This window comes from Micropterus salmoides, unplaced genomic scaffold (assembly GCF_014851395.1).
Source record: "Micropterus salmoides isolate LMB-PRFRI ecotype aquatic unplaced genomic scaffold, ASM1485139v1 Ms_hic_scaffold_4, whole genome shotgun sequence".
NCBI lineage: Eukaryota > Metazoa > Chordata > Actinopteri > Centrarchiformes > Centrarchidae > Micropterus > Micropterus salmoides.
The window spans coordinates 16,483,004-16,728,625 of NW_024043372.1; the positions used below are offsets into that span (position 1 = coordinate 16,483,004).

General features: G+C 39.9%; 8 protein-coding genes across 24 annotated transcripts; 4 read left to right on the forward strand and 4 right to left on the reverse strand.

Moving 5' to 3' along the window:
- Positions 1-2,293: 2,293 nt before the first annotated feature.
- On the forward strand, positions 2,294-30,298 carry LOC119885891 (zinc finger E-box-binding homeobox 2-like). Of its 3 annotated transcripts, none has more exons than XM_038696206.1 (8): positions 2,294-2,890; positions 21,523-21,810; positions 23,818-24,027; positions 24,752-24,933; positions 25,404-25,515; positions 25,784-27,303; positions 27,482-27,665; positions 28,158-30,298. In XM_038696206.1, exons 1-8 carry the CDS (start codon positions 2,830-2,832, stop codon positions 28,775-28,777), a joined length of 3,177 nt encoding a protein of 1,058 aa, XP_038552134.1. In that variant the 5' UTR covers positions 2,294-2,829; the 3' UTR covers positions 28,778-30,298. The 3 variants fall into 3 exon arrangements, with proteins under 3 accessions (XP_038552134.1, XP_038552133.1, XP_038552135.1); XM_038696205.1 differs by having other exon boundaries at positions 2,295-2,890; positions 24,752-24,945; XM_038696207.1 differs by lacking the exon at positions 2,294-2,890 and adding an exon at positions 17,082-17,223 and having other exon boundaries at positions 24,752-24,945.
- Positions 30,299-33,082: 2,784 nt separating this feature from the next.
- Positions 33,083-80,492, reverse strand: arhgap9 (Rho GTPase activating protein 9). Of its 8 annotated transcripts, XM_038697512.1 has the most exons (22): positions 80,265-80,490; positions 73,255-73,329; positions 68,326-68,666; positions 67,293-67,491; positions 66,725-67,116; positions 60,630-60,881; positions 59,014-59,100; positions 50,161-50,226; positions 48,048-48,194; positions 47,785-47,883; positions 46,867-46,928; positions 46,625-46,712; positions 45,925-46,020; positions 45,241-45,339; positions 43,605-43,710; positions 43,111-43,230; positions 41,298-41,396; positions 39,512-39,589; positions 39,143-39,196; positions 38,179-38,313; positions 36,249-36,354; positions 33,083-34,305 (listed from the first exon to the last, which is right to left on the reverse strand). In XM_038697512.1, exons 3-22 carry the CDS (start codon positions 68,545-68,547, stop codon positions 34,119-34,121), a joined length of 2,694 nt encoding a protein of 897 aa, XP_038553440.1. In that variant the 5' UTR covers positions 68,548-68,666; positions 73,255-73,329; positions 80,265-80,490; the 3' UTR covers positions 33,083-34,118. The 8 variants fall into 8 exon arrangements, with proteins under 8 accessions (XP_038553440.1, XP_038553444.1, XP_038553439.1 ...); XM_038697516.1 differs by lacking the exon at positions 73,255-73,329 and having other exon boundaries at positions 66,824-67,116; XM_038697511.1 differs by lacking the exon at positions 73,255-73,329.
- A 335-nt stretch (positions 80,493-80,827) lies between these two features.
- On the forward strand, positions 80,828-97,702 carry mars1 (methionyl-tRNA synthetase 1). 3 transcript variants are annotated; one of them, XM_038697508.1, is made up of 22 exons: positions 80,975-81,077; positions 83,026-83,116; positions 83,764-83,842; positions 84,180-84,311; positions 85,088-85,163; positions 85,394-85,566; positions 86,605-86,714; positions 86,884-87,000; positions 87,296-87,499; positions 88,937-89,138; positions 89,531-89,605; positions 89,841-90,011; positions 90,528-90,623; positions 91,386-91,503; positions 91,733-91,946; positions 93,359-93,490; positions 93,860-93,964; positions 94,328-94,523; positions 95,199-95,270; positions 95,552-95,578; positions 95,874-95,996; positions 96,616-97,702. In XM_038697508.1, the coding sequence occupies exons 1-22, from the start codon at positions 80,975-80,977 to the stop codon at positions 96,763-96,765; spliced, it is 2,766 nt and encodes a 921-aa protein (XP_038553436.1). In that variant the 3' UTR covers positions 96,766-97,702. The 3 variants fall into 3 exon arrangements, with proteins under 3 accessions (XP_038553437.1, XP_038553436.1, XP_038553438.1); XM_038697510.1 differs by lacking the exon at positions 96,616-97,702 and adding an exon at positions 96,178-96,204; XM_038697509.1 differs by lacking the exon at positions 95,552-95,578 and having other exon boundaries at positions 80,828-81,077; positions 96,616-96,765.
- On the reverse strand, positions 97,321-101,536 carry ddit3 (DNA-damage-inducible transcript 3). The gene is made up of 4 exons (XM_038697521.1): positions 101,385-101,536; positions 99,847-99,908; positions 99,337-99,545; positions 97,321-99,125 (listed from the first exon to the last, which is right to left on the reverse strand). Exons 3-4 carry the CDS (start codon positions 99,490-99,492, stop codon positions 98,343-98,345), a joined length of 939 nt encoding a protein of 312 aa, XP_038553449.1. The 5' UTR covers positions 99,493-99,545; positions 99,847-99,908; positions 101,385-101,536; the 3' UTR covers positions 97,321-98,342.
- Positions 101,537-107,872: 6,336 nt separating this feature from the next.
- dctn2 (dynactin 2 (p50)) lies at positions 107,873-122,191 on the reverse strand. 4 transcript variants are annotated; one of them, XM_038696963.1, is made up of 16 exons: positions 121,992-122,191; positions 121,609-121,677; positions 120,734-120,742; positions 118,379-118,384; positions 117,431-117,527; positions 116,580-116,641; positions 116,259-116,357; positions 114,766-114,926; positions 113,962-114,115; positions 113,667-113,732; positions 113,404-113,442; positions 113,091-113,168; positions 112,386-112,457; positions 111,091-111,193; positions 109,594-109,685; positions 107,873-108,688 (listed from the first exon to the last, which is right to left on the reverse strand). In XM_038696963.1, the coding sequence occupies exons 1-16, from the start codon at positions 122,025-122,027 to the stop codon at positions 108,602-108,604; spliced, it is 1,230 nt and encodes a 409-aa protein (XP_038552891.1). In that variant the 5' UTR covers positions 122,028-122,191; the 3' UTR covers positions 107,873-108,601. The 4 variants fall into 4 exon arrangements, with proteins under 4 accessions (XP_038552891.1, XP_038552893.1, XP_038552892.1 ...); XM_038696965.1 differs by lacking the exon at positions 120,734-120,742; XM_038696964.1 differs by lacking the exon at positions 118,379-118,384.
- A 1,788-nt stretch (positions 122,192-123,979) lies between these two features.
- Positions 123,980-191,158, forward strand: kif5ab (kinesin family member 5A, b). 2 transcript variants are annotated; one of them, XM_038697812.1, is made up of 29 exons: positions 123,980-124,539; positions 146,449-146,536; positions 148,091-148,164; positions 148,536-148,640; positions 149,048-149,096; positions 150,727-150,782; positions 152,072-152,159; positions 152,368-152,492; positions 153,994-154,098; positions 154,759-154,907; positions 156,312-156,460; positions 159,707-159,915; positions 161,472-161,540; positions 162,923-163,129; positions 166,469-166,615; positions 168,078-168,266; positions 168,879-168,996; positions 171,622-171,686; positions 173,233-173,342; positions 174,373-174,474; positions 175,016-175,076; positions 175,198-175,269; positions 175,500-175,604; positions 178,609-178,825; positions 180,771-181,032; positions 181,579-181,643; positions 183,999-184,026; positions 184,431-184,543; positions 186,281-191,158. In XM_038697812.1, exons 1-28 carry the CDS (start codon positions 124,411-124,413, stop codon positions 184,528-184,530), a joined length of 3,243 nt encoding a protein of 1,080 aa, XP_038553740.1. In that variant the 5' UTR covers positions 123,980-124,410; the 3' UTR covers positions 184,531-184,543; positions 186,281-191,158. The 2 variants fall into 2 exon arrangements, with proteins under 2 accessions (XP_038553740.1, XP_038553741.1); XM_038697813.1 differs by having other exon boundaries at positions 184,461-184,543.
- Positions 191,159-192,329: 1,171 nt separating this feature from the next.
- soat2 (sterol O-acyltransferase 2) lies at positions 192,330-206,995 on the forward strand. 2 transcript variants are annotated; one of them, XM_038695616.1, is made up of 17 exons: positions 192,330-192,498; positions 193,949-194,146; positions 194,622-194,680; positions 194,932-195,068; positions 195,200-195,253; positions 195,889-195,996; positions 196,767-197,049; positions 199,430-199,505; positions 200,365-200,449; positions 200,813-200,858; positions 201,203-201,323; positions 201,770-201,867; positions 202,522-202,620; positions 202,839-202,974; positions 203,579-203,724; positions 204,980-205,062; positions 206,300-206,995. In XM_038695616.1, the coding sequence occupies exons 2-16, from the start codon at positions 194,056-194,058 to the stop codon at positions 205,028-205,030; spliced, it is 1,590 nt and encodes a 529-aa protein (XP_038551544.1). In that variant the 5' UTR covers positions 192,330-192,498; positions 193,949-194,055; the 3' UTR covers positions 205,031-205,062; positions 206,300-206,995. The 2 variants fall into 2 exon arrangements, with proteins under 2 accessions (XP_038551544.1, XP_038551543.1); XM_038695615.1 differs by lacking the exon at positions 206,300-206,995 and having other exon boundaries at positions 192,331-192,498; positions 204,980-206,185.
- A 554-nt stretch (positions 206,996-207,549) lies between these two features.
- igsf8 (immunoglobulin superfamily, member 8) lies at positions 207,550-221,060 on the reverse strand. The gene is made up of 8 exons (XM_038695614.1): positions 220,910-221,060; positions 220,561-220,723; positions 216,292-216,672; positions 214,968-215,426; positions 213,012-213,190; positions 212,037-212,289; positions 211,072-211,530; positions 207,550-210,188 (listed from the first exon to the last, which is right to left on the reverse strand). The coding sequence occupies exons 2-8, from the start codon at positions 220,613-220,615 to the stop codon at positions 210,061-210,063; spliced, it is 1,914 nt and encodes a 637-aa protein (XP_038551542.1). The 5' UTR covers positions 220,616-220,723; positions 220,910-221,060; the 3' UTR covers positions 207,550-210,060.
- Between the last annotated feature and the right edge of the window lie 24,562 nt (positions 221,061-245,622).

The window sequence follows — 245,622 nt, forward strand, 5'->3', positions numbered from 1 at the left end:
AGGTAGGCTACATCACAAATGTGAACAACATAACAAAAATCAGGTTCACTCATTTGAAACTATATAAAAACTGTCACCCTTGCAAAGAGGTGCACAAACTAAAATAAATCACTAGGTGTATGCTATTTAAAAGAAGTTATATTATTATTCTTATAGCCTACATACATTTCAGATCTAAAGTGACTCTACAATGTGATCTCTTTTCTGTAGAGTTACAAATGGAAATGCCAAAATAAGAACTGAGTTTTTCAAATGCAAAGAAGAGGGCAGCATAATGACTTTTCTCTTTTCTTGTCTTGCCATTCACAGGGAGGCTTTTCTTTTCCTTTGTCACTTAGGTTGGCATATAATTAACTCCTGCTTAATATGCTGTTTAAGGGCTCTCCTCCCCATGCAAGAAGCTTTGAACCTATAGACCACAGTCAGGGACAAAACCCCAGTGGGACTGCTTCCTCCATGCTATGTGTGTGTTGAAGAAGTAGTTTTAACAAGACAGTAGAAAGCTCAAACTATGCTGCCATGGCATTTCTGTTTCCTTATTTAACACCTCACTCCTTTTTTTAACCAAACTAAGACTGTGCACAAACATTCATAATACCAATATTATGTTATACCAGAGTTATAATCTATCAGTTAATCAAATGCTGCAGTTGATTTATTAGATTTTTTGATTGGTTTAACCCATCAAAATAAGAGCAGTATGGCATTTTTTTTTTATTAACATACAGGTAGCAAGTAAAAAGCTAAAATTAAAAACTATACATTTAAACAAATCATCTCTAACCCTAAAATTTTAAATTTGAGTGAAATCACTTTTAAATGAAAAACATTTCCACCTAACCTGAAGCATTGGTGTACTACGTGGGCATATATGATAATTACTTAAAAAACAGCTCCCAGGACCTCTGCAGCACCTCTGCACCTCTGTGACCCTCATCTGTAGCAAAGTTTATTGCCCCCTCCTCTTCCACCTCTTTTTCCCCTCCCTCTCCTCCATCCATCCCACCACAAAGAGCCGTGATGACCCTTCTGTCCCTCCCTTTCTTCAGCCCTCTGCTCCCTCCCCACCTTCAGGATGCTTTCTCTTCCAAAATCCATTAAGAGGCGACCCCCAGCAGTCACGATGGGTGAAGGAATGAAGGGATGTATTTTGTTTTGCACCATGAGCTGATAATTTATGGGGGAAAAATGTGACCTTGGGCTCATGCAGTGGAGTTGTAGAGTTTGAATCATTGTTGGCTTCACAGAAAGGATAAATTTCATAATTTGGCCTAAATTATAAATTAGTTAGTAAATTGGTTTATTACATAAAACATATGCTACTATGTGTTAAGTCTGTCGCATATGCGATGGCATTATTGTGTGGACTCTTCGGGGATACTAAGCAATGGTTTTGTTGTGACTTTTTATACTAATCTGGCATGACAGTGTTATAATAGGACTATTGTTGTGATAATGCTTACTGGTTTATATGCTTTGATAACACCTAAAATCATTGTTTGATGAGAATTTACTTGCTAAGGGGGATTTAGGTTTTCTTTTGAATCGTCTGTCTCTAAAGTTTCATGCAGGTAATCTGTCTTTTACTTCTCTAATCTGTTTCACTGTGTCACATCCCAGTTTGTTTGCTCTGTAGCGGGACACATAGCCTATGCGCCCTGAAAAGATACCCTGCTCGTTTGTATTATCTCGCTGAGTTACTAAGAGGTGGGGGGCTCGAGAAAGCCAAGGTGGGGGTCCTGAACGCTGCGTTACAGTTTTATGTCGGATGTTTTTTTCAGTTGCAAAACAGATTACGGTCCAGGTTGCAACACAAAGGACTGTCAATGCACCACTTCCTACAGCCATCCAGGGGTGAATGGGGCGCAGGACGGGGTCCACTCCAGGGTACTTGAGCGCAGGTGCGACGTGCATAACAGTCAAGCCATAAAACATGACGGGGAGGGGAGTGGAGGGGGCGCGCGCATACCTGTTGTCATTAACCTGCAGTTAGTAGGCCTATAATCTCTTCTGGGGAAAATGTAGCAAGATGAGCCGCTGGAGTCAACAGCTTAATTTGCACCTCGTCGAACAGCCTGCTGATTCAAGTTTAGGACGCTGTGCCTACTGGCTCTGTGTGTGTGTGTGTGTGTGTGTGTGTGTGTGTGTGTTTGCAGCGCAGATGAGATTCAGATTCACAAGTTAGCAGTGAGCTTTTCTGATAAATTATAACAACTAAAACATGGGGAAGCATCCAGTAGATGATCAGCTAGCCTGCTGATCGAAGCCCCCGTTCTTTTAATTAAGACTATTCTAAATAACCATTCAACTGTAGTCTAATTATCCAATTATCCAGGAGCATACGTATTCATAAACAAAATAATTCGGCTTCACGTGATACATGGAGGAAAAGTAGCCTATATTCCCACGTTCAGATGGAGAAAGCCAGAACATGCTAATCGACCGACAGAATTCCCTCTCTGAAGAGGAGGTGCGATGTAACGAATTCGGGACAATATACTGTCAAAGTTTATCGAGTGTTATGACTGTTTGTGCTGTATGGTCTACAGGTCTTACCTACATAGATTACTTTGAAAATAAGTGAGGAAGGTGCACGTTCACGATGCCAAGAGTGACCTCAGGGCCAACCTCTGCTGCTGACATCACTCCTCCTCACGGCTCGTCGCCTCCGCTTGGAGTCCCATCAAGGTCTGAGTCTCCCGCTGTGACCGAAGGCGATGCCTCATCACCATTCATTCTCAGGCAGGCACTCGGGACAAACACATAACACACACACACACACTCCGCACTGCTACCCTGGACAACTTTTTTTGAACGAAATAAAGCGTGATGATGGCAGAAGAAAGTAGGGGCAAACGAAGGAAACAAGCCAACCCCAGGAGAAACCGAGGTAAGAAACGCGCCGCGCTGGAAAGTTTGAATAAGTTGGTGAAATGATGCAGGCAGATGTTGCTGCAGCGGACAGAGGCTCTCGTGCGAACCGCGTTCTTCTGTCTGATGAAGAACAACGCATTAAAACTGTGTAGCAATTTGTTGGAAATCACTTTGATTACATATTTCAGACACATGTTTTAGCGTACATGCGTGTGATTGCATTGATGAGCAACCTTTTTCAACTTTATTCAGTTTGGCAGACAGCGGTTACTTTACCTGTAGCCTACATACCTGGGCAAAACCGTGAAAGGTGCGAGGTAATAAGCCCACAGACATGTGGCCCTCAGGACCTTTTTATAAACCTGAAACCTGAAAAACGGTGTTTTTCACTGATCGCCACCGACTTAGAAGTATCCACACTTAAACCTTTGAGTGATGTCAGACTTTAATTTTGTTATTTTAACTTAGTTATATTTTAACTAAAAATATGTTTTCTCAAAGTTTGTACTTAAGTGTGACTTTCTCTTACATGTAGGCTACAGTTTTGTTGCTGTTCACGCTGAAAGCTTAACCTGCTTTGAGAATGAAACTTTCTAGGATCTTGTTCTCTTATTGTCTGCATTATATGCCCTGCTATGTAACGTGCTTTGACATTTTGTTTGATAATGTTTTATATATATTTTTTAGATATAGGTCTAATGTCTGCATCAGGAGTCATAAAAGAAAAATAGCTTAGATAGGATTTTCAACTGATTTTCTAAAGTTAAGACTTTTGTTGAAGTACAGTGCCTTACTTTATAAAAACTTTTTTGTCAAATTGTAAATCACTTGCACATGCATACATTAATAATATATTAAAAACATATGTAAGAACTGATAACTCATTTTGGAGATCTGTGTGTGTGTGTGGGGGGGGGGGGGTCCTTCAAATTTAAAGGTTTTAAAATATGTTGCATTTATTTAAAGTAGCCTACCTTGTGCATGTGGAATTCATCCTGCTGCACATTTTGAATTTAATCTCATGTCATTAATCTTGTTGCAATTCTTATCAAGATTTAGTGGAAAACTGCAGTTGACCTTAAATCTTTAGATTATCAGCTTCTGTGAATGCACTCCCTGCTAAAGTGCTGAGAGGAACTTCTAGACAGTATGCTGAATGTAGAGACTTTGTTGAGACTTTGTTTTGCATGCACCAGGAAGTGCCTTGTTTGTGTGTGGTTCTGAACTCACAAACAGAAGTAAGGATACACGCACCTGTGCATGGATACACATGTAAACAGTTATTCTTCTATCCTGCTGCTGATGAGGACTGAACATGTATCAAACCCTACTTCCCTAATGCTAACCAAAACAAACAAAAATGATCCACAACAGTGAAGGCTTCTAACCCGGATATCACATGCAACCCCTTTCTAAATAACCGGTGTGTTAACCTAGCCTTAAACTTTAAACCTCAATAAACCTCCTTCTAAATTAGTCTTAATACTACAGGGGTTTATGGGCGATGCGTGGCAGCCAGTGTCTTGCTGCTGGCTCTGTATTTAATGCAAGGTTGTTGGGGGATGCAGGGAGAGCCATTTGATATCCTAACAAACCTAACAATTACCCAAAATGCAAACATAGCAGCAAAACCAGAAAAAAAACAACCCAGAATTAAGTTGGTCACTTTTGTCATATTACTATCACTGAGAGGATATCTTGTCTTCAAAAACATACACACACACACACACAAACATTGCTGGCTTTATTCTGAACTCTCTCGAGGTTCACAAAAGCCCTTGCAAACCAGGCAGCACGCTTGTTTGTCTCTGATCTGACACACAACTGTCCTAAACCTATTTGCTGTAGAAGTCTGTTTACTTATATAGTTTATTAGTTTGCTGTAAGTGTTTCCTCATTTTATTCAGAGAGGTGCGAAGCTCTACAGAGTGTCACCAGGGTGAGATCCCCTCCGACTGCTTAGCGATAACGGGTATTTGTGTGTGCCATATGTACACACACACACACTCTCACCTTTGACTGTCACGTAGCACTTTGTCGACCGACTGCACTCCATTTCACAAATCAGCACCATCACACTACCGTGAAAGCTATCAACAAAAAGACACACACTTACTGACAAGGACTTGTCACTTATCAGACTACCAGCAAAAACAGTCCAGTTCCTTTAATTCCTGCAGTGACCTCAGAGGAGAGATAAACATCACCTCTGGTCAATTTCCAGTAAGTTTTACCAGTGAAGGCGTTGATTGGAAAGAAAGATGAAAGTGATAATACATTGATATTTAGAATCTGAAAACTCTAAATTTGATGTTGAACACTTTTATCTTTATTATCTGTTAGGACATGTTTGGGCCCCACCCCAACTTGCACTAAGAATTGTTAGCGAATAGGCATGCATGCCTGTGCTGATGGCACACTTATACATAGCATATGTGTATGTCACACATGTGTCAGTATATATGAAAAGTCAGCGTAAGTGAGTGCTTGCTGCGCGTACATCCTCATGTCCGCGTAGAAATGTGTGTATTGAAGCTCTGTGTAGGATTTGGAATTTGCTGGGCTGGAGGCGGCTGTGTGAGCAGGGAGTTAAAGGTCCTTGATAAAACCAAATGAATTTGGCAGGCCTGACTTATAAGACAGCAATTTGGAGATGTTTTCCAAACCAGAAGAAAGAGAAAAAAACATAGGCTGACTTTTCTTCCCTCTCCAAGGCGCCCATTGATTATGTCTCTGTCTCCCCCAATAAAACTGTCAATGTTCACCAATGTGCTGAAATTACTGCTCTTCATTCCTGGCAGATTGATAACAGTCCCAAGACAAAGGAAGGAAAGAGATCCATTTGAAATGATGACCTGTATTTAATGACAATGAGTGAGAGATTTGAGTTTGAAAGACTGTGTATAGATCAATGATTTCTGACACCATGGGGTCATTTGCCCTTTTCCTTATTGAGGGAGATAATAGTGAAATTCATCCCATATTTTTTAGTCTTTAAAAGTTTTTTTACTACACTGTTTTGTATATAAGCCAGAAATCTCTAAATTTACTAGATGATGTTTAAAGAATAACAATAATAAAAGAATGTCATGATTATTGTTTAGTTTTACTGTAAAATACATTAATAAAGAAACTGAAGAAAATAACCGGCGGTTTAGTTCAGTTTTTGGAAGACAACTTGAAAACTTTAATACCTATTCTCTATCTAAAATAATTTTGCTAAAAGCCACCTTGGTGGCACTGCTGTTTGGCTTTCATCAGAGGCAACACTACAACAGTAATTTATTTTCAAGTCTTCTGGCTGTGTTATGTTTGGGCTTTCCCCTGCCCTCAAACTCAGCGGGCGTCTTCACCATACCGCACAACAGATCAGACTCACTTAAACCCTCACTCTTCAATCAAATGTAGGATTGCATTTCATGGGCACACTCACAAACATATTAAGTCCTGTTGCTTTGCGCGTTATGTTTTGTTAGTCCACGAAAAACCTCACTCTGTTGTTAAGTTGATGTGCCTTTTTAAGAGAGCGCTTTCTCTCTCCCTGTTTCCCTCTCTCCCGCTTTCTCGTTTTTCTTCTTTTTTCAAGTGCCAATTTATTTAAACTCCTTTCCCCTTTTCTTCTTTCTCCTTCATTGATTTCCAAACCCCAGTCTTTGTATGCAGCTGGGGCCCAGCTGTGTGTCTGTGACTGTGTACGTGTGTGCATACGTGTGTGTGTGTGTTTGTGTGGCTTTTTCTGGCACAGTGCTGCCACAGTGAGCATAGCACACTGTACACAAAGGATTCGACCAGCAAAAAAGAGAGGGAAAAAGAGAAAGAATAGGGGGAAAACATTTGAATGTTAAAGACTGAGGCGCTTGTACTGTACAGAGTGGAGGGGCCGGGCCTTTTGGACTCGGGCTACTTTAACGGCAGATGTATCGGCGCTCAGGGATGAGGGGTGGGGAGAACGAGACAGCAATGAAGAGCCCAGGCACCACAGTTTATTACCAGGACTCTTCAAGGGGCTCAGCTCAGGCGTCAGAACCAGCGGGTGGGAGGGACCAAGGAGGAAGAAAGGAGAGGAGGATGACAGAGGTTGGGAACTGATGGGGTTGACAGGGCTGGAGACAGTGAAAACAGTACTTCGGCGTCAGAAGACAAGAGATGGAAAGGGCTGAGGGGCGTGAGGGGTAGAGACAGAAGAGACGAGACGGGCGACAGAATGTGGGAAAATCTAAGTGTTTCCTCATTTGTTCCTCAACGTTCCCACAGCTCCAAGTGTCAACGCTTTCTCCCATCCTAGCTCTATGTGTTTGATGCCAGATCTGCACAACAGTAATGGGGAATCCCTTGATTGAGTCTCTCTGGTATTTTTCACATGTTTATTCGATTATTGCTCATTCTGATGTTTTCAGATGGAGCCAAAGCAGTTCTGTGTCTGTTCTGTGTACATTCCTGCCGCATGGCTGCCACGCTGTTGATCCACTCCAAGAGGAATTATTTGAAAAAGTTTTGCTGTGCCATTGCAGGATTAAAACACCCAGAGGGTTTTTCTGCCATATTAGCTCCTGCATGTGACTGTTGTGAGTTGTAGGATCTCTTTTGTCGAGATGTTACAGCAAAATGTTCTTTTCTGCAACAAAATATACAGCTTATTTTTTAAATCCACTTGGATCGCTCACAGAAATGAAGCTTTTATTTAGACAATCACGATTTAATCCCTTAGTAGATGACGGTCCAATCCAGCATAGCAGACTATAGACGAATGGTGAACACATGACTTCGTTAAAAACTTGAGAGCTGAAAGTATGTCTAAGGATCACACTTTTTAAAACTGTAAGATAACACTAATGGTCACAGAGTCCATGAGGTGTGTGCGCATGTGTGTATATAGGTGCTTGAGTATGCACTTTTCACACAAACAACACCAACTGTATTTCTCGCGGCTTCTCACTCATATAGAAGCATTTCTGTTTTCACATCAAAGGCGTATTATCTGATAGAGAAGTTTTACATACTGTTTAATTTGAAATTGCAAATAGATTCCTTTTCATTCTTAACATATTCCATTTGCAGGATTATTATTACAGTCTTTGTCATTGCTTTGGCAAGACTTCTCACCAAGTCTATTTGTGGATCTGCCTTTTGTGCAGACAGCCTGGGTATTATGTGTTTGATATGCTGCACATGTTTGACAGAAGAAAGAGGTTAAAACTATCCACATAGGCATGCTCTCTGCACTGCAATTTATAGATATGTGCAGTTTTATCACACCTCAAATTAAATTTGGAAACCCTGCTTCAGCTGTCATGTATTACAAGGCCCAGATGGGTGGCAGAGAGAGAGAGAGAGAGAGGAGAGCAGGCAGGCAGACCTACTTGATATGTGGTGTGTATCAGCAACAGACAGGAGTGGGGTGGCATGTGTTTAGGATCTGCCTTGATCACCTCTGAAGCCAGAAAACCTCACACCTACTGGTTCAAGAAAGGAAGCAGTGTTTTTGGTTTCATCAGTTTAACACTTTTGTCTCTCATGTCTCTCTCAGAGATTCAAAGTCCATTTTCTTATTGTTTTAATGTTTTTAAGCCAAATATTAGTCTGTGTGACACTTTGTCTCATGTGCGTCTGTCCTTCCACTTACTATTAGCACCATATATACAATAACCACCGCAGCTCATTCTAAATATTATGAAACTTAATAGATGTCTCCCAAGAGAACTAATCAATTAAAATGTTTAGCTGTGCTTTGCATTTACTTTTTGATGACTGTCTTGTTTCTCAAGACCAGAGCATGACAGTTGATTACATTATTGTTGTTATCCATTAATCTATCTATAATTTTCATTTGATTAATTGATTCATTATTTAGTCTATAAAATAAACTTCCAGTAAGTTTCCAGAGCAGAGAGCAATGACTTCCAACTGCTAGTTTTGTCCAATTTGACAGTCCAAAGCCCAAAGTTGTTTACTTTGCTGTAAAACAGAAAAAAGCTGCAAATCTTCACACTTGAGAAGCTGGAACCAGAAAGTGTTTAGCACTTTTGCCTGAGAAATGACTTTGAGGATTAATCATTTATCCAGATTGTTGAATATCCATTTTCTGTTGATCAAGTCATGAGCTCCAAACCAGACCGCAATGTCTCTCTTTGATTAATCCAACGAATAAAATGCTTGTCAAACAACAATTGTCAACTTAATGCAAAAATCATAAAAATGTAACTTTGCAGTGATCCAAGGGCAACCAGACTTGGTTGAAGATATTGCAGTGATGCTCTTTGTCCACAGCAGCCTAACAAAATCAGGGAAATGAAAGGGTTTGGATAGTTAACAAATGTATATCTTATTGTATATAATGTAACCCCGTCACACCCAATCCTACCCCAGAGTATTTCTATATAAATTGTCATCTCCCTGATCATTTAAAAAGACAGATTGTCCTGCCAAGCCCACCATCTTACATTCTATTTGCAAACAAGGGTTTGTACTTATATCAGCCTAGGAGAAGGAAAAAAGAAAAAGAAAAACTTGGACTTGGACAACAAGAACAGCATGGGAACTCCCTCTTTCTTCTTCCCCTATGTCTCTCCGTACCTGTGATCACCTGGCACCACCACCTTCATCTGACCTGCACAGCCCACTTTCTGTCCTGCACACGCACCCAGAAACTATACACATAGTTACCTGGGAGGGATTAAACACATTCCATCGTGAAGCGAACATGCTTCACTGATTTGTAGGCCCACCTGTAACAGTCATGGCTTTAGGTCTCACATTTTACACACATCTCTATCTGTCTGACTCCCTCTCTCTCACTCCCTCGCAATTAGCACATTGCTACGTTGTCTCTTTTAGACACTTTTTGAGGCAGTGAAGGCGTCACAGCTGCAGGTGCTACAGAAATTTCATTAATTCAGTCATACATGCAGTACAAAAAAAGTGCCTGGAAAAACACATTTACAGAAACATCACAGATCAAGGTCATAATTAGAAGTTATGAGAATGCTATTTGTGTAAGGTTTTATGCCTTTAAAAGTAGTCTCATAAACACAAAACACATTGGTCAAACATCAACTTTTACCTCAGACAAAGCAGCAATGTTGATTTTTTGCTAGCAGTGTGCAACATTAGATCATTCAAATTAATCTTTGGTGGCTCAGGTATGATAAAGAACAGGATCCATACACCGGAAGTATTTTGTGCTAGAAGGAAGGAAGCAACGCTAATGAACTATCAGTATGTACTGGTCCACTCTGTCATTTATCACCATGTAACGATCTAGTAGATAGTCTTATCTCATCTTCTTTAAAGAATTTCTCATGGAACGTGACAGGTTATCATGTTTTTGATGGTGTTGCAAAATCACAAAACCGGGGGAGGGTTTTAAATTAAAAAGGTCAGTCACCGATAAAAGGAGAGGAACTGAATAAAAACAACAAAACATTAAAAGTTGTTTTCCTCGTTGGCTGTGCAGTCGACTTTGGTACCTTAGGGAAACATTGTGATTATATGGTGCATGTGTCCAGCATTGCAGCAGAGATGGAAGTGGAAGTAAGTCATAAGGCAGCTTGGCAGCATATCAGAGGGAGGTAACGTCATCTAAATGATACAAGTAATAGGTAGGTGTGAATGTGTCCAGGCCTGATATTGGGACAGGGCTCTGGATTTCAGACACAGATCTGGAAGGTTGACTTCATTGACTTCGTTGTCTCTTTTTTTTTTTCTCCCCTCCTCAGATTTGCAGCTTTTTCTGGCTATCATCTGGTGCCTTTCTTTCTTCTCTTTCTCTTTGTGTGAGTTTCTCTTTCTTTTAACTGTTTCAGTCTTCTGTCTTCTCTCTTTCTCCTCTTTTTTTATCATCATTTTGATTCCTTGTCATCTCCTCATCCATGCACCTCAACTCTTCCACCTCCTGTCCCTTTGACACATTTTTCCAGTTGTAGCCATTCCATCTCCTGCTTTCTTCCCCTCTCCTTCCTATCCATCTATCCATCCTCCACTCCTCCCAGCCTAGCTTCCCCAAGCCCTGTACAGTCGCCACCATGCCCCCCACCCTCCCTGAGCACCTCCCCTGTCCCACTGACACCACACGCTGCTCCCTTCCCCCGAAAACCACTTCAAACAGCCAGCGCCATCAAAGCCCACAGTCAGTCAGCCAGGCAGCCAGTCAGCCAGCCAGCCAGCCTTCTGCTTCGACTTAAAATTACTGTCGTCCCAGTCGCAAAGCTGCTTTCCTCTTCTGATACACATCAAAGATCCTCTTAAACTCCCAAAGTTTGCTTTTTAAACCTTTCTTCGTGTTGAGTCTTTTTTATATACATTATTTCACTGGTTGCGGTTTTTATTCTCTCTCTCTCTCTCTCTCTCTCTCTCTCTCCTTGCCATCATTTTGTTCTCCAACTGGGCCAGGTCAGTAATGACATGCACACACTCTCTTGTGCGGTTCTGCTGCCTTTGCATTTCTCTCCATGACTTTAATTAGTTTCTTTTTCAAGGCGTTGGTTCAGGCTTCACATGCACACAGCACACAGTCTCTCTCTCTCTCTTTCTCTCTCTCTCTCTCGCTCTCTCTCTCTCTCTCTCTCTCTGTCTGTCTTTCTCTCTCTCTCTCTCACACACAAACCAAACACACACACACACACACACTCATCAAGCTGCAACTAATGACAAACATGTAAATTAAAGTAATATGCAATATGAGTCCCGACATCTCACTAATCAGAACTGCATTACCACAAAAGAAAAATTTAAGTGTGTGTGTTCCTCTTTTTGCTGCCTGCTTTTCTTTATGCTTAAAGAGCAGGAAAAAAATTGACAAAAGTAAGCAGAGAGGCAGAGACAGACAGACGGAGAGAGAGAGAGAAAGAGAGTAGATGGTGTTTGCAGTCATGTAAGGAACGATTGAGAGACGAAGAAAATTAAAGCAGAGTGACACATTAGAAAGGCATCTTTTCTCTATTTCAAAGCCATGGAGGTCAAATGTGGTCACTCGAAATGTTTTGGTGTAAAATGTAATGTCGATATACGCCAGAGGATGGCGCCCAGTCTGTATGTTAACCAGGCAGGAATCGACTGCCAGGTCTCACGTACAGGCTGTGACTATTAGAACATGTCTCATTATGAAATATTATAAAGCGTATTTACGTATGGTTACATCCAATACTTACCTTTGTTTTTACTGAATGACTTGCAGCAGTTGATGATGGTGATTGTCTTTGTGATTGTCATGTTCTTTGCTGACTAACAGGAGATCCCTACTTGTAGGTCTTTATTTTTAGTCTTTTAGTGGTTGAAAGTGTAGAAGATGTGCTGTAACTACATGTGTAGTGAAGTGAATAATTTCACGTGGTCTGCTCTGATTTTTTTTATATCTTTATGTGGGCTCCTCAGAATTCTTATTTTTATAGTTTTATTATTATTTGTATAGTTTAAAATCTGATTTGAGTGGTTAGATGAAGACATTTTGGACTTTAATGCAATAAATTGTTCTTTTCCAGAACACCACATCTCGCAAAACACCTCTCACAGACTTTATATACAGATGTTTGAAGTAGACAAAGTCAGTGGGATACCAGGCATATTTGTTTCACCCTCAAAACAAATCTCCCGTAGTGAGTAACTGAAAGTTGCAGCTACAGTTGAACTAACCATATCCCACATTGTATAGCTGTTAAGCTCAAAGAGAAGTTTTATTTAGCGTGCGCCCCTATTAAAAAACTTCAGAACCTTTGTGCTCCGTCAGAGAATGTTTTAATATTCAAAAGGAGCCACTATTGTGTGGTTTCTTGCGCCAACGTACAAAATAAAGAGCCACATCAGAAAGCTGGAACAGTCCCTGAGCATTTTCATGTGTAAAGAAAAAAGAGGGAAAACAAATTTGGAGGGGGGAGACAGGGGTATTTATAGAGTGGTGTGAGAGTCTTTGCAATGACAGGAGCCTAATGAAGTGGAGTTTGGGTTTTGATTCACAGTGTGGTGAGTGCGTGGGTCCCTCTGTGACCATCACTGCATTCCAGCACCGATCCCTCACTACACGGAAACCAGCGAGGGCCACAGGAGGAGGGCCAACTCGAAATAACGTGTTCCTCAAACCGAGCTAACCTTTCTCACCGACTTCAGTCCCACTTCCAGTGCAGAAGAGGCATACAGGGCACGCTGGCACTGACACTGAGCTTAAACATGGTGACAGGGCTTTATGTGCTCCTACACACAGTATAGATATGAACGTTAAATTTGTCACTGCCGGTGAGTCATTGACACAATTGGGCATGACATAGCAGGGAAGTCCAGAATGATATCAACAGTGTTTCTTTATTTAGCTTTGATAGGTCAGTAGAAACTGCATTAACTCTTTGTGGTAGAGTATATTACAGATGTGTCATGGGGGAAGCGAGAAAGAGACGATGAATGAGAGTACAGGCTGTACTCAGTAAAATGTGTGAATGTTCTGGATGTTAAATTGCTGAGAGAACAACTGTAGAAAATTCATAAACTGTCTAAAAGCTTGTATTTTGCTTTGGTTTAAAGAACTCAACTAGTTATTTATGATTTTTCTTTGGTAATATAAAATCACTCCACCCTTGCCAATTCTGACAGCAAACCAGGTAAATAAATAAATAATCTCATTAAATAATCCAATTATCTTCTCCGACAATAGGGTGTTACTTTTGCAAAGGCCACAAAGTTGAAAAAAAGTCACTTTAGCAGAAAGCCACGTGTAACTGCTTTGAAGGGAAAGGCCAGTGTCAAACAAGGTAAAAAAGATTTATATAAATGTCACTGTGGTGGTCTACAGGACAGGTAAACATGGTGGCAAACATGCAGGCAGCAGCATACAGGAAACCTCCAAAGGAAGAACAGGCAACCACAAAGAGTCTTTGCACACCTCTTTACTCACACCTTGTCTCATTTCTGCAGATAAAAACTGATTGCTGCATGTTTTGCATTAATAGTTATGTTTGGCAAACAGCTAACAGTATCTGGTCGGTATCAGAGCAGGAAGTCTTTTTTTGTTTGTTTTAGTAGTTTTTAGTGCTCATTGTTGTCTCTTAATGGGAAAACCACAATGTAACACACAGCAGAGAGGTAAAGGGAAAAAGTGAGGCAGCACTTGCGTGTTATAGACAAAACATTTTGTCAAACTCATTCAAATTGAAATGTGAACTGCGATCTCTATTCTTTTTCATTTCCCTGCTACTCATTTCTGCTTTTTCAGCAGTTTTCAAAAACAAACAGGTCCGATAGAAAATGAGACTGGGTTGCTCATCCATTTTTAACGCCCTATGGTTTGTTTTGGGTGATCTATATACGACAGAGGCGACATTAGATAACAGTCATTATAATGATACTGAATGATCAGCTAATTATCTTGCAGCGGTAACACTGGCTCTTTGAACCCTACCTGTGAGAAATGTAAATCTATACATTTTAAAGTTCCTGTGGAGGCAGCTGTCACCCCTGTGAAAGTGATGTCTTGTATTTACTCACCACAATCTAAGAATGCATATGGCTCGGGTAGGAATCTACAAGACGGGATAAAAGTGTACCGTATGAGTGTGATTCTCCTTTTTCACACCACCTCTCCATGCGTGTCTGCAATTCAGCGTACTGGACCTGAGTCACAGTTTTCTCACCATTTCACCAGCACATATACACACCTTTGTGGTGTGATTACTGGTGTTTTGAACACTCACTCTGCGTTTTCAATCTCAGTGCAATGCACGCGGTAAGAATTCCCATGATACCATTAGAAAAAGGAGATTTGTGTAATCTAAACATCATGTAAAATTCACACATACTCTGCTGTGTTTAGAGAGCGCCAAAGCTAAGCAAAAATGTTCAGTACGCATGGGTAAAGTGAAAATACAAGTAGGAGGAGATTAGACCTATCAGATGTTTAAAAAAACTTTGTCTAGGATTAAAGGTGAAACATGAAGACAATAGCAGAGAAGTCATTATGCTCTCAGTTTCACCATGAGGTAAATTAGCGTACCCTGCAGCATATGGGCTATACAGTAAGTTACAGCTTTGTGAACTATTTGTTTAGTGGTTTTGCTGTACAGTATTTCATCTTGTTTGCTGTTGGTTAAATTTGTTGGTTTCTTGAAGTCACACAAGAGCAGGTTTCCACTGAGCACATGTGGTTCACTGTTTGGTGCAGTGATGTGACATGTAGATAGAGAATTACAGATCAGTACTTCTGATCTCAATCGATTTTCAGATGCCTGGGCCCTTTCAAAGTATCCATAGCAGCTGTACACAGCACTACAGTATGTTACAGTTGTTGTCTTGGGGGTTATGCTTTGATTCGCAGAGGCTCCTCTGAAATCGTACTAAGAACTCATGTGTGAATAATGAAACTAACACCAGCGCACAGTCACACTAAAAGCGCAACTCGTTGACAAATCAACTTTGAGAGTGGAATCAGTGGCTTTGAAGCTAATAAAATGCCAAAAGGGATTCTGCTTTTGTGTCACAAGGGCCCTAATTGGACAGAATCATTAAAAGCCACACTGAACAAAGGCTAAATAGTTTCAATATGGTGTTTGTTGTCAGTTTAAAGATCCCTGCTTAGTGTGCAGAATTGCACGGCTGGTGTGTGTGCTTCTGTCTTTGCAGAGCCTTAATCAATATGAGGAAAGTAGCTTGGTGTTTATTTCTTGAGCTGATTGTTCGGTGCGCCTCTGCGTCTTTCAGAGTGCAGATGTTGCCCCTCGGCTGCATATTCTGTGGTGGTTTAAATGCTCTGACAGGGTGGTGTCTCCTAATGAGCGGGACATCTAGGGCACAGAGTCGTGGCTTTTCTGCTGTGGCACTGCATGGGTTTTAACTTTTCTATCTCTGGCTGAAAATTCAGATATGCATGGAGTGTCGTGTACACACACAAATACACACACAGTTATTGTCATGTATTTCTTTGCTGTGTTTGATCATGCTGTAGTCCTCTGCAGTAGCAGGCTGGCCTTGCTCCCCATTTGTGCCCACAATGCAAGTTTGTTTGTTTTTCTGTATTTCTCTATACCCTAGTTTGTGTGTGTGTGTGTGTGCGTGTTTATGTGTGTGTTTGTGTGTGCGCGTTGAGGGAATTTCCCTCTGTAGTATGTTTTTCACAGTTTGACATCAGTTAGAGGATTTGTGTCAGGGACAGTTTGACACTGCTTTCTCTCTCTGTCTCTCTCTTTTTTTCTCTAATTCCTCACTCCACTGTCTTTTTATTATCTCTTTCCTTCTCCATCATCTTCTTTCTTTCTCACTCTCAGTACAGTTTATGCTCTGTGCAGCCTTCTTCATGCGCTGGTGTCTGCAACTCAGTCTCACTCTTGTCAACCCCTTTCTCTTACATACATACCACAGCATAGCACTGTATACCAAACACATTGCAAGAATGCAAAATCACATACTGCACCACACATCACCTTTTAGCATCTCTTCCGCCACACTAATATGACCTTTCCAATCCTCATTACAGTGTCACAGTTTCAGTCTTTTTTTCCCCCGGCAGCCATTTGCAAATCTTTTTTTGTGGCTCCCTGCCAACCAGCTAAGAAATGAACTTGACTGTTTGACTTAGACTTTCATATCAATGTGTTTGTGGTTATTTTCACCATCATTAGAGAAGAATGTTTGCACTTCCTCCTCTCTGGCCACAGAAATGCCATAAAAGTGCAGCAAAACATCACATTACCACCATTCCTATTGGTTAACATGTAATTTAGAGCATTTAATCCTCAATTTGCTGTCAACATTCAAGTTATAATCTGTAAAACATTTGGATAAATTGAAATTAAGAGTTGCATTCCAAAATGAGGCAACCACCAAGAGGAAACTTCAACACTGATATTATTGGTGTCATACACCCTCCTATGATCTTATAGAATGACAACATTTTGAATCAGTTTTCATTGAAAGAAAGAGAGTTTGTTCATTTTGTAATTGGTGCATGTGCAATAGCAGAGGCAGATAAAACACAATTGGCACGTGGTCATGAAGGTGTGTTTTTCTCATCGTTCTTAGGACAGGTCAAACCAAACCAAAGCAGTGCAGACCAAAGAGCCAAAGTCAGAAGAAACTATCACCCCGTGTGTGTGTGTGTGTGTGAGAGAGAGAGACAGAGAAAGAGAGAGAGAAAGAGAGAGAGAGTTGCTAAGATGAAGGAGATCAGGTGGGAGGTGTTTGTTCTTGGTTGCGGTCCTCCCCTGACTCATTGTACAAAAGTCAGCCAGCAGGTATGAATACGAAAGCTGCCACATTGAGAATTTTGAATGACATGTTTGGTTAATGCCATATATTTTAAGAGAGGCCATCGTTGTCAACATGAGTGCGCTCTGCAGATGAATATGGATTTACCTCTTCTCTGAACTGCTCTCATAGGTACTGTAAAATGACAATACACACATCTTCCTGCGCTTGCTTTTTGTTTAGCGTGTGGGCGTCCATGACCGTCATGTGGTAATTTATTGAGTTCAAAATAGCAAGTTTCTTTTGACACCCGTGACACCATCACAATTTTAGTAACATGGAAGAAGCATTATTTCATACAGTCACTAAAATTGAATAACTTAAAAATAATGTTTAAAATGTATTTTTGATATCAAAAGGAGTTCTGTTCCAAAAATATAATGGATCAGTACGTTTTAATCAATGCCTCTGTATCCCAGTTTAACCTGCTATGTTTTGTACTGCAAGAAATGTACCAGATGTTACTGTGTTGTGGCATGAGCACCATTATGTCCTATGAAGTGCAACATGTATTTAATTTCTTCTAACTCCTGATTGGTATCAGTTAAAAAACGTGATTTGCTATAAAAAGTGAACAAAATGAAAAGTGCCAACCTAAAAAACAGAACATTTATTTAAATTCTAAAACTAAGGTGAGGACTTGAAAATATGTACTGTCCTTGATTTTATTTCCTATGAATATTTGAAGGTAATTTCAAGAGTATGCATATGGTGTGTGTTTAATGGTTCTAATTTGGGGGACTTAACAAAATCTGTGCTTTTATGACAATTTCAGAAATACCTATATTGGTGCTCAGTTTGCCTGTTGCTCAAAATTTATTTTTTCCTGGTTACCAAAATGTCTTGAACTTATATTTGCATCAAAATGTATTCATTGTGTCAGAGAGAACACCATAGATTATGAGAGATAAAATGCTATTAAATAGTGAAACCGTTAAAAACGTTTTTCTGGCTTTTATGTAACAATCTTGAATTGTAAAATTCAACAGAACGGTAACGATTACATTGCGCTGTAAATTGGGCCTGGCCTTGTTTGTTGCCGTTTAAAACCAAAAGAAACAAACAAGGTAATTTCTAGGTAATTATTGCATGCTTACCATTTAGCCACATAATTACTAAGTCAATACTAGATCACATGTGTGCATCGTAAAATAAACTGCTGCTTAGCGTGTAGCTGTACAGTAGATGCCCTCTGGGATATAAACAGTGCAAAAGTAGAGCGGCACTGAAACTCTCTGTAGCGCTGTGAGCCAGAGACATGTTAAGAGGATTTTTTCTTTCCTTTATCTTATGTGAGTTTTTGTGTGTGGTGTGGTTTGCATTTGAGTTTGGCTGTGTAAAAATTCTGTGTTTCTGTGTCCCACACATATGTGCTTATGAATCTATTCAGGCGTTATCGGTCTCCGTCTGGCTTTGGAAAACTGACTAAACTATGGTGATAGTAAAAGAACTACTGTAGGTCATCATTTTTTATGCTTCTGATGGCAGGCAAGACTGTCAATCTCTCACATGTTCATTCAGACAGGGAAAGCAACTGACAGATTTAAACATATTAGTGCTGCAGCGTTTGATCTGAACACATTGTTGTTGTCAAACTATCAGAAACAATCCTCAGAGGGCCGAGTGATCGACATTGTCAAGCATGATGCAGCACAGTTCAGTTAGCACTCTCTGGATATGAGTCACAGTCTTCCCACACACACTAAAGTGCACGCACAATAGCAGTGGACTATTTTCTACTGTGCTGTGCCGTGTGTTATTTTGTGTTCAGCATATTCCAACAAATAACACATTCTCAGGACTCTTGCACACTGCATGAATTCCCTACTCTTAAACTCCTTTGTACCTTGACATATAATCTCTGCTTGCAGGCATTCCCAAACCTCCTGCGCTGTTCAAAGATTTAGCTGCCCTGCTCCAACACAAAAAAAACACAAGACCTATTTGAAGGATGCAATCGCTATCCAAATAAATAAATCAACGGGCCCGATAATGAAAGCCATCCCAGCGCGGTGCCGCTGTAATGACAGCACATACAGGCTCAGTGTCACTCACTGTCATGGGAGAGAAAATTAGAGCCAATTTGATGTTAATCCGGACCAGATTTAGCTCTTTTTGGGACCAGCAGTATGTCCCATCATCCCAGAAAACTCCTGCAGGGCTGATAGGTCGACCTCAACTGCATCATATAACTTCATAGCTGTCTGCTGTAGGGAAGCACATTTGATGACCAATTTCACCCCCAATAAGAGCAAGTCATTCCTCCCCATGTCAGTAGAGCAGCTCTGCATGGAGCTGAGGCTTGGGTGACTACCCTCGGGTGAATCACAGTTTTGCATGAGCTCACTTTTAACAGAGTTGTAATGGAGCTGGGGCAGGGCATTCAACTTGCTGATACAAACAGATACATATGTAGGTGTATGAGATGAGTGAATATACTCATCAGAAGAATGTTTGTAAATTGTACAGGCGCCCTCACAAGTGTTTTAAGTGTCTGTTTGTGTTTGTGGGCCGCCCCCTCAGCAGCACCCGGCCCCCCCGTTGCTCTTTCAGTAACAGAGTGAGTGTGTGTGCTATCTCTGTGTTTGTGTCTTCTAGATGTAAAGCTGATGAGGTAGATTTGCAAAAATGTCTCCCCAGTGTACAGTCTCTGGCCTTTGTCCCTGTTGAGCTGTGTGGCAAAACTGAATGTGTTGAGCAGTTGAAAGCAAAATGCTCATGAATTATCGTGTCCACCAGCCAGTAAGGGTGTATTTGGAACAGCTCAAACAAAAATGACAATCTTTCATGAGTGACTTAGAGTTGTTTTGACAGTTTAATGAATAAACTTTGTTTGTGTTTTGTGAAATTTAATGAGCTGTGAAACCTTATTTTTACTCTGATCTGATGAAAAGAGGCACAAGACTCACAAGGCCAAAGATTTAAAATGTATTTAAAACTAATAAGAAGCATGACAATGTTGCACTGCGACCTTCATCAGATACTGCTCAGAAACTGTATTTTCACAAAAAGAAGAATTAGCTCTCTGTGTGTTGGCACAGTCCATGCTCTCCCCTCGACAATGGTTAGGCTTTCTCTGATGATATATTTCAAAGGCACTGGCAAGGAGTCTGTTTGTGTTCTTAAATGGTCATTACTTGGTTGTGATTAGATATTGCCAATCAGTGAGAGGGAAACAGAGAGTCCTCAAAAAAAAGTCTTGGAAATGAGAGCCTACAGCTGAAATCCCTGGCATGTGTTTGTGATTGTCATTTATTGTCTTGCCATGGGAAAAAGTAATGCGCCTTTCCAGTTTTGCATCAGTCTGGGTACACTTTTAAATTACAGTATGTTATTTATCTTTTCTTCTATCGCTGCCACATTACAAGTCGCATACCGTACATGTGCTGAAACTTTGAATTTAGACATAAAGATACATGTTCTTTCAGAGCAATTACACATACAAAATGTTTTACTTCAAAATAACATTTTACTATTTGATTTAAAAAAAAACTTTGAAGAAATTAATTCTAAATATGACAAATCCTCTATTTGACAGACAGTAAATGTTGAAATTACAATGATTAATATTGACATTAAAACAAGCTGTCATTTATTGGATTGAAGTTTGATCACCAAGATTAACACTTTTACAAACTGGTGTCTCTTTTTTTAGTCGTGGCCTTAATTGAGTAAATTTAGATTTATTTAATTTATCTGTTTTTTTGATTTAATGTAATTTTGGTTTGAATTAATTAAAGCCACATTTCACTCTCAGTACCATCAGAGTAAAACCACCCCTTCAGAAATTACACTGAAATTGATCAGAAATGACTATTTATACTTTCTTTGTCTGAAGTTTTATATTGTGGCGACAGTTCGTGTCAGAAAAATCATGATTTCTAATTGGGACCCTTCTTTTACAGTTCTGGATCTGCTTTGCACAAATGTCTAAGTTGTATGCTGCTCTCTGCTTATTGATCATAATCCGCACATCAAACCCCACAAAGCCATATAAAATATCCCATCATAAGAAACACATTGAACAAATTCACATGAAGACAGTTTCATTCCTCTCTCTCACAGAGGAACAACACAGAAATACAAATTACAGTTTATTTCTTACTTCAAAAAGAAGAAGATAGCTTTTAAAATTTACAAAACATTTTTGAATTTCTGGTTGTTTTTTTTCTGCTGTTCAGTTTCAGTTCCTGGCATATGCTTTAAAATGATGCAGCATTGTGTCTGGTTTGTGTTGATCACTATCTCCAGCTCAACCAACAAAATGCCATCTGAAATGATAAGAAACTCATGTCTATTGCATTTTGAATCATGTTTAAAAATAAAAAAAGGAAATCACAAAATAACTCATTCAACACTGTTCATGATTTATTTTTAATGAGCATACTGTCTGTTTACTGTATGGCATTTCTTCTTCTCTCCCTCTCACAGTGGATGCTGAGCAAGTGAGTTCACTGGGGTCTGAGGGGGAGGATGAAGTTGGCCTGTGGAGCCTGGAGCCACAGGACTGTCAGGAGAGCCTGGACAAGACAAGCCTGACGCCAAGTGACGGGACGGAGGAGACGGGCAGCCCTGCTCGCTCCACGCGGCCGCACAGCCTCAGCCCCGGCTGCAGGAACTACTGGGGGCAGGTTGAGCCGGAGGCCGAGGCCATGGAGGACGGCACCACCACATCTGCCACTGACAGGGAGGCAGACCAGGAACCACTGCAGATGTACTGTAAGTCATAAACTGAAGTAAAGCGTTGTCTTTGCTGTACACTTTTTGCTATTTTAAGTTAAGCTTCTTTCCAGAACAATAAATATCCCTGCATTTGTTTCTGAAGAATTAAGGCCTGACCAAGAAAGGACCAAAGCTATGTAAATAAATACTGTATCAGACTGCTGTGTCGGACACTACTGTATGTGTAAACAAGTTTACAATGTTTTTCTGATGCAAGACGCCTCCAGTCTCATGATGCTTCTCAAAGCCCTCTACACACACCTTTATATCAGCTCATGAAACCATGCCTTCCCTACAAGCTGTTCCTTTTTTCACTCTTCTCTTTGAAAAGGCTGCCTTCTGAAAGCATGACAAAAGAACTCATCCCACACAATGTCACAATATTTCCATGCATCAAAGAGGTGACGTTACGGTACTGAAATCAGCACCGCGCGACGTGAGGCTTTCCCTTTTATTTAGGAGAGATCAAAGGCTCACGCGGCTTGCCTACTAACAATCACTTAGCTCCCTCGCCTCGTGTGATTTGGCCTTGCCTGATGAAGGCAAAGCTGAGTTTTTACAACACTCGACCGCACAGGCTCTTCCCTTCACCACATAAAAAACAGCTCAAAATATGCCAACATCTGCAAGCATTTGAAAAATCTTCCTCAAAGTCGCTACAAGCTGACTTGATTCATGATAGGAGGCGCCCTCTCTTCTTCTCGTGGCTTTCTCTCTCTCTGCCTGCCTGTCACTGTACTCAAGGGTACGAATGAGAAAGAATTCTTAAAATCTAGTTTCATATCTAGCCAACTTGTTCCCTGAATATATTGCTTTAGTTGTCAGTCTTCAAGTAAACAATTCAGTTTCATTAAATTCACTGTGTCACTTTACAATTTATCCCCACTCCCTCTGCACACACGCACACATTTACATAATTACATAAACACGGAGTGTACATTCACACAAAGTCAGAGAGCAAACTCTTTCTCAATAATTTCATTTACACTTGGAATGCCATATATTAATGTGCATAATAACTGGATATTGTTTATGCTACTTTGTGCAGTGTTTGACACTTTTTTTGACATATTTTTGTTGTCTGTATTGTACTTATTGTCTCAACGTGGCTTTTATATTGTCGTCTCAGCCAAGAGATTTACGCCAATAAAGGAAGGAAAAAAGTATCTCGTAACGATAATATGTTCTTGCAAATTTCACTAATAAGGCTGTGTGTGTGTGCATGTAGCAGAATTATGTAGGGGAGAGCGGGGTGAGTTGAGCCAGTTTTTACTTAAGGTCTCTTTAAAATGAGGACATGACAGTAATGTCTCCAACTAAAATATGTACATATATTTTAGGATGTGGTGCATCACTGGGAATAATCAATTTGGATCTAAAATATGGCTTTCCAAAAAAAAGTGGACTCTTGGCTCAACTTGCCCCATATGAGGGGTAAGTCGAGCCACATGGGGGTCTGGGACATCAATGTAATTTCATTGTGCCAACTCGAACGCCAGGTCCCAGCATTTAATTGCACTTAAATAGTGAAACATTGGAGCTATGTCTCCTAGTTTTTTCATATCAATGTATTGCTTTAAAGTCATCCTGTTTCTCATCATGTCCCGTGCCACCTGATGAATGGACTTTCCATTTTTGTATCTCTCCCACCACTCTGTCCAAACCAAGGACTCCTTGAACATAGAAATATCACTTTGAAAGGCAAAAAACATTTTTTTAATCTTAAATGTGCTTATCACTTATTCCATGGGCCTCGCTCCATCACAGGGTGAGTAAAATGGATGAATTCAATAATGTGTATTCACATGACCAATTTGGTCTATGGTTCCCGAGAAACAAGAGGTGGCTCAACTTCCCCACAGGCTCAAATCACCCCGCTCTCCTCTATAAAGTTTTACAAAACGCTAGACACTGCTTGCTAATTTCATGTAAGAACTAACCTCTGGTTGAAAATAAACACAATTCTTTTTATAGATATTTCATTTACTATTTCTCTGTTACCAGGTAAGAGTTCAGACTCCCAGAATTCCTTGGAGGACTTGGCCCACTTTGAATTTCTGGCCCAGTTGAGGAAGGTCTCTCCCTCAGCCAGTTTCTTGGACCATCTGAACCACAATGGCACGTCAGCTGTGTACCACCCGAGCAGCAGGCACGATGAGCTGCCCCCTGCCATCTGGTCACCAGGAGCTCAGCACCGCTCACCTGAGGGAGCAGGTAAGCTAATTGGGGAACCGCTGCAATGTCTGTAAATAGAAAATAAAGATGCAGGCTGACAGTAAATAGCAGTGATGCGGCACATATCAGATTGTATATGCTAATGGCATTCTGAGAAAATGGAATGGAAAATAAGGGCTTTTTATCAGTTTATCAGCTGCTACTGGTTTAATAAAGAGCCTTATGCCGGGTTTGACAAAGGCATTCATACATCCATGTTCAAGCAATGCATGCCCCACAATTTTAACATTTTACATGTTCAAATAATTTTTACTTGTAACGAATATTTTAAGTTTATGTAAAAGGTTGTGTCATAGTTTAATAGTTCATCGAGTTAAATATCACAATACATCTGATCTGTGAGTCTGAGGACACAATAGTGCATGTCTTTTATTTTGTTTAAGAATTGTTACATGAACACATGGCATTGTACAGGTGGTGTATGAATCTGTCCATCATGTCCAATACACAACCTCTGCAATAATCTTGTACATAATAATAATAATTTTCAAGACATTATAGTGTCTCTTATGGTTATAGTTTACAGTAGCTATATGTGTTGTGGTCCTGTGATATACTTGTGACCTGCTGGGATAGACTCCAGCCCACCACAACCTTCAACAGGACAGTCGGTATATAAAATGGATGGATGGATGCATTTTTTTAATGAATGTGTGAGAATGTCCGCGGTCCATTTAAAATGTTGCCTCTTTCCGGACTCCAGAAGCAGGGAGGACGCAGCAGGCCTGTCCATTCTGCCACAGGATGTATCAGCGAGGAGCTTCTTTGAGGGACCACGTCAAGTACTGCCAGGAGAGGGAGGGGGGCCACATGGTCTGTCCGCTCTGTGGATACACTGCCACCCTTAGGGCACAGATGGAGCGGCACCTGGCACATCACAACCAGGTTCAGGACAATGTGAGATACACACAGATGTGCTAATGTTATTCTAACTAAATGGAAAGGAAAACAGAGGCTTTATAAAAGTTTATCAGCTGCTACTGGTTCAACAAAGAATCTTTTGCAGGGTTTTACAAAGGCCAAAGCATTTATACATTGATGTTCAAGCAATTCATGCATGTAATGTAGTATGTTCCCGTACAATTTAAACATTTTGCCTGTTGTTCAAAATTTTATATAAAATATTTTAAATCTATGTTAAAGGTTGTATCATAGTTTAATAGTGAACACATATACTGACAGAAAGCAGGAGAAACCTCTAACTACATTGCATAGTGTGCTTATTTAGTGTTTCAAGGTTAGCCTACTTATTTTTAACTTAAAAGTGATATATTCTTCATACTTCCTTACAATCTGAAATCTGACATTAAATGCGTTGTATTACAAAACTAATTAACAATGTCCTATCATCCTAGAGTGCCATCCCTTTGGATCAAGGCATGGAGACCAGGAAGTTCAAATGTCTGCAGTGTGGGAAAGCGTTCAAGTACAAACACCACCTCAAAGAGCATCTCCGCATCCATAGCGGTGAGACAAAATAACATCAAAAACAGTTGTACTAACCCATCAATTTGCTATTGTTTCCACCGAATCACTAACCCGTACTTACAGTGCCAGTTATATGGTATGAAATTATACCTTGTTTGATGTGCTGACAGAAAACAAGTTAACATAATTCATGACAGGACATGGGAATTATGATAAATGTGAAAAGATCCCGCCCAAGTTGAAGTAAGTTTCAACCTACTCTCTGCATCTGTTGACTAATATATTCTCCCTGTGGCTCATCCTTTAGGTGAGAAACCTTACGAGTGTTCCAACTGCAAGAAACGTTTCTCTCACTCTGGCTCCTACAGCTCCCACTTAAGCAGCAAGAAGTGCCTGGGTGGTGGGGCAAATGGAGGAGGAAACACAGGAGGAGCCAGCGGTGCATTCAATGGACATAGCCAAGGCTCCTACCACCACTCATTTCCAACGTCTCCCTCTGCAGGCGGGAGGAGAAACAGTAATGACAAGGGCTCTCCCTTAGCTTCACAGATCCAAGATAATACCAGGCCCCTTCGAATACCAGAGGATCCTCACCAGCTTTCACTGGAGGACCCCAACCACAGCCCCACAGGTTTCCACCGAGCTTCAGACCTGGCTCGGCTGTGGGACCCCTCGGCAGAGCTTTCTCTGAGGACAAATATACTAAAAGGAACCACCCTGCTGCCTTATCTGCACTCTGGGATGAAGTTTGAGCAGATGCTGCAGGAGATGCTTCACAGGGAGGTGAAGAAAGACGAGGAAATGGACAGAGGGGGAAGTTCTGCAGTGGAGGAAAGGAGGGGAATTCACAACGGCGGAGGGTCTGACACAAAGGTATCGTCCGACAGTAAAAGAGAGACAGTGAGGTCAGGTGAAGGGGAGAAAGGTGTGCTTGGGATGACGTGTCGCTGGTGCTCCCAGCTCTTCCCCAATGTAGCGGTGCTCCTGCAGCATGAGCGCTACCTCTGTAAGATGAACCGAGAGGCAGTGGAAGTGCCTGAGGGTCTTCGCGGCAAAGACCACCCCACGTCACCTTTATTCTTCCCCAGATCTGCTCTACAACTGGAGCACAGCAAACCGAGTGAAGTCACCAACGGCCTCTCCGGAAACAAATCACCATCGCAGAAGCCCAGCTGGCACTCCGTTCCACAACAGCTTTTGGTCGCGATGCACTCTCCTCCACGGCCCCACCATGATGCCCTGTCCTCACGTGCGTACTGGCCCTGCCAGGAAAAAGGAAGTCCAAGCCAACCAATCAACCGCTCCCCGAAGCTGTCATCACCTCGAGCCAGAAGGAGAGTTCCCTCTTCTGGATTTGGTTCGCCGGTATGCCTCGACCTCACCAGCTGTCCTCCTGAACTCTCTTCCCCTCAGAACCAGACAGACAGCCCTTGGTCACAGAACGAACCTTTGGACCTCTCCCTGCCCAAGCAGTTCTCAGACCAAGAGGGGAGAAACAAAACTGTAAACGGTAACTCAGCCAGAGGAGAGAGGAGAGAGCTTGGGACGCAGCGACTCAGGAGACAGAGTTCAACTTCACATATAGCCCTTCACCACCACCCGGTCTACAGCGGGGCTGGAGCTCCTGTGTTTCCAGGCTCCCTATACAACGGATTTCCTATGTTCAATCAATCTGGTTTAGGGCTTTCAGGCCATGATGGCATCACTGCGATTCCGTTTAGCCAGCCAGCTAATAGTCCCGGGTTTCTCTCTCCTATGGCTTACATGATGGAAGCAGACCCAGAGGCGGTGCTGAAAAAGATCTACCGGGACAGACAAGCTCTCATGGTGAGTGAGGCTTCATTTAAAGAATTATGTGTAATTACTAAAGAACAGCCTCACATTTACTGCAGAAACAGCAAAACCAAAATCAAAATCTCTGATTGTATTGTAAAGCATTGCTGTAAGAATGTGTAGAATTATAATTATAATTACAGTGATACAAATTTTCATGTTTTCTCCACAGGGTGACGCGTTAAGCCATGGAGCTCTGGACTACCTCTCTCTCATAGATGAAGGACTGGAGGGAGAAGGCGGGCCAGGGAGGAAGAGACTGAAGAAGACAGACGAGGGGCTTTACGCTTGTGACATTTGTGAGAAAACCTTTCAGAAGAGCAGCTCTCTGCTCCGACACAAATATGAGCACACAGGTCTGTTGCTTGCTTCTTATGTGCCATTTCCCACACCTTTACAAATTACTACAACATTTGTTAAAAATATTTCATGGAATAGTTTGACATTTTGGTAAATATGCTTTTTTGATTTACTACCGCGAGTTAGGTGAGAAGATACAACTGTCATGTCTGCACAGCTAGCTATCTGTTAGCTTAGCTTAGCATAAAGACTGGAAACAAGGGGAAAAAGCTTGAATGGCTCTTTTTCTAAAGGTGACACAATACCTCTACAGCTCACTAGTTCCCACAAACTATCTTGTTGATCACAAAAAGTGTAAGAACCGGCAAATAACTTTTTATTTTCCTTACAGATCATATTTCCAAAAATGTCACTATATCTTTAAAAATGACAAATAAAAATACCTACATAACTTTAAAGAGGTCCCACAGTCTTAAATAGCCTTTCTATTTAAAAAAAGACTGGTACTTTTTACGATATTAGAAATAATTTTGCTGTTTTCCCCACAGGCAAGCGTCCTCATGAGTGCAAGATCTGCAACAAGGCCTTCAAGCATAAGCACCATCTGATTGAGCACAGCCGGCTGCACTCCGGAGAGAAACCCTACCAATGTGACAAGTGTGGCAAACGCTTCTCTCACTCCGGCTCGTACTCCCAGCACATGAACCACCGCTACGCTTACTGCAGCAAAGACCAGGATCCAGACCAAGACCCCGACGAGATGCCTCTCACCCCAGGGGCAGGCAACAACCTCGGGGGCCACCTTGCTGACGGGACCCCTCTGTCCATGGAGGATACTCAAACACCCCACTCGTTCCTCAGTGATTCAAGTCTGGATGGAGCTGCAGAGGCCCTCAAGGAGGAAGAGGCAGGAGTCAGTGATGGTCATGTGGAAGAGGCACGTGTGAGCTCAGGGGCAGCAGAGGATCTGGGAGGTAGCCCCATCCGAGAATTACCTACAGGGGAGAATGGAGAACAAAATGAGAGAAATATTTACAATGTGGGAAACCACATTCACAATTCTGAGAGACAATTCTGGGACAGAGATACTAAGGAGATGAATGGAGACTTGGACAAATGTGAACCGAGTCTGGATACAGATTTACCCAGAATAAAAAACTTTAGGTGACTTTAACAAGGCAATACAATGCATATGCTATATATATATAATAAGACTTTTGATAACCTTTTTCTCTCATAACAGCTCCACTGATTTTTGTACTCATTTTACAACATGAAAAAATGCACAGAACTGCCAAAGTTAAATGGCCTTAAAGTGGATGAAGCCATACAAACAAAATATATGTGACAATGCAAATGACAGTATTTTATTATGCAACATAGACTTGATGTACCTACAGTGTTTGATTTGTTATGTTTAGATTTTTTTATTGTTTTTTGTTTTTGTTTGTTTGTTTGTTTGTTTGCCAGGACAGCTAAAATATTTGGGTTGACTCATCTGAGGTCATGTCACATATACAGATGTGACACTGCAGAAATCTCACTTATATGCTTGCTGCTGCTGACTATTGCACAACCCATAAAGCAGAGGCTTTTGTATTTTCTACCAATGAGTGAATTTAGAAAGCAGGTCCCAAAGGAAATGTTTGTATGATCGATTGCAGGATGGAAAGACATCCACTGTTACTTTAACATGCCATCAGTGTTAAAAGTTACACACGCAGCCATATCAATCAGAATCGCTTGATGCTTAGTTAGTATATTTATTCTTCTTAATAAGCCAAAGTAACTTTCCCTCAACAGTATCCTGTGGTATTATTTGATGAACATCTTTACCTCTATTTTAAGAGATGAACAATAACTTGTAAATGAAAATACACACATGCAGCTATTACTTTGTCCCAAAGCCAGTGAGGACTTGAAAATGTATAAATAAAAGTTTATTATTCATGCTGTGAAATCACAAGGTACAACCAGCTCAACTCTTCAGGTTAATTATGGTGCTCAGTGGCTTTAACAAATAGGCAATCTATAAAGTAGTTTAGAGCAAGCTGTTAAAAGAAGAAGAACCGGAAGGTGGTTGTTTATTTATTTTTTTAAAACAAAAAGCAGTGGACTGCACCTTTTTAACTGTATGCCTGACTAGGGGACAGTCATTTCTTTATTTGTGTAGTGGAAGTTATAAGGGGCAAAAGATGAAGTCAGTCTTTGGGTTTTTTCCTTTTAGGGAGCAAATAAAACTTTCTCACTGTTTGTGTAATAATCACTCGGAGCTGCTTTATTTCATTTAATGCTAAAATATCTCCCATTTCTCGTAATAATTTACATGTGTTACATGTACACCCCCAGAACAATAATGTGTCACTCACGTGGGCTGTCTGTTGAAGCGTGGCAAAAGGGTCAAGACTCAAGACACATACATCAGCTTTTTAATTCCTCTTTTTGAGTGCAGTGTAGTCAACGTGAAAAGTGTCTCAGATGTACTGTGAGTAATCTGACAAAGCCTTGGTATGACAAGATAAGACAGTGGTGCATGAGGTGTGACTAAGCTTGTAGCATTCATGCATACCGTGCGCCAAAGATGCTTCTGGTCAAAATGTATGTGTGTGTGTGTGTGTGTGTGTGTGTGTGTGTGTGTGTGTGTGTGTGTGTGTGTGTGTGTGTGTGTGTGCTTTATCACCAAAGATATGCATATGACACGCTAACTGCCACTCTACTCTTGCATAGTTCCTTACCTGTTATTTCTGGGTCAAAAAATAGGCAAAGAAATTGTTTACTATCACTCAATGTCTACATCGAGCTGTGTTTTTTTTATCTTTTACCTGCACCCAGCAACTCTTCTATTAACCTTTTATACATATATTTTTTTGCATGTTTGTGGATATTTGTATAAATAAAATTGTACATACCTTGTCACCAGAATCTTGTATTTTGTTGATTTTTCCTAATTAAAAATAATCAACAATCAGTATATTCTTGTCAGTTAATGTGAAATTGCTGTACAAAATTTAAGTGTAATAATTTCAAGCCAATGTTCCTCATCTGGCTATGAAACAGGCTAAATTATTACGTTATTTCAAACAAGGGCAATTCAGTTATCAGTCTTAAACTATCAAATGCTATGCTTTGTTTTTTTTATTTAGGTAAAAAGCACAGGCCCTGCCACTGAGTTTCCCATCACAGTAAACAGTTTCCATCACCACTCAAGATCTGCAGACTGCTTTGTTACACTAGCTTCTTTGTGGCTCTGCCTGTTTGCATGATGATTCATCAGAGGTGGGTGCTTTGTGCCTGTGAACCAGTGTATGTGGCGGTGGCAGGCAGGGGCTGAGCAGCTCTTCTGGTATTTGATATAGTGAGCTTTAGATTAACAGTAGGTTGAGTAAACAATTGGCCGTAATATTAACAAAGCAGGATGGTTGACATATGTTGGATACTTGGACAGTGGCACCAACATTTTGTGATGTTGTGTTTTTCTGATCGCTCTGAGAGTTTTGGGAGCTCGACAGTGAGTAAGATGACATTTAATTGACACCTGCCTTGACTTACATTTGTGGTGTAAGAAAAATCACCCCAGTCTGACAGCAACCTCAGCACCAGCATCACTTGCAACATGCTGCAAGTCCCATCCATGAGCAACAGGTTGTAAGTTTGGGTGTTGAGCATATTTAAGTTTCGATTTCCCGCTACCAACAGTGCAACAGAGCAAGCAGGCCTGTCTATAAAGAATGAACACAGCTACAGAGGTATTTTGTTCTTCAACCAGAGCAACAAGGTCAAGGCACCTTTGTTAGTCATTATACTGCAGAAGTGGTCTTTCAGTGTCTAATTCCCACCCAGTTTGAGAGTAATTCTCCATAGACAAACATCTCTGTCCTCTCCTCTTCTCCAACGAAACGAATTGTGAACAACTTAACAAAAGACCAAGGCGTCCTATACAGTAACAAAAAGGGCAGTTGTTTGTCATATGTCGTGGTTGTAGCTCTTCCTTCGAGAATAAATCATACAGATGCATTAACATGGAGCTGGCAAGCAAATTACTATAAAATACACTTTCTAAAGTGGTTCATTTAAATTTTGGACTTTGAAAACTAAATCAGTTTTGAGAGTTTCTTGGATGAAAAACATGTAACAGATGAAAACATTTCACAACCTTCTCATTGTCTTACTTCCAGATTTTTTTAATAAATACTTATTCATACTCAAAAACATTTTTCTGTAGTGTTGCAGCAAACAAAATAACTACCTACAGATGCAAAATGGTTTTGAGCTAATGTCAGGCTGTTACATTTCATCAATCCATGCACCAAAAATCCAAAAGCACTTCTGCTCTTTGTTCCACATTTGAAGTAATGGCTGCACATTTGACTATAATACTTTTTATACAGAAGCACAATGATATTTTGCATTGTTTTAAATGTATTAAGGAATATTCAGAGTGCCAAGTCAAACAAAAAAGAAAGAAAGAAAAGAAACTGAAGAAAGAAAAAACAGCAGCATTAAAAGATGAAGTAATAGCGTTTGAGTTTCACTGCCAACGCACTGCTGATTAAGAGGGAGGGCTGTTTGATTGTGTCTCTGATGGACTGATTCTATTTTAGGCAGTCATTAGCGCCATCACACCAAGTGAAATAAAACACATCACAGAGCAAGAGTCTACAGCAGTTTAAAACCACTTGGTTTTTATTGACAGAAAAATCCCTTCAATTTCAGAATTTGGAGAGAGAACAAAACATACAGTAAAATACTTTATGAAATACTCAATGAAGTTTTCAGGGTGTTATAATATTTCTCTGCTTAACATAATTAATGGAAACATTCAACTTAATGTAAGACTCTGGGACACATGGGTGTCAAAAGAGCAGAAAGAAATTGAGAAGCAACAACACTGACCGAGGGACAAAAACTGTGATGACTATGTGCATACATGCATTTGGATCAAATAAACAAGTGTGGTTGTCTATTTAAGAAGAAAATATTTCTCTGTCAATTTAATATAAGGACGACCTTGGAAATGCAGAGAGTGATCAAAATTTCAGATGACTCTCCATCAATCAGCTACAACTCATTTTAGTCCCTCCCCACACACTCGCAGGACTTGAAATAATACGAACATAAAAATGAATAAATACATCTAATAAAACTTTGCAAAATCTCTGAGCTATGAGCCCCCACCCGTGCCTCTTTTCTGCTCTTTTTTGTCTTTTGCCAAACCCACAGACAATATAAAATTACCAAAGCCACAGAGTGAGAGGGTTTTGGGGAAAATCCACATTTTTTAAACATATGCATTTCCAGTTCCTCTTTTGTTCTGTTATTAAAAGCAGCATTTGCACCAATCACAGGGGATGCCTCCGCCCGCTTCGTCTCTGTGGCCCACATACCTCCACACACTTCTACTATCTCTCACGCAACCCATCGCTCAGTACAAACAACCTGACAGACACATCATGACCAAATATCACAAAACAAATCAGTTTGTTCACTCTTTTTTAATTATTGCAGGGGTGTTAGCAATCAGGTCAAAGCAATATATTAATGACACTGTCCATTTCAAAGCAAATGTATCATTTTGAATTTGGCTAATATATGATGTTTAGGTTACACACTGTATGCAAAGTGCTACTAGTTGACAAAGACAGTATTTCACATATTTACAATGTAATATTTTTAACTTAATCTGAGGAGTCTGCATTAATAAAAATAGAAGACAGATCCAAATTTGTACAATAAGGGAAGAAGGTCCACACATGACAAAGTACTATTTGGTACAAAGGAACATTTGCTGCCCTGGTGGCTCATCCATCCCATCACTGAAATCATGCTTTTATCTTTGAAGAGTTCCCCGTTAAACCCTGTTTGAAGTCTTCAACCTATAAAGCTCTTCATCTAAACACTGTTCAGCGGAGATGTGGGCACATTCACACGCCCAACAACAGCTTGCTTCCTGCTTGTTTGCATATTTTAACAGTATATCTATGCTGTTCATTGCAGGTGGAATCTGTCCATCCTTGCTGCAAGAGGTGCTGGTGCATGTGTTTTCACAGTGAGATGGTTCTGCTAAGTTTGCTTTCAGTGCTCCGTTAAGACAAATCCTTCTTTCATAAATTTCTGATTAATACTCAGCTAGCTGGACCAGCTGGAGGAGATTTATCACTTTTATGGCTTTTATTTATCCCGATCAAGTCTGAAACATCAAGGAAAAGTGACAAAGAGGTGTCTGTTCCGGGAGAAAAGAACACCGAGGTTGGGCTCCACATCTGCAGTCAAAGACACAAGTACTGCAGCTAAAATTGGTTTGTTTTACTATTATTGTTTTAACGTGGCTTTATATGGAAGCCAGATGTCATGATTAGCAGCTTTCTGTCCTGGTTCTTTTTACCCCATAATTATCTTTTGATGTGAAATCCATTTTTACACCACATGAGTCAACAGGCAAAGAGGACAAACGCTGCACTACTTGTGCTTTCGTCTGGGGGAGCCTTCTGAACCCCCTCTGTCCGAAAAGTTCAAGAGGGGCCTCTAGTTCCAAAGATGTGGTCAAACTCGCTGAGGATGAGCTCCACCGCCTGGTTCTGGTAAATCATATTCACCGCCATGTTGCCATTGTCCCGCTCCGGGCGCATCAGGGTCGGTCCAAACACGATACCGATGTTCTGGGTGGTCATTCGGTTGGTGTCTGAGAATTCCAGCACTCTGCAGAGAGACAGGACAGACAGAGATAGGAAGAGAAAGGTTTAACATCATCTAAAATATCAACAAGAATTGATATTGGATTTAAATTTTTAGTCACACCAGCAGGATGGCTCTAGGGATGGGATTGTCGGTCACTTTGGCCCAGAGTGAAACATCTAAGGAACTATTTGATGGTTGGCTATGACATTTTGGACATACATTAATGGTCTTCAGATGATGAATCCTAATGAATTTTGTGATCCCTTCACAGTTCCTTAAGCACCACCATGACCGTGACATTTGGATGGATTGCCATAAAATTTGGTTGCAACAATAATTTCCCCCCACAGGATGAATTGTAATAACTTTTAAAAACTGGTCTTCTTTTCAGCTAGCGCCACCATCTGGTCAAAATTGTTATTTTTCCAGCACTTTGGTTTGTGATCAAATGCCTGCAAAACTAAAGATATTCCCATCAGTCTGAGTTATACTTTGTTTTTATTGCTAATTAGCAAATGTTAGGATGCTAACTCGCTAAACAAAGATGCTGAACATGGTAAATATTAAACCTCCAAAACATTGGCATATTAGCATTGTCAATGTGCGCATGTTAGCATGCTGACATTAGCATTTAGCTCAATGCTCAATAAGTATAGCCTCACAGATCATGCAGAGCAAGGCTGTAGACGTCAAGTCTTGTTTGAATTAATCTTTGGTGGTCAGCAAGTGACTCTTTATAATTCTTACAGACTAGTAACTAAAAGAATCAGTCACCAGGGACATCTTGTTTTTGCATGCATGTTCATGTGCATGTATCTGCATCTTACAATCTATATTCATGCACATAAGTGTCTCAATCCACTGCCTGTATCCTCCTACGTTGGTGTGTTTGAGTGTGTGTGTGTGTGTGTGTGTGATTGGGGGGGGACTCAGGAATGGACTTAAGCCACAGCATGAGGCATTCTTCTAAAAATGCCATTCCCACCAAGCCACAGAAGCAGCCAGCAATTGCTCAAAACTTCCACATTAAAAAGAGAGGAGGAAAAAAGAGAGTGAGAGAGGAGAGGGAAGAGGAAAAAAAGGAGCGAGGGAGGGAGGGAGAGGGCAAAGAGAGAAAAAAGAGAGAGGTTCCAGTGGTGGCGGCGGTGGTGTTGGTATGCCTTCCAGCAGACGAACCACAAGGCTCCCATGGGACCTTTGAGGCAAGGAGGAGAGCGGGGGGGAAGGCAGAGGGAGGAGGGGGAGGGAGGAAAATGGATAAAGGGATGGAAAGGGAGGAAGAGGAAAGGGACAATACAAAGAAGAGAAGGAAGATAATGTAGAGGAAGTAAGGAAACAAAGGTAGTAAGAGAGCAAGAGAGGAGGTGACGGGGGAGATTGGGCAGGGAGATAATAAATGAGAAACAGAACGAGGGGGGAAAGGAATGACAGCGGGGAGAAAATGAGAGAAAGACACAGAGTTGACAAATTCATGGGGCACACCACACCCTGGCACAAACATCGGCCTCAGAACACGAACACTAACCCCTGTAGTGGAAGGAAAAACCATAGGCGGTAAAAAACACAAATTTTATGTACTGTAAAAGGAACTGGCTCGCAGAACATTGTACACCATTCATCTTCCTCCAGCCTTTTCATCTTCACAGGGACCCAAACTTAACAACAGTGTGATCCTGGTACAGCACTGGCATACTTTGAGCCAAGGCCAAAGAATCCCTGACAGAAAATGACTGAGAACGACAAGGAAACTACCCCCCTCTTGTGGTCAGATTTAAAAAAGAAAAGTTTTGAGACTATATTTTCCTACAAGGGCATCTGGTTCATTCCTTCCTGCTGAAAATGTCCCGAAGGAATATTTTGCGTTATGAATGAATGTAGAGGGCAGACAAATGGAAATGAGCAGACATAAAGACAAACACATGAGCAGAGATGTACTGTATGCGGTTTTATTCCCGCCCTCTAACCGTTTGAGATGGCGGCACATGAACTGCAGTGTGTCATGGTTTGGAGGAGGCATGTTAAGCACCAGACACTTCAAACGATCCACTTTGTCCATGTAGTCCGACATCTCTGCAACACAGAGCGAGAGTCAGATCACAATAAATATTATGATTTGCATTCCATTTCATGTACTTCATTAGCGTAGGAAACTTGATTTACACCCAAAAACTGATATCACATGTCCTCTATTAGCATCCACTATCTAATCTGATACAGCGGCATGCAATTATCAGCTATCACCACTGTGATTTGATGAACGGTTGATTAGTCCCCGGGCTCACATTGTGCATAAAAAAAAGTTCAGATTGATAAGAAACAGAGTTCATACCAAGAATGTATTTCTAATTGTTATTCATTTTTCTTAATATTTAAGTTTTCTTCCTGACTGTAATTTATTTTGAAATGCCAGATTATCTACTGTTTTAGAAGTAAAAGATAATATGATAAGCTGCTGTATCACAGGAGTTTATGTAAATTAAATGATTAAGAACACAGTTAAAGGAAAAGTTTGATGATATTCTATTTTCTTTTGCTGTTAACAACTAAAAAGTGTATGTAAGCCTGATTTGGTTTATTCCTCAGTGAAGTGGATCTTCATTGTTGTTCAAGACTATTAAAAACATCATTGAGCCACACTGCTGCACTGCATGACATGTTACTTCATTATGATGAGGACATGGGCACAATTTTGAGTCAGTTCCACATGTGAATACATCCTGAAATAGTCCACCTACAAATTCACTACTTGTTTCTTTTTGAGTAACCTTTGCTTGCTTAAACCTACTGTGCCCCATTTTTTTAGGAACATTTTTGGCATTTAAAATAATCAAACTATATTTGTGGCAGCCGTTTAATGGTTTATGTTTGACTGGGCTGCCACAGACGGGGTATGGAAGTCGTAAAGTAGTAAAAGATGAACTAGCAGATTGTTGGTTTTGGTCCTTTCATGGCATTTATTGAAAAAAAAAACAGAATAATGCCAGCCTTATCTTTTAAATAAAGGGGCCCTAATTCAAATATGATTCTAATATAATATTTGCATATAAGTTGAGGATTATGGAAGTCGTGTGGAAAGTTTATAAGTTTTTATATTGTGAGGATTTTTTTTTTTGCAGTAAAAGCATCATTTCATTTTAATTCAATACTGCTCAATAAATTGCAGTTTTGTCAGTGTGCAATTAGTCTTCTCTTGCCTTGGAATTAATGCAATTTTCTTTTTGGGACGCAACATTTTATTTTACTGTGTCCATATATCTTTCAAGATGTATATATGGTGTTGTGCAACAGCTTCTAGAGGTGGGGAAAAGCGCTGTAAACAAACTACATTCTATAATGAAGAAAATGACCTCAGCCACAGCTTGACAAAGTGTGAAAGTGCCCAAGTTAAGCAGGTGGGTGAACTCCCCAACCAGGACGGGTTTTGACTCATTAAAACCACAGCAGTGTTGTGAGTATTCAAAATAAAAGCAAAAAAATAATGATTTGAGATTTGAAAATCTTGTGGCCCCGAGGTTTAAGACGCTGATTATGTAAATGCAACATCCCCAGTTTGAGTCTGGACAGGGACTTTTTATGCCTATCATATACCATATATACTATCTCTTTTCCCTCATTTCCTGTCTGCTTTCTACAACACACAATCAAATAAATGGCAATAAATGCCATTATATTATAAGAAAACTATATCTTATGATAAGGTCTCTCCACAAATATGAAGGTGATTATTTGCTTTGTAATAAAAATATATATTTTATTTCAAACAAACTTTGTGAGCCATGGTAAGATAACTAAAGAGAGGGACTTAAATGTCTATCTCAGACTGATCAAAGATAAGTTTTATGAGTGCATATACAAAAAAAAATAAACAGCCTAAGGCTGAAGCTGCTCACTCACTGACTGTCTCCACGATGTCGGTGAAGAAGCCGAAGGGCACCAGGGGCTCGGGAAGCTCGCGGAAGAAAAGTTTCAAAGCTCCTGTGATGACATGAATGTCCTCCCAATCACTGTCATCCAAATTCAGCTTCTCCTCTAAGAGACAGGGAGGGTGGAGGAGGGAGGGGTGGGGTGGTGAGGGGAACAGAGAGAAATTCAGACAGACAGGGTCAGAGGAAGTGAACGAAAGGCAAGGCAATGTGAAAAGAGACAGACAAAGAGTGAGAATTAAGATAGAAAGAAGCGGATTTACAGTCACAGTATCATTTAGTGAACAACATAAACAGAGTAGAGTCTGAATTCACATCAGTGCTGAGGCATAACATGAAGGCTTTAGCTGCAGGACTGAGATAGATATGCTGTGTAAAAAGTAAGAGAAGACAAAGAGGCACAAACACACTCTAAATCACACACAAACACATGTAAAGCACACATTTTCTTACAACCCAGGCCTGACAAATGCTTCTCACACGGGATCATAAGAACCAAATGGAAGAAAATAAGGAGCTTTAATTTGACCTCAATATGAAGAAGCTCAATATTTCAACAATACAAACAAGCATCTAATGATGAGAAACATTAGTCAGAGAGACGTTGCTGTGGGATTAAAGCAGGTGATTCTCCGTTTCGTCCACTTGGTGGCAGCTGTGGACTGTGTGAGAACTCGCTGTACAATCTGCTGCCTGTTATTACATCAGACAACTTAAAGCAGAAAAGCCTAAGGGACACACATACATTAAGCAAACGGCACAACCACCAAACTGCTCGGCGCTGCAGCTTGGCGCTGCGTATCAGGCTGTTGGTGGGTTTTCGGGGGGAGTTTTTGACTGAGGTGATCACATTATGCAACACATGATGCACAGAACAAGCAGGCTGAGTAACAAAAACGTGAAAGTGGATGTTTTCTTCGTCAGTCTGAATCTACCTTGTACCAACTCCGCTGGGAACATGTAACGGCCGTCAGTAGTCACCGCTCGCTCTGCAAAAACCAAAAGTTACTCAATGGGTTTTCCTCAGCGTCCACTTTATCAAAAGGATGTCATGTAGTGGGAACGAGATAATCACAGGCTGCAAGCAGGTATACAGTGAGTGTTTGTGTGTTGTGGTTACACAACATGATGTGTCATCAGAGAGGACAGAACAGCATCATATGGCATTTATCTTTACTGCAAAAAGGGGAAGGGATACAATTTAATGATTTCTGAGAAATGCCAGAGAAGTCCAACTTCTCATTCATTGTCAAAGACAAAATTTAAAGTGTCAGTTTTTTCCTCCTCCTCCCCTTCATCCTCACCGTGATCCACCAGGAAGCGTAGTTTCTGAATCACTGCGAGGTTCCCTGACACTCTGTAGATACCGTCAGTCTCCAGTCCTGCAAACAGACCACCAGAGAGCTGGTTAGATCAGGGGATCTCCACACATTTACCAATATTTAAAACTTGAATTTATGAATGTAAGATAAAAAACTGTTAAAACAGTCATGGCTGATTTATAATTGATTTGTATTTTCTGCACATCAATAATTTAGTGTGCCAAGGAGGTTTGTTTTGTTGCATAAAAACATATGAATAAAGTAAAACAAAAGCACATTGTGACGTCAAAAAAAAAAAAAAGTTACATTTTGTATGTTCACATGACCTACCTATGAGTAGTTTTAAACTTCCTCTTAATATTTTATAGCATAAGTCATCTGACAAATCGCCTACAAGGTTTTGTTATGACATTGAGTTTCTGCTTTTTCCACACTGGTTTCAATGTCAGAAGGTTTAGAACAAGTCAGACTTTTATGATACATTGATTATTAATAACCTATCAGAGCTTTGGTTTTAAAATACAGTGTCACAAGTCACAAGGAGCCACTGACAGACACCTAATGTATCATGGTACTGTTAGAAAACGTACAGCATTCATTCACTTGGACAAAAAACTGTAACTTTGCAGCAGCTTACAGGCAAAAGATTGTAGCAGAATTTTGATTATTAGTTGATTATCTTTTGTTTCCTTGTTATTGCGTTCATCCCAAATATTTTAATTGGCCAAGCTAAGTTCCTCTTAACTGTAGGCGAGGGCTTTATAATCTGTCTAAGAGCTGAAATGATCAGTCAATTAATCAAATAGTCGATGGACAGAAAATTTTTCATTATTCATGTGATAATGTCATTTTTAAAGAAACAATTATCCTTCAGATAAGGTGAAAACATTAAACAAAACACCATTTAATAGTGCAAAAAAAGGCGCGAAAAATCAGGAAGAGAAACATGGACCTCAATATTATTAACACAGTAGTCCCTATACTGGTAATAGGAGAAAAATCTAAATAATTGTCGGTGAAAGTTCTCAGTCATCCAGGTCATAGTTATCCTTGAAGATGTTTCCTCCCTCATCCAAGAGATAAGATGATCGATCCCACTGGTTTGTTAGTGCTCCTGTTGTTACAACATCCAGGAGCACTAACGAACCAGTGGTATCAATCATCTGGACAACGACCGCACAGAGGTTAAATACCGGGTTTCCCTAACAGTCAGTCAGAAATGAAGAAGTCTCTTGGATGAGGGACAAAACATCTTTGAGTATCTTCAACCAAGTCAAGTTGCCCTTGATTTTAACCTTCCTTGATTAAAAAAATAATTCTTCTTTCTATTTTTTCAGAAGCTGCTTTGTCCTAAAGGGTTTGTAGTCTGTCCCAGCATTGAGTATAAATGTCTCAATCTGAAACTTCTCCCTAGAAATATTTAATTCATCAAAACCAGGTTTTTAAAGCCGTTGCTGTGTGTATTAAATATTGATTAGAAGCATCGTTTCTAAACAGTTTCCAAACAACTCCATTTTCTCTCATTTAGATCTCTCTCTGGCTGGCAGCTGTCATGACATCTTCTCTGCGCGTTTTAGTCGGGCAATCACAAACATTTTTCAGTAAATGTTTGTCGGGTGATTTCTATCACGGAGCTGAACAGCGGGGTGCAGAACTGCTGTCAAGTGACTGATGCTCCAAACAAGATTGAGGTTGTTTTCTCATGTGTCCACATTTAAGTTGAGAATCACATTAGCAGGAGCCGGCTGCATGTCTGCAGCGACTGTACCTCTCCTCTCCACAGCCTCAGTACAAAGTCTGACAAAGCGAGGGACGGTGCTCTTCTCTCTCTCGCAGAGCATCTCCAGACGACAGCCAAACACCTGATCTGAAGGGCGATGACAGACGGACACAAACACACACGCAAACACACTTTTATTATGTCAGTTCAGAATGTTTTTTTCCCTCAGATAACTGTGCCAAGACATGATGTAAGAGCTACAAGCTCAAGTTAATCTAGTGATACATTTACGGTTCTCTGTGGAAGAAAACCCCATGTTCCCAGCAGAGACGTGAACTAACCCTCGATGATGCAATGTAACTGTGCTGCATACACTCTAGGGTGAAAAAAAATCATACACCTTTACTCCAGAGTGTGCTACCATTATCCTGTTAATCATACTGTGTTATCTCTAATAAAGACTGTGATGACCTTGAAAACATCATTTAAAAAAATGAAAACTGCAATCAGTCTATTTCCAAACATACTTCCAAAGTCGCGGTGAAAGTATCTGCAGATTCATCATTTTGTTAAAAATCTATGGATGCTTCCATTCAACTGAACGGCTTCTTCAGTTATAATGACATGCCCTGTTCCGCCTCCTGTAGTGGCTGAGGACGAGCTTACAAACACAGTTGGCAGTCTGACAAAGCCTTCAGGGAGCTGCAGCTGTTCCATGCTAACCAAATAATTATTTATTTATTAAAATGATGAGGTCACTGCATGTCACCTCACTATGAAATAAAGGTAGAAATGCTAGAAATAAAGACTTAAACTAAGGTGCTTGGAATATTTTTTACTTTTAGAATATGGACAAAAAAGGAACAAGTTTAAGGCAAGTGTTGTAAAAGAGTTAATGTTTGTTTCTTTAACTTTTTACCCTCTTCCTTCTCTCTTGCACTGATTAGCTGCAAATATTGCACATTTTCAGGATCTTGCTTTGTACTTCAAGTGAAGTCTTATGGAAGTGGCTGTGGCTGTAGGCTAATAAAATATTTGCTTTATCTTGTTAAACAGTTATGAGAATAAGGAATCGCAGAAAGACTCATTATTGTTATTATCTGTGATGAAAAGGAGTTCATGCACGGATGGGAGACACACTTGATGAAAATTGACAATTTAAAGGAAAAACCAATATAAAGTGCATTAGTAAGGGTAGATCATGATTATCCAAGTCTCTGAACTCTACTAAAGGGATGAACAGCGTTCTTCCAAATAATATTCCCCTGTTGTTGATGCTTTACCCACACATCCATTTTGTAAAATCATATAATAAAATATTGATTCTAATATGATTTTTATACTTAAACCATTCAGTGTACCCTACATGGAAACACCGGCATCATTAAGTCCCCCCACTCATTTCATTTAATAAAACCTTTCCTTTAATTTGTCACCTATTTGTAATTTACTTTGCTTAGAATAAGGAAAGAAACTAATGCAAAGCCTTTAAGACAGATCTATAAAAGTTACATTAGTGTTGTAATCAGCACAAGCAGTGTGAAAAACTTGAAGAAGCTCTTATTTTACAGATGAGGAGGATTGCGATGCACATTCGCTAGGGGATGTGGCATTGCTGCAGGATAAATGCTGATATTTCCTGCCAGTCATTACAACTGCAGCTTAGTTTAATGGCAAAATATGTTTTAACTTCACAACAAAAAGTTCTGCGGATAGTTTTAGCTGTAGAAGTGCAGTCTTGTAATATTACCAGCTCAGCAAAAAAGAACACCCACCTCCATCATTCACCACTGCGCCGCACACTGCTGTATGAAGGATGCTTGCAATAAAAATGGTGTAAGACATCAAAAAGAAATCTCACCTTTAATGAGCCCTTTCTCCTGCAGCGTCTGCAGAGGAGGTCTCTTTAGGATCAGCTTCTTCAGCCGAGTCTTCACTCTCTTCCTCTCTGTGTTTTCCAGGTTGGACGACGAGCGAGGGACTGCAGAGGGAGGAAAGGAGGAGGAGGAAGAGAAGGAGGAAGAGGAGGAGGTCAGTGCGGGGCGTGCGGCTGCGGGGCAGCTGAGCAGATGAGAGGGGATGGTGGTGAGGACGAAAAGCGGGAGGGCCGGGCGGCGGCGGAGGTGTGACAGGACTGACGGGGGAATTATTTGCCACGGGGGCCGCGTGAAAATGTAAGTGGGCTGGATGGAGGAGAGAATGGACGAGAGGATGGAGGGATGTAAGAAGCCTGTGTGGAAGTTTGGAGAAAAAGAGTGATGATGATGGAGCAAGAGGACGTGAGTAAACTGAGGTAGAGGGTGAACGGTTTCATGAGAAAGGTCGTGTGAAGGAAGGAATGGAGCGATGACTTACACGACATTCTCCTCTCATCCTCGTCTCCACTGTGGTCCAGCATCTCCACACTGCCCGCTCGCCTCAGAGAGTACAGAAGGACGTTGTCTATTGGGTTTTCACGGTCCTGGAGGGCAGGCAGAGTGAAATAGCGCTCATTTAGCATTAACTGCATCAGATACAAACATTATACCACATACCGTTTAAAGCATCTTTTCAAACTGGCATTTATTGAGGCATTTACACACTGACAAAAACAAGTGCAGGTAATTTGCGCAGGCTACCAAAATTAAGCTTTAATTTAGAGATTATCTGAGAGTGGATTATAATGAGAGTTTAAAATGTCTACATCTGTTTACAATAAATGGGTTGATTTGATTTTATTAAGAAACATTTTTGACAAGAATCTCTTTGGAATGGTTCTTAAACCCACAATTTTTAAATCAATGTTGGCCACTTGGGGGCCGTAAACACAGCTTTGACATTTTATTACATAGAAAGTTGTTATGGCAAACATGTTAGCGAAGAGTTGCTTATTTACACATACAGCACTTACAGAACAACATTCATTGAGAGTCGTGGTTTTGGCCACCTGATGAATGTAAATCAAACATTCACTCTTCTTTTAGCTCTCTCTCCACCAACTCCTGAGGGAAATATCTGTCTCTTGTCTCTAGCTGCTAAATGTTCCATTGTGTTCACCAGCTAGTCACTAACTTAGTCTGTCTGCTGTTTGGGCCTGGGCAGGTGGTGTACAGTAGGTTTGTAGAGTTTTTTTTTAACTTAAGATAGCTGCCTTCTGCTGGAAATGGTGTTGATGAGAGAGGTGAGACTGACCCAAACAATAAGTTTACAGACAAGAAAACTAAAACACTGAGCTAAAACATAGATTACAAAATGTCAACAGTGAGCTTTAGTGGACTAACTATGTAATGTCAACTGTTCTTTGGATTTTGTATTTCTGTTGAATATTTTTTTGATACTTACTGGCTGTAATCGACCCCATACAGATATACCTCTAATGATAAAATTGTCTGATAATGTCAGCCATGCTGATTTATCGGTATGGCTCTACTTGAATTATTCACCAGGTTGAGTGAGCTTGAGTAATCCACCAAGTAAACAAAAAAAAGTGTAAGCTAGGATTTTCCTTAATTTAAAAAAATCTATTTTCTATAACTTTAATATTTCTAAACCAGGCCCTGCAGCTGTATTTCAAATTTCAATGGGTACATGAAGCCTTTTACCGTCAATAATTATAATGTCTCCATTTATACAACATTCAAACTCCTTTCATATTTGCTATATAAATCTTTTTTTTTTTAAACTTGAATAGTTATCCTGTCAAGCAGTTTTATATATCGCACGTTTCATACACATGAAAGAGAATTCAGAGTTCTTAACATCAGGCTTAAATTACACTACATGTGAAATAGATTATATAGACACAATGAAAGGGTAGAAACTAAATCTAAAAGAAAATAAAAACAACAAAAAGAAACAAAAACAGGAAGGAGTTCAGGGATGTGGATAACTGTGTTTCGAAAAAAGGCAGTGGAGAACATAAAGCTTTTATAGTGAGGGGCATTTTACCACTAAAAGAGAAGTGGCACATTGAAAGTACAACTCTACGTGTGTTGTGTGTTTTGTGTCTCACCAGCCTGTCGATGACGTTCTGTATGGTGCTGTACCACTCTTTGATCAGAGAGTCTGTCTCCGACTGCAGCAGGAACTCGTTGCCTGTCACAGTCCTCAGCTACAACGCACACATTTTTAAACCACAACAATGTATGATTAACTTTCCCCAAAGTTCCCCAATCAGGGTAGAAATTATTTAATTTTAAAGGCAGTACTGCACTCACAGTTATTGTTCACTGGAAAATGTACATTTTCTGCTTCCCCTTGCTCACTGAGGGTCACTGTTGAGTGACCGGTGAAAAAAAGCTTCCCACTCTCACTTCCCAAACTGATAAGGACTTTTTGCTGACAGAAATATGATTCTATATTTTACTGCTTATCAGTTACCACTGTACATCAACTCACAGCAACAATTTTTGGGTAGTTATGGCTCAAAAGTTAGTTAGTTAGAATCCTGCAAATCAAATCCTCAGACCGGCAGGATAACATCTGGGTGTGGAAAGTAAACTAAGCAGTGCTCCATCATTTACCACCACTAAGGTGCCCTTGAGAAAGGCCCATAACCCCGGGCTGCAGTTGTACTGGGCAGCTTACTGCTCACTTCTAACTTCTTGAATTTGTCAAGAATGAGAGTTTGAGGATTTTCAAATAAGATCTTTTGATAGTGTGATGTTCTTTTAATTAGGTTTTCTGATTTTCTTACTTTGAAGACGTTCTTCTTGCTGGACAGCTCGTTGGCCCAGTGCAGCTGTGCTCCTCTTAAATCCACACTGCTCTCAGGGCGACTGTTTCCTGGTTTCTGTTTTCAATATAAAAAAAACAAACAGGTAAGAAAGGTAAGAAATCATGTTTTGTCCTATTTTCTAAACACTTCGTTGGCTGAATAGACCCATATGTGCTACTAAAATAGAGTTTGGGTATTTTTTCTGCACAGTATTTGTGGGCAACCACTTTCCCACACAACACCTGCAACAGGTTTATATGACCTTTTTATGATCGGAAGGGTTGGTGTTGATGACCTTTCACTGCAAGGTCCCATGAAGAGAAAGTGAAAAATATGTAGAAATGTATACAAAATAGTGGACAGAAATATCCAGCTGTGTGGATTGTTAAAAGCTACTGAGCTTTGTGTGACAGACCAGTCAGCTAACTTCAAAAATGACTACACAATGTTTAATTCTAATATGAGAAAGTCCACCATTCAGTAAAACTGACACCTGAACTTGCAAAATGACTCACGAGAGTTGGCTGAGGATTAAGAACTTAGCTTCATGATAATGATGTTGACGATTTTCCACCCAGTTTTAAAAAATCTTTTATTGGAAAACAAAGCTAATTGATGTTACTGCAAAGACATGAACTGGATTAAAATAATTACACACAGAGTTTGTCTGAGCTCTTACCCAGCTGGAAGGTGTCTGTGATTTAGGATCTTTGAAGAAAACCAGACTATTCCCGACCAACACCACCCAGGAAGGGCTCCAATTTTTCCTGCAACACGCGTGTACGGGTCAGACAAGATTCAGAACAGAAAATCATACTTGCCTTCATTTATTCAAACACTATATTCATACAAATGCAATGTACAGATTGAATGTAATTTAACTTTTTTGTCTTTAATGGGAGCAGCCTGTTGACAACTCACCTCAGTTTCCGACCTCCCTCGGCGATCTTTGTCTTGTTCAGGAGGCCGGCTTTCTCCAACTCCTGAGAACACATTAAAAGGGATTAGTGCATTCAAATCTGCAATATTCAAGAACTAATATTTATACTGTCACACTGTTGTTATAACTCAGAGGGGGCAATAAGAGTAATAAGAGTATGTGTGGACAACTTGAAATGTTAACAGTAAAAGTACAGCAGAGGGGTTTTCCTCTGTGTAATATACTGCATCCTGAGCTAACCCATTTAACTTGACTGTTGCATCATTCAAAAAATAGCAGGAGGGGGGTTGCTCTAAAGTCTCCCACTGCGGTGTGGCCCCGTTTAAGCTGCAAGAGAATAGAATTAATACTAACTATGAAGTTATAAGTTTTGAGTACAGTATATAAAGACAGTGAGGAACAAAGAAAAAAGGAAAGCTATTTGTATTTAGTTTACTTTATTTACATAGGTAGAGACAGCCATGCTGAGTCAAGCTCAAATAATCAAGTGCAACATCTTTCTCCAGATACAGTTACTCAGATGCATCCATCCTGGACAAATATCTGTGTTAGTTTGTATATGAAACAGAAATGCACAGAAAATGTTAATGCTATGTTTAAAACAAATTGTCCATGTTGTTTTTCCTCAGAAAACCTCCAAGGTCAGTAGAAGAGTTACCAGAGCTTTATGGCGACTGCCTTGTTTTTTTGCCACTATATGTTGGGGAGAGCATTACTGCCAAGAACAGATACAGGATTAAAATGTTGGCTGGTGAGTGAGGGGTTAAAGGTGACCAAATGCTCCTCAAAATGTTTTTGAAGGTAGTGTGTGCCCATTGTCTGTCTATATATAATATTAAATCAATATTATACTCATGTAGAGGTAATTTTATTTCCAAAGTAATAATCAGTTTTCTCACTGGTGTGCAACCATCGCTGTCCGGAGAGCTCTCGGGAGACGGAGGCTCCACGACGATGTTGGTCATGTTACAGGAGTAATCTTTGCACTGCTGGACCAGCTGAAAGACAGAAAGCGGGCATCATCGGCTGTGTTCATTTGTCTGTTCATATGTACACGTGCATGTGTCCAGTGTTATGTGTTGACCTTCAGCACTTTTTCTCTCTGCATGTCTGTGAACACACCGTTTTTGACCCTGTGTGTATGTGCTCTGGAGGTGAATACCTTGCCGTTCTCAGGCAGGATCATAGATTGGGAGTAGCTGAGCTGCTGCTTGACATCATGCAGGGGGCCAGAGTTATGGAACTGGGCATTGGCACTGCTGAACGCCATCGTGCTGAGGGTGTCAGAAGAGGCGGCACGCTGCATGCTCTTCACAGGGGTTAAAGGTCAGGGTCAAATATTTGGGCGAGTGGTGAAAGTTAGAACAGACAAATATAGGAAAGGGCAATCACTGATTTAATAAATGCAATATGCTCCTGTTGTATTTTTACATCTGTAGATCTTGTTTAAAGCTGTATGTTTATTTTCTTCTGAATAACTTTATTGACTCTATAGAGGAACCTTGTTTTTGTAGTATATTTACTGTATATTTTAGATTTTAGCTAATGCTCTCGCCTAGAGCAACCTTGAATGAGTGCAGCAGTATAATCAGCATAAATCCCCAAACAATTAAAATCACAAACAAGCAACAGTAAGGAGCAACAGAAAGGTCAGGGCCTTTTACAAAAATTAAACATACAGTTTCTCCCCTAACTTCTTCAGTACCTATACTGAGATACTGTTGGTAACAACTGAGATCAATTTACTAACAAGCATGCAAAACTCGCAACACAATCAACATCTTCTATTTGTACAAAACTTTTGGTTTAGATTTTGTGCAGTGAAGAATTACCATACATACATATACTAACACCACAAGCAGTAATTTGTCTTCATTGCTGTTTTTACTCTCATGTGCTCTTTCAACATTTAACCCTATGTTATACCCACAGTAAGATGAGGAACTTTTGATAAATATTTGTGGACTTTTTGGTTATTCTTGCTACAGTGGATGTATTTTGTTATTCACAGATGATATATTTGTTTTTCTGACTGATGGACAAATGAAAGGTCTAATCTAAACATAATTTGTTTAGATTATAAAGTCCCACAGTCTGGGCACCCAATGCTGGCTTGCAATTTTTACTCAGAAATCTAAATGTCACCTCACACAGACCAACAGTTGATCACACTTCTTCAGCACCAGCACTTGACAAAGATAAGAGACCAGGTTTTCTTATGTTTGTCTGCCCTCAGTTCCCTAAGGTCACAGTGGTAGCCATTGTGAAACCCTCTGCCATCAATGTCAGATCAATTCTGAATTTATTTGCACTGACAGACAATACAGCATGAGCACTTCACACACTGGGTCAGACTGCCGGTCCCTTCAGAGACGAGAGACGGCGAGTCAGAGACCATGCATCTGCTCTTTACATGCAAAACATTTATGCTTACAACCTAGCGTATGTACATGTACATAAGTAAGCATGATCACACACAAATGCACAAATTCACACAACTTTCATGCAGAAACACCCATAATTAAGTACCTTTCCCAATCCCTGTAACCTAGTTTCAACAATCAGACTAAATATCCCTCCTAATGTTTGCCATCTTTTAATGCAAGAAGGATTAGCACTAAGAGCCAAATCTGCTCCTTTGCTAAGAGGAGGTCTTTGAAACGGCTTTAAACCAAGCGCACCCACACCCCACTGTGATGCAACATGTTGCAGTAAGAACTGCTTGGGTAACAGCCTTTGTTTTTACACCATGAGTTGCTATTTCACCACCTTAATATGCATAAATGCTGATCTCCGAGAATCTAAAAAGCATAGCTGGCATTACTTTAATGTATTTTACAATAGTACAGTGGAGATGCAGTTTTTGCAAATCTAACGACTCGAGTTCATTGATTTTCATGAGGAAAATACCCTCCATCAAAAGCCCTTCAAGCGCTGAAAAAACCCTTACCTCCCAGTCAAGCATGTGAACAATAACAAGGAAAGAGTTGTCAGCTAAACACTTTTAAAAGAAGAATAGGCAAGTAATCTATAGATATTTATGTACAGTTCCGGTGGTTGACGTGGAAACATATCTTACAAAGTCAAGGTGACAAACTACACCACCAGAATAGTATGACGTCCTGTTTTACATCCTGTTGTGAAGGGAGAATATGTAAACCTGGCACTTAGCTTCTACTTTACCCTTTGACGGGTGTTTTTTACAAGGTGAAAGTCAAGGTGAAATGCATTAGACGCCCTCTGGCGATGAAAGAATGCAGCAGGTAGTGTTTTACCTGTTTCATCTGCCAGCCACTGTCAGTATTCCTCTGGTGGCTCTCAAAGAGAAAGTCAGGTGACAGCTGGCGAGGAAGAAGACAGAGATAGAGAGAGAGAGGAAAACAAAGTCAGGAAACACAGACGAGCAGATGTTATTTAAATGTCCTTTTAATTTAAAACAAAATTCAATACTATTTTCTGAATAACTGAGCTGCAAAAATTATCAAAGCATGTTTCACTTTTTAATGTTTCTGTCAGTTCATTGCAAAAACTACACAAAAATCCAAAATGGCAGCAATTTGACCGGCGTGTAAAACAGGATGCTGACAAATGTGTTCAGTTAAGATCAGCCACAAAGCCCGGGCTAACGGTCACGCCAACACCGAAAGTACTCCTCTGCCCCCGTTACATCCTGCCTGCTAAAATGTTCTTTGATTCGCCAGCACAGCACAGAGGTACACACAAACGCACACACACACACACACACACACACACACACACACACGTGCCCGTATTTAACTGAAGATAATAAGAGGCAGTTGCTGCCGTTGCTCAGTAAGAGTGAAACACACACTGTAATAGTACTTGTTTCACTCAAGCATGCTGATTTTTAGTTACTGAACTGAATCGCAAACATCCATAAATAGTCATACCAGCTTGCTGAAAGAAAGACAAAGTCAGAATCAACACTTCTGACAATGAAAAGCCACGTAAGTGAACTATATTTCACATCAATAATGACATAGAATGAAACCATCAGCACAACTAAGTAAACAATATTGGGTTAAGAAATTAAAATGAACTCACAGCATAGGCGCTCATGATCACTGATCACTCCGTTATACAATGCAGCTCACTCTGGTTTCTGAGAGCTTTTTTCCTCGTGTCGTGTTTAAGTTCTCAGCCATTTCATGTCATGACACTTTTTCGCCTGAGTGTCAAAATGTAAAAACCATTCATCTCGCCCTCCTGTCTCAGCATGCATCTACTTCCCCATTTTAGAGGGAAGCTGGCTTTATCAAATGGTACAATCACTCTCATGTAAAGCAGCTCAGAATAAACACAATAGAACTTTATCTTATACTGTGTCCAAATTTACCAAAGATAAAACTAATCACAATGAATAATACCACTTTTTTTGCTTTAAAATGGATTGCTGGATTACTATTACTGGTACCTGGTAGGTGGAAAGACTGTGGAGTAGCTCAGCTAATTTGACAAAAATAGAAATTGTGATGATAGAAAAGAGCAGAAATATCCACACATTTGCGTTTAGGAGGATAATTAATGCACACACATCGGATTACAAATTGGTGTGAGGCTCATCTTTGGTATATTTATTCTTCACAAGACACGCCTCCCATCAACATGAATCAGTATTAACTCCTTAATAACGCCTGCTGAGGTCAAGAGCGTGTTGAGCCAGGAGCAGAGACATAAAATAGACGACTAAGTAAAGGATAATAGTAGAAATGAAATGTACAAATGCAAACATGAGTAATACTACATGAAAAAAGGAGACCCAGCCTAATAAACAACAAATCCAGGATCACACTGTTTTGTATGAAAATATATTATAACAGTTATAACAGTTTTAAATAATTCAATACATTAAAATTGTCACAGCCAGTGCTGTGGCTCTGGGTGTTACTCTTGTGTTTACCCTCCCTTTCGTATGTGTGTGTGTGTGTGTGTCTGCGGGCATGATCTCGTCACACCTGGCAGTAATCATCCAATCAACCATCCAGGTCAAATACTCCTGGCTTCCTGAAGCTCACTGACAGGTTATTCCTGTCCTCAAGTGGTAGAGAAGCTTGGCCAATTAGTAGTTTATCATGTTATTCTTCCTTTAAAGTAAACCTCATTGTGTTGTGACTTTTAACTTTTACCTTGCGGTCTATTGTGTTCTGTGTCTGCTTTTGGGTCTGCTTATTACAAAAACATAATACAAATAATACATGGGCAAAGTTAGTAGTAATAATAAGTAACTGTACCTGTCAATTAGGGCTGCAACTAACAATCTTGATGGATTATTAGTTGTTTTGTCTATAAAATGTCAGGGCAAAAAAAAGTGAAAATCTCTCTCATTTCGTTTGTCTGACCAACAACTCAAGAACCAAAAATAATTCATTTACAATGATATAAAAAAAAAAGAAAAGCAGCAAATCCTCATATTTGAGAAGCTGGAACCAGAGAATGGTTAACGTTTTGCTCAAAGATTAACTTGAACGATTAATTAACCAATTAATCAAAATAATTTTTTCTGTTTGACTAAGAAATTAATCGTCTAATCGTTTTTCCTTTACTGACAAAAATACAGAATATGTTGAGGAGTAATAAGTTAAAAAAAATAATCCCTCTTGGAGCAGAATATAAAAGTGAAATACAGGCACAAGTACCTGAAAATTGTGTTTAAGCACAGCAGTTGAGTAAATGTACTTATTCACTTTCGATAATTGCACATACAGTCCCCTCCAAAAGTATTGTAACAGTAATTTATGGTAAGGCAAATTCCTTTGTTTTTCACTGAAGACATTTGGTTTTAAGATCAAAAGATGAGTATGAGACAAGAGTTCAGAATTTCAGCTTTTATTTCCCGGTATTCACATCTAGATGTGTTAAACAACTTAGGACATATCTTAGGTGAGCAAAAGTAATGGAACATCCATTGTCAACCGCTTATCCTGCGTACAGGGTTGCGGGGGGGGCTGGAGCCAATCCCAGCTGACATCAAGCACAAGGCAGGGTACACCCTGGACAGGTCGCCAGGACATAGACAAACAACCACTCACGCTCAATTTAGGGTCACCATCCACAGGTCTTTGGAGGAAGCTGGAGCACCCAGAGAGAACATGCAAACTCCACACAGAAAGGCCGGGGTTTGAACCCACAACCTTCTTGCTGTGAGGCGACAGCGTTAACCACTGCACCACCGTGCCCAGTAATGGAACAAATAATCTTAAAGTAAATAACATTTAATATTTGGTGGCATAACCCTTGCTTGCAATAAGTGCCTCAAGCCTGCGACCCATTGACATCACCAAACTGTTGCATTCTTAATTTGTGATGCTATTCCAGGCTTTTACGCAGTTTCTTTCACTTCTTGTTTGTTTCGGGTTGTTTCTCCACTCAGTCTCCTCTTAAGGAGGTGAAATGCATGCTCTATTGGATTAAGGTCAGGTGATTGACTTGGCCAGTCTAAAAGCTTCCACTTTTTTCCCCTGATGAAGTCCTTTGTTTTGTTGGCAGTGTGCTTTGGGTCATTGTCCTGCTGCATGATAAACTTCCACCCGATTAGTTTCAATGCATTTCTTTATTTAAATTGGCCGACAAAATGTTTCTGTACAGTTCTGAATTCATTCTGCTGCTACCATCATCAGTTACATCATCAATAAATATGAATGAGCCTGTTGCAGAAGCAGTCATGCACGCCCAAGCCATGACATTACCTCCACCATGCTTCACAGATGAGCTTGTATGCTTCGGATCATAAGCAGTTCCTTTCTTTCTCCACACTTTGGCCTTTCCATCACTTCATCAGTCCATAAGATTGTGCTGCAGAACTTTTGTGGGTCATCTCTGTACATCTTAGCAAATTTCACTCTGGCCTTCCGATTCTTACTGCTGATGAGTGGTTTGCATCTTGTGGTGTGGCCTCTATATTTCTGCTCTCTGAGTCTTCTTCCAACAGCGGATTGTGATACCTTCACCCCTGCACTGTGGAGGTCGTTGGTGATGTCACTTACTGATGTTTTGGGGCATTTTTTCACAGCTCTCTACTGTCAACTACTGTTGTTTTCCTTGGCCGACCTGTTTGACGTCTGTTGCTCAGTTTATCCTCTTTAACAGGAAATGCAGTCTTTATAGGTTTCAACCAAGGATGAAAACTTAGACTAGTCATGCAGAGCTATTTAATGTTTGGACAATCAACCTAAAAGGCAACACCTGGGCAACAAGAAACATCTGTCAGTCACATGTTCCAATACTTTTGCTCACTTGAAAAATGGGTGGGTTCAAACAAAGGGTGGTATGTCCTGAGTTGTTTAACACATCTAGATGTGAATACCACGAAATGAGAGCTGAAATTCTGAACTCTTGTCTCATATTCTGTCTTCAGTGAACAACAAAAACAAAGGAATTTGCCTTACTGTTCCAATACTTTTGGAGGGGACTGTACATGAGCTCACAAAGGACAGGAAGGAGTCAACATGGTAAAGGTTAAAAAGGGGTTTTATAAATACGAATGTAGACTAGAAGACGCTGTGTGTGAACAAATAATATGGGTCACTTGGGTTTCAACACCTGGGTCATTAACTCGTGTAGCATGCAGTATGCATTATACATCATTGGGGAAGTTCCTATGTGGTAGTACGTGTATCACAGAATAAAAAGTGACACATATAGGTCAACAGAACACATCTCAAACTGACTTGATGAGGGAATTACTGCTTTGATCATTTGAGTATTTTTATTTTTTTTGAAGGGCAACATTAAATTTGAAACACTGACGCAACACTGAGGCAATGCAACTTTGAGATGCAAAATGCTAATCTCTAACAATCTGGATCATGCAGCTTGCATTGCTTTACTGCGTAGATGTTGTCATTGATTCAGTGGTCAGTTTCTGATGATGGCTATTGCAGAAAACTCCAAACCCTTTAACTTACATAACAGTGGTAGTTCCTCGCTCTGGGGCATACAAACACTTTCCTGTTACATCAAGTTTACAAAACTGGTGAAGTCAATGAAACAGGAAGTTTGACTATGACGGTATCTGTGAGGTCAGGGAGGGGTTTAAGGCTGATGAGACGTTTCAGTGAGTGGTTTAAATATAGCAAATGTTTTGTTTTGGATTTAAAAAACTCCTCTGTCTCTCTCTGTGTGGCTCTAATGGCTTCTGCTCATCTGCATCAGATCAAGAGGCATTACCTTGTTACTCCCTTCAGGGATCAGCCCAACAAAAACACCATTTGAGAGGAAGTGTGTGTCAGGGGACAGTTAATAAATAAATAAATAAGGCAGAGAAACGATGGGGCAACTAGAAAGATGTAATCCCCCTTTTTAATTTGGCCTCCGCTCAGCAATTCTCCCTGCTTTAATCTGGACACAGTCCTGGTCTAAACACTGTGTGCACCCTGGGTTACAGACAGACGCTGACAATAGATTCATATGTATAGAAACGGGCAGTGGGGTTTTTTTTTGTATCACTGTTGTTCTGTCTCTCGGTGTTCTTAGATGCCAAAGCACAGCAAAACAAAATGTTACCTAGAAAACGATTATTTAATACTCTTAATAATTACTTACATCACAGGACTGAGCAATAAGTTAAGAATATAAAAGCTTGATGGTTCTAAATGACTAATCAAAAAATCTAAACCAACTCAGACTAATCACTGACTTGGCACAAAGTATCATAAACACATTCCTCATCACCACATTGGTTCATTGTTCATTGATTACTGAATACAAGCTACAGAAAGTCTAAAGCCAATGTGTGGGCAGATATAAAAATACATACATATCTAAATTAGCAAATTAATTAATAAATAAAACATATTGACTACAAATCCATAAAAATGAACACATAGCTGCACTAACATGAGCAGACCTGACCGGCATTTGTGACAAAAGCAAAAGTACACATCGAGGTGTAACACACCTGAGCTTGAATGCTTAAATGCTGCAGCTAGAATCTTAACTAAAACAATAAAACAAATCCACTGACACAAAAATTACAGTATCTATATTTCATCCAAATGAAATGATTGGCTGGCCGATCTACACACTTACCGGCCTTCCTGCACACACTCTGCCTGTGCACTCATTGCGCACGAAAATGTGTTTTTGGGGGCGTGGCTTTGGAGGGAGGCTTGAAGGGAGGGTTTGGGATTTTGTTTTTGGTTGGATACTTTCAAAATCTAGCGGTCTGTCACTAGTTCTCTAACAGTGCCTACCCTAGCTTTAACATTCAGCGTTAGCGGCTTAATTTGTAACCTTTCCGGAAAGTCTCAGTCTCAATGGCCCTCATTTATCATTTTTGCGTAGAAACGGGCAAGCATGCGTTTTCTTGTTCTTTATTGTAGGTGGAAAAAAAAGTGGTCCGATACAAAGATCGCCACAAAGAGGCGCGTCTCGGCTCTGAAGAGGAGCCAGAGTCAGACTGGGGGAGGCCCACCGGATCACATTAATAATTGCATGACAATTTGTAATATTATTTTTATTATGACTTTTATTAGTAATGATGCTTATTGATATTTAGAAGAATATATATTTTTTATTATTTAAAAGAAGAAAGTCATTTTTATTTTTCAGTCTGAATTATTTTTTTATTCATTGAAAACCTTTCGTTACTGAACCCAGTCCGTGCGCACCTGCCGGGCCTAACCCTGAAACGTCAGGTAAAGCGCACAGGCTCCAGTGGGTATAGCTGAGCCCTGAGTACAGATTTATCCTGTCATCCATCATTCTGTTTAAGTGCAGTTATAGTTTTTGCATTGAAGCGGCTACAATTCCTACTATTGCGACATCAAGGGATGATGCTTACATTTTGTTTAATGCAAGATATTAGTCAAACGCTGAGAAAGAAAAACATAGACAAACCAATCTCGTTTTGCTTTAGAAACATCTTACACTCTTCAAAATGTCAAAGCAAAACACTGCAGAGAGAGGAAAAAAAAAAAAAACCTCAGATGGCATTTTGAATGCGCATTTGGGTGCTGACTTGTGGCTGGTTCCGTGAATCTGCAGCATGCATTTTTCTGTTTTTAGGCAATAATAGTCAGTTTGACCTGCAACTTTTATTTGTGTCACAGCCTATTTTTGTTTGGATATACACTGAAATAAAAGCAACCCCCAAAACTACAAATGCTTTGGTAAAGTCATACAAATTAAACATTGAACTCTGACACTGAAGTTTATAATTACTATAGGTGCTGGTCATATACTTAGAATATCATCAAAAAGTTGATTTATTTCAGTAATTCCATTCAAAAAGTGAAACTTGTATAATGTATACATTCATTCCACATAGACTGATATATTTCAAGTGTTCATTCCTTTTAATTTTGATGATTATAACTGACAACTAATGAAAACCCCAAAATCAGTATCTCAGAAAATTAGAATATTGTGAAAAGGTTCAATATTGAAGACACCTGGTGCCACACTCTAATCAGCTAATTAATTCAAAACACCTGCAAAGGCCTTTAAATAGTCTCTCAGTCTAGTTCTGTAGGCTACACAATCATGGGGAAGACTGCTGACTTGACAGCTGTCCAAAAGACGACCACTGACACCTTGCACAAGGAGGGCAAGACACAAAAGGTCATTGCTAAAGAGGCTGGCTGTTCAGAGCTCTATGTCCAAGTACATTAATAGAGAGGCGAAGGGAAGGAAAAGATGTGGTAGAAAAAGTGTACAAGCGATAGGGATAACTGCACCCTGGAGAGGATTGTGAAACAAAACCCATTCAAAAATGTGACGGAGATTCACAAAGAGTGGACTGCAGCTGGAGTCAGTGCTTCAAGAACCACCACGCACAGACATATGCCAGACACGGGTTTCAGCTGTTGCCTTCCTTGTGTCAAGCCATTCTTGAACAAGACACAGCGTCAGAAGCGTCTCGCCTGGGCTAAAGACAAAAAGGTCTGGACTTGCTGCTGAGTGGTCCAAAGTTATGTTCTCTGATGAAAGTAAATTTTGCATTTCCTTTGGAAATCAAGGTCCCAGAGTCTGGAGGAAGAGAGGAGAGGCACAGAATCCACATTGCTTGAAGTCCAGTGTAAAGTTTCCACAGTCAGTGATGGTTTGGGGTGCCATATCATCTGTTGGTGTTGCTCCAGTGTGTTTTCTGAGGTCAAGGTAGACGTCTACCAGGAAGTTTTAGAGCACTTCATGCTTCCTGCTGCTGACCAACTTTATGGAGGTGCAGATTTCATTTTCCAACAGGACTTGGCACCTGCACACAGTGCCAAAGCTACCAGTACCTGGTTTTAGGACCATGGTATCCCTGTTCTTAATTGGCCAGCAGACTTGCCTGACCTTAACCCTATAGAAAATCTATGGGGTATTGTGAAGAGGAAGATGCGATACCCCAGACCCAACAATGCAGAAGAGCTGAAGGCCACTATCAGAGCAACCTGGGCTCTCATAACACCTGAGCAGTGCCACAGACTGATCGACTCCATGCCACGCCGCATTGCTGCAGTAATTCAGGCAAAAAGAGCCCCAACTAAGTACTGAGTGCTGTACATGCTCATACTTTTCATGTTCATACTTTTCATTTGGCCAACATTTCTAAAAATCCTTTTTTTGTATTGGTCTTAAGTAATATTCTAATTTTCGGAGATACTGAATTTGGGATTTTCATTAGTTGTCAGTCTTAATGATCACAATTAAATGAAATAAACATTTGAATTATATCAGTCTGTGTGTAATGAATGAATGGAATTACTGAAATAAATCAACTTTTTGATGATATTCTAATTATATGACCAGCACCTGTATGTGTTTTTTTTTTTACAGTGGGTCATAATATATCTTTTCTTTCGTTTTTCTTGGGTGTGCATGTGTTGCTCTCTGTGGCTAGGTACAGGCGGGGGTGGAGTGACAACAATAGTAGCTGAGTAAGAGTTTATCCAATTAAGTATTGTGTCATTATGTGTGTGTGACTGTCATTTATTTTGTCACAACAGTCAAGGTCAAACTTCATCCTCATAATCCTAACACTCACATATCCTGTGATTACCGGCGTGGAAGGTGTTCCAATTACCAATGTAGGTACGGTAATTCAGATTCTAGTTTTTAAATAACACTAAATGTCATCAGGGAAGATGAATCTCACTACTTCTTTAGAAGCACAGTAATCTTACCCTGTGCACAGTTCCATTGCCAGCTTCAGAAAGTGGTAACGACAGATTGGTTCCTCTGGGTAACGTCTGAGGTTGTCCTGGACCGGCCTGTAAGAGAAACAGAAGAAAAAACAGATTGTGATAGGTCTTAGATACATTATTAGCTCAACTACATTAGATCAACCAACACTGAACACAAGTTTCACAAAGGCTAGATTTACTGAAGACTATTGTTGCTTGCACTATGTGGTGTATAACATATGTGCATTTGACCATTACAGTTTAACATAATGCTCTGTAGCTGGGGACAGTGAACCCTTATGGGGACAGTGAACCCTTAAGGGGAAGTAATGATTGATGGGTGTGCAAAGAGTGAACCCTTCTATGAAATTTGACCTCTGACCCAGTGGTAGGGGGAGTAGAGGTTAGTGTGTATGAAGGGACTGTGCCCTTATATGGTTTTTAGCAGAGACCTAAACATGTCCTATATAAGCTGTGTTCGATGTACAGAGAGACAGAGTGGTCATCGGGCTGGGTCACTCTCCAAGCTGCTGCAGAGCTTGTAATTGATGCTGAATTCTTTGATGTAATAAACTTTTATAATCAAGAACAGTGTCAAGCGGATTTCTTCTCAACACATCACGCAGCATTATCGTTCGGACACCACAACTATATTGTAAGTTTGTGTTATTTTGCTTTCTATAGATTTAGATATCAAATTAAAGCTGTCTGTCCATATTAATAACCTTTGGTTAGTTACTGTGCAATATTTATATACTCGTTAATTGTTAAAGTTAAAGGCAAATACTGTACGCTTATTCGCTTTTTTGCAGAGTTAGTCACTCTCATATCTGTCCATTAAACATGCAACTTCTGCCAGCAGCCAGTTAGCTTAGCGTAGCACAAAGACTGGAAAAAGGGGGAAATAACTACCGTGGCTCTCTCCTTAAGGTAACAAAATCCGCCTACCAGCACCCCTGAGCACTGTTTTACCATTACAATTGCTATTTATTCAGAGGTCGCACGCCTCTGAAGCAACTAGGGGTTAAGTGTCTTGCTCAGGGACACATTGGTGGATGTGTCGCAGTGGGGATTTGAACCCGGGTCCCTCACACAAAAGGTATGTGTCTTATCCACTGCCCTATCACCACCGCTATAACCACTGCTATCACCACCCCTACCTCTAACTCTCAGCAAGAAAGTATTAACTATTCCTTTAAAGCTTCCTTGACTGTGACAATACACCAAAGTGAGAATATGGAGAGTAACTGCCACTTGAATAGACTCAAATATTAGTCTCTGTACGTGCACAGTCCTGTCATCACTGTGTGTGCAACGCTCTATGCATCACCTCATGTCTACGTTAAGAGAAATTATACGAACCAGGGTATACACTGGCTGAAAAGGTACCTTTTAGTGCTGATACAGTCAAACTATTTGAGCATCTAAATGAGCAGACTGGTTTACTCTACACCCTGACCCTTCTCTATCCTCTCCTTTGAGAAAATAAGATTTCATCCAGCTCTGAAATTGCCCACATTTTCAAATTTAAAGCAATTTCAGAAAAAAGGTAAATAAAATGGATTCAGGAGGAGTAACAAACCGTGATTAAACACTGGCTGTGTTCGGTGCTTTACCATGTTGGTGGTGCGTCCACGGGCCCGGCGAGGGGGTTTCCAGGACCTCTCCTTGGTGATGCTGTTGATGTAGTAGCTTCTTCCTGTGGACGGGTCCAAGTACTGCTCCCACAGGTCTTTGATCCGAAGAGGCTGCTGACCTGGGTCAGGGCTAGGTGGCTCCGGCTGCAACAGCCGTTTGTCTGGCTGCATTTTATTGTAAAGAGGGGAGTCTTGCCAGGACAGCTGGGATAAATAGGACTCTGTTGGGACCTTGTAGGCAGACAGAGTAAAGGGTGAAATGAGAAGGAAAGAGAGGGAGAGGTGAGAAGAAGTAGAGAGGTAGAGGCAGAGGTGGACATGAGGAGAGAGACAAGAAGAAATTACTTCAATACAAATATAAAATGCACAGCAAAAATACAAAGGTCACCAGTTTAAAATCAAAACCAAGATGATAATAACTGGACATAAGTTAAACGATTCTAATTATGAGTTAAAGAATAAGGCTGGCGATATTCTATACTTTTACTTCTATACTTTGTTGTATTGTTAAAACTAATACGTTTTGTCTGTGCGACCAAAGCTCTCTAAAAAAAAAATCTGGACACAAATATAAAATTTCAAATACTTAAACTTTTTTTTTTTTTTTTAAGTTTAGAAATGCTTAAATAAATATTCTACTTCAATATGAGTAAATAGTGCTTATGTTAAGGGCTACTTTGAAGATTAACACACTTGGTGAGCTAATGAGTATTTAAAGCAGCAGGATGGTGTGTGTTACTGACTCAAAATAAACGTCAGTGCTGCATGTCCAACATACAGTAATTAAGGTGCATATCACCAATTACGATCTGAGTTTTATGGCACAGAAGAACTTGCTATATCTGGCAACGCTGACAATACTTGTTTGTTGAAACAAGCATTATCTATCTATTTATCAAAAGTGTGCATGTCTGAACTAAAACTCATGCCAATAAAGCCAACTGAATTAAGTTAAATTGGATATGTGTGTGTGTTTGTGCAACTTTACAGCTTTCTTTATCCACATCAAGTTTTAACAGATAGTAAAGTAGGTGTTATATGCTGTAGATATTGTACAGTTTGCAGTCCAAATACAACATTATCTGAACAAGTATATGTGTGTGTTCAAGAGAGGGGCACATAACAAGAACCACAAAAACAGTCTCAGTGTGCAAAGAAGAGACTGAAACTCCACAGAAACCACAAAGAGAAACACTCTAGAGAGAGAATCAGCTCTAACTATAGAATAACCCATCAGACTTTGGATTAAGACAGAGCTTAGAGGAATGCATGTGCGCACCCAGACAGAGAGGACTAAAGCAACAGCTGGCCACATCCGCCCAAGCAACCTCCATGTGGCCCAGCACATAATCTAATAAATATAACAACAAAAGTAAACTACATGTGTAGTGAATGGAAGTCCCTAAAGAGTGAGCTATATAATTTCCTTATCATCATCGTTGAGTTTCACGTGCGCTGTACTGATCACCGCCAATCAATCAATAACCAACTACGCTGGTTAGTGTATGTATGTGGTGCAATAAAGACTTAGCCAATTCTTTACCAACACACCTGTAATAAGCATAAACATGCAAAACACCATGTTTTAATCTGCTCAGTCTCTCATCCACTGTAGCTGTGTTTTGGTTTTACACAAGCACAGCGCTAGTTCAGATAATAGCTTATTGTTACAAACAAGCTAAAGTGAAAGCTCTCTGTCTTTAGTAACTGTTCAACTTAGTTTGCCACTTACATTAAAATATGACACATTATAAACTCAGTTGGTGGAAACAGACCAGCCCTCCTCTCTACCAGCAGCAGCAGAGGGAGGAGGACGACAGGAGGGACCGAGCAGTTCATTCTTTCTAAACTTCACTCAGTATGTTAATGATCCCAACTCGTGAGAAAATGTCCCAGCCATCTCTGTGTCCTGGTTTTAAAATCCAGCCCAATCAAAACTGTAATTGAATAGCCCTGGTCTGCAGTGATCATAGTAATATAATGAAATTAAACTGTATGCAGCATTGTAGACAATATTTTGCCCTTGTAATCCATGTTTCCATTGCATGGATAGCCTTTGGAGATTGCTGGAAATTGAAAATTAAGGAGTCCACCTCCTTAAAGGGTAAATTATTATCATAACAATTTAATAATGCATTGCATTTAAGCAGAACTTTTCATACACAAAAAGCGATAACAGTAGCCTATCCTACCAGGCTGGACACGCAGTCTGCCTAAATATGTATCCCCTTTATAAAGCACAGATGATGGCCTACTATCAAGTATTTAATTTTGTGTATACTTCACATCAGGACTAATAACAGGGGTGAATATGGAGAAGTTTGTTGTTTCCTAACAAAATTTATAGTGGGAAAACAAAATACAAACTGGGATCCAGAGAATGTCTAGTACACTAGAGCTTCTACTGTTCATTAAGCCTTACAAAGACGTGTTGTATCAAAGAATGTACTGTAAGTTGAACTGAAGTTAACAGGAATGTTTTATTTGTGTACTGTAATTTATAAAAACTATAATTAAATTACTGAGAAGATCCTGTTACTGAAACAAATAACTAAGTTACTAAAACATTACATTATATACTAAACAAGACATTTTGAAAGCTTGAACATTGCCTTTGTCTCTTTTGTCCCAGATTGAATGGGCCCCTCTGACAAAACAACTGGCCCCAGCCTGGCCCCCTTAATAAAATTGGTCTAGAACCGCCACTGTGTGTGAGGCAAATGCAAGGACTGTATAGAAGAGGTGCACACATGTAAAAAGGGGATGTAAATGTAGTTTACTCCAGGGGGCAGCACTGAGTCTTCAGCTCACCTGAAGCTTCCTGTCTTCCCTAACTGTTTCCTACTGTTTATGTCACTGGTTAAATCAAAACCAAGTGTGTTTCAACAGTGTCAGATGGTGTGATGGCTGAGAAAAGTATGCTATGCAAGGCACTTTTAATCATTTAAAAGCCACATAATTACTGATTTTTGGGGGCATACATATTTTTGACGGTGCATTGATTCTCATGCGGTCTCTTGCCAACTTGTTAAATAAAATATATTTTTATGAACATTTTCCACAGGAAAAGCTGATGAATTTTGAATCTGGAAGAAGAAGATATCTTTATTGTCACATTCACATTGTGAAATTCATTCTCTGCATTTAACCCATCCCTCAAGGGGACCAACTCCAGATGTATATATCAGTGACTAGTCAATGGCACTGACTGGAGTACCTAACATGTTTTTTGATGGTGGGGGAAACCGGAGCATCCGGAGGAAACCCACGCAGACACGGGGAGAACATGCAAACTATCCACTGGACCACCGTGCTGCCCTATATGATACTGGCCATGATTTACTACCATAACAACACCATTCTGTGAATTGTACATAATTTTACTACTTTTCCTTTCACTGTACAAACTGAATAGATTATGGCCATTCTAAAGTTATTTAACTACAAACATATTTTACAATATGAATTTAAATACAAATCAACTTGTCATGTCTTGCAACACTTGTCTTGCAACATTTTGGACATACTGACTCATCAAAAACAGTAACATTAACCATGGCTGCTGCACTCCATTTATGTATACCACTGTCAGGGCTCTGTTATTTTGCATACAGTACTGGCTCACTGGAATGGCTTACTTGCTCACTTAATTGGAAAGGATCCATCATTAATGTTATTAGTTACATCTGCTGTGAGAAAGGTGTATTAACAAACTTTGTTAAAAAGCTACATTATAGCTATAAAGTATAAAATAACTCTAGTCTGAATCACCACTCACCTCCCTTTTTTCTCGTAAACAATTTACTATACAATAAAATAAATAGCAAGTAAAAATAATACAATAATTACTCCCTGAAATACATGATTCTTGCCATTATAAAATATAGAACATATTTCACTAAGTAGCTTGTTTTTAAACATTTAAAAAAGATTAACAAACACAGTAATGAAAAGGTTATCCCTGTCATCATCACCTCTATGTTGTATCCAGAACAATGAACATATTTTGTCCTTTGTGAATGTGTCAGCAGCCATTTTATCCTTTTAAATGGGAAAAGTTGATCCTTGAGCTTAGTTGGTACTGACCTCTATTTTCTGACACTTCCTCTTCCAGCTTGTGCTGTGATCAAGAGCTTATTCAGAGGTGGTTGCATGCTCATAGTGATTCTACCAGAAAATGACATGAGCAAGACAGAGAAGCTTTATTTATAGACCCCAGATGTGACAATTGGTCAGTGTTGGAGGAGGAGATCTTGTAGGTGTGATGCGCGCCATTTTTGACTGGGAACACAAGAGATGTACACCAGAGTAAATTACAAGTTTTTTTTATCTAGTGTGAGGCATGTCATGAAACCTTACATAATTCAGACAGTAAAGAGTAAAGTTAAAAATCAGGGGTGTCCATATGGTTCAGTGGTCTTACATACATACCAGCAATGTGCAGTTTGAGTCTATCTAATTATATCTATCTGTCACTCTACACTATATGGTCAAATTTGTGGCAACAGTTGGGTGAAGACCCTTTCCTGTTTCAACAAGACAGTGTCCTTGTGCACAAAGTGAAGTCCACAAAGAAGTCTGGTGTGGAAGAACTCGACTAACTTGCACCAAGCCCCTTGAATTTGACAGTGTTTTCTGGATGAAAAATTTAGTTATATGTTGAATGTGGCTGGAAAAAAAAATCTGCTCACTAATGTTTAAGGCTCGAAAGTAGAAGGCCCTCAGAGAAGGAGAGGGATACATACAGACAGGGAGGAAGACAGAATGAGAGACATAGAAATAGCATTGTCATGTCGACTGAGATCATAGTAAAGTCGAAAGTAACGGGTGCATGCATGATTCAGTGGAAGCAAAAGTCCTTTCGGGGAGCTAAAGGAGCTTCCCACTGCAGCTGAAAAAACAGATAAGATTCAGTATTTCGCTCATCAACAACGCCTGATGTAATACAGCGAGGCTCTGACGTCACAACAATGCTAACTTGATTGCTGCTCTAGGAGGATTATTAAGGTCAAGTACAGACGTAGATCAAACGCAATTCTCTGCCGCCAACGCTGCACTCAGTGGTCTGGTGGGATTGCATGAGGTCTTCTTTTTTATTTTAATCAGTTTTGTACAAAATTCCTGTGAGTAGAATTATTAGTTACCACCTGAAAAAGCTTCTCTGATTGAATGAAGTTAAAAAGATTGCCATGTTTTTTACTTCTTTGTTAAGGTTTACTCTGCACAGTCACAAGGCTAAAGACTACCAGATGGTTTATTTACAGTTTTTCTGTAAATCCATTCCTACACTTCCTTCAGCACCAGCTACATGTGATGCATTTGTTTGACCCGTTTTCGTTCACTATTCTTCATACTAATTAGGATGGATCTGATGTGTGACTGCTGGCAAGACACATGCCTTTGGTATGAGAGACCCGGGTTCAATCCCCTACTGTAACCCATCCACCATTGTGTCCCTAAGCAAGACACTTAACCTGTAGTTGCTCCAGAGGTGTGCGACCTCTGACATATATATAGCAGTTGTAAGAAGCTTTGGATAAAAGCGTCAGCTAAATATGTAAATGTTCTACTACTACTAGACATGGATCTTTGTATGGATGAGTATCAAATGTCACTGGAGATTTTTGCACACCCTGTTAGATTAAACATTGTTCTATTAAATTACATTTATTTCGGGGCTATCAGTACAATGAGCAGATATTTGGTCTGACTTCTGTTGTCAATTATTTTGTGCCACTCAGTTGTGAAAAGCATCAACCTCACTGGGCCAAAGCTTTAATCAAACACAACTGATGTGAACATACCCTACTTTGGATTCATTAAAGGTGATTATTATTATGCTTGTCCATTATTACCATTGGTAAATGACATCGATTGAGGGATGAAATGCAAGCCTCCTACAGCTTCCCTTTAAACATTAATTCAACACAAATCATCTCAAACACCAGCTAACGTTAACACAGAAATTAGCTCCCATGAAATCAAAATGGACACTTGTGAGAATAAAACCCCATGTTTCCAAATGCAGTACCGGAATTCCCCTTGCCTCGTTTGTAGGCCTTGCCCCTTCCTACCTGCAAATGGTTGGTGCTGGAAGCTCCCACCATATCCCACTGGCTACAAGACTTCTTGGGAATTCTGTGGTTGACACGACTGCTGAAGCCGCCACCCACCTCATCATACGGGTTCTCCATCAGGTTTTCAGGCAGGTTGCTGGAGCTCTGGCTCCGAGTGATCATGGGGACCGCCCTGGGGTTTTGTGGTGCAGTTTGCGTCGTGGAAGTCACGGGTGACCCGGGGACCATGAGGTGGCCTGACGGGGAGGTGGGAGAGTTGCGGGTAAAGGTGAATCCAGAGAGGGGCAGGGTGGTGAAGCGGCTTCCACCTGAGCTTGTGCTGTTGTCCTGCCCCTTTAAGGCACTGTTGGAACTGAGGTTTTCCATGGAGTGGTAGATGAATTTGTTCACTGGGGGAGGAAGATACATTCTCATTTATTCACACAGATCAGTTAAGACTTATTTGCTTATATACCCAAGGGAAACATCAACACACGCATTTTTTCTGCTCTACAATAACAAAGCATCATTGCAACTGAAAAACACACACCAAATTTTTTCCCCCAGACTTTCTCTCACACTTTACCTTGATGCTGTTCATTATAGGAAGTCCCTATTGGGCTGGGACTGAGTGACAGCCTTGGCAGTATCCTGAGGTTGGAGTTCAGTGAGGCAGACATGACCAGGCGCTGTGGCGAGGGCATCGGTGCAATGGGCACCTCTGTCACATACGTGGCGGGGACATACAACGGCTTTGTTTTACTGGCTGCTCCAATCCTCCGCACCTGTCAAAGAACAAACAGATTTCCAAATGGTTCTGCTATTTTCTCCCACATGAATCCACTGATCCATCGTCTTAGCCGTTGTCACTTTTCTAATGTAATGTTTCTTAGTGGTGTTTTGATGATAAATATCATGGTGGATACTTTTCAACTGTCAGAGAGTAATTATAATTGTAATACTTATGTGCTTACTTGTTTGTGGTACATATTTGAATTTTCTGACTCCGGTAAGTAGTAAGATTGCCGTTAGTAGTTAAGTAGTTAAAGGATAAGTCTGTTGATATTTCTTATTGCCAACAAATCCCATAATAAGGGCCAAAACCAACAATGACTTCATCGTACCAAGTATTTCCTGTGTGTGTGAAGCCCGATTTGGCTTAGCCGTCTCTTTCCAAAAACATAGACACTTCAGTTTATTTTAAAGGGTAACAATGGGTTATTTCAACCTGCCATTAATACTCTGTCCCCAGAAAATGCACTATTGAGTAACAATTGATAAAAACTAAAGTGCGTAGATGTTTTAGCAATTTACTTCGCTTTTTGTAAAAATAAAAGTATATATTTGTGACTAGTTTTTAATTATTTACATCTTCAGTAAGAACAAATGGGCTTGTAGCTGAGAGCCACAAACAGCGTAGGGAAGTCAAAAAGCATTGAGAGATGAACTATCTCATTGTTGGTTTTGGTCTTTTCATGGGATTTGCTGACAATAACAAAAATATAAAAGCGTTATTCTTTATTCGAAATTGAAACCTCCCTTCAGAAACTGCTACGTTCATGTTTTTCTAAAATCTCTGGTTCCACCAACACAAGACAAACAAAAAACTGTTTTCTCACCTGCCACCAGTCAGTGTTGGTCTTTTTCAGGAGAATAAACCGTTCACCCTCCCTAATGCAGACCTGACGTCCATCAGCACCGCGGTAGTTGTAGTCATACTGGGCCTCAAGGACCACCGTGCCACTGGGAACCCCACACACTGTCAAACCCCTGGAGGCCACCACGGGCGCTGCAGCAGGCTGCTGGTGCCCCACAGAACGCCGCCAAGTCCCGGACAGCATGTCTCTCCACACAGTCCTGTTCAGCAACCTTTGCTGGAAGCGTGCTGATGCTTTATAGTGGTGATATTGGTTGGGTTAGCATAGGGCAGGTGAGACTGGAGCCAGGCCAGTGCCATGCTCTGAGACAGAAGAAAAAGAGACAGACATACAAAGAGAGAGAGTGATTACTGAAGCAGTGAGAGAACAGTGAACAAAGTGAAAATGAACACCCAGCTGTGTGCAGGTTCAAAAGGAGACAAACATGAATCCTAAAAGTGCTGACATCTACAAACATTAGGAACTTACTCTCAAATTTTCTCTGCATCTTTTTCCTTCTGAAAAGTAAGTATTTTCTGTCTCTGTTTCATATCATTGTAAACTGAATATCTTTGGGTTTAGGACTGTTGGTTGGAGAAAACATATGAAGACATCACCTCGGGCTTTTGGAAAATTGTAATGGGTGTTTTTCACTATTTTCTGACATTAGAAACCAAGCATTTAAAAGCTTATTCACATTCAAATTAGATGGATACCACTCTTATACTTGTCCGGTAGCAGTTAGTTACCTTAGCTCAGCACAAAGACTGGAAACAGATGGAAACAGCTTGCTTGGGTCTGTCCAAAGGTAACCAAATCCACCTACAAGTACCTATAATGCTCAGTGATCAACATTTTATGTCTCGTTTGTTTAATCTGTACGTAGTTGGGGGTCTCCACAGGTTGCCTGGCAACGAGTCTTTGTGTTAAGCTAAGCTAAGCTAAGATAATCAGCGGCAGGCTATAGCCTCATATTTAGGACAGATATGAAAGTGGTATCAATTCTCTCCTCTAACCCTAACTCTCTGCCAGAAAGAGAATAAGCATATTTCTAAAATGTCCTTATTAATATCAATTAATTGAGAAAATTATTTTCTCATATTTAATAATGAAAATCTTTAGTTGCAGTCCTATTTGCAATATATCTTGTTTCCTTGCACAAGGTGTTAGCTTAATTTGCAGAGTCTAAGAGCAATAAGAGTCCTTTTAGAATTTATATGAGCATAACCCTAAACCCTATGAAACCAAAAGACACTGGAGAGAATGAATTATTTTTGCTTAATATATAAGTTAATCAATGATTTATTACCAAAATAATTGCTTAATAATTTTCTACAGATCGCCTAATTGATTAAGATTACTGTTTCAGCACAAAAGTAATTGACTGCCAAGATGCCAAGATTTCTAAATTTTAATATACTTTTACTTGTCCATTCATCCTGGTAGAACTAAGAGACACGTGTCAGTGAATAACATGCGTTTGGAGGATGTAAGGAGCGCAGTAAACCCACCTGAGCCAGCATCCCCAAGCTAAACCCCCTGCTCTACGCAGCCAAGACCCGCTTACATAAGAGAACATATAACTTTCTGCCAGACACATAGCAATACAGCCTCACACAGTACATGCATCCACCCACACATGCACACATACACACAAGCATAGACAGAAAAGGGAACATCCCTGGGCACCTAGCAACAGTGCTTCAGTCAGGCCCAACCCATTTCAGTCTGGGTGAGATGAGGAGAGACAGCAAACACAACACATCACAGAAAAATTATAGACAAGCATGTTTTTAGTGTGTATGTAGAGGGACTGGGATACGGGGGGTGGGCAGAGAGGAATTAGAAACGGGACAAGACAAATTAAAGAAGAAAAAAATCAGGGCTACATGTCAAAATAAGAAAACAGATAACATGGAGGAATAGATAAAGCTTTATGGAACTGTGAGCCATGTGAAGGCGATGGAAGAGAGGGCAGGGTTAGATGGCTGAACCTTGATAATCCTACTGTTATTAAAGCACAGGAATGAATCTGTGACCCCCACCGCTACAGAGAATTACAGTAAAACCCCTCTGTACCAGCATATGGGCAGAAGGACTGCCTGCCTGCCTGGCTAGCTAGCTAACACTGGCAGGAAGCTCAGTGGAAGGCACAAGAGGAGCATTTCCAAGGCATTTCATCAAAATGTAATGAATCAGAATAAATACCATTCCACATTAGAAAAACATAAATACGGGACACTAAACTGACATCTGCTGAGGTCTCTTCACTAATATTGCACAAGTGGATACAACGGGCTTAGGTTGTGAGGTAACTGCAATTGCTGACCCCCCTCTTTAGAGTATATGGGTTACAATATAGTGTAGAATTAAAGCTAGGGTAAAGGCACAGTTGGAGAACTAGCAACAGACCGCTAGATTTTGATAGTATCCACCCGAAGAAATCCCACCCACTCCCTTCCACCTTCCAGGCCTTCTACCAAAGCCATTCCCCTAAAATATATTTTCATGTGCAGTGAGTGCATGGGCAGAATGCGTGCAGGTAGCTAACTCATTTCTCACACTATCCAACTATAAATGCAGGTAGGCCAGTCTACTGTAGGGATCCACAGAAAATTTGACTAAATATAACAAAAATATCCTAAATAAATTGACTACCTAAGCTTTAAGCATAGTAGTTTAGAAAATATTATAGGTCTCAGACCAAACTGACAGAAGGGCGGGATAAATGGGTCTGCTACTGCACAGTGCCATGGATTTATCAATACACAGCACAGTTAGGCTACTGTTACTCCAGAGCCATGGTCGAGGGCCTAGATTCTAACTTGCATAAGCATCAGTGAGATAAAGGATCAATGAGTCAAGCAGACTAGACTAACATATTCAACTAAACAGTCCCTCTGCCATAGCCCTCTGCTCTTGCACTCTCTCTGCTTCTAGGGGATTATGGGATGGGGGGGGGGTCATTTTGGTAATTTCACTAACAAGGGAATGGCGTCCCTCCTCATATCACCTACAGACAATAACGCATCTAAAATGTAGTGTAACACTCAAGTGAAAAAGATTCAGTAAAGTCAATTATGCAGCAATAAATAGGCCTATCTAATGTTTGCTAACATTAGCTAATATTTGCCACCATAATCATCATACCAGACCAGCAAAGTGTTTCAATGTTATAACTTGAGCAAGAGTGTATTGTATTGCTTATGAATTCAGTTGTTTATTGATTTGATGCAGCATATTCAAAATGCTTTGCTGGCTCAAACACTTGCAAAAAATATTTAATAAATGTCAAGATATTTTAAGTTGGTCTACTGCTTAGTCTTTTGGTGTGCAGCTAGCCTTCTCTTCAAATGCCCCTACTCAATGTCTTCACTTTCAGACAGAGGCAAAAGTAAGAGGTAGGCTACAAGGCGAGCAAGCAAACAGGAAACTGCATAGACACGTCAAGGTTCAACCACAGTTTGGGTCATATCCTCTCTATCTTGCCATTTGCTTTTCTGACATGAAACATCTCAGGCAGTTTAAAGCCTGTGAGTGCTGAAAGTCAAGAGAGTAAGTTATGCTGCATTCACCAGCACTAAAATACAGTAAGCAATGCTGAGTTGCCCTTTTGCCCCATGTGACTACTGAGCAGCTCTGTGAGTAGCATTAGCTGAGCCAAGTTGAGCCTTGAAGGACAGAGTTGTAGTTGTTTTTTGGCTTAAGAATCCTGCTGCATGGCTTCAGTAATGTATAATTAAGTATTTACATGGGCAGGGAAGGATAACAGACATACTCTGGCTTTAAAGAAAGACCAAAACATACAGCAGTGCCTACTCAGACAACATGTCTGTGATGTTTATCATGAGAATGTCTCCCTGCACAAACAGGAAGAGCTAGTCAGATACTGCTGCACACCTGTTTGTCTTTTCCTGTCTCTCGTCGCAGATCAAAACAACAGGCTATTACAAAGAAAAAGAGGAAAAAAAGAGAAAAAAAGAAGAAACGCATGGTGAATGAATGATAGCCAGTTACTGTGGGGCTTTATCTAATCTAACATTTGATGAGTTAGCGATGAAGTTAGACACAGTTACTGAGTATCATCAGTTTACTCATCAGTAGTTAGGTACAAATGCCTTACTCAGACACAGGATGCTTTGTGGTCTCATGTGTAAATTCCCTGGTTGTGTTATTCAGAGTTCAGGCATTTTTTAGCAATGCTCCCAAAAGGCAACAGCTCAGACTGCTTGCTAAGGGGAGAGAGGATAAGTCAGGAGTAGGGTTGGCTTTTCTCACCACATTACTCAAGATTGTAATGACAGTGCTTGTGGGCTTGTGTTGATTCACACCAGAAATCTAAAAGACTATTTTAAGTATATACAAAACAAAATGCTAATTAGCAGGAACTAATGATAATATTTAAACAGAGACTGAAATTTTAAAAGAAGCAATTGCGATCATAACACATTAGGATCTACCAAGGGAAAATTAGGCCAGTGTTTCTATTTGCAGGTCAGATGGCAGAGGAGAGGGCACTGGCGTCATATAGCTAAACATACAGAGAGGCCCATATGGTGTCAGAGACAGACACAGGCACCCTGTCAGGGCTGTAGAGAGGCGATGATAGTTTGTGCCAGCGGCTGATGGCACAGGGATTGTTGTGGTATCAACAACACAAATTGAGAGGTGAAGGAGAAAACATAGAGGCAAGGAATAATGGAAAATAGGAAGCGGGAAAAAATGGAGAGCAACCTTTCAAAAAGACAGAGAAGTGTTATTCGTCTGTCTGCCTTTGCTTGAGTGATTTCGCTACAGCTCAGACTGTGTGCATGCAAGTCATACTGAGCCGAAGAAATGGAGAGTACACAATTTGTGCATGCATGCGTGAGAGACAGAGAGAGAGAGTGAGAGAGAGAGGGAGCAACTAACCATGGTCCTGAAGTGAGCGCGTGTCTATGTCAGCGAGGTCACCAGCTCACTCTGTGTGCAACCCCACCGATAAACCTTAAAAACCAAAACATCACCAGTAGAAGATTATTAAAATGTATTTGAACAACTTCCTTCCAGCCCAAACGGAAGAGTCATTGCTTTCCCGCCTGACAAAGGTTAAAGAGCTAACACTGAGGGGCTATGAAAAAGGATGTTGTGGAAAACCACTACAATTGACACAAACCAGCAGCTCCCTCCTGCAGAAAATCACACACAACCTCTCTCTCTCTCTCTCAGTTAAGTTAATCCTATGCAGCGAAATGATCCTGCCTCCACTCATTCAACGCCTGCTGACCTTCCCCCATTTTGCCTGAGAGATAAAAGCAGAGCAAGAGACAGAGAGAGCATCAGCTGGCTATTACCCATTCATGCAAACCACAAACCATATTTGAACTTGAGAAAAGGAGCATGGCGAGAGGGAGAGAGGACCTGTGTTGACCAAACAAATGCAATCAGCTGCCTAGTAAATTGATTGAACTATTGATCAATACACAGAGCAGACTGGTCAACAGTGCCACTGGTCATCAGAGATCCACCACAAAGTTAAGCACATGCATGAGGACATTATGTTCCTCCAAATCATCTCAGAAGTGTTTAGCTACTTTCAAAGGGGGTTACCTGGCTATGTTTTAATGTGAAATGTTTCACATACCAGACAGAATCATCAGTGCGGAGGATGTGATGCTACACCACCAGCATTTCAAAGTCAGTCATATCAACAATCCTGAAAGGCCATTAGAATAAATTTTTTACCTCTGGTTTTGCATATTTTAGTCAGCCATTTTCCTAAGCATACATCAATTTTTAGATTTACTTCCCAACTTCCAGGCAGACTTGAATTTCAGCTCTTGCCACAATGGTACATAAATCCAGTTAACATAATCCATGAAAGTGAACATTTAGTTGCTTAACATTTTACAGATCTCCTCCAGACATGCTTTATATATGCATGAATACTCTGCTTTTGAATAACAATTTGTCTTTTCTGATGTGGATTTTACACAAAAGCAGCTTGATTCTCTAGTTATAAATTCTTAAATTTACCTGCTCTCACTCAATACTACAAAATCGACGAATAGGGAAATATTGGTAATTTCAAAACTTTAGCCACTGGACACAAGCTGTCTCCTACTTTACTGAAAAGTAATTTTTCAGCGTCTGTGCCAGAGGTTTAAAGTTTCCACATCATGGAAAATCACACTCATCTATGTAAACTGAATGACAAGTTCAGCTCCCACAGAGATTGTTTAAGATCATAGCGACTATCAATCACCACACGGCAGGACAGGAGCGGAGTGAAGGGTGTTGGTGGAAAGTATGGTGTCACATCATGACCATATTAATTCTATATGTTTGAAGTCGAAAGAGGGCGGCTTTAATAATCATGGCTACATGGTCTTCAAAGAGAGATGAGACATGTGGAAGAGGAGTATAGAGTGAATGAGGAACTTCAAAGGGTTTTTGCGTGGACTCCCATATCCGTATATGCATAACACGAACACACACACACATCCGTAAGTAGATTGTACTGTATTTACATATGAATGTCTATAACCAAAGGGTTCACAGGAAAATGAGAAAGAAGAACAAGTTACTCCACATGATACAATACTGTTCAGTAACTTTAATCACCACAGAAATAATTAGAAAGTGTGAGACTTAAAGTTAACAGGACTGCTGATTTAATATCTGTGTCAGCTGCTATTAGTTATTTACAGTGACATGAGACATGCCGACTGTGCCTGATCTCTATTGTTTTTCATGCAAACAAGCATCCAATGGTTTGTCTGCCCAACTGGCTGCCTGAGTCTTAACTTGAAGTGAGGTATGTGTGAGGTGAAGTATTGCATCATTTATCCACATCATACATTATGGGTAAAAGGCAGAGTATCTTGGATTAAGCACAGAAGTGCCTTGGAATTTTCCTAAAATCAATTCTAAAGCAAACTAAGTTTTATGTGACTAAATCTAAACTACACCTGAAACAGATTAAATAATTAAAAAAAAATTTAAAAAAGTGAAATATTAAACTTTGACAACTCAAAACCTTTTGTGTTTAATACTTACTTTTAGAAAACAGCAACCAATAACTTTGATGTGAATGCAGCTGCACTAATAGTCAAGTCAAGTAAACTTTTTCCATATACAGCAGCCCAAAATAACATGTTTGTCTCAGAAGGCTCTACAATATGTACAACATACAACACACTCAATCCTCAGATCTTCAATTCAGACAACAACATATAAAATTCGTCCATTCTCAGCTTGATGAGCAGTTCTACTGAGGACAGCCATGTGGGAGAGCATTCACTTTGTCTATGAATGTACAGTTAAAACTAGTAGTGCTGATGTCTCTCTCTCCATATGAGACACATGCCTCAAGCCAAAACAGCCTTTCATCCTCCCAGAGCCATGCATTATTGATGATTAGACCAGAGAGAGACACTGAAACACACACTACGTTTCCCAGTGTGACGACTGGCTGCCTGTGTGTATGAATGTATGTCTGAGTGTCCGTGTGTGTGTGTGTGTGTGTGTATGTGACTGAACAGGTGGGCTGGATTCTTTCAGCGATTAGTTGTGTAAATTGTCAGACAGCCAATCAAAAAGCAGATGATGACAGTAAAGCAGCCATTGGCTCATGCTCTCTACTATCATCATGACAACAACCACTGTGAACAACTACCATCTCCAGTGTCTCTGTATGTGTGTTAGGTGTTTCTTGTTTCACATAACAACATTTCACATGTGTGATGCCATCATTTCACGCGTTTGCTGACGCAATACTTTACAATGAACCCTGGAGCCTGCATCGACACATAGCAAACTTCTTCAGAAAGTTTTCAATTTCTCATTTCCTTCATTTGAATATAAACAACAACCAGACAGACCAGTGTTTGCCAGTTAGGCAAAGGAGTGCAGGATTGCTCAGGGGGCATGTTAAACTCTTGAAAGAATTAATTCAAGCATCACATTTTTAATTAGGGAAAAATTATGTGGGGGAAAGGAAGGCAAAAAATACACCGCTAGGCCTAGTATACTTCTATATTTAAATCATAATAAGTGTATGTTATTATCGCTTATATGCCAACAACTCTTGTTTTTGTTATTAAGTGATCTGTCATCATTTGACTGAAAAAATGTCAGAAAATTGTGAAACAATATCATAATGATTTCCATGCTGAGTCAAAATAGCTTGTTTTGTCCAATAACAATCCAATCAAATTGACAAAGATATAAAAACAAAGAAAAGCTGTATGTCTGTTAATTTGAGAAGTTGGAATAGGTAAATGTATATATTTTCCTTGAATTACTTAAAAGATTACAGAAATTATTATTTTTCTGCCAATTGACCTAAATTGTCCTTGGCTTACTCAAGTAAAACTGCACCAGCACTGTAGCGTTGTCCAACCATATTGATTTATTTCCTTGTTAAATACTACTTCATGAATATAAGACTAAAGTTGCCAGGGTATGGATTTTGCAGTGCATTGATTTTTGTCTGCAGCGATCAAACAGAATAAGAAGTGCTTAAATTATTTGTTATTCTATGTGATATAAACCCAAATAAACAATAATGTTTTATTCACATGTAAGGTGACCAACAGTGATAAGTATCAAACAAACAAGGTATTCATCTTTCACCATATTCCCACAATATTCCTCAATTGAAAAAAATACAATGTCACCCAGAAGTCAAGACTGATCTTTAGAGAATAACAAAATAAACCTCTACTTTGACCGGGCTCATGGGTTGTTGCTGAGCCTGTGGGAATGTGTGGTACATTGATGTTTCTAATGAAGAGCAGTGAGCTCCATTGATCCACCAGGGATGAGAGAGAGCTGTCAAAAGCTATCAGGCAAGTCAAAGACCCACTTTCAGCACTGTGCAGTTGAAGTGAGCACGATACTGTTGGGGCACAAGGAAGAGCAACTAAACCTCCCAAGGCAAATGGTATAGAGGAGAGGCACACGCAGACACAGCTTTGATGCCTTCATGGGTTTAAAGTGGTTATTCTTTCAATAAAGAAACATTTCACCAGTAACAATAAAGGTTTAGGATGTGCCAGACATTAGAAGACTGCTTACCCATGGTGCCTTCAGGTCTATTAATTTAAGTGTTCGGTGTAGTTGTTTTTCTAAGAACATCATTCCTTCCATTTCTTCCTTCTATACACTGGATATGCAGACAAGGGCTGCAACTAACAATGATTTTCTTAATTATTGGATTCATTGTTTAGTCTACAAAATGTTAGAAAACTGTACAAAAAACATGTCAATCACAATTTAAGAAAGCCAAAAGTGGCGTAATCAAATGTCTTGTTTTGTTTGACCAACAGACCAAAATATCCAGCTTACAATGACGTGTGATAAAGAAGAGAAGCAAACCCTCTCATTTGCCCTAATACAAACTTTGTTTCATTTTCAAACTATGTGAAAGTGTATGAAACGGCGTGGCGAGTGGTGAGTTGTTTATAGTGCAGTACCTGTGCAAAATAAAGGCTAGTAAAACCACAAATCATTACACAGATACTATTAGTAAATGTAGAATTAAACGGGATTAAAACAGAGCCCAGTGAGAACAGGTGGAGCTACTACACATGGGAAGCTGCTTTTCATTTACAGTAGACAATACAGTATGTTGGCTAAATATGAGGCTCGCTTTTTTTGCTGAGTTCTGATATAGTGTCAGAATCCAGCCACACTGTCATTTAACTATGTACCATATGTATACTGGACACCAACTGCATCTGGTTGCATTAATATTGCTTACCTACCAATTAGTAATAAAGTAATGAGCCAAACACCTTGCTGAAGAAACCCAAAAACCCCAAAAATGTCACTTGCAAAATATTATCGTACAAGATTCGTTGCACTAGTTGTGATGTACATTCAGTTCAGTTTACCGTCAGTGATATAAATAGAGTGAATTAGACAAATCTTTCATTCTGACCCAGTACAATTCAACAGCGCTAAAAACGGCAGCCTCCAAAATGACCACAAAATTAAATCAACACCTCTCTAAACTATTTCAACAAAAACTGAACAATACAAACTATATAAAGACAGGATTTATTGCCGAGCTGATGCATCACACAACATTAGTTTTAGCTTAGGTGTACCGCATAAACTGGCAACTGAGTTCAGGAAATTATATTTTTGATATAAATAAATAAAAAATTGAATATACCATAATTCTTAACCAGTTAGAGGCTCTCTCTTCTGATGAAACTATGTCACATGACGGCATTGGGTAATGGAAATGTGTTTGTGACTTAGAAATGGGGTAGAAAAGGTTTGTAGGCAAGGTAATCACAAAACAGCACATGAATACCAAAAAAAAAACATCCATCTGTAATATGTGCAAGTTTAGGACTACTTAGGACTCCAAATTATGCAGAGACACAGTTGTGTTGTGCCATTCACCTGGTCTGTATAGTACAAGGCAGATAAGTCAAATTAGTTTTTTGCTGCACTTTGTGATCTGCTACTGTATCATTTTGCTTTAGATACAGACAGCAGAATAATCTGACCAGTACCATACCATGATGTTAAAAGCTTCAGTCTCTGAATCTGTCTTTCACACTGCACCGCCCACAGTCTGCGAAGCACAGTAGCAATCACAGCGAACTTGTAACCCTCCTGCTAATACTGCCCATGGTACAGGGCACTTTTAATCAGCAAGGTTGCAACTGGAGAATTATCTTTCAAGCCTGTGTCGTCACAGTCTGGCGAAAAGGGGAGCAAATCTCCTGCTTTGCATGGATTTAAGAAAGATTATTAAACAGCAAAAATGCAATGCGTCAGTCAAACTGTTTCCATCACACCCTGTGGTTAACCCCTCCATGCACTTCTCTGTAGCACGTAAGGACTTAAGCTTGGTCGCAGTAGCATGCAAATATTTCCGTCTGGTCTGTCATATGTAAAACGTTGAGATTCGCAATTCTTATCAGTGTGACATTTAATGACTGGGAAACTGAGATGACCAAAAATTGGGTCACAGAGTCAGCACCACTGTAGTGATTAAATATTTGAGAATACATCATCCTCTGAAGGACTAGGTATACATAAATTAAAAGAAAGCGCAATTGATGTGAAAAATAAAATAAAAAAATAAGTGTGTGTATATGGGGAGGGGCTGGACAAGAAACTTTGAAAAATGGAAAAGACATCGTTGGAAGTTAACATGTGTTAAGTGCATGTTGGATCTATGTTAATTCAAAATATGTTGGGTCAATATAAGTTGGTCTTTTGTGATTCTCTTGCAGCGCCCCATCTTAGTAGGAGCAGTTGTGACAGTAGCTACATGTGGTTTGACACCATGATGTGGAAAAATAAGTTGTTTTTGAAAAAGTGGGCTTCTTATTTCTAAGTGCAAGATCTATTTGTGGAAACAATCGTTGTTTTTTTTTGTTGTTTTTTTTTTACAATTGTCTACACCTTTTTTATTTGCACAAACTTTACAGTAGATGGTAGCATTGTGATAAATGTATTATAATTTTATCCACGGAATCGAGGCTTAAATTAGCTTTAAAACGAATCATTCTGAAATATACTTTTTGAAATAAAGCATAATCTACAGTTTCCATAAACAAATACAATGGTGATTATTGGGTAAAAAGATCATTAAAACCATGAGATACTTATTCATACTGATGAGAGTTATTGTTTATATATAATTATAAGATCTAACAACTTGAAAAATGTTAATTAAAATCTACATTATATTTATGTGTATTTATCTAATTTATTTATCCCAATCCCAATCATAAGGTTTTATGATTCATAGTTTGTATAGTTGCACAAATATCACAGTCGATTAAAATAACAAGAGAAGCGCTTTATCTTGCAGAAAACATTTCCTGCAGTGAGCAGAAATTAAGCGGTCTGACTAGACAATTCAGCAGGAATCTCATCTTTGCATCGTGCAGGGACACAACATCACTCACCTCACAGCGACGTGATGACAGCTCAGTTGTGTTTTTTGGTGCAGGAGTTGCGTCTTTTCTCGTGGGAAGAATTGAAAAAATATATTGATAATTTCACCTAATTTATGGTAACGGAAGCAGAGAGAAGAACTCCGCCGTGCACTTTTACAAATTAACAGTGAGACATTAGCACTAAGTTACCCGGTGTAGCCCATGATATTACATCCGCCTGGCTCTTTAAGTGGATGAAAAATAGCATTCGCTGTGTGGGTTTGGTCGTTTAAGATTGGCTACAATCGCGCAATGTGATTTTACACGAAACCAATGAGATTACTAAGTGGGTGGGGCTGTGGTGCGCTCATTTGAGTGAATGGCGTCGCGGGGTATTTAGTGCATATGACAGTAGACGAATCCCGCCCGGCGGTGCTACGATAAAATAAAAAAAACCAAGCACAACTCCTGCATGTTGACGTTACGCTCTAAAGATTATTCGTGGGAAGTGTAGTCCAATTTGTCAGATCGCGACCCTTTCTGTGAACGACACAGACACGGCTCCAAAACTACATCTCCGCCATTTGTAACACAGCCGGCACTGCTTGCATCAGCGTGTGGACGGCACACACAGACAAAGTTTCTCCCGGCATCTACTTGATTTAAAGTGAAAATATTGCCACTATTAAAGCCAGTTATCGTTTCCAACGCAGCGAAGTAAGTTAGCTACCAACGGCAAGATGAAGCTCTTTGTAAGTGAAGGCAACCCGCACTGCCTGAAGGTGTTAGTTGCTTTAGAAGTGACCGGAGTTCAGTGCGACGTCCAGTATGTCAACCACGAAGGTGAGAGACAGCATGGTTTAGCTTAACATTTAGTGTGTGAGCAGTGCACACTCAGGTGTTCAGTATCAATCAGTATTTACCTTCATGCCTGGAAGAGTCTGGGTTTACTTGGATTGGGTTACTTGTGGTCGAGTTGTAGGGCTGTGTTATACAGACACAATCCAGTGTATTGTTATAGATATATAGATGCATGGATAAAAATATTCTTTAATCGGTCTGTCAGTGTTTGTATAAATATAATTTTTTTCCCCCAAAGTGATAAGACTGACTTGAGCCTGCCAACAGTTTCACTTCATTGTCTGATAAGACATGAAGTGTTATGCTGCCAGACTGGTTAAGCTGCACCCATCAAAAAATCTTGATAGATAACCTGGCCCTTTTTCAGAATGCAGGTTTAACAATCTCTGAGCGTAACCCTGAGCTCTGACTTGAATAAACTTGAGATGGGAAATTCCATTTTGTCTTTTCAGCTCCACCACAATCATCCTCACTCAGAAATCCTCACATCATCTCCATCATGATAACTATGATAGGAATGTTCCATCGGTGTGACTAATCACAACATGACAAATGGTTGTTCATTGATCAGTTACAGCTTCATAGATATTTGTTTTTAAACACTGATTACTGCAGCAATGTAGTCCACGCTAAAGTTTCAGTGTGAATGACAATCTGAAAGCTTTAATGTCCACAGAGTCGCAGTGTTATAAAGAAGGACCGTGTAGCCTATAGATTTTATTCTGTGCTGAGGATGAATCCACAATGTGGATCTGGTTTGGCTGCACCCAACAAAATGTTAAACAAAACAAAAACAAAGATGCTGGCATATATATTTATTGATGGTAATAAAAGTCTGTACGATGATCTTGATATATTGATTTCATCCAGATCACTCCCTCCTTGGGCGCCATTAATGGTCATGGACTTATTGGACTAATCTCTGAGTAAAACAGTTGATGTGGTTTAATGCAAGTAGTCCTCCCTAGCCTAAGTTCAACACATTTCAACACAGAATATGGCGGGAGCATACGGACTGGCTATACTCTTGCTACTGTAAAGACTTTACAATGCATAGTCTAGTGGAACATCATCTCAAAGCTGCTGTGTAGAGGAATTGGGAATTTCTAATCCAATAATAATACATCACAGCTTCAGGCTTATGGTCTGATTGTCTCAGAGATGTGAGAGAGGCTTCACTCCCAGTCCCAGATGTGCGCTGGTCCTCTTTAGAAGCTGGATCACAGAGATGAATAACCAGGACCATCTGGCATGCAGCCACAGTGGATGAGGGATGAAGGACTGTACTCAGAAGTACATTTTGTATATAAACACACACGTCACTATGCATTTTGTTCAAAGTCTAGTCTATTGAACAATACACTACTGTGCTCATTGAACAGATATTATATCTGTTGTTGCCTTTCAGTTGAATCATTACAAAGTCTGAAATTTTGCACATTTATTAAGGTTAATGTAATGTAAAAACATGTAAATGTTATTCCTGCTGTATTGAATCCTAGAGCCACCGTAACACATCCGATTTTATTGTCAAAGAGAAGACATCACTAAAAATCAAATCCTTGAGCTTCTACGTGACCTTGGTTTCTTCATAGACCATCTAGTAACTTAACCGATGCTGAGAGCTTGATCACAGGATTATCCTTTGAGCATGTGAGGAGTCTTGTTCTATTGGTTCTACTTGAAGATACAGAGTTAAATTCGAATATAATCTCAGCCCAGATCTAATGGCTTTAGATTTTTCTTCTGTCTCTAAAGACAGCTATCCGTTATTAGAAAGAGGAACTACAGTTTGTATCAACATGTCCCATAAGGGGAATAATCTAGTCTAACTAGTATAGAAAAAATTCTCGACTACATAACCGTCTTGCATTTTACTTGATATTATCTTAACAAATATTGTGACTTCCGTTTCTTTCTTTTCTTCCAGTAAGAGTGGTGCCCTTCCTTAGCCGTCCAGCCTTGCCAGCACTGCTCCTGCCCAGTGGAGAGCACCTGTTCAGCTCCAATGCCATCTGCCAGTCAGTAGTTTATAGTTCGTCCTGCTTGGCCATTTATGAATGCCAATGCCAAGTTGGCATGAATATGGAGGCTGTTAAGGGTCATTTTAACCACCAAAATATATTTTCACTTATCTTGATCTGTATGTAGACCAGCAGATAGCGTTGGCTGTAACTGCTCCGGTTTTAATGCCATAAGCCCCACAAAAAAATTGTGTGGCAGCAAAAACTCTGAAATAGGTATCTTGAAACCAAAACTATCTGCATGGCTGTATACCAGTAGAGCTTAAATGGCAAGATGTGTTTTTGTAATATGGGTAAACTGATCCTTTAACCCTGTCAGCAGCCAAAGCTGTGTTTGTCCTATTTTAATGGTAGTTACAACATTTCATTGACAAGTGTAATTGGTGATGAATCTTACGTATCTGGTAATGTATTTATTTGAAAATGCTTCTGTTATACCATAGAATGGTAGAGGCTGGCAACGATATCAATTTTAGCTTTAGTTTGACAATGATTACATTGCAATAACTTTTTTAGGCACCCTGTAACTAACTCCAGAGGACGGAGCACATTTGTGGCAGATGTCTGTATTTTAGGTGTGTTTCCTTTTGAAACCAAGTAAGCTGCAAATGTTTAACAGGACTTCCATCTGCTTTCAACTTTAGATACCTGTTTGAAGTAAGTGGACAAGGCTCCAGTGAGCTTTGCAGTCAGTGGCTTGAATGGGAGGCCACAGATCTCCAGGTAAGAGCTACATAAAAAACAGACAGTTTCGGTTTGCTGCTAATCTGTTGTACAAACATACTAAACCTCCTTGAGATGCAAACTTTTTTCAAATCATGTTTTGGTACATTCTCCTCTTCTCTCTCTGTTCCACAATGTGTAGCCAAAGGACACATAAATCCATGCAGCTAAACTCATGCTCTCAAAAGAACAATGTGCAGAAAAATATCTGTCAACATGTTCTATAGGGTGTAAGGAAATTAACTGTTTAACCTCAGTCATGCCTCTTTGATTTACTGCTTGATCTAATGCCAATTAATCAATTCTAATTAATCTCTGCTTTGTCTTACTTTTGCAGCCTGCGCTGTTACAGGCCCTTCACATGGCAGTGCTGCAGGGAAAAGGATCAGAGGTGTCCAAGGTCCTCCAGGGGCCCCTAAACCACTTGGAGCAAAGTTTGAGCAAGGGGAAGACGCAGTGTTTAACTGGGGTACACATTAATAATTTCAGTGCCCATTCAGGTGCCATGTATAGTGTGAGCACATTTAGAAGAGAAAGGCAAACATACCCACTTAAACAAGGCCTTTTCAGTCTCTATAATATATGATCGCGTGAAAAGTTCACGATGCCTCTTTGGAAGCTGAGCGGAGCTTAACTGAGCATCTCCTCTAACACACCAGGCTCCTCCGGCAACATTTCCTTTCTTCTCTTCTTTATTCAGCTGCTGATGCTGAGCTAGTGATGCATTTTTAAGTTAAAACAATTTATCTGGGGAGGAAGTCCCTTATGTTTCAGAAGTGCCTGAGTGTGTGTAATGTAATGCATGTCTGTGTGTGGGGTGGATGGGGATCAGATCTCTGTGGCATCTGCAGCCCCTGTGGCAACAAGTCATCTGCGTCTGTCATATATTTCATGTGTACAGAAATGTGTTTTGTTAAGTCTCTTGGTGATAGGCTTAGCTTGGAGGAACCCTGTGCAAAGCTAAAGAAAAACTGTGGTAAGCACATACAGTGAGGCCATCACAGCAGTACATATAGTCTATATTTATTGAGATGCACACTGTGGTCATGATGAAAATAGTCTTCCTCATGGTTGTACTGTATGAACAAAGTCACAAGTGGGCAGGTGGATTCCACTTCTGCTTTGTTCAGGGCATTCACAACAAGCATTTAGGATTTTAAGGTCATGGCAGAGCAGGTTCAGGAGTGGTGTGTGTTAATTGCTTGAAAAAAAAAAAAAAGTTCATTAAACCGTGCTGTGTTTCAGGAAGCCGTTTCAGTTGCTGATGTTGTTTTGGCTGCTGCTCTGTACCCCGTTTTATCTGACTCGTCACTAGCACTGAGTAAGAATAAATTTGAACATGTTTCTTATTGTCCATGCATAAATTGTCCATCCATGAACTCATTTTCTGAACTCATTTTTTTAAATACCTCAACTTCTGCATTTTCATTAAACAAATTTCTTTCCTTTATTTACCGTCTTCCTTTATTTAACTTTCAAATGGTTTATTTCCAGATTTTTTTGTTCTGTGTTTGAACGCTCCTTACCGCAAACCTCTGCTTTCCTTTTCAGGTGAACACAAGTGTGTGAAGGCTTGGTTTGACCAGCACAGTTTCCAGTCTGCTGTTCAGAAAGTGCTGCAGGGAAAAGGCCTGCAGGGCTTAAAGAGCTACATGCAAAGGCAGCCCGCCCCACAAATCAGCCAGTGCAGTGATGCACGGCCATGCAACAGCAACCCTGCTGAGGTATTAGCCAGATCATCGGGATAGCTAGACCTAAAGCATTCTTACCGATCAAAAAAGCATTCAATGGTGTGTCAGTGCATAACTACACAAGAAACGTGTGTGAGGTTTCCAAGAACAGAAACCTTGCGAGACACGTGTATTGTCACACGTTTCCGTTCCCACATTTTATGTCTTTTCTTCACTGTAGCTTATTTACTTATTAGAAAGAAAGTTAAAGCATTCGGCGGGTCGCGGGGCTTGAATTCCCCTCACTTTAACTAAACAGGGCTCTCTTGTAAAGCAGACGCAGTCTCCGTGTGAGAGTTAACCCAGCTCTATGAAAGCTACATTAACACCCGTGTTAGGATATAGAACATGCGGCATGTAGAGGTTACATCACTATTTCTTTATCCTCTATTCTCTTTCTTGTGCGAGCATTGGAGGATTTGAACCTGTGTCAATCAAATGTAGCAGGAGCAGTTTTTGCTCCCTGTCAGAGGAAGTTGCAGAGTGTTTAAATCTCCATGCTTTAGCTTCAGACTTGGTGGACAAAATGTCAGGTAGGAGTTGGTGGTATTTTTGTGAAGTGTAACTATGGAACATATAAATCTTTTTTATTTTGATTCTTTGATTTGTCTTTTTTGAAATGGTAGTTTAGTGAGAAGGTGTTTTTTTTTTGTTGTTGTTGTTTTTTTTTAAAAAGGACTGCCCCTGTTAGGAAAGGGAAACACTTGTGAACTTGAGCAACTCTCTTCATAGCCATAAAAGTTGTGGAAAAAGATTTTAAACGAGTCCCCAAAGCCAATTCATTATAGATTTTTAATGCCAGTTTTATGGTTTCACTGCTTTCAGTCGCAATAAACTATTATGTTTGTTGATCAAAATTTCCATGATTTTAAATAATTGATTTATAGAGGTTTTGGTAATATTTAACAAATTGAAGTTACTAAAACAGCAGGATTAAAATACAAATATCTACTTGTGGATATTACTAACCTTACAAGTTGGTTTTGGTTTAATTCCCAATGAATGATTCTCAATTTCTAAATGTCTGTTTAGGGTGAGGAAGGTGAGCGTGTGGTTTCAGAAGAGGAGATGGAGGCAGCTGCTCTCACCTGGAGTAAAAGTTTGAACGCCAGCCCATTGGCTACAGACAGACAGCACCCCATGTAAGTAATTAAAAGTGCTGTTTCCCATTCTAGACATTAAGCAGACACTCAGTGACTTGCAGTGTGTGTCTCTGTGGCAGTTGAGGATGTTATATGATGATGTGGGGATCACATTATCGGCAAACTTCCTGTGGCACAGAAACTAAAATGTTCTGTTACATTTTAATAGTCTGCCACAGGAGGGCAAGCGAAACGTGCTTGTGACCAGCGCCTTGCCTTATGTCAACAACGTCCCCCACCTGGGCAACATCATTGGCTGTGTCCTCAGCGCTGACGTCTTCTCCAGGTTGGAATTTGATCTTGAAATTCCTTTTTTTCTGTCTGCTAACAAGATACTGATGATCATTGTCAAAATAATGACCTCTGTACAAAAACAGTTTTTTTTTTAAATGTACACAAGAGCATGCACAATCCTGTGTGTGTGTGTGTGTATATAATGTACGCATACTTGTGCATAGAATACAATGCATTTATAGGGCTTCTCAATATCACAATCACAAAGATTTCCATCTCTTGCCATCCCTCTCTCTGAGTGTCCCTTATGTCTTACTGTACTGACTCCATTCTTGTTCTCCTCTAAGGTACGGTCGTCTGCGAGGCTGGAACCTGCTGTTCGTGTGTGGCACAGATGAGTACGGCACAGCTACAGAGAACAAGGCCAGAGAGGAGGGTCTGACACCGCAGCAGATCTGCGACAAGTACCACGCCATTCACACCAGCATCTACAAGTGGTTCCAGATTGGCTTCGACTTTTTTGGCAGAACCACTACCGAGAAGCAGACAGAGTAAGTGGATGCAGGGGAGAAAGCTGTAGTTGGCCTGTTTTGTAAAAATATAATCTCCTGTTATGTGATAAATAGACAGGTCTTTCATCATAGTCAAAAGTAAATAGCAGCACTAGCTGAATTGTGATCTCTCCAATAATAATCAAGAGCTCACTTGATGAGTACTGGTCTTGTACTGGGTTGGATGTGGTTCTGATGCTGCTTGGTTTTGGTGTGAAAGAGAAAACGCATTTCCATACAATTACAAAACATTGGATTACTATAATCTTTCAGTAGATACCGGTGTGGATGTCTAGCCCCCTCAAGTATAAATTCTAACCCTTCATCTCAGAGATTATTGAGCATGATTGTAGAATGTAGGTTATTGCTTACATTGCAGAGGTTTATCAAATAAAAAAAGAAATCTTAATAAAACACATGTTTTAAAGCTACAACATGTCTGGAGCTACAGTTCTCATGTGTGACACCTGACCACGTATGAACTGGTCAAACACTGGTACAATACATGGTTTACTAACAGGTGAGGCTCCACCTCATTGTAATATAATGATGTATTTAGAAAGAGAATCACTTTTAACAACTTCACTTTTTTTCTAAAGTCAGCCCTAAAGGAAAGGCATTGGCTGAGTCAATCTAGGAAAAAATACATTGGACATTCTGTACTAAAGTTGTCCATTTTATAATATTGATGAGGTAACGAAAGTCTGGAGGTGAAATTAATTGCTTCAAATTATGTATTGTTGCTCAAAGGAATTAATGAAAGCAATGGAGTGGATGTGATGTGATTATTTTGTGTTTGTATAGAAATGATAAGATGGGTTTACCTACTTACACGTGGATATGGGAGACAAAAGAGAGGCGCTTTTCCGTAAAGATGTGAGACTTTAATCCTTGAGCTTGTACATAGAAAAGGATTACAAAGATAGTTTGTTTTTGGGCCTTTGCTTTGATTGAATACAACATAAAAGGCATCAAATACCATGCACCAGAACCATGTTCTTTGAAGAAGGAAAACGGCCCAAAAGATAAAAGGTTTTTTTTAACTTGATTCATGAAAAGTGCTTTGGATATCAGGTCTTACAGTTTAGGTTTACCAATCCACCACCAAATGTTACCATCTTTGTTTTTTGTACCATTTTACTTCATGTGTGTTTTACCAAATCAATAACACTTCTTCAAACCCTTCTTTTTCTAGTATTTTTTTTTCTACATTGCAATATTGATCCATAAAGTTTACATCATTTTCTAGCCAACAGGGAAGAGTAGTATCAATCGGAGTTGGAAAACAAAAATGGGGTCAGGGTTTAATGGCTCATTAGTTCCCACAACACAATTGTCAGTTTGCTCATACACCTTTAACTGTTTAAAAATTCTTTGCAACCAGGCACAATCCCCGAAGTACCTTTCAACCATCTTTGTCCTCTGTTATCCTTTCAGGATAGCCCAGAACATTTTCTGGAGACTCCACAAGCATGGTTTCCTAATGGAGGACACGGTGGAGCAACTGCACTGTGAAAAGTGCCAGCGCTTCCTTGCCGACCGCTTCGTAGAAGGAATCTGTCCCCAATGCAGCTACCCAGAAGCTCGTGGAGACCAGTGTGACAAGTGTGGACGACTCATTAATGCTGTGGAGCTCAGGGTGAGTTGGAAGGAAGCATGTTGATGATAAAGGGCAAGAGGAGAATGATGATAATGAATTTATGGTTATTATTGCCATTGGCGGTATTGCTTTACCATTTTGTTCTTTTGTTAATATATAAAAGACAAAAATCATGTTCTGGTACTAAATTTAAGTATTTGGTTTTCTACTTTGCCTTATCTTTGCTTGTTTACATGCACTTCTGTTGGTGAATTCTACATTTCGCAGGGTGACTTATTAACTAAAGCAGCAGTTCGTGTATAGTCTATTTGGGCTGCTGTATGAAAAATCTACACACCCCTAAATTGCAATTACAGGTGAAAAAAAAAAACCCCATCAGGTTAAACTTAGCCTAAACATTGTTGATCATTGTTGATGGCTGTCCCCTGCAGGAACCTCAGTGTAAGGTCTGCAGGCAGACTCCAGTCATCCGCTCCTCCAAACATCTTTTCCTGGACCTGCCAAAGGTATGCTTTTCACACTTTCCTCTTTTGGTCGCAGGGATCGAGACATAGTTAGCCTGTACAAGTACAAGCATCAGGTGTAAAGTTGAATTCCATGTCAGACAGCTTGTGGAAGGCAGTTATTCCTGTGGTAGTTTTATTATATAAATGACTTCATTCTTTCTAGAGCTGTGGCTTAGAGTTAAGACATTTGGTTGTTTTCGTCAGCATTTTCAATCTCCCTCTTTCTTTCATGCAGCTTGAGACTCAGTTGGAGCAATGGCTGGACAAGTCAACCAGCGAAGGAGACTGGACGGCAAATGCCAAACAGATCACTCGCTCCTGGCTGAGAGATGGACTCAAACCTCGCTGCATCACCAGGGACTTGAAGTGGGGGACGCCAGTACCTCATCCCGACTTCAAAGATAAGGTCTGCTCTTGTCACACTAAAAAAAAACTATTTTTCACATTACAAAAACTTGTTATTTGATAGCATTTGCTTGTTGATAGTTTATTAAATAGTAAAAAAAAATCCATTTACCACACTATTTTTTTCCTCTTTTATTGAAGCATAATAAAAATCTACTGCTGAGCTAAATTACCTGCTGAGAAGATAATGAATGCAAACACTTAATATCTAAGGTCCAATTCCTAATTAAACATTGAAAATGACCATGCACTTAATCAACTGTTTGCAAATGCTGCGGTGATGATACAGCAGTGCTTTCTAATAGCACATGTGTGCTTCATTGGGAGACTGTCTATGTCTGGCATGTCTAAACATGTTAAAACACTGACCAATTCTTTTAGTATGTACACTAATGCTCCTACCCCTTGTTTCCTTTTTTGAGTGTGATTCATGTCATCCAGAATGAATTTCTGGAACACAAAGCAATGCAAAACATGCATCCTTTGTCACTCATCATGACTCTTGCTGCCTCTGCAGGTGTTCTACGTGTGGTTTGACGCCCCCATTGGTTATCTGTCCATTACCGCCAACTACACCGACAAATGGGAAAGGTGGTGGAAGAATCCTCGTCAGGTAACCCATCCCTCGCTTGCTTCTCCCCTCCAACACACATGTCTGAATTTATGAGCCGAGCAGAGTACTGATGCACGGGCTCTGCAGAGATTTTGTCCTCTTTACAACATAGAATGGGTCTGATTGCTTTTTTCATTGCCCCATCTGGTGTTTTGCAATCTATATTAGAACACAGTGTAATTCCTAGCCCATATAACCCTAATGTGAAACAGAGGAAAACATAACTTCCTCTTTTAGTATGAATAAAATGTACGTTCAGTTTTGTACAATGTGGTTTGAACTCTTGTGGTCCACTTCTAGATTCCTCCCCTGTGAGACAGTCTCAGCGTATCTACCATAGGTGTTCTTATTTTTTGCTGTTTGCAGTCATCAGCTTTACTTAGAAAGGGGGATATATATTTTAAGCTTTCACACCATTCGGCTTCTCACAAACACAGTAGCAAATCAAGTCATGCTGGAAACATGTGGTGGTTAGCTATCTTGTTCATTTACATGTGGAGTTAATTTAACTGCAAGTTCTTTTTTTTTTTTTTTTATCCAGCAGATTAAAAAATCTAACATATCGTCTTCACTCTCACTGACTCATTTCAGGAGGATTGAGCGCGTGTGTGTGTGTGTGTTGGCCTGTATTTGCAGAGAGAGAGGGGTGGGGGTGGGGGTGGGGGCTAGAGAGAGCTGATAAGTCCTCTTTGAACTGGATGATCTCACGATGATCTAATATGATGTCATCCTCACAGTGCAGTGTTATGTTTCTGTCACCAGGTGGAGCTGTACAACTTCATGGCCAAAGACAACGTGCCATTCCACAGTGTGGTGTTTCCCTGCTCCCTACTGGGAGCTCAGGACAACTACACTCTGGTCAACCACCTGATTGCCACTGGTAAAAGCTTATTTTGATGACTGATTTCACCTTTTTCATTTATTATTTATACGTAATATTAATAGACTATTTGGGATTCACAACAGATCTTAAAATGGTTTTAAAAATACTATAATGGCACATTCACTCTGTTTAGAAGCTATGCAGCACAGACATCGTGAATGGTCACGTTCACACTGGAAATTTAAGTTCAGCTTTGAAAGTAACTGATTCTGTAACTTCCCCACAGAGTATCTGAATTATGAAGACACCAAGTTCTCCAAGAGCCGTGGTTTGGGCGTGTTTGGAGACATGGCCAAGGACACGGGCATCCCGTCTGATGTGTGGCGGTTCTACCTTCTATATGTCCGTCCAGAGGGACAGGATTCAGCCTTCTCCTGGGCTGACATGGCTACAAAGAACAACTCTGAGCTTCTCAACAACTTGGGCAACTTCATCAACAGGTTGATAATAGGCCCATATTTTTAAATGATTTCTTGCTTTGTACATGTAGCAAAGAGTAAATTTACAGTCAGTGAGAAATAGATCCACGTCAGAATTCCGCTTTCCCTAATGACCCTAACAAAGTGTCCTGCACCAGTCTCCTTATAGCTTAACACTCATGGTACTTATTCAGTGCCATCTGACTTTTTGTTACTGGGCTTTCAATTTTGATCGTTTTATCGGTTGAGATCAGTCACCAGTGAAATAAGAAATGGGGCCATCCACCTCAAGTTGCTCACATTTTGTACATAATAAGTTTCACTCAACGAGTAAATACGCAGCAAAACTGTCATCCAGTCCAATTAACAACTAAGTTTCCAAATTCTTGTACTCATTGAAAAAAGTCTGTTAGAGCAGTAACTATTACAAGAGGCTCACCCTAGTTTTCTAAATTTGTTTGGGATGGTGTAATTTAGCCCCAATTACATCGCCTCAAATGATTTTTTAAAAGATCAGGGTTAAATCCCACATCAAAGATTTTTCTCTGCAGCTTTTTTTTTTTTTTTTTTTTTAAAGTACCTTGATCTTCAAAATTGGTCTCGGGCAGCAACGTTGATGCCTAATTGGTTCAAAAATATCTTGTAGATTGCATCCAGCCTAAGGTGTTGGAGGTAGAAAGTATTCTGCTTCAGAAAAGAAATTCTGTCCTTGCCTGGATCACCAAATCACAACATCATTAGCGCCAGTGTGTCAATCTGATGCGGGCTTTTTCAAGTTCATATTCAATTCTGGGCTGTGGTTTGCCAGCTAAATGCTGTCCAGTTCAAATATTGACTGTTGAGAATTTAACAAATTATCAGCTTGACAAACCGAAATGGGTAAATCCTTACCTAAAATGTACAAGCAGCAAATATTACTTAATTGATTATGATTGATTCAGTTCTTGTAACAATATGAATATTGCTCTTTTTTTCCCAGGATGAAAAACCTTGGGGCTTAGCAGTTTCACTAATCAAAGACTAAAACAAATTAAGAATGTTCACACAAAGTTCATGTTCTGCACGTCAAAATCACAGTTCATTGTAAATTTAAAATATAGAACAGACATGACAAGAACCTCACTACGAACATCCTCCTGATTTACACACAAAGCTCATTTTTTAAAAAGGAGTTGTGAAGAGGCTCAATGCAGCACACAGTTGTATTAATTTTGTACTAGCAGAGCACTGTATTACATCTGGCAACAAAATCTATAATTTATAAACAATTAGCAAGTCAAGTAACATGCCCTTCTCTCGTTTTGCTCTCTCTTTCCCCATTTCTCTCACTGCCCTTTATCTCTCCGTTCACACATTTCTTCTTGACCCCCATTTTATTTTCATCTGTCTCGTTTAACCCACCCTCCCTTCTCCCCTCCCTTCTCCCCCCCCAGAGCTGGCATGTTTGTCGCTAAGTTCTTTGAGGGGTGTGTGCCTGCGATGGAGCTACAGCAGGAAGATAAGAAGCTCCTGGCTCTGGTGGGTTGGGAGCTGCAGCAGTACATCCAGCACATGGACAAAGTCAAGTAAGATGTCAAAATGGTTGATGTTGGGATTTAGACAGAAATGTAACAGTTTTTAGAATTCAAATTACTTTTCAGAAGTAAAATTCTGCTTGTCCTTAATTAGTTTAATTCACTGATTTTAAAATGATTCAAATTAGAAAATGTACATGTAAAGCGTCAGTTCAGTTTTACATTATTATTAGATTGGTAATTGTATCATCTTGAGATGTAGCAGTAAGCATACTTGCAGATAAACCCATACTTGGACTTGTACAGGAATAGATTCTGTAAAATATGCTGTGGTATCACAACTTCCTAAAAGTTAGATTAACATTGGTCCGCTGCCATTGTCCAAGCTGTCATCAAATTCTCCTTGAAATGTTCCACCAGAATCCGTGACTCCCTGAAACACATCCTCAACATCTCTCGCCATGGCAACCAGTACATTCAGGTCAACGAACCGTGGAAGAAGATCAAGGGAGGTGACACTGAAAAGTGAGATGGCCTTGACCAGCTTAACACAATCTTGTACCTCTGTAGCTTCATACTTGGTAGATAGGTCTGTGTTGCACGTTGTTAGCTGTGACTCAAATGTGTGAATACTCATAATATGTTAAAACGGAGACCGACCTTTTGAAAAAGGACTCCTCCATTCACAGTGATGTAACACTGAGCACAGGAAAAGATCATTTGATTTAGCGCAGGTTGAATTTGTGAAATCAATTACTAGAAGAAAGAAGTGCATGTGCAGCCAACTAGAGGAGCAGTAATTAAAATCAATGTCTATCCATTGTAAGAATAGCTAAAAGACCATTTATTGGCATCTGACTGACTGATCTCCATTTATCCTCTTTTTAGGCAGCGTGCGGGCACAGTGACCGGTGTGTCTGTGAATGTCGCCTGCTTGCTGTCAGTGATGCTGTTGCCATACATGCCAACGGTCAGCCAGACCATCAGGGATCAACTCAATGCCCCGCAGTCTTGCATCAATACCATGTTGCAAGGCACTGGCACCTTTGTGTGCACCCTGAGTGCCGGCCACCGCATTGGCACTGTGAGTATGACCTGAAGAAGTACACACACACACAGCGCATACATATGCAGACACACAAACCTGTGGAACCTTCTGTTAACACTGGGTGATACAATGAGGATGCAACAGTCTGTCAATATTTTAGTACTCTGGAGGACATTGTAGTCACGTGTATACACGCTTAATAATAACAGTAATAATAATATCCTAGACGGTGTGTCTGGAGGCCTCAGCCTTCAAAAAAGTAAGTTTCTCTCAGGCCACTTGTCCCTACAGGCCTAATTGTGGTGACCTGTGTCTGCAGCAGCCTTTCCAGCGCAGCATTCGATCTCTAAGGCTATCGTGATTCCTGACTCTAGACAAAGAGCAGCAGACGATACTATTCTGTCACAGAGTAATGCACCATACAACTTCTCTGGCAAATCACGTCTTTTGTCATCACTGTAATGCTGCATTGAAGAGTGGTGATCATGATCGAAACTCTGCAAATTTCTCATACATAGTTATCTACTTACTTACTTGCATAATCCTCTTTGTTCAAAGATGAGCACAGAGCCTCCAGGTTAATTTTCCAGCACCACTGGCCTTGGGCTGGATCCACTATCACAAAGTTTTCGCACTATTTGTGCGTGTATTCTTTTTTATTTTTTAATTTCTACCTTTTTGTTCCCCCTGCCAACCCGTTTTTATTCCCAGGTCAGCCCGTTGTTCCAGAAACTGGAGGTGGACCAGATTGAGGCTTTGAAGAAGAGATTTGGTGGACAACAGGTATTTGATGTTTATGATGCCTAATGGTCTGTGCCTGAGTTCAGTCAGGTCTCGTAGTAATATAGGTTGACTATTTATGAATAATGAAATAAGAGAGAATTGACAATGCATAGCCTTTTCACAGGACTGTCATGAATAAGAATTTGTGCTGTATTCGGAGTATCTTTTGAAACATGATGTAGAGCAAACACACGATAAATGGTCAAATTTTGCATTAAACATCCATCATATAGATAAAAATAATCCCTCTCTAAACCTTCTCTTCAACCGCCTGCCTCCAGCCGGAAGATGAACCACCTAAAAAAAAGGTATCGAGCGGTATTTGTGTGTGAGACGAGTCGGTCCACACTGGTGCTGCTGTGTCAATGTTAATTACTGCATGCCTTCACTAATACTAGCAGCTCAACTAAAGTGCTCAGGTTTTTCATTTTTACTCATCCCCTTGTGTCCAGTGTGATTCACTGTCCATTCACACTTAATGACTCATAAAACCCCTTTGATGTTTTGAGTGATGAGTGTTATTGTCTGGAATGAAGTAAGTCATCTCTAGAAACAATACTGTCAAAATGTCTCAAACCTTCATCTGTCCGTTTCCACCCTCAGACGACGGCCCAGAATGCTGGCAGCGCTGAGCCCGCCGTTGTGCCAGCTCCTGCCGCTCCTGTCGCTCCTGCCAAGGGGGACCCAGAAAAAGCCAAGCAGCTCACACAGGCTGTGGCTGAGCAGGTGAGATCGCTGGCTAGAGGCAACATGCTCCTCAGCTACCAACTGTGAACCCAATTCTTTCATACACAACAGCACTATAACTTACATTTTGTTCAATAAGATTATTATTAATTGTATTGCTTTGTGTTTAAAATTGTCTTCTTATAACTGGGATAACAAAACGGATGTCCTCTTCCGTAAGGAATGGAAATGATCTCCTCAAAAATCAAATTGCGCACACAACAAACTACCAGCCGCTGAAGTAAATAACGATTCATTTTATAAGCTACATTTAATTTGTATTTCTATTTGGAAAATTATATGGGAATGCTTGACATTGTAATTTAATGATCAAGATTGTTTTATCTACAAATTTAAGATTGTTGAATTTTTTAAATACATAAAAAATTTTGTAATAATTTTTTGGGGTTTAATTTTTGGGAATCAAATGTTTGATTCACTGTATTTCCAAACCCAGACAGACGCATGTAATTGCAAACTAACAAACAAATGTTAGTAAATTGCGTCTTATTTGACAAGAAAGCGGCCGAACTGTTTTTCCATATGAGCTATAATGTTTAACTAATAGACAAATAGTTGTGAGAAATCTATTTAATCCTGTCCATTTTATCTATCACAGGGGGAAAAGGTGCGTGCACTCAAAGCCCAGAAGGCAGAGAAGGCCGTGATCACAGCAGAGGTAGCCGTACTGTTGGACCTGAAGAAACAGCTCACTCTGGCTGAGGGGAAGAGCCCTGAGCCTGCACCTCAGAAGGGCAAGAAGAAGTGAGACAGAAAACAATTGGAAGATGATAGTCAGAGGAAGGGAAGAGTAGAATGGCTTGAGGTATGATAGTGGAGAATGGGAACAAGATGTACACGGAGAGAGAGAGGAGGGTATTAGCTTAAGGCAAAGCCGTGACAGGATCTAAGACAATGTGGTATTGGCACTGAGGACTAATGAAATGCTGGATAGGCCGACGGGGAAATGAAAACACACAAAGAGAGAGTCAAATGAATACAGCTACAGAATGGAGGGATTTTTCCAAATCCCTACACCAAAAGAAACTGATTTTATACTCTCCCTGTGATACAGTCAGCATACCATATTAGCGTTGGAAGATGCGTTGTGCATTTAAAGATGTTTTTTTATATCCTCTGGGAAATTGTTTTTTGCCATTTGCTACAAATACACTTTTTGGATCCAATGAATTAAGTTAATTTAAACTTATGTACTCTAATCGCACTCCCTGTCTCGTTTACCTTTTTACAGTGCTTTCTACAGAAAAAAAATTCATACACAAGTGATTAAACAGGCAAATTAACATTACATGACACAATGAAATTGCACATATTCTTTTATTGCAAATTTGTGATTACAGTGAAGATAAAATAAACGGTATGGTAAAATACATGTATTTGATGTCAATGATAAAAGGCATGCATATAATTCTACAATTAACAATTTGTGACTACAATGAGACAGTGAGTATGTTGGCATTTTACAGTACAAGCCATTACAGTACAAGTGTGTGTGTGATATATATTTTACAGCATTATATAAAAATAGTAAATCAGGGAAGAACTTGTGGTAATTCTACCACAAATCCCCATATTGATAGAAAAGGTAAGCTGAGAAAGTATAGCCGGGTCCTAGTTACTTTATAAATACACATAAGCCACGGGGTTATAAAAAAGTAAGAAACTGTATGAATTCTCCCCCCCCCAAAAAAAAAAAAAAAAAAAAAAAAAAAATTCTCACATACTCACACTGCACTGGGCACTTTCAAACTTTTCCTGAGCTCCTAAACTCTCCACAAATGGGGGCAAATAATCTCTGCTAGCCAGATTGCAGCCCTTAACATAGGAGTTACAATTATTGCAAAATGGTGGGAACGGGTGACAATGAAATGCACATTCTGAAATAAGTTCCTTTCTGTCCAACATACAAATCAGCAAATGCTCCTGTTATTTCTACCATCATATTTGATTTCACTTAGTTAGGCATTCTTTAAAAATGACAAACATTCATCAGAACCACCGTATCATTTGCACTTAGAGCTGTCTGTTCTTCCTTTTCCTTTATACATGCTGTGTCTTTATTTGCCGCAATGCTGTTGCAGCCCCTTTTCTATGTGCCTTTTCTTGTCTTGACTTTCATACTTCTTGCCATCTTAAGCTCTCCGTCTTTTCCAAAAATCCTCTCTTATAAAATATAATCTTTGGTTTCCCTCCTTTCTTGTCTAAAAAGGCATTTCATGACCACCATAGTAAACCTTTCCCCCCACCACTCCTTATTCCAATTCTGTAGGACCGGTCATCTTTTATTCCTCTCTTCCATCCTCTGCTCACATTTTTTCCCCCCCCTCATTTCCTGGTGTTGACTAGTCTCTCTATCAGGGCTCTACGTGTCCTCTGTACCTCCTCTCCCAGCCTTTCGATCTCCGCTTTCAAACGCTCATTCTGCTCAGTCAGCTCTTGTACCTTCCTTTCGTTCTCCTGCTCCCTTTCTTTGCGACTCTTTTTGGCAGATGAGTAGGATGGGGATGTGTGCTGTGTGGAGGCGGCGTAGGAGGACAAGGCACCGTTGGCCCTCTCGCTGGTGGTCCTCTTGCGTTTTCCCAGGCGGGAGGACGGGTAGACAGAGGGAGAAGAGACAGGTGAGGAGGGAGAAGAACAATTTTGAGATGGCGACTGGGAGGCTGAGGAGGAGCAGGATGGAGAATCGGGGACACAAGGCAGTTCCTCCTCACTGGCTGAGGGGGACGCAGGATGGACATTAGCCTGGTGGTGTTGATGGTGGTGGTAATAATAGCTACCGCTGATCACCACTCCGCTTGGATCCACCATTCCCACACCTCCTTCGCTCAGCAACTCGAAGAACTCTGGAGGCAGCAGATCACTGCCGCTTCCTGCCGAGCTATCGCCGCTTCTCCCACTATCGGCCTCTGCCCGCCGATCTTCTGCAACAGCTGGACTCATGCAGGAGGAGGAAGAGGAGGAGGAGGATGACGACGAGGTGTGATGCAGAGGCTGAGTGTTGTGGATCTCTTCTGTTGCCCTCTGAACACCCTCACCCCACGTCTGGCTTCCATCCGTCAGCCAGGTCAGAGAACAACTCTCCAGAACGTCCAGAAACTCCGGCTCCTTCTACAAGCACAAAACGGAAATATCAACACCTGCCAAAACATATAAAATACGACAGTATAAGTCCTTTTCACATCACTTAGTATATGAATGGAATTTATTCGCAAAATGGTAAAACAAACCTAAAAGAGAAATATTAATGAAAAATACATTTGACAAAATCGCTTACACTCATCATGGGTGTGATAACAATTTCCTTCTTCAAGCTACTGACCTCGGTGCATGTTGGGGCACGTGCTAGTTTTGCCCCTCCTGCGTCGGAGCCCAGAATATCCTGCAAGTCCTCATACCACGCCTCCAACTCTGCACCACACAACGGCCCCACGCCAGGGGGGTACGGCGGGGGCAGGTGTAGCCACTCGGCAGTCATCTCGCCAGTAGGTCGCAACTCACAGATACTCGGCCACACGGTTCACACTGGACCTGACGAGTGCAGAGCAACCTCACGTTAGACCAACAAGTCACAAAAACCATGATAATCACAATTAGACTAAAGTACAGTATACTGGGAAATCCACTTAATGGTGAAGGAATAACAGTGACACTACATGAGGAAATTAATGCACTAAAATTGCTAATAAGCGGAATTTGAAGATCCAAAATGTGTAAGAGGTTTCAATAACTTAATTTCCAGTACAAAGTTATTTAAAATAAGCAAGTGTATTCAGTCAAAATTTTAGAAAACATGCAGCATTCATAATAAAATCTGATAAGACCAATTTACCTTTGGAAAGTCTCTGTTAATCAAGTCTGCCAATTTGTTGGAGATAGCTTGTCCCAACAATTCTGAAAGAGAAAAGTATTTGATGGGTTAGTCCTTAAAAAAAACCAAAAAAAAAAAACCTGAATGTTTCTTCTAACAGCTGGCATTTGCTGAGATTTCAGAATAAAAATGATGATTTGCACAAATACAGAGCAAGCTTGGTGTGGAAACAAAGGGTACCTTAAATTAAACATTAATGGCTGCTCTGGAAAATGATGAAAAATATAAATAATAATACAAAGTGACAATTGTTAGAACAAGGATGGTAATAAAATTCATGTCACTTGATTCTTGTAAACAAAGACCAAAATGTTCTCTACTGCGCCCCCTGCCTTCTACGGTCCTCAAAACATGATGGGATCGATAAACAAGTGGTTAAAAACGGCGAGTAAACCATTATATAGGGCCTGACAGTCAAGTCAACTGTTATTGATTACTTAACAGCTGTTCAAAATTACTAAACAGCCATACCAGTTACTATAATTATAGACAAAGCTTGTAGCTGAAATAGTTACTATAAAGAAGAATTTTTGCTTTTTTCACCTTTGATGACCAAATAAAAAAAATAATTAAAAGAACATTCTTACATATGTGTAGCGTTGGCAGTGATGTTAATTACTAAACTACAAAAAGAGAGAGAGAGGAGAACGAAATCCTTTTAACTGGATCTCAAATGTTGAACTTCCGTGGTAGCGCGATCACACAGGCAGTAAAACGTCAATTACGTGAATAAAACTTATAGATTTTTATACAATTCTTATATTCAAAATATTAAGTATTTTCTTTTAGTTTAGACTAACGTTACATGTCCACTCTGAGCCAAGACAATTACGTCATGGAAATGCAAGTCCAGCAGGAGGAATGGGCGAAACAAAAGGAAACGCACTGAGAGGGGAAAATAGTGGGTTGGGAAAGAAGACATAACAATGTAAACATCTATGCATTTAGTGCTAAACGTTTGCTTTAAAAAAAAAAAGGGGGGGGGGGGGTATTTGTCAAACGTGTGTGTGTGTGTGGGGGGGGGGGGGGGTAATTAAAATCTACAGCTGTCAAAAATAAAAGCCCTTCAGTTCAGAGTCAACAGCCCCACTAATTACTGCCAGACGTCACACGGAGTCTGCTAATGTCTCTTATTTTATTCAAATTACATGACAGTGAAACATCTAACGGGAAGTATTTTGCTGTCGAAGCAACAATATTTGCAAAATTATTTTAAAACGTTTGGCACGCTTCAACAGTCAAAAGTTCCTCGTTTGAAGTCCGTGTGAGCTTGACAACTTGTCAGGCGAAGCAAACACAACACATAAAAACAACTCTGTAAATTGAGATTGATTAAAACAACTGGTATTCTAAAAATGGCACTGGGATAGCTGCCAGAAACATGCTTTTTTTTTGTCTGTCCAGTCCCCTAGACCACTTCAAGAGTGCGTTAAGTAGCCGATAGTCCCCGGAAAGACTGAAAAACATGGACTAACTAATTGTCAAGAATCTCCACTTACCCTTTTTCTTTTATTCGCTCGCCTTCTCGACTGTCTTGAACTCGAATGTGGATATTTTAGTGAAAATTGGTGATAGCTCATGTTAACCATTGTTCAGTCTTGACAGCTGAATGTGATTTTTCGGAAACTCCCGGCGGTGTTTATATTGAGGGAGAGGCCAACCGAACTATGCTTGAGAAGGTGGTTTCATCACAGCCTAACAGCAAACGGGATGAGCGACGTTGCAACGCTCCAATCAGAAGCGCGGAGGTAAGATCTTTCCCTTGGCGACATCCAATAGAGTGGCCGGAAAACCAGCACCGAGGCGGGGCCTAGTGTCGTCTCAGCTGGTTGTTTTCTCGCTAGCCTGTATAGTTTGTACGAGCAGCAATTGTGATGCAGTCATAAGACGGCCAGGACGAATTTGGGGCGTATGGGAGTCACATGAAAGGAATGATGCAATGCTTGGCAACCAATTTCTAGCTGGGGATAACACCAGCAGAATCAGAACATGTTTTATTAAACAGTGTTGGCTCTAACTAAAATCTAAAAATATACATATATGCATGGATATCTAATGTCGAAGAATTGTTTGTTTCCGGAACACAATAGCTGAAATGATTTGCTTACGATTTGTTTTATCGTAGCAAAAAATTAAAAAACATCTGCTAGGTGTCCATTTAGCGCTTACTTAGCCTACTGATTTTTATTCATTGTGTTACCGTCCGCTTGTTTTCACCTGACTTTTGATTGCAAGTGCTTGTCTAAAGTTTTGTCGGTGACACTAACATCACACACCCCCTTTACTCCTTAAAGCACGAGGGACAACATAATAACCAGTCCTCCTCTTGAAACGACACTTTGCCACCGGACCAGAGTGCTTTTGGAAAACAGGTGCCTTTTTATTTGTCAGGCATTTGTAATATGCCACAGACCGGGCTGTAGGAAACACATGTACACACAGTGGTGTCATATTCTCATACATTTCATACCGCGCGCTCTATTGCAGCTCCGCGAGATATCAAAACACACGCCCGGCCGGTGGAGCGTCTGTGGCGCGAGCACGCGGTGCTGGGTGTGATCCAGCAGCAGACTGTCCCCCTTTAAGTGTCCGGTAATATCTTTAGTTGTTGGTGCTGAAATGCAGCAGAATTCTTTATCAGCATCGTGATTAAAAAAAATAAAAAAATAAATAAAAACTTTCATTAGGCCTACATTGTATCTCTGAGAAGTGGCTATGGATATAACTGGATCAATTATTACAGAATTATATGGCTCCTTTTTACTGTAAATCACTTTAATACAAGGTGGGATTTCACAAGAATAATATAGGCTGACACGTCACACTATAATAATTTCATCGGCATGTTATGATAGACACAGACACGCTGTGGTGTTTATAACAGATAGGCTATATAGGCTAGAGGTAAAAAAAATAAATAAAATAAAATGTAGGTTTAAATGTTAGTTTTACCGCATCATAATTCGCACTATTAGACCAAATTTAGTCCCTATGTTGTCACATTTGCCGATATACATTGAGTATGATGAATGATTTCATCATCAATGATTTCACTAGAAGGTGCACACTAACGTTATAGCTTTGCGACACCACATACTTGATAAAGTCACAGTAAACTTACTAATGAGCAGTAGCCTATTTTTTTATAGATATATTAATATTTAAGAATCACTATTAGGTCCCTATATTGAAAAGTTAGAGCCACTGAGGTCCCTTTAATGTTACAGATATAATTATATTGTCAACATAAATTCATTATTCAGAAAGTTCACAGGTACACGACAATCAATAAAATCTAAATAAATGTGCATTTTGTACCAAACATAAAATCAAAATCCTTATGAAAAGGAATAGTGATTAAATATGATTATAAAACCACAAAGTTCACCGTCTCAGACACACAGGGAGCCATACAATAAATGTCCGGTGTTCTAGTTGGATGATGACCATTAATAAGGTAGGCTAAACAACAGCGACAACAACAGAAGTGGCAAAAAAATAAAACCACGTTTCATCATGTTGCACTCTTGATGCGGGCTCTTCACCCCGCTCCTGACACTTTCTGCCCTAATCCCAAACTCAGCACACGCAAACTGTTTTCCATGCACGGTGCAACGTGCACGGCTCAACATGCACAGCCCCATAGCAACAGCGCCAAGCAGCGAATAGAAAGCTCAAGTACTGTCTCTAGGACCCGGGTTAAAGCGCTGCAGGAAGCACCGTGAACACGTCACGACTTGAGTGGCTGTTGCTGAGTAGTTCAGCATACTTTCTCTAACACCCCTCCCTCTCCACCCCTGTCGTCTGTTTATTTTGTCAGTCCCGTCGTCTGTGTTGTATTCATTATAAAACACTGTTTACAACACCAGATCTAGGTTGCCTCTTTTTCTGTTTCTCAACAGAGTCTGGCGATGATGATCCCTGTTTTCTGAATGATTTGTCAATTCAGTTGACAATCTTTTTATAATGAGAATAAAAAGTAAAAATAAAATAAAAAGATTATAGATTATATACTCTATTCATCCTCTATTCGGTTATTCTCTTGCTATATTATGTTCTTCTTTTTTATGACACTGAGCTGACAGGGTGTAAACAAGCGCAAATTGTGTGGTCATGTGGATCAGCTTTTAGATGAGATTTAGTCATTACTGATGGTTGTATTTGGAGATATCAGTTGCTGTAATGGTGCCCTTGCTGTAGCTTAATCTGCCTAAATATCTTTTTGTCTGCCTAGTCATGAATAACTGAATATAATACATTTTTAATCAACATTTTTTTAGCTCAACTACCCAATCCCTATACACAACTGACATATATTACATCATATATTTTCATTCAAGCAAAACAAGTCCAGTTACACCCGCATAACTTTACCAGACTGTAATAACATGGCACTATGATATCCATATCTAAAACACAAAACAATAAGAAAAAACAAAATGTACAATGATAAAGACCAAGAAAAATTTAAGTATGAACAAAGGAATTTCTCTTTCTTATTTGTTTGCTCTTTGTCCTGCTGCCACATTGATTTACTAGAAATGCTGGTGTCTGTAATTTAACCAATATTCAACAATCAAAGAAAAAACAAAAAATCCACAGTGGTGGTTGTTAATATTTTGAGTCATTATCCCCCTAAATCAGATTATTGCCTATTGTTTTTCTTTGGTTTTACAGACAGAAAGAGTATGGGGAATTTCCAGCCACCACACTCCCTTCTTTCTGTACTATGCCCTTGGTCCAAGCTCCACACCCAGTTCCCCCTCTCTCTCTCACACACACACACACACACACACACACACACACACACACACACACACACACACACACCCCAACCAGCTGTCGGAATCCTTCCCCTCTCTGAACCGAGACCAACTGATACAGCTGTTAACATGTACTGGTGATACAGTAAATCCTCTTTCTTTCTCTTCTTGGCTTGCCCTTTCTCACTGTTTGTTTGTTTTAACTCTTTTTCTAGCTCCTAGATAACTAACAGAAAGACCTCCCCACACACATTATGGCCCATTTGATGAGAACAGGAAAAGAAATTTTCTTTTAAAAATGTCTGTGTGTGTGTGGATTGAAATGTTATTTTAAACATGAAAGTGGCAGTGATACGTGGGTGAGACAATAAATATATATATAAATGGAATATATGGCCAACAAATATTACTAACAGTGCTTTCTTTAAGATTTAGTTCCTATTGCCACTACATTCATCCCTTTTGCCAATGCCCATCTCAGCTGATGCCAATATAGCAATTCTCTATTGTCTGACGATGCTCATCAATCAACTCATTTGCATTTTATTTCCTCAGAAGGTCCCCCATCGATAATCTTCTTTACAAGCATGATGCAGCGTCCACACTTAATCCTGATGCCAGTAAAGTTTTCAAGTTATCAACTCAATCCCACATCTCGCCCTGTCCAGATTTAACAGCTAAATGTCACATCCACTTGTAGAGATTTCTGTGTTTGCAGCTTTAGGGCGACTTTGCAGACAATCTTGTTAGCCTGTTGAACCCTGTGTACCTGTGAGCCTCACCTCTCTTTACCCTATCGTCTCCGTCTTCTTCTCTCTTTTTTTTTTTTACATTAGCGACAAGCCTCATTCTGCCCCACAACAGTATCCATCCTATTTTACTCTGCTTATACCTCCACCCACTCTCTTCTGTCCTCCTCTCTGCCTCGCCACAGGCTCATCACCTGTCCACACCCATTCAGGAAAATTTCAGATTTCAGATGTCAGTTGTTCTTTCTTTGCATCAATATTTCCTTGCCTCCATTTTATTTTCAGAATTACTGGTAATTTTACTAAACAGAGGAAATATCAATGCATAGGAATTGTTTTAAATATTTGATAACATGACATTGCAATCTATCTTTAGACAATATCCACAACCTTTAAAATGCTCAAAATAAGTTAAGTCAAACTGATTGCCTTTTAGGTATTTTCTGTTTTTTTTCCTATTTTGATAACATCGTCTCAGAAAGCTCAGCACAGTACAGTACAGACATGAATATCTAAATCCAGTGCCTTGATTTCTTCATTTCTTGGCTCCGACATATGTGTCAAAGATGAGACATAAGAAAAAAGGCAAAGGCACAAAAAAACAAGCTCAAGCAAGAGACTGTAGGACATTAAACTTTAAAAGCCTGTCTGAACAGGTGGGTATACTGGCAGCGAAACACACACTCCAGGCTCTTACTCCATCCTTTCCTTCCTCTCCTCTCAGTTTCCCCCATATCAGCACCAGAAACAGAGATTTTGGAGCAATTGGTGCTCCCTACAGCCTCCTCTGTGTTCAGCTACCTGAGGACTTAAATATTTACTTTGTCCTGTGGAGTAAAGGTTGGTGTGAGCTACTGACATATAGCTGCAATTTTACTGCAGTCAAGACTGACTGGAGCTCAGATTGTTGTTACTAAAAAGCCCTTGAATACTTTTTGTTTGAATTTTTACCCACCTCTAAAACCAGCTGTTTTCCAATAGGGGTTCTGTTTTCTGTTTCTGTCAATATTCAGGGTCACATAGAGAGCTAGTCAAATAAATTCGTAATACTTGTCAACATTTTGGGCTGACAGCCAGGTAATCTTCATCTTGTAATTGTATATAAATGGGTCTTGCCAGAGTGGGCTGGGCGGACCCTATCTAGCACACCCAAAATAGAAGGACAAATGCAGTGATATACAGTACACAGTATGTCTCTGTGCTCGTCTGGGGCATTCCCTTCTATGTTGGAGCGCTGGATCTAATTCCCTGCAAGTCACACTTGATATGTCCTGTCCAAGTAGGCCAGGATGGACCCCCCCACCCCCACCCCCACCCACATGTAGGGGGAAACGGAAAGCTGCTCAGCATCTTTCTCTCAAATAAAAGAAAGATACAACACAGACAATTAGATGGCAAGCTATGACACCCAGCTAAAATAAAGGAGAAATCCACAGGCTCGCTAGCAGAGGTTTATCATTTATCTTAATTTCAGAGCCAGTGTTTTAGTTATTGTGTAACTGACATCTAGACTAGAGTGTGTGTGCTGTGTCTGGATGACTCATCAGAAATATTTGACCCTTACCCTACTGTTACTAGTATGCCTTGATCACTAATACCATCACCTGACATAAAAACATGAGAAAGCTTTTTGTTTTAATGCTTGTCATAAAACGTACTAATGCCAGATGGGTTTGAGGTTAACCTCACAGCAATTCGAGTGCCTTGTGTTAATTTACTCTGCGAATAACGACGTATACAGCCTAATTTCCTTGGTGTCTCTTCCTGATTTTATTTTGCTGGATGTCTTCATTCACTGCCAAGAATACCTGGGGTTGTGTTCACAATGGGAATAATCCGGTATTATAGTATTGTATTGATTGATAGATGAACACAAGGTGTAATCAAATGTTTTTCTACAGGAACAGAACAATGGCAAAATAAATTTGTACTTAGGGAGTCTATTTGGTAGCATCTTTGAAAGCTGAACAATATGTTTATGAAGATACTATGCTGTCACCTGGTGTTCATAAATGGGCATAACAAGTCCTTAAAATAAAGAAAACACAAAGGACTTTTAAAAAAAAAAAATTGAATACTTATATGTGCATCGGATTAGAATTTATGTAAGAAGGCAAATACGGTTTTCACATTTACCACCCTCCAAAAACTGATTTACACGACAAAGCATCATGATTGTATTTTGCAATACCAACCGCTGATGACTCATTACCAGGAACTCATACCTTTTTTATCAAGTTACCTAACAGAAAAACATGTCCACATAATCTGTAAAATTTAGGGGGGGGAGGGACTTGTTCCAATACATTTAATTATTTGGTATGACTGACAGAATGGTATTGTAATAAGTTATTTTTTAGATTTTTCATCCAACCAAAGCAAATATGAGGTGGGTAGCTATGTCAACAATTAAGTGATCATAAAGAAAAAGCGATCTTCATCTCATGAAAAAAAATAAAATAAAGGAGTCAGGCGTATCGCACTTTGTTTTATTGATCAGTTTCCATGACCACAGATGTACAATACAGCTGACTTGTAGGCAATGACAAAGCAGATTAAAAGTTTGTCTGTGGTGTCTGGTCTCAGTCATAATAATATAGTTACAAGCGACTGAGTATGAAGAAACAATAAGGTACACAGGCATATTTACAAGCTCTCCTTCCGTGACCCCAACACTCATGAACGTGCTTCCTGCTACAACACAACAGATCTTGACTTTCTCTCTTTTTTTATAGTTAACATATTTAATGTTTTATCCATCAACCCAACACTACAGTGATCCATTTATTTGGCCAGAGAATACAGTTCCAAAGGGAAATGGAGGAATTTCTTATGTTTAATACTAATAATTATAAAAACAATCCAGTCTAAAACTCAATAAGCTTAACAGGAGACTGCAATCAGTGGCATGTATAGAGTGGACAAATGTGTTTTCAGTTGATGTGAATTTGATGCAAGAGAAAGGAAGAGGAAAGGAGGGTGGACAAGAACATTTGGGCTTCTTTTTTTGTTATTCCATCTTTTCCAAACTTTCTAACATTCCACTTTGTGAAAAAAAGGCAGAGGCGAAGTAGAGAGCAAGAGAGGGATGACCAGAAAGGACAGAGTTAAACCCCAACCCACCCCCCACCTCTGTGCTCTCTAGTCAACTCTTATTTGTCCATGTTCTACACTCTCCTGGACCGGTCCAAACTCTGCCAACGTTTATTTGGAGAGTTTCTTCATCCTCTGATCTAACGCAGCGAAGTTCTCTTCTACAGCCACCAGGTTTTCCTTCATTGTCTGTTGGACCTGTGGGGAAGAGGAGGGTAAAAAAAAAAAAAAAAAAAAAAAAGTAGCAAGTTAGATAAGACAGGGAAGTAAAGTTGGAGGTAAAGTTGGGTGTAAAAGTGAACAAGAGTGAGAAGTGGCTGGAACAGAAGCTGTAGTGAGAGAGGAGTGGTGATAATGATTTCAGGTGGGGCAGGAAAATATGCAGATATAGAGAAGATGTAGATTAGAGATAAAAAATAGGCAGCATTTGAAGAGCTGAAAGAGACAGCAAGCATAATGGAAAGCAAAGGTGCTTATATAAAGGGTTACAAATGTAGGTAAATGAATTAATCGGCAGAAAACGAACCAATTAGCCTGTTATGTATTTGTTTTTAGCAAAAATGACATGTTTTTACATTCACTTGTTCCAGTTTCTCAAATGTGAGAATTCACTACTTTTCTTTTTTCTATCATTGAAAGCTGAATATCTGTTCTGATTAAAACAAGAAGCCATTTGATGACATCTCCTTGGTCCCATAATGACAATAAAGGCCAACTGGTTACTTAAATATAACAACAAATAGTCAATGAAGTGATGAGTCGATCGACACAATTTTGATAATCAGACATCAGTGTGGTAATTTGCTGCTTTTCCTATTTTATAATGATTTTAAAATCTTTCAGTTTTGACAGTTGGTCGGGCTAAACGAGCAACAGTCAAGTGCAGTTTTCACTATTTAAACTGAATAAATGACTGGAAACATATTCACGGATAAGTGTTGTTAAAGTGTGGGTAACTGAAGCCCTATTAAATAATGGTCCTATGGTTGTAGTAGTGCACACAAGGTGAACACATAAGTGGCCATAATTGTTAAGGTCAACTCCAGCAGTTGTGAAAATGACTTCTGTTGTCCCGATTCCTCACTAGATGTTGACTTTCCTACCTGTGTTAGCAGGGTGTTATTGTCCTTCAGAGAGTTGTTGATCATCTGCTGAGTGGTGTCCAGGTGGGTCAGCAGCTGGCCAAACTGCATGGCTGTGAGACAGTGGAGTTGAGAGAAAGAATATGTAAGTCAAAGTGTATTAGTTCTTAAATTTACAAATTTGTGGCAAAAACAATAAAAAAAAAATGCTATGTTGTCTTTTCTCTGAGCCAACATGAAGGCAAGTGTAGACATGGAATCTGAAAGTGATCACTGGCTGAAAGATTAAAACAGTATTCTCTTTTTTTTGCCTTCAACAGTAAAGAAAGATCAAAGGAGAAAAATAGAGAAAAACAATATCAGTGCAGCTCAACCCTATTGAGTGAAGAACACTTCAGCTGCAGACTGTGACAGATCGGTTCAAAGAGTCTGGATGATAAATGACCTGTTTCAGCTCTCAGAAATGAATTATCAATATAATCTATTAATGACAAGGTTCTGCTTTCATGAGCTAAATAATAAGAAGATGATAACGTGATATATATCACGCATCTCTTTTCTCCCGGAGGGGGTGTTTAACAGTATTGCTAGATTTAGTCGAATTCTATTACCATTTGGTGGCTCCCTTTCAGTGATTTTTTTGCCCTTTGTTAAAATAGAACGGCACGGTTTTGGCTAATTCCATTATCCATCTGAATCCCATTTTCGCTTAGTTTTCATCTTTTGTCTCACACACACAGATGCTCCCCATTGCAAATGCAAATCTTTCAGACTAAGTACCACTTCCTAGCACAGACGCTGCCCGAAATGTGATCCGGGTTCACGCCCCTGTTATGTTCTGTGGCTACATCCTACATATTTTGAATCTTTAATGCCACTCCCCATCCCCACTAACCTACATACATCTTCTCCTTGAACTCTCATGGGTGTCATTTCAAGGTTCGTCTTCACTCACATAAAAGAATAGAACATAAATTATCCAAGTTTTCATTGTTATCTTTAGCGGGTTGAAATCTGCCCCTGGAGCAATATCATTACAATATTTGCAATATGAACCAATTACTCAACACCAGTGCATTCATATAATGTTGTGGAGTAAAGTGATGTGACGGTAAACTCCTCTACCTCAACAACTAATATTGTGTCATGGCTTAGAGCAGGGGTTCCCAAACTTTTTCAGCTCGAGACCTAAAAGAGAAATTTGGTGTCTCCCCAAACTTACACAAGTACTTCATGAATTGCCATAACATCTACATTTATAAACTAGTACTCAACAAAACATGAATTTTAAATGTATATACTTCATTCTAAAAGTTCATCACAGCAATAATCAACTTTGCTGAGTGTAATACGATCCTGCCAGACCAGGATCCTGGACCTCCCAGAGGGGATGCGTTCCGTGACATTTTATACCCCCCTGACTGCTGGAACAACCCCCCCCGTTCCGAATTAATAAATTAAGCACTGCATAGCGTTGTTATGCATTTCACTCTACCAGTGGGTGACCCTGCACGTTACCTTGCTCATGCAACTCTTTGACAGCGACAAGCCTCTGCACCACCTGAGGTATAGAAGTGGACACGGCATCCCACTTCTGCACCACGTCATAAAGCTGCGACACCTGACAGGTAAACACATACGGGCACATTTAATACCAAGATAAAGCCCCCCAGCTAAAATAACATGTCACCGATTTGTCCTTATATTCCTGATTTAATAATTATTGTACTGTGAATTATATAAATGCACAGTGATGAATAAATTCATGCTGTGTAGTCTACATTTGACCAGTGTGGGGACTCATTTATAATTATAAATTGAAACTATGTTATACACAGTCAAACTCGACTTGACATTGCTGTGGTAGTGAATGCTAGAAATGCTGCTCATGCTTGACATTTGCCCTTTCCAATATGTATTTTATGGCTAAAGACATAGACCTGGTTAATGTGGGTACAATGACTTTATTGTCCATAAGCTCACATTACAGCATGCTTTTGTAATTTTTAAATTCTTCATTTTACAATTAATTAAGTCACACCCCATATATAGTAAATAACAGTAATGCAGTGTCTTAAAGATTTAAACAGCAATGTACAATAACCGTTGTGTATCAAAAAGAACCCACTTTGCATGACTTTGTTATTCACCATAATGAGTTAATTAACATGCGCTGCCCTCTACTGGCCTTTTAAGTTTACAGCACTTAGGAACAGTCGATGCCTACAACACCCAGGAATGTCTCAAAAACATGCAGATCTCACAGCTGAAACATGAAAAACCTGAATAATGATAACATTTTGGTTTGGCTCTGAGTGCTTAAAGGCTGTGCCAGCTGTTTGTTAAAGATGCTGGCACTGCTCTTCAGTGGGTAATCCGGTTCCCAGACCAAATTGCTAGTGAAAAGTTTCCAAATTAATATCTTTTAACTAAGCCTGAAACAGCAAGATTATCTTCTGTGAGACTACAAGATTATTGGACATAATATACAACTTCCTGATAAAATCTCTCTCTTATGATGGTAGGAATCTTCCTTCTTAAAAGAATATTTTCAGTTTTTTTTTTTAAACACTGCTCACATATTTTGGTGTTGAAATGACTTGTCGTGCAGTAGACGATTACGCCAGCAAAAATAAGCACTTCCAAAATTTTTTGTACCTACTAATCATTTCGACACCAATGAACGTGAAAATAGGCCCAGGTTTCAAAATAAAATGCTTTGTAACAGAGGAATCATAGGTTGACTGTGGGACCCTGGAAGTTGCAAAGAGTGTAAAAGCATCTGAGATGATTACTGTACAGAGATTACAGACCTTGTTTTGTGTATCAGCATCTTCAATCGCTGCTTTGTGCTTAGCAATCTCATTCATCTTTCCGAGCACACTCTGAATGGGAGAGGGGAAAAAAGTTATTTTGTGTGAGGTACCATTTTAGAGGAATTCACATACCTAAGAAAAAAAGACAAGCATAGATTAGGTTAATGTAAATACTGTAGTAAATTGACAGTTCCTCACAGTGGGCTAACACCACATATAATTTCTCTACAAAGAAAATGCGCCTCTCATTTCAGTAACCATCCAGCAAATCAGGTTATTTGAAAAAATAATTAACAGTATGTAAAAATAAAAACAGCTGTAACGTGATCTATTACTGCGGTAAGAAAAAATAAAAATAAACCAATATGTTCTTTGCTGTAATCCAAATAGAAAAAAAAATACACCTTCTGATAACCCCAAGTCTTTATTTACCTTCTCATTCTTTTTGAAGGGCAAGCTACAGTAGATACCAATACATAAATGTCTGAGAAAGGGCTGAGATCTTGCAGAAAAGTAGATAGTTCTATGTCTCGTTTAATATTTTTACATTTGTTAGATAATCAAAATACACTATGCATAAAAGTTTGTAATTAATTAGCTTTGGCTGTGCTGTTGCATTTCAACAATCCCTGTACTGAACACAAACATATGAAAAAACTCTCCAGCAAAGACAGCAAAATAACTCTCAAAACATGCCGTTACCTGCAGCCTGGCCTCCACTTGATCCAGAGTAGCAGAGTCCAGTGCGCTGACCCTCGCCTGCAGGAGCTCTATGGTGTCCTGATTCAAACACACACACACGCACGCACAAGTTGTTTATAAGATTGAGCACATAACTTTGTGTTTTTGCTCTTACTACTGGTACAGCAACAATAAACAAACTTGGGAGGAACTGATGTCATCTTTGAAGTGTGACCCAGTTCTCTGGCTGCACATCAGATACACAGTTATCAGTACAGACACACACTACATACAGTGTGTTTCAAAAAAAACAAAAAAGAAACTGACTTCTTACCATCAAGCTTGCTCCTTGAACACTAGCACTCAAAGGTCCCTGCAAAATAAACACATAGGGAAAATACATTTTAACAAGAAGCAATGAAGCCACCTTAATAGTTGACATAAATCAAGTGGAATACTTTATTTCAATTTCACTTTCTGGATGGTTACACAGCAACAGGAGCGTGCAATTTCTGCTGGTGTAAGAGTGAAAGAGATAAACAGAATTAGTGTGAATGAAAGAGAGAAGCATTTTAGAGGACGTGTATGTGTGTGTACCTGCTTGTCTGATCCTGAGCCAACAGCGATCTCCAGCTCAGCGAGACGCTTCTCCAATTCAGCCATCTGCAGGGACAAGGCTGGCAGTGACAACAGCATCCCAACGCACGCAGGCACGCACACACGCGTCCTGCCTTTTCTCCTGTATACTGCAGTCAAATATTCTGACATTCCTCTCATGAGGATGAAAACAAAATGTGTAGCCGATCACACCCACTGAAACATTTGCTCATTTTGCCAGCGCATTCATCCGAGACACTTGACTCTGCTCCCTCCACCTCCCCTCCCACTTTACCTTGGCAGACTCATTGAATTTCTCCTGCTCTGGTCTGCTGTGCAACTCGTAGAGTACCACTCCATCTGGGCCCTTAGCTGATGCCGTCGGCTTGGTGTCTCCTGCGGTGCTGCCACGGCTGCCCTTGGCCGCTTCCAGCTGGGTGAGCAGACGCCTGCAGGAAGGAAGGAAAAGGAGACACAAAAGGATTTTATGTTCAATATTGTTACCAGTACCATGCGCTGCTGTGCCCACACCCCCATCTCTCTCTGGTGACCAGTCTCTTCCACTTTGTTGTAGCCTGCGAGGTAAGGGTGAGCTTAGATCTTTTCAGAGCGGTTTTCGTCACTTTTTCTTCCCCTCCTCTAACTTGTATCAGTGTCTCTTATCACTTTCCTCGCGCAGAGCTGTGGCCCGACAAGCCACAGCAGTATGTTTTTATTCCCTCTGCCTTCTCTCAGCTAATCTCTCACCTTCTCCAGTTTTTATATCCCTTCCTTAATCATGTGTCCATCAGTACTTGTGCTCCCTGGGTAGTGCTTCACTGGGATCAGCCCGGTTTATGTGAGCCATTGATACCAGCTGTACCGCCGTGCCCTTTTTACTCTCACTCCTTATATCTGGGTCATAGTGCAAGGCTCAGAGAGATTAATTATTTCCCCTACACTCCGCTTCAACCATCTATTGCTGCCTCCCTCTATTTTTCTCAAAGTACCCCTTTTTCATCCATTTCCTGCATCCTAGCACATCACTCCGTCTTGGTCTGACAGGTTTCGGGTTCCCAAATTCCATATGTTTGTCTTGTACACCCCCTTGTCAGCTCACCTGGCCAGTGCGCCATCTGGGTCAGCCAGGTTGATGTGTGCCTGTGGTCCCAGCAGTGAGTCGAGATGGGCAGAAACCAGCTGCTGTTTGAGCTGGGCTGCCTGCTGCGCGAGTACTACCGGGGTCAGGCGCTCTTCTGCATTGCTTTCATTTGTGGCAGCCTGGAAGCAGAGTGACACAAGGTCATTGAGTAACTGACGTCTACACAGAATCGATGACTAGAAGTCTGTGTGGGCCAACCAGTTGTGCCTAATAAAAAAAAAAGGAAAATGGACAGTGTATATAAACAAGCACTCTTACACTAGGCATTAAATTGGATTTGTTCTGACATATTTCACATCGAATAGAATTAAAGGGATATTTCAGTGTTTTTTTAAACTGGAGGTTTGGATAAGCTATTGTAACTAATTGCATTCCTACTTAAGGGTAACTAAAATAAATAGCCAAATCTAGCGAATCTCTTTTTAATTTTGTTTCGACTCAGAGACACTTGTTTTTAAATGATTTATGTAAAATTAATTGGAAAGCTTCCAATATATGTTCTTTTGCATGTCCTGATTCTCTACAACAGAGGTGGAGGTGCAAAATTATGTGGACCCGTAGTCAAAACAGCCACACTTCCGAGAATAACACAGAGTTTGAAAAACGGCAGAATTTTCCTATTAACAGTGATCTATAGTTGTCAGGCACAACTTTGGATATGCATAGCCAGATGTCTGGTGTCATCCCTCCATGAGAATTTAGCACAATATCATCAAGCTGTGCCATTATTTCTCAGTTAATCGGGGCTATCGAAGTGTATTACAGTGTGTTCTCATCCATGCACACACCACATTCACCCTGATGAATGGACACACATTGCTACAAGTCAATAACTCCAAGGAAGTCTTTCATCAGTGTAAATGTAGAGGTTAGAGTAGAGAAGCAGCTTGCTCCCCACAGCCAGGCTGCAAATTCTGCCAGCATGCCCTGCGTGAGCTAAAACCCACAGATATGCTCACATAAAGTTCCAGTTCACAGGTTGAATTAGACTTTGGTCTGGACTCAGAGCAGCTTGCACCCTGCTCTACGCATATCCAAGTTAATGACACCTAAGGTTTAATTAGTTTCTTGGTTGTGGAGTCTCTGTAAGTCTGAGAAAAAAAAAGCAATTCCTCACACCGGTTTTAATCAAAACTTACAAAGTGAATTTTGTGCTTCAGTGCACACACCATACTAAGCTTTGGATCGGACACTCAGGTCATGAGTGCAACAGTAGGAACTGGTCATCGTATCACACCTCTGAAATTAAAAGGTTGCACTCCTCTGAATAAATACATGATGACTTGGTCAAGAAGTATAGAAGAAGAAAGTCCCTCTGTGAAAGGCTATTGAATTTGTGTGCGGACAGCAAGATAAAGGCTGGGTAAACAGAGTGTACCATCCCTTGCCAAGTCCTATGGGCAAGGGAGGAGTGCGTGTTAGCGCATGTGTGTGCCTCGCCGTCATTTCACCTGGATGGCATCCACCTCCTGAGTGAGTTCCTGGATCTCGTTCACCAGGCGCTGGTACTTCTGCTGGGGCGTCTCCTTCACTCCACAGCCCTCTCCGAGCTACACAAAGAGCAAGAGCAGAGAAGTGATATGATATGAATATTACACCACAGCAAAGTGAGTCTTGTAGAGAAAGCACAACATCACCATCACAGACTCTTGACTATCAGAAAACACATGTAGCGAGTGAAATAAAAATCACAATGATGTTGTTACCCACAGAGTGGAACACCTTCAGAAAGAATAAAAAGTGAAATAATGAACTGAGCAGAATGCACTCACAATTTCAAATTCTCCTGACTCGTAGCCCACTCTTCTGCTTTTGCTTATCCTGTCTGAGAAGTCTGTGAAAAGGAGACAAATGGTTTGTAAGAGAAATCGAAAAAAAATGTCTGAGCCAGAACAAGATTGGGGGTTTGAAATCAGCAAAAGGATGGATGTGTTTTGTTACACCTGTTTTGTTACACCTGTAACAGAAGAGCAAACAGCACGTGTTAACTTCGTCTGCCTTGGTGTTGTATGTTTGTATTAATGGTATGGAGATTGTAAATTTCTTTATCCACTAAGAGTAAATATTGTCTGTAAAAGCTATTTTAAAAAGATTACAGTAACGTTTTGTATATGTCACAATACTGACTAAAGTAATGACACAGCAAACAACGTCAGAAACCTCCCTGATAAAAGGAAATACACTCAGTTGTCAGTTTACTAGGAGCACCTAGCTAAAACTAATACAGTCTAATACAACATTCCTGCAATAAATTCTAACTTTATGAAGCCTATAATGTTCAGTTCTTGTTGAAACTGTTTTAGGGAGGTGCTGATTCAAGTCTATGGTCATTTTGGAGGCTGTAGTTTGTGGTGCTGTTGAATTGCATTGCATTAAACTGCAGGTGTTTCTACTATTCTGTCCAGCCTATTAATATCAATGAGGGTAAGCTAAATAATAGAAACACATCTCTGTATAAACGTAAGTTATTACAGTAACATTTTGAATTTGTTGTGACTCTCAATCCATATCTGTACTAGCAGCTTTTCGTTTCTGTAATACATTGAAGAGTTAGTCATGTTAATTAGTTATGATTAACATAACGGATAGATTACAGGTAATTTATCACCCACTATGAACTGACCAAGTCCCTTGGTGGTGACGTGCTTGTCTTTGAACTTGTCATAGGCTGCATTGGGGTTGACCACAATCCTCTCCACGCTGTCACTGCAGAGCTCCTCCTGTCGTTGAAACACCCAGAAATGAAGTCAGCTGAACTTGTACCAAATCATAAAGGGCGTGTAAGACTACACACACAGCAAAGAGCCATGGCTTACTGAGCCAGTGAGCCAAAAGTCTCGAAACCGAAGGTAGACTTGAAATATGTTGACAGATTGGTAAGATCTGAGATGAAATTCTACACTTGATCATTCCCCTGAAATATAATTTCAATAGATAACCAATTATGCGGTTTAGTCAACAAGTGTAGTATTGCTTGCCAAGGTCAGATACCCTCAGAAATTAAAAGCCATGAATCATGAAAATCTGCAAGAGCTCGGCAGCCATTACTTGGTGCAGTCTTAGGGAGAACCAGATTATTTCAACATAATTTAGAGTACCAGCAGGCAAGAGACAAATGTGCAAAATTATGTAGATTTTATGTAGTTTTTACAAAGGCCTGATTGTAGACCTAAAAAGGCTCAATTATAATAAAAAATATATCATCCATGGGTTATAAGTCTACGATGGTAAAAATCAATGTTATGTGAATGAAAAAGGCACAAAGCTGGAAGCCACTAACATTTTCTTTTCTAAATGGTGTTTTTTTTTTTGATTAGTGATACTGAGGAGCACAAAAAAAATGTGGAACACTTGATCAACACTTCCTACTGATCAATTATGAACTAGAGGCTACGGGTAAGATTATAACACCACTGACACATACAGATAGATGATATGAGTCCAGGCTCACACACAGATTCGGATACAAAGACAGATGGAAAAATAAAAACCACACAGAACACAAGACAGTTACACAGATGTAGGGATGAGGAGGAGGAGGAGTGAGGAGGAGAGTTAGTCAGGCTCTTACCAGCTCCTTGGGTTTCCAAAGAGAGTTAGAGAAAGTAACGGAAGAGCAGAGGGAGAGAAAAAAGAAGGGGGGAGAGAGAGAGAGAGAGAGAGACAACACAGATTAATGTGGTTATCACATGCCATGCACACAACAGGAACAGGTCGGCCAGGGTCGGGGAAAGATAAGAAAGAAAGCAGTGTTCTGAGAGTTGCTGCTAAAAACCGCTGGAGACACAGTGTTCAGACTGCTTGTGATGTCTCCAGTCCTTTCTCTCTTTCCCGATTCAGGGTGGTAAGATGGTACATTAACACCAAACACGTTACTTTCTCCTTTGATACCATACTGTACTTTATAATGCAGTGTGACTGTACCCTCTCATGGAGGGCACTGTAGGTCTCACAACATTATGTTGTAGATGCAGGGGACTGGTGTTATAAAAATCAATCCATGAGGTAGAATGAATGGTAACGGTTGATTTAAGGGTGCTTAAAGGGAGGTCGAGAAACCCTGAAATGCATTCTGTTCCAGAAACTGACATCTATCATAAATCATTCAGTAGGCTAGAGTTATTTCCATTTCTTAATAACATGCAAGCAGTTCATTAAGTTTATCCAGGTTAAAGCCCATATACACTGTGTGATTTGTTTGGCTGTCTCAGACAAACGTAAAGATGATATCTTTGGTAATCACTCCAAGATGATGTCTACCTATTGCCAAATTAAAGCACTGGTAACCAAAGAAAGTTAGCGTCAATGTACAAGGTTGATTTAAGCCATTCGTTGCGTGTGAACTCAACAACGCATGAAAATGGCTCCCTGACGCATCATTGACACATTGCAGACGGCAGTCAGGTATCTAGCATACCAAATATCTATAAGAGTCGGCCAACTCGACATCCACATCCAGTCAATGAGAGCAGGCAGCTACTTTTTCACTACAAAACACTTTTTACTCACCTCCAGCTCTCTCTGTAGCACAGACAATCACTGCTACCTGTGTGTGCTAAACGATTATTTCATCCATATTCTTTGTCTTTATAATTGCAATCTTTATAATAAACAACAGCTGTTTTGTGTCAATTCCTGTTTCACATTTCACATGTGTTTTCATGAAAAAACGTGGTTTGGAGACCAGCGTCGGGTGACACACAGGCGCTGTCAGCTCGTGTAGTCTGTGACCCCCTGTCACCAATCAGTCACGTAGTGTGAACAGCACAACGACTTCAAGATCCGGTTACAAGGCGGCAAGTTGTGTAGTGTGAACAGCACGGCCATTGGCCGACGCTGAAAGTCGTTAAGTCTGTCCTTTATTTGACACATTACAACAAGTTGTAGAATGCTACAATATACATTAATCTAAAAGCAATTATAAATATGGTAAACGGAAATAAACGATATTCAATGGAGCAGTGCCGCAGACGACAAATCACATAATCATCATTTTTAATTTTTTTTCAGTAACACTAAAATGCAAAAATTACCATTCCCACTAAACATGTGACTCACATTGCAAACACAATATCAAAATAATCACAATTTGACTTTTTCCATTCAGCTCTACTATAAACCAACCAATATAACACAAAACTAAAATATACTACGTCCCTGCATAACTTTTTTTGTAAAGCAACACAAGGCCAGGGATACCTGCCAAGTGCAATTTAAACTCATAGAAGCAAAATTCATAGAAGCCCCAGCACCATGGCCAAAGCTTGGTTTGGCTGCATTTTTAAAAACACAAGATAAGTGCATATGGATCGCTCAAGTCAATGCAGTGTCTGTTTGCTTTTTTTTTTTTTTTTTAACATCATTGATGCTATGATTCACCAGGGTTGTGTCTCAAAATCGAAGATTTTATGATATTATATCCATCTCACAAAGTGCAACTTGCAATGAACCTGCAAGACATTATCACATAGTGTATAGGGGCCTTTAAAGTTTCCAGTTAGTCAGAATTATGTGGTTAGCCAAAAAGCAACTGTTACAACAAGATGGCAGGTTAAAAAGGGAAATATCTAAAACAAATAGACAAACGCTTTTCTTTCTCCAGTCACTCACACAGACACATACTCGAGCTTTCACTGCTTTGAAAGCATGACCCAGTAAAAGAGCGAAATTAAAGTGCTGCTGAACATGACTATTGCCTTAAAATAGTTTAAATGAGCAACACAAACAGAAGGAAAAGAATCAATTCATTGCACTTCAAAACAATCAAAAATTGATGAATTACAAAGCACAAAAAGGGACACTCCATCAATCTATTTCTCATTTCATCCCAATCAATTAAAGGTAGGAAAAGTGTATATGAGATTTAAAAACATGCATAAAAAGCATGGCATTAAGCTCACTGAGGGCAAAATGGAGCCAGTCTTACTTGTACAAACTAGGGTCCCAGGAGGGGTCGAAACATGGAAGGGAAAATGCCAATTAGGATTTACTCAGCTGGTCAGTCAACAGCTCAGACATGTTTAAAAGCAATGTCAGACCAGCATCCCTCAACTGTTCACAAAGTGCTTACCAAGATTGCTGTTAGAATAGATATTTGTCACAACACCATCATCATCACAAACAGCCACAGTAGATGTTGTTCCTTGACATTTTAATAGATGATGGTTGGTTGGTTGAGACTTTGAGAGAAAGATTTTTCACCTGTTTTATACTTCTTATTTCTCTCTGTGTATAAATAAGCAGATATACTAATGTGCATAATATATGGAAGTGGAGTTAAACAGTAACCTGAAAGGGTATGTTGGCTTTTTGAAACATGAACAAAATTTAAATACATCTTTTTTTGAAATATAAGCTTTTCAAATAAATGAGAAATTATATATTAAGCATCAATAAAATCAAGTCAAGAAGAATTATATTGAAATTTGGTAGATAAAAGAAGAACACACATTTTTCATTTGCTCTACAGAATTAGTAAAGAAAGTACATATGCAGTGACAGTTTAGATTTCATAAATAATAGCTCAGTAATGAATTAATAATATTAAGTGACATCACAGTACATGCGTGCATTAATACAGTAGTGCTGAACTTCAATCAGTGCCATCAGTCAGTAGTAATACTAAGCCAAAAAATTGCGTGGGTAAGTGTATAATCGTAGCAGGGACAATGCACACTGATTATATGATACATCTTTAAGTTATAAAGTGTAAACACTTGTTAGCTAGTTCAATGAATATGCAGCGAATTAGCCACCAGTCTGCATACTGACAAATCCAGTGAATAAAAAACGTCCACTTACCGACTCAAACTGAGCCTGATCATCTTCTGGAAGGTCACCTGTCTCGTACACGTCCGGCTCGTTAAAGGCCTATTAAAACAGTTAGATGACGTTAAACATACGATCAGATATCCCGTTTATTGTGGTTAGCCTGGCCAACGCCCCGGCCCAATCAAAATCACGTATTTGCTAGCCCTTGCTCTTTTGATGCCTTGTATAACAAGACACGTCATTAGCTGAAAACTTAGCGACTAAGAATCTACAATGAATAATTCTCGCTGTGTAACAATAAGCAGACAACAGAGTAAGCAGGCGGGATGTTAGCTAACTTAGCTGTCACAGCTCGGAGCTAGCACTGCCAAGTAGCAATGTTGCTAATATGTCTGCTAGTGGTAGCCACTTACAATTCCTGGCAAGTTTGCGTATTTTGGATCAGCCATTGTCTGCGCGATGCAAAGACCAGACCAACAAATCACTATATAATATAACAGTTCTTCAAACGTGAATATTATCGATTAACCAAAAAGAACAAAAGCTAACGATCGATGAGCCAGCAGTCTCTCTGCCGCCGGACGCTTCCAGGCTGATGTGGTTACTAGCTTGACAGCGTGTGCGTTGGATTTCCTGCAAGAGCAGGCGAATGGGCGGTGTTGTGTTCGCTGACTTACTTCAATAGGAAAGAGTTAAACGGCCAACTCAAACCAACGAAACGAGCATCCCCTACAAAGACCTGCGTCGTTACGCATGCGTACCGTTAGACCAATGCGATGACAGAATGGTCCCCTTTGTTGTTTAGCGTCATTTTGTTTGGTCTTTTCATCAAACACGGTATTTGCTACTGCGCTCAGAATGTATTTAACAAATAATTAGCTTAAAAAACAAAATGATTATGTATTTTTTTTTAAATGGTAGGCTATATGGTTGAATTGTAGCAGAGTCGTCACACGGTGGCGCTGAAGCTACGAGCAAACGACTCAATCAATGAACCAAAGATGCTCAATGGAAAGGATGATTCACTCTGTTGGAAAACATTATGCACCTTAGCTAAATCTGGTTCCTAAAGTGGGGTCCCTAGAAAAAAGAGGAATAATTTATTTTCAATATCATTCCATCCATAACTAACACAATGTGATGAGTTTTGGTCATTGGTTTCATAAAGTTTCTGTAATAAAACATAAAAGCAAAAACCCCATCTGATTAGGGACCTTGGGACAAAATCTTATAAGATGGGGGTCTGTGGTCTAATTTGTTTCAGTTTAGGGGTCCTTTATGTGAAAAAGTTTGAGAACCACTGATATAAAGTATTCCAGTAAATGCAGAAATAGCGAGAAGGCAATGCTGTATATAGGCCTACGTAGGCTGTATATAAAGACTAAAAAAAAATTAAAAAGCTCATTAACTTAATAGTATTTTAGTATAGTATAGTATTTTGTTCCCAATGTCACATTTGTTACATGCCATGAAAACATAGGCCTTTGGAGTAAGTATGTATTACACGTCAGTAAAGAGCAGAGGCATTATATGCCCAATAAGTTTCACCAAGACACACTACTGCACTATAGCTTACATGGGAACAATGTGGTCTATTTCTTTGGTTACAGCCTGTTACATGCATAGCTTCCATTGCTTTTCATTCATTTTAAATGTAAGCCTATTGCAAGTAGTATCGTTTTATAAATGCTTCCTGCATTTCTCGCCTTGTAGGCCCACTTTCAAGAGGAACTGACATACTTTTTTAAGAGGGCACGCCACCAATTTTACACATGAAGGTCTGTTTACTCATCATGAGGTGTAGCTTGCCAGTGATAACAGTACTGTCATCTATGAGGAGCTTTCTAAAATCAGAAAAAATATCTCAATTTGAACTTTAAATTTAAAACAGAAAGATTGTGTTATAAACTGGGGTTGTGTAGCCCAGTATTTTAAGTAGACTAAAAGCCAGAATATTTTTGCAGCTTCAACCATTCCGGAGAAGGCGACTCCTTTAAATCTCTGGGTAAAAATGATGGAGGCTTTTGTTCCCACATGACTTCCCAGCTTGTCATGCAAAACAGCATTGCCATGACAACCATCATGGTGCAGGGCTGGAAACAAAAAAAAGTGATGCACTCCTCAAAAACTACTGGCCACAGAAATGGTCTCACCTGGTGCAAGCAACACCTTCAGCTTTGTGTGCAAGTTACAAGTGAACGACAATAACTTTTTTTGTCGAGGCCAGCATAGTTGTAGTGCGGGAATAAGAAGCGGAGTTGGCCTCCCCTCTCTGCCCCTCGGTCCCTGTGCTCAGCGGTGCTGATGAGAGGATTTGAGTCGCTACTTTTCCACGCCCCGCCCCTAGTGAGAGAGCAGGGATGACAGTGATGCAAGGCATGCCTCAGAGGATCCTGCAGCCTATCCAGACACTGCCGACCGGACTAGTTTGGAATATACTCCCCATTTACAACTCTCCATTTGTGCACCAACGCTCAGATGCACCTGAGTTTGCTTTGAGGGCATTTGAAACCGGAACCATTTGCAAACTGGTTCTTTTTTTCTTCTTCTTTTTTTGTTTTTTGTTTTACATGTATTTAATGAATTTGGCTGTTGTCTCTCCCAAAACTCGTAGTTTTCCGTTACTCCAAATGCTTCGCCTGCCAGTATCGCTCTGCATGTGGGTATAAACGGTGGTTTCAGCCTGCGTCCAGGTGGTTTTCTTGAAAGGGTTGCACAGGGAATATTTCGTTTTTTAAATTTAGATAAAGAAAATCCTCTTTATCTTTTGGAAGCGCGTCCACTATTTCCCCTCCCCACACACACACACACACACACACACACACACACACAATGGCTGATGCTAACGCGGAATGCAATATCAAGGTGTTGTGTCGATTTCGTCCACTGAACAAGTCCGAAATTATCCGCGGAGATAAGTTCATCCCAATATTTCAAAGAGAAGACACTGTCATCCTCGGGGTAAGTTATTTCTAACGATCCCTTCCTTTTTTTTATTCACCTTTCCTTGCAGTCGATGAACGCTAGGGGTGACACTTTTCATCTCGCACACACATCAAATACTGACCAGACAAGACTGGAGGCTGAATCGCTTCTGGCATGGATCAAACTATGTATGGCTCCAAACACTGTTCTGATCAGCATGTTGCATCATTTGGGTCATTTAGGTGTGCCTTGCTGCTATTATAAAGCAACAAGGTATTTAAGGCAAGTCATTCAGGCTGAGCCTTGCAGAAAAAAGGCTATCAATTTGATGAATTGCCACTCATGTCATGTTTTTAGATGATTTGCCACAATGATCCCTTTCTTTTGGAAATTCAGCCCAAGCGCAGTAAACTCTACAATCTGCTTGTGATTAAAAAACTTGGACCCCACCTTTGTGATGCCACACTGTGCCTCATTCTTTTCTTCTTCTGTAGTATTGATTTGCTGGATTTTGGCATTTCGGTGTGTCTCAGAAAATTATGCAGGATTGATTGATTGTTGGTGATGTATCTTGCAGTCAGCCTTTAATGCACCGTTGATTTATCAGGTGCTGCAAATCTACTGAAGAGTCATAATGATGCTCTGTGGGTTGTTTCTGTCCAGTGAGATTTTGTCTGTGTCTCAGGGCAAACTGAATAGCAGCTGATGATTACTGTCACTGCTTTGGAACAGCAAGGAAAATGAGCCAAGCTATAAAATCTTTATCAAGCACATGGATGCATGTCTAGGGCGGAGGTCAACATTTGAAGATTAAATTGCTCTGAATGGAAATGCTCTCGTTGTTTAGATGTAAAGCACATCTGGGCCAAAGCTCACACACATACACGCACATACATACATACACATATAACACAAGCACACAGAAATGAACATGAATGTAAGCGCTGAAATCCGCACATATACTATATGCATTTCACACCCATAACACAGCTCTTGCTCTCCACCAGAATACAGAGAGAGAGAGAGAGAGAGAGAGAGAGAGAGAGAGAGAGAGAGAGGGAGATCCACACCCATTTGGCTGTAGGGCTGACGTCTTGTATATCCTGGTGGTAGCAGCAGGATGTCTTCCACAAGTAGACTGAATGCTCATTATCACATTATTCTGATGCTATTTGGGAATAGCACATCGGCATTACAACAGATTGAAATAGTTCATTCCTGCGTCGATCTTGGTAACTGTATTTAAGTGTTCAATGGGTGTTTTCTGAAGGCGGCAAAGAAATGAAAAATTCATTCAGATGTTCATTCTTGTAGATTATGAGGTTGTATCTTGAATCACCGTCTTAAATCATGTCTGTGCTTGTGTTCCATTCAGGCAGTTTTGTGTTAGACAGCGGCAATGCATACTTCATATTAGTCTACAGATGATGACAGTTGGAAACAGTGTGTGCAGAAATGAAGTGAAATCAAATTACCCACTTAAGGGAACTGTGCTATGTCACTATGAAAAGAAAACATACACACTTTACTGCTGTTGTTCCCATACCAACACACTGTATGGCCCCAGGAGGTTTCAAATCTGATGAAGTCTGGAAACAGAAGCATGCAGTTCCCTACCTTTATTTCTACTCATTTCCTGTACTAACCGTGCCTCACTTTCCTTCTGTTCAGATGACTGTAATCACAAAAGTATGCACACAGTTTTCATCTTTTTGAATGTAATTACTTTGGAGTTGTGTAGGATGGGAAGGAGTTTTAGGCATAGAAATGTATTCAGAGTGTGTATCTTCCTTCTGTAGCGTTTCTCTTTCTGGAATACTTTCAGAGGAAGTGAAAAAAAAAAAAAAAAAAGAAGAAACAAGAAGAGTCTCCTGAGAGTTGACATGCTGCGGCCGTCAGATTGGATCAGGATTTAAAATATCAGCCCGGCAGGCAAGCAGGCATGCTGCAGGGATCCTGTAGCGACAACTAAGCGCTGACATTCTGACGGTTGATAAAAACAATTCGCATCTGGGCAGTGCTGATGGCCCAACATTTGTCTGCTCATGGAAGGCTCCTTCCAGAACTTGTTAACTGACAGAGGCAGTGATTTGAGTAGTTGACTGATGGCTTGGCTACACCTGGGTGACAGTGCAGGAGGAGACTGGGAGAGATTAAAGATCGAGGGGGGGCGGGGAGATGATGTGTTGATGTGCTCTGAATTGATGATGGAACGTCTCTGGGGCCTCAAAACATTGGGTGAAGTCTGACTGGTAAGGTGTTCAGGGTTTTCATACCAGAATCAAACCGAAGAATCAACTTAGATGCGAATTCTGGTGGCTTGCTCTTGAATTTATTAGTTTTCAATGCAACAGATGTATTTTTTTATAATAGGAATCACTTCTAGCTAGACTATGTAACTTTTATAATAGCACACTGAATTCTCTTCATTTCCCAAGACATTTTCACAAGTTTATTTGTGACAGGTTAAAACACAGTGTAACAGTAGCACAAGTAGGGAAGAGTCATAAAGACAGCAAACAGAATAAGCAATGTAGTTACACAGGAATATCTGTTTAAAGTTCTCTAACAGAAGCCTCCATAAAATCCTGAACATACGACAAAGATGAAGTAGAGCTGTAGCAGCAAAACCCCTGAGTGTATAAAATTAACCAAGGTTGCGTTTTATAGTAGTGTGTGAATTAAACTTTTCGTTTGTTTTATTTCTTATTTCAAAAATTACAAAACCTCGCTTAAAAGCAGCAATAATTGATTTCTGCTGACAGCATTGACATATTATCGCCTTATAAAGTTGTTACTACATCCAGCAGACATGGAGCAACATTAGCGTTCATTGGCAGATGTGTTTCTGGCCACCTGATGAATGTTCTTTCTGTAAGTCCATTATGTTTCGTTCTCTACCAACTCCTGAGGTTAAAATCTGGTTCTATAGCTGCAAAATGCTCCACTATGTTTACCAGGTAGACACTACCTCTGTCTGTTTGGTGCTGGACAGGTAGCGTACAGCGAGAGACTGCCTTTTGCGAATCAAGGTTTATGAGTGCGAGGAGACTCAGTAAAAACAGTGAAGTTGCAAACCTAAATACTGAGCTGAAAGATGCTAAAACCCTCCACAGAGCTGAGGGAACTGCACAGTCTGGTGATAGTAATCTGTGTGTTTATGAGGAACCCCTTTCACATCACAAAGTAATTTGATCCATTGCTAATACAAAGATGTAAATGTATAGCACCTTTCTAGTCTTTTCGACCACTCAGAGCGCTTTTACACTACATCTGCATTCACAATTCACACACATTCATTCAATAAGTGCTCAAACAGAAACTAACGTTCATACACTGGAAGAACAACCAGGGGCAGTTAACAGGCAACCTGCTCTACATCCTGAGCCGCAGTCGCCCATGTGATAAGTGCAGCTTCAAACTCAACTTGGTTACTCAAGCACGGAGCTGAGTAAATGGCAACATTAATGCAGCGATTCACAAGGTGTTTGCTCCACATTCACGTTCCCATTCACGCATGAACTCACAAACTCATGGCAGCAAGCTACCGAGGAGGGTGCTGACCAACCATCGGGAGCAATTTGGGGTTCAGTGTCATGCCCAAGGACACCTCAACATGTGGACAGGAGGTGGGGATCGACCCGCCAACCTTGAGATTATCTGGCGACCCGCTATACCTCCTGAGCCACAGCCTCTCCCCCACATCTCAGTTTGTTTAGACTAGACTCAGACTTCACCTCAGTGACCTGGCCTTGCATTTCACCTTGAAGACTTGACTTGAACTTCAAGTCTGGCGGCTTCACTGCCATAATAGATAGGAGATGTCCTATGCTGCATCCACTCGACATCAGTAAACAGTGCCACTTTCTCTGAAGTGTGGAGCAGCAGTAGTGCAACAGGCATGTAAAAAACATTAGCAGCACAAACACAAGAGTACTGAGCAGAGTCACTCATTCAACCCTGAAACGAGCAAATGCTGCATCAACAAAGAAATAGATTGCATTTGTCTTTGTAGAACAAGTACACCTTTTGCTGCATGTCCCGAAGTTGGATAGTTTCTTCCCCTGAAGCCCTTTCAAACAGAGCAAAACCATTTGTCCCCATGAGTAATGTTAATGACAACAGCAGTATGTCACATGCCCTACCTGAGTGTATACATTGTATATGTGTATATTAGTTTGTTTCTCATGTCTTTTTTCATCTCACACACGTGGCCACCTGTGTTGCCCCGCAGGACTGAGAGGCTGTGTGACAGTAATAACCATACTCAGCCTGTACTGCCCCAAGGCACGGCCTTTGTGTTTCCTCCACAGTGGAGTGACACAGCTGTCCCTAGTATTTCACTGTCTGGAAGAATGCGCCGTCACAGTGGCCAGATTGTCCCTCCTAATCTTCTGGCAGGGAAAAAAGACTGCCACGATGAATCACGCTTCGGATTCAGTTCTATGAATAAATAAATGATCTCAGCCGCCTCAGAGGCAGCAAGATATGGAATATGTTTTTCTTGCTCGCAGGCAATGACATATAGATATCATATGCTTGTGCCAAATGAGCTGTGCCCAGGCTGTGCTTATTAAACATGGATTATATGCATATATGCATCATACCATTGGCAATATATGATGATAAGAGTATGTGAGAAATAAATGCCATTTCAGACCTGTGCTCACTCCAGGATTCTTTGTTGTCTCTTTAAGCTGCAAGAGCTTTAAGAGCCACACTGCTAAGAGGATAAACAGCATTATTTTTATGTCCAAAATGAAGTGATAATTATTTTTAGCCACACGCTGGGGCTGAGTTTAAGTTAAGGGGTGAGGTAGGATGAGCTTGTTAACACAGATGATTTGATTTCTATTTCTATTTTAAGCGAGTAAGAGGAAATGCTTAAAATCTCTACAGTAGATTTTACTCTGCTGTATCTCTTCAGCTATAGGTCATAGTGTCTCTGAAACTGCGAGTCCCTTTTATCATGGGCCATTTCTTACCAAGATTAGAGGTACAATTTTAATGAGCCTGCGTCACAGACCAAAATACAAAAAAACTCCTCTTCCTGTTTGGTACCCCAACTGTCTGCCATTGTCCTGTCAGACATGCTGAGTGGTTGTGTTGACTGTAGTTTAAATCTCTTATTATATCAAGTCTCTAACCCTAACATTGACCTCCCTGTCATTGTCATAAGGAGCCATTAGATTTTTTGTTTTTGTGGGCCGTGATCGATAGTGAGGAGGGTGAACTTGTTGAAATGGTTCCCTCCATTCCAATTGAAATTGAGCATTAAAGAACAATCGACTCTCTATTTTCTGCACACCATTAATAATTCTATGGATTACCTTTCCCTGGCTGCTGTTCCACTGTGTGCTTACACGTCTACTATAGAAACCTCAAGGTGTTAAAGGTTGTTGTATTCACAGCTTGCGGAATACACCTTGTTTACATTTTTAGGAAGAACAGAGGATTATCAAAAGGTTCACAGAGGATATACCGCACTTAAAGCTCACAAATTTTCTTTTGGGATTTGCTTTTTCCACAAGAATGCACTTATTTTCTCCTGAAAGCTTTTTCGGAGATTTATGAAAATGTATTACAATCATGTGGTGTGCTACTGCTGCAGAAAATAGGCATGTAACATCATTAATAATTAACTGATCATTCATCAGCGGCCAATTTGTTTCTAAGATGTCGGATTTCTGAAGGAGCTGCGGCTCTTTCCTTGGTGTGCTCGGCTGAGCGATGATTCTCTTTTCTTCTCCTATGTGTTCTTGATTAGGTGCAGAAAAATAGGAGGAGAAAACAACAGCTGTTGAAACAAACTGTTGACAGTGCATGTCGGGCACAGCAGTCATCTACCTGTCTCGTGCCTTTTTGTTATTTATAGTTCCATTGGGGCTGTTTCTCCTCAAGGATATTTCTTTGCAATGGCTTTAACTGTCTGCAAACCAAACAGAATCAGAAATGCTGGTCCAAAGGGCTCCCCTCCTCCTTACCCACTTTAGTGCTGTAATTTTATCACCGTAGTGCACACACCCTATCCAATTAGGGAATGTAATGGGATTGTTGTGTAGGGTCAAGATCTGCACTCATTTCTCCCGTTGGACACAGCCATCAGAGCACCCACCACTTGGGATCAGACTTCATCTTCTCCCCTCCTCAATACACATTTCACTGTATTTTTCTCTGTATTTTTTAGCTGCATTTCATGGTGTAATGATTCTGCTGCTTATTTCCCCGTGACTCAGCAGCAGTTTTGGGAAGATGAGAGAGAAGTCTGTCTCATTAAGTTAGGTAGAGGCTTCTGGCAGGTTTCAATGGTGTCAAGGGAGAAGCTCCCGTCAGTCAGGAGTCTTAATATTAAGGGATCAAGTGGTTCTGGTGGGTTCACTTCACAGCATTAAGCCCAGACACTTGGGATTCTACAAAAGGAGAAATAGAGATTGATTTTGCTGCATTTCAAAAGTCAAACCAATATTCTAATCACAACTTGAGCCTACTTTACAGCTACCTTGTACTATTTTAAACTGCTGAGGACCTCATCCATCTACCCATAACCCATACCAATAAGGGCTCTCCTTCTCACTTTTTTCCTAATGTTAACATTACACTCACATCAGTTTTGTCAGCAGCCACACTCAACTGCACATTAGCTGCCAGTTCCTTCAGCTCATCTTTATTTTTACTTAGCGTGCACACATGCCAAGGTTAGATAAGCTTGTGCCAGTTTGTCAACACTTTCCCTCCCATTCCTCTCCCTTTATGACAGAAGTGGGCTGTGACCACCAGGCTTTTAGCTCCGGGGAGTGTTAATGGAGCATCCTCTCCTCATTAGCCACGGCCCTGCCCGGGATGCTGCATGGTCTCTGCGTCTGCGTCTGTGGGCAGTACATCGTAACCAACTGCACATGTCCCCGCACGTGTGTGCACATGCCATGACCCCAAGCAGCGGGTGCTATATTAGCATGGTAATAGGACAGCGAGGAAATCCCAAGGAGTTGAAAGGAGCATCCCTGCCCTCTGCATGCCCAGGACTTCTGTTTGCTTCAATTAATCACAGTTCAGTTTATTGATCTGACACTTGAGAACATTGACATCTACTCTAGGTCACTAGGGGTTTTTTTTCTTCCTCTCTCAGGAGAAACATGCTTTCAAGCACATTTCCCTTTACTGTTTTTAATCTAGGTTAATCTAATTTAGGATTTCTATTTAAACTACATTACATAACAGAGACTTGGAAAATCTTGGCAAATTTCAGGCTTATTTTAATCTTTGCACGGCCCTGGTTTGGTCCCAGCTCAGATTTTAAGAAACACTTCTCTAGGCTACAGTACCATGATGTCGTTTCTTTGTTGCTCCCAGTAGGTACATCCATAATCAAAACACACTGATTTTTTGCTCTTTTACTCCATCCTTCTTCTTTCTAATTAATTTCATTTTATGCAAACTCTTAATACCATTCACTTTTTTTTCCTGGAGGCCTTTTATTATCCGAATTACTTCGCTGCACAGCTCTGTCATTAGTTGCGGCTGAAATACAAAGAAAGAGAATTCCCATAACTGTGTTGTTGATTTTTACTGCATATTTAAATCATGGCTCACTATTAGCTCTTGGATTGCTTAATTTTCCACCCAGCCATTCCCCTAGCTTCATTGGGTTTAATAATCGCTGCCAGCGTACATAAGTTGATAGAAATGTGTGCTTATGTTTCCATATTTCAGTGGCTTATTCCATCCTACCCTTTTACGGCAAAATTGATTATTCATTCACATGTGGTCATTAACAGGGCTCATTCTAATGATGTGACGTAGCTTGGTGGCATAGTTGGTGGATTACTGCATGTGTCTTCCTCTGGCGCTTTGTGCTTTTGAGGATCAGTCACAGTGTCGAGGCTCTGGATTCAAATTTAATTGGAACTGTGGACCAGGACCACACAAAACCTCTTTTTCAATTTGGCACAGAGCTAGAGATGTCTGCAGTTGTTGCGTTCTAAGTTGCCTGCATTATCATTTTATTGGAGCATTACTTATTGCCCAAATTCAGTCGATGCAGTTGGCTCCCGGGTTTATGTATTAATTCAATTACGGGTAGAGAGGGATCAATCGCTTGGTTAAGAACTTTCTTTCCTGATATGGCTTCACTCTCAAAAAAGATAGGGCCAAGTTTTTGTGCAATATCTTTATTTCCTCTCACAAACTGTTTATTTCCATAGTGTTAGTAAGTGTTGATTGAAACAACATTTCCTTTTTTTCCCATGTTGAAGCATGTGAAGTAGCACAGACAAAGCTGCTGTCAGGACTAAGCTTGTATATCTTGTAAATTAATTTTGACAGGATTAACTTATACGCAGGTTCAGCTGAATGCAGGTGGCTGATGGCTGAAATGGAGGTAATGACTTCAAGACCTTAGATATTTCCTTTGACATCCAATATTCCATTTGACTGGGAGGACAGCTTATAGCAGGGCTCTCAGACTGTCTTAAGTTGTGATCAAAGCTCTTTGCTCCAGGCTAAGGTCGCTGATCCCAGTTAGCGTTAGACAACTTTCCTCTTCAAGGTTCTACTTTTTTGTAGACTTTCTATAAATCTAAAACGTAAATAACTGGAAGGCATGTGAAGGCGGTCCAGTCAAACATGACATTCCAGGCAAGCACTGGAACAGTCATTTAGGTGATTTAAGTGTTTTCCTCCCTCCTTCTTGCTCTTTCCCTCACTCTCCCTCTCTCTCAATCTCTTTTATTCTCTTAGTCTCTGCGTTATGTGCAGTGTATTTGAACTAGGTATCATTTTCTGTGTGCTTTGCTGTTAGAGGTTGTTCTGGGTTCTCCTGCGTGTACAGGGGCTTAAGTGTGTGCTTTAGTCCCTTACCACACAATAAAGAGAGTATGGCTGTATTATTAAAAATGTTGGTATCCTAGTGCGGATATATTTTACCAGAGTTTGCTGATACCAAAATGATACTTTATTTGACTCCTTACTTTGAGAAGTATAAACATGTTTTTCTATAAAACCCTCTTCTCTCATTTATTAGCCAGAGTTCTCAAATGTTACATGTTTTTAAACATAGGCAAGCATATGAGAACTTTGCCCAAATAAAACAGCTTTGTTGCTGCTGGCTGTGATTTTCTGCACAAGGCTGGTATCGATCTTCTCATCTCATCAAACTGTCGGCAAGAAACCGACTAAGCGAATTTTCTCAAAATGTTGAAATATTTTGTTAAAGCCACCATAATCGTGATTTTTTTTTTTATCATAACAATGTAACAAAATGACAACGTGAGAATAGTGAATGTATCACCTGAATTAGCAGTTCCCTTCGACTTTACTGAGCTTTATAGTGAGCTTCACCTCATTGTTTAGCTGTCTGGCCTACAGTTTCGGTTCATTCTCACCGCTGTCATGGGGTCTTTTTCAGCTGCAGCAGGACGCTGTTTTAAGCAAAAAAGTTCTAAAACCTTCAATGTACACTACCTGCTCAGCGCTAAGCGGCAGACAAAGTTAGCAATGAACTGGTAAACCTAGTGGAGCAAATAGCAGCTAAAGAGTCAGATATTTTCCTTAGGACTAGGTGGCTAGTAGTAGAAGCTAAAAAAGAGTGACTTACATTCACCAACACGACTCCAAATGAATGCTAATGTTTTAACAACTTGTTTCAATCCAATCTTCCAGCACTTGACAGTTTCTGATACTCAAGTACATTGGACACATTTCGGCTTGTACCAAAGAAGCGTTCAGGCTAAATATCCAGACCTAAAGACTGGCACGTCAAGCTGCGGTGGCGCTATTGGAGTGGATGTGTAATTTTCCAGACGCACTTAATAAAAGAAGATGCTTCTGTATCTTTGTCTATCTTTTCTGTACTTTTCTTGCTGTCTTTTCACTTCATCTGTTGTGATTTGCATTTGCGTTACTCTGGCTCTGTCTCCATCTCCTCAGCTGGATGTCAATGTGGCTCCAAATCTCTCTTTTTCTCACTTCCCTAATGTCTACTGAAGTTAGTTGATGCTGCTCCTGTTTTCTGGTCTGAAACTCAGTGAACAAAACCCAATCTTCCCTTCCCTCTGTCCTCCACTCCTCCATCTCCTGTTTCCCTCACTCATGCTGATAAATTATGCAGAGTATTTCACTCTGATGGGAGACTAATTGCTCCACTTCAATGTGTGGATCTTCAATAAACAACTTGACGCAGCTAAACAAGTGAAATTATTAGATGAGTGTTAACAATGTAGTGATGGGTGGTAAACTTCGGTTCCCTAAGCTAGTGATTAAGTAAAATAGCTACAAAGATTGCTGTGATAAGTACAATATAACTGCAAGATAACTGGACAATAACATCATTGCATCTCTGCATTTAGTCTTTACTACTGTAGAGTATATCTTAGGAACTGAAAGCTGCTTTGCCCTTGAGGCACTGAGCCAGTCGACTCTGCTTAGACTTGTCAGCATAGTGAATTAAGAAATGCAGTAATGTTTAGTAATTTTGTGTGACTAGAGCTTTTGCAGTTGTGACGGGTTTTCTGTTGTCGAGAGAATCACTAATGATGCTGTTATCTGGGGCTCGAAGCCTGATTAGCTTGACGGATGGAGCAGACAATGGCAGCCTGAACTTCTCTCCTTTGTCAGTCTCACTGTGCTTGTGTGTGCATTTATGTGTGTCAGGAGAAAGTGGAGAGTTGATGAGTTTGTGGGGGGGAAGACTGATTCACAGACTAACAGAAGCCAAGACACACACTCTCACACAGAGAGTGTGATAAGGGAAAATCCTCCTTTTCCTCCTCTGCTCTCAGTCGAGAGCTTACATTCCAACACTAAACCACTGCATGGGAGCCATGGAGCAAAAAAGTGAACAGCCGCCTGCCTGCATGACACTCAGCCCACCAATGTGTAGAAGGAGGAACACATGCCTAATCTTATCATCCCATCCAGCTCTGCCTTTAAAATATTTAGCCCTATATCTCCTGGATAGTGGGAGGGACACTTTGTGTGAAATTAGATGGGGAGGAAGGATATGACAAGAAATTAACCTCTCTGAATGGGAGCTAAATGTGCGTGTGTGTGTGTGCATGTGTTGGAAAGTATTGTTCCCTCCCAGCAAGTATCGGCAATTACCAATATTCAACATATGCAGCGGGAGTTGTTTTAATGTGCTAGCCTTCTCTTATATAAAGAATACTGTCCCTTTTAGACTCGACTAGTCTTCTCAAGAAAAATGAAGGCACTGGCTAATTGTTAAAACATTTAAAATGTTTACATTTTCCTGACAGGCAACCTTTCCTTTTAATCTTACCTGTCAATCAGAGGCAAAGGTTGCTGTAGCGAGAGGTAATTATAGTGCAAAAACTCTTAGGGAGTAGGTAGGGGTGGATGGTGTGTGACTTGATATTGGAAAGTGCTCTTTGTATCCTGTCTCCTACCAACAATCAATGTTGGTTTCCCATGGCTGATACGTTTTAACCATGACCATGATCTCTCCTCAACCTTAAACGTGCCCTGTGGAGCTTTGGGTAAACAAAGTTTATATTCACAATTTCTCACCAAAACATGTCAAGTGTATCTGTGCCTAACAAACAAGCTAAGTAATTTTTTAAATTTTATTTTGAAACCTGCATCATTTACATCCATGTTTGCAAGAAAGGGAATAATCCAATTTCCCAAAATGTCTAAATATTTTGTTAAAGCGGCCATAATCGTAATTTATTTATCATAACAATGTAACAAAATGACAATGTGAAAATCATGAATGTATCACCGGAATTAGCAGTTCTACTGCTGTAAACTACTGTAGCAGTGTTCTTCTTTCTTGCCTTTACCTGCTTTGTTTCTTGCCACATTACCACCAAAAACTGTCAATCGGATAATGAAACTGGCAGCAGGAATGTGTATCCCGTCACGCGTTCAAAACATTGTTCTATAGCGCTACTAGTGGTCAAAAACTTCACAGGGTACCATTAATCAGTACCTTCAGTTGCCTAAACCTGAAAAGACCTTAACCATCTAGTTGGTAGATGAAATGGCTACAGGAATATTTCTTAGCCACTGTAGCGGCATGGTTCTGTGGATGACAATGTTGGTTCACCACTTTGGTCTACAATATCTCAACAACTGTTGGATGGATGGAAGACGGCATTTTTAAGATTTGGTCCCCAAGAGATGTATTCTACTGTCTTTGGTGATACACATTGTTATTTGCTTTTTGTGCTAATAGAAATAAGCTAGCTAGCACTAGCCAATTAGCTTAGCCATCAACACATTCTGCCATGAAGATCCTTCTAAGGGTCTGTTTGTACAGCATGCTGCAGCACAATCCATCTCTTAAAACTACAGACAGTCAATCACAAATGTAACTAAATGTACAGTCAATAGTAGTGTCCTTTCAGTTGGCTGGCCCACACAAAACTGTTTTAATGTGAAAGGCTGTCTATCTTGGCTGCCATCAGCTCCTGTCAAGTGCAGATAAGCTCCACCTGTGGTCCCGGCAACACAAGGCTATGACTGTACAGTTGATTGTTTTTTTATTTATTTTGGCATCGATGATGCACCTTCCTCTTAAAAAGAAAAAGCTCCTGTAGACCTGCGCGTGAAAACGAATCACAATGCATTTATTACTGGCAGGTATATGATGCCTTCTGCTGAACAACATTTACAAGTAATACAACTTGTAATTTTATTGTGGCATGGCAAAGTCCATTCAGTTATTAAAGACAAAATTCTAAATATGTTGTATATGTTTTTCATTTAATTATGACACATAAAATGCATGCAGGAAAAGCAAATACAAATAACATGCATATTATATTTCACTGTATTTCTGTGTTTGATTTGTTTTCATTTATGCGGTTAAAATCTTCCACAATGTACAGCCTAACAGAGATGCTAGCATTTGATTCTTGGTCTTGTTTTAACATCATATGTGTTTTGGACTGCTCTGACAAACAACCCGCTTTGTCGTTTTGTTTCTTACTTTCATGGCAAGTTATTGATTAGACATTAGTACAAGATTTAAATGTGTCTGTACACTGTATTTATGTGCTTGTGAGACCCACACCAAGCCTCCAGGTAGATGGGGGGGCCTCTTGGGGCTTAAACCCTGTGTACCAGAAGACCTCTATCTAAATTCAACAGCTGCTGCTGCAACCCTTCATCCCTCTCTTTTATCTTATCTTGGCTCTTGTTAACCCATTTTCTTGCCTTCAGTCAATCGTCTCTCTTGTATGTTCTCCCCCCTCTGACATTTTTGGTCTTGATTGTATTTAATTCTATGTCTCTCTTTTTTGTGGTTGTTTATGCTGATTATATGTCTTTATTTTTCTAATGTCATCACATCTCCTTACTGATTATTCTATCCTCATGTTGGTTCTGTTCAGTTCAGCCTAATTTTGTCCACCATACTTTGCTCACTGCCAAAAATTCTGTTTCTGTTGATTATTGCAGTTTTTAATTTTCTCTCTTGTGCTTGTCTCTTGGTCTCTTTCTCTCTCTCTCTCTCTCTCTCTCTCTCTGTCTTGCTCTGCCTGCAGCCCACTGCCTCTTTGTCTCCTGGCAGACAGCAGCAGATTGCAGGCTGGACAGGGCATGTGGGTGTTTGACACTGCACACAAAGCAGATGGCCATGAACAATGTCTGCATGTACAAGCATAATTTCATATATTATCTGCACATGTACACACACACACACACACACACACTCACATATGCAAATGCACTTCACTTCCCATTCCAGCATTCTACATCAGCGTGCATGCACATAATTGGAAAGACATCCATTAAAATCCATTAAATCATACAAACACACAAACAATTTAATTTTTCTATACCTAGCTGGTCTGAGAGGCTGACAGATGGACATGCAGATAGAGAGCTTACAGAATGTCTACATTTATGCTATTATCATATTTGCGCAGCACATGAGCAGATTAGTGGTTAACAGTGGAGCCAGCAGAACAAATGATTGGCAAAGGGTTGTTTTTCATCCAGCTTATGTAACTGCCTCATTTTATTCACCCCAATGAAATAGATCATGATCATGATTTCTCCATCCCTCTCTGTTATTTAGTGTGGTTTGCATGTGTGCACTGTGTAGCATTACAAATGGCTCATTGAGAACAGAGTCAGCCCTAATCAGTTCTGATTGGAAGCTTGTTTATACCTGCTGCTGTGATTACAGCACTTGAACTCAACAGCTAAACAGTCCAGCTTATTAAGAAATCAAAGAGAAATACACAAAATTGAAGCTTGGAATCGGTAAAACTGTCCCTACCATCTGTCACAAACAAATGATTTTATGCAAAGCTGGAACTGTAAAGTGAGTGGTCACTGTGGAAATGTTCCCACTCAACGTCTTACTCTGCAGTAATGCTGCCTGTGGGAGTGGCACAAATTGCAGTTTTTTCTTCCTTAGTGGCTTTTCTTTATAAAATAGGTTAGAACAGAAGCACTGAGTGGCAAGAGAAAATCTAGATTCTGTTGGCACACAGAAATTCCCTTGTAAGCTCAATATATCACCTCCATGTATTGGTCTCAAGATATTTACTGAAGAAAGCATGGGAAAAGATGTTTTTGACAAAAATTGAAATACTCTTTTCTTCATTCTTTTGTTTCTTACTGTGTCAGCTGATTAAGCAGTACCAGGCAACATGTTAAAGAGGTGGTATTATGCTTTTTGGCTTTTCCCCTCTATTGAGTTATATCTCTTTTTTGTGCATGTAATAGGTTTGCAAAGTGAAAAAGCCCAAAGTCCAGCCCAAAGGGAGTTCCCATCTCCCACAGAAAGCTCTGCTCTGAACCGCTTGAAAACAGCTCGTTTGTAGTCCAGCCTTTTCCGTTCCTTCACTGTGACGTCACAATGAAAACGAGTCATAAAGCTTGCCAAGCGGCTAGCGGGGTCAGGCACACCCTCAAACCAAGCTAGTCTGAGCGGAGGCCCTTTGATTTTAGTTAAGCCGCTTTTCCACTGCACAGTGCCACCTCGACTTGCCTTTGTTTGGTTTTCCATTGTAGAAATGTTGTACCTGTACCTGCTTCCAGGTACTTTTTTTCGTATCACCTCACCTCTGTCGACGTTCCAAGCAAGCTGAGGGATATTAAAATGTAAGTGAAAACACGACAGACTGCTGATTGGTCAGAGAGAATATTCACTATTCACTGCATCATCATTGCGTGCACCAGACAGAGGCCAGCAACAGAAAGTTTTATATTTTACAGTTTTCGTATGGAATTTCATCACTAAATCCACTTCTGAGAAGTTTTGAGGTGAGAAATCAGCTGTGTAGATTTCAAATATTGACAGTTTTACGAGAGGTGATGGCGGAACAAAAATGCCTGTGCCAACCCGCAGGAGGAGCTGGTGAGGCCGGCCAGCCGCCTGCTCACAGAGCCCTCTGCTCCCGCCGTCACACAAACCGCTGCAACAACAACGGCAGAGGAAAACACAGCTGAAAGGTTTTCATGCTGCTTATCTGTCTTTACATTCTGAGTAATGAGAAAGTAAAAGAGAAAGCTGTGTGGATCGCTGGTGTGTAATTGTAAATGGTGTGTCGCATTGAACATTATGTCACTGCAGTTGTGTGTGGAGTCGCTATGACGACAAGCTATGTACTATCTCTGGGTACTATCTGCAACGGAGCAGGGCCGAGTAGAGTCGAGTCTATCGATTTGCGCTATGGTAGCATTTTTCGGCAAGGCAGCATAGATTGTCAGAACACCGGCAACAGTTCAACGTTTAGTCCTAAAAGACGATGCAACTCCGACTCTGTTTGGGCCTGGAAATTCACAATCACAACCTGTAAGTATGCTTTATTGGTTGTGAATTATATTTAAAATAAACACGACAATGTAACTTCACAGACTGTTCAAGTGCGGAGTTGTTGTAAATGTTGGCTAATACACCTAAAGTTATAACTATAATGCTAATGTTACACCCGATGTGAAAGCTACTGAGCAAACGTTCAAATTGTTTGGCCAATTTTTATGTAAAATTGAGTTGAAATATGGTGATTTTTGTAGTGGTTTATGGAAAGATGTGGAACAATGATGTTGTGTGGTTATAGACTTGTCAGTAACTTATACCATCTGCTAGGTTATGGTCGCAGTCTGAAGCGGCTTTGATTTGGATCACACTACCTTGTTTCTTATGACCCGCCCTTCTCTGCTTCTGATTGGCTAGTAGTCCTTACCTGGGAACTGAGCATTTGCAACTCCCAACAAAGATTTTGTACAAGTAAGATGCATCACTCTGTAGCTCAAGAGCGGAGCGTACAACACATACGGTGAAAAGAGGAGCTGCAGCAATGTGCAGGATGAGAAAAATATGGTGTTTTTTGAAAATTAAACCATGTAAACCTGTTCTGGTACAACCCCTAATTAAGATTTTGAACCTGAAAATGAGCATAAAAAATGAGCATAATAGATAAAAATTCTATTGATCCCACAAGGATTAAGAAAAAACTTCAAGATAGAATTTAAGGTGTTTGGATGTGGGAAAAAAAGATAAAAAAAAGTGAGAGCTGTTCCAACAAGCTGACGCACATGGTGCACCATCTTGCACTGTATTATTTTCAATGGGTTTTAATATGCTCAACAATTGCCATGCTAATGATTTTTACTGTACATAGTCTATAAACAAAATTACATTTTGTCAGCACGTGTGTTGTACTGCCCTTTACATAAAAGCCATACAACTGAAGAGGCTGCTCTAAACTGTGATTATGTCTGCACCAGCAGTCAGGAATAAAATACACTAGTAATCCCCTGCACCCCCATGTATTACATGTGTGCTCCGCTGCCTCTTTGCCTTTTAAATGACACATTCAATAACAAGCTAGACAAAAAACAAATGTATCAGCGAGTTGAATAACCAGGTCTGTTCCAGGCCTTCACAGATGGAATCTTTCGTAGTATAACTCGTAATTTATCATGATCCTTTTAAGTTCACAAGCACACGCTTTATCTGTCAATTTGTGCATGAGACTTACCACCATACAAATTATGTGATGATTTTATTGTTTATAAATTATGTGATGATGAATAATGAAAATGATAATCTTACCCATATTTTAGTCAGGCTGAACGCAATAACTATACCACCAGACCAGAAAAAGAATATGAAGCCTAAAGGCTATTTTGTCAAACTGTGAAACAAAAATATAAGTTCATAAGCAAGGTTAGGTAGATTTAGCACGACTGTTTTTTATTTATTTTCAGCCACTGACTTTATTTATGAGCATCAATACAGATATTCCAATTACGACGCATGCAAGCGCGAACCTCCAGCTCTGAAAAGTGACTTATACAACCAGCAGGGGGCGACTCTTTTGGTTGCAGAAAGAAGTCTGGTTCCATTAGAAACAATGCTTAAATTAGCCTACTTCTCAGTTGATTTATTATCTTAGTAAACACTTCCGTAATGGGTTTATGGTCTCAATCGCTAGTTTCAGGTCTTCTTTAATACAGTCTGATTCATTTAGTAAATCATGGTCCCATTTAAAGGAAAATAGACAATAAAGCAGCATATGCTTTAGGGCGGGACTACATTGTGATTGACAAGTCGCTACCAATGGCAACCTGTCATACAGATTAGAGTTTCAGCTGCATTATGTGAAGTTAACCAGCACCGTTGACAAAGCTTATTAGGAGTCAGCTGTTAGTTTTTCCGGTAAGTGGCCTACATTTTGTTTTAAACCTGTTTGTAGCAGTTAAGGTGAATTACAGCAGCACCTAGCTAACCAAGCTAGCTAGTCGTCTCGTCCAAATATTGTCACGTCCGGTTCCTGCTTGCAAAAAATCAACATGGCAACGGCCAAATGGCCAAATTCGAGGCTTCCAAACGGCAGTCCAGAAACCAATGGGTGACGTCACGATAACCAGGTCCACTTCTTTTGTAAGCCTACAGTCTATGGGCGCACGTAGAAAAGCTTTAGCTAAGGCTAGCTGTAGCTATCTCCCCAGTTAGCTCTAGCTAACTGGAGTGCTGTCACTGTGCTTTGGTGTTTACCTCTGTTTTGTAGTCCCAGCTAATTAAAAAAAAAAAAGAATTTCTCTAAGACCTATGCCAAATAGTCTGATTCTGGTTTTAACTCAATTGACAGATTTACTGTGTTTTGTGTTGTAGAGCAGTTTGCATGTTTTATTTGACTTTTCAAACCATTTAATAATTTATTAGTTATTAGTATTTCGATGCATTTCTATCTGATTTATTAAGATTAAAATAAGATCTAGTATAGCAGCTGACAATCTCTTTATGTGTTGCTATTGTTTAAAGAGGTGGTATTATGCTCATTTTCAGGTTCAAAATCTTATTTAGGGGTTGTACCAGAACAGGTTTACATGGTTTAATTTTCAAAATATTTTTTATATTTTTCTCATACTGCGCATTGCTGCATCTCCTCTTTTCACCGTATGTGTTGTACGCTCCGCTCTTGAGCTACAGAGTGATGCATCTTACATGTACAAAATCTTTGTTGGGAGTTGCAAATGCTCAGTTCCCAGGTAAGGACTACTAGCCAATCAGAAGCAGAGAAGGGCGGGTCATAAGAAACAAGGTAGTGTGATCCAAATCAAAGCCGTTTCAGACTGCGACCGTAACCTAGCAGATGGTATAAGTTACTGACAAGTCTATAACCACGCAACATCATTGTTCCACATCTTTCCATAAACCACTACAAAAATCACCATATTTCAACTCAATTTTACATAAAAATTGGCCAAACAATTTGAACGTTTGCTCAGTAGCTTTCACATCGGGTGTAACATTAGCATTATAGTTATAACTTTAGGTGTATTAGCCAACATTTACAACAACTCCGCACTTGAACAGTCTGTGAAGTTACATTGTCGTGTTTATTTTAAATATAATTCACAACCAATAAAGCATACTTACAGGTTGTGATTGTGAATTGTGAAGATAGTTAAGCGGTACGAAAACCTTCCAGCTGTATTTTCCTCTGCCGTTGTTGCTGCAGTGGTCTGTGTGATGGCGGGAGCAGATGGCTCTGTGAGCGGGCGGCTGGCCGGCCTCACCAGCTCCTCCTGCGGGTTGGCACAGGCTTCCCCCGCAGCCACTTGTGGAGCTCCTCAACTCCGAAAATATTCAAGCATATTTATGTTCCGCCATCACTTCTCATAAAACTGTCAATATTCGAAATCTACACAACTGATTTCTCACCTCAAAACTTCTCAGAAGTGGATTTAGTGATGAAATTACATACGAAAACTGTAAAATATAAAACTTTCTGTTGCTGGCCTATGTCTGGCGCATACAATGCTTTTTATATACAGTCTATGATGCAATGACGATGCAGTGAATAGTGAATATTCTCTCTGACCAATCAGCAGTCTGTCGTGTTTTCATGTTACATTTTAGTATCCCTCAGCTTGCTTGGAAGGTGATACGAAAAAAAGTACCTGGAAGCAGGTACAGGTACAACATTTCTACAATGGAAAACCAAACAAAGGCAAGTCGAGGTGGCACTGTGCAGTGGAAAAGCGGCTTAACTAAAATCAAAGGGCCTCGCTTGGTTTGAGGGTGTGCCTGACCCCGCTAGCTGCTTGGCAAGCTTTATGACTCGTTTTCATTGTGACGTCACAGTGAAGGAACGGAAAAGGCTGGACTACAAACGAGCTGTTTTCAAGCGGTTCAGAGCAGAGCTTTCTGTGGGAGATGGGAACTCCCTTTGGGCTGGACTTTGGGCTTTTTCACTTTGCAAACCTATTACATGCAGAAAAAAGAGATATAGCCTAACTCAATAAAGGACAGGGGAAAAGACAAAAAGCATAATACCACCTCTTTAGTAATAATAGCAGCAATAATGTGTTTTTCCCTTAGGAAAATTATCTTCTCGTTCCTAGTATCCCCTGTACTAGTAAATAAATAAAACAGCTTGAGAGTCAGCTTGTATAGATTCAGTGCCTTGCATAACATGCTGTCCATTATATAGTGCATCCAGATTACATAAGAAACATTTATTGTTAGTCATAAGATGGAGTGCCCTTTGAGAAGTCTGCACCTTTTCTGCAGGCTTGGAAGAGACGCAGCTGAATCACTTTTCTATGGCTAATTATGGATCAGGACCCAAGATTAGTCCCATGTCGGGTTGCGTGAGGTCCTATAATGCTATATAAAAGAAAGAAAATAGTTAAATATATGTCACTAACTTGCATGGAAAAGTTTACAAAACATGTATAGAAATGTTATAACATCAAAGTCAGCAGTATTTACCATTAATGCCCAGAATGTTAGTCATGCAACAAACACAACACAATGAGCAGAGTAAAAAGACGTGTAAAGACCGGAGCCTCTGTTTAGTTCCTCTGCAGTGTTTCTCACAGTGGATGTCTGCAGGGTTTAGGGATGGTCCAGGGTGTCTTGTACAATTGAACACACTGCTATTGTGAATTTTACACACATACTGTATAGATGCAGTCCTTATTCCTATGCACACACACATACATACAGACACTGTACATAAACAAACAATGTTTTATTAACAAGAATAGACTGCTCTCAGTCACTATTTTCATCACCAGAACTGGGTGAAATGGCTTTTCTGAATGACTCTAGCTGGCTAATTATTTGGTGAATACAAATCTATGTCTGCGTGATGAATTAGCATATCTCTAGCTGGCTGTGTCTCAATTTAAATGGCAGATAGTTAGCTGGTTGGCTGATTTGTTTGGTTTCTCACTGATTAACAGGCTGGTTTGCTGGTTAAAAGACTTGGTTGTCAAAATAAAGGAAAAAACAACATGAAGTATGGAGTCAGACCACAACAAGGCATCCAGAACAGCTTCAGTGCTCCTTGCCAAGTCTATGAAACTCTACTTGAGGGATGAACACCATTCCTCTACAAGATATTCCTATAAAACACTTATTTATTTCAGGTAATCTCATTGAGATCAAGATCTCTTTTGCATGACCTGAGTAGAGCAAATAGACAAAACACAAAGGACATAAATCATCAAAGACAGTCACAGACATCACTAAATAGATTTGAAGATGAAAGTTTATATTATATTATCTGGTCTTTTGGAGATGGTGGTGAGAGCACTGTTTTACACGTTGGTCCAAAATGTGTGAATCTGGGTTGAGATCTGGAGACTGTAAAGGCAGTATTATTTTATTCACATCACTTTCATACTCACGAAACCATTCAGTGAGCCCTGGTGCACAGAAGCATCTGCATTTCACATATTTCTCCACTTTCATTTAGGTTTTTAATTTAATTCGTCCCCCGTCTGTAAAGACCTGCTTCAATCAGAAAATCTCAGTCTCTTTGTGTGTTTTACCTCTCACACTGTTTTTCTCACATACAATCATTGCTTTCAGGTCATCTACTTTCCTCTACTGTCTCTCTGTTTCCACTCCTCTGCTCTGCTCCTCCACTCCTCATTTTTCCTCTCCACTCCATCACTTCACTCTTCCTTGAAGTCCTTGAATGCTGCCTCTAATGGCTTCACCTCAGATGTGATCTCTTTCTCTGTCTCTCCTGGGGTCACACAGACTTTTGCCCAAGGCTTTATGCTTCACTGCACTCATTCAAAACACCCAGTGGCTCACAAAAGCACAGAATATACACAAATAAAATTAGATGCAAACTCGCACTCAGGATGAATACCTCTCAAAACAGACAGATGGGCCTCTTAATGTGATATATGCACTGCTATTCAGGTTTAATACACACATATGGACACACCGTCCATAAAGAATGTTCACTGTGCGTGAAAGAAAATATTGATGTGGGTCTTTTTTATAGTGGCAATATGGCTTTACATAATGTTTCAGTCATAGCCATGATGTGTGAGGCCTCCCTCTCGCTCACACACACACCCTTATGCTCCGCTTCACAAACTTTCCAGGGCTGATTTTACAGGGAGTCACAGGGGAGGATGAGGTGTTGACAATAATCTAAAGGACTCTCTAAACTGTCACCGTGTAGCTGACTGTGTTTGTGTTGGCCTTCGCAGGGGAAGTCCTACGTGTTTGACCAGGTGTTCCCCACTAACACCACCCAGGAACAGGTCTACAACACCTGCGCCAAGCAGATTGTCAAAGGTGAGTCATATGCACAGTTTGCCTTTTTCGTTTAAGATGCATCAGTGACTGAGGGAGAAAGCTAATACACCTTGAATTACCGTATCCATGGGTTGCCCTTTTCAGCTTTGTCAGTTTACACTCTATTCACTGACTGCATGCGTTAGCAGCTCGGTATAAGCAGTGAGAAGAATTTCCATGATGTGATGTAGTTCCACGACCTACAGGTATGAGCAGCAAAATGCACAGATTAACAAGATCCATGCTTATCACAGCACAGTGGGACTGGCATATCCAGAAGGCCCCGGATCAAACGAAACCAATACCCTCGAGAGTCAAATCTTTTTTTTCGCCCCTCCCTCCGTCTCCATCCCTCTACATCTGTCTGCCTCTTTTTATCCCCTTGTTAGGGTCTCGTTTTGGTACCACCTTCAAAGTGAGTGTGAAACTCCTCTGAACTAGTTCTAGATGGAGCATGAAAAAGAGATTGATTTGGTGGGAAAGATTACTCACAGAGTGTGAGATTACCTTGTAGGCCGCTGAAAGATGAAATTAAAAAAAAACGAGAATAATCGCAGTGCAGGGTTGATAAAATTCCAGGTTAGGGATTTTGCAAAATGAATGAATGAGATGAAGAGTGAGATTTGAAACGTGTCAGGGGAAAAGGGTTTCTCCTTTCCTGGCTGTCTGTTTCTCTCTGTTTTGCTGCCTTTCTTCCCTTGCCCTTTTCACTGTCTTTCTCTCACACTGCCTTTCTTTGTCTCTTTCTCTTTCTCTGTGTTTTCCCTCTGTGGTGGTTTCTGTTGTCTTGCGATCTTATCTCCCGCTGTCTTTATTTCCTTTCAGCGACACATCCTTTATTCTTTGTTCTCTTATGTGTCGCTCTCTGTTTCGGTCTCACTATGACCAGCGTGGAGGCAGAGGAAGACATGTTGCTGAGCTGAGAGCTGCAATAGTAGAGGCAACATAGGAGAGCAGGAGAGGCGAGCAAAGGGAATGTGTTTTCAGCTGAGAGCCTTTGTGATTAGTCTGTGGTCAGCTAACCTGTGGCACCCGGCCTTTCAGGTTTTTCTTTATCCATGTTTGACTTTTACCACGGGGGTTTAGTAGACCGTGCCTGCAATATGACATTTAGCCATGTGGTGTTTTATATCCTGAAACGGTAAGGACATGTTGTTTTCACTGCGGCTCCTACCAGATGAATGGAGAGAATAATACATCTATACTTGCTTTGTTCTTCACTGAGTGCCTCCTGGTGACTTTTAACACTGGCAGTAGATGTTGTTTATTGTGTGCGGCCACAGAGGTCGTTCAGCACCTAACCAAGCTTAAATACCATGTACTTCAAAGTGCACACAGGCTTTATGAGGCACAGTCTGATCTGTCTTTGGAGCAAAGGCAAAGATATTTGTCTTTTGCTGAGTGTTTGCCAAAATGCCTGTCTGGTTAAATCTGTAATTCTGTTGGATTTTCTTTTTGTTTGGCACTCTTTCTGCCATTCTATTACATCTCCACATTGTCACACCCTTTTTTACTTTCTTTAACATGCTTCTTTCTTTTCTTCTCTCATTATAGATGTACTGGCTGGATACAATGGGACTATCTTTGCTTATGGGCAGACCTCCTCTGGAAAAACACACACCATGGAGGTACAGTATTACTAAATAATTCAAAAGGAAGACCTCTTGCTGTGGAGCACACACACACACACACACACACACACACACACACACACACACACACACACACACATTTTTTTTCATAGAGTATCTCCTCCTTTGCTCGCTCTGACAGTACAACTCCCTCCATCACTGCCATTGCTCACATTCTCTCTACCAGCCTTCTGTGGGTACTAACCTCCTTTACAACTCTCTCTGGGAAACAACCCTGTTCCTTTTCAAGTCAAAAGCCTCCCTGCTCTCCATTCTTTTACTATTCTCTCTGCTTAATTCATCCCAGGGTCTGCATTTTAACCTGCCGTTCACGCACATGTTCTTATATCGTCTCTGTCTTCTCATAGGGAAACCTTCATGATCCAGAGGGAATGGGAATCATCCCCCGGATCTCAGAGGACATTTTCGAACATATATTTGCCATGGATGAGAACCTAGAATTCCACATAAAGGTTGGTGTGAATTTCCACATGTGTCTGGACATGAATACATTTGTGTAGTTGTCTCACACAGGGATGTATATGCTCAGTTTTGCTCTTGGACATGTTACATTCAGCCCAGGCCTCTGATGTAATCCTCACGTGGATGGGCTGGCTGGAATCAGCCAAGCATCAATAAATCATGATAAACTATAAACCATGATTTGTTGTGCTTTATTCCCTTTTTACAAAACAGTCTTCTAATAGAGGATAATACTTGCCAGACCCAGAGGAGGACAGATTACTGCAACATCATTTTGCACATTTGCACAATGAGCATACCTTAAAACCGTTCTCTAGCTGTGTTACTTCCATCTTTCTGTCTCTCCTTTTTTATCCGCACAAAGATCAGCTGCCCTATGTTTTTTGTTTTGGTGCAGGTCTCCTACTTTGAGATCTACATGGACAAAATCCGTGACCTGCTGGATGGTGTGTTTATGCACAGAACACATGGCTTTCAAACTGAAAACATAACACATATGACTCATATTTGTTAAAACTGTAAAGGTTTCTTGCAATACACAGTTGGACATTGAAACCATTATAGTTACACAGTGAATAAGGATGCATGACACAATAATAAAACTTGATTTCATTCATTCATTCATTCATTTATTCATTCATTCATACTAAAACATCACCAAGGGCACAATTTCCGCTGGAGATGGGGGGGACATGTGTCCCTTACTTTTTAAAATCTTATTTCTGTTTCTTTACAAAACTCTCTCTAAACATTGTTCTTTTACTGCCTAGCTGCCAAAATCCCAAATATGAAAATGCTCATCTGAGTCACCTTAAATTAATGCCTTACAGCAATTAGCTTAACAAGCATGTAACAGTAACAGTAGCGAGTTGTGCAGTGAGAGCTTTGTGGACTTCTTTTCCCCTGTTTTTCACCTCTCGGGCCAAATACATTTGTAGCTCTCTTAATGATGCAGAGTATTGTGGCTGTATGCAGCTTGAGAGGAAGGCATATCTCAGGGCTGAAAAAAGTACTTAAACCTTCTCTGCATATTTTTCCATTAAACAAAATCTATATATATATCTCTAAAAAATGGCAGTAAAGCTCAGAGCTCTTTGTACTCACTAAGTAAGGTTAGTGCATTAACAATACTGGAGGTTTACATAGCATCTTATTATCCACACTTCTAAAACAAAACCTTCATCCTTGGTTGTCATGGTAGTAATTGTCAGTTAAGGTAACAGTATAAAAACTTTTGCTGGATGGAAGTTAAATTGAACAAGTAAACAACCGTCATGCCTTCTGTACATTTTTCTGCTTCAGACAATAAAGCTTTGTGGTTTGGGGCATTATATACAGAAGCACCACAACATGCAGTTCATGTTATCACTGAGATGTCTAACCATTGTAAAATGATTGAGAGGGTGGGACATGGAGAGGTAGGCAGCATCCTTGTGATTACATCTTTAATAGAGCCAGAAACAGCAGTGAAAGCCTCCATCTGTATGCAGGGGAGTTCACAGCTGCTGAGGAACAAGCAATGAACAAAAAAAGAGTCAACAACAAACGAAATGAATTGGGGCGGCTCAGAGTACAACCCCCTGTGGAAGTATTTGCAGTGAGAAAAAGTGACAGTAGGGTGACAAAACACACAAACACAGACACACACATGCACAAGCACAGGCACACAGTCCCGGAGGAGAAAAACAGCCTCTGCAATCCAGTGAAATTTAATTATCATTGACAATACAGGACTTTCAAATGCGTAATGACTAATGCAGGAATTTAGGCCAATAAGTGGCTTTGTCAGATTTTTTTATTTTGCTCTTTGACATTAGCGAAGGCATCTGCATAACCTCTCAGTGACTTTGGCAATAATACTTCAGTTCCAGTAAAAAAGGATTCATAGTTAGAGCCTCACATATTCTTTCACACCGCATTAGCAGACTTTGACTCACATATATGAAGGGAACATAGTCAGGTCTGATTATAGAGAGTAAAAAAACACATATTCACAAGCAGAACCTCATTTGCACACATGCACGCACACGCATTGGATAACACAGTGACCTCTCATTATTTTCCCTCACTCCCTAGTGACAAAAACCAACCTGTCAGTTCATGAAGACAAACACAGAGTTCCTTATGTGAAGGTGAGTCATTGGCAGTTTGACATGATTCAATTTGATGTCTCTCCCTTTATTATGAAGAAATAGTTTGTGGTATGGGTTTATTGGAAAGGAATAATTTGATATTTTGGGAATTGCACTTTTTGTGGAGTTAAGATGAGATGATTGATACCACTCTCATACCTTTCAGATATAACAAAGGCTACAGTCAGTGGGCGATTAGCATAACTTAGCGCCAATACTGGAAGCAGGGAGAAACAGCAAGCCTGGCTCTTTCAAAATCCACATACCAGCACCTGTAAAGGGCATAATTTACATCTTGTTTGTGGACATGGCATGGGGTTCTTGGTGTGACACGTAACTTAGAGTCTTTCTCTTGTTGCAACTGTTCAGAGCCAAGAAATAGTACAAGACACAACCCCCGTAAAACGGCAAATTGTAATTTTCACATTTCAAACAATGTATAATACTAATAGGTAATGTTGTCAAGACCGCCCAAACCGAGACCAAGTCAAGACCAAGACCAGACTTTATCGAGACCGAGACAAGACCAAGACTTTTAGGGGCTAAGTCAAGCCCAAGACCGAGGGAGGGCGAGACCGAGTCAAGACCAACACCAGTTCCCCACATTACATGACACACAATAAAATGTGAAACGAGATCATAGTTCTCAAATTGATCTGAAAGATCCACATTCCCCTTAAAACACCCACATACAAACACTAAGAGCTGAAATCAATGTATCACCATCACCAGGAGGGGTGAGGGGTAATGGTAACAACACATTTTTAATTAGGGTTATTGGCCGCATTTGAAGCAATAGATGTTAACAGTTAAATCAGGCGATGCAAAAGCAATTTATTGATAATCCCAAAGTTATGGGCTCAATGACCAAGACAAGACCTATAAATGCGGCCGAGTCAGAGACGAGACCAAGACCAGTCTCGAGTACTACTACACTGCTAATAGGTGGGTTTTGTAACCGATTGGCAGAGCCATGCTACCTGTGTCCTCCTGTTTTCAGTCTTTGTGCTAAGCTAAGCTAAGTGGCTGCGGGCTGCGGCTTTGAGTGATGTCATCATCATGATGTTCTCATCTAGTTAACATAACTCCAGATTTAACAAAATGTTGAACCTTTGCTTTAAAGTGCGAGGGTACTGATTTTACATGTCTGTAGTTTTGCAGACACAAATACGTGTGTATAATAGATGTGCATATGAATAATTAATTTGCGGATACAATGTGTTTGTTGGTGGTAATTTGTTTTCATCACAGCACGAAGTAATGTTTGCATGTGTCTTTCTTTCACCAAGGGCTGCACGGAGCGATTTGTCACAAGCCCAGAGGAAGTGATGGATGTGATAGATGAAGGGAAGGCTAACCGTCATGTTGCTGTCACCAGTGAGTCATACTGTTGATCTTTGTGATATTCTGATGCTCATAAAGCCAGACATTTCATGTCACATTTCTTTCAAAGCTTAAACATAACAATGTAAAGGTGAGAAATGCATGAAGAGGTGCAGCATCTTGCTTAACAACTCTATGTGAAATAATAAATAGAATGGTGTTTTATATATGGAGTCTCTCCACTCCTCACTTTGTTCTTTAGACATGAATGAACACAGTTCCCGCAGTCATAGCATCTTCCTGATAAACATCAAACAAGAGCACGTGGAGACAGAGCAGAAGCTGTGTGGGAAGCTGTACCTGGTCGACCTAGCTGGTAGTGAAAAGGTAGGACAAATAAGGTATTTCTCTACAAGCATTAAAAGCAGGGCATCGCACTGCTATAAATTCTCAACACTCACTGTCAGCAGAATTTTTGTAACACTGGGACCAGACATCTCAGAAAATGGTGGTTTCAGACATCAAAGAAGCAGATAATCAATTTATTAAATCTCTGAACTTTACCCTTTAGGCATTTTAAAGCACTCACTTTATGTCACTGCATTGATTTTTTTAATAAAATTCTACATTATGAAGAATCTTTCGCTGATGCAACATCAGGGTTAGTGTTTGCCCATTTTGAGGAATCCAGTCGGTTCCAGTGATGGAGACAAAAAATATTTTTTTCAGAGTAATAAGATACACTCAAAAATTCTAGATTATCTCTAAAAGAGATCCAAGACAGAGGTCAAATTGAGGGCAGCCACAAACAACTAATTTCTCTCATGTTTCAAGGTTAGGTGAAATCTGAGTCAGCTTGCCCCAACACATCACAAAACAATTTATCTCCAGGACATAGGTCAAAGTAGATAGAAAATACACAGCCACACATAACCCTTAGCTCCTGGGTGTAGTCTAGTGTTGATGGTATTGATGTAAAATATAGGACAGTGTGTGCTCAGGATAGTGGATTGCTATACAGTCTGGCCAGATACTGAGGGTTTGTACAGTGGTTTGTAGCTAATAAGTGCTGATGCTGCATCTCCAAGTTGTCTTGGTCATCCCTGGGGGGAAGAAGGAAATGGTTCTGCTCCAACAACTTCTTAGACTTTAGTACAAAATATTATGGACTGAACAGAAAGCTGGTGCATGTTCCACAGAAGGCTTTGATTGGACAACTTGCTCTCCTCTATAATTAAGCTCCTCATTATCTCGCTGTACATAATTATATTCCATGATGATTATGACACAATATGGTGTGTCTAATAAAATGTCTTGCATAGACCTTCTCAAAGGCTAGTTGACTCTCAGTGTTATCCATTTTTGACATTTTACAATTAAAGCATAAAGGCTTTATTTTACTGGTCTGAAATTTCTGTATAAGTTTCTGTCTTTTTTCCCCTCATTATAGAGAAAATAGAGACATGTTTCTGAGACATTTATTTGAGTTTACCTGGTTGTGCTGAGTTTATAGGCAGTTGTTGATTTCCAGAGGATTTTACTATCAAACCAGAGTAAATCTTCATTCTTTATTTGTTTATAATTGAAACATTTATTAGAGGGTTAGGATTTCACCAGACATGTTGAATTGTATCGATTTTGCATGTTCAGCTGACTTGGTTACGCTAGCAATTCATTATATTTGAAAGTTTACCAATTGAGCACAACATTTATCCACTAGTTAGTACCAAATTACATAGTAATTTCTTGGAACCTTCATATGAATTTACAGTTACAACTCATTCCGTTTCTTGGAAATTAAAATAAACCAGAAAATAAACACGTTTTATGCAGATAATATACAGTCCTTTACAATTTAATCCCTCCAATGTGTATGTATCTGTGTCAGGTCAGTAAGACAGGTGCTGAGGGAGCAGTGCTGGATGAGGCCAAGAACATCAACAAGTCTCTGTCGGCCCTGGGGAACGTCATTTCAGCCTTGGCTGAGGGAACGGTACGGTGGAGAAAGTCCTTGCAGTGTTTCTTATCTATCAAGCCTCTAGTGTAAAGCTAACTAAGGCCTTTCCTCTTAATTGAAGATGGTAAAAACAATGTTGATGCTGAACATAGTCAGGGGTTTTGCAGAATCCTCCCATATTGTATTGGATTGGGTCAAAGCTGTAGTGACATGTTAGCTAGCTTTCAGCCCCCTCATCCATAATTCCCAATACTGCTACAGCTGCAACTTATTTCCATATAAGCAACTAGCATACTCACCTACTCGATCCATTCTGCCCATTAAAAAGTCCTTCCATGGTCCATCATCATAATTAAGACATTCACCCTCTCATATCATATAACTCTCAGGGAGCTCCTTATAAAATGGAAAGAATTTTTATTCATTGAGCAAGGACACAGTCTTTTGAAGGCATTTCAAAAGTTAAAAAGGTAATACTGTGAATGAGGCAGTAGATGGAAAGAAACCTCTTCTTTCTTTGTTCTGTGCTGATGCTCATGGGACACATTTTTAGTTTTTGAAACAGGCACGTGCATGGTGGCACAGCCTTTCAGAATGGCCTCCAAGGCCTTTTAATCTTCTTCTATCTATCTTTTTTTATGCCTTTTTCACCGTCTTTGATTCCCTTTCATCCTTCCTCTCTTTATTTCTTTGCAGAAATCCCATGTGCCGTACCGTGACAGCAAAATGACTCGCATCTTACAGGACTCGCTGGGCGGGAACTGTCGCACCACCATGTTTATCTGTTGCTCTCCCTCCAGCTACAATGATGCAGAGACCAAATCCACCTTGATGTTTGGCCAACGGTAACATGCTTCCATGCTAAGTAGCCATGGGCTGCTGCGCTGTGCAGCGCAACACGTCTCTGTTTCGCTCGGCTGCAGCTGTTGGGATTGTTTTTCTGCTGAAATGTGTTCAACTCAGATACGCTGTTCACATATTACTGCCTTCAACTTTGCTTTTAAGGACTCACACCCTATTTTAGAGGCAGGGTTTGTGTAACTTGGTTTTGATCGTGTTAGGATTGCTTAAAAAGCATAATTTTTAATCTTAAGGGTAAACTCATAGAGGCAGAGATTTGGTTTGCTTGCCAGCTTCCACTCTTATTGCTCACCGTAAAGTCAAAGAAGAAAGAAAGACCCTAAAAAAGCATCCTTATATATCTTCAGCTTTTTTCATCTACCAATGAATTACTTGAATAGAGACTGACATGAGAGTTGGTTGCAATAAATAATGTATGACTGAGCAAAGTGACAGAATCCACAGCAGATATTTTACTGAACAGAAAATATGGTCTCTTATCTCCCTGTGTCAGCCACAGTAGCTGTTGAACATCTCGATTAATTTCTTTCATAAAATCAATAGGACACCAAAAATACTATGAAATCATGCACAAATGTAGGGCTTTCTTAACTACAACATTAAAAGCAGGTTACTGAAATTCAGTGTCTAGATTAGATTCATTTTAGGGTTTTAGTAACTATTAGAAATAGAGATTATAAGCTTGGACCATGAATTATGGTACATAGTGTATAGATGCAGTACATAAATTAGCCATTACCACTTTGTTGAACATTAGCTTTGTTTCCATCTGATGTTTTCAGCACCATCTGAATACAGGGTTAGCTAAATTCAGATGTGGTGAGGCAACACAGACAGGGCGGTTTGTCTTGCTAATATCAGGGAATAAATGAATTAGAACAACAGTGTTTTCTCACTGGAGTGTGAAATTAAGTGATAGCCAGTGATGTGAAATTCACAGCCGGAGCTGAGTGCTGCAACAGTGGCATCATGAATGTTTCAACTCTGTGACGCAATTTATTTGCGTCATAATTAAGCAATAATTTATAGGCACATACAGTATCCCCACAGCTATCTACTTATGAGTTGCATGATTGCTGTATTTTGATGTAAATAAGTTTTAGGAGTTCCAAAGCGTTTTAAAATTTTTTGAATTCCTCCGTATACCTCTCTCTGCCTACATGCACCATCAAACACAAACCGCTGGCAGAAACCCAATTTGCATACCAATTAATGAGATGCAAGCCAATTTTCATTGCGCAGCCAATGCTGAAAGACCCTTGTTGACAGTTCCTCTATTCTCTGCTGTCCTCTCACACTTTCTCTCTTTTCCTCTTTTCTACATCTCTTCCTGTCACCTCCCTATCCTCCCCTTTCTCTCGTTTCTGCTCTCACATCTCCCCAATTAGAGCCAAGACTATTAGAAATACTGTATCCGTGAACCTTGAGCTCACAGCAGAGCAGTGGAAGAAGAAGTACGAAAAGGAAAAAGAGAAGAACAGGTCAATGAAGGAGACTCTTCAAAGACTGGAGGCTGAGCTGAACATCTGGAGGAACGGTAATACTCACACTGTTATCACGTTGGCAGCTCATAAAAACACAGAATATTTAAGTCTTCTGCCAGGGAAGAACTGTGAAAATTGTTGCCCAGACAACATTTTACATTATCAGAACCTTTTAATTTAATGTCTGAATAATAATATGCTTGGTTGGTGATGGCGCAGTGGATAAGACGCATACTTTTGGCGTGAGAGACCCAGGTTCGAATCCACTGTGAGACACCAATGTGTCCCTGAGCAAGACACTTAACCCCCAGAGGCGTGCGATCTCTGACAGATATAGCAATTGTAAGTCGCTTTGGATTAAAGCTAAATGTAAATGTTTATGTTTTTAGTCACACAAGCAGCCATGTGTAGTCAGCCTAAGACTTTAGTCCAGACTGAAATATCTCAACCAGTATTGGATGGATTGCCTTGAAATTCTGTACAGACATTCATGGTTCCCAGAAGATAAATCCCAATGAGTTAGGTGATCCTCTGACTTTTTCATGTTGCGCCACCATTCTTTTGAGTGAATTGTCTTGACTATTGATGCCATGAAATTTGTTAATTTTAATAACTAATTTAACCTAGTGTCATCAGGCCAACACTTTGTGGTGTCTGACAAAATATCTGCAAAACTAATAATTCAAAACGTATTCCCATCATCAGAGGGTGTGCCAGTATATATGGTGTAATTAACTCAGCTAGGTAGTCTATGCAAGGCCTTGCAAGTTAAAAGAAGGACCTAAAAATCAGCTCTAGTTTGCACTGGTAACCAGTGAAGAGGGAATGGGTGTTATATGGTAAGATTTTCTAGTTATTGTCAAGATTCTGTCTGCTGCCACAGCCTGGTGGCACAGCTAGGGAGACCAAAGAAAAGGACATTACAGTAATCAAGTCTGGAGGATGCAAATGCATGAATTAGGACTTCAGCACCATACACACAGCTGTGCCTAAATACAGCCTCACAGAGCTGCTAAGCATGGCGATAAACAGTCTTGTTAAATTACTGTAATAAATTACAAAAAATGAATAAAATTTTCTACAGTGCAGTAAAAATGAGAAGTGTGCTATTTGCAGGTAAGAAGCTTTTGCCGGAGAGCACTGAGAGTCATGTCCAGAGAACACAGCCTCTGGAAAAAAAACTCCACACTACATCTCCTTGTAGCAGTCCCTTTTCATGCATGGAAGAGTACTTACCAACAGGAATGAACATTTTATCAGACTGCTAGCCTGCAGAAATTATTTTTCAGTCCACGTAAGTGCAGATTTAACCTCACTTGATATCATTTGAATACATGCCAGAGGAGATATGGTAAGAGAGCAGCCAAAGTTGCTGAACTTTTGCCAAAACACTTAAAAATCCCTTTCTGGCTATTTCTCTTTCATATTATTCAGACTTTTACACTTTGTATAATTTGATCCCCCTTTACATTGTGCTGAAGGCAAGAAACGCTGGAGGCTTTATGTTTTATGAATCCTTATGTATTAGTAATCCTCACAGCGACAAGGGCTAGTCTAATCTACAGGAAAGTCATAACTTACACTGATCCTCTCCCATGTCAGCACACACACACACGCATGCACAGTGCACACACATAAACACAAGCACATGGAGTACTACACACATACACACAGACACACACATTTCTAAGCATCCTCTCCCGCTGGACTGTAGGTTAATTCAAATGTCAATGCTCTCAATGGTTGTGATTGGTTGACATTCAAGCTGTGTAATGAATCCTCTCTGATGTTTGTCTTGAAGGTCATTCCCTCATTGCTTGACCTGAAAAAAAAACGCTATAACACATCTTTATTGAACACCTATCAGTGAAAATGTTCCTTTTTATTGCTTCATCCCCATCAGTTACTTTAATTTTCCTTCACACACACACACACACACACACACACACACACACACACACACACACACACACACATACACACATCCCCCTCCACTTTCTTCCTCTGTATCTCTCTTACAGTTTAGTACTTTTAATTTCCTAATGGATCATTTTGACAACATCGTTACCCCCATTCCCCCCTCCCTGCTCCCTATATTGTTGGCCACCACTGGCCAGGAACCCCCTGAGAAGAATGATGCTAACCTCCACCTTGTACCATATTGCGTGACTCTTTAGTCACGGATCGCCCAAAGACTGGAACAGCTGTCTCTAACAGTAAATTCCATCCCATCTCCTCCCTCTGCAGTCTAGAGTGGGGATGTCCTATAGTGTGCAGTCATGTGTTTCTGTTTTTTGTCACATTGAACCAGGCAGCTGTTTTTATTGATTAGCATACTTACAACTAGACTTGTCTCAACTAATATAACTTAATACAGAGTTGTCCCCAGTGAGTTGAGACTTATTAACATTTAACCGAAACCACAATCTTTCCCTAACCTTAAACAAAGTGCTTCTCTTACCTAAACCTAACTACAGACAGGACCCAGGATGTGAACCAAGATCTCTGTCATCAAAGTCTATTTTTTATGGTCACCATCCACACCAACCACCTCCCTCTGACTCCGGTAAAAAAATATAACACTTAAGAAACGTTGCCCCAAAACATAAACCACTGGTAATTTAGTAATAATTAAACATAACTTCTATGAGACAAGGTTGGTGTCTATCCTCATGAATAATATAAATTATTTCTTACATAATGTCAATTATGTGACAGGATCAAACTCCAATACCAATAGTGAAAATATCCCAGCATATATTGTGTTGTATTTACAGTTTTGTGCTATGACGTATTCCTCGCATCACATCCTGCTTTGGTTCTGGGACACATCAGCATAAACCTCTTAATGCTGCCTGGGGAAGAGCATTACAATTACAATGCATTAAAATCCAGAGTAGCTGTCAGTCCAAGACTTTTTCTGTGTTCCTCATTGCATTAAATGCCTGTAGTTGGGCACAATTAGCATAATTATATTTTCTCACTTTATGCATTCAACGTTTTTCCCCCTTTTTTGTACTACTGAACTACTGGAGCAGTCTGAACTAAAGCCAGACACAATACACGTGACATTTTAATGTTAAATAGGTCTAGTAATTTGTATTGATAGTGTACATACAAAAGAAAGGTAATTTATGACAGACATATATCAAACATGAAATTGAAATGCATTCATGAGTGAGGAAAGGACATGCGCTGAAGATTAACCCAGTAACCCTTTTTTTATATTAATCCATAGAGGAGGATTTGCCAGCGATAAGAGCATCACACAAATCTAATATTTTGTCCCTCGTCTTTAGGTGAGGATGTTGTTGTGTTAGAGCATCTGAGCCCGGAATCTGAAGACATTCCCCTGGTGCCTCCCAAAACTGAGGAGCCACATCCTGACATCTGCAGCCCCTGCAGCCCTTGCTCAGTTGCCTCCTCCATTGTGGTTCATATATCTGAGGAGGAGCGGCAGAAGTATGAGGAGGAGATACGCAAGCTTTACAAACAGCTGGATGATAAGGTGAAAAACGAATGTGCCAGGAGTTATGCTAGAACCCAGATGCAGACACAGAGACAAAGCAGCAGTTAAACAGTTTATTGACGAGACAGGGTGAGCAAACTAGGCAGGGTGAGGTGGCAGGGAGTCTCTTTCCAAGCAGTGGAGTGTGAGGGCTGGCTGGCTGGCGTGGTTGGCTGGAGTGTGGCTGGAAAGTTTGGATCTCAGCTTTGAGGGACTTGGAACTGGTAGGCAGGTAGAGCAGGTGATCTGGAGACAGGCAGAGAGAAGTCAGTAAAAGCAAACTGGTTGCTAGATTAACAGACTAGATGCTAAGGTAAGACCTACGATACGCAATTTAACAATCCGTCAGGGAATGGAAGTCTGGTCTCTCCTTAAGAGGTAGGGATGGCTGATCAGGAACAGGTGTGTGATTACCAGCAGGTGCAGCAAGTGCCAACTCAGGAACCCAGACACGCCCAAGATTCAAAAAACTGAGAGAAGAAAAAACTGAACAAAAACACACAAAGCATGCCTCACTCACCCAAAGGAAAAAACAAATCAAAACACACTCACTCAGTCCCAAACTCAGGTGAGAGATGCATGGTTCATGACAGAATGCCGCATGAGGAGCATGTGTTTGCATGGTTTACACACGGTAGCTGATAATGCACACATGAATACAAAGAGCATATCATACATGTATTATTCATGTTACATAGGAGCAACAAATAGGAATACATGTCATTAGGGAAATAATAATGTTCTACATCGAAAAGCATTGAAGCTTTAATTTATTCAACACATCATTTATGCATGTGTATGTTGTGCTCAGCAGTGCTGTAATGTGTCAAGTTATTGCTTTTAATAACCAATTTTCCATTAAATATGGAGATACAACTGTGTGTCGATGTAGTGTGTGTGTGTATGTGTGTGTAACCAAAAGTAACCATGTTTTGTTCTTTGCAATGGCATATACCATTTTCACACATGCAGGCATGTCCAGGTGTGCACATACTGTACAGGGCATGGGGATGCATTAATAAGATTTTTTTTCTCTACGCATGTTGTAAACCAGCTACAGTAGACCTGATGCAGGATATTCTACATTACATGTTAAGTGTGTTTATACACATTTTCTATTACATCCAGAGTTTCTGGTTGAAGTTAAGGATTGGGAGAGAGCTTGCTTTTTCCATTGTCGCCTGCATAATGGAAACACAGACCATCAAACAACTCCTTTTTGAACAGTATAACAATATACTTTTGTTTACGGTTATACTGTATTAATCTTTTCTTTTATACGATTATGTGCATGATAAAATTGTATAGTTGTGATTGGACATGGGACATGGGGTGGTGATGGCACAGTAGAAAAGACATAGCAATAGCAATTATAAGTTGCTTTGGATTTAAGTGGTAGCTAAATGAGTAAAAATTTAAATGTAAAGTGGATAAAAATGGGAATGTAAAGTGGGACCCAAAATACACATGATGGCAGAGCACAAAGAATCTGTACTGCACCAGTGTGTGTAATACATAACACTGTAAACTGTTTTTATTCCATGTGTCTCTTGAAGGATGATGAGATCAACCACCAGAGCCAGATGGTTGAGAAACTGAAGGAGCAGATGCTCGACCAGGAGGAGGTAAAAGACCTACATCCTTTCATCAGTTTGGTTAAATGGCCCACCTGCAAACGTGGCAGTCACAACCATGCTTTGAATGAGAGGTTTGTTATCTCGTCCTTGAAATGAATGAGAAAAAGAAACTTCAAGTACCAGAAAGCCCTTGAAGAACATAAAGCATGTATTTGTGCGTTAACAGCAGCTTAAAATGGGTTTCAGTGGTTGATCTGACACAAATGATTGGGGGTAAGGATGAGTACGAAGACTGTAGCATGTAGGCTAACGTAACATTGCAGCTGATAAACCAACAAGCAAATGCTCTTCAATGATCTGATGTGTGATTTAATATACTGTGGGTGAGCACAACTCCACCATCTCTGTGAATTTAGAGACCTTGTATGTAGAAGAAAATAGTTCACATCCCTTTTCTCAAAAGGTAATCAAGAACAGCATTTACAGCATGTATTCATAGCCGTGGTTAAAGCAGTGGGCTACACAGCCTGAACCAAGCTTTGGCATGTAAGTACACTGCCAAGTCAAAGACTCCACATCTGCAAACTTAGTTCATCCATATCCCAAAATGGCCCTGCAGTGGGTTGAGCTGACATGATGGTACCCAACCTAAGCTTGTGCACAGTAACATGATTCCACATTCATTTGGCCAAACAAAAGCTGTGTGCTACAGTGCAAAAACGCAGGCACCCCGGGTAGAGCAGCATCTACATATAATGACATCCATTCAATAATATGACTCACAGCGGGCTGCAGCAGGGCACATGCAAGCAAACTGGCTAAATAATGTCAAGATCTTACAGTGTTAAGTGAGTCTAAGATGAATATTTAAAACATGTTTCATCTACTAAATTACACCTATATTGTGTCACAGGATTTGGAGACACGCTTATCTCTTAGTAGGGGCAGCATTAGCTCAGTCTGTGCGGATTATAGGAGTTCCGCATGGACCACTGCCGAAGGTGCCCTTGAGCAAGCCCCTTAACCCCTAACTGCTCCCCGGGAACTGTACAATGGCTGCCTACTGCTCTTAATGAGGGAGGTATTAGCTCAGTGCGTGGGGACTTGGCTTAAGATCTGGAGGGTTGTTGGTTCAAGTCCCCGGGCGCTGCTAAATGGCTGCCCACTGCTCCTCGTTAGGATGGGTTAGATGCGGAGGACAAATTCTGCATACTTTATACTGTGTGTAAATTTGTATGTTGCTGAAGAAACTGGATTATGATTATTACTAATAAGATAAACCACATTTATATGTTTTATTTAAATCCAGCAGCTCCCCTTTGTGAATAACACAATTATTCTATGCAGTCTTTCTTTATTCCTTTTTTAAACAAAATCTAACCTTTCTGTATACAGTTTATATTTAGTTGTTGAATCTCTGCGTCCCCCAGCTTCTCGCATCATCCAGAGGTGACAGCGAAAAGGTGCAGTCGGAGCTCGGCAGACTGCAGACAGAGAATGAATCTGCTAAGGCTGAGGTGAAGGAAGTCCTCCAGGCCCTGGAGGAGCTGGCAGTCAACTACGACCAGAAGAGCCTGGAGGTTGAAGAGAAGAGTGTGCAGAACAAGCTCTTGGCTGAAGAGCTTGCAAAGAAAATGGTAGGTTGCTGGAGGCTAAGTTTCATGCCATAAAGGTGAATATTCACTGCAGCAGAAAAAAAAGACAACTAATGATGAAGAGAGGGAGAAAACAAAAACAAAGAGGCAGCGACAGAAGAAGGATGTGTACATGATTTTCGCCGTGGACACATTTACACGTTCTAAAAGAGAAAGAGAGAAAAGGAGCTTTTAGGTATAAAATAAATATATTCATTTAATCCCTGTCTTCCAAGAACATGCAAAATGCAATTAGAGAGATAAGGATTTAAATTAGAGAGCTGCAGAAAATATAAGATAAGAGAGACAATGCTGATAAAGTGTGCAGCCAACAGTCATTAGTATTAGTATTAGCAGTATAGTATTATTAGTAACAAGGGTGGGAGGATGGAAAGACCTAACCCTATTTTATTTTTCGTAATCACTCTAGGCATTAATCAACAGCCATCACTGGTGTTTCTTCAGCTCAACCCTAAATTCCCTCTCACAGCAAAGGCAAAAGCTATGAATTTATTGATTTTTATGAGTCATGACTGGTTGTTTCGCACCACAAACCACAAATAAACACAAAGACATGATAAAAAAAACTGCAGCTACCAAAAGCACAAGTCTGACTTTTCTTGACTAAGGTCACTATTCAAAGTAATCTCATAAATTCACTTTAGAGGCTGTGATTTTCACTTAATAGCTTGTTTGAGGTTGTGGTTGAGGGCAGCATTCAGTGTGGTTAATTGAATCTGGTGTGGTTTATCTGCAAAGCCTGGGAAAAGTAGTGATTAATGATTATCAGCTATTTCCTTTTTTTATCCTTTCAGAGTGACTATTCCACACCATTTATAGTCAGACATAATTATGTCAGTCATTTGAGGAGGCTTTGAAAAGTCTTAAAAACTGAATTTTAAATTAGTTATTGTCTGATGTTTTACTTTTGAGTCATGACAAATGCCCTTTTTTCTCAATCAGCTCCTTAGTAAGAGGGTTGGGATCCTTTGAAAAGTTTTGTTTAATTTGCATTAGAGTTTTCTGTGTTTGGTCATTTCTTTTCCCTGTGGTCTTCTCACTGGTTTGTAGTGGGCGGGGCTCAGTTGGAAAAAGTGATGGAAGGTGCACCAATCAGAGCTCAGCAACATTTCAGTCGGAATCTGGTGACAGTTGGTTGGTTGATCGGTCAACGTCAATCAAACCGCACCAACATATACCTGAAGAAGCAGATTAACTGCACTGAGTGTTAAACTCTTAATAAAAACACCTAAAGAACTTTGATTGTTGCTTACTTACATGAATATTTAATGTTACTATTAGAAGGCTAGTTTTCAGGGGCTTTAAAATGTGGTGATCACTGAAATAAATAGTACAGCTCAATTTGTTTGTATGTGACTGGATCATTTTGCACAGGAAAGTACTTTTGTAAAAATCTAGTAGAGATAAAATTAAAAGAACAACCATTGGCAGAGCTGGTCAGCCCTTAATATAGTTATTGTGACTGGTTCAGTGGACAGAGTGGACCATTATTCATCTTCTTAAAACGTCTTCAATATTTCATGCACCATTTTACAATCTGCCACTGAGTCCTCCCCTGCCTCTCTGTCTTTCTCAGAAGCTAGTCCATAAATTGATAAAGGGAGCTGACAATATAACTACTCACTGCACAGTTTGGCCCGCTAAAGCCAGCTGAACCCTCTTTCTGTCTCCTCAATCATCACACTTAGCTCTCCTTGTCTGTGGCCTCCTCAGTCTGGTCTGCCCTGACCTCTCACATGACACGACTTCCTCTCAGGGATGTGAAGATGTGAAACTGAACACAAGAAACTTTACATTTATCCAAACAGTTCCCATTCTTCCAGCCTCTGACGTGCCTTTTTCAGCTTCATCCACCCTGAGTCTTTATTACCAATTCTCCACTGCCTGCATCCTAGCTGTTATGCTAATGTACAGTGTTGCAGCTTTTTACATTTTCCCGTATCTACAGTAGAAATGAGGTGAAATTGACCTAGAAAAATGGTGCAATGGAGTACATTCATCTCTGTTTTCACTCCACGGTCTCCTCAGCTGTCTTCATCTCTGCTGTCAGTGGAAATTCCTGCTTTCTTCTGCAGGAGACCATGCTATCGTTCACTTTCACTGCCATTCATTATCCACTTCTTTAAGCACCTTCTTGTATCCATTCATCCATCCACTTAACCCCTTTTCTATTATTATGATTAACTCCATTCATCATCCAACCAACCATCTCTTCTCTTTGATATCGCTCCATAAATCTTTTTTTCAACTAAACTAAACATTTTTCAATAATCTCTCCTCTCCTTTTACTCATTTGCATACAAATTAATCAATTGTGGTTAATGATATGCTCCTGAGTTTATATTTTGACGTGGAAGTGACCTGGAGAAGGATCATACTGCTTGAAGTTAATGAGGGAGATAAAGACGGAGATGTTGATAAAGGAGGAAATGTTACTGTACTTAAGAAGGTACTTTCAATTGAGTGATGATCCGTGCGGGCCGGGCAGTAACCTAAAATGTGCCATTGAAAAAGAACTTAAGTACATTTTTTATGTGACAATAAATGATCCACTTAGTATTAAATGAAACACCTTCAATGTGTGTAACAACCCATCCATAGAAACAGATGCCAGGAAAGATTATATTTGAAATTAATATTTTTTTGTTGCTCATGGTCACTAAGAACTGGGCTGTAACTACCATTGAGGACACCGAGGTCATTCCCCAATAACGTTTATAAGAATTTGGTTTTGAAGGCTGATTTTGATTTCTTTTTTCTTTTTGGCCTATTTTACTTTAAAAAAATGACATTAAAAAATTAATGTTAGGAGGAGGGTATTTGGCCTCCAGACTTCTAAGATTCTGGCTATGGCCCTGACTGACAACAGAGGTTTTCTAGGTCTCATTCATATGTTGCTTATATCAATGTTGAACAACTGAACAGTTTTCAGATCAAAGAATTTGTTTCCAAGGTAGACAAACTACACCATAATTTTTCCCATTTTTTTCCCTCCGATCTGTAGATTATCGATTGAACCCAAATTGTTTCTTTGTGCTTAAGCCATTGGGGCTAAAGCATTGTTTAGATACTGACTGCTGTACAAAATGGAGAAGGATAAAGGAAGATCCATCATGCACTCTCCCAGATCCTTTCATCCAGCGCCGATGCCATCAACCCCATCTCGGTAGTTTATTGATTTGTAATTTAGTGGCCATTATGCTTTGCTGCGTGGATTTCTTGGATGAGAATTAGGTCAAATGTTTCTCCCCGCATCTGGGTTTTCTCTCTCACCTGCTTCCTCACTGTTAACTCACTCATTTCACTCCTCTCCTCCCTCAGGCTCACCTCATGGCTTTAGAGGCGGAGCTGTCCCGTATCCAGCAAGTGAGCACCCACCAAAGGAAACGGATCGCTGAGATTCTCAACGGGCTGATGAGGGACCTGAGTGAGTTCAGCACCATCGTTGGTAACAGAGACATCAAGCTGGTGAGTTAAAATCATATTAAAAATGCACCATTTATGGCTTCATATTTTGCCCCATGATTATCAAATTAACAAATAACTTTCCATGGCTCAGATTGTGGTGTAAATAATATTAGGTTAAAAAGGCTGAAGGCATGAGGCTCATAAAACACGCCCCACAATAGTGATTCCCAACCAGGGTTATTTGTACCCCAGGGTGTACTTCTCAGGGTTCCCACACCTTCTTAAACATCAAATTCAAGGACCCTGGCATAGTTTGAGGCACAGATCAAGGCTGTTACAACACTGATAATTTGTGTAATGAGAGAGAGAGAGAGAGACTTGGATATGTTAACACTGCTGTTAAAGTGATGGCAGACTGTGGCTGCACATAGCCTACTTATTAACATTAAGTAAAAAAAAATATCAAAAGAACTCAATTTTCCACTCTTGCACAAAATATATACATTGAAGCATTTCCTTGACAGATGTCTTTTTATTTCCATTTAAAAAATTTTTCAAGGCCTTGATTACCCCCCTGAAGTTCATAAAATGTTAAGGTTTTAAAGGACCCTTGGGAAACACGACTTCTGAAGTCATTAAAGGGTACAAGGAAATATTTGATATGATTACAAATAGGTGGTATGAGGCTAATCTTTAGTGTATTTATTGTCCCAAAAACCTATTAACTGATAGCTATGTTAATGCACAGGACAGTCAGTAACCGTAATAATATACGTGCTTTGAGTGCCCAGCTTCTGCTACTCCAAATAGTGGTGATTTAAATATCCACTTATATATAATTAACTGTTAAAAAAAACAAACATCCAGTTTAAAATCCATTCACATGAACACATTTGTAACATGATGGGTGGTGTTGCTGAGCTCATCTGATAGGGGTGTGGGTGCGTCACTATAGCTTTGTCACACTGAAATATTCAAACCCAAGATAGAGTGGAAAATTCAAAATGTCTTTTGCATCATTTTTTACAAATTACGCTCCAATTCAACCTGACATATTCGACATCTGTGAAAATGCACTCATCCTGATGAGCATTTAAAACACATTTCTGTGTGTTTGTGGCTGTTTTTACAGTGATGACTCAGCTAAGGAGCCATACATTATAAAATATAATCAGTACATTTGTTTCCCTTGAATGTCAAGTTTTTTTGAGGGTAGGTTATAAGGCATATCCACTGATATATATTGGCTATAGTATTTTGATTGATTTGATATTTGTATATATATATAAGTTATATTCTATATATAGTTGGATATATAGTTCATCCTCCACAGTTCACTTCAGAGCGCCTGAATCACAGCATCTGGTAAATGATGCCGTTAACCTAATGGATGTGCATACAACATGGCAGAAAGAGTTTCTCTCTTTAACTTACCAGCCGTCTTTGAATTGTCCCCACTCAATCTTAACCAAACGTCTCCACTACTCTTTTATCTGTCTCTCGCTACCACATTTGTCTCCAGCCCATGGAGATCACTGGTGTGATCGAGGAGGAGTTCACAGTGGCTCGCCTTTACATCAGTAAGATAAAGTCAGAGGTGAAGTCCATGGTGAAGCGTTGCCGCCACCTGGAGAATCTTCAGATGGAGGGTCACCGCAAGATGGAGGAGACGGGCAGAGAACTGTCCTCATGTCACCTCCTCGTTTCACAGGTAAGGGATGCATGCACTGGAGGAACTAGCAACATCTGAAAACATTCAGAGGAAAAACTTTTGTAAATCTGTTGATCTAGTGAGAAATTTTGGTGTTGATATGGACAAATCAAGGCAATAGCCAGTGAAAACTCCCAATGCAAAATATGAATTATCACAACAAACAAGACGTGAGTGACGTTTAGAGCACAGGATTCTTCATCAGCCCAGTTAACATCACACATATTTATGTAGGCCTTTGTGTGGTGTGAATTACTCTGATGAAGAGCAGTGTGCTCGAAACGTAACTCAGCTGTTTGTGGCAGTAACAAATTTTTGGCATCAGAAGCTTTTAGTGAGCAAACTGTCTTGATTCTTAAAGGACTGCATATTTTTTATTCTTTGTGTTGATGTTTTTTTTTTTTTTTGAATCTGTCATGTTGTTGAGTTTTACTATCTTTGGTATTTAAATGAAATTCCCTAATGAACAGGGACCCATTCAGTGTAGATCATATCCGTTTCACAGTGGGTAAAAAGTACATTTTATCCTTGGTATAAAGTGTTGTCTTGGGTAAAGGTCCTTTGCTCATCAGTATACTTCCTGCATCTGAGACGCTGTGTTCTGACTTTCAGCATGAGGCAAAGATCCGCTCTCTAACAGAGTACATGCAGAATGTGGAGCGGAAGAAGAGACACCTGGAGGACGGCTATGACTCTTTGAGCGAGGAGCTAGCTAAATTCCAAGCTCAAGGTACCTTAGCGTTATATCATTATAGCAAAAAAAAAATCATCATAATTGAACAGTGGCTTTCATAATATATTAACCAAGTCAAACACCAAGAATGAATAACTAGTCAACAAAAAAGACTAAAAGCCTACAGCCGTTCTAGGGGTTCTGTTGGGCTTTAGCACAGTGGTGCTTTGAGCTAAATGTCATTGTGAGCATGCTTTTCATGCTCACAAGTTATACAATATAGCATCATCAAGGTCTTAAGCTTTTTCTATGACAGTTTTGAGACTAATCGGACTAACCTGCCAGGAGGAGGACATCACAGTATAAAACATGTAATTTCATGTATGAATTTATTTGTTATCAAAAGTTTTGTGGTTTCCATTTGTATTCTGAGTAGTATTGATTAATTACATTTGAGGAGGATTTGGTTGCATGCCGGTAAACAGTCCAAGTGGAGAGCAAAAGAGGCGCAACAAATTGGTCAAAATTTAATCTCACATCATTGTCAGACAATAGCCAATAAGTTTCTGAGATTGCTATCAGACTGTAAACAATGACCTGTGCACAGAAGAGGAAGTCCAGATATTTGATGGCCACAACAAAAGCCCCAAAACGCTTGTCTTCAGACAATAGCCAATGGGATCTGAGAGTGATCATTAATCTTTAATAGCTGCAAGCATGTAGCTATGCCAAGGGTTGACGGTGAAAGTAGCAGGCTTGTTTGTCTTATTATAATAATAATAAATATTATTATCATATGTAGCCATTTTGCTACAATTACGCTTCAACAAACAGCTGCAGCTGTGTTTGCAACCTGACCTTTATTTTCTCTGTGAGAGGGAAGAATTGGGAGCCCCCAGCTGCAGTAGTGCATGGATCATCCGTAATATTCATCCAGCCGGAGGGAACGATCACAAACCGTTCACAGCGTGTCGGTTGTACTGGTGACACAACCCGTAACGGAGAGGGAGTTGGGCAGACCAGGGACAGCAGCTCGCAGAGTGACTGGCCTGCTGCAAACTGTCAGGTGGTAGTTCCCTCTGGCTGGATGAAGTTGGACGCTCCGCATGATCCATGATGACAGAGAAATATAGAGATTAATGTCAATAAAGCATGCTGTCAATATTTTAAGAACCCCCGAAATATCACAAACATATCATGCTTTCAGGGGAGCTAATGTCTTATTAAAGGGAGCTAAGCTCCCCCTTGCTCCCCCGTAGTTCGCACCCTGATCTCAGTGAAATACTCAAAAATCAGATCAGGTTGAAGATGCAGCACCATTCTAACAGTACATGAATCAAGCTTTTGAGGTGAAATCTAAAAAAATAGCCAAACATGAGGTTCAAGGATCAATATTACATAAACACAGTCAGTGCAGTACATATAAAATGTGCAAGTTCTGTATTTGTAATAAAAGTGTCCTTGCCCTGGGCTTAGGTTGAGGTATTTTACCTACATGATCAAAATACAAACCAGGAGCAAAGACTTCAACATTTATTCAGACTAAAAAGTGAAGGAGGAAAATGTCAATATGGTCAGCCAAGGGAAACAACAGATTAGTAGTTGATTAATCAGGCAAAATACAAGGCCCCAGTGGCAAATCCAATCAACACAGTCAAACAATTAGCAAAACAGATCTTGGCTTAATAAATCCAAAAATACCACATGTTTAAAGTGCACCTTTTTGAAATGATAATTCCCTCAGTACTCTTCTTACTCACTGCACAGTTTAGGACAATATTTGGATTTATCTACATTGTAAATCTTGCTAAATTGCTGTCTTGAGATGCCAAAGTCAAATAAATGGTTAATGTTCTCACAGTCAAACTCAGTCATGTCTGGACAAAGTAAAGCATAAAAAAGACAACAAGTCTGTCACTGCATTTCAGCTCCACTAAGGTAGAACTGAAAGGAAGTGCCTCCCCGCTTAAAACAATTTTATTGGCTTCAATGGAGAGTATTAGTCTCTGCCAGAGGCCTTTCTAACCTGTCAAGAAAAAGAAAAACAGGGGTAAACATTGATGAACAGCTTAGACTCTCAAACATTTCACAGGACCAGCACAAATAGATTAATGGGACATTGGAAATTTGTGCGAGGTCCGGCTAACTGCGGATACTCCCAGGACACTGACACAATTCACAAATCAGGCCAAAGGCAATGTAAGTCATTCTTTCAGGGGAGTCCCACTGAACTGCATCAAATAACCGTTGGATTTAAGGGCAGGTAAATACATTTTTTGGCTTACTCCACACCCGTGCCAGGCGGCCGTCAAGTCATCACAGAAGTAGATAAATACAAAATGCTGCAGGTCATGTTGGTCACACAGCCTGGTGCGAGGTAGACAGCTCGGTAATTTCATCATCAGATGCCAGGAACAGCAGCGTATTAACAACAGATCAGATCAGTGTGACACAATGGCTGTCATTTTCAATAATAGATATTATTAAACCCAAGGCATAACTCAGATCACGCTGACCTCACTGTCAACATCAAGTGGTGGTACTGCTGTGCTGTCAAAGTCAGGTCACTGTCACCTCTTTCATCTACATCAGTCTTTAATCTGACATTTCTCTCTCTCTGTATTGTTTTCTCTCACAGTCAGGCTATTTCTGTCTTTTCTCCAATATTTGTATGTGTTTTAGAGAGCATGTCACAGGTGACCAGGGGGCAGAATCACACTTCTGTCCAGGATTCCAGTGATATTAAGGTAATATCACATCGCCTCAGCTCTCAGCTTACAGCATGTGTTGCCTGCGTGTAATGTGTGTGTGTTTGCGACAACATTCATGTGTCATAAACTAGGGCTACAGTTACCTGTCAACTTTTTTGTCTATTAATGCATTAAAGGAAACCGAAATACATTTATTTGCTTTCTTCCTGGTAGTTAGATGAGAAGATCCATGCCACTCTTATGTCTGTACGATAAATATGAAGCTGAAATCAGTAGCCAGTTTATCTTAGCTTGGCATAAAGACTGAAAACAGCTGGCCTGGCTCTAGCCAAGGGTAACAAAATCATAGCGTAAACATGACAGCTTGCTGTTTTACTGGGAGGGTTATGTGCCTATGTGTTGGTTGAGTGAAGAAACTTCCTGTAGTCTCTCCCCTTGTTGTCTAACAACTGGTTCCAACCAAGAAAGTGGTTATAATAAACATAACACATAATAATAGAAATTTGCAGATTTTCTGCTACAATCTTTCTGTGGATTAAAAAAAGCAAGATTTAAAGTGTTGATTAGTGATCTTAGAGGTGCTGGTAGGGAGATTACGGAGCCAGGCTAACTCTTTCCCACCTGCTTCCAGTCTTTATGCTAAGCTTAGCTAACTGGCCGCTGGCGCTACCTACATATTTATCGTACAGCCACAAGGGTGATATCAATTATCTCATCTAACAATTGGCAAGAAAGTAAATAAGTATATTTCCCAAAATGTCCAACTATTCCTTCAATGTCAGAAAATTGTGAAAAATGCCACCTCAGTTTCCCAGAGTCTAACATGACATCTTCAAATAGCTCGTGTCAAATAGTCCAAAATCCAGAGATATTCAATTTACAATTAAACTAAATAGAGGAAAGCAGCAAATCTTCACATTTGAGATGCTGGAAACAGCGAATGTCTTAGATAAATGACTTAATTGACAAATCGTTTCAGCACTAATGCACTAATTTGCTATTGAGCCTCTGTTACCTCCAAGTTCCCATCACATACAGTGCACACAGCACACTAAAGACAGTAGCTTCATAAAATTTTGCCCAGAATCAAACTACCAGGCCTCAGGTTTTCTGCCAGTTACTTTGGAGTAATTTGATGAAACACATCAAGGAAAATGCACAATGTAAACACAATAAGCTCGCTGTCCAGCGTGGTAATTTAGCCTTAAAGTAAACAATGTGACCCAATGCCGTTTTCAGCTGCTAAACACTCGTGTACAGCTGGAAGTATTTGTTGTTTTTGATTATCTGCCTGTATTTGTGCACATGTTTTTGCATATCACTGTATGTGTGTGTGTGTGTGTGTGTGTGTGTGTGTGTGTGTGTGTGTGTGTGTGTGTGTGTGTGTGTGTGTGTGTGTGTGTGTGTGTGTGTGTGTGTCCATGCCCATGTGGCCCTCTATGTCCACATGTGCACTGGTGTGTGTAATTCTATCCTCTTGTTATTTAATCATTTTGTTCCCACCTCTTGGTACTGTCTCTCTCCTCTCTCTCTCTTATTATATATGGATGTCTCTCACCCCCTCTTGTTGCCTGTACCTCAGAGGGCTCTGGAGCTGCAGATGGAGTCACACCGTGAGGCGCACAGCAAACAGCTTGGCCACCTGCGAGACGAGATCAATGAGAAGCAGAAGATCATCGACGACTTAACTGAGTCAGTGCTTCATTCATTCTTCGCCTTTCTCAGATATACCAAATCAAGCTTTCAAAATTAAGTCCACTTTAGAAATTCACTTGTACAAGAGGATAAAAAGAGAAGTACAGGTATTTTATAAAACATTATAAAAATGTCATGCACATGGCATACTTACTTCTATCTTTGAGATGGGACTGTGTGACACTTTACATGCAGTTCATACATGGTTCTATAAGCAGACTGCTTACCCACTCTGTGAGTTGTCTGTGGGCTCAAATCTGAAATTCAAATGTATTCTTATAAGCAGCGTGGAAATGCTAAAATTGGGGATACATGGTCTCAATAGTAGAGTTCTCAAAAAAAGTCTAAGACCCGTTCTAGCTGCAAGAGGGGCTGAAATTGATATGTGTGGGTGGTTTACATGGTGAGGAAACTGCAGTGTGTGAGGACTTTAGAGTAAAGCTACTGCTGAACCATAATGTGGGGAGCTACTGGACTGGTTTGGGCTCCATGAAACGATGTCCCTTTAGGTGCCCCGCTTTGAAGATGTTCTGTACCAGGCGTAACCGTCTGGGAGGGGACTGCAGGGCAGACTCTCTTGAGGGACTAAAGTACGTCTCCCAGCTGGCCTGGGAGTGTCTGGTAACACTACAGGAGCAGCTGCAGAGAAATTCTGAATGAAAATACATTTGGGACTTCTCTGCTTGTCCAGCTGGTATAGCCTGATTTGGATAAGCAGCATGAAAATAGATGGATGGATTGATGGATGGTTGGACGTCGGTGAGGTAGAAAGCATCTGAAATAGGAGTAGAGTGGCCCTTCAGATCCTTGAAGCAGAGCTCTGTGGCATGTACAAGTGTGTGCTACAAGTGTCCTACTTTAAAAAAACAACAACATCTGTACCCTAATGGGACACTTTATGCATGGAGGAGGACCACCAACACTAAATCCTTAGTCTTAAGGACAGAGAAACAAAGTATCTATTTCCATTAAATTATTTTTAACCTGTCCATCGATTCCCTGAGTGAGCCGTTGTCCACCTTTTCAGTTGTAACCAGAAGCAGCAGCTGGAGTTGGAGCAACTGCACTGTGACTTTGAACGTCTCAGGAGCCAAGAGCATCACAAGAGCCGGCAGCTGGAGGAACTGACGTGAGTCTCTGCTTTACTGTCCTGGTCAGCTTTCAAACACTTCACCATATGGAGGCCTGGGGGCAGGCTGCCTGTTTTGATTCACGTCTTCTATTTCTCACTGTCATTTGTCTTCCTTTTGTCTATTTACTTTTCCTCTCGCCGTGCAGCTCTGACCGTCATTCTATTTACAGGATGTGTCTCTCTCTGTGGAGTATTACAGTCATGCAGTTTGTGGCTAAAATAGATTATATGGAGGCTAACCCTTTTAACCCTCTCTTTGCCTTTTTCTGTCTTTGCTTCTTTCTTTCTGTGTAACTACTATTTGCATCTCCATTATGGATTTTTGGGATAAGGTAGCAGCTGGTTACTAATAGGCCTCTTTCTGCACTGACCCTTTCAACATATTGCATCAGAAGCAGATGGGTAACAGCCCATGAGTGGGGCAGCCGGTCCATGCTGTGTTTGTTCTTTATTCATGAATTATTCTGGCAAGGATCGGGTACTCACTGGGGTTAAGCAAATTTCATTTTTAATTGTCTATCTACCTAACTGTCTATAGATTTCTCCATGAGCGACATGAGCAGTCAAAGCAGGACCTCAAAGGGCTGGAAGAGACTGTTGTAAGTCATTATTTACTGTCACGATTCACTTGGCTCACTCAGTGGCCACTGATCCACTAAATACTCCCTAACAGCTTTAACTGCACTATTTCCTGTCTCTGTCTCTCCCTTAATGCTGAAGGCACGTGAGCTCCACACCCTGCACAACCTCCGCAAGCTTTTTGTTCAAGACCTCACGACTCGAGTTAGAAAAGTAAGACAGAAACAACTTAACTACAAAAGACATTTAAAAGCTTTAATTCCCACACATAACCACAGCTAGAGTACATGTGGCTTGACCCAGACAGTGTGCAAATTACTTCTTTAAAAATATATAAATATATAAATATATAAAATATATTTTACTACTATTTGCGATGGAAGTGTTTTCTTCTTTCTTTTTTTTACACAAAACCAAAAGATCTCTACTGTTTCTGTCGACAGAGTGCAGGGATGGAGCCTGATGATAGTGGGGGATATATCACCCAGAAACAGAAGATTTCCTTTCTTGAAAACAACCTGGACCAGCTTACGAAAGTTCACAAACAGGTAAAATGAAACTATAAATCATAGCGAAGGAGACAGAAAATAACATTTCACCTGTCCACCATTTTGTTAAAAATGAGAACAAATCATCTGGTTTTTCCTCTGGCGTGGAAGCCTGGTTCTCACCGTGCCGTTGTACAGCAATAAGGCAGAAATGCCTCAGCAGGATAGATCGTGAGAGGAGGACAAAAAGAGCAAGCCAAATTAAAATACAGAGCAGTGTGCTCCGTTTGTCACTTCTCTCCTATGGGCAAAAGTAACGCTAGCACCATCAATCATCTCACTACTGCAACTTCACATTAAAGTCTCCTTGAAAACAGAGCAGCAGAAGGTGCCATGCTGCCTCTGGAGGAAAGCAGCATTAAACAGTTACTCCAATTTTTTATAAACATAAATGAATTCATCATGCAGGTGCACGTAAACACTCTCAGTCTTTCCTCTCTCACTAGCTGAATCCACACAAACTCTCAAAAGCAACCTTGTGCTCAAAAAGATTAGACATAAATGCACACAGTTCACATCTTTCTTTAATATTCTGGACTACAGCAGTGGACTAAGTGTTGATGTGCTAAATGTTCTGCAGACTGGCACATATACTCTGGCAGACTGGTGAGAGCTGCAGTGCAGCAGTTTGTCAGGCAGAAAACCAATCCTAAAGTGGCTGCTGGGAAACTGCATCCCATCCACCACCTGCTGATACTGTGGGAATGGAAGATGAAAGTCATGGTAATAAATTGCCACGCCAGTGTAAAGTGATAAGGCTCCCATAGGCAGTGGACAGAGCACTGGGGGGCTATGTATGAGTTCCTCTGCCCCTGCACATATATAATAATGTCTTCCTGTCTGACCATCTATCTGCACATACAACTGCCTTGATTCCTCTTATAACATCACAATTACAACCATTTTTAGTTATTTTTTCTTTAAAATGATTCGTCACCAAACAATAATCTGGTATTGCCAAACCTCCTGTGGTTCTACTGAATTCCTGACAGCAGACAGTATGTAGAGTAGATAACTTAGCCTGTTTGCTAAACCCTCAGGCCTTGCACTCAGTATCTCAGCAGGATATGAATTAGTTAGCACGATCATGAAGCAGCAGACTCACAGTGTTTAACGTGCTCAGTCATTGGATTTTCATGTTTACCCTTCCTACTCAGAAGAAACATGCTGTGTGCAGCAATTTAAAATCAATAAATCTCCATATTGGTTTTGCTTCATGAGAATGATCAGACAAGACCATTACCTAGTGGCAACCACGCTGTGTTTTACACAATGTGACAGGATTGTATTTTGTCACATTTTTAGAGTATTAGTCATATACACAAATTGTACCTAAAGCATAATTTTTATTTCTTTATGGAGATCAGATTATTATGTAGTCATTAAAAGAACTCAAACTTTGTAGGAGGTTTTTTGTTGGTCAAAACCTAGGTTAAGAAACATGCATTCAAAGAAGAGAATCACTTTGTTGAGTTGAGTATTTATTAGTTTTGGAATATGGGTACTAATCAAAAATGTTTTACTAGCAAATGATGCACCACTGAAATTGAGTCCTTCCTAGTTGACTGACGGAGGTACAGATGGGTGACAAATTAAAAGAAAAACCAACATGAATTGTCTTAGTAGGGAGTCAGGCCTCCATGAGCCTCCAGAACAGCTTCAGTCACAGACATCACTAAATAGATATAAAGATGAAAGTTTATACACGTTGGTCCAAAGTCTTCCATAGGTGTGAAACTGGGTTTTGAAAGGCTGTAGCATTTTACTCACGTCGTTTTCATAGTTACCAAACCATTCAGCAAGCCCTGGTGCATGTACGCGTCTGTGTTTATGTTTCTCTACTCTTTTAGTGAGGTTTTTCCTTTGATTTACCACCACTTTGCTCACTGGCGTAGATATATAGTTAAATAGTATCAGCTGACTGTACAATAGCAAGCTGGCCGGCTGGTGCTAGCCTTCAATTTGAGGTATGTTAGTTAAGCATGTGAGTCTGAGTCTTTTCCTCAGACAATTTTTCCATCAGGTCACACTTGACAGTTCTCTGTTCCACCCCGCTGCACCTGTTAGCCACTAAATGAAAGAAATCTTCCAGTTCAAACGAAGGGGCTTATGTGGTCTGTTGAAAGAAACTTGTACTGCCAGGTACAGCCTCAGTTTGGTGAAGATGGAAAATAACTCAATCGGCCTCAGTCCTTCTTGGAATATGTTTATTTCAAATCTGATATCAGAGAAGGTTTTAGTGTGAATACACATGGGTATAGTCTTAACAAAATCCTTCACATCCTACACTTGTCTCAGCTTTAAATGGGAGGCCTTGAAGAAATCACGGCATAAGGGAGGGGTAGACACACAGTGTCTGCGACTTCTGGCTTAGGCAAGTTCTCATCCAAGCTTATAAGAAGATGTAACATCTCCAAGGTCTTCAGCTTATCTGACAGAATGCCTGAGAATCTTTACACAAACTACGCCAAGTGTAAAGGTCCCTGAGGGCCACTTGGGTTCCTTAACCATGACAACGCATAACTCATACATTTCTTCATATCCAAAGAATTCACTACCGCATGGTCACTTTGGTACTGCCATTGTTGTCTACTATACCCATTGTTGTACTCTTCTCTGCACAAAAAAGGGGGAAACCTCACACAGTAAAACCGGAGGGTGCTTTTCAAGTGGAAGTGGTTGAAGAAATGAAATTAAGAAAAATCTCATTCTTATTCTTGCTTTTCAAGACAAACACAAAAGCAAAACATCACACCCAGGTCTCAAAATGGTACATAGCATTGTTAAAGGGACACAAGTTCCTTATAAATTGCATTCAGAAAATGGTAAACCCTGAAAGAAAAAAAAACTTTTAGATAAAATATTACCAACAATATTACTAACTCTTTCTATAAATTTTGCGTCTCGTCAATATCTTGTATTATATAAGAAGATATGTTACATGTTCATTGATAGGTTCAGTCGATACCAGGTCATACTCCACGTGTTCTTGTGTGTGTGACAGCTGGTACGTGACAATGCAGATCTTCGCTGTGAGCTTCCAAAACTGGAGAAACGTCTTCGGTCTACAGCTGAGCGAGTTAAGGCGCTGGAGGGTGCGCTGAAGGAGGCGAAGGAAGGAGCCATGAAGGACCGCCACCGGTACCAGCAGGAGGTGGAGCGCATCAAAGATGTGATGAGGGCTCGCAATCCCTTCCGCCGGCCCCACGCTGCGCAGATAGGTAACATGTACACCCCACTAGATCAGCAGTGATCTACACTATACATTACACAGCTGTATGTGTCATTTCAGTAAAAGCTTTGTAATCTGATGAAATGATGATAACATAATCTGTAGGTAGGCAGTGATTCATTGCAGCCATCCATGTTCTGTGTGTATTGACATGCAATATCCCAGTGTTGTGCCATAGGTGCTCAGTTTTAACAAAGCATAATTCTTCTGTGTGATTCTTATAGCAAGTAAATTATGAATATTGCTATAGGAATTGTAGAAATCAAACAATGTAAAATGTGAATCCTCTCCACCATTTGGGTTGCACACTCCAGTCTATCTGGCCACACCGTTTCATCTAGAGCTACAACGATTAATCAATTAGTTGTCAACTATTAAATTAATCGCCAACTATTTTGATAATTGATTAATTGAAAAAAATTGAAAAGTCTGAATTCTCTGATTACAGCTTCTTAAATGTGAGTGTTTTCTATATTCCTATCTCCTTTATGACAGTAGATATACAGAATATCTTTGGGTTGTGGACAAAACAAGACATCTGAGGAGGTCATCTTTGCCTTTGGCAAACACTGATCGATATTTTTCACAATTTTTGGACATTTTATAAACCAAACAGCTAATCGAGAAATTGAGAAATTAATATGTGTTTATACTAAACATGTGTTAGTTGGCATAAATTATGACAACACTTATCCTACTAAAATGCTAAAAAGTATGAAACTAGAATAGTTGTGGTAGTTGGTTGCAATATTTTGCATGAGAGGATATGCACAATGAGCGTGCTCTTCTAAGAGAAATACAAATTATTAGAAAAGCTGTGTAATTCATTTTGATCACCAAGACTTACTTTAATCACTGTGTCAAAAGATGAAAAGATAGTTTCACTCAGGCATTTGAATTTTGTGTGAAAGAAATGAGAGACGCAATGTTGCTGTGAAAAAAAATAGCTATTGATTTGAGAGTGTTTTTAGAATAATGATTTTCATTTGAGGATTAAACCAAGCCAACAGAGAACAACTGTGATATTGTAACGAATATTGAAGTCCAACTGAATTCACATTTAGTCATCCCATTATGTAGTGAAAACTTACAAAAAATGTTTTTTTAAATGTATTTTTAATAGCTTTTTTTATTGAAAGGAAGAATAAAGATCTTTGGGGAAATATAAGATTATGCTCCTTTTCCTCTTGGCTGGCGTTGTAGCTTGATTGACAGAGTGCCTGGCTTACACAGTAGTGACTGAGAGACAAAGTTAACAAACAAGCGTACAGCAGAAAAAACAGAGACAGCGGGTTGTTTGTGATATTAAATACTAAAGACCACATCAGCATCTAACCAGGCCAAAGTGATAATTGCAGGTTTAAATGCTGTTTAATGTGCAGCTAATTAGCTATCTAGCCTGCAAACTGACATTAGCAAGACACTTTCCTAGATTAATATTGGTTTGGTCACTCATTCAACAATTTAAGGTGCAGACTTTAGCAGGAAAACGAATATAGGTTGTTGTTCAGTCTGTGGTTTTTATGTTGTGTAGCTGCTGTCTAGCTCAGTGTGAACGTCTGCTCTGCCTATGATAGCACGCTGATCTTATGGCTTCATGCAAGATTTGATGTAGGCTGTATCAAAATACGGTAATTTCCGTGATGATTTCTCAGAATGATTTTTTTTCTAAAAGGGGAACACAAGACAAGTGATTTACAGAGCAGATATTAATAAATTAGTTATGTATGCTGTAGCAGAAAAAAAAAACTCTTTAATTTCAGTTTAATATATTCTCAGTAATCCAGCCACATTAAAAATGTATTAGTTTGTGCTACAGATGACAGCGTAGCACTGGCCCTCTAGGGAAAAATAAATAGAATGTTTTTGTCTTTTCTGGATGAATGGATCAATCAATAGATCTATATCTGTTTTACTGCTGCTGTTTATTGCAGCCAAGCCTGTGCGCCCTGGCCACTACCCAGCATGCTCTCCCACCAACCCCTTCTTCATCCGAGGCTACAGCGATAACCCCATGGCCTTCTGCAAAGCTGGTTTCCACAACAGCAACAACCAAGAAGCAGCCGCTCCTGCCACTCCTGCAACACAAGAGAGTGAGCCCACTTTACCCGAGACCAACTCCAATCAGAACAGCCCTGTTAAACACATCAACTCCCAAAACAATGATTCACTCGACAACGACGCTCAGGACCACATGTGAGTGAACCCAGTTGCATGACGTAGAATTTGTGAGTAATATATTGCAGGTGATTTGTGCATCATAGTTTGGACTATACTCTTACCTCTTTTTGACTTTAGAAATAGTAGTTTGACAAAATAATCTTAAGGCCCATTTACTAACTTGGCTTTCAACCAAAGCCACAGTTGTCATAACAATGATCCACTCATGATGAAGATGAATACAGCTAAATGCTCAAAAAACACATAGCAAGTGGCTCGTTTCCAAAAAATTAATCTTCATGCTTAATTTATGTCTGTTACTGCAACGATAAAGTATCTGTGTGTAATCTGTGGTCTGAATTGTTGTGCTGCTTTTAAAAAGCTTAAACAGTCAAACATTTTACAGTCTAGTGTGTGTGTCTAGATGTATGCTTGCAACACAAGCAGTTTTAATCTATTTTTTATTTTGTGGCTGAGAGAGCACTTGGGTACACTTAAATTTTCTTTTTTGTTGGTATTGTTTCTGTTTAATTTTATTTAACTAACGACCTTTGCATTAATATCTCTTTCTCTGCTTTTTAGGCTTCCAGCTGAACCACAGCGGCAAACAGACAAGAACACCGCAGAGATGCTTGATTCAGAAAATGGTGAGCCCTGATCAGATAATGCCTGCTAAAATAATGAGAACTGTTATGATCAAGATCAGTAAATTCACTTCTTCTTATGACCGTTTTTAGTGGTTGAAGTGATGCTGTCTTACCAGTCATTATGTTTGAATGTTGTTTCGTATACTCTCAGAGATTGGTGGTTGAGGGGTTGTCCTGCTGCTATGATAACAATTCTGCCAACTGTCTCTTTTTAGTTTTTGCTTTCATCTTTTGTAATGGGCTCATAGTCAGTAGTCTAAACTGTAATTCCAAGCCATTGGTGAGTGAGGAGGAGGCTTTCAGTAAAGGTCAACTTAGTTCTCTTAGTTATTATAGGATACTGCTGATGCTGCTGCTGCTGCTACTTGATGCTTTTGTGCATCTTCATGTTTGTGTGTGAGTGTGTGTGTGTGTGTGTGTGCGTGTGTGTCTGCTCACATTAGCAACAGACTCTGGAGGAGATAGATTAGGATTGCAGTGTCATTACTCAGCCAGACAGGTAGCCAGCCAGACAGGCTGAGTGCCCACCTCAGCCCGTGACCCATTGATGGCAGTTGTAGAGTTGTGTAACAACACACACACCTCTTTGATTCACCGGGAATATCAATAGAAGTCAGAAACAGGGTTTGAGCCAAAATATATCAATCTGCTGCGACAGTACCTGCCTTTTATTAAATAACAGATAACAGTGATGTTGTCCACTGAGTTTTATTTTTTGCTTCTCATGATGTTTCAGAGGGTTTTCAACCCTGCCAACTCAACACTCAGTACTGGCAGCTGTTCAGATGAGTCATCGCTAGAGATTTGTAAATATTTGTGCTGTTTATTTTATTCAGTTTGAGTTTGTTTTCAATATTCTCTTCAGTCATTTTCCCTTGAATGGATATGTGGCATTTTAGAATGGAAGTGCTTACACTGTAATGTATTCTGATGTCAAACTTGGTGGGAAATTTCCTTCTTGGTCCATCACTAGTAATTTTCACTGTTGGAGATAATTCTACTCATGAATTTCAGAAAGAGCCTATGGGGAAGTGTAAAATGCAAAGCCAAAGAGCTCTGAGAGGCCTGTTCCCCAAATGTCTTTTTTCTCAGTAGTTTCAGTGTGTTGAGGTGTAGCCTTGACAGTTCCCGTTTAGGATAAGAACTGTCACAGCTATTTTTAAAGGAGATTAAACTGAACAGCCTCATAATCCAGTCAAGCATGAGGTCCCTTGATAATTGCCAACTCATCAAATTGAAGCAAAGAGCACACAAATTAAGTAAACTGTCACCCATGAATAACAATGAACACATGCACACACACACTTCCCAGTAGCTGGAGACTGAGAAACAGCTGACACTTCATGATATGTCTGGCTGTGAATATGCTGGGTCACGTAAAAAGCCAAGTGAATAGTATATAGTAGTATAGTACTGACAGTACAGTATAGTATGTATGGTATAGTTCAGGGAAAGCAAAGGCATCTAAGGATTATAGTAACACAGTAGCTGCTTGACGAACACCTGGGAAATTAATGCAGTTTTGGGGCTCCACAGAATGTAACTATGATCCAGCTGTACTGTTGGTCTACCTGTAAGGACAATGGCTAATGCAAAGAACCTCTCTGGATGGGAGGACTTTTAAAAGTTGTAGCACTTTGTTATTGTTATTATCTGCTGTGCTAGTAATAGTGGTAGAAAAATCTGAAAAACGGTTGTTTCTTCAAATAGTATAAAAGCCATGTTTACATTTTCCTGACAAACAATATTTTGTTGTTGTGCAAATAAAATCCCCAACATTGGTCATTTGTGTAAACAGTCAGTCAACAGAAATTACATATACAATATAGAAAACACAAAATTACACATGTTTATGTTTAGTAGCTTGTGTTTTTATAGACCTACAAACACTCTTCAGGAGCAGGTGTTGGATAGGTGTCCTTTTCACCATAACCACCATCTGTTTCTGACCCTAATAAATAGATTTTACTTGTATAAACTTCACCACACATTAACCATGTTTTAATGACCATGATCTTTGCCTCGCCATAACCATAGCCTAAACCTGTGGCTGTGCTGTTGCTGTGTCTTTGTCAAGCTGATTGGGTTTCCAGATCAATAAAATGCACAAACGGGTTGTTTTAATATGCCCTGACAAACAACCTATTCAGTCATTCATGTATAAAGACTTGTTGTCTGAGAACAAACACATTATGCAGCTGCTTGTTCTAAAGTCATCTGTCTCCAATGGCTTTGGGCTGTTTCAGTTAAACTCATATGTGTCTGTGATAAACCCACTTCTTCCCTAATTTACACACCACCAACCCTCTCACTGTGCACCTGCCTGCCTCCTTATGCACCTCTTTCTTTCCACAGGAAACACTACAGATATCAATGACAACAGGTAAGACTGGTGCACCTTCTTCAATTACTGCAAAACACCTGCTGGTGTTTGTTGTTAATATGTAGCTTTTGTAGAAATTTAGGATATATTTTGAACCTTGTATGATGGGCTAACAACAGTTTGGCTTCAACTTAAGGCCCTGAAATATTTACTTTTATTAGCAGATAAGCAGCTGTCAGGACATGTTGAAGCCCCCCCCCCCGCTTTAACACCAATTACTGTAAATCACTGATTTGCTTCCCTCACTGCGGTGTCTCTGCTCCACCACTGCCCCCTTGTTGCTGTCACTGCCACCGCTGCTGCTGCTGCTACTGCTGCTGCTGCTGCTGCCGCTGCTGCTGCTGCGGATGAATCTGGTGACGGGGTGCTGTGGCCAACCTATATGATTCTGGTGTGTTGGTTAGCATGTGTCTGAATGTCAATTCTGTGTCCAGAACTGACATATGTGACAATCAGGATCCAGCCAAACTCTACAGCCTGCAGCCAGAGACTTCAGCCAGCTAATAGTCCTGAGCAGGTAAGAACACTGATAGACAGATCGACTCTTTAGTTTATTCGCTACAGAATACCGGTTCATGAGTCATAGGTCAAAAATGAGTAATTTACCTTACAAGTCTCACAAGTAACCGCACAATCAATTAACAGTCAAAGCCTTACTCCACATAAAGAATAGATGGAGCCTTTAAGCTACATGAGCAGCTTTCCTCCATAAATTGCTATTTTCCATTTGTACTGGACTTGTGAGCTTAAATTCATGAATAACCAAATGTTATGACAACCTGAAAGCTTGAATTAAACGTTATGACTTTGATTAAAATGCACTTCATACGATGGTGATTTAAAAGCGTTTTTCAATTAAAATTGTATAGGATGTGGTCAAATGGTAAAATTAAGTGTCAGTGATTACATACAAATTTATGTATGTGAATTACAATGTCAATGTTAATTCTGAGAACTATGGGCCCGTTTCACAAAAAGCAGTAAGCCCTGCTTACACCACGATCACAAATAATGGCAACATCAAATCTCACATGTGATTGTGAGTCATGAGTCAATGGGTTGCAAGTATGATTTCTGTTTTGATTATGGAAAAATTAACAGGAAAGGAATCTCATACTGCAAATTGCAGCTTGCATGTTGAAACGGGCCCTGGGCATTGAAGAAAACAGCCCCGCTGCTCATTAAACATTACTGGAATAAAATTCAGATTGAAACTGGGTTTATTAATGGAAAAATAGAAGTGAATAAATTATTTTATTACTGATATGTTTCCATTCACAGCAAAGTAACTTTTTTCAGCAATAACTTGATGGTACGTTAAAATACAATCAGAATGGATCTATAGGGAATAGACCCTGTGTGAGAGCAGAAACCCTGCCAGGGTGAAGGGGATGATTTTTTTTCTAGGGCCTACACTACACTAAAAGTACCTACACTCACAGACTGCACTATGACACACTTTACACAAAAATATCCAACAAACAGCATCTGTCTCTGACCAGCATTTTCTTTTTTGGAATCACTTCATAAATCCCAGTGGAGAGTTAAAGATTATACATTATAAATTATATTCCTCTGAGAAAGACCCAAATGAAAAAGAGGAATTAAATGATCACCGGCTCTGGGTTTTTACTTCATCCCACTACTTTTACTATCACAGGGTTCATTTGGTTGCCTTTTTAATGTATTAAAGTTAATAATACTCAACGCCACCTGTCACAGGGACAAAACGGTGAAGTGAATTCTTTTGCAGAACTGGAACTATAATTTAATTCAAACCGTAGTCATGCTCTACTTTAGGCAAAACTAGTAATGTGTAAAGTGCTCACACTCTGTATAACACTCAACCTGCAGATTGAGGACTGCTGTATGAAGTGTTATAATGATGAAATGCAAAAGCTATTCTAACTTTTCAAGCTCTATAAGCTGACATGAAGTTTTCTGCAGGGTAAATGTAAGTTTTGCACAGTGCTGGTGAATTTTACATTGTCTGAAGTCTAAATATGGCCCCAGAGTGTTCCATGCAGTTCCCAAACACAACTAACTCTCAGTAAAGACACCAGAAATAAAATGACTCGAGACGTATTCCTTCTGGCAATGTTAGCATGACTCACTGGCTGCTGTCTCTTCTTTTCTGCCGACTCCCTGTTTCTCTGAAATATATCTTACTGTCACTCCGACTTTCTGTTTTTCTGTCTCCCTCTCTCTTTCTCTCCCACTCTCTCTCTGTCTCTCTCTCTTTCTCTCTCTCCAGGCAGACGTTTCTTCGGAGGCCTCCTCTGTAAATCTGCATGCAGCTGATCACTGTCCTCCAAGCCTCTCCTTCCTCTCCCATCCTCACCTGCTGTAAACAGACCTCTGTCTCTCCTGTGTCCCTTTTCCTCCCTTTGCTTGCTCCTCTTCAATCCCTTCTCCTTGCTGTACAATGACACGGGGTGTATGTGGGAATTGGTAGGATCCATGCCAAGCACTGCATCTCAAATTCCCAATCTGGCAGCTCATACCCATTTTGTTGCACACCCTCCACATGACTTGGAAAACAAAGGGACCACAAATAGAAAGGCGGAGAAGAGAAAGTAATAATAATCCTTATTAAAGTGCAGTGCTGTAGGTAACCACTAGGGTGTGCTGTTTCTCTCAGTGACGGGATCACACTGGACATAAAAAACAGTACTTTCATACAACTTTAAACTGAGGTCTTTATTATTATTATTATTATTATTATTTTTATTACTAAACATGCATATGGATCTGAAAACTCCAAGGTAAACTGTGTTAAAACACATGAAAACAGCGTGATCCTCAAGCTCACTTTACTAATATAAATACTTTTGACTGTGCATGTTGATTTTTGATGTTGGTCTAGCTTTTTCTCGGAAAAAAAATAAAGAGGAAGAGAGCAAGTGGGGCAACATTATAATAAAATGTTTCAGTCTAAACACCAGTACAGGAGAAGTACTGGAAGCCAGTGTAAATGGGAAATGCAGTCTGTTTAAAGGCATTATTCAATACCTTTGTTATTGTCAAAAAATCCTATGAAAAGCAAAACCAAAACCATCAATGCATTACTCTGCCTCTCAGTATTGGGTTAGCCTGCCTGTGGCTCTCAGTCACAAGCCAAGTGATGTAAATCTTTACAAACAGGACTTCCGTATATAGTTTAATTTTGAAAAAGCCTCAGTAATTTCCTAAAACAGCTGGGCACTGCAGTTTTTCGCAAGCATTACTCAAACATGAGTAAATAGCACAGTTGTTGGGGACTATTTTCAGCCGCGGATTAATTCACATTTGGCGCACTAGTGAGTTTTTACAGAAGCAGGATGGTGTATTTTTGATTTTGACAAAGTAAAATACAGTGCACATATTCATGGGGATGAAGAAATGTTATCCACTGCATCAAAGTGGCTCATTGATGTGTTATTTGGAAAGAATGGAGGTTGATGGCACATGTTGTAAGCTACTGTAAGTCAGGCTTTAGATGCCATATTGCAATACTTAGTAGTAGTAGTTCATTGTTGGTTATTGTCTTCACAATAGAATAGAAAAATATAGAATCACCAGACTTGTCATTTAAAGCAAGCTTTTAAAAGTTCAGTTTCAGTCCAAACTGAAAGCAATCACTAATTTGTGATTCTTTACTGTTGATTCCCAAAATATCAGGCTAATTGCAATTTAAATTCTTCGAAAGAGCGTTAGTAGTCATAGTAACAATATAGTCCATAACTGCTGTTGCCAGGTAGGTAGACTTACACACACACAAAACTAAAAAAACACATACACAGACCTGCAGTAGTTCCAACTTGGCCAAGCTTTTATTTACACAATAGATGGTTTCTGACATTTGACCGTCTTTAATCAAATTTAACAAAGGATTAAGTTTATACATACAGTACAGTATGTAACTCCTCAAGACTCTTCATCAGACACATCAGTTTTATATTTTGGTACCCTTGGAGGATATATTTCAGACACTGTTTTTCCTCTTGTTAGATTAAGAGCTTTGAAATCTTAAGGCATCAGATGGCTCTGGTAGTGGCAGAAAGAACCATAGTGTTAAAACAGGGAGTTGGTTAGAACATTGTTTAAAATAAAACATACTCGTAGTAGAGAGACTTTTAAGCTGTACATTATCCCTACAAAAGCTGCCTGTCAGGGATTGTTATGTGTGATATTCAGTCATTGTCATGTAAACCAAAAGAATGACAGAATGGAAAAAAAGAATTGTGTAACAAATATTTTTATACTGCTAGTTGTAGTTTAAAAGACAAAATATTACCTATCATTTGCTCTATTTTGTTCTAATGTTAGTTATTTGCTAGTTATTCTCAATGTATAGCAGTTTGGGAATGTGAATCAATATCATTTGTTTTTATGTGCAAATGTATCATGGTGAGATTGTTTCTTACACTGCAGAATGCTCTAGATTTCAGATTTCCACTGTTGTGAAAAATGGGTGCATATGTGCAGTTGCTGTTCCAATGTGAATTTGTTTAGGAGGTGGCTAATCATCATCTCAGACTGAAACCAAAGCCCCAGTTGTAATGAGTCATTTAAAGAGGATCTTGTTCTGCAATAGTCCATGTAAGCTCTGATGGAGACATAACCCAAGGGTTACTATAAGTTATCAAGAGCTGATACAGCCTCGTCTTATCCCTCTGACATACCCTCAGATAAAGCACCTCATCAACAAATGAGGTGTTTGACCTTTGACCCCAAAACAGAGAGATATTGCATACCCTGTATTACTTGGGTGCATTCTGAGCAGAGTCACTCCTGGCGTCCCATCAAACTCTCTGATGACCTCCTGATCAGCCAGTCAGGATGAGAGAGTGAAGGGTGACAGTTGAGGGACTGTATGTATGTGTGTGTGTATGTATGCATGTGTGTATTTTGAGAGAGAAGAGGAGCTGTATCTTCTTGGCAGAGTCTCTTACTTTTGGATTTTCTGGGATCCTTTTAACAAAACAGACCAGAGGGGTGTACTACGAAGCAAGTTCGACACAGCCAGGCTTTCTTTACGTTATCTGGCGCGACAAAGCATAAAATATATCGGGGTGTAGATGGGTATTACGACAGTGGTCTTCAACTTTCTTTGTTAACCTAGTAACAAAGAAAGTTGATGACCACCGTTGTAATACCCATCGATTTCTTCATCAGGCTCTGTGCATCTTCCCTCAAAAGGGGGCGTTTGGCACGTCTTTAGACTCTTCTTCCACTCAAAATGGACCAATTGCATGCCGCCGCCTTCAGCAACCGGTTGTTAAAATGGAAAGCTATGAAGAATATTTTAAAAAGTATTACAACAAAAAGCTTCACTGTTGCTGCAAATAAGGCCTCCCTTTTATTTCTAACGTGACAGCTGCACCTTGTGAAGCTCTTAAACTCTAAACTTGAGAGAGCATATTTAAACATTGCACTCAAGGACTGCGTTTAGATCTGACACTGTCCTAAAACGAAGGATACGCAGAAATCATTTTAATTTTGCGTGATGAAAGTGAGATGAATTTTATGGATTTAATATTATGCATGATAAATAACAATAGACTAATCAATTTTCTAATCAGTGTTCTATTAGCTGCAATACCAGCAATGTGAAACGGACATGGCAGCAAATCAGGACCGAGCATAAAAACATCATCCGAAGTGGTCTGTATTTGCTCTGCCTTCAATATTCAATATTCGAGTGTTGGTGATATGCTGTGTAAAACATGTTAAGTTCTTCAGTCAGTGACATTGACTGGACACTGATATAGATCTGGAATTGGTCCCCGGGCGCTGCACAGCGGCTGCCCACTACTCCCTTGAGGGATGGGTAAAATTCAGAGAATGACAATAAATTGCCTTTACCTTTAAATTTAAAGGGTTAAACAAACAGGGGAAAAAATGTCTCTATCAACTGAGTCCATGTAGGTTCAGGAGGCGACTCGATGCAAACAGTTTGTGCTACTCTAACTGCACAGCTTAGTTAAGTGGCACTACTACTGTATGGCTTAATCTCACTTCGTAGTACACCCCTCAATAACGCTTTAGATTACAGCCTGCAAATTACAGTGTAAATATTTTGTACATAAGAGGTACCAATTACATACTTATGGGGTAACTAATGGATAGGCACGAGGAAAGAGGTACAACAGGCGGTTACAAATTTGTTTAGAAATAAATTACACTTTAATTGCCTTTTTGTTTTACTGGTTAACCTAATGGTTTGTTCCCCAACAACATGTAGTGCACATCATATTAATAATAATGTTTTTAATAATAAGTATTTAACTGAAAGTATTTAAATTGTTTTTACAATGTAATTTCCAAACTAAATTGTTTTTGTTAAGATATTATCATTTCAAAATAAATGAAACCATAACTTATTTCATTGCGGTACTGGTACAACAAAAAGTTGTTCCCTTAACCTCTTACTCTTTCCTATATTTGTCCCATATAGTTACCCAGTAAGTAATGTATTGATACCCTGTATATACTGAATTATTATATTAGTAATCTAAACCAACAGACTCACTTGTCATTATTTTGAGGCTCATCAGACATACATGAAGTAATTTATCACGCGCTTTTCTTTATGCTTTAAGCCTTTTCACTGATTATCTAAGACTTCAGTAGACTTTCTCCAAAGGGTCGTAAAGGTTATTGAACTTGAACAACATTTTCATTGAATTTGAGTGTGTTTACATAACCTGTAGAAACCATGAGTTGAATGTAAATGCCCTTTTTTTTGCCAGTCTGCTGTTCATCAATGAAATCTACAAAGAAACTATTCTGACTATTCTTCTGACATGCACTATGGTTGTTGCGTTCGGGTGATTGAGTGTAGATTATTTTCCCTGTCTTATCTGTTTGTATTATAGTAATTGTAACCAATTAGAAAATATTATGGAAAGTTAATAAAATGTGATGATGTAGCCTAAATATGCAGAAGTACAACTATGACAAGAATGGTTGGGTGATTTAAAAAAACAGGTGTCTGTTTGTACATTTGTGCGTTGGTTGTTTTGTTTATGGCGTGTGATTTAGTGCATGCACTACTTTCTGCTGTAGCTGAGCTGAGAAACATTACTGTTATCTCATGAAAGCCACTTCAATAAAGATGATCCTGTGTACATATCATTATTACACTGTCTGTTGTTACTCTGCTACTCTAATTATGTGATTTTTACCCTCAAGCACTTTGAAAAGGCACATTAAGCAAATATTTCCACTTATACTAAAAAAAGAAATACTGAAATTATAATTTATTTAAGAAAAATGAGAGTGTCTGTATTGTAATCACTTTGTTATGTTTGCCATAAATATATTGACTTAAGATATTGGGGGGAGTGTACTTCAGTTTATTCTAAGTCAAGAGGTGGGTCCATCTTTTCTATTAAATGAAATATTAGCTCCCCTCACCCACAGTCAGGTCTACCTTCAGCTGCTAACGGGGCGGATATGTTTATGTAAATCAATTGCATAATCATTATAACTTAACAGTTTAACAGTTTTGTGCAAATAACAAAGAATTACGTTGATATGATGGTGATGTATTTTGAGTTTGATCCCTCTCTTCCACTAAACCCATCATTTTTGTTCTTGTGTCCATGTAAAATTCATGCACTTTGTGCTTCCTGTATTTTTGTCATTTTAATTCATGCACAGGCTCCTCATTAGTTAACCAGTTTTTCACTAGAACACCCCCAATATAAAATGCTACTTTAAACAGAAACGTTCTTCTAAGCATGTGTATACTGCTGTCATTTCACTTTGCTCCAAATTGCTGTCCAAGTTAAACACTTTTTAAAAACTAGGGCACAAAACAAACCTGTCATGGTTTCATGGAACAATGTGCATTTGGCCACAGACTACATGACCTTTGCCATCATTCTACTCATTTATTTTTATTACGCCATGTATGACTGGTCTTCCTGTATTTGTCTTAGCTGTGACTTTATAAGGTACTTATACTGCTTCTCATCAGCCTGAAAATTGTCCAGCAAAAGTTTTGAGAAAAAGAACAAAGTTTTCAAATACTTATATTCCTGCTGGAAGGTCATCTTTAAAGATACTTTTTTAAAATGTTTTCAAAAAATATTTTGTGTCAAAGTCAAACATCATGAAGCAACATTAAGCAAAACATGTTTCTGAGTGAAGGGGGACTTTTGAAAATCAGCACAAATGTATATTTTAAAGTGCTGAGTCAAGACTGAGCACTTGTAGAAAACCTTGACCTGAGAATCCATTCAGCTATGCCAAGTAGGGGGTTGGACAGCTGAGGATGACCTGTCCTACTCAGGACCAGGAGCCAAAAGGGCAAAGTGCAAAATAGCAGCTGAGGAAAGCAGAGGACAGAGATCACAAGAACTGTGACACACAGACTTACTTAAAACCACTCCAGCAACTCACTCTCTCTCAGCGGGAATCATCGATTGAAGCAGTGTGTCGCACCCTGTGGACTGCTGACTGGGCCCCAAGCTAGAAGACTGTGTGAGTATTAATCTGACACAATGACAAATGTTTAGCATGGGTGTCACATCTGCCTGGTACATCTGTACCTGTCATCTACAGAAGTACAGATTAAGGTGAACTGTGACTGCTGAAATGTAAGTTTCTCAGTTTCAGTGAGAAGTGTAAGAAAAGTTGCCTACTCATACATCAGTGTTGAAAAGAAATCATGACCAGGTTAAGTATTCGTTCTGAAGGGAAGTTGTTATTTAATCAACGGACATTTGTGAACAATATACAATAATGCTAAACAGCTGTCTCTTTTAACTGCTCGTAGGTGATGACACTGACATTATGTTTTTCAAACTGGTCCAATAAGATTGATTCAATAATATTATAGGCCTCAAAAAATGTATTCTCAGTTTGACTGAGGCAATTTGGTGCAGTTATTACTTGGTGTCCTTGAAATAAGTTGATTCATTATTTCATTAATTCCCATTACAAATAGCAACCGCGTGTAAATGAGAACCTTTATCTAATGATTAAATTGTTGAGAGGAAAGTTAGACAGGCTGCGAGTGACTAAGCATGATCCCTCACCGTCAGCTTACCCGAAGCATGCAAAGGAAAAAAGTTGATCTACTCAAAAACATGTTTTTACTTCATCTATTTCTCTGCCGTTTCATCATCCACAACCACAGGATGTATACTCTGGATATCTGTGCAAAGCTTATCTGCTGTATTGACATTTCTCTTGAGGAGTGATCAAATAGCATGGATTAGAAAAGGAGGTCACTCTGTGTCGTTTACCCCTCCTTGGAAGTATATTCTACACAACCTCTACGTCAGTCTTATCTATGGTGTGTGAACTTCCACAGGGGACAGTTAGACAGGCTTTATCTTTTCTTTACAGTGTTTAGCTTGAGCTACAATGGCCGGTGATAACACTCTTATTATGGAGAAGCACTGTAGGTAACTACCATACAAAACCCCTGACCTGTATATGTTTCTGCATTCAGACCAGGAGTCTGTGCACCCTTGGAATTTACACAAGTAAACTCACCTCCTTGGGACTGAGGACTGAGGAATATTAATGCTTTTTAGCATGAGGCAACCTGCCAGCAATGGGCCTGTGACCTCATTTAATCTCTCAATTTATAGTTGAAGATTCTCAAGTCTACATTGTCGAATCTCAAGAAAGGATAAACTCAAAGTGAATCACATAGAGTAAAAACTTTTGCTGCTCTGCCCTCTATGAGTTGAAAGTTTTGAGCATGTGACAGTGCCCAGTGACATCACAGCACTTTAAGGGGCAAAAAAGGGAGTTGTTTTCACTGACTGGGGTGATTCAGTCCACAAAGGGCAATGCACCAGGATATTTCAGCTCTAAGTGCTCTAGTATGGATTTTCCTCAGGAGCTGAGCCCGTGCATCCAAATTGTATTGATAAAGGTCAACTGCTATTAGTTTTTAATTTCCATAATTTATCCTCAGGGAACCAACCGTGTGTGTGAGTGTGAGACCAACTACAACTTTGAAATACACAGGATTGTCCACCTAAATCCTAGCAGATATTCCTAAGCGGTGAACCAGCGGTAACCATGACGACTGCTGAGCCACCTAACAGACTGTTGCACCGAAAAATCAAGGCCCAGTCGAAGTGCATTGAGTCAGATGAAATCTCCAGTCATGGTACGGACAATATATTTACATGCTGATCCTTTTATAGAATCTATTCATTTGTGTTATTATTTGTGTTATGTAATTGCATCATTGCATTGTTTGCTGTTTTGGGTTTATTTTTGCATATTTGTTTGTGTACTTACAAACATAAATACATTTCAATATATACAGTATATGTTTTGGAAAGGTGAGCGCAAGAAAAACAAGCGCATTTATTGTAGAATTCCACAGTCCTACAGATTACATACTTTTCAATATGTTTGGGGATTTCTGCAGTTCTTAAAAAGCCCACTGCACCAAGTTTAGAATTTCTTAAGTTGCTATATTTAGGATTAATGCAGAAATATGTGCAGACTGTGGGATTCCCATTTATCTCTTTAGTTTTCTCTCCTTAGTTTTGCACTGAATCTTAATTAACGTGCAATATGTACAGTATATTGCACTGGTTTATAATCTTATGCAACTGATGTTCTTCTCTCTGCAGTTGGTGGCCATAATAATGTAGAGGAAGACTATCTAAGACACTGGCAGAAACATGCACAGGTAACCCATAACCCCACTCTAAGCCAGTATCTCAACCAACACAACACTCCCTCAATTATGCTGTCCCTCCTCTGTCTTACTCATTTGGAAAGAGATCATCCAGACGCCAAGGCCATGCATCTGAGTAAACAGGATACAGAGCATTTTATGTGTGCAAAATATGGGATGCAACTTGTACTGTACTGTAGAATTAGAGAGTAGGCTATAAGTTGAGAAAGATAAAACAAAATTTCCTGTGTGTCCTCCTGTAGAAGGTGAAAGTGAAAGTCCTGGAGCAGGTCCAGGATCAGCTCAGCGATATACTAGACAAAGCTCTGACTGAGTCCGTCCCACCTTTCACCCAAATCCAGCCAGTTAATGGAAAGATGACACAAAAACCCTCATCCAGGTGAGGAGGAGGAGGAAGAGCCAACTTCTAGTGCACAAAGTATTCCTAATTGATCTAGGAGATTTATTTATCTTCTCATTAACTGCAGTAAAATGTGTTTGTGTGTCCCTTTTTTCTGTTGTTTGTTTTAGATCTCAGAGAATGGATGACGGCAAAGTGTTTATGGACAGGCCATCGATGTTGGAGTAAGTATAAAAGATTGAAAAGAACAAGTGTGAATTTCAATATAGGAATGCAACTGATGATTCTTCTCATTACACAGTATGTCTGCAGATAATGTTCTTGATTAATTGTTTGGCCCATAAAATGTCAGAAAATACCGAGAAAGACCCATGACAAATTTTGTGAAGCCCAAAGCCACAACGTCAAATGTCTTCTTTAGTCTGACCAACAGTCCAAAACCAAAATATATTCAATTCACGATCACATAAGACAAATAAAAGTAGCAAATGTTTTTTACTTATCTTGCCTTCATCGGGGTGGTGTCTTTACAAAATATGATTTTCAAAAACAGTATTTAAACTTAAATTAAACCCCTCTTGTATGTTGTGTATTTATTGGAATTCAGATTTCTCTTAATCTGAATCTAAAGAGATCAGTGGTTATGTGGTCTGCATACAGTATACATCAAGAAGTATATAATATAGTGTATAATAATTCCATGTTATACAAATACAGATCATACATATTGTCCTGCTGACATGTTTGCATGTTTTATAGATGATTACATTCATTCAGCACAGAAGATATACGCAAGAACACAACATAGAGCTATTTTAATGAATGATGTTTAAGTTTCTCTTTTCCTCCTCTTCATCAGTGAACTGTTTGAGATCAGCCACATCAGGACGATCTACCACATGTTCATAGCCATACTCCTCATCTTCTGTATGAGCACGCTGGCTGTCGACTACATCGACCAGGGCAGGTCTGTGTGGCATGTGCATGTATGTGTGTTTGTGACATTGGCATGTCTCAAACTCCAAGACACCGAACTAAATCTAATTACCCTGAAGCCTTTTTAAAACTTCTTACTGACTTCTTATGTTCTTTAACTCCCTATTGTGCCCTCCCTCCTCCCCTCCCTGCTCGTCTGGCAGCAGAAAGATAGAGCAATCAATTCCTCTGAGTATTTCTGCTGTTGCTTTGGGCAGCTCAATAATGATGTGGTTGCTGGTTGCAGACACAGGGTTATGAGTTCAATTCTTACTGGAAGCAAATGCCAGCGGGCGACTGTTCAATGTGTGCAAATTAATCAATACCTCTACCTTCAGTTAATATTGATTATAATATGGGTAAATTGAAATAAAAAATACTAATATTGCACTCGCAAATGGGCATGTTGAATTAAACTAATCTTTTAACATCAATCTATGAATTATCTTTATTATCACCATAGGATTGTTTTCAGATGGGAAAATATTCAATTCATTTAACTATGGCTGCCATTTATTAAAGCCAGTCATGCTTTAATGTTATTCAAAACCCTGTTTAAATCAAAAACAGACCACAGTGGCTAATAGAGTGCTTCACTTAAATGTCCTTCATGTCAACTTAATTTTTGCAATTATTTATTTGGAAATTTAATCAACCTGCCTTAGGAAGTACAATCAGCCTTTAATTCTGTTCTTGATAATAAATTTCTTAGTGTAATGATAGTAATATGTGTGTTTTTTTTGGTTTTTTTTGCAATCTCAGGTTGGTCTTGGAGTTCGACCTGCTGTTCTTCGCCTTTGGGAAGCCGGGGACTGTCACCTGGGCCTGGGTTGTGATGTTTGCCTACACCCTGTTTGTTCCTTACTACACCCTGGTGTTTTGGGGATCTTTGTACCACAGCTTCCCCTCTAAGTTGGGGCTTTCTCTTGTCACGGGCTTGGTCCTTTCCGCAGTGCAGACCTTTATACTGGGACTATTCCCCATCTACACCGTTGTGCACTACCAGCTCCCACCGGCCTCACGGTTCATTGTGATACTTGAGCAGGTGAGTGTGTGTGTGTGTTTAAGGAATAAATCATTTTGTTGGGTGCATAGATAGAAGAGTTTGGTGAATATCAACTAGCTTATGACGCCAGCAGATGAATGATGGGAGGTGCTCACTTCCTACTGTAACATTAATAAGAACAGGGTGCAAAGATTTTGGACTGCCTCAAGCCATATTCAGTGAAAATTCCATAGAGCCTTATTGATTTATCTGCCAGTTTTTGCTTATACGTATTGGGATATACTGTATGTTCGCCGATTCTTAACGAGGAAAAGCAGATATGAGGATATATATTTGGAGTAAATATGAAACCATGTCTCCATTACAGTCTGAAATATTGATATAGGTATTGGCCTCAAAAATCCAGTATTAGTTGATATCTAATCGTACTAAACATAAGAAATATGTACGGGTGAGCAGATTACACAGTTCCCTTCGTGTAAGACATCACCTCAGGTAATAGAATAATAGACATGAACAAGAGGCATGAATAGGCTATGCAGTGAGAAAGCATAAAGTTCAATCTTGCTATTTCTGAGACTTTTGGCAAACAGTATAGGTCTAAATGTAATTGTCTTTTATACTCATGAATACAGACAACACCTTGAATCTTTCAGCTACACCACTTCGTGAGAAAAAGTGTTTTGGAGTACAGTCATGCCACACAGTAAACAGGAGAGCAATTAGGCTGACTACAGAGGCAACATATCTTTTTTTTTTATTTCTCCAAACTCTACTGCCTTCATATTAAAGATGTGATATGTTGTTATGATGTTATTTAGATGTATGTAACAAATGGCACAATGGAACATTATTTATTCTATCTACTTGCCACCTCCATCTGCTGAAGGAACTTATACCCCTTAAAGTCATCATAGAATCAGAAATAGCTGTTAACACACTATGATTAGAGCTATGCAAGACCAGTAAGCTCGGTATTGCTCTTGTAATATCAAGCTTACCGAGCTACCGACACATGGTAAAGGTCTCGTAACTGTAGTACACTTGTATGAATGTGCTAAGATGTTACTAGTCAGCTGGAAGGCAAATAATGAAGCATTAATAAGTCAATGTCCGTTTTTTACAGTTCCAAATAGCATCACTCTTCTTTTAATGACTTCTGCAGTAAGATTAAAGTGTTTTTATTGCAATAAAACTAATAAAATAAATGCCAAGTATATAAACTCTTATTAGAAATGACCTGTGCTAGAAATATCCTGAAATATTTTCATTGGCAATCCAAATTTTAAATGCAGGCCTTCATTGCCATCAGCAGGAACACTGCGATAAGAAAAGCCTGCTGGCCAGAGATGGGAGCCTTACAGCTGGAAAGGCACTAAAAGATAGTGGATCTAAGTGTAGCCAACATTTAAACATTATGAACCCATACTGTAATACCTCCTCATCCTCTTTATTACACCGGCCTCCCAAAACCGTCTTACTGCTAAGATCATTTCAGCTCCATTTGATGGAGTGAGATAATCCCAGTGCTTAGATGCTTTTGGGAAACCCAGTCCTGATCCTTATCTGACCTGGGTCCAATCAGTCTATTTTTAATTCTGATCCTGTTCATTCAATATACAAACTGTATTATATTGATTTTTGATTAATTTAGTGGTTCCCTGTAATAGATTCCCTGTTACAGATTGGCGACATATGTCTAAACTTGTCATGGCTAGTGCAAGCGCAGGGATATACGGGATTAGACCCAAAAGCACAAGCCAGAGGTAGAGCTAGTGCAGTTCAATGGTTTTATTTACACATAAAATACAGTTTATGGGATGGTGAGGCAGGCCAAAACAGACAAATCCAACAAGGAGCAGTGGCAAACCCAAAGTCCAACTAATCAAGAAGAAGGGCAGGCACGTACAGGTCACTGGGTTCCTGGTTACGTACTGCAGGGCTGACAAGGGGAACTGAAAACAGGAGCAGGGAAGGTCAGGTAACTGCAGGGCTCATAGGAGAAGTAGGAACTGGCCTGTAAATGGGTGGGACTGTCAGGTGATGTGGAAAGGAGATAAAGTCCAAGGGCATCTGGTGGACGGATAGAAAATGGCAATGAAAGGGGCTGAAGAGGAGGGACAGAGAGACAGACTGTGGCAGAGCTGCAGTTTATGATGAGCTCAAAACGATAAACAACTTCTCCAATTGTGCTTCTGTCTGCCCTGTCTTGCTATATCACTCCCTTTTGTTGTTCTTCCTCCTGATTAATTACAGAAGAAGTGAACAAACAACTAAACAATACATCACTGGGTCAATATGTTCTAACACAGACACATGAGACGCTTTGTCAATTCATGCAATAAAGACAGACAATGTAGAAGCTGTTATTGATACATTGTGCTTCACTTCACATAATAACTGTATCAATTTTCCTCAGATTCGATTCCTGATGAAAAGCTACTCTCTAATAAGAGAAACTGCTCCTGTTATTATGAAGAATACACCAAAGGAAGGTAATGTACTGTATCGTATTGATGTCAGGTGTATTTACGCCTCAAGCAGTGTAATTACTCACACTGACACTGCCAGACACCAGAGAAAAATGACTAAAAGAGAGCTCAGCAGGCTACCACCAAATGATTCAAGTTGAAGTTAGACCTAACAATGAATACACCCACAAACAATATTTAAGCTCAAGTATGTGCATCCCCATGAGATCCTACTGTAAAAGTCTGTCAGTGCTGCAGAATGTGTCTCCTTTGACAATAAACTTATAGTACTGAGCATGAAAACTTATTCGCTGCAGTAAAATGGCTCCAAGCAAAAACTATTAAGTGTATAAAATGATATAAAAGAAAAAAGAAAATTGGCTTTATAGAAGTGTCCGTGGTCTCAATGTGGTTTTGACAGAAAATAAGTTCCTTGCTTAACACAGATTTATGATTCTGTTAAATGTGATTTTCGCAAAACCTACCATTTTTAAATGTCATTATTATTAGTGTAAAGTAGAAGCTTGACTAAAGTACAGCTAATAATTCAGTAAAAGAGATTGGAGGCTTTGAGGCAGACAATTTAACGTAATGGCTTAACGATTTGTGATAAACTCACTGTCGTTTAATTTTAAAGACAGCCATTTGCTTCCTGGTCTCTACATTAAGGCGTTTGAATTCACAGATGGAACCGTTAATGGCTTGTATTATGCAACATAATGAAACAAGAAAAATTAAAGGAGAAGTTTATGTCTGAACCACAGACCTTAAATCAGCTATTTTTAACCTTTAAGGCAACTTGTGATGGCTGAAAGCTATTTCAGTGCTCAAAACTGGATGATGGTCATACATACTGAACTGTCTGTCTGAATGGGCTTTTCAGGAGAAAGTCCCAGATTCCCGACATTTTCCAGCTATGTCTACTTCCTCTTCTGTCCAACACTCATTTACAGGGAATCATATCCTCGGTAAGACTTTATTGTCCCTTTCACTTTGCTGCCTTTCACTCATCCTTTGTTTTTTATTTTAATTGGTAGTGGTGAGTGCTACTAACATGTATCAGAGTGGACATCATGTTAACTTTGTGCCACAAACTAGATGAAATGTTGTAGCATTTTGCATTCATTGCAGCTCCAGAATCTATCTCAGCAAATAAAATAAAAAAATTTATTGAAAATAATTTGTCTAAGGCATCCTCCAGGGGAAGATGCAGTTAAAAGGAAATCAAATGTTTACGTTAGCTTGGCCACACAACATGTATAAATGCACACAAAGCACAATTCACAGCATACATTTGTGAATTAGTGACATACCCTGTCTGTTCTTCGCAGGAATTCCCACATAAGATGGAAGTATGTTGGCGTCACACTTGGTATGGTAAGATGAAGCTATTCCTTTATTTGGGCTGTTGAGAGCTCATTTTCATTTTCACACGTATCACCTTTTAGTTAAGTATGTAATAGAATATACTAAGAAAGCCTATGTGTGGTCAGTGACCTAGAATAGATCTGACCTAGAAGTTGCTCGTAGTACTTGTGTATAGTATGATAAGGTGAAGCAATCATAAACTACAGGCGCTTAATAGCTTTAATCTTTGATATCTTATATTACGCCACTATCTTCAGTTTTCTGGTGCTGATTATCAAGAGTGCACTATATATTATTTCCTTTCTCAGGTTCCCATTAACTTTTTAAAATACATTTTAATGCTTAATTTGCAGATCTTGGGATGCCTTTTTTATGGCTACTTCATCCTGGTCCGCCTTTGTGTGCCCAATGCGACCAATCAGCCTTTCAGTAAACGAACAATGGTTCTGGCTGTGTTCAACTCAATATTACCAGGTACTGTACTTTCTACTCTCTACCCACATGGAGCTTGTTTTTTGGACAGTTTTTCTGGCAATATTAGAAGGAAGTTATGTGTAAAAACAAGCATAAATTAAAGTTCATCTGTGACTAGTCATCTGTACATTACTTCTGCTTCAAACCTCTATTACTTCTTACCTGGATGAGTCAGCACTGGTTAATATATCACTTTACATGGACATAGAGGAAATGTCTCTAGTGTTTTAAGTCAGTGATAAGATTAAAGATGCTATCACGTACAGGTAATCAAAGACATATTTATTACTCTCTTTAAGTGAATAGCTTTATGAGTAAGTGCTGATATAAAAGCATCAGTGTCAAGTTACAGTTCTTATGAGAAAGCTGGGAGCAATGCCCAAAATAAAAGTGTTCCTCATAAACCAATCTCTCTCTCTGTCTCTCTCTGTGTCTGTCTGTCTCAGGTATAATGCTCCTTCTGTTGTGCTTCTTTGCCTTCCTGCACTGCTGGCTCAACCTCTTCGCAGAGCTGCTGTGTTTTGCTGACAGAATGTTCTACAAGGTGTGTGGTATGGCTGATTTAGTGTGGCATCACCTCTCCTGTGAACACTTTATTTTCAGAAATGCTTGCTTTTCCGTATGGGAAAATGAATGACAAGTGAAATTACAGCAGTGTGGCCTGATGGTCCCAAAACAGTTTAACATTCCCATTATTATGATCTGTTGATACAGTTTGTTCTTGAAGAAGAGACAAAACCAAGGCTAAAAAGACCCATTTGCTCTTGCTCTTGGCCACTTAGTCTCCGATTTTGTTCTCACGTTACTAAATTCAAATTGGCAGACTAATTTAAGTATAATTGTGAGGTAGCGGACCAATTCTTACTTGGGGGGTGATGTGGTACGCTGTTCTAATTAAATAAAAATCTGTTTGGCGTCTGAAATGCCATATTATGTGTCATGATGTTGTGTGCAAACCAAAACTCTATTATATAAAATAAATACTATTTTTAAAATTAACTTTTATTACTTTTTGTCACACACATCGATCAACATCACTGTAATTGTTCCAGTGTTAGCAAAAAGGCTAGTTTTCAAATGTTGTTCTTTGGCCAAATGTAACTAAAAGAACTATGAATTATTTGACAAGTGATCCTTCTCCGTTCTGTTTTTATTTTTATCCACACACTCATTTTTCTACCTTGTGTTGATGTTCTAGGACTGGTGGAACTCCACATCTTTCACCAACTATTATCGTACCTGGAACATAGTGGTTCATGACTGGCTCTTTTACTACGGATACAGAGACTTCCTCTGGGTGAGCTGAGTGCCACTACGGCAAATATAAATAATATTAAACACAATGTCACGTCCCATTGGGTCTGTTTTTCCAAGGCAGCGTGTCACATGATGAAGTGCATATAGTAGCTTGACACTATTCCTGTAATTCTAGTGAGACAAATTCCCCACTGAACCAGCCTAAACCCTGAACTTTGAGCCAAAACCCTCTCTCTGTTCTTTCTCTGATCCCTGCAGCTGTCGAAAAGGAAATTCCGAACAGCTGCCATGGTCTCCGTGTTCATCGTCTCTGCTGTCGTCCACGAGTACGCCTTGGCAATGGGCTTCGGCTTCTTTTATCCAGTCATGTTCTGTCTCTTTGCCATCTTTGGAGGTGAGCGTTGTACTCATTATTCAGGGAACAATCTTAACAATGATATAAATAGAAATGGCTGGTATCTGGTGCTCTGACCTGCCTGTTAAAAAGCATTTAAAAATGTACTAGCCTTTCAAATAAGGAAAGAAAAAAAACATAGAACAAGATGGAGAAAGAAAAAGAGAGAGAACCATTTCTTGCCAACCTCATTACCGTTGCTGTAGTTGAAACATTGTCTCTCAATTGTCTGTGCATAGCTTGTTAAAAATATGGAAATGCCCCTTTCTACATTCTGGGCTGTGCCTTCAAGCCTTTAGAGTTAAAATCTGTAATTATTCCCTCTAACACACATTTAGTAGCTGTTTTCAGAGGACGACTCATCATTTTTACAGAAAGTACTTTATGTCCTTTTCCTCTCAGACTCACTAGGTAGTCATCTCAAAACATTTGTTTTTTACCTTTCATGCTCTGTTTACTGTTACTGTTCCTGTCCTTACTAGCGGCCTCACAGCTCAGCAATTACACAAATGAACTGTCACTGTTTAACTACAGAAATGCCTTGAAACAACCCCCTCCCCCAGCAAAATCAACAACAACATTTTCTCTTGTGCTCCTCTCTTAGTGGTGTTCAACTTTACCATGAACGACAAGCGACAGAGCCCTGTGTTCAACGTCATCATGTGGGCGTGTCTCTTTCTCGGTCAGGGCGTCCAGGTGTGTCTGTACTGTCAGGAGTGGTATGCCCAGATACAATGCCCTCGGACAGGGGTAAGTACTCCACCTACATGTACATTGTTAGTACAGGAAGGCCTGAAAGGAGCAATGCCATGATCAGACTTTAATTAGATTTAATTAATTTCATCATATCTGGATGATTCTACTCTTAAATGCAGATTGTGCTACAGCTTCTTTGTAGGTTTACACATGTCCAGTGGGGCAAGACACACATCATTATATTTTATAGCTGCTAAAAAAGAGGGTTAAAAGAAACTTGTTTCTGTCAGATTTCAATAAACTTCGTCTGTAATAAAATCAATAAAACCTGACAGGAAATTTATGACCCTTTTGTTCAGCAGAAAATATGAAGATGTAACTTCATTGTGAGATTCTTCTGAGATTTATTATGGTGTTTAATGGCTTGAAGAACTATTCTACTGGATTGTGTTCAAGCCCAGCAAGATATTGCATAATAGACATTGCAACAGACATACAAACAGATACCATGTGACTGCATGTGTGAGGATTTTAAAATAAGTTTGTTTGTACAATGACATCATTAGACAGTACTTTAACCCCAGTTTCTGAGATGCTGAAATAGAGAATAGGCAAGTAAATTTACTTAAAATATAATAACATTATGACTAATAGACTAGAAAAAACTACATTACATGATTAATACTTGAGTACTTTAATGTTGGACGTCATACAGACGCCAGTAACCAGATGAATCTGTCTAACTCCTTCCACTGTTTTCATCATCGTCTGGCTTGGTCGCCTGTTCTTATCTCTAGTCACTCATGAGCATCTGTTACCACACAGACTGCATGCATACGTGTAGATACACATATAATGTGCATAAACTTGTTCTCAAAGCAATAACACACCCACACTCACACACATAAGCCCACATAGGAGAGCCACTTGTGTTGAGTAACTGTCGTTTGTAAAAAGATGACACATATTTAACCCTTAAAAAGCTCAAGCGTTTGATGAAGTCGCAGATGTGAAGGATTTGCATGACAGATGGGCGCAGATGTACTTAACATACTTATTCCACTATGAACTACTGCATCTCTGTGTATCCTCCAAAGCCAGTGGCGTCATTCACACACACAATGGCTTAACACAGATAACTGCTGTCTAAAAACAGAAGTGACGTTCAGAAAATGAGATTATTATGTGATAATGAATTGGCGTTAAATCATACAGATAAAAATGCATGAAAGGATTGCAGATGTTACTAGAAGGAGGAGGGGGAGCACTGTATGAAAATTCAAAACAAGTTTTCTACTTTTCTCAACAGAATACTTTCTTGGAGTTGGTGACACCTCGATCGTGGTCCTGCATAACATAAAAGAGAGCAAGGAAGGACAACTTGAAAGACATGTAAATATATAAGGTTTTCTGGTCTTAGTGTGTAAAGGGTCAAGGTGTGACTGTCATGTTTACCTTTATGTTGTTGGTGTGGTATCCATCTGAACTATTGAAAGTTTTTATTTTTATTGGTAGTATTAAATACTGTATAATAATCCAGGCTGTGTAAATGGCCTGTTTTTTGCTGCAGATAGTATACTGTAAGCAACACTTAGCTTCTTTATTGACAAAGTCTTTATCGAGTGCAAAGTTTTGAAAAAAAAGTGTCCATGTTTTTGTGTACAGAGTAAACAAACGAGATACAACATGTTAATCAATGAGCTGGTAGGCAGATTCTCGACCTTTGGACAGAGCCAGGCTAGCTCTGTTGCCAGTCTTTATGCTAAGCTCAGTCATATACAAAATAATCTACAGGGGGAAAATATGTACTGTATATATTTTTCACAAGTCATAATTTCCTTACCTTCCCAAATGTTATTCTTTAAATTATTTAATGTATTTAATATTACAATAATAAGCCCACATGAACTATACATATACAATAACACAATAATTTATTTTAGACTCTGGGAACAAAATGTGTAATTGCGTTTTTATTTCTGCTATATTTATAGTAAAGCTAGACATGGTTACAAAACCTGAAAAAGGTGTTTCTTATCGTGTTGTAGCAGCCTTGTGTCTTTTATTTTGCCTTCTGTTAGTCGTAGAAATTGTTGCACAGAAGACAGGTCAGTGACAACTTTGAGCAGGTTTTTCCACATTGAGGACACCTGGCCTGCAGTGTGTGTGTGTGTTGCATGTTTAATCCTGCCTTGGTTGACATTCAGCTGGCACAGATTGGTTGGGAGAGCAGGTACATTAACCAACCAACCACAGGCAGCTCAGCGTCTTATCAAAGCCTCTGTTTGTCTGCCTGCCATGTCCCTCTGAAGTCATACAGGAAGAAGAGGATTAACATTGGTACAGCATTTGCATTAGTGATGTAATGCTCTGTAAACTGATATACTGTAATACCAGAGGCACATCAGGACTGGTAGTTTTAGAGGCAGTGTTAACACAACATCAATTGTGTCTACTTCTGACAGTCCATCAAATGTTATGCTTGAAAATAAAATCTGCTTGAAAATTTAAAAAATCTGTTTCTGTTCTTATTTTAATTTGACACTTTGTGTGACATCAATTTTGTTTCTCTAGCTTTCTTTTAACTTATACATAAAAGGAGCTGTCACATATTTTATTTCTTTGACAGATGCAGCTATCCATGTGTGCCCTTAATGAGCCAACCTCTTCCCCAACTCTACATTGCTGAAACAATTTGAAACGACATCTTTGCTGGATGAAAACAAAGGAGGGAAAGAAAACTTGCAGAAATATTTAGCTGCTAAATGTTTGTGTTCACCAGCTAGTCACCAACTTTTGGGTGTGTTTGGTGTTCATGTCTGTAACTCTACTATGTCAACATGCTACTATTTTGGCCAGGTCTCTCTTGAAAAAGAGGTTTTAATCTGGAAATAAAGTTAATGAGAGCAGTAAGAGTGAACCAAAATACTGAGCTGAACCATACCATAACACAAGTCTGGAGAGCTGAGGAAAACTGCATAGTCATGTGATAACTATCAGTGGGTTTGTCACTAAGAGTGAACCCTTTCACTTTATACAGTCATCTGATCCATAGTTACTATACAAATATTGATTATTGCAGATTTGATTCAGCTTTGCAAATGTTTTATTGATCTGCTGTTTTGAAATGGAAGCGAACCATTGAGCAACAGAGATGGCAGAGAGGGTGATATTTTTGTTAATTGAGTCTGCATCTGTGGTGCACTCCAAATAACATGATAAATGGATCGATTACACAATAAATGAAAATGAAAGCTGTCCAATGAGACACTGAGCATATAATGCAGCCAGTATAAATCCCTCAAGAATTATGTTCAACCATCCAGCTTTCGCAGCTTCTTCTTTCTCACTGTACTGAAAGAGGCTCCATGTCTTTGGCTCTGTCTGACACACAAGTGAACGTGCAGCCAGTGTTTTATTTTGTCCTGAGTGAGGTATGTTTTCTTTGTGCATGTTATTTCATCAGGAATTTCTCAACCCTGCAGGAAGCATATAGAATATATTCATTAAGTACTGTACATATAATTTTACTGGTTCTGACAAAGAAGAAGATGAAGGGTTCTGCTTGTTTACCTCTAAAACTGCATCTTTGAGTGGTGAGAGTTAACTTAAGCTGAAATCCAAACCTCTGCTTGGCCGGTCGTAACTCGGAAACTGCCGCAACCACAAGAAATGTTTTGGTTGTTTCATACTTTACAGATGGAAAATATGCTCATGAACAATTTCTCAGACAGACTGTATTATTTCTCTCCACGCAGAGTGTCCTGCAATACCTCAGCTGGCTCCAGTGGCTGCTGATATGAACATTTCCAGATTCTCTGCTTAAATACGGACTCTTGATCATAGCAGTAGACTGTAAAAGAATAACTAAAACCAAAGTGACATTATAAATCCAGAGTGGTTTATTGGTTTATCAACTGGCAGGATTGCCAAAGCACCATAATAAACAAACTGAGCAATAACCCGCCTTTATATATTTGAATGGCAGCAAGATGCATTCAGGAACAGTGGTATTAAAGCATGAGTAAACAATTCAAACAGAACATAACATCTTCATGAAAAGGGTTTAATACATCTTCAAGCAAAAGCACAACTTAAACAGCAGCCTTCAAACTTTGCAAGTAATGTGCTAAACTTTTTACGGCTGGCTGTAATTCTCTGGGAACAGAGTTTGAAATGAATCATATACGGGCCACACCGACTGTAACACACTGAGAGATGGGGGAAGGGCAGTGGGACACACACTGCATCCATAAACAGGGATTAGAGATGAACACGCAGATACTCGCTTACTTCCATCTGAAATGCCAGCCAGCCAGCATTGTGCTGCTGCTGCTATGCTATGCTATGCTATGCACGTGCATTTGTGTGTGTGTGTGTGGGGGTGATCATGTGGTGGGTGGACATGTGGAGGAACAAATCAGCTTTGAGTAGTTGATCTGGAACAAAGTGGCTCAGGAAGCAAGCAGAGCTGTGATTTTATTCCCTAATGTTCGTGAACAACATTTATAATCGGGGGGTTTAGAGAGCACAGGTTAGGAAGGACAGGCAGATTTAGAGGGACTCTTACATTGAAAAACAACCAGGAGGTAGAGACAGATAGATAGACAGTAAACTCACACTGAAACAGTAAAGTATAGCTCAGCTCAAACAAATGTGGAAAAGCAGGAAAAATGACCTGAAATAATCTCATGCGAGAGCCACGGGTTGGATCACAACAAATGTTACTTTCCTCCTCCTTTCCACAAACACGTATCTAACTTTAAACAATCACAACAAGCAGGCACAGTCGCATGACCAACATTTTCACAAGTGTTACTTTCAACAGGAAGAGGAGGATGGATTTCACTCATTAGTGCGGCAACACAGTAAATCTGTCCAACAGATTTCTGTGGGCGAGCAGAGGGGGCTATGGTCATAATAGCTCGTGGCAGCAGAAATGTGTGGCCTGAACCACATGATAACTATGATGAGGACAATAGTGAGACTTCACTAAAGGTCATATGACTGCACTGCTTAAGAAATTTTCACCTCGGGGAGAAGTATCCTAAACAACGTGATGCAACACTTTTCTGGTATTCAGTGTAACAAACCGGAGCCTTTTTCACAGTACTATTTGTCTATCTCAGTCACTTGACAAGAGCAAAGGAACAATTAATTGCCAGGAAGGGGGAAAAAAGTACTCGCTCAAGTACAGCAAAGAAGTGGCTTTTCAGCTGGAAGAAGATCAAGTAAAAGAAGGGTACCAAGGAGCTTTGGTCCCAGTCCCATTTTTCCCCCAGAGTGCTTCAAAAAGAGCAGAACAAACTGCTGCAGAATGTTAACCACACTTTGCCAAATATTAACATGGCGCTACAGCATAGTCTTACTTACATTAAGAAAAATAAAACAGCTAAACTCCATACAGTATTCACATATTTTAGCTCAGTGCATAATGGATTTGTCTTCCATTTCTTTCTGTCAAATCTATTCAAGTCCATATAGAAAACTCACTACAGCATTGAAGCGTCACAGACAATGAATGCTTGTGTTTAGAATTGGTACTCAATTGGTCTTGGCATCAGAATGTCCCCAGCCAGCGCCTTCCTTATTAAGTAACAGAACAGACACTTTTTACATGTGGGGGGGGGGGGGCTGCAGGCGGTTTCTGGGGGCTTAACTGCTCCCATCAGCATTCATGTGACTGTCAGTGGCAGTGCTAGAGGCTTAAACCATGCAAAGACATTTAGACATTGTTGTAATAAAAACAAAACAACTGGATCTGAAAACACAGGATATTCTTTCTTTGTGTGAAAATAGTAACATTACTCAATGTAGGAAGATCTACATCTTGCATCATACAAAACATCTGATAGGCTGAGATCCTTCTAGGGTACCTTCACACTGTAACAATCAAACAATGACTTCTGAGTAGTCAGTTTTCTTGACCTTTAGACAGACACAAAACAAACCACAGTACTTTCTTTACTTTTGACCTTGTCACAAAAATCTTGCGTGTGTGTATTTTGACCCTTTTCCAGTCGAAACAGAGTGATTGGCTGGGACAAAGGGATCATTAAAAATGTGGGTTTTGACTTCCAAGGAAACTAAAAACTTGAGGAGTGGAGAGGGGTCATTGGATGGTGGCTTCAAAAATCTACCTACTGGTTACTTGTCGCAGCAATCACTAAAATTGTTGTTTTCAGAGGTTTGAATATAAAAATACAAGAGATTATAAAATATAATCTTTTGGCATTAACTGTTAAATAGGTAGGTCAAAACACAGAAAATCATCTAACAGGGTGCCATGTTTCCCTTTATTTATTTGTTGGCCATTTCATCCATTATATTCTGTGCGTCACCTCTTTGCGCCTCGTTGCGAAAATTCAGACAGGCAGTGACAGGGGACGCCTATTTTTGAGCACGCTGCCTTGCCAGTTGCTTCATAAAGCAACAGGTTACTGTTGCGATGATCACGATGCCTACAAACAAGGCAGAGGAGACTCCGACAACCAAAGGGATGAGCAGGAGGTCAGCAGCTGGGGAGAGAAAAAATAAAAGGAGGAAGTTGTGATGTAGACTGCCATCTGTAAAAGGATAACACATCAGGATGGGCTGAAAATTAAATCTATCTATGTTTTATTTTAATTCTGTTTTGCATTTTCAAATGGGTAAATGCCAATATTTATACAGTACATTAAAATACAGAAGGGTGTCCTTTGGGAAAAACTGATTTGTTTGGTTCAAAACTATATTCATATAGTACTTTTGACATTCAGGCAGCACACATACTGATGAAAAGCAAGTTAATTGCCTGTCCTGCTGGATTAGCTAAAAGCACAGTTTGATCTGGTGATTCAGTCATCTAGTGCCGGAAACGGAGTCCATTTAGTCTCAATCTAGGATCCAGAGCCATGTAGAACAGAAAGAAGGTCAACAGCTAACTTTTCGATCAGTGCCAACACATGATAATGTAAAGATAACCATGTGCACGGTGCTGGACATATCACTGTAGTGCTTTGACAAATATTTTACAAATACATTGTGGATATATAGACTGTAAATGGATGCCAATAGATAAACAAAGGATATAGAGTAGAATCAATCTACTTATCTCTAACATGTGCAGACATTTCTTTAGATCAAGAGGAAATGCTTGAAATTTACACCTGACATTTACAAAGCTTCCCTCCAGCCTGTCACGTTTTTGATCCCCAGACCACTAGGATAAATCTGGATGAGGAAGGTGAACAGGCAGCACCTCCAATTGGTGCTTAGTAGCCAACAGATTATATTGCAGCTTCCAGATGTGAATGTGTTTAACTGTGAACTGCAAAAACAGTTAATAAACTGTAATAAATTACATATATCCACTAACACTATGATTACTACAACAAAAAAAACAACCTACGAGACTCTTACCTCTAGCATACAGGTACACAGTCACTGCATTTGACTCCGCTTTGGCCCCTGTGTTGTACCAGCCCCCATGTGGGTCCCGCCCCCACGCCTCGGCATGACACGTATACATGCCCTGGTCATCCATTGTTGCTGTGTGGACCCTCAGTCTGTAGCTGACAGCTGACAAGCGGTCGACGCTAACATCACTGCCGTTGGCATAGATCTTTGCAACACCGTCGTACATGAGGGCAGCTACCAGTCTGGGTTTTTCCTCAACAGTGGGCTCTGGTAGAGTGATATCAGATGCTGGACTCTGTCTCTTCTTAGTAACTGGTTCAGGGATTGGCCACCGCAGCCACTGCACCTGTGCCTGGGCGGGACCTGTGGTTGTCACGGTGGCGTTGCAGATCAGGGTGATGGTGCTGCCTCTTTTTAACAGGGGGCCTCGAGGAATCCGAGCTACAGCGGAAACTAGCACATCTGTGAAAGGAAGTGGTACATGTAAAGACTATAGAGGGTAAATAGAACATATGTAACTGTCAGCTTAAGATTTTCATCTTTGTCTTAATAAGGTAATATGTGTTAACCCCAGTTTAGTGAACATGCGTTTATGATATATATAATTAGAACCACTTTGGGCAGTCTACCCATGAACACTGGAATACTATACTAACTTATTATTTATACATGGTGATCTGTTTTCAATTACAATTGCTCAGAAATTTAAAATACACAGAACGATTTATGACTAGAAACAGATTAGTAAAGCTGAAACTGAAATTTGGACAAGTCCTATTCTTTTGGACATTATATATATACACACACACGCACATACATATATATATATATATATACACACACACACACACACACACATATTGTTTTTATTTTTTTTAACTCCTGGCAACTGCAAAACTACCTGGGAATCTCTGATATAGATGAAGCCTGTCTGAAAAAAAGAGTCTGCACTGAGTAGCACCTCTCACCTTTGGTCTTGAGGTTTATGGTGACTCCCTCAGACCTCTGGGTGAGTGTTGCAGGAGTAGACGGTCCAGGGTTTCTTCTTCCAGCGTACACACTCACCATACACCGATACACCCCTGAGTCTAAGGGGCGGGCTGAGAATAGTTTCAAAGAGTACCTCCCCTCTGCCACTTTCTCCATAGATCCCCCACTAGCTCGGCTGAGGTCGTCCCCCCAGCTCACAACACCATCTGGGCTCATTCTGGCCACCTCCACCTTAACGGAAAATACAATGTGTCACTAAGTGTCAGATTGTAATTTGAAATGTGATTTATTCAGGCAATTTACTAAAAACTGTGAATACTTTATATTATTGCCTAACATCATAAAACCATAATGTATTTTTTTTTCATTTCTTGAATGAAAAAGGATGCTGTTTGAAAACCAACCCTTAAGTGTCATTTATCAGAACTTTGCCTGCAGCACTTCAATGCACCACACCTGAAAATATTTCAAATCTATCTGTAATTTCAGCTGAATAACCATGCGACAATGATGTAACTTTGACAGAATATAAATTAGACTCAGCGGTGACTGTGATGGCTAATACCTATCCACACATGCAATTAAATCAATTGACAATTAATCTATTATTATTTAATGAATCTTTTATTCTATAAAAGCAGGCACATTTCAGTTACCTGCAAGCTGTTTCTCATACTGCACTGCTGGACTTTACTGCAAACTCTAATGTCTCTTGACATCATAATTTTGACATGAAATGTTTCATCAGTTCACTCTTTGTTGTTTGCAAAAAAACTGACACATTCACTTACAAACGTAAATATTAACATGTACTTATACTTAAGTTATACTTTGCAGGAGCAAAACAAACACACCAACACCTTGCCCTTTTATATACAATCGCATATCGAGCTATAACCTACCTACAACAAACTATTTTATTCCAAATAAGTCAGCAGAGTGAGAATCAGTACCTCAACTCCTCCGGTCCCAGCTACATCGCTTCTTACAGATCCCCTCTTCATCCACTTAACCAGCAGGCCCGAGCTTACTTCAGATGGCAGCCCCAACACCTCACAGGTCAGGATGAGAGGGGAACCGACCTGCAAGGTCACCTCCCCTCTGGGCGAGGATGTTACACTCATAGACTCCACTGAGGAATAGAAGAGGTAGAGGGAGACAGCTTAGTAAAAGTGAAAGCACTGGAAATCCTCCTTGGTGGAGGGCCTCAAACAAGCACATGGACTGTGTCAGTAAAAGTCTTCACAGGAAGCGATATTTACTGTAAGTATCATTTCTATAGGAAAGTTGGGGGAGGCCTCTCTAGTACATTACATATTTAATGGTCAGGATAAAATGCATAACCCACTTTAATTTGTACTAGAATTTTCTATTATTGCTCTATAAAATAGACATATGTTGATGTATATTCAGAGATACAAATAAAACATAACAGTAGAAGAACATAGCACAAATAAGTATGTGCAGCTTTGTTTAATGAACTGAAAAGGTTTTATATAGTCAGTACTAATACCCTGGTATAATTAGAAGATTCAGGCCCGTTGTGTGAGCGAAGCCTCATTTAACCACAACACTTCTCTAAACACAGATGTGCTCAATAGACATATTATTTATGCAAACAAAGGGAGACATGACAGACAATTGTTTTAGTCAGACAAGAGGAGCAAGAAAATACTGAACTAAAAAGTGTTTGTCAGCGAGTGTTGGAGAAAACAATGCATGCGTTGATGAGATTCAATGCTTCAAGTTCAGCTTAAATTTGACCTAAATAACTTTTTGTTCCACTATTTAGTTACTTAGTGCTAAGAGAGACTAGTAGTATCAGCAACATTAATTAATAAACATATTTATAATAAAAAAAAGATCTACACAAGCTCTTTAGAAGTTAAACTGATCCAAGCAGCAAGTTATCCAGCTGCCCAGCCTGACAGCTATTGACCAAATCCAGCTAAATAATCAACAAGAGAGATGAGCATCAAGCTTGTCAGTCGGGCGGTCTGACAGCCAACATCCTAAAAAGAGAGTAAGTAGAGCTGCAATTACAAAAATTTAAAAAAATTAAAAACTTAATTGCTTAATTCATTCTTCAAGCAAAAATGCAGAAAATGGATAGCTTCAGTTTCTAAAATGTGGGAAAAACTACGACACTGTAGTAAATAGTATAGTATAGTAAAACAAGACATTTGATAAAGTCAACTCGGTTTCTAAGATACTGTGCTAGGAATTGTAAACCATTTCACAGACAGGATTCATCGATTAATCAAGAAAATAAGATTAGATAAGATACTAATCATTTGTTGCAGCCCTAATAGTTAGATGTCCATCCATCCACTCAGCAAGGTAGGAAAAAACGAAGCCAGTACCACCCTGCCATCCAGGCAGCTCATCGGAAATCCAAACACTTCTTCTGACCAAACAGCCAACAAACAAGGAAACAAGCTGACTACAGATGTGTATCCAGTTACAGATTTAATCAGCCTACTCTATCCAGTCACTGCTCAGTCAGCAAATCATACATTCAGTTAGGCTCTATGTAACACAAACATCCAGTCAGGAAATCTGGAAACAGTCCAATGTACTCAACAGCACTAGAAGTCCAGGCCGACTGACGCCAGTGAGAATAAAAGAGTCTTGAGCTGACAAGTAGAACCAAACTTCGGACTTTCTGTTTTTGTTGTCTCTGGTTTATTCTGCAACTAGAGCAGCCAACTTTATTTTATGATAAGTTCCTCAGGGTCGCGGACTACTTCACAAACTGCCTGCTCTACAATTTTATGACTAACCACATCATCTTTAAAATGTATGTTGTTTGAACAATGATCGCAGAACAAAATAATCAGCTGTTGTGCAGTGTGCTTGTTGTAGTGTGACCTTGGCCACCAACAGCACAGTTTCCTGGTTACACCGACCTAGCTGCTGCACAGTCAAGTTGCCAATGTCCAGCGTCCTTTGTGCGATCTTCTGCCATGATCGATCAGGATCCAGAATCCACTGCGAGGCCTCACAGAAATACGAGCCGGTGTCATCTGGCTGCACACCTCTCATCTTCATCACGTATACATCAAGTCCAGCCTCCCCGTTCCTTTTCTCCAGCGTGATCTCTCCGTCGTCGTAACGCTTCTTGTATGAAAGTCCGGGGACGACCCCCAGCATCTTGTCGATGGAGATAATCTCTCTAACGGTGCGGTCCCCTCCTGCTCCACTCTCCAAACCCTCTCCACCACTACGCTTCCCAAACGTGATGGACAGATGGGTGAGCTGCTCCGACTGGATGCCGGCTGAGCATGTTAGAGTTAATTCAGCACCCTCTGGCACGGGCTGGCCAGTGAGTGAGCGGGAATAGCTGATCTGGAGTGTGTCAGGGATCACTGCGGGTGTACAAAGAGATACAGACAGACAATTACATTACATCAAGAGGCTACAGGAGCCAGACGGGAAGAAAATACATGCCAAATTTAATTTCTATTGCCTGTGTGCTGTTTAGATGTTTCTATGTTTAGACCACTAAAGCACATCACGAAATAGGGTTGCTGAGAGTGACGGCAAGCCATTTGCCACCCTTGGCTTTGGGAACTAGCTTTGCCAAAGGAAGGGGGATTAGTTATAATATAATATATATTAGTTATAATGAAGATAACACACTTCAACTGCAAAACTAACACCCAGCATCTTACAGACATAAACTCAGCAGTACACAAAGAAGATGATGATATAGAAGCATAATTGGTAACAATGTGGATGGTGTAAAATTGCCAAAAATATTTTGGATAGCTTGAGCAGATGGACATTCGTAGAAAGAAAGATAAACATAAAGAAGGAGTACAAACTTCAGATATAGTATATCAAGTATGAATAATAGCTTATGCAAAATGTTAAACACATGTCTCGTTCATCTAGCTAATGTAGTGCACACAGTTGCTGATAAAATCTCCTCATATGGTAACCCCCATGACTTGAACATGAATATATTTGGTTTCCACTATATGTCCCAATTAAACTATGATTGTCATCTACAAACCCCCTTTTTCAATTAACAAAAGAATCCAATGTTCAACATTAAATGTAAAATCCACAGGTGAAAATAGCCCCAACAAATGTTATATATATACATATACACATACATATTTATCTACACACACACACACACATATATATATTTATCTACACACACACACACACATATATATATATAACGTTACATATATAAAGCTATATATACAGTATACATCTCACCTTTGACAGGCACTGTTGCGCTGTAGCTACCCTGGTAGGTGCTGTCCGTGCTTGGTGTGTAGCACTCATACTTCCCCTGGTCTTCGGCCCTGAGTCTCTGGATCACCAGCCGGACCTTGTCCCCTGAGTCCCTCTCCACCCTTACCTCCCTGTTGTGCACCCGGGCCTGAAACGGGGCATAAGGGAAGCCATTGTCCCTGGTGGACACCACTCCCATCTGCCTCCCACCAGAGTCATCTCTGTACAGGAACCACTCAAACTCCTGCGTACGTGAGCCTTCGTACCCTGATACGGCACAGGGCAGGGAGAGGGGGAACCCTGCAACGCGGTAGAGGATTCCTGGGGGAAGAGTTACGTCGCGACACACGGTGGTCTGGAGCACTGTGAAAGGCAAATGGAGACAGCAGGAGAAAGATGGTGACAAGTGGGCAGGAAACATTGGAAACAGTAACAATGTCAGTTTCTGTGGGTCACACTCTTGTCTCGCAGCATATTTGGTACATGAAACTCACCAATCAATATCCTGAGCGGATGAATGGCTAACACGGAATCAATACTTTAAATAGCTTAGGAGAAAAAAACAGTAGGGCTTGGGCTGCGCCAGATTCTTCTGGGTATAGTAGCACATTTAATAAATGAAATATAATGAGTTAGTGGGTTTCTTCTTCTCTCATTACTCCATTTAAAGCAACACTAAAACCCTTAAAACTAGTTTATATTGCACTCTTACAAAGAGTGCTACAGTTTCAGTAAGGTTTGCTCAAAGTGGCTCTACCTCCAATTCAGTGAATGGGATTCAGAGATACCAGCTTTGAAAAAAATACTGCTACTGTAAGTTACAATTTGTTTCATTATTGATTAAAATTCCAAATAAATCACTTAATCTGTATATTAAATGTCAGAAAATAGTGACAGGGGCTCTTTTTAATATCCTAAAGCCAAGGCGACATCTTCTATTTGGTAATTTTGTCTGACCAACAGTCCAAAACCGAAATATATTCAGTTTACTGTCAAATAAGACAAAGATAGGCAGCACATCTGCACAACTCGGCAGCTAAAATTAAGTTGTCTTTGGCATTGTTAAATCAATTATCAAAATACTTGCTAACTCATTTTCTGTCCATCACTGATCAAGAAATTATTTCAGCTCTAAAAAAATATTTGACCAACTCAACAGTAACTCAAGTACTCAGTAAGTATCTTTCCCAGAATCAGTTTTCTGGGTACAGTTTTCTCCAGACCTTCTGAAATGTTTTTTGCATCTGCACACTTAGAAGTTCTCCATGAAACTCTTCACAATGTGAATTATTGTGAGTAGCTGTGTTATTATATTATAAAATAAGATGCTGCCATTGAATTATAGAAATTTTTACATTTTCGGTGCCCAAAGCAGCAAACCAAAAGGTCATTACTGCACCTGAAATTGCCAAACTGAAAATTGCACTGAACCTGAGTAAAAAGATTTTATTCGGGCCAAAAGGGGTGTACTCTATCCCTGTCATCTTACTGTACAACAGAAGCCTGGCAACATGGCAGATTTTCAGTGTTCGGGTTGTGAGCAAAAATATTCAGTGCGAGTGCCTCAGGAGGGAGAGCAGCCAGCTTCCAGGTTCAAGCATCATTGTACTTCACTAAGTCTCACTGTCTGGCCACATAAGCCACTTCCCCTAGAACTTCTCTGAAATAGTCACAGGTTCAGACACTCACAGACATTTTGGGATATTTAAATACTGAAATTCTCTAATCATCCACACAGTCACTGAAACTTCTCAGGCTGTTGCTATTCCATCATGATAAGGGTAATTGCCCAAAATATTCACATGCTGATACAGCATCAGTCAAACATTAACAAATATAATTGATAACATTTTAACAGGGGATTTTACCATTTTCCATTTTACCATTTTTACCACATATGCATCACACATTATGAAGTAAATAATTTCATCTTTCTATAGAAGCTTAATTTGATATGTCGTCATCCTTTCCGACTCTGCAGACTTGTAAACAGAAAAGTGGATTTTTCTTTTATTCACAAATTACTTTTATTTCACAGATTGTTTGTATCAAGACCAATTTTCTGGTGATTTTATCAAACTGATAATACACGCCAAATGCTAATAAGAAGGTAAACAACATTAACAAACATTTTAATGGAAGTCCAGTGCAACTATGGAAGTTGTGTAAATTAAAAACTAGGGATTCATTGATCTTTTTTTTCTCCAAATACTGATTGAGATACCTCAACTATTTTCTGAAACTAAGTATCAATACCCCCCACCCCAATTTAAAAGCAGAAAGCAGAAATACTATTATTATTTTATAGGGACATTAACGAAGAAACTGTATTAATTGTGGACTGTTAAAGCTGGGGAATTAAATTTATTTCAGAAGCATTTCTAGTTATATTTGTTTAAATTCTCTTTACATTCTGACAGCAATCACTAAATCAAATGCTCTGACACACAATTTAAAAATGCCAGTAACTGTGGCTGTCGTAATAAGCACGCCCTAACTGCCTGTCTGTTCTCTGCCTGTGCACTCACTGTGTATGAAAAGGTGTTTTGGGGCGTGGCTTTGGAGGGCGGAATGAAGGGAGGGTGTGGGAATTTTGTGCCTTGCGAGATACATACCCTGGCTATAAATAGGGTACACATCTTCAATGTCAGCGGCCTTCCAAGTGATTAAAACTTACAAGTGGTGCCAAAAGCTGAGAAATAAACTATCTCAAAATGCAAATGAGTTGCGATGAAGCCGACATCCCAGTCAACAAACATACACCCACAAACTGAGACTGAACAGAAGGATCAACCTTTAAACAACACACTCTTTCACCTAAAACTGTTAAAGACCTGAACAACTAGAAATACTAGAAGGGTGCGTTTTGGCACTCCCCACCTGTGTGTGTGTGTGTGTGTGTGTGTGTGTGTGTGTGTGTGTGTGTGTGTGTGTGTGTCAGACATAAAAACAACTGGAGCTTTCTCACAGGCTGAGCCACGGCTGGATAACAACACGCACATAGATAATAACATAGGAGACTAGTGGGAGGCTTAAGCGGATCAAGTCCTAATTAACATTGGGCTCGGACTGAGAGGGCTGGGGGACACCACGGCTTGTGACAATGCTCAATACTGTCTGGATTATATACTCTGCAACATGGATGGAGACCCAAAGAACCAACAAAGACCTGCATGTTGGGCCACAGACTGATTCCCCCTGACCCCATGGAACCCCGTCTATGTGGTTATTAGATATGATTCATAGAATTATTATTAGTGTGAGCAGGGAGGTAAAACTGTGTTGCTCAGTCTGATATGTTCTCTCTCTGTTTAAAATGTTAGGTGAAAACTATGTTTTTGAAATATAATTTTTTTTATTTTAGCTTTATGGCCTACATCTATATCTGCTTGTCTGGGTTGAGCCTCCTATAAGTGTTACACTAAAATAAAGTCTTATTTAAAATCTTAAGCACCGTGGAATTATTTGGTTATCTCACCATATTTCCCTCCGCAAAAACTACTACTACTGTCTACTGTCACTCTTCAACATATATATGTAGGATTGTATACTGTATTGCCACTTCAATCATAGCTGACAGGAATTTGCTTTGGTGAGGTAATGTAAAACAAAACCAAGAGGACATAAGACAACCACACTGGGAGATTAAACAAGTGGTGAAGACATGAAATCAACTTAAGGCATTATAAATAGTAAAATTAAATAATAGGTGAAACTAGTGTTTCTATAGTGCTGTACAATAAAACAACTAGGGACTGTGTAAATACCATTACAGTGACATACTGATGTTTTGCTTTGGACTTCCTAGATGCCACCAGGAACTCCTTTTAATGGCCAAAAGGACATGTTTCTCTAACACCACTGCCTCAACATTCATCAAATAGCCTGTGTGTGGTTTATGTTTGATAGCAGGCTGTCCCATCGATCACTTCTGCATATAGGTTTCATAGTGGGCTATGCCATCAGTCACTTCTGCATTTATATTGTAGACAATAAAATGATTTACAGACCACAAGAATGTGTGAAATGCTGTGTCCCAGTAGATGACCCACGTGGATACAAGTAGCGTTACAGGCCAAAGACTGGCAGCCCAAATAATGAAGATAAAGCTGAGTGTTGCCACATTAATAGTCTGACTGATGGGCATGGAGAAACAATCATGCAAATGCATCTCCATGAGACAGATGGCGAGGCGGTTTTAGTCATTGTGTGCAGAGCAGACAGGTACAAGGCAGACGCGGCTGCACTCACCCCCGTGTAGAAATACGAATAATGCTGTTTTCATCGAAGCCATCACGGTCCTCATCTTCTCCCCCGACGTCCAGATGGATTATAGTGACTCAGATTTCTCTCTCCGTGTTCCTCTGCTCGTTTATCGCCGATCATAGTTCAGCCCACCGTGGAGACGAAGTGTCTGGGGACGAAACGACAGACATGACCGGATTATGTGTGAGGGGAGAATAAATGATAACGTGCAACGATGTAGCAGTGCACACCGATTTACAGAGAGAGAGAGAGAGGAGATTTAGCGCCATTAGCCATTCAGCTAACTGCACATATTAGAAGACGAAAAATTTTGCAAAGCTGTGAATTTAATCACCTTTTTCATGCACCGTCGCATCTCAGTCAACACATCCACTGCTCCATAAAATCCCGGGTTGGTTTTAGATTATACCGCCTCGACAGACATACCGCCCAGTCATGGAGTGGTTGGCATCACTTTGGTGTTGGTGTGTGTGTGTGTGTGTGTGTGTGTGTAACAAAAACAAGGGAGGAGCATGCATGCAAAAAGGGCCCCAAGACGACGCTTTGAACCAATGATAATAGGGTGTTGTAAAGAGGTTACATATAAACATCAAACCGCAAGGGGGCACCAGAGAAAAACACACAGTCCGAGCTGAATAGCCTACAGCAGTGGCTCTCAAACCTTTTCATGTCAAGGACCCCTGACACATAGGCTATTAGACCACGGACCCCCGTTTGATAAGATTTTGTCCCAGTGTGCCCATCTGATAGAATCATGATCAGCTTTAGTGCCAAGCAGGTTAACAAGGAATTTTGTTTGGTGACTTATATAAATATAAAGTAAAAAAAATGACAAGAAATACACAATATAAAATAATTATAAAGACTATGTAAGAATATGTTTGTGCAGTGATATGCAAAATATTTACAGTATGTACCATAAAGGGGTGGGGGTATGAGGGAAGTGTCTGGAACTGTTTGTGTCACAAGGTCCTGGAGGGGTGGAAGATGGATTGGTATGTTTGATTGGTTTAGATTGGTAGATGTTTTATTACAGAAAGTGCATGAAACCAATGACCAAAATAGTAATTGTGTTACTTATGGATGGAATTATAGTGAAACTAAACAATACCCCTTTTTGCTGGGGACCCCCTGGAACCCCCTCAAGGACCCCACTTTGAGAACCACTGGCCTATATTGTGTACAGTGGAGCCATGTAAGGTGAGTTAATGATTTATAATTTGTGTGTTATTGACAGAGGTGGAAGAAGTACTCAGATCATTAACTTAATACTCAGTATACAGAAACATGGAACCTGTGGCTGTTGACTGATATTACTATATTATAACATTAGAGTTTTAGTAGGCTATTCATGCATGAATGTTAAAGCATGATGTTACTGTTGCTGTAGAATACTTTGTACAGGACTATAACTTTTGATTATTTTCGTTATGGATTAGTCTGCTGATTATTTTCTGGATTGATGGTTCAGTTTGTAAAAGAAATTCTGAAAATAGTGAGAAAGGTCGTCACAATTACCCAGAGCCCAAAGCGACCCCTTCACAATGCTTTGTTTTCTCCAACTAACAGTCCAAACCTCAAAATTATTAAAAAGAAATCTAGAAAATTAAAAGGACAAGCAGCAAATCTTCACATTTGTGAGACTTGAACCATGAAATAATTTCGCATTAAAAATTACTTACACTATTATCAAAACAGTTGCCTGTGTTTTGCTATAATGCTATTATTATATTGTGTTTCAGGATTAAAGTATCAAGGAATACGTCATCCTTCAGTTTATCAGAAAATTCTAATTCAAAATCAAAAGATTTGGAGATACATTGTAATGTGAAAAGTAACTCACTGCTCTCAAACTCTGTTGACAAAAAATTTCCAGTGTATCCATTCAATAACTATATAATATAAAGTTTAATGCAAAATTGAGCTTGCTTTGACATTTTCATTTGACAAATGGCAGCATTCACCTTGCTTCAAGAGATGCTCACCTAGCCATCAAAACCAGCAGGATATATATAACATTACTTTGGCTGAAACACAGTCAAAGGAAACTTTTCTACGGTCTGGATTCATAATCAAGGTTCTTTACTTACCCATAATAGCTTGTTTACAATTTAGGGCATGTAGACGCAATTGTAAATAAAGGCCCAGTATTCTTGTTGCAGGTTGGGTTTTTTCACCTGTCAGTGCTTTCTTTTGCATTCCTTGTTCCTGGCTAACACACAGAATCATCACAGATAAAATATAAACTGTCAGTCATCCCCTTTCACTGGCCTCATTGCTGTAATCATTTAAGTTTTTGTTCTGAGATGGCATGTCCAAGTGTCAGCAGCTCTCTCGTTGGGCTTTTTAGTGAAATCAATAACACCTCTACAAATTCCAGAAGTTTGTTGGAAACGAGGGAGCCATTCTAATCACCTACTCAGATTCTCATTTAAAGTTCACTACTTTCACTCCGATACAGATTATACACTGTGTTGTGTTTATTATAACCCCTCTTTCCCTTATTCATATCTATACTGTGGACATGTGATGCATTCATGTGACACCAATATACTTATAGAGTGTTATTTTTACAACTCTTTTAGCAAATGCTTGGTCTTTACTGTGTGTGCATATAGTCACACATGCACGTGTGCATTTATGCTTGCATGTTAGGCCTTTTTCACAGACGAAATTTTGACATGTCACAGTATGATGCGCCGCAAGTGTTAAAATTAATGATGGCTGAATTCAATTTAGCTGCTTCAGTTTCAGTGTCCTGGTGTTGTGCATGCATGCTGTCATACTGTCACACAGTAATGGCTCACTGAGACTCTTGAATAGAATGGAGTTGTTGTTAATGTTAAAATTAACACCTGTGCTTTTGCTACAATGACAAGTCAAAATATCTGCTGTGAAAAATAACTATTGCTCACAGACCGTAGGACAGACATGCATATATTCTTTTTTCATTTGTGTATTAGTATTTTTTGTGCACATAACTTTTCATGCATTTTAGCATGTGTATGTGTGTGTTTTGGCAAGCTTGCTCGTATTTGTGTGCCACGCATGAGTCATACAAGAAGAAGTGAGTAAGCGACTCAACCACAAGATGGCGACAACCAATCGGAGCCAAAACCATCTACATCAAGGCTATAGACTGTGTATGAACACACACCACAGACTTCAAAATAACAAAAACAAGAATAAAAAAAAAGAGAATAACAGATTTGTTGTTTAATAATTAGAATGAAAACATATAAAGAACATGACATCTAAACCTAACCCAAAAAAAACTTTGGTGAAAGTGTGCTCTACGTAAAAATATCCTTACATATTGACATCCAACTTCCACTCTTCTTAGTTCCTAAACCCTGAATCATCCATGCAGTAGGCGTATGTGAGGGTTTTGCAACAACAATGTTCACGAGCTGACAGTGATGTAAAACAGCGATAAAACCCAACTAACATTTCTGTGGCCTGTGAAGGCTGTGCTGGAACATTCCCGACTTCTCTTTTTTGTATTTCTTTCAAAGGAAAGGCAAATGAGTCTAATCAGTTATTTAACTATTTTTCCACACTCGAAGTGGTGTCAGGAGATATATTAAAGCTTAGAGTAGAAAAAATGGAGAAACATTAAAGATGAGTGTGGCGGGATATGGTCCCATACATGGTGAGTATGAGTATAATGAATGTGGGATGTTCATTGGTGGACACAGCCACTCAAATGCTGCTTACTCTAAGGAGGATTTATACCATCAGAACACACTTCATTAGTGGTACCAGTTGTCCTCCATGCTGTCTAGTTTGCTTTCCTCTCCTCCTCACTGCTCTCCTCTCCTCACTTTAGGCTACATGGAAACATGTATGACTTCACAGTGTGGCTCGGCAGCGAGAGAGGGGAAGTCATTAGGGTATTCTGGGTTAACAAGGCGGCGAGCAGGATATGCAGACTTCAGCAGGAGCCTACACCAGCACTGAGGGATGGCACTCATGCTGTGTAAACTTCCTCAGTCTTATGGCTTCCAATACATCACAGTTTTTAACCGAGACGGACAGATAGAGCATGATGTAGTCCTGAGCCACTTCCAGGGAAATAAACCTCCAAAAGCGGCATTATCCTGCACTCTACTTGTTGCGCTCGTGTCTGTGTATCACTTATGACAGACAATCTTAAAACCCTAAACTCTTTGCTATTAAAGTTTGTACTTTCTAGTATTTTAATTCCTTATGCTTATCAAATGTCAAGTATCAGTTTTATACCTCCAGTCAGTGGTATAAAGTTAAGTCAGTACATTTGAAGTACTATACTTGAGAACAATTGTGAGTTTTCAGAATTGTACTTTTTACTTGACGACATTTATTTGACAGTTGTAGTTAAATACTAACCTCTTCACATATGACCTACTATAAGTCTGATGCATACAGTATATTGAGCTACAGTATATAAAATTAGTTTCACTTTACCAACTATAGTATTAAAATGCCACTTAAACATTAACAATAAAAATAAATACAAAATACATGGTCATTTAATCCTTTTTGTATATAAGATAAGATAAGATAAGAAAACCTTTATTTGTCTCACAGTGGGGAAAATGCGGTTTACAACAGCAGACAAGTGTACAAAGTAGCATACAGAAAGACAAGACAAGAAAGTACCGTTCTTACAGTAAATAAAAACAAGGTTACTATACATTAAATAAGACTAAACAGACTATGCCTTATACAGTACAGTCTCCTGCGGCATAAATAAATACTGGTAATATAAAAGTGTTGTAGAACGGCAATGCACATAAATCAGATATAGCAAACTGTATTATACAATAATTGCACATGAATTAGTAAAATTGCACAAATGAAAATTAGGCACAGATGTAATAATGGCACATGGGATATGGATTATATTGCACAGAGTCAACGGTGTTCATTGTACAGTCTGACGGCCGCTGGAAGGAAAGATCTGCGGTATCTTTCCTTCACACAGCGGGGATGGAGCAGCCTGTCACTGAAACTGCTCTCCAGGGCTGACAGGGTGTAGTGCAGGGGGTGCGACTCATGGTCCAGCATAGCTGTCAGTTGAGCCAGGACCATTCTGTCTCCCACCTCCCTCACTGAGTCCAGAGGACAGCCCAGGACAGAGCTAGATTTCTTGATCACCTTGTCCAACTTTTTTCTGTCCCTCTCAGTGATGCTGCTGCTCCAACAGACCACAGCGTAGAGGATGGCTGACACGGCCACAGAGTCATAAAAAGTCTTTAGGAGGGGCCCTGTCACTCCAAAGGACCTCAGTCTCCTCAGGAAGTACAGCCTGCTCTGACCCCTCTTGTACAGAGCATCTGTGTTGTGAGTCCAGGCCAGTTTGTTGTTCAGGTGAACACCCAGGTACTTATAAGTGGCCACTCTCTCAATGACCATTCCCTGGATGTTCACCGGATGGGGGAGGGCAGACCGCTGTCTGCGAAAATCGACCTGGTCTTCCCCGCGTTGATCAGGAGGGGATTTCGCTACCACCAGCCATAAATTCTAATCAAAATATAAACATATTGATTAGAGCAGCTTTAAGTAAACTTGCACAACTTTTTATGTGATGGAGTTCTCTTTCTGTTTTACATTTTGGTATTACTACCTTTACTTCAAGCTCCATTATTTGATTTTGTTGGCCATTTTGGTAGCAGAAAACACTATATCTGACAAATTATCACCTTATAAAATTGGTATGGCAAAGAAAATCCTATTTACACACTTTTGGACAATAGTCCAATATTAATTTTTCTTTTAGCTATATTTCTGTTTCCAGCACCTCCTGAAATATCTGTCTCTAGTTTGTTAGTTGTTTGAAATTCTCTATCATCTAGTGGCTAACTGCCACTTGCCATTGGATGCAGGTAGTGTACATTCAGTTTATCAGAGTTTTTTTGCTGAAAACCGCTGCCTAATTAAGCTGGAAATTGTTGATGAGAGCAGAGTTGGGGGCCCTGGAAACCAAATTAATGAGAGAAATTATAGAGTCAGGTGGTACTTCTCTGTGTTTGTCACTACAAGTGACCCCTTTCACATTTGACACAGTCACTTGATCCATTGTTTATAGAAAAATATTAATTAGCAAAGCTTGAAGTAAGGGATCTGAATCCTTCTTTCACAATTGTATCAAGACCGAAATTCTGCACCATGATGAATGATCTTTATTACATCTTCCTTGCAGTTTCCATAGTTGTTCTCCTTCTCACCTTCTTCTTTGTGCACTCACTCCCACTCTGTCTCTTTTAACACCACTATAGACTAAACTGTGACCTACTGGAGGCTGTCTCTAATTACTTTGTACTACACTCACTAGTCAGGCAAACACCCCTGTCATCGGTAGGACGTCACCATGACTGTCAACAGGATCCTTTCACTGTGTGTGGCATTGATTTAGGTATAGACATAGACTGGCACCTTTGGTAATTCATTTTGTTCATTTTACTCTGAAATTATTTTCATTGGCACAGACAGACACAATTTCGGTCTCCTGTTTCTTTGTCCACAGCTTCATCCTTTTACTTTTTCTCACGTTAGCCATGGTTTTTATGTATGTATGACTTGGTCTAAATGCTTCCTTGGTTTATTATACATTACATACAAACACATCCTGGTATGGACAATAGATCATCCTTCCACAAGCCAAGCGCATGTACACATGTACTATGTATGGGCTCCATTTGTCCTCCAGTTCTGTCAGCAGTTCTACGGCTGTGCTGTCTCAGTCTCACCACTAAAGGGGACGCACACTCATCCAGTAGTGGTGATGGAAGGACCACTGCTAGACAAAACAAAGAGAAAGAGCAGGGACATGTACACATACAGCTAATTTACTGCTGACAGGATATTAATAACTTTCTCTCAGAGGACCGTTGGTTTTTTAGGTTTCCTCTCTTTATAACAGAATGCAACAACAATGTTTAGCTAAGCATTTGACCGCATCATTTTACTTCTTGGATTGGAAATGTGTGAGGTTGATCAGTCAGTTTTTCTTGGAACAGAGGACTTTTAGGTTTTTCAATCTCTTAAAAGAGATGTAAAAATAAAAGAAAAGGCATTGAGAACATAACACGTATGTACGTAAGACTCCATGACGGTAAAACCAGATGTAATGTCGTACCCGTATGAACTATGTTTTTACAGTTTCATGTTCGTCTACATAATGAACATTTAAACCAAAAACAGGATGGAGGAACTTTATTTTCTACAAATGCCTTAGTTAGTTCCTTCAGTTCCTTAAACATAACACACAAAAAGTATAATGTCTGACTTATACTTCCTTTGGGGACAAGCTGATTTTTGGGCCAGTGGCTAAGGCAAGGGTTAGGGTAAGTCTAAAGAAAATGAATATAAGCCTATTTAATGTCCCCAAAAGTGACACAAATAAACGTGTGTGTGTGTAGGAAAAGGACCTAGTTGGCCTCTGGTAGCCATGTAGTATAAAATGTTAGAAGTGGTCTCCCATGGTGTAATTGGCATGGACTAGAGGATAAATTTAGCTGGCTGCCACACCACAGACAAGCAGACCAGCAGATAGACAAATAGAAAGTCTAATCGGCAATTTGGTGGACATGGAGAGGGAAAGACAGAGAGAGAGAGAGGAGAGGAGGGCATGAGGAGGCCAAGAGGAGAGGGGAGGTCTGTAAGGGGGAATTGGAAACATATGCAGTGGTCGGACTGCTGGTCTTCCCCCCCTGCCTCATCCAGACAACCACACACAACAAAGACGGGGAGATGGGCCAGAAATGGTGCGAGGCTGAGTGCGAAGGTGATGATACAGGGGCAGTGTTTTGTAGCAGACTGGCAGTATTTTATGGAAGAAAGATGGCAACTGGCAAATGTTAAACAAATGCAGATGACACAATGGACCATAAGTATTGTATGAAAGTAAGGGGGGAGGTTGTTGCATTGTGCACTATGCATGCTTTATGGTGTGTATGCATTGTTTAATAACAGAATACAACCACATTAAAAAAGTGGTTATATGAAGAACAGTAATAGCTGTTGGCAATTATATGAAGCACCAAAAAACGATGGGGGTCTGAGGTTGTATATGTAACAACTCAAAATATTCTTTTACACATCTGTTACACATTCACAGATTGCCATGACCTTTTAAGCCAGCTGAGATGACAACTAGCCCAACTGGATCCATCAACTGTAACTAATTATTCGGTGAGTTGGCCAAATTATGAAACTAGTTCTTTGGCTGTTGTTTGTCAAACAGTCTCTGCTTGCTGATATCTGTACAACGTCTGTGTCTTCTGTCAAAGATGGTTCCCTAAAGAAAGACTAGACAAGACTGGATTGTGTGTCTTTGCTGCCTAAAACCAACCGACAGATTGGTGAGTCAAAGGTATTTCTCTACAACAAGAATCTAATCACAGCTGAGCGTGAAAATTGAAAATCACATTTTGATTCGGGTACATGATGTCCACATCGGGAACACAGTACGGGAAACATACCTCGGACAGCCATGGTAGAAACTAGTTAGGTAGCAGTGAAATGTTATTGACAGTAAGCAGGGAGGGGAGTCGCTCAGTTAAATTTAAAATGTCATTTCGATATTTTTAGCTTATCATAGCTCAGAAGTGAAATCCCTTAAGTAGCTCATCCTATCAGTCTATTACATTAACGTCATCTAATGCAGTTAAACTAGACAGCACCCAATAATGTCATGTTTGAAATGTTTGAAGTCGTCAAACACTATAAGCTCTGACAAGAATACATTTAACATTCAAACATTTTTGCATTTCTGGTTGGTTTATAGAACAATAAATTATATAAATTGTTGAAAGATAAACCTGGTTATTTATTACGTTATAATGTGCTATAATGTGTGAGAGGTTATTTCTGTGAGACAATACCTTGGTGGTATGTATGTCATTGTTTCTTAGACTTGCGAGGACAAGTAGATATGATTTCAATGTGATACTAACTTATAAAGAGCATCACAACCTGCTGCTAGCAGTAACTGTAAATCAATATGGAAAAAATTCACAATTTGTTAAAGCATGAAACCTCTGTTAAAAATGTAGCAGAGTAACAAAAGTAAAATACAACATGTTGTTTTATAAGTCTTAATCTGCAGCTCATGTAGATCTGATACATTAATTACTTTTATAAAAGAAAATAAATGTTCAGACATCTGAACATACTGTATTGATCACAGCACATTCCTAACTGATATTAATTTATTATTTATATAATAATTTCACCATGTGAAATTAAAACCATCCCAGGTCTCCCATATTACAACAGGCCATGCATATTCAGTTAGCAGGGTTAATGAGGTAATTCAATTTGAGAGTTTGTATGATGTTTGACTTATAAAATGTTAAAACATGACATATATAAAGTTTGTGAAGTCTAAGACTTACTTAAATTAATAATGTTTGTTACAGCAATTGTGAAAGACATTTTAGAAACATTGTATTGTTGTATTTTCAAAGCAATTTACAGTTTTGTTATATATTATAACCAGTTGTGGCAGCTCTTGTTTTACTGAAGGAAAGATGTGTCAAAGTATTACGAAGAGTGAAAATCCATGAATGCATTAGAACTTCATAACTACTCGCTCACAGTGATATTTTCATGCACAACTATGTGTGACTAATTAAAGTAACTGAAAAGCTTGTTGAACCTGAGATGCATGTGACATTTCTCTTGTTAATCATCAGTTCTGATGTTGAACTAGGTTTCAGACAGGTAAAGGACATGAAAAATTGCTACCTTCAAATAAAAATACATTACATTAAGTAAAATGATTTCATCATTTAATAGTTATTGCTTCCTCTCTAGTGTTTAAACTACTGTATCTTTGTACTAATAAAGTTTCTCTCACTTCTCCAGCAGTTATAATTTTATATAATATTTAATCACAAGATAGTTTTTTTTACCATCTTTTCACTGCTTTCTTGTAAAGTTTAAAAGTAATTTTTGAATTTTAATGAACAAAAACCCAGTTACCATCTGGAATAGAATCAAAAGTGGTTCCTTTGCACCGCTGACTTACTGCATTCATGTAAATTATTGTGGCATATTTCTTGCTTCACTACAGTCAAACAGGACCAAAGGCGGAAATTATAAATTATTCATGTATGCTTAAGCAAAATTATGCCAATGTGTGTTTACGAGCACATGTGCATAAATATAGCATCTTGCAAGTTGCCCACCTGTGTACAGCTTTTGCTTATGCGTGCGTGCGCACACAGTGTGTGCACTTGCACAAGTGTGCGGCTGGAGTGCGTGCAATGATTAAAGTCACAGTCCGCAGAGAAAGAGTGAGAGAGTGTATGTATCATCAGTGCGGTGACGGTGGTGGTGGTTAAAAGGAGAAGGAGGAGAAGGGGGTTGGACACGAAGAGACAGACGCCAGCGTTGGCTTGGAGCTGAGCCGGAGGAGGGTCTGTGGCTAATGGAGAGCGGAGGGGAGAGAGGGAGAAGAGGAGAAAATTTGGGGATTGAAATGCTGAAATAGATAGATGAATGATAGAGGAGAGGAAGAAGCTGTGTTAGCGATGAATGAGCTGAAACGGCGGAATGAGGCAGCAGCAAAGAAGAGAGATATGAGAATACTGAAGTGTGGGGAAGCTGGGGGAAGGAGGAAGGAAGGAGGAGAAAAAAGAAAAAGAGAAGGAAGGGGGAGGCTATATCGTATGAGCTTGCCGCTGGAGGGATGCCGGCGCTGGAGGGGGGTGAGGAAGAGGAGGAGAAGGAGGAGGAAGGGGGGAGAGGGGGCTCATTAACCAGTGCGAGATTGGAGCCTCAGTGGCTTGCTCGCATTCAACCACACTCGGCCTTTGATGAGGGCTGGATCCTCAAGCTCAATCAGTCCCACATGACTCCAACTGAGAAGGAGAGGGAGACAGAGAGGCCAGAAAGACAGGGAGAAGGAGACCGAGGGGGTGGTAGGGATGGAGAGACTGAAGACAGGAAAGGAGAAAAGAGACAGGAAACGGTAGATGGTATAGACCAGGAGGAGCAAGAGGGGGAGTGACAGCCCAGGGCACAGAAAATAGCAATAAAGGAAGCAAATGTCAGGATATGGCTAAACGGGTGCTCACAAAGAGCCACAGAGAGCTGGTTTTGGGACTTTTCCTTTTTGAAAACAAACTACTGTCCAGAATTAAATTGTTTTTATAATACAAAAATATTTGAGTGGATACATGAGTCATTGTGAGGGAGGATTCATAAAAGGAAAACACAGAGACGTTTGTGACTGTGCATATATTTGCATCACCCAGAACAGCATTGCTGCTGACTGGATGTTTGCACATCTCTGTGTGTTAGTTATTTGTGTGTGAGTCTGTGAGTTAAATGCAATACAAGTTTAACTCTTTTATTTGAATAAATCTGTGTATCGTAAAGTCTGGTCTCTGCATGCATGTTCATGCATAAGTTGTTCTATTTAATGTCACTCACAAATACATGTATGTAGAATTGTTTTTAAAATATACTGTGCATGACTTACCTAAACACGCAAAAATGAGAAGAGGGCTTCAACGGATGAAAAACCACGTAATTAGTGGAAGGCTGTATGGTCAATACCTCAACAAGGTCTCCAACTTAAAGAGGTCATATTATGCTTTTTGGCTTTTTCCCTCTGCTTTATTGAGTTATATATCTTTTTTGTGCATGTAATAGGTTTGCAAAGTGAAAAAGCCCAAAGTCCAGCCCAAAGGGAGCTCCCATCTCCCACAGAAAACTCTGCTCTGAACTGCCTGAAAACAGCTTGTTTGTAGTCCAGTCTTTTCCCTTTGATCCCTGTGACGTCACAGTGAAACGCATGTCATAATGCTCGCCAAGCGGCTAGTCCAACACGCCCTCAAAAACACCGGTGGAAAAACACTGAGCACACAGTGACATGACGTCCGCCTGCTGCCTCTCCTCACCCTTCCAAACACTAGCTACCCTCCAGGCAGTCAATGGACTTAAAGTTGTTACTGTGATGTAGAGACAGAGCTGAGTTATAACTTTATGGATAAAAGATACTTTTGTTACAAATTAATAACTCACCACTCTGAAACTCTTGCTCCAGTCCACGTTGCTAAGCTGGTTACCAGCTTCTCACAACCCACCCTACTCAGCTAAATGAATAAATAATACTCTGATAGACTGACTGATAGTCTAGTAGTCCTTAACTAGGAACTGCACATATGCAACTCCCAACAAAGATTTTGTAGAAGTAAGATGTATCACTCCATAGCTAAAACGAAACCTTCAACACACATGGTGAAAAGAGGACCTGCAGCAATGTTCAGTATGACAAAAATATGGTGTATTTTCGAAATGAAACCATGTCAGCCTGTTCTGGTACAACCCCTAAATAAGATTTTGAACCTGAAAATGAGATCATGTTTGAAATTAAATTGACTAACTCAACTAAAGTTAGTGGACATTCGGCATCATGGTTACAATAATAAACACTTGGTTAAAGTAAGGGAAAGGCTAAAAGAATCCAACGTTGACTGTCTGTTGGAAGCTGGATGCAAACAGCAGCCTCCCATGTTAAAGTGCAATGTTTACTTCATACTGACTACTTCTTCCTTTGCTCCCGTCATAATTACTACGGCCTCTAGACGTCATAACGTGCTGTTTTGGGGTTTTGCTGAAATGATTGATGTAATTTCTCTTCGGACATTCTCCAATATCTCAAACAATATCAAAATCATACAGTCAGAATGTTGAAACCAAACTAAACATTAGTTAGCTATATTTTCCAATATCACTGACAGTGGTTGAATTTTGCAATTTGCGAGTCTGTTCACCAGTTTTTGGTCTCCTCCAGAAACTCCAGTTGTTTTCCTAAACATGAAAGCAGTATGACAAAACAAACCCAAGTGTTTTGAATGTGGAGAAGTTATCTGAAAGTAGGTGCTGGTTTCCTCATTTGTAATCACATTAGGGCTACAAAGATACAGCAAAGACAATGTGTTCGTGTTTGAGTTTTCTTAAACTTCCAATGTTCTGCAAGACTTGTAGTCTTTTTATATCTGCTAGCTATATTTGCTGCATATTTCTGTATGCCACGTCTGTGTTGTTGAATTTGTGAATATGTGTTTCCGAATTTGCAAAGTTTTATTTGTTTTTTCTGTTTGTTGATGGTGAAAAAGTTTCTTTATTTACTTGTGTACACTCACTGAGCTCTCTTGGCCACCGTATGAGTTATTAGGCTACTGTACCTGATGAGTGTGTGCGCATTTAAGAAGGACAAAGAGAAAGATAATGTGTGTGTGTGTGTGTGTGTGTGTGCGGCTGATCGGGTGACTAGCGTGTGGCATGGCGTCACTGCCGTGGATGAATGTGGCAGCATTTAGTGGTTCTCCTGAAGCTCAGGTCTCTCTCTCTTTCTTTTCCTTTCTCCTTTGCTCTCTCAACACCACATCAGCACCAGAGGGCCACAGGATCATTACCCAATTACTGTGTCTCTACCAGAAGCAGGATTAAACTTACCGCCCCATCTGCCTCCTTCCTACTTCTTTCTTATCTACAGCATTGTGCAGGAACCAATTAATAGCAGCAGTCATGAGGATCGCAATTAGCAAGTGTTTAACTAAATCAAAACATGTCCCTCTCACTGCTCCACTCTTAGTTAGCTGTACTGCCGGTGGATGTAAGCGTAAACTAACCTAATGAAAGGCTATTAAACTGGAATTATTTTGTCTTGTTGAAAAAACTGTGACATGTGAGATGATAACACATTCGCTCAATCCAGGTGATACAAAATCTGTTTTACATGATGCCTTGCTTCTGTAAAGACAGAAAGGGAAGTAGCAGAAGAGATGTACTTGCATCCATGGTATAAAACTGGATGATGTTATCTGGATGATAACCTAAAGGCTGAATGTAACTCTATACTCTCCATTTGAATCCCCTCCACCACTTGGCAGACATATAACACTGAGGTTACTTTATTGGTTTCCCTAATTGGTGCCAGTTTCCATTTTCATTTCCAAAAATTACAGTGGCAAAGCATTCTGTTCATTTTGCGTGCATCCATGCTGTGTGTGTGTGTGTGTGTGTGTGTGTGTGTGTTAGAGAGAGAGAGAGAGACATTATGAAATAAAGACACAGAAAGAGAGTAGGAGGGTGAAAAAGAAAAACAGAGATATAGGGAGCTGAGAGACACTCTGCTGTGCTGCATGTGTAAAAGTATGCAGTAACTCTGTGATGACTGTTTGTGCTATGTTCTGTTTATGTGTGTATAATGACTCATCAGTGATTGGCCAAGTTGATGTGGTCAGCAATGGAGGCAGAGGGAACACTTTACAGTAAGTGCATCAATGGAAAAGAACCTCTCCGGGAGGGAGGAGGAGGGGGAGGGATGGATGGGAGGGGGCGCTGGTCAGAGCACAACAGCACATCATTCCTCCAATTGTAGGAGTAAATTACACAAAAATACACAAAACTCACCACAGTTGAGCACAAAAGCCACCGTGACGGAGGAGCAGAAAAAAGAATACTTTAGATTTGGATAAACACACGTGCAGGGGCTGCAGGAAAAGTAAACAAGGCAAAGACTTTTTTTGCCTGGGGCAAACGCATCACTGGAGTCGGTGAAGTTGAGGAGGAAGGTAAAACTGCATTAAACTGTACAGTTACAGTGTGACCCACATGGAGACATATTTTATAAATTTAGAAAGCAAGGTCTATCAGAATCTGACCTGGTTTAGAGGAACATGTATTTACTGCTCACTATACAAACAAAATTATAGTGAGTGATTAGTGATATCATCGTGTGATATAACCCTGAAAGTTGACTGTTAATGTCTTCAGATTTCTCTGTCTCTCTCTATCACAGACACACACAAACACGCACACACACTCTGGGAGGGGCCGATCAGGGAGGATACCCTGCCCTGCGACTACACCCACCATGACCCATTATTCAGCAGCTCTTCCCCGTAAATGTGATAATTATATGCTTGCCCATTCACAGAACAGCACAAATATACAAACCATGCTGCTTCTGTTTATTCTCCATGTAATACCTTCTTTATTTCCCCCAACACTTAGTTAATCTCCATTACAAACCAATATCGTTACACCATTAAGCTGTTTCCTCTGTGCACGGTTATATGGTGGCTTGTGAGCGGTAACACCTTTTTTTTTTCAAAACACAAAAGAGAGGAAAATAAAGAATATGAAGTTGAATTAGGATACGTGAATTTTAACAAAAAATATATATTTAGTATGGGCACACATCTGTGTGTCTGGTCTTGCGTGCAGATCAATGCGTGTGTTCAAGTATGCATAGCATGCTTGTGTGAGTGTGTAGGCGCATGTGCGAGCATCTGTGTGTGTTTGTGCGTGTGTGCTGGCAGGCTTAAGCACCATTGTGCAGCGGCGACCACAGGGCCTCCTTCTCCCCCAACCCGCCACAACAAAGAGCAATTAAACGCCGCTGCCTTGCCAGCTGAGGAGCCAACCGCCAGCCACACTTCCACAAACAGGCAGATCTGTTTAAAACCAAAGGGGAGAAGCAATAAAAGCCAACCTACCGAGAGCAACCCCCTCCGATCCCCTTCCTCTGATTCAAACCAGAAGGTGACTGGCTGGCTTCACCCTATCACTCACTATCACCGTTCAGGCCACATTAGCATCACATGTGCAGTTTTACATGCAAAACTTGAAATGGCCGTGCAATGAAGTATTACACAAATAGTTAGCGCATATCGGCTATACAGGCTATGAGGTTAAAAATCAACATGACCTGTAACCAAGGAACTTAATAAGAGATGTTGAAACATAATAAGACTAGCGTGATCATGCTGCACGGCAAAGCTTCATTCAAAACTTTTCTCTGTAGTTATTTTTCTGTAAAGTTTTCTCTGTATTACAGGGCTTCAAGATGTAAAAAAAGGCTTAGATGGACAGTGTTCCTCGGGGTTTGTTGCTGTATGTTTCTTTCAATGACAGGCTACTCCTCTACAGGATGCGTACATGGAATTGCACTGTGTTTGTTTGACCTGCCAAAGATCCTTTAGAGGATTAAAGCATTTTCTTTACCACATTAAAACAGTGGAAATGGTAGCAAATAGCGTACCAGCACATTTCATTCTCTCATCTTTTGGCGTCAGTCTTTGCCAGGCACCTACTACTGAGTGTACATACTGTCTGTGTTTTGCAGAAGCGTGCTGTATTTGTTGTTGCATTTTTGGAACTAGTATTCAGATGTTATTGCTAAAAATAGCAACACCACAGTGTAAAAATAAAAGTAGAAGTACAGAATTATCAACAAAATTATATTTATACCATGTATATTATTTACATATTGGAGAATTGTTATTAATACAATCGTGTGTGTAGGTAATGTAACATTGTAATGTTTTACTGTTGGCAGTGTTTGAGCTAATTTATTCACAGCTTGCAGTAGTTTAACCTATAACAAGGCATCTTTTTTGTAGACTCATTGAAGGTTTTGAAATAGTATGATATTTCCTTCTTAAATGCACTGGAGTTGAACTATAAAGTAGTATAAAATGGGAATACATCAAAGTACAAATACTTCTAAAGTTATACTTACTGTACAGTACATGAGTAAATGTATTTAGTTACATTCCATGTTGCAATTGTACAAATAAATTATATCAGTAGGGTTTCAAACACCTTTGAAAAAGTTTTGTGAAGTATTATAATGTTTTAAATGTTTGAGAACATAACTAATTTTTTTGAAGTATCAAAGTTAGAACAACATATACATAAATCAATAAACAAATGAATATAGTAAAATAATAAAAACACACAAAACAAGGCATTTGGTTGAATTGCTTCTCAGTGGGGGACGTGTTTGTGAGGTTTTCGTAAAACTTCAGGCTAATCTCTTTTTTGTTTTGTTGTCTCATTTCTCTGTGATCCCAGCAGAGGGCAGGAGCGGAGGAACCTGCCATGAAGCAGCTGTGGAAGCCGGTCCTGGCCCTGGCCTAGCCCAGCCCACCATAGCCCGGCTCGGCCTGGGTTCAGCGTGGGCCGCATCGCGGTGTCTCTGGTCAGGCAGCCTGGAGCCCTTGGGCGCTGGCAAGGGGTGCGGGCGTCCGGGAGGGGCCCCCTCAAAAGCCATCTACTAGGGGCCACACCCACACGGCCATTACGGTAGAGGCTGTTCTGGGCTTCTCCCGAGGCCGCCCGCCTTCCATTTTTAGAGCAGCAACAGAGTAGACCACATGCTGTGGCTTCAGGCAAGTGGGGGGAAGGAAGGTTTCTTCTTTATTTTCAGTCAAAGTGCCATGGGCTTTGGGAGAATTTCTACATTTGCGCTCCAGTAGACTCAGTCAGCGTGGAGAAATTGTTCATCTCTTAGACGCCTGTTTATTGTTTTTAAAGTTCCATCTTGCTTCCTGATTAAAGTTTTGTTCCAACTTTTGCAACAGGGTCCTTTTCATTCAAGAGAAATACAACTGCCCGATACCTTTAATCCGTCTGTTTTAGTCGTGTGGCTTGGTGTTTCTCACAAACATAAAAGAATAGATGAACTGAAAGCATTAAATTTAGTTCCAAGATCTTGTGAAATATGTGAAGTTTGGTAGATTCCGTCCTGCACAGTCTCAGTGTTTTTCAGGAGAGTGTGTGGGTGAAGCGTTGGGTGGTCTAAAGGAGAGAAGACTTGAGCTTCCTCTTGCACACATGGTGCGGCTTGGCCTTTTTGTTTTGATTTTAGGGGTTTTAGGTTATAAGTAATAAAGTCCCCTTTAGGTACGGCCTGCTTATTTTACCTACCTATAATGTCATTCTATTTCTGTGTTGTATGCCCTGCCCACTCCTCTCGCACTTTTCTTACAGCCTTTTTCCAGCTCCAGCCTGCTGCACATTTATTCTCTGGACCTTTTGCATCTATCAAGCACTGGTTTTGACAGTTTTGAACCCTGCTTAAATCCAAAACCCCTCTATTTCTAACTCTGTCTTGATTCCCCCTCTCTCTTCCTGATCAGTATCATCAGGAAGTCCCCACATCAGTCTCCTCTCCAAAAGAGGAAACACAAGTCAAGAACACTTCACTTCTTTTCCACACAATCACTCAATAGACAGGGACATCTGATACTCTTGGTCACCAGTCTACAACATAGAGACGAAAGCAATCCTTTGACCCACTTGAAGATATTATCCCTCTCCTGCAGTGCAATATGTCTCTCATAAATAAACAATCGTTCCAGTCCTCCAAACCACATCGTTATGGCACTAAGACATCAAATGTAAAGCTTTGAACAATCCTCTGTTAGGAGTAAAGGAGTTGGAATGATGGAGGTTTTGTCTTGTGAGTGGCGGACCACGGAGCTCAAGTGAATCTCATGAGGGAGAAAAAAGAAATTCTGTACGAACAGAAACACAGTTACAGTTGTTGCTGCAGGCCCTCACAATGTGATTCAGATCCTTTACTTAAGGAAAAGCACCAATACAACAATTTAAAAGTGTCCCATACCAAGTAAAAGTCCTGCATTCAAAATCCTATAAGTAAAAGTACAGAAGTATTATCAGCAAAATGTACACAAAATGTCAAAAGTAAAAGTGTGTGACTGATATATTATTATATGTGATATTATTAGATCATTAAAGCCAGGATATCTGTGGAGAAAGTAGCAAGAGACAGATCACATTTTTTAAGTTTCCAACTGAAACCTCTTCAGTCTGAATGAAATGATTGGCCAGGCTTATAACAGTCCTGCAAAGGCAACAGAAAACAGAATTTTGTGTCAGAGCATTTGATTTATTGATTCACAAATGTAACAAAAGTGCTTCTGAAATACATACCCCAGCTTTAATACTGATGCAAGAATGCATAAGCAGCATTTCACTGTTGTAGCAGGTTGAGGTGACTCTACTTTATATATAGTATGGTAGTTTAGTAGGAAACCACTGGAGGTTTCCTACTTAGGGTCAAAATGGGTGACAAGATAAATCTGAGACGTCGTGAGATGGTTAATGAATGGGGTAGGAAAGAAGAAAAAACAAACAAAAAAGTTCTTCTACAAAAATTTGTAATCATTATTTTTTTTTTCTTTTCTTAAATCTGTCAACTTTTGTGAATAAATCCATCATCAATCAACCATCTGACAAGTTTAGAGGGGAAATGTCTCTTTGGTAGAACTGCTAATGACATCTGAAATGTGGGGTTGTTAGGGGTCACATCTTTTTAATTTTATTTTATAAGCTTATTATATCTTTTTAATGTAAAATCTTCATCTGAAAAGCAACTAATAACTGCAGCAGCCAGATAAAGTTTGTGGAGTAAAAAGTACAATATTTTCCTATGAGTAGATGTATAAAGTAGCATAAACTGGGAATACTCAAGTAAATTCCATGTACCTCAAAATTTAACTAAGTATAGATTATTATTTAGGTTATATTTATAAGTTTTTCAATTGAAATGTATGTCAAAACGTATTAATTGACCTGAAAAAAGATGTCTCCAGTGAGGAGTCTTTACCAAATACAGAGTAAAATTCTGGTTATTTCAGTGAATTAAACATCAGAGAGGGGAGTTCATTAAATTAAGGAGAGCGGAAGTTATTTCAAGGGCGAGGAGACAAGAGATGACTGCTGGTGGCACACACACACGACACATGGAACAGATCACACGAGGCATGGAGTCGTATTTGCCCATACAAAATAAAGCAACCCAAAAACGAAAACCTCTATTTACTCCCTTTAAAAAAACCCTTCCCTCCTTTTGGCAGGGCTCCACCAAGGAGTAATGAGCTCCCACCCAAACCTCAGCACCAGCTGCTGTCAGGGTCTGGGGGACTGACTAAATAGAGAGGAGAGGAAATGGTGGTGGGCTCCCCTGTGGGGTAAAGCTCAGTACCTTCTGACATGACAGTGTTCAAAGAAATCAATATGGATTAACATGTGATAGCAAAAAGCAGCTAATTGATCAGAGGGATCACAGCAAGGTAACTGAAACACACACAAGTACTGTACGCCAACATGGACTTCTAACTCACACATAGCCCCACTGAACTCAAACACATCTTAATCAACTAGAATGAGTATCTATGTGCTGGTGTTTTCTTATGGTACTTGGTCTGCACACCATGCTGAATAATCTTTACGAGGGGATGTGATGATTTTTCAATCTTAACTGTTAACACAATAAGAGAATGTTGGTTTTGGGGCAAATCAGGGGCAAGGCTGAAGTCATTTAGATCAAGTCTCAAATCTTAATTTCATGATTAAGGCCAGGGTATGGCAGAAACAAACTGTAGAGTGTAGAGTGTCGACTGACCATGTCTAAGTTAATTCTTTATAGATGTTCCCAACACTGGGACTAAAAGATTGTTGATGTAGTGTAAAACCTGCCGACTTTCTCCACTCTGCACGCCCGGTCAATCGCTGTGTGAAGTAGGCATGTTTGTTGAATTGTCAGTTTTGGAAAGTTAAAAAAAATTGTTGGAGGCAGCCCCCCCCCAATTCCAAAGTTAAAAAGGAGTGTGGGGGGCACTAGCACTTCGTTTGACGCATACTGAAACTAGTGCTGGGAGGATTGTTATGTTACCTCCGTATACCCGATTCTGTATCATGTATTTTGAGTTTTAAAGATTTCGCTGTTGAGTATGAGGCACACAGTACTGAGCTGTAGGCTACGTAAAGCTAATAACTAATGAAATCAAGAAGCGTTTTACTTAGCTTACTGTGATTATTGTGTTAATGCTACGTGTGTTTTATTTTACAGTGAATAAAAAAAAATCTACCAACTCGTTTGTATGTTGCATCATGACAGTAGCAGGGTCTTGGGTGGAGCTGAGCTAACGTGTTGCTGAAACCACTCCTGCCCAGCTCAACGTGACTGAGTTAGCTTAGGCCAAGGAGCTATTGCTACATGCTACTCTGCGTTAGCAGAGGTAGCTTCTAAACTCCTGGTGTTGTATGGTGGAGATTGGAACCTGCGGCCGTGTTGTTACCAGTTTATGGTCGTTACCAGCTTACACTCAGGTAAGATACATGAAAATATTAAAATAACTATTTATCTGTTATTGACATTATACTTCACAAGGTTTAAAATGTTTTTTAATGTATAAATGTGGTAAAGTTAATTTGCAACACTAGATTTGTTGAGACCAATGTTAACAGTTAACTATGAATGAATTATTAATTAACATTACTGGTATGGTACATTACATCTCAAATGAACAATTTGAAGATAATCAATTAACCCTTTTACATAACTATATTGTTATTTAGGTTTGATTATTTGGATGTCACCTCAGTATGTTACTTGTCATAAAGGTAATAAGCTAGTGGTAGAGTCCTTAGTTACATGATAGAATCTATTTAGCTTGTAAAAAGATAGCCATGGCTGTTATCACGTTAGTTCATTCCCCACACTGCTATTTTGGGTAACGTTGCTGCTGTCGGCAGGGCTGTGCGAGATCATTGTCACGAATAGGACACTTGAGAGAGAAAGGTATTTTTGATATTTGTCACAAGATGTTTATTTCTTTCAGTGATCGGTTCTTGTTGAGGTTCTGATGCATCTGCTACGCACAGCTTAAACTAAGTAAGTAACTGTAAGTTAATAGTCTTGGCTACTGGAAATTTGACATCTGATATTAAATTGTCTGTCTTAACAGAACAAAAGCAAAACATTTAAAGACTCTCTCCCTTGTTCCATTTTCTCCCATGTATACTGTTTTGTGGTCCTGATATAATAGTAATGTAATAGTTCTGTCAACATTAAAACACTGAGGCATCTTTTAGAGGAGCATCTCTAAAGGTGTGTTCACGCTGAAAGCTAAGTTAATATTCGCCTCGCTTTACTCGCACGAGTTTGACTGCTGGACATTTTGAGTGTTCACACACAATGCGATAAGCCAATAAACACAACCTGCAAATTCTACAGTTATATGAACCCAAAGTAAACCTTTTGCTGTGATTTAATTGCAATAAACGGATCAAACTGATGCTGAAATAACTACAATATGATGACGATTTGTTAGACATATGAATTCATGCTTTGTCAGGTCTGTCAGCAAGACAGCAGGACAACAACTTTTAGATGTTGTTTTCTGAATGGAGTTTGGATCAATCAGGGCTATGCTATGCTAACTTGTTCACAGTAAATTACAACGAGAGCTGGACACATATTTTTTGAACTCACCAGGTAGTTCAACGTCCTCGCTTTCTTTTCTCCAAGTAATGTCCAGTTTTGTCCGTTTTTTATATAAATATGAAGTAGTAGTCCAGCAGCACTCTGGTGCCATCCGACGCTAACAACAACAGTGAAACCGGATGTGCACGGAAGCTAGCTGCCGAGAAGCGCGAGTGAAGATAAATCAAGTTGTAATCCCAAAATCTAAAGTAAAAGCTAATTTAATAAAAGCAGTTAACTCCTCCCGCTGGTAAACGGCGTAGTTGTCAGAGCAGAATCCAGACCGACTACAGGTGTGTATTTGTACAAAAGCTGCAGCGCTGCTACCCGTACACTTCCCCTTTCTTTAGCAGCTCTCTGTCGAAAACGCTCCGAAGCCGCCGGTGACGTCTGGACAATCTCACCGGTGATTGGCTTTTGCAACATCGCGTCAAGCGAATTTCTTGCCCAAGGTGAAAAATTTTAACTCGCGAACATGTTTCACATGAAATGTTGAAAAGTAATTATGCAGTGTATTTCTGTGTTTGCAGGAGTATTTTTACTTTTCTTACTATTTTTACTCTACTTTCTACTTAAAAATAAATAAGGAGCCTTACACCCAGTAACAGAGCCTGAAGTTTTTGAAGAGTGCCTTGTTTGCTGCTCTGATGTAAGTCTAGTTTAAATACAGAAGAATGTGAACACATCCAAACCAACCTGTGGGTAGGTGATGAAACAAAGAATGATCTGCACACTTATGAATCCCACTTGGTGGTATTTATTGTGACATTGCAAACTCTGAGGTCTCAAAGCTGATTGAATGCACTTGTCGTAAATAAGTGCATCTATACAATGTAAGCCACACAAGACCTTCTCAGAGGTCTCAATAAATTACACCTCCTACAGGGCTTCAAAATTATTCAGCGTGAAATGTCAAAATAAATTAGTATATAACCTTTTATTTTTTTAACCTAAAAATACCATCTTAATATTTTCATTTACAGCTGTTAATTACAATATGCACTCACCTAAAGGATTATTAGGAACACCTGTTCAATTTCTCATTAATGCAATTATCTAATCAACCAATCACATGGCAGTTGCTTCAATGCATTTAGGGGTGTGGTCCTGGTCAAGACAATCTCCTGAACTCCAAACTGAATGTCAGAATGGGAAAGAAAGGTGATTTAAGCAATTTTGAGCGTGGCATGGTTGTTGGTGCCAGACGGGCCGGTCTGAGTATTTCACAATCTGCTCAGTTACTGGGATTTTCACGCACAACCATTTCTAGGGTTTACAAAGAATGGTGTGAAAAGGGAAAAACATCCAGTATGCGGCAGTCCTGTGGGCGAAAATGCCTTGTTGATGCTAGAGGTCAGAGGAGAATGGGCCGACTGATTCAAGCTGATAGAAGAGCAACTTTGACTGAAATAACCACTCGTTACAACCGAGGCAAAGCATTTGTGAAGCCACAACACGCACAACCTTGAGGCGGATTAGCTACAACAGCAGAAGACCCCACCGGGTACCACTCATCTCCACTACAAATAGGAAAAAGAGGCTACAATTTGCAAGAGCTCACCAAAATTGGACAGTTGAAGACTGGAAAAATGTTGCCTGGTCTGATGAGTCTCGATTTCTGTTGAGACAGATTCAGATGGTGGTAGAGTCAGAATTTGGCGTAAACAGAATGAGAACATGGATCCATCATGCCTTGTTACCACTGTGCAGGCTGGTGGTGGTGGTGTAATGGTATGGGGGATGTTTTCTTGGCACACTTTAGGCCCCTTAGTGCCAATTGGGCATCGTTTAAATGCCACGGCCTACCTGAGCATTGTTTCTGACTATGTCCGTCCCTTTATGGCCACCATGTACCCATCCTCTGATGGCTACTTCCAGCAGGATAATGCACCATGTCACAAAGCTCGAATCATTTCAAATTGGTTTCTTGAACATGACAATGAGTTCACTGTACTAAAATGGCCCCCACAGTCACCAGATCTCAACCCAATAGAGCATCTGTGGGATGCGGTGGAACGGGAGCATCGTGCCCTGGATGTGCATCCCACAAATCTCCATCAACTGCAAGATGCTATCCTATCAATATGGGCCAACATTTCTAAAGAATGCTTTCAGCACCTTGTTGAATCAATGCCACGTAGAATTAAGGCAGTTCTGAAGGCGAAAGGGGGTCAAACACAGTATTAGTATGGTGTTCCTAATAATCCTTTAGGTGAGTGTATTGAGTTTAGATCACACAAACAATTAACATAGAAAACTGATGATGAATGAAGAATGTGATTATATTTTAAGTATAATTACTCTGATCAATTTTACAACTTTTATTCTTAATACTCAAGCAACAGTTTAACAAATTAAAGTCTTGTCTTGCATTCATGAAAACATTAAAGGTTATAAATGTAAAAGTAGTTTTGCATGACTTGAAATAAAGTGTTGTAAGAGTTACTATAATGATAGAATCTGTTGATGAGAACCCAGTGTCATAATCAGTAGCGTTCAGTTGTTGCTACTTCTACCAAGTGTAATTATTGATGACTATCATACGTTCTCTCCTTGGCAGGCAGGACACTGCAGCCACTCCCCCCTCGGCTCTCAGCTTTTAAATCCTTCACTTCCCTCCGGTTCAGGTGCAGCCACTTATCCTAATAGTATCTGACTAGTATCTAACTGAACAGTGACTCTGTTACAGTATCCAGTTTATAAAGTTTAACGTTAACATAACAGCAGCTAACAGTAACTGAAAGCTGAGCCTTTATTTTCAACTTCACACAGATGCCTTTTCTTCAAAGTATCATCACCCAAATGTCTAACACTTCTCTAATACATCTTGGCTTCTCTGTTCTTGTTGACTTCCCCTAAATCTTTAAACACAGTGGTTAGAACACACTTCCATTAACTTACCATCGTTAGCACAGCTTGGGGTCGCTTGTATCTGGTTAATTAGCGTAACAAGCTAAGCTAAC

Coding starts and splice junctions, on each gene's coding strand:
- LOC119885891 (XM_038696205.1), top strand. CDS start 2,830: ATGATGGCAGAAGAAAGTAGGGGCAAACGAAGGAAACAAGCCAACCCC. Junction 21,811..23,817: donor GGAACCACTGCAGATGTACT/GTAAGTCATAAA, acceptor CTCTGTTACCAG/GTAAGAGTTCAGACTCCCAG. Junction 27,304..27,481: donor GGGACAGACAAGCTCTCATG/GTGAGTGAGGCT, acceptor TTTTCTCCACAG/GGTGACGCGTTAAGCCATGG.
- arhgap9 (XM_038697511.1), bottom strand. CDS start 68,547: ATGCTGTCCGGGACTTGGCGGCGTTCTGTGGGGCACCAGCAGCCTGCT. Junction 43,231..43,604: donor GGATGAGAGGAGAATGTCGT/GTAAGTCATCGC, acceptor CTCCCTCTGCAG/TCCCTCGCTCGTCGTCCAAC. Junction 34,306..36,248: donor ATGTGCCGCCATCTCAAACG/GTTAGAGGGCGG, acceptor GTCTCTCTGCAG/AGTGCTGGAATTCTCAGACA.
- mars1 (XM_038697508.1), top strand. CDS start 80,975: ATGAAGCTCTTTGTAAGTGAAGGCAACCCGCACTGCCTGAAGGTGTTA. Junction 89,606..89,840: donor TTTTCCTGGACCTGCCAAAG/GTATGCTTTTCA, acceptor TCTTTCATGCAG/CTTGAGACTCAGTTGGAGCA. Junction 95,579..95,873: donor ATGAACCACCTAAAAAAAAG/GTATCGAGCGGT, acceptor TTCCACCCTCAG/ACGACGGCCCAGAATGCTGG.
- ddit3 (XM_038697521.1), bottom strand. CDS start 99,492: ATGACTGCCGAGTGGCTACACCTGCCCCCGCCGTACCCCCCTGGCGTG. Junction 99,126..99,336: donor GTGCCCCAACATGCACCGAG/GTCAGTAGCTTG, acceptor TTGTGCTTGTAG/AAGGAGCCGGAGTTTCTGGA.
- dctn2 (XM_038696963.1), bottom strand. CDS start 122,027: ATGGCTGATCCAAAATACGCAAACTTGCCAGGAATT. Junction 113,443..113,666: donor GCTCAGGATCAGACAAGCAG/GTACACACACAT, acceptor TTTATTTTGCAG/GGACCTTTGAGTGCTAGTGT. Junction 113,169..113,403: donor TTCAAGGAGCAAGCTTGATG/GTAAGAAGTCAG, acceptor TGTTTGAATCAG/GACACCATAGAGCTCCTGCA.
- kif5ab (XM_038697812.1), top strand. CDS start 124,411: ATGGCTGATGCTAACGCGGAATGCAATATCAAGGTGTTGTGTCGATTT. Junction 159,916..161,471: donor ACAAACAGCTGGATGATAAG/GTGAAAAACGAA, acceptor TGTCTCTTGAAG/GATGATGAGATCAACCACCA. Junction 168,997..171,621: donor AGCTAAATTCCAAGCTCAAG/GTACCTTAGCGT, acceptor TATGTGTTTTAG/AGAGCATGTCACAGGTGACC.
- soat2 (XM_038695616.1), top strand. CDS start 194,056: ATGACGACTGCTGAGCCACCTAACAGACTGTTGCACCGAAAAATCAAG. Junction 197,050..199,429: donor TCATTGTGATACTTGAGCAG/GTGAGTGTGTGT, acceptor AATTTTCCTCAG/ATTCGATTCCTGATGAAAAG. Junction 200,859..201,202: donor TTGGCGTCACACTTGGTATG/GTAAGATGAAGC, acceptor CTTAATTTGCAG/ATCTTGGGATGCCTTTTTTA.
- igsf8 (XM_038695614.1), bottom strand. CDS start 220,615: ATGAGGACCGTGATGGCTTCGATGAAAACAGCATTATTCGTATTTCTA. Junction 212,290..213,011: donor CTGGGACCGGAGGAGTTGAG/GTACTGATTCTC, acceptor TTTTCCGTTAAG/GTGGAGGTGGCCAGAATGAG. Junction 210,189..211,071: donor TGTGTACCTGTATGCTAGAG/GTAAGAGTCTCG, acceptor TTCTCTCCCCAG/CTGCTGACCTCCTGCTCATC.